This window comes from Vidua macroura, chromosome 9, assembly GCF_024509145.1.
Source record: "Vidua macroura isolate BioBank_ID:100142 chromosome 9, ASM2450914v1, whole genome shotgun sequence".
NCBI lineage: Eukaryota > Metazoa > Chordata > Aves > Passeriformes > Viduidae > Vidua > Vidua macroura.
This window is the reverse complement of record NC_071579.1, coordinates 23,221,984-23,456,824: the sequence shown is the minus strand read 5'-3', so window position 1 is coordinate 23,456,824 and position 234,841 is coordinate 23,221,984. Positions and strand designations below refer to the sequence as shown.

Here is a 234,841-nt window from a genome sequence, read left to right as displayed (position 1 = left end):
GGATCTTCTGCACAGTGACTGGGACAAGAACCAGGGTGAAAAGAAGCTGTTCCTCACAGGGATGACAGCAATGGGATCAGATGTGTCTTTCTTACCAGCCAGGCTCTCCCGTGGGGTGCTAGCTGAGACCCTGCTCCCCCTCCTCCATCTCTCATCCCCCTCCTCCTCTACCTGCTCCCAGTAGCCTGCAAGGGCACCTCTGTCTGCTGCTCCTGCCATCAATATTGAGGTTATCTTTTTCTTCTGGCAGCTGCTGTAATTGAAACAAAGCAGGCCGGGCCTCACGGGCTCGGCTCCTCTCGCTCATTTTGCTGGTGCTGCTGAGACAACTAATTCATCTTATCGATGCATGGCTGGCCTCTTTTCCACCAGATCCAGGCAGAGCAGTCTCCCTGCCACAGCTGGTAGGAGCAGACTGTGTTCCTGTGGCGTGCTGCTGGGTGCTGCTCTTATCCAGCCTCTGGTCCTTGGCTTGCCTCAGCTGGGTGCTGGCCACCAGCAGAAGATGCCAGAGGAGCCAATCAGGGAAAGAGGTGCAGATTGGAAAGATGCTGATTACTTTAATCTGTTTCTTTTGCCTTCTGATGCATTACCAGCACTTGTATTAAATTCCACATCCTTTCCTTGTGCAACTCCTAAAGATGTCCCAGCTGAGGAGGTGACAGGTGATGAGTGGGCATACATGGATTTGCATTCCCTCACTGATGACCAGTGCTGCAATTAGCCATGGCAGAGAGAGGGATCCCATCTGGTGCTGGCTGTGTAGTCCACTGCAACAGCTACCATTTGGTTACCTCCCAGCAGACAAATTTCTGGCCCTGAAAGCTTGGGTGGGCATTTTGCTTTGGGTAGAGACACTGAGGTGTGGGAAAGAGCTGTCACATTGTTTGGATGAAGTCCTACGTGACTGAGTAGGGGCAAGGCTTTAGAGTGAAACTGATCCTGTTCCATATATTATTGTCCAAAGACCTGAAGGGTTTGGGGTGCCACGCTTGGCTATGACAGGATTCACCCTTGAAAGATGCCAGAAACCTGGAGCTCTGCAAATCCTGTGTCAGTGACTGTACTCCTGTGATGCTGAGGGAGAGCTTTGCTCTGGGTGGGGTGGAGAGGTGTTTTGGGGGAGGAAACAGGCTCTCTACATCACCAATGTCTTGGAGAGTGGTGGTGTAAGTAGAGTCAGAGAGCTCCAAGGAATCCTCACCTGTTGGGGGGCTGGCTCAGCTGGGGGGTCAAGGGCCAGAAACAAGGGCTGACTTTGGGTTCTAGCAGTGCTGTTCCTTGGTACCCTGGTATCTGTGGCTGTGCCACCACCCTGGAGGAGGACAGATGTCAGTTTCATGTCACATGAATCCTTGGCCCTGTGTGCTGCTCCTGCCGAGGGCCGGGCAGATCCTCTGGGGAAAGGAGGAACAGCCAGTCCTAATGTCAACAGAGGCCTCTTGTGCAGCGATGCTGTGTCAAGAAGAGGAATGGGTCCCTCCTCCTCCACCCATTCATCTGGCAGCCGGGGCTGGCGTGCTGCCAAGCCAGGCTGCTTTGGAAACATTTCATTGAGGAGGCAGCTGAGCCTAGGAAAACAGAATGAAAATATACAGAGGGATCACTGTTGTTAGGCAAAATAAATGCAGGCGGCTGCATTTTTGTCCCCCAAGTCCAGCCCAGCCAGGCCCCTCTGGCTTTTCTGGGGTCAGGGTGGCTACTGCTGCCTGGGGGTGGCAGCCATCTATCTCCATTGTGGGTTAGGAGCTGGGGAATGAGACCTGGAGAGGTCATCTGTGGCTTTGGCCAGCTTGCTGATGACCCTGGTGAAGAGGCCCAGATTAATTTTGGGGTAGTGTTGCCCAAGGAGATGGGACAGAGCAGAGAAACAGCAGCAGGGATGAGCCAACAGCAGGGACTTGTGGTCCCTGCCTGGCCACCAGTGCAGGGGGGTTGATGGGAGTGATGCAGGGGCTGCAGAACTGAGTCAGATTTTGGCCATGTTCATTCCCATCTCCCTCTTCAGCATCAACCATGGGACCAGGCTGGGCAGGAGGCCCCCAGCAGGACAGAGTCCAAATCCCTGTGTTTTCAAAGCCCAGCTGCTTGGCATGCCCTATCTTCTGTCTGCTGGCAGAGGGAGAGCAGAGTCATCCCAAAGCAGTACCCAGGGACAGAGGGTGGAGGTGCCTCTGACTTCTGAGCAAAGCTGCATACAACAGGTTTGCCTCTCCCATTGTTTCCTCCTGTTTCTCTCCTTCCTCCAAAGGCCTTCAAGCCACTCCATGGCCATTTGATGACCTACAAGAGATGCATCCCAGTATCTCCCTCCCTCCCTCCTGATGGGTCCAGAGTGATTTGGGGGAGGCAGAGCTGGAGCCCCAGCCCCATGAGATATCAAGGCTCTCGCCCCTGCATAGCTTTCTATGGCTTCACCTCCTCTCTTTGTCTGCCCAGCACAGTCTGGTTCTGTTATTTACAGCTTAGATCAGGGGGTTGAAAGAGCCCAGTGTGAGCAGAAAAAGCCCAACCCACACTCTGGGAGAGACGTGTCTCACCAGGCCAGCTCATGCGTGGATTTGCAGGCAGGTGCCCAGGGCTGAGACTGGATCTTGCCCTGGTCCTTGTGTTTGTAGGAGCTTTGCTAAGATTCAGACTCCCTCCTGCCCTTCTGCCAGGAAAGCAGACAGCAAGATAATCCTTTTCTGCCATGTGAGGGGTGATTTGCCATGTGTCCCTCCACATGTCTCTCCTGGAAACAGGTTAACTGTGATGCTGGGTTCCCAAATCCTGCTGCTGAGGGCGGCCTGGGATGATGGCAGATGTGAAAGTGATGGCCCTCAGTGCAGCTGAGGAACCACAGCTTGGTAGAGCTGCCAAAATGCCTGACTCCAACTTCCCATCCCAGCTGGACCCTGTGATCCACTCGTGTTCCAAAGCCAGGGCAGACCCCATACTAAAGGTTAACAGAAGCATTGTTTACCCCTTGCTTTGCCATAATTTATTCATACTCTTGTAGCCTGAAAAAATGATCCCCCATTTATTTTAGTATCCCTAATTAAGGGGAAGGAACTTCAGTGGCTGAAAGGGGGAGGCGGTGGCCCAAGAGGGCTGTTTTCTGCTGAGCTCAGCCCTGAGACAGCCAGCCTGGCTGGGATGGACATCTCTCCAGTGGGACTGAGTAACTTTCTGGAGCACTCTGCATTTTTAGACTCGTGCTGGAGAGGTGGCTGCTCCTCCTGGAAGCCAAGGGTCTTTGCCCAGCAGCTGCTCTGTGCTTAATTGCTGTCTGCACAGCAAATGCGTTTACTGGAAGGGTGCTGAAATCTCCGTGGCAAGACAGAGGCTCAGCACGTTGCTGATCTTCCAGGGGCTAGGGGAAGGCAGGCCTGGCAAAGCCAGAGATGTAGTGTCATGTGTGGGGGAAAGAGGGAACAACAGGTTCTGACAGACAGAATTCTCTGCCTGGGTACAAGGGGTTGTCTGGGTCTGCATCATCCCAGCCTGAGCAACCACAGGGACACACAGGCAAGTAGAGCTGTTCCTGGATCAACATGAGGGTGAGAACAGCCATCCCACACCTAATCTTGGAATTCAGCCTGTGCTTGGAGAGGAGAGATGGTACTTTCAGTCCTTGCATTTCTCTTTTGAGTACACAGACAATTGCAGTCACACCTGAAGGAGGTCTTTGAGCTTGTCAGTTCTGGAAAGTTTCATAAAATAACTGGCTGGCTAGCAAAAAGCCACTTTATTAGAGTCCCTGCTGGAAGAGGAGCACAGCAATAACTCAGCGCTAATGAATCAGTGGAGAATCCACAGGGGATTTGAACAGTTTGACAGCAAAAACTCCAACTCCAGTCTGTGCTTTGTTGGAGACCTTACTAGGCACTGGAAAATCTAAAAATGGTGCTAAACTCCATGGGCAACCAAATCAAGGTGTCCCTCCTCTTGCTTGCAAGGCCAAATATTTCATAAGACAATGCTCTCTGCCTCTTCCTGGACATTGGATCTATGGGGGTGCTAAGGAATAACTGTCCTGGCCAATAGATTCCTCTGCTCCCAAATGCATGAAGGCAGGGGAGCTGCAGTTACTCCCTGTGTCCTTTCCCTTCTGCCTCTGCTTGAGCAGCATCAGCAACATAGGAAAGGCAGAAACAGCCACACTTCCACGGAGTGCTGTGCAATGGAGGCTGTAGCAGGGAGCTTGGCTGCTGATAAGCCTGTCTTTGGCTGCTTCGGAGCAGCAAATCCTCTGGATGGCTGGAGCAGGAGCTTGGTGTCTGCCTGCACTCTACTATCCTGTTCCTTTCCCATCATTAATTTGCCTTAAAGCTTCTTCTGCCCTTGTGTACCTTCATGTGTTACCACAGGACTTCCCTGGTGCTCCCCGGGCCTTGCAAAGCTCTGCTGTCATCTCTAAAGGCTCAGGCAGTGTCACTCTGGCAGTGTAAGTGAGGGCACAACACTGACTGCTGGGAGTCAAAGCAATGTCAAAGCAGCATGGGAGCATCCAAGAGAAGGCAGGATACCCAGAGAAAGGCAGCCTTTCTGCTGATGATGGAGTTTGGGCATGGTGGGGAGAGAGGAGAGCAGCTACATGAAGGTGTGCAGGTGGGAGCAGCCAAGGAGGTGACATCCCCTTGGGCTGAGATGTGGCACCAGCCATCACTTACCTTGACTGCCATAAAACAAAGCACAGCTGCCAGGAAGCTCACAGAGGCATCTCATCAGCACCCTTGTCCTTTCTCCTTTTTACAGTCCTTGAATTTAATTTCTAGGGAGATGAAAGCAGTTTTCTTACTCCGCAGCACCTGCAACTTAAAGCTGGATTTCTGATTGAGCTGGCACCCAAAGAATTTCCGAGGATATTGCATTGCATTGCTGCCTGACTGTGGTCTAGAGCCTCTGGGGCTCCAGCCCCTTTTGTCCATCAATTTTCTAGTCAGGGACTCAAAATAAAATACTTCCTGGAACCAGCAGGAGAAATCAGCACTTGGTGGATAACACCAGTGATGAGGCCAGAAGGGCTGGAGTTTGTGGGCTGCAGCACAGGCAGACCCTAACCAAACAATCCTGAAAACAGGAGGGGAACCAGGGCTGCCAGTGGCTCAGCAAATGGCTGGGCTCAGGAAAGCGTGCAGTGAATTATTGATGTACCTGGTTCCAGGCTCTGAATGAGCAGCATTAGGGGCTGGGCTGGAGGCTGACATTTTACATCCTTCCCCAGGGAGAAGAGGTCTGTCCACGTTCCCTGGGAGGAGGAGAGCTCTCCCCCTTGCAAAATCAAGGCAGTTATGAAAGGCACAGGGAAATATTGGGAGGAATGGGGAGCAACAAATGTTCAGAATGAAGAGAGAGAGGAAAAATAGATTGGTTTTTCTTTGAAATAACATGCTAACCCCCCAGAGACAGGCTGGCCAGCCACTGCACCAACCTTGCTTTGATTTGAGTCTGGATTATATGTTTTATGCAATGAAAAGTCAGCTTATTGGTAATGAATAACATCCCTGCTTTGTCTGAAGTCTAAACTCCTCTTTATTGGCACTGTCTGGGGACGACGTAAGTAAGGACACTCAAGGTTGTCACTAGGTGAGCTCTGCAGCGACTGGTGACAGAGGGACCAGACAAGCTGGGGTGCTGTGTCCCAGCTCTCATGAAGTCTCACCCTCTGCCTGAGCAGCCCTGGCAGCTGCAGGGACACACAGGTGCCAGCAGAAATTCTGTAACACCAGAGCCCACAGCTTTCATCATCGGAAAAGCTTGAGATTGCTGGACTGTTCTCTGCCAGGAGGGTGCTTTGGGATGGCCCTGTGAGGTCCCTCTCTGCAGCCAGGGAGGGGCAGAGGTGGACAAAGCCCTTCTTTGTCGCCCCAGGACCTGTCACCAGAACAGTGAGCAGAGGTGATGGACAAAATGCCACGCTCCTGGGGCAAGTGCTTCCTGTTGCAACAAACTCTTAAAGAGAGCAAAATGGCCTTCAGGGTTAAAGAAATGGGGATGTGATTCCTGGGGAAAATCTGTGTATAAACAAATCTGTGTGCAGCTGCTGCCCCAGGTCAGTCCTTGCCACTGCCAGCACTCATTACTTTGAACAAGACCAGCAGCAGCAAGGAACACCTCAGCCTTCAAGGAAAACCTCTTCCTGACCTTCATCGATTAGCTTGTGGCTTACTCTCTAAAATGGAGATCTCTCATTGCAGTAGCTCTGCCTGCTCTCACCACCTGCCTGAGACCTGATTCCTTCCCTCCGTGTCCTGTGGAGGAGACCTTGGGCTTGGAGGGATCTTGTGGCAGAGCAAAGGCACATAATTATTTCCTGTTCCCTAATTGCATCGCCCTGTTATTCCAGGAAACGTACTCTTGCTCTGTCAGTAAGAATAAATAGGAGATCTGCAACAAGGGAGTAACCGGTAATGGTTTAGATGTGACTGAACTGCAGATAGGAAGGAATTGGTCTTGGATTCTCAAAGCACTGAAAATAATAGCAAGAAAACTGAACTCGGAGACCTGTGAGCTCTGCCCTTCCTCAGAGGTTTGTCACTTAAATTTAGACGGACACAAAACCAAGAATGTATTTCTGGGGAAAGTCTTGGAATTGTGTCCTGCTGGACACAGCAGCAAAGTGATGGCAGGGTGTAGAGGCCCAGAGAAGTGGACTTCAGTTGCTGCAGCCCTCCCCCAGTCAGCCCCATGCTGTGCTGGTCCCAGGGGTGCTGCCATCACCCTCGGCTGAAAGCAGAGGCTAGTGAGGAGTCAGCTCCCTGGATTTTGGGATGCCAACTCAGGCAGTATGTGCTGAATATATTAATATGTTCCTTTAATGTAATCCCACCTGAGAGCACAAGAGAGCTCCTGGAAGCCAGCAGTACCTGTTTTTTATCTCCTCTCCCAAAGGCCGTGTTTACTAAAGGACCTGGCGATTCCTGTGCCCGAGGACCCTGCTATGATGTGTGGGACGAGCCCTTCACTACAGGCTTTAATAGAAAAAGCAAACCCTGATGCCCGTGGAAGGGCAGGGCACTGCTGTCTGCTCTGCTACTCGATGTAAAGCCGTGGGTGAATTGCGGGTGAGGCTGGGTGTTGATTTGTGGGGTCAGACTGGGCGCCTGAAGCGGCACCGCCGGGCACGCAGCAGGAGCAGTGCCGATCCCGCCGACGCCCCCGGGGAGCGCTGGCCCCTCCAGCGCCGCCGTGCCCCTTTGTCCCGCTGGCCCAGCGCAGGCTCCTGGCGCTCGGATGGCTTCGCCAGCCCCTCACCCACCAGCGCCGTGGGCACCCGCAGCCGCGGGTCCTTCCTCTCCGAGCACGGGGGACACGGCGTCCATTGCGTGTCCCCCTCCCGCCTGGGGACACGGCCAGGAGGACACCGGGCGGTGCCCAGGGCCATGCCCTCAGCGCGGCAGCAGCCGGGCAGGTGCCACAGGCGGCGGTGCCCCGACGGGCGGCGGGGGCGGGCGGGGGGCTGCGGAGCGTCCCGCCCCGGCGGGGCCGGCTCCCGGCCGGCGGGACCACCCCCCCGGTCCCCGCCCTCTCCTCCTCCTCCTCCTCGGCGTCTCTCCTCCCCTCGCCCGGCTCAGTCGGTCGCAGCCATGGCGGAGGGAGGAGAGGGAGAGGAGCTGCTCCGCCCGCCGCTGCCCGCCGGCGCCCCGGGCCCCAAGCGCTTGTGCTCCCGGGCCTGCCCGGCGGGGGGCACCGGGGCCGTGCACCCCCGTCCCGGAGCCGCGGGGGCCGGCTCGGCGGGGCCGGGCGCGGGGGCCAGCGGGGCCGCTCCGGCGCTGCCCGGCTGCTGCCCCGCGGCGGCGGCGGGGCCGGCGGGGGCGGCGGGGCCGGCGGCGGCGGCGGCGGGGCCGGGGGGCGGCGGCGGCGGGGGCGGCGGGACCGGCTGCCTGCTGCAGCCCGAGTCGCTGCTGGACGCGGCGGCCAAGCGGGTGGCGGGGAGCTGGGCCTTCGAGCGGGTGGAGGGCCGCTTCCAGCGCATCCCCGAGCCCGTCCAACGCCGCATCGTCTACTGGAGCTTCCCCCGCAGCGAGCGGCAGATCTGCATGTACTCCAGCTTCCAGCCCGGCCGCGCCGCTGCCGCCGCCTCCCCCGCCAGCGCCGCCGCGGGGGGACCCTCGGCCGCCGCCGCCCCCGCCCCGGCCGGCGAGGAGAGCCCCGCCGCCGGCCCCCCGCCGCCCGCCGCCCCCGCCGCGCCGCAGGGCGAGGGGCTGCCCTTCCGCCGCGGCATCCGCCTGCTGGAGACCGGCGCGGTGGACAACGTGCTGCAAGTCGGTGAGTGCCGGGACGGGGCCCCCGGGGGCTCGTCTGTGTCCGTCCCCGTCCCCTCCTCCCCATCCCCTCCTGCACTTAAGCCTTTTGTCTGGCGCGGTTGTGGTTTGACAGGAAAATCCTGCCCCGGGGGCAGGGACTGCCGTGCGCTCCTTCGGGAAGATGCCGGCTTGGGGTTTGAGGGGGTGGGAGGGCGAGGGTGACCTCCTCCCGCCTCGGGGGGTGCGTCTGCCCGGGGGTCACTGGCAGCTGCCTGCAGCTTGGACACCGTCCGTCCAGTCCGAGGGGGAAAATAAAAACCACCCCTCTTTTCCTCCCCCACTCCCCCCCCCCACAAGTGCCCGTCGGGGGGTTGTGTGGAGGGCACACAGCCCTGCCGCCCTCCCCGACCCCTGAGCCGCTGTCCCTCTCACGTCTGAGCACCCCCACCCGCGCTCCCACGGAGGTCCTGTCCTTTCCACCGGGAGATGGGCTTATAAACATAATGCATCTCTCCAACAGCTCCGAGCGTTCCTCTTTGTCCTCTCCATCAGGGGCTTTCCCTGCTTGGAGCATCTCTAGGGCTGGCATCAGCCCCCGCTTTCCTCTTCGCAGCCCCTGCACGGGCACGTCCAGCGGGGCTGGCTCGGGGGGAACGAAGGGAGCGGTGGGGGGTGACAAGTTGGGTGGACCCGCGGGTACCACCGGTGACCTGGCGTGATGCGCCTGTCCGGGACGGAGGCGCACGGCCTTCTCACGCTCGTTCGGTGTCGAAGGGGCCGTGGGAATGACGATGGGAATAATGGCATCGTGTTTTCTCTCCATGGGCAGGTGGCTTTTGTGTGCGCTGGCGGAGGGGGATTGCCGGAGAGGAAATGTTCCTCTTCCCCTATCCTTCTAGCCCCTGTCTCCAGCTGAAATCCGCATATATTTAAAGAGAAACAAATTGGGGTGTTTTACATAGAATAAGCCGCTCCTCGTTGTTATTGGAAGGGATTGAAATGCGCGTTCCCATTAAAATGACATTAGGCGTGAATTTGTTTTGCAAATGCGAAATGTAAATTCGTTTTGTGCCAGGGTATGGCGTGAATGAGTGAAGGGAGGGTGGTTTTTGTTGTAAGGAACGGCTAGTTCGCTCTGTTTATTTAAAGAGCCGTTCTTCCTTTTGGGGAAAAAAAAGCTGCTTAAAAAAATAATAAAAATCCCATTTGGTACAGTTTACATTCAGAAGAGCATTATCAAAACATTTTCCATTTGAGATGTGAGAATAGGAGGCAGCAGAAGAATTCTCCTCCCACCTCTGAGGACATGCAGTGAAAATTCCTGAAGCACAAAAGGTTTTTCTCTGAGGATATGATTATAGCCTTTTTTTTTTGGCGTGAATTAATATTTTGTAAGGGCTGTGTTAAGATGATTAATTATTCTGTTTAAAATACTGTGAGACTCAAAACCAAATTATTTTTTTAGAAGGAGAGGAGTAGCTCTTCAGGAACTTTAAAATTAGGGGGGAGGGAAGATAATAGCTTGCTGAGGGTGATGTTTTAATGACATGCCCACCAAGGTGTGGATGCAGTGAGCTGGTGTGGGAGTGGGAGACAGAAGTGACGGTTGCCTAAACCTAGGACTGGTTCAGTACAAAGGAATTTTCTTCTAAAATCAGTTTTTAAAATTATTTGTCTTTGGAACATAGCTTTGAGCCTTTATCCAGGTCTGTGAAGGATGTAGGTGAGCACTGGGGTCAGGTGCATGCAGGACACGAAGCAGAGCAGTCCCATCCCAAAGTGACTGCCAGTGCTGGTATCCATCATCCCATCTGCCCCGTCTCCCTGCATTTTCTGCTGCTGCTCTTGGCGAGCCAGAGAACAGAGAGGATGGTCCTGGCTCTGGTGTTTCATGTCCCTCCTGACAAGTCTAAGCTTTGAAACCAGAGCTTGCGCTCATTGTCCTCCGAGCCGTCAGCTTTTTAGATGAAGCAGCATGTTCTGGAAGCGCTCGCTGCAGAGTTGGTGGGTGATTTATCTCCTGTTTTCACAGCCCGAAAGGGGCGTGCAGGATGCTCGCCATGGGAATTTGCCTTTGGAGCTGGCAGTGGGAAGGTTTGGGTCTTGGCTGTAGTGTGGCTTCTCTTCACATGGCAGTGGGTGGGTGACGTGGGGTCAGACACCTCTGTTTTTGTCCCAGGAGCAGCCACGTCACAGCACTGCCTTGCAGCCCTGAGCTGGAGGAGGAAAATTTACATCAAACAAAAGGCTGTGAAGGGCTGTGTGTTTATAGACTGGAGGCAAGGCTGAGATGTCCTCCGCCAACTTTCCACATCCATCCTGTGGATGCCTCTGGAAGGTGAGGTGGAAGAGCTCCAGCCACCAGAGACACAAACACTTTGTGGCTGTGTATGTTTGCAATTAAGATAGGAACTTGGGAACCATTATGTCTTGGGAAAAAATAAAACTCCAGCCCTGGCTTCCTTGATGCTCTCCAGCACTAAATCAAAACTACTGTTCCCCTCTAAGGATCCCTTTAACGGACACCACCGGCTCCCAGTGCCATGACCTGAGGTTTGCACAGTTGAGATTTGCTGTTAATAAAAATCAGATGTTTATACAGTTGTGTTTCTGACTCAGACCTGTGGAAAAAAAATAGGGACAGTACAGATGTGAAATTCCTTCTCTGTGTGGTTGGAAAAATCCTTTTGAAAAATTGACAGACAAAATCCAGGAGGAATGACCTTCTGGCAATGGAGGATGGTGTGGAGGGGCAAAGGTTGTGCTTATGGGCACAAAGTGCTTCAAGCTCTGGCTCCTTCGTGCTTATAAAGCTGGCAGGTCTGAAAAAACATATATGCCACATTATCAACCAATAATTCCTTCATGCTTAGTAAAACTTAAACGAGGCTTAAACCCTGATCTCACTGGAGTCATTAAATTGATTTTTTTTTTTCCCTGCTCAAAGAAAGATCTTGGATGTTGAACACAGGCATCTTTGTCTTCTTAAAAACTGCTTTATTATTATGTGTACAGATCCCGTCTTTGTGTGTGTGTGGTGTGTGGGTTTTTTTTCTTTTAATTTTTAGACAAATGACAAAAGCATGCAGGAAAGGAATGCAGAAATGCCAGGCTTAATATAAAGCATGCAACTGCACTGCATGCCGGGAATCCTAAAGGATACAAAACCTTTAACGACAGCGGTTAATTTTTAACAAGTTCACTTGCATAAATATTTATGAACAAAAGTTTTTACGCTATTATCTCTTGGGTTTTTGGAGAGAGAAAAGACCTTTGGTGGATTTTGACAGCAAGCTGTGATCTGGCAGAACAAATTCATGTTTCTCGCCTGTGCTCCCCAGTATGGTATAATATGGTTTGCCCTCGAGTGGTCTTGGGTGCTGATGGGTGGGCAAGTGCGGGCAAGTGTCCTGGGTAGTTTTAGGGGAGAATTCTGCTTTTTCATTGGTTTTACAATGACTTACGAGAGGAAGCATCGAGCTTTGAGTTGTTCTTTGGATTGTAACCAGCCGCTTAGGAACCTACACAGTATGTGCTCCTTACCCACAGATAAGCCTTTGTGCCCCGATGGGAAGGTATGCGGTCCAGCCATAAGTACATAGGCAGAATTTACTTTTGCTGTTAGAATAACAATGAAGCAGGGCTTTAAAATGCTCTGGCTTTGTAAACACTTGGAGGGAGCCTGTTTCTTTCAAACCTGCAATTAATTCTGGATATTTTATCCAATGCTTTGCAGGTCAGTTATGAGTACCATCCCATGTTTCCTAGTCTGGTGTCTATGCTGGACATGTAGGTGCTGGGCATTTTTTAACCTTGCTTCAACAGCCTTCTGACTGGGCAGAGGTTAAGCAAGACCTGATACCTGTAAATGATATCTGTAAATGCATTTTAATTGGAGGAGTTCAGATTTGGAAGCTTTTCATTGCACTTCAGTTTTCAGCTTGTGTTGGTTTATGTTTGTAATGATGCCTATTGAAATGTAGCTTCAGAGGTAAAAATACCAATGAGTTCCAATGTGGTTGAAACCACTTCTAGGTTTTTTTTCCAAACTATTTTTAGGTTTTAAGCTTCTTTTTTTCTTCTCCCCTAAAAATGCTCACTTTTAGGCGAGCGTTTGGTTTCCTGCCCCTGTGACGTGGTATGGAGCAGAGTATAAATTTATATCCAGTGGTGTGTTGCTTTATAGAGCTGTTTATTTTGGGGAAAACACTTTGATGGGGCTCTCTAGGGCGAATTGTGGTTGCCTTTGTTTTGTGTAAAGATTGGTCTCCTCCTGGGTCTGGGTTTAAAGCTGTATCCGGCAGGAGCAGGTTTGGAAGGAATGCCATGGGATGTGAAAGTTTTTTTCAGGTTAAATCCTGGTGTCCTGGGTGTCTGAGTGCTGCTAAGGGAGTTACATTTTTCTATATCCTTTTCATTTTTGTATGGGATGCTTGTTGTGCAACATGTATCCAATTTGCTAATTAATTTTTACTTTGTTTTTCTTTATGGGTAGATTACTTGATCCTACCCTATGTATTAAAATACTTTAAACCACATAAAAGGAACTGGCAGAGGTTCATTAGCCCTATCATGATGGAAACTCTTGTACATTTTAAATATACATTAAACTCTTTAGGTTTCTAATTATCTTTTTCTTAACATACAATTAAAACAAAGTAGTATTAAGCATTAGAGCTTATGATCTGTTTATTGCTGCTCCCTCATAGGTGAGGTATTTCTTGAGCCTGTTCTGGACTCTATAATAGGAACTGAAAAAGAAGATGATGAAAACCACCAGAATTTCTTGCTGGTAGTGCAGGGAGAGCTGGGATGACAGCTGGAATTTTAACCTTTTATTTTAAGCAGATTTATTTATTGGCTTTTGCATCTTTTTCAAAGAGTATAAACAGATCCTCTGAGGCTGGGATGTCTTTTGAACTAGGTGGTTAATTAAATGATACTAACTTAGAGGCCAGAGCTCTGAAAAATAAAGCACAAGAAATAAAATATTTAGTGTTGGCTTTAAGAATAAATAGGTTTGAAACATGTTTCAGTGTATGAGTCCTAGTTTCTAGCTTGAGCTGGCAATAGGAGTTTGTTCTCAGCTCACCTGTGCTTTATAAAGCTTAGTCTTCAGCTTCCAAGTTGCGTGTCATTCACAGCAGATTTTAATTTTGCTCACATCTAGGGAGAATATTTTAGGAAATATTTAACTGTGCTAAAACTGCAATAACATAAACCACATGTGCCTGCTTGCTTTGTTTTTGAAGCTTTGTGTGAGGGAATGTGCTTTGCTGTTATTTGACGCTTGCTTTGATGTTAGATGTTTTATGATTAGTCCCCCAAACCTCAGATAGGGCTTTTGGAAAACTTAAATGAGCTTGTCTATCTGATAGCACTGTAAAGTCACATTCAGTTGTGAATTGTCTGGTGGTGTGTCAGCTTTTAATTTTCTTTGTAAAGAAAAAAAGTTTAAAAAAAATAATCTTGGTAGTATTAGGATGGAAGAGTTTGTGGGCTTATGTATTTCCTTGGCATATACTGGAACATCGCCCTGGAGGAGGACCTGGTCCACGGGGGAGATGGAGTCCTTGGTGGTTCTGGGGTTATGTCCTGTTCCCCTTTCCCAGTGGGAGACCTGCTCCCCTTTGGGGTTAGCTCAGATGAATAGCATGGCCAACCTTGTGCTTGCATTTATTTTTCAGGGGTTTTGCATTTAGGTGACATGGACAGCTTTGTGTTTGGTAGTGATGTTGGTTTTCCCCTGCTGCTCTTGAGGCTGGAGTAACTCATGTGGGTGAGGAGCTGGGCATGGTTTTTTGGGGGAGCAGCAGCATCTCTTCACCCTCTCAAGGTGGGCAGGCTTGGGGATTTTCAGTGTGAGGCCGAGGCTTGTTGCTGCATGGTGCAACTTTGTGTGTGAAGTGAGTGAATTTTTTTCTGGAGCTGGGGGGTTGTGGGGGTTGCTGGGGGGTTAAGCTGTTTCTCCCAGGCGTGTGAGGCTTTGACTTTGTTCTTCTGGCCACTCTCTGAGGAACCAAACTCGTGTAGCATCCTGGGTGAGGTGGTAGGGAAGGATCCTTTGCTTTTCACAGGGTTTGTTTCTGCTGGTAGGGCAGTGGAAGATACCTGAATAGGTGGGTACTGGGATGGCCTCCTGGCTTTGCTCAGCAGGAGTCAGGTGGTGGTTGAACCTGCTTCTCTATCAATCTCTCCATCTGTGGCTGGTGCCAGTGACTTTATTTTGCAAGTAGGTGGAGGTGTGGAATATCTTGAGGGTGTTAAAATGAACTTGTGGTGTGTTCTGCTGTATGTTTGATGCTGTCTTGAACAGGTTGTGTCATGGCATTGTCATAGTCCTGGTCTTCTGGGGATGAAAGGAGGGGAGGAAAGTGACTTCTCTGGGTAACTGGTTCCTACCTCTGCTGAGCCTTCGCTTTTTCTGGCATCAGCATCAATAGAAATTGATCTGTTTTCCGATGAAAACAAAAAGTCAAAGACACCAAACCTTGGCTGTGCTAATAAGTGCAATAGGACAAATCTAGCATCTGGAGCCAGGATGTGGGATGGCAGTGGGGAGCTCTCCCTGTCTGCCCACAGAGCTGCCAAGGTCCTGGAGATGCTGTCCTCCACGCTCATGAGAGAAAAAAATGAGCCCATTTCATTTTTCACCTGTATTCACAAGGGTTTGATGTATGGGCTTGACCCCCAAGTTCTTTTGTGTTATTACAACAGGAGTTGGGAAAGGTCCTGATAACATCTCAGAGAGACACAGGTCCTTCACAATCCCTTCTTGGGGAATGTGAGTAGAAAAGCATCATCATGGTTTTAAAATAAAATGTCCCAGAAATAAAATGCAATTTTTCAAAGGTTTTTTTCTTTTAATCCTGATGTTTAAATATGAATAGATTCCACTTGGTTGGCATGGTGGGTGTGTTTTATGAAATGCTGAGGATTCACCTGTGCACAACACCACCACCACGTTTCTCTCAAAATGGATTTTCTAGTGCTGCGTTTTAAGAGCATTTGCTTTTTTGTCTCAAGCTTACGGCTTAGGATTTTGTGCAGGATTGAGGTTAGTCCTTGTAAAATGGTGCATTTAAAGTAATGCGCAAATTAATAAAACCCTGGGCTTTTACGTGTTGCATTGTAGGTGCGTGTTGCCAGGGATTTTTCTTTTTTTTTTTTTTTTTTTTTCTCATTAAAAACAAAGACATGAATGTGCTTAGAAAGCAGATCTGCTGGGATGCCAGCTTGGAAGGGTTGCATGCGGATATATTGGTCCAGCTTGTTGTCTGCAAATGTCCTGCTGCTGTCGCCCCGGGTTAAAATGGGGCAGGGGGGGTCTGTGTCCCCCTTGCTGATGCCCATAATGAGCTGCCTGCACCTTCGCCACCCAGCTCGTTTGACCGGGGCCGCTAATCATTATTGAGCTTTGCTCAGCAGGATGCAGCGTGGTATCTGCCTGGCTGCTGTCCTTGCACCTGGAGACGGTGCCCGTGTCCCCGCAGCTGCTGGAGTGGGGGGGATTCCCCGTGGGAACGCCAGAGGCTTGGTGTCTGGGACCTTGGCAAGGTCCAGGCAGGCTGTTCCCCCATTCTGGATGCTGACCAGTAGCCCTGGCCTCTGTCCTTTGACTGATACCAGCATGTGGGTGACTGCTTTGGGACACAAGTCACAGGCATTCCTTGTTACTGGTGCTGTGTGGTGTTTAAAGGCTGGGGTGGCAGGAGATGTTTTGTGCTGCGCCTTGTGTGGTTGCCTTGATGAAGATGAGTGCCCTGTCAAAGAAGTGGCAAAGCAGCAAATGGTTCCTGAGATAAATAAAATTTCCATTAATGAACTACAGTGGTTTTGGATGCCAAATTAAAAGAAGTGTGTCTGGGGGATGAAAAATAAATGCATTTTCTGTCTCACTCGCTAATTCTCATCTCTTTTGATTTTCTTTATTATCATCAGAAAGACATTTCTAATTTTTTTTTAAAGCCAGTTGTGTTTATTTTGGTAACAGTTCATTGGCTGCTCTGTGTACAGAAGCTTTCTCTTGAAAGTACTAAAACTATATTAAAAGTGCTTTTGGCTGTCATCTTTTATTTTGCTTCTCCTTCGTTCTTTTCCCAAAGCTGGATCGTTGCTATATCAAATGCTCTGAAACTGTCTGGTAGCGTTTTCCCTGCGGTGCTCCGTATAAACTGGAAATAAAAAGGGAAGAAATTGTAGGATTTGGATTTCTGCAGCTTTTTCCCCCCTCTGTGTGTGTGTCCCATTGAAGTCTGAGCAGCTGTCTCCATCCGCACAGCCCGCTGATGGCATGCACAGATCTGTTTCTTGTGATTAAAAGGAGAAATAATACCCCAGTGTTCAGAGAGAGGTTGGGGGCTGAGTGAGCACCCAGGGAGCAGCAGGTCTTTCCTCCTGCTTGCCCCTGCCTGCTTGGCCCCGTGGCCAAGGGAGCTGGAGCCCCTGTGCCTGTCCCTGCAGCCTTGTGGCTTTGTATCCCAGCGAAGGAAGCATCCCATGCCGTTGGTGGTGGGCTGTCCTGCTGCAGCATCTCCACCCCGGGGTGGGCTCCTGCATCCTGCACCGGCGACCTGCAGAGGCCCCGTGGTTTTTATTCTGTTCTGAGGCTGTAGAAACATTTCTGCGGCGGTGCTGCAGCCGCTCACTACCGGCGTGCTTTGAAAAATGCCCAGCAAGTGTCAAGCATCTGTCTGTGAAGGGGGAGGAAATCCCCCCCCGTTATTATTTTCTCCCGATTGTCCTCGCTTGGTGTGGCTTTGGCTATTATTGGTTTGTAAAATAGAACTATATATGACCTTTTATCTTACAAGAAATAGGTTAAGCCATTTTTAAAGAAAGTGGTGGAGTCAGCAGTGCTGCTAAGGAGCTGCTTTCGCATGGTTGATAGGCTGTGAAGCCGCTCAATGGACTTTGGTTTCAGAGACAATATCTGTTTAAATTAATCTTTGTCAGATACATGCCACTGCAGACAATTCAAATTCCATTTGCTTTCTGATCTCATAACAAAAAAGCACCTTACACTGGTTCTTTTATCGGAAAATTAACTTTTGTCTGTGTGTCCTGGAAACAGGGGTGGCATAAAATCTAGTTAAAAGGCTCTGTTATAGGAGGATTCTGTTTCTTTGTACAAGGCAGACTTTTTTTTCCCCCTTCTTTCCCCTGTGTGCATTTAAAAAGAAGACGAGTGTTTGAGATAGATTAAGGAGAATGCCAGCAGATGGACCGATTCTGTTGTTGCTGCTGGCAACCATCTAAGCAGCCATTTTGAACAATGCTGATACTGGGGTACTGATAACACAAAGATGAGGATGGGATAAATATCCAGCTAGTCCCTTTCTCCCCGCCTGCTCCTCCTCCCTCCCTTTCACGCCGCTGCTGCAGCCTTGTTATTAGAGAACCCGATTGTTTCCAGAGAAATGCTTCATCCTCTTAGCTCGGCTGGTGGATGTCTAGCGTTGCTTATCTCCTTGATTTTCCTCATGGTTGGTGGAGATGCTGGCAGATCAGCTTCTCCCAGGAGTGCCCACAGCATTGGTCGTAAGCGGAATGGGTTGTACTTTTGGGTGTTTTGCAGTAGCAATGCTCTTTTCCCTGCCCCAGTAAAGCATGGGGTGGTTAGTCCTTCCCTTATAAGTGGAGACAGTTTCCTTCCATCCTTGTGCACATTTTATGTGCTTAATTACAAAGTGGGGGGCATGAGATTGAGATCTCCTTTATGCCAAAGCAATTAGGAAGGGGCAATGATTGCAAATTGAGAGCATCCCCATTGCCTGGTCTCCCTATCCCATTCTCCCACTTTGGCATTGTCTTGCTCTTGGGTATCTGGGTCATGTTCATCTCCTGGACCTGCTGCTCTTGGAGTTTCTTAAGGTCAGTACCAGTTGGATACTTTGGCCTGTTGGATTTTTGACACTGGAATTGGTGGCCTTCTATTTCTCTGTCTGGTTTCCCAACTCCAAGGAAATAACCCTTTAACTGATGAAGAAAACCCAACCAAGCTTCATCTTTTCCTAGCAAACAACAAAAAAGGTTGGTTTGTGGCTTGCAGCTGGGCCAGGATGAGCACGGGGCTGTTCTGGGGAACCTACTGGACTTTGCCCTGGGTTCGGTGTGGTGTAGCATGAACCTGAATGTGGGATCTGGAGAGTAGTCAGGGGATGGTGTGTAGCCTTTAAATGTTCCTGGAGCTTAAGGTGGGCAGCAATAAGCTGGTGTGTTCCTCTTGCCTTGTACAAGTCTGCAGACCATGGGCTGAAACTTTCATCCATTGACATTGCAGCACCTCTTTGAACTTTGAGTGAGGCAATGCTCTAACTGCAGCTTTTGGTCCAATTAAACTTCTTTGGGGTTAAAAAATGTAGAGATAAGTCTCAAATCTGTATAGAACACAATCATGGAACATATATCTAATTATACACAGTAGATGGAACTTTGCTGTAAAGAAGCAGATGTAAGGATTAAAAAAAGGAGCTGGGCAGGCATTTTATGGTTTCCCTTTTTAATTTGTCCCTTGTGTCTGGTATGTTTGAGGCAAAAGTTAGTTTTTTTTTTTTTTTCCTGTTGGAAAGTATCTTTTCTGTATTCAGTCTCCCCTTTTCCAAGCCTGCCTTATTTGATCTGTAAGATGTGGACTTGCCATATTTGAGGTACTTGCTAAAACAAGAAGCATCTGGCCTGAAAGTAGAAAAATCAGGCTGTAAATTCTACTTGGAAATCTTGTAATGGTGTGTTGGGAAGTTGCTGAGGTCAGCTGAGCTCTCTTAAAGACTTGGACTGAGAAGCTGAGGGTCTCACTAGGTTGTCTTTGAGGTTAGCTGGCATCACTGACAGATGCTTTTAGTGCACTCAAAAGGCTCCAGTCCCTGTGCTGTCCCTGTCACCTCCTTTTGTAGCTTCTGCCATATTGCTTCACCTTGATTGGCCTCCTGTTGCATTAGGAGATGACTCCTGGAGACTGGAAAATGGATGAGGGAAGTGCCTGTTTTAAGCATATCTCTTCTAGGAAAGGTAATGAGTGGGACAATGGAGTGTGCTCTTCTCTCCCTTTGGCTCCTGATGAGGTTAGACCTCAAAAGCTTTGGCAAGTTTTGGTGGAGAAGAACTGCAGCCAGTGTGTGACAAAGTTCATGATGGTGAACTTGGTTGGCTTCTAGTGTGCTGCTTCTGCTCACTTGCTGCCTCTGTGGAAAATATTACTCACCAGCAGCAGGCACAAAGCAAGTGCTTGTGAGGATGACCAAGAATGAGCAGTTGGGTTTTTAGAGTACTTTAAGCTATGCCCTCTGAAATGGGGCAGAGTGGAGCTTAACCCTGTTCTTTCCCTGAGCCCCTGGATGACATGGAGCCCTTTGTAGAGCTCTCTTCATCTCCTCCTTCTCTTGACTCAGTCTGCTTTAGCTTCAAGGGACCCATCCCACTACATAACATTCAGGTTCTTTGGCTAACCCTCCCCAGGAGTGCTTGATAGCAGCCAGCTTTTTTGAGATTGAGTATGTTCAGTGGTTTATGAGGCTGCTGATTTCATCCTGACCATGTTGTTGGGGGCATATGGAAAGAGCGAGTATCTTCATCTGCATCACTGTCCACTTTGAGTCACAGTTCTCATGCAACTCAAGCATCCATTATCTCTAAAATTCATTGCAGTGACATGGTTTGAAAGGTTCCCGTGCGCTGTGCTTTGCTTAAGCTGGAAGTTTTTTTGCCAGTAGCTCACAGTGGGCTGCCTTCCCTGTGGGGTATCTCAGAGGCAAAAGGGAACTGGAGGTGTTTTACAACTGGTGCTGTACTTGCTGGGAAAGGGTGCAGAATGATGAAATTTTGCTCTGTTACCTTTCTGTCTGTGTTATGATAAAAATTTGCTGTGACTTAGGCTCTGAAAAATCATAAAAACTTAGTAAAACTAGACAAGATAAAGATGAATGCTTAGTTGTTTCTAAACTAGTTGTTTCTAGTCATGGCTCAGCTTCTCAACTTTCCCTATAGAAAAGAGGCATGTGGAAGGATGACTTAATGGGGATTGATGAACAATGCATTCCCTGTATCTGAAGGAGGCACAGGGCACTGTGATGTTTTCCCTTGCCTGCCTGGTTTTTGGCTTGTTTCTGGTGGTTCCCAGCTGAGCCCAGAGCCTGTGGTGCAAACACTGTAGGAAGGCCTGATGCCCAAGAGGTTTTTTTCCCCCACCCATTCCCACACCCACATAGAGGTAGGCCACACCAAGTTTCCTGGACTGAGGTTTGATGAACCATTAACCTAAAAATGCCCTGAGTAGGAAGAAAATGTTTCCAAGGCCTAAAAATCTTGCAATGCTTCTGAAGTGGGAATGGGAGCTGTGGTTTGCCTAAGCAACTTTTTGTGCTCCTGGCTCTGCTGTGAGCTGGCTGTGCTTTGTTGGGTGCAAGGGTATGTTTGGGATCTTGCTGAGATGGGAAGGCACCCCTCCAGGGCTGGGTCAGCCAGAGGGGCTGCCTTCCAAGCAGATGTCGTTTTGGCGTGAGGCTCAGCAGGTTTAAGACAGGATGTCCCTTTACTCCACAGAGCTGAAAGTATTGAAATAAGTAACAGGCTGGGAATGTCTGAATCCAGTTATGAATTCCTGGGGAGGAGGATTTGGCAATGGCAGGATGTCTTGTGGGCAGGCTCTGCATTGGGGGTGGGGAGCACACCTCGCTGTCCCATGGGCTCTGCTGGGAGCCGAGTGCTGGCAGGGCAGCTTGACTGCACGAGCCCCTTCCCCTTCAGGACAGTGCCAGGTCCAGTTCCACTGCTGAAGGAGACCACTGCCCTCCTCGTCCATCGCTTCTTCTGTTGTTCAGTGAGGGGAGAAGCACCTCACTGGAAAGGTGGGGGCTGTGGTGTCAGCCAGACATGGCTGTGCGGGACTGCGGTTGTTCAGCCGTGGCTGTGGTGTGGTGGCACAGTGAAATAGGGGTGTGGTGGCTCTGGAGGTGGCCCAGAGGATGACCTGGTGGCTGCAGTGTGTGTGAAACTGGAAGATGAGGCTGCCCAGGGAGGTGGGCACAGGGACACACAGGTGGGGGATTGATTTTACTCTAGAGCTGTGTTAGTGGCTGGGACTTGGAGCCTGTCTGTCATTGAGTCCCAGTGGTCACATTCCTGAGGGCTTTCCTAGAGCTGCCTCAACAGCACGGGTGACGCTGCAGCTCAGGAAGGAGCTGTGACAGCAGGATCCTGACCCTATTTTCATAAATAGTAACAGCATCTCTAAAGGCTTCGAGGGCTTGGTTGGGAAGGGAATGGCTGGGTTCCCCTGTGTCTGGCAGTGGTCAGCAGCAGATGCTTGGGGAGGAGATTAAGAAGCAAGGCTGGAGCAGAGGGATGCTTCCCTGGTGAGAGCAGTCTCTCCAGCCAAAGGGCTGCCCTGGCCCTCGGCTGCAATGTGGATGCAGAAGGAGATGGTTTGTGACAGGAGCCCTGGCCCCACATCTCCTGAAGCACTGGGATTATCCCTGAGTCTCCTTAGGGCATAGCATCCCTGCTGTGGGGGTCAGGATGGCCCTCCCTGGCAGGGACTGCTGGCACTGCTCTGGGAGGCAACAGTGATGCAGCACTGGTGGGGCTAAAGAGGCTTTTGGAGAGACCAGCACTTCTTCACCCCACTTCAATGACATCCTGGATCTGCAGGCTGAGGTTTGGGAGAGGAAGCAAAGGTATTAAGAGCTGTGAATTTAACAGGGTGTGAGGAATATGTAGTAAAAAAAACATGCAGCAGCACCAGTCTCTATTCTTTTCCTTTCTTATTGCAATCTTCTAGATGGTTTGACTTTGCTAAATATTTTAGCACTTCTCTAATTGTAGGACAAGCTAAATTCCCTGTGCTAGTATTTCAATAGGGTTAGCGGTCTGGAGGCAGCTGCAGCTCTCTGAAGAGCTGCCTCATCTCAGGCTGGCTGCTGTGTGTGACTGGCCCTCTCTGAGATGCCCAAGGTTATCCACTGAGGAATAGTCCCTAGTGTAGGGATATTGGCTGGAAAGAAGCAGAGCTCTTCAGCCTACTGGTTGCAGCTTTTTAGCGTGTGGCTTGTTTGCTGTGAGTTGCAGTGGAATTTGTAGACTGCTATGGAAGATGCATCCAGAGGATGTCCCGTGGACCGCTTTGGATGGAAGAGCTGCTGCTCAGTAGCTCCTGACACCAAGTCTGTGAGATCTCTTTGCCTTGTGGGTTTTGGGCAGCATTACTGTATTTGGAACATGCAGCTGCTGTCAGGAGGTTGGGTGAAAGATTTTCCTTGGAGCTCAGGAGAAAATGTTTATTCTTTAAAAGGGTAACTTGGGGTGAGAGAGAAAGAAAGAGAAGCAGCCTAATCTTGCAATTTAAATATATTTAAAGATTTCTTCTGTTTAAGTTTGCTTCCTAGCCTTGATCAGAAGGAAATGCTGTTAGCTACAGAGTGGAATAAATCGAGGGCACCCTTATCTGTGCAAGATAAATTACTATTGTTTAGGAAAGACACTCCAGGGATTGAAGAATTTAATTAAATACACAGGGATTATGAATATGCATGTAAATTAGACAATCTAGATATGACATGGCTACAACTGCAGGGAATTGTTCAAACTTAAAAGTGTAATCATTCTTTTTATCGGGATGTGGGGATGGGTAACAAATGAGAAGATTCCCTTTCCCATTTACCTCTGCCTTGGCCGGTCTCAGGTCATTAAGCAGTGGGAATTACCCGTCGCGGATCAGCCCCTCCACAAGCCTGCAGAGATGATGCACTGGAGCCTTTCTCCACCCTAATGAGCCGCTGCAGGAGCTGAGGGAGAAATGGGGGTTGTAGTGAGGGGCTGCCACTGCCATGACCCAGATAAGGGGTTTGGGAGGGTGGGGGATGTGATTTGTCTTCTGCTGAGGCAGGGGAGGAGAGTGCTGTGGGCAGGGTGCGTGCTGCAGGCTTGCTGCTGGCTCTCCTGGTACCTCCCCCGGAAAGAAGGATGCTCTCCAAAGGCATGGAAACATACATACGGTGGTTTCAGAGTGTCTTCCTAAAAATCAAGGGTCTAGGGAGTGCAAATATTGGTCAGCTTTTCTGCCTTTTTCTGGTGGTTTTATAGGGGTGCCCCGCTCCAGTGTGATCACTACTGTCTAGAAAGCAGTATGGGAATCATAAAATTGTTTTTTAGAGACTAAGATCAGTGTGAACAAGAGAGGCAAGATTGAAATATTTCTTAAAAGTCAAGACACCTGAGGAATTTACAATGAAATGTGGGAATGTGCTCGTGCTGCCCTCCCTGCCAGGTCTGAGCTCTTTGCAGCATCCTGCTGATTTGCTGAGCCAAGGCAGGTTCTTCAAAGGACATTAACTGCAGTATATGGTGCTGCCTTGAATGTGTTTAATTTGCAACTCTTAGAGGTGACATCTAATAACAATGCAGGGAAATATTTTTCTTTTTTTTCCCCTGTGTCTCCTTTGTTTGACTTCACCTCCATCCACTTGGTTTCATTGTTCTGCTAAAATCAGATTTCTCTCTAGTTTGAGTCCAGGACCTGCAGGTGAAGAAATAAATTGCTACAAGCCCCCCAACCTGTGAATTATTTGTAATTTTTAAAATAGGCAGTGAAATGTGGACATGATCTGACTTTGAACTAGACTTGTTTTTAAAAAGAAATAATAGAGAGGCTGGATCTTGACTAGCTGCTTTCCCTCACCTTTCAGTTTTTTTGCTTTTCAGTTGGCCAGGGCCGGATGAGATGGATCTGTTCTGATGGCAGGTCCCCATGGAGACCCCCACGAGCCAGGGGCAGGAGCAGAGCTGAGCCCATGGATGGCTTCCTTGGGGACCTGGGGGGTGATCTCTAGGGCCAGACCTAGGTCTGCTCTGGGTCATCCCTCCACGGGTGGAGCACCAGCTTCTCTCACCTCCTCCACCCCCATCGAATTGAGGGCTTATGGTAATCAGGAGCTCAGCCCTGTCCCGTTCGAGCCACGTGGGAACAATTCCTATTTATCACTTTGAAAAGTGGTTGGTTTTCCAACCCTTGGCTCATGGGTTCTGATTAAAAAGCAACAAAGAAAGAAGCCCCCACATCTGACAACATGAAATATTTAAAGCCTCCACACTGCATGTTTTTTCAAAAACCTTCGAAGACCTGCTTTTTATTTTTGTCAAGGAAAAATATAACAGGAGAATATTTGTATGGGTGCACAAGTGCATAGAGAGATTTGAACCTTTGTAGTAAAGTATTTCTAATAAAAATTTAATGTCCTCAAGACAGTGTTATGGCAGCTCATTACTACTAAAGGTCATTTGAAGAGTATTGATCCTAAATGTTACAGCCGAATGTAAACTTTGACTGTTACAGTTATTAATGTGTATTTATGATCTATGGGATATGTGTAAAGGGAAAATGAGAATCTAAATGGTATGGTGAGCTCATTTGCTTCAGGATTGCCAAAGGCTGAGTTCATGCAATTCACCTCGGTTTTAAGCATGTCTGTCATCTTTGTGTTACATGGATTGAACCTTATTTATTTTTACTTTTTTTAGCTGGAAAAATCCTTTAGTCCTGCCCTAGAAAAGGAATGCGTTCTTGAATTTTTGATCATGTCCATGACACAGCCTGAGCTTTCTATCTGTGCCTAAATGTATATTGGGGAGCAGTGTTTTGCATTCAGCTTCCATGCTGACAAAGAAGTACCAAAAGCTGAACTTTGTGTGTGACTGAGTTGCAAGCATAAGTAGGAGGTCTGAGGAGCATGAATCTACTCTGAGTGTAATTAGGAGGTTATGCCACTGAAAAGCAATAGTGTTTTTTTAAAATTAAGTTAATTAAAAATGTTAACATTGTATACTGACAGAACAGGTGGCACTATATTTATATTTTTGCTATACTGTAATGCACCTATGTTTGCACATTGGAGACAGAAAGGCTGCATTCACAGAGAATTTCAAGGCTCTTTGTATTAAAAAAAAAAAAGAGAGAAAAATAGACAAGAAACCTGTGGTGGTAGGAGGAAGATAAACGGTGCTTGTGATATTTCAAAGTCACATTAATCTTTTTTTCTTCCCTTTTTTTTTTCTCCTTTTTTCTTTTAATGTATGACTTTCTCCAGGGAAATTGTCTCCTCATGACTGCAGCGGATTAATGTGCACAGATCAGCTCCTGCATTATTTTTCTGTTTTGACAGAGTGGTGATTTTTATATGCACGTCCCTTTCTGCAGAGATTACAGCTCATGTTCTTGGAGTTTGGAAGAGTTCCCTGCCAAGGAGTGGCAAGGAACAGGAAGCAGCCGTTCCGATGCACGATGTTAGCAAGAAGCTCTCCGTGGCTGCGGAGGCTGTGGGTTTGGTGGTGAGCATGGGAGCCTGGGGGAGGCTGGTGAGGGTGAGTGCTCACAGCCAAATCCTGCTGTATGTGCTGGGACTTGTGGCACAGGGTGCTCTCCTGGTGTCCTGAGGATGCTGATGTGGTTTGGTGAGAATTTTTGGTGCTGGTAGCAAGGTATGGGCATCCAGTAGTACAGAGGAGCCAGTTTTAGATGGGTTTGTGACTGCACTGGGAATCCTTCAAAAGATCCTGCTGCTCTTCAGGCTTGTTGATGTTAGCTTATTTATTTAAAATTGCAGTTAAATATATGTTTTTCTGATGATCTCTGGTAAAGTTTTGCTTAAATGAAAAAGTGACAACTGAGCCAACTCTGGCAAACCTACGGGAATGGGACAAGTTTGGCCTTTCTTCTCTCCCTGTGGCTCCCACAGTATCTCTGGGCACAAACTTGACATTGCATTTCTGATGATCATTGCATCCTGTTTTTAATGGTTTGTCTAGACAGTGCTGACATAACTATGAAAATACTTTGGTGACCTAGTCTAGAATTAGTGCACATGAAGAAATCAGCCCTCGCTTCTGATGTTTGCAATCAGTTTGAATGACTATACTGTAGCACAACTTAAGAGGGAGGCAGATTTGGAGTTGCTCCAGAGAGCAAGTCATGAGCAAAACACATCCAAACAAACCCATGTGGTAAATATGCATTGTGTAGAGAAAACGCCAAAATGCAGGTTAGCCGCAGCTTGCCTCGGAACTGTGTGACAAGTTTATGGAGTCTGGTGCAAGGCTGGAGTTCCCCCTTGGTTGGCCCGAAGTTCTTCTGGGAAGTACATAACCCAGGCTCTGAACTTGGTCTGTGTGATGTTGTGCCCTGTATTTGGAGAAACTTAGTCAGCATAAAAACAATGTGTTTCGTCCAAACATCAGATGTATTGTTGACAATGCCTTGGATTAGGAGTTTGTAAACTTTGGGACCAGTGATGTGTCCTGTCAGTTAGCTCAGAAATACCTGGCACATCAGTGACAGTGACTCTCAGCAGTTTAATAGCACTGGACTTCATTGGGCCTGGTTTTGAGACCAGTTTGTGTAGCACTGCCCCCTCCAGAGTGTGTGACGTGTCTTTAGATTACTAATCCCAGATATTTTAAGATAACATAAGCCTCCTGAGCTGTAGGGACTGTGTGGATATTTCTACAGACTCTCTCCAAAGAAACCAATGTCCGGTGATTTGCTGATGTGGTGAGGACTTGGACACCCTGGAATAAGGTGAAACTGGAGAAGGGTCCTTGGTTTTAACATGGCAACAAAGCTGTGGGAAAGGTTTGGTTTTGGTGGGGGTGTGTAGTGCCATCTTCAGTGGGATTGGTAGCCTTTGAGAGCTGGATTGCTGCCCTTGGAGGGGACAACAGCACATTCCCCATTCCTGTAGTATAAACAGGGAAAAAGGGGGCAAAATATGAAATGTTGAGTTCATTTACAGGCAAATAAATGACATGTGAAAGGGAGTCTGACAGAGCAGTGCAATGGTTCTGTGCTTCATGCATAGCTAGGTAGCACGTGGGGGCACTTTCCAGATGTGGGAAAACTGTCTGCTGCCCCCAAGAACTCCCTCTCTGTGTGGGAATGGGAAGAGGTTTCCAGGCAGCATGAACAGAGAATGAAGAAGAGGGCCGACAGGGTGCGTACAGGGGTTTAGGGTTGAAGGAGAGGGATGGCAGTGCAGGTGGAGCCAGGAGCAGCACCTTGTGCCTAGGCTCTTTGGGGGCTTGTGGGTTTGCAGGCATTTAGGATGGAGAAGTCCCTTTGGGTGGCAATGGAGTCCATCCTATCAGCGTGAAGTGTTGCTTTGTTTGCCCAGCGGCTGTTTTTATTCTTGGATTGCCATGTGGAAAACATTGGAGCTGCAAGTGTCTTGGTGGAGAGGGGCAAGAGTAGGAGCCCATGAGCTGGGCAGTGGGCATAGGGTGAGGGCTGGTATGCAGTGGAAAGTGTCCCCTCTGGTATGCTGTAGGATTTGTGGGTGCAAATGCCTAAAAATTCTCCTCTTACTCTCCTTCTGCCTGGAGAAGTCCTAGGACAAGCAAGAATGAAGAAAGATGGCCAGTGAAACCTGTGGATGTGACCTCAATCTGGCATTGAGGAGGGCTGGAAAGGTCTCTCAGGTTGATATGTGCAGGAAAAAGATGTGTGCATTTATTGAGGAGAGCAATTAGGGATTTGAATAGCTTTCTGAGAGACCCCTCCTGCTGTGGATGGTTGGGGGTTGTGTGCATGGGGCAGCACCGACCCTGCATTGTGCAGGGGAACGTGGTGGATCCAGGTCCATTTTCCTGCTGCCCTCCCTGTCTGCACTGGCATCTCCCTGCGTGGGGACAGCCGCAGGGTGGAGGAGATGTGCAGATGTGTGCAAGACCCAGTGTGCAAAGGCTTGATGCCTGATGATGGTGCAGTGACTTTCTGTGCCCTTGAGCCTTTGCAGAAGCACCATCGCAATAACCAAAGGCAGCCGGTCATGACATTTCAAGGCCAGTGGGGAGCCTGGCCCGCCTGCCTGCTGCTGTTGGAGGAGGTGTTTCATGACTACCATTAGTTACGTGCTTGAAGAGGGAGGAAACAAACCTTTACTGAATTGGAAATCTTGTGAAAAGGTCACACTTCTGAAAAGCTGCGCATTTTAAGACTGCTCAACTCTGCAAAGCCGCCTTTGAACTGGAAGAGTGGGAGTTTAACACCCTTTCGACAGCTCTGGGCGTATTAAACCCACAAAGCAGGAGCTGGAACCAGCCTTGGAGTTTAACTCTTACAGGTGCATGGCCTCAGGAGGGGAGAGAAGCCTGGCCCTGGTAGGTCTCCAAGGAGAAGCAGCGTCAGTGTGAACCCAGACCTTCTACCACACTATGGATACTCCATAGTATCCATACAGAGTATCCACTTGGGAGGGAAATGGTGCAACTGGGGAAAACTCCTAGTGTTACTCAAAATTAGTGGACATGTGAGGATATGGCTTCCCAGGAACTGTGCTTCTCTGGTGCCAGTTTTTAAAGTTTTTAACTTAAAAGATAGGGTAAATGTATTTCTTCTTGGGTTTGGTTGCTATATTGTGTTCAGTCCCTTTTGTCTTGGACACTCCCATGTAATTACTTACATGTAATAAAAATGTCTTTTTCCTAGCTCTTGTTCTTGGTCTCTTTAGGTATCTGTTTCTTCCTTGTTCCTCTAAGTAGCCAACTTCGCAGAGAAGCACCATGTCTTCCTTTATCTTCTCTCCTTTGCTGCAGCCCAGTGAACAATGCTAGAGAAATCACTGTTTATCATTCACCCAGCTATTAGCATAGGTAAAATGTTCATTACTGGCTATTAGTTTGAGACTGTAGGTGCTAATGGCCCCATTCCAGAGAGCAGCAGGCACTTGCAAATTCTCGCTGGTGAGCAGAAATTGATTGCTATTGATCGATCAGTCTGGGAGCACCAGTCTGGGAACACCAGCCGGATGTTTTGAAGAGGATTTAATAGTGCTTACAGGGCAGCTGGTCCCTCCTTATCTTTTGGACTCTTTTGAAGCTTACAGATAAGGAGTCCAGGCTGCTGTCCTGCCAAGTCAGGACCCAGTCAACTGTGCTGGGCATGGGTGCCCTCACCCTCTCAGCTGGAAGTTGCCCTCCACTGTGTAGCACAAAAGGTACCTTAGCCCACAGTCAGGGTCTCCTCACACAGGGGTGTGAATGTGTCAGCAGATGCATCCTGCATCCCAGTGAAGTGAGTGGGACCTTCCTTAGCCACTGAGTTCCCTGAGTTGTGATTCTCTGCATCTGTAGTGCAAAGTGAACTGGAGAACTGCAGGGAGAACGTTTGCTGCCATGGATCTGGGCCATGGTGTTTCTGGAGAGCTTGGTCTTTTGTGGTCATGCTCTAGCTGAAACTGGTCACCTGCTCTTCATTGCTCTGCGTAGATGCTTTGGCAATGTGATGTGTGTTCTCCTTACAGATGTTTTTGTGCAACCACAAGTCCATAACTGAGCTAAGGCAGCAGTGAGCCTGCAGATGGTACAGGTTTTTGTAGTGGTGTCTGTAGGCAGCAGGAGAACCTGAAAATGCTGAACTGGCCATCTGAAAAAACAGTTTCCTATTGTCTGTGATCTGCTCAGGCTCAGAGGCTGAGTGATCTTGCAAATCCAGCATCCCACCTTCATTGTGCAGTTTTTTTTTTTTCCTATGGCTGGTCCAAGGGAGGCTTTGCTGACATTCCCAATGGGTGTAAAGTATCCCCTGCTGCTGTGCCCTCTCCATTCCTTCTCAGCTGAGACATGCCTCAAGGTCCTGAAAGACTGGGACAGGATTGAGAGCAGGAGATGCTGCAAACAGAAAATGCTGCTCACTATGTAGCCTGATGGCTTATGGTTTTGGTGAGAGCTCAGGGCATTGGGAAGAGTACAAGGAAGGCTGTCTGAAGTGAAGACCTGCTCAAAACCAAGAGAAAAGAAAAGCAAGGAGTATGAATGGATGGAGTCCAAGCAAGTTTGACCTCTGCTTGTCTCTGCTCAATATCTGAACCACTGGGCACCATGTCCAGTGGGACCTCTGACTCCTGTGTGTGAGGTGACGTCATTTTAATTAGATTTTGCCTACCTGGCTTGGATCCTGCTGGCATAAGGGATTGCTTTGAAGAGTCATCTGTGCTGCATAGGCTCTGGGCTCACTGCTTCTTGTATCCAGCACAGATTTTCCCCTGGTACATTTTCACTTCCCCCCACCATTGGCACTTGCCCTATCTTTTCCTGCATCCCAGCGAGTGAGGTGGGAAGCAGATCTGAGAAAAGTTAGGGTGAAATGCCCAGCTTTAAGTACCCCACTAAATACTGCTTGTGTCTGTGTGAGGCTGGGACTGTTGCTTGAGGGTCAAGCCATGGCAGGTGAACACTTCTTGCAAATTAATAAATCAATGGTGTGCCTTTCCAGGCTGTGTGTTGTGGGCCAGGGAAGAATTCTTCATGGCAGTGAGTCACCTGTTTGTGGCCCTCTGGCAGAGGGACTGCTGTGCTGCCTCCAGTCTGCAGCCCTCCCTGTTCAGACACCATCGGCTGGAGAAAGTGCTGATGCAGCCTGCAGTGTCTGAAACACGCCGTTGCCATCTGCCTCCCTGATGGAGTTGGAGCGGCTTCTTTTTTTAACCTGAGTTTGCTGAGTCTTGACTAATTAGCTGCCTTTGGAATTTGTAACATAGAAAAATGCCTGCTAAGTTTGGGATGGAGTGGGGGTGCTAGGGCACTGTAGAGTCAGAGGTTCGATTTTTTTTTTTTTTTTTAAAGGAAAGAAGTCTAATTAGAGCAAAAACAGATATGCACTAGTCTGATTGGCTTGATTTCTAAATTTGATCTCCAGTGGCTTTGCTGTTTCCAAACTCAGTGAAAATGGTCATTTCTCTAAACTGTGGCCTTACCTGGTCCAACAGTTCAGTGTGTTTCCTTAGGGGAGGGAGGTCATGCCCTCTTGCTGGTTTGTGGGCTGTTGGAGTCCCCTCAGTGTACCAGTTTGGAGCATGCTGTCAGCGTGATGGGAATGGGTGCGAGGTCCATGGGATGTCCATGGTAGACTCATGCCTGGTTGGAGACTCTGTGTCTGTGTTCCATTTGCTAAGGATGAAGACGGGCACTTTAGGCATGATCTAACTGGAGAGGGAAGATCCATGAGCAGTTAGGACAGAGGGTTCTGTTGCTTTAGTCCAGAGTAGGACAAGATCAATCCTGACTGAGGATTGGCTCCGGGTTGTTGATCTTCCAAGATTTCTTCTGTCTGTATGATCCACAAGGGTTCAAGACTATCTCTGCTCAATCTTGTGATCCCTCAGCAGGAGTGATTTGGATTGTGGTAGGGATGTTTCTAGGTAGGGGAGGAAGTCCACTTGCTGTGGAAAGGGAGCACCATTCACCCTGGTGTTGGCCCCAGACTCACATAAACAGTATGCAGAAGCAGCCTTTACTGCTTTGAAAGGAGATCAGCGTGTGAGGTCCATCTGGCACTTTAAACAAGTATGTTTATTTCAAAGTGAGCAGGCTTTTTGATATTTGGGGTTAAATTGCCGTTTGAACCCGTAACAATCCTTTCTGCTCTATCCTGTTTCTCTAGATCTGCAGTTGTCAGTGGGCAGAAGGGCACTTCAGACTGGGAGGGTGATGGAATTAGTTTTCCTTCATTCTGGGCCCAAAAATTCATCCAGTCTTATCTTAATGCAGATCTTCATCTCGTAAACTGGAGTGACAATTAGACGATACCTGGGCAGCAAACCTAATAGGAGGCTGATGTTTCACCCTTGCCAGCAGAAAAGCAGACTAGTTAGCTGAAGCATCCCTTCTCTAAACAGCTTTGGCATGCAGAGATTTCATAGCAGCTGAAACAGATGAGCTCTTCTCCATTTTGACCATTGTGAGATGTCTTTGCTGTGCTGGGGGAAGCATCCTGGAGCTTGCTTCCCTGGCTGTGAGCTGCTGTTAGGGGCTGATGCACATCCCAGCTCCTTTTATTTCTGCTCTAGCCTGTGGGCAGAGGGAAAGTGCTCTGCCCTTCTCTGCCTTTCCTAAGGCTTCTCTTTCTCACCTTTTAGATCTCCTCCTGGATTTCTATGAGAAACTCATTCTTTTTGAGAACGGACTCTTAATATTTGTCCTTGTGTCACTCTGCCTGTAGGTATTGGGTTCCCAGCAGAGCTTCCCTCTTGCAGTCATGACCCCATGTTGCAGGAGGATCTGTTTTGATGGCCATGCTTGCCTGGCATCTCAAGGAGACTTGAGGACTGGGAGGAGATCCTGTCCAATTGCTTAGCACTTGTCTGTTGGTTGTGAATCAGTGCACTGCTGTTCTATGAGCGTGCCCCACTTAAAGTCATGGGGGATTCTGTGGCTTGGGGTGCTGTAGAAACTATGTTTCTTTCTGATTTAATGCTCACTTGATGTTCTGATGTGTATTACTAATTGCAGCCACCCAAGAGTTGAGGGGGATGGACTTTGCCCTTCAAGGTTGGGATGTTTGTGCTGGTGGGACTAGTTTGTGTCCCAGCTGCTTTCTTCCCCATCAAGTGACTGAACAGGTTGGAGGAGACAGTCTGTTCACCACAATCTTCAGCTGGTGAATTTTGCTCTGGACTTCCATTCTGTGCCATTGGACAAAGAAAGGGAGCCTTTGCATTGTGCAAATGTGAAGTGAAAATCTTGTCTCCTGCTATTTTTGAGAACTTGCCTGTAATTATGCATCCCTGCTGTGGCATGTTAGCTTAGACAAAACCTACACCTGGCAGGAATATTAGAGGACAAGAAGTTGCAAATGTCTTCAATATTAACTTCCTGCAGTACCTTTTAGCTTGGCCTGTCAGCTCTTGATTGGCAGGAGCTATCAGAGGAACACAAACATGTTTTGCTGATGCTTTTGTGGCAGGGATTTAGTATCCTTCCTTAATTTGATTCTTATTTGCTTATTTTTGTAGTTTGGTTTCTTTTTTCAAATATGTATTTCTTGCTCCCCGCTTCTTCCTTTTCCATCTTTGCCATCTTTGTGTTGTCTGTCCTGTTCCAGTGGCTGTGGTCTGAGGGCCTGAAGATTAGAGGATTACCTTAAAGAATCTGCAGAAGTAGTCAGGCTAAGGAATGCCGACCTGTTTTCAGGTGGCTGATGTTCATGCTGTGGGAGTACATCTCTGCAGGAAAAACATATAGAGACCTGCAAACATAAAAGGGTTGAAGATGTTGTGCTCCTGTCTCTTTAGCTTCCCATGGTGACCAGTCCAGCTGGGCAGTGCAGGGAATAGCTCTGTTGAAAAGTGGGAAGGACATGGGCTGCCTGAAGTGGCACCAAGGTGGAAAAGTACCCAGCACATCAGAAATGTAGCAAGGATTTTCTTTTTTTCACTGAAATCTTTGTGCTTTAACCAAGTACTGGACCAATATGTTCTTTAAGATGCAGAAGCTCAGAAGATGACAAATACTCCAGGACAGTGTGTGGTGAGCCTCTGTGGGTCAGATTGGGGCTCATGATGGGTACTTTGACAAAGCTGGTCGCAAACCCCATAACGGGAACAAAGTGAATGATACCAGCTCCTCCTTTCCAAGCATACCAGTACCAGGTGGTTCCAGTTCTCCACAGGAGCTTGGCTTTCTGCTTGTGATGGTTAATTCTGCTGTAAAAATCACATTCTTGGTCGCTTGGGAATTGTGATGCAGTAGTGTCTCCAAAATAATAAAGGACTTTGAAACTCGGAATGAACAAGTGTTATAGATTACACTTCTTCCCCACTTTATTCTTTTAGTCTAAACTAAATTCATATTGCAGAACTTAAAAAATATACAGTCTAATCTCCCTGAAACCTAAAACCATTGATCTTTCCTGTAGGGCTTCATGAATGTGTTTTATTTTTGCAGCGCAGCTGTCATCTTGAAGATCAGTGATTAAAGTAAGGCTTTTTTCTCTAAAACCCCATTTTTATCTGCTGGTGAAGCTGTGGTGAAGCATTGAATGGGTGCAAGATTCTTAGCAACCCTTGTATCCGGAAGCAGAAATTAGTTGTTTGTTTGCTACCACATACCTACCTCACCATCAGTGCCCTTGGTAATGTTTATGTTACGTGACTGTAATGTTCTGGGAGTGGGGGGAAGGAAAGACATTTTGAGTTGAAAAAAGGCTTGGTTGCATATAAATATTTTTTTGTTTGAAGCCCATCCAAACAAAACCAATTCTTAAGCTATTTCGGACTGTGAGAAAGTATGCTCTTCTCCTGCAGATGTAGATTGAGTGTTAAAATACTCAGCTGATGTCCTCACAAGGAGCAAATCACTGGGAAAGAAGACAAACCAATTAAATGCTGGAATGGAAAACCCTTGGCGGAGAACCTTTGCCTGTGTGTGATGTGAAACTGCTATAAAATACATAGAGGTATGTTGGCAAAGAGGGAAAAATGCCAGTTGAGGGTTGAAGAGTGGATCCATGCCATTTTGCACTGTTAGGATGTCATCACACTTGCAGAAATCTGCTCATGTCATAAATTGGCCAGTTTGATCCTTTTCCTTTCCAGAAAACTAAACAGAAGCATGTATCCCAGCTGGGAGCGGAGGAAGTTGGTTTTTGGAGATTTCTTGTTCCAAGCAGGAGAAGAGCTTATGTACAATGGACTGCATCTAAAGTTTGCACATTTGACACTTAGCATCTGTCCAGCATACAACATGGTTGTGTAAGGTGTCCTGCTTAATAACCAGGAGAAAATACACAGTGCTAAGACTCATCTTTCCTGTCTCTTGGGGTGGACATGGGATACTTATCCCAACAACAGGCAAACTCATGTTTGGTGGCTTCAAGGGCTTTCTTCTTGTTGGAGCTTTTGCTTTTAAGAGGAATTTAACTTGGTTGTTCCTTAAGTAGATACCTGAATTCTCTGGGTCTGTGAGGATTTTCAGCACAGAGACTAGGGACATGCTAAGCAAGACAGGTAGGAGAGTGGTTAAATTGATTGTAGTGATCTGTAAATACCACCTTGCCTTCCAGGTATTTACATAAATAGAAATCAGAGTAAATATTTGTTTTAGGATAGACCCTACTATTATGCTAGCTGATCTACAGACTCAGGAAGAGACATGTTGCCTGCCAGTGTCATCTTGGCAACGTTAAGTGGGTGGAAATGTTCCTGTTTACCTTCAAGGTCTTGGGGTAGATTTCTTTTTTTAAACGTTGTTGAATCAGTTGAATGTGGGGTGGGGGTTTTTTTTTCCCCTTTCAACTTTGAGATCAGAGTTATTTGCCCTCCGGATTAAAACCCAGCTTTCGAAATGAGAGTGAATTTATGGAGTGTGATGCATTTTAATTAGAACATTTAATTAGGAGAGAATTCATGAGAGTGGGTCTTGTTTTAAAACGATCAAAGATGTTAAATGAAAACAAAAGGGAAAAAATTATAGAGAAGCATAAAAGATTTATTTTCGGTATCTTCTCTACTCATCAAAGGAGATCACCTTCTGTCCTGTGCTTTTTGTTCCAAAAATAGCTGAGGTGCTGCCTGATTTCTGCAGGTCGATGTTGATCTCTCTTTGTAATTAACTCTGAAAACAAATTGTGCATTTGGGAGGGAAGTGAGTGTCAGCAGGCTGCTGAAAATCGCTCAGGTGTGTGAAATGGCTCCACTGTCTCACGCCGACTGCCCAGGAAAAAGCGAGGTGGATTTCTCGCTTGTGTTTAACGTCTGTGTCATCTCCTCAGCTTCATGCTGACAGTTACTTTCCATGTGTGGCAGATTAATCTCCTGAGACTTCGGCCCATCTCTTCTCTGAGCTGCATTAGCATCTCCTTGCTTTTGGTATCAAACCATGAGCAGCCAGTGTGGGCAATATGTTTTTCTGATGGGCAAGGAAGGAAGCAAGGAGACGGTCTTCCTGACAAACTACTTCGGTCTTGCTGTCTCAAAGTGGCAAATCATGTTGGGTACTGATTCCTGCTCAGGTATGTGCCTTCACAGAGATCTCCAAGGAAGCTTAAAAATCAGCATCCCTTCGCAAACCTAAAATACAAATCTCTATTTTTAGCATAGAGCAAGATCTGGTGTCCTCAGGAAATGAAGTCACTGACTTCACTGCATCACCCGTTTCTGCCATGGAAACAGTTGGTGAATTAATGCAAGTTTTGCACAGGTTTAACAGCCATCCTCCTCTTCAGAGAGAGGGGTGGGAGGAACATTTTCTATTAAACTCAGAATTGTTGTCTTAAGTTATTAATTCCTTGCATCCTAATGTATTTATCTCTGGTTGCAGTGAAGAGTGGAGAGCTTTGAAATCTTCTTAGCTCAAAGGATGCTTTCTGAACCAGGGAACAAAGAAGCAGCATCACTTCAGTAGCACAGTACATGGATGTAAAGACTACTTTACGTACAGTGTGTGACTGTGTACACATGTAGGCACTCCGTACAGACAGCATGGCCAGAACCTTACTGAGATTTTGAAGGCGTGCAGGTGTCCTCAGGTGTCCCTCTGTCCCTCAGGACCATGCCACGTGTGATGTGGGTTCTGTTAAATAGGGCATGCAGCATCTTGAGTGTCATCCAGGTGAGGTCAGGACCACCACTGGCTGTCACCAAGCTGTCCTGGCTTCTTGGGACCAAGACAGAAGGATGAGGAATTAGGATGGTGGTAGTGGAGGCTGTAGACCGTCCACACCAACACGCACTCCTCAACTCTCTTTCCCAGCAAGAACATTTTGTCCTAAAAATCCAGACTTCAGGACCTGCTTTTACAAGGAACAGGATTAGATTTGGGATATTTTTGACTCCTAAGTGGTTTTTGCATTTGGTTTGATTCTCTGCCAGCTTTGCTGTGTATCTCCCTTGATACCCCATGGCTGATAGGAGCACATTGCAGGGTGCAGTGTCTCAGTGCAAAGCACTCAGCTGCCCGTGGGGCACATGGGTGTGACCTGCAGTGATGGGGTGTTAGTTCAGCCACGTGGCTATGAGCAAGGTCCTCTTTGGGAGTTTTTCAGTCTGTGTTGTGTGGTTGGCCACATTTTCTGAAGTTGTTTCCATCTCCAGTTGCATGGGTTCACTCTTGGCCAAGAAAACATCAAGTTGCTGAAATTATAAGCCAGGATCGTACTATTTATGTTGGAGGAACGGCACAGTTTACATAGACGGGCTCTTTGCAAAATCAGCTTACACTGGCTTTTAGCAGTTGAAGTGAACAGCTGTGTCAAGTTAGAGATGCTGAAAGGGAGTCCAGCTCAAGAGCAGTGTCCTTGTCCAGCATGACAGCAGGCTCTCGGGGAGGGGTGGTTGTTTTTAACTGGGGTTTTGCTGGGGTTCAAAGCAGGGGTGGTTTGGGATGGAGGTCTGAGTGCCACGTTCTGAGGATCCAGGATCCTGGGGGCCTGCTGCTTTTTACCCCCATCCCAATGGTGAGTAACAGGCAGGCCCCCCCCGTCTCCATCCAGATTGTGTTGAGCAATGCTGTGGTGCTGGCTTGATGTTTCTGGTCTTGCTGGAGAGCAAATGTCCTTGGTGTCAGTTTCTGCACTCTGCTTTTCTACTCTCCTTCATTGTGTGTGAGCCTTGGGCTGCCATCCCAGCCTTGCCCTGCACCCTGAACCCCCTGAACTGGGAGCAAAGATGAGTTAAAGCTTGAAAATCCTGGGAGTGAGTGGGTACTGGGAGGCCATTCTGGACATGGTGGGAGAGCTGGAGGAAATCAGGCTCCCCTCTGATCTTGACTCTGATGTGAACAGGTTTTGATGTGAACTAGTTTTATGGCAGGATCTGGAGGGTGTTGGGAACATCTCAGTCTACGTGCAGCGTATGGCAATGTGTGGGAAGGTGATGGGTATTTTGGACCATGAGACAGCTGGTAAAAAGGCAACTGTTGGGCAGATGTGTCCTTTTTGAAGTGGTTTGAACGGTCTGTTGTCCCTTAAAGTGGGGAAGCTCTGTCTAAGTGCAGCTGCCTCTGGATTTGAATGGTCCCCAAATCTCAGCTAGTTTTTGCAGTGTGAGCTCAGGTCTCCAGGACCAGGTCTCCAAAGGAGCACTAGCATTGCCAGAGAAGCCAGTTCCCTCCCACAGATGCTTCCTTTGGGTCAAGGGCTGGAGAAGGCTCTTGCACTCCTTTCTCTTCCAGCCTTGGAGCTACTTTGGATGGGACTGACCCTCCATGTCCTCCTGGTTTCCTGCTGGCATCTTTACCCAGCATCAGTGGATATGTTGAGTAAGGGAATACTTTCTCACACCTGGTAGCATGTTTTTGCCACCAAAGCTGTTTCTCTGATGGGCACCACACTTGTGTTTGTAGGGAGCAGACTGGTCAGGGTCTGGAAATACGTATTTTTAAGGCAGCGAGGGAAGGAAGATATTACAAATATGATTAATGACAGTGGGTGTGCATCTTAAAACTTCTTTTAGTTGTTATTTGATCTTTCTCCTGCAAACTCAGCAGCTGACTTCTGCAGAAGATAAACATATGGGAGGAGAATGAAAAGGGGCTCTTTGGTCTTCAAAAGCAATTAAGTGTTGAATATCTGACTAGAGACATCTTGCAGAGGCCCAGACTTCAGCAGGAGGGTGTTCATCCTTTTCTGTAAAGCAGATCTCATTTAAGGGCTCTCAGATGGACAACAGCAGTTGCAGGTCACTTGGGCAAAGTGTGATTCCTTATGGTGGGGGGTGCATGGAGCTGTGCTGGTCAAAGGCAGCTCACAACCAGGCTACATTCTGTCATATAATCTATATTTAGGTTGTGTTTTATGTTCACCGCCATTGCTTCAAAATAGTTTAAAATACAGCTGATGTTGATAGAAGTTGATGAGTGTGATTGGAAGTTTAGGTCCTGGTGACCCTGAGCAGGTGTTTGTTCATGGTGCCACAAGGTCTCTGAGAAGGTGGAGGCAGTGAGATGAGTGAATGGGTCGTGTAATTCTGACACGCAGGAAAGCAGATGAGTCTGGCCACCAGCATTTCTGTAGCACTGAATTGGAAACTGTGAGCTCCCAAAGGGCAGTGGATGCTGCTAGTCAGCTGGAAGTGTTCCTGAAGATGCCCCTGGGTGAAATTTGGCATTCCTTTTAAACATGAGGTGGCCACCACATGCTGAAATAGCTGACAGGAGGTGAGGGCAGAGCCCAGGTCACTAGATCTCTCTTCTTGACTGCATCCAGTTTTCAGTAGCAGGTTTTGGTTGGAAATGTCAGCTTGTATGGCCTGTTTGTTGTTTCTGAATCATAGAATCATAGAATGGTTTGTGTTGGAAGGGACCTTCAAGATCATCTTGTTCCAACCTCCCTGCCATGGGCAGGGACACCTTCCACTAGACCAGGCTGCTCAAAATCCCATCCAACATGGTCTTTGACACTGCCAGGGTTGAGGGATCCTCCCATGACCCCATGGATGGGATCCTCCCATGTCCCATATTGCCAAGCTTTGTGGTGGACCCCTGTTGTTTAGCCTGATTTGAAAAAGGACCTGGAGAGACTTATTAAAGCACTGACTGAGTCCTTTGGCTGCATCTCTCTGTGGAGAACAGGTTGAAAATCATGTCAAGGGATGTGGAAATATTTCTTAGAAATAGTCTTCTTCTAGACTGCTTCCCTGGGCAAGGAAGATGAATGAGGGCCATGTTTCTGTATCACCAGAGACTTTCTGCCCAACTGTTCATGCAGCAGAAAATGCCCTGAATTCAGTCAAAGCTGAGGAGCTGGGCAAAGTTTTGGAAGAGGTTTGGTGCAGACTCTTGCTCCTAATCCAAGGAATATGGTATCTGCTTCTAAAACAGCCAGGGGCAAGTTGTCTAGGATCCAAGTTGGCAGCTGAGCAGCAGGGCCTCTCACTGGTGCCAGTGAACTTTTGATGGGCTTACTGGCTGAATCCCACATTTGGAAGGCAAATCCAGGGGGGAAATTGCATCTATTATCCAAGCACATGCTATTTGAGAGGGACTTCTGCCTGCTGTCCACTGTCTAAAAGTTGTGTCTTTTTCAGTATAGTCTTCCAAGATCTCTTAATAGTCACTGGAGACACCGGTGCTGCCTGGAGATGATGCTATCCCAGTCCTTTGGGGTATGTAGATGATTTTCTTGCAGATGGTGTTAGAGGAGCCTTGTCTGCTGGCTTAGTCCCTCGGTGATAGCATAGGAATTCCACCATAACCTGTACAAGTAGGATACCAACTGCTCTGTTTTTTAGTGGATTTAGCTCAATTGGCACAACATCCTTATGGATACAAGTCCTTCCTGAAACCAGAGGAGGTGTAAGAATGTGCAGGCCAGTTGAATCCATGGGTCCTGACTGAATGCTGGTCATTCACTCTGTAACACACGTGAGGATTAGTGTGAAATCTTGAGAGTGTACAGTCTTCCATATGATGTGCTGGGAGATCTGGAGGAAGAAATGGGTGATTTGTTCTTTAGGAACATTTTTCATCTTTTCACATCTGTTACTCTTTCTCCTGTCTTTTCTCCCCCCCAACCCCCAAATTTGCACTTTGTCATTAAAACCAGGAAAGAAAAATCCAAATATGCATATGACATTTTACAAAAGTGCTCTCTTTGCTCTTAAAATCCAACAGTTCTGCTGTACAGCATTCATCTGTAATCAATTAGAAGGTTTTCTGATCAACAGAAGCTGAAGGTTCAGTTCCCTGGAGCTTAGCACTCTGCACGAGGAGGTGGGATTGCCTTGGCACTTTGTCTCCTTTCACCTGAAGAAGGAAATTAGAGCTGCAATGAATGAAACTCAGTGAGGCAGAATGAGATGAGAAAACTCCAAAGATGCTTGTTAACCCTATTCCAGCCCCATTTCAGTGGTATTAAACCAGATGGTCTAGATACAGTTTCCAGCTCAGGAAGTTCTGAAGCTGCTTCTTGCTAGAAGCAAGGGAGAAGCTCTCTCTGTGGGTTGTCATTCCCTGTCAGAGACAAGATAGAGGTGAAAGCTGTGATCCAGTACACATTGGCTTGTCATTTTGAGGTCCTCTGTGATGTGCTGCCAGTGATAGGACAGAGACCTCAGGTACCTAATTCCCCACTCCCCCTGACCCATGACCTGCTCACCTCTCCCTCTGGAAACCAGCCCAGTGTTGTACTTATACCTGATTATAGCCCTACAGAAGCAAAACTTTCTGGGGACAAACCTTTGCTCTCACACTGCTTGGAGCCTGCTCTGGTTCCTCTGCCATGTAGAGACTTCATTTCCAGTTGTCCTGTGGAAAACTGGGAGTTTGGAGGAGTCAGTGGCTGGATGAGGTGGAGGCGGGAAAAGAAAACTTAAGCTTTAAGTTCTAGGAGGAAACTGAATAGCCCCACGTGGGGATAAACGACCTGAGTATTTGATTTCTTAAAATTGGGATCGAAACCTGAGATGTCAAAAATTAGGTTGGGCCAAAAGTGAAATACAATCAAGGAGAGATTTGTTCTGGATATTCTTGGCGACCAAAACAGGTCTCTTCCCTCCATGCTCTTAAGAGAGCTGACTCTGTAGGAAGCCTGTCCAAGACTGGTTTCTTTGGCTTCACAGCAATTGAGAGCAGCAGCAGAAGCATCATCCTGTCTGATGGAGCATCAGGATGTTTCTCCCTGTGGATGCGGCAGGGGCATAAAAATTACAAATAAAAGGCAGAAGGGCTTTTGAGAGGGTAATAGAGTGCAAGATGGGGAGTATTAAGCCCATCTCCAGCCATAATTAAACCTGCAGTTGGAGGGTCTGTCACATTGCTTCAGACCCTTGGAAAAAAAATTCAGTTGCTAGCTTCATTAGTAATTAAATGTCCAATTACTGTATGTAATGTTTCTGCTTTGCTGAACTCCACAACTGCATTCATAAACAGCCCTAAGGAAGGCCTCTAATCTGTGCCATTGTTCTTCAAGTGGTTTGCACATGCAGAAAAAGAAAAGAAAAATCAGGCAGACATACATAATATGGAAAGGAAAGGGGGAAGGGGTGGGAAGAGGAGGAAATCAAATCAGCATCTTCCACCTCCCTCCCCCTCCCCGAGGTAGGATCTCTGCCAAGCCCACAGAGAAGCCCTCAGGCCCCTCGAGCATGCAAATGTAATTTTCTATCCAGACAACACAGTATTTTTTTTTTTTTTATGAAATGAAGTCCACCCCCACTCCCCCTGAAAACCTCCTCAAATCCCTGAATGCACAACAGAAGCAAGAAGAAAATTACAATGAAAGGAGAGAGAGAGATGGGAGGGGGGAGAAAAAATAAAAGCAGCAGCAACCCACAAACAGAAGGAGAGATGGAGGGAGAAATTAGATGAATATGCAGTGTCCAGAGTTTAAATAGACATAAAAGATAATGAAGGTGGGGAGGGGGGGAGGAGGGAGGAGAGATTGTAATCAAACAAAATGATTTTGGTCCTCTTCAATCATCCTTGGTTTGCAGGCTGTCATTTTATACAAATTAGAGCTAGGGTAATTGTATGAATATTCACTGGGATTGAAATCACGTTTATTAAAGGGAAGGCACTCTTCTCAGGGCCCACTGCGCCACTCGGCTTTTGTTCGCCTGGAACAACAGGAAAGTCACTTGTGCAATGAATGAGCACGGGATCCACGCCCCTCCCCTCTTAGGGGCTGGGACTGGGGTCCTGGGGGAATGCTGGGGGTGGTGGGGCACTCTTAGGGATGGGTGGCCCTTCCCTTTGGACTGAGATTCAGAGGGCTGTGTGGAAGTGCCCATCTCGGGAATAACAGCCATAGCCTGGGAATTGGCTCTTCACCCTGCCTGCAGAGGGGGGAATGACAACTGAACCAGTAATATCTTGAAACCATTTGTGATTAAATAATTGCCACATTTTTCAATAATAACTCCAAATTAATATTAATAATGCATTATTATTATTATTATTATTATTATTATTATTATTATTATTATTAATGACTATTATTACTACTACTACTATTACTGTAATTATTTCCCCCCCTTAAGCATTGCTGCTGAACAGAATTCTTCTTCCTGCTCAGGAGTCCGACCCAGGTCTGTGTCGCACATGTCTGGCACCACGCTGGGGACGGCTCCTCTCATACATAACCAATCAAAGATGTATTCAGGGCCGTTGTGAGGAAGCTGGGGATGATTATAAGTCGAGCTATCCAAGCCTTTTGCTGACTGCTCACCCTCGCATATTATGAAATTTCTCTTAGAAGGGCAGACAAAGCCTTTTGAGCCCGTGTATGGTGATGGCCTCGCTTGGATGTCTGCCTTTAACCGCTTCACAATGTCAGCCTCTCATTTCTGAAAAAAGGCAAACGTATCCCATTGTCACATGTCAAGTACCCGGCGCTGCCATTCAGCAGCCCAGCCATGGCTGTAACCCATCCTCAGGTTGTCACGGCAATGCAAGGAGATCGCTCTCCACTCGGTAGCCGGCGGCAGGAGGAAAGCGAAGCTGACCTGAAGCAGAAACGTTCATTTAAATATTTGATTGTGCCTTAGCCCAGTCATGGGATGGGTTGTCCCTTCTCCAGGACAGCTGGGTTGCAGGAGATCTCAAGGTGACTGGGTGTTGGGTTTTGTTATGGTTGGTGAAGCCATCTGTAATAACTTGCAGTGCTGTGTGGGGATTGCCCAGGGAAGGAGATGTGCTGGACTGTGGGGCCCAGGACTGTTTTTCTGCTGCTGGTGTGAATAGGTTCTCCCATCAGCCCAGCTGCTGTGCATTTGTATGCCAAACCCAGGTGAGAGTAAGAAATCATGTGATGGGAGACCAAAAGCTTTTTTTTTAGAGCTCATCTTTTTTTTTTTTCCTTTCCTTTCTTTGGATCTAAGAAAGATGAACTCAGATCTGAGGCAGCTAGCCCTGCTAATGCTATGGGTACATGGATAATCAGTCTAGCTTGAACCTTAAAAGCTGTAAAAAACAGCCTAATTAAGGAGAGTGTTCGGGTTGGTTTTTGCTCAATGTGGGAACATCGCTGGGGCAGACTGCAGAAAAATGGGTACACATGTAGCATCAGAAGATTTCTTCTGAAATTGCAGTGACTGCACCATCTGCCTGCGCTGTGGAGGGTCCTCCCTTCTCCAGATGCTAAACCAAGCCAAAGGGATGACAGATACTCTCAGCGTTTTCCCAGGGCTCAGCTGAGGCCACAGGGGTTTGATCTGATAGCACCAACTCTGTAAGACCAGCCACAGTAGAGCAAGGCATTGGGTTCTGCTCCCAGCAGGTTGTGTTTTGGACTAGGGCATCGTCTGCAGTCCCAGCCTGATGCTGACCAAGTCAGACTTGGCTTTCCCCTCTTCTTTCTGTCCTGCCCAAACCCTCCCAAGGAAGGTACGGCCCCACCAGTGCTGTGGCTGTTGCTCAGCCTGATGCTGCTCTTGACTGAGCTGGTCAAGTAAGTCATCTCCACCATGAGGGGAGGCTGTGTGTATGCTACTCCTTGGAGCAACAGCAGTGTCTCTGGCTGCCCTGATTCAACATGGCCTTGTGTACAAATAACCCCTCAAGGCTTCAACGTGGGAGGCAGTGTGTGCTCTTCGGGGTCACCAGGCCATGTGGTTTCTGGTTTAGCACCCCTGCTGGGGGACTGTGTCCGTTGGGTGCTCATAGTCATCCTTGGCTTCCTGCAGACCTGATGTAGAGCTGCAGAGCTGCCCATTTGGTTTTTACCCAGGGTTTTCCTGTTCTGGCAATGTTTTGTCTTTGAAACCCAGTCCAGACCCCCACAGAGAGCCCCTGTATTGAACTGCAAGGCGCTGGGGGCTGTGCTCAGGGAGCTGGCTGGGATCAGAGACTCCCTGTGGTGTTGAGGGCAAAGAGGAGGAGTGGGCTGGTGGTTTGAAGACATGGGATGAAATGATTGCCTGCCTGTTGATGGTGTCCTTGTTGCTTGGATTGGTGTACGTGTGCTTGCCAGACCCTGCAGACCCCCAAGCCCAGATAAACTGATTCAATGCTGTCTCCTGGGAGATGGTGGTCCCCAGAGACTGTGGCTGAGTGTGAAGCTGAGGTTTGTTTAAGGGGGAAGGATGTAAAGGTCAACCCCATGTGCTTCCAGGCAGCAGCAGCGGCGTCTCTGCATTTAGGTCTTGTTCTCTCTGTGTTGTGTGTTGCCTGGCTCCTTTTTGGCTTTGCCAGCACAAAAAACTTTGGCAGAGTGGACTGATCTTCTTATTTGCATACAGGGACCTAAAATTTCTGAAGTGTATTTGAGCTTGTAGAGACCATGATAAACCTTTTCTGACTGCTGGCATGTATCACTGAGGGAACTTTAGAGTACACCTACAGGACCTATATTGCTTTAGGGTCATCTAAGTTGCAAGGACTTCTTGAATTGGCATAGAGAATGGGCTGTTCCTTAAGTCTGTGCTGGGAAGGCTTTTATGTGTCCACATAGGGAAACAATCTTTTTTTCTTTTTTTTTTTTTTTTCTTTTTTTTTCTCTGAGTTCAGTTGTTATTGTCCTAGTTTTTGAGCAAAACTTAAGAAGAAAAGCCTTCAAATGGTTCACTATTTTGTTATGATACCAGGAACAAGGAGTCTTTCCAACAGAAGAGATAATCCCATGTCTCATTAAGTTTATGACTTCAAAAAAAAACTCCTGCTGGCCGTTTTCTGTGGGGACTATTTTCTGAGGCAGCTTCTTCGGTTTTGAATGGTTTCATTCCTCAGCGCTTCTTTTGAGTGGAAAGTTTAAAGATGCGTCATCTTGCTTGAGCAGGGCGATAAACTGTGAAGCAAATGTGAAGAGCCTTGGAAAAGGGCTGTACAAAATGCAGATGTAGGGGATTAGAAAACAGAACTGCACTACATCCAGCGATAAGTAGGGTCGGACTCAGCAATTTCTGAGCAGTTGCACCAGGGAGGGGCAGGGAATGATGAATTATTTGCTTTTTTGGCTCCCAGCAAGCGAAGCAGAGGCGGGGAAACCTCTGGGGTAGGTTTGTGCCTTGGGTGCTACAGTGGTGTTGGTCAGCAGTGTTCTCTGGACAGGGCTGGGGGTGGCAGGGAGGTGAATTACACTGCAGTGTCTGTTAGGGGTTGTGGTCTCATCACCTGTCAGCCAGACAGGGCACAGGGATAAAAACATCCCACTGGATTTCATGTTTATCAAGTGTTGCACATTCCAGAATGGTTGGTATTTCCATGGATGAAACACAGCTACTGGCAACTATCTCTCGCTGCTGTTTGGGAGATAAAAAGTGAGAGGAGGGACTTTCAAGCAATAAAGATGCTTTCAGGTAAGGAAAACACAATGTGTAGCTATCAGGAGCATACCCAGGCTGTAAGTTTTGGAGGTTGGAGTGCCCCAAACCAACACTCAGAAGTATGGCTTTGGTGACTGAGAGAAAATCAACTCCTGCCTGAAGCAGAGAGGGAAGCCCTGGACCTTGGCTCTCGTCTATTAATACTCCAATTTATTTTATCACGTCTCTATTTGCCTGAAAGTTTTTGCAGTTTCCCCAGGGCTCAAATTGCTCTCTCCTGGCTGGGGGCACCACACACCTTGAGCTCCTGGAGACCCTGCCTTGGTTTTGCAGTGCTAATCATCACCTGTCTGAGCAGCTTTGCCAGGGGGTTTGTTTTGCTCAGGAAGTAAGCATGCAAAAGCTCTGACTGAGTGTTGAGGCCCCACCTCTAGCTCAGGGTTTCCTACACAGCCCTCTCCCTATGAGATTACTTTTGTGCCTTCTCCTTTGGCTTACTCCTCTTACTGGAGGAGCAAAACTGCTGTCAGTCCCTTGGTGCTCTGGGGTAAGATCTGTTGATGTATCCTGAGGCCAGAGTCTCTTTCTGTTCACAAGTAGTTTTCAGGGCACAGATTACAAGTGCTATGATAAGAAATTTGAGTTGGATATCTTTATTTTTTTCTCCTCTGATCAGGTCTTTCATTACTTGTCTCTTGCTAACCAGGGAAGCTCTGAGACTTGGGCAGATTTCAGAATTTCCATCTACCCCAAAACCTGCAGATTTAGTCACCACTGGCCCAGCCTCACAAGGCTCTGAGCTCTCCAACTGCTTTTGACTCAGCAGGCTCAGTTTCTTGCTGGAGCTTTTTGATAGACCAGATCCACCTTGTGCTGGGCCTGTATATACACTGTCTTCATGGGCCTCTGGCTTGGGATACCTGTGGTACAAAGACCCCTGAACCTATCCCTGCCAGGTGCACTCCACCAAGATGGGAACCTGTGGATGTAGATCTCTTTTCTATTTCAAGTTTGTGGAAAGGCATGGGAGATCCTATAAGTCTGTTCTGCCGGATCTCTTTTGCCATTTCTTTCTCCAGTTGCCATTTCATTCCCTTCTGAAGACTATCCAAAGACATGAATATTATGCAATGGACTGTGAAGGACTTGAGAGAGAAAGCTGTAAAATGCACATCAGCCACTTCATAAATGTCAGGGATGCTGTTCAGAAGCATGGCTACTCGAGTTTAGCCAGTTCTGTATCTCAAGTGATCCCTGCAGATTTATTAGATGTTTCAAAATAGGTTTGAAATAACTGGATTTAGTGTTTCTGGCGATTCCTTGAACCATCTTGTTTTTCAGCCAACTTGCATAAATGTGCCAGTCATGGGCTGCGATGTATCAGCCAACTTAGCAAATGGTTTTATTTATAGCTGAAAGAGTGAAGCCAAGGAGTATAAATCCTGAAAAAAGTATAAACTGTATTGTGGAATTAATAAACTTCAGATTCATGGAATTTCTAATGTTCCACTGATGGCTAAAAAATCTGTTTAATGGCCGCTGAGTGATACTTGGCTGCAAAGCAGAAACCCCAAAGTTGTCTTAACTCAACAGTGATATTTTTTAGTGTTTGTGTGCTGGCGCTGAATGCCTTTGCTGAATGATGGAAAGCTGACCTTCTCTGCCGTGTTTCTGCAGCGACCAGATAAGATTTCAGATCACAGCTTCGCTTCTTCTGTTGATGGTCTGTGGCTGTAGCCCAAGAAGCGCTGTTAGATGTCGGGCTGTTTATCTGGAGGATCAGTTGCGTGTCTGGCTAACTTTGGGGGTGTGAACGATGTTCAGTGCTGAAAGCAAGTGCAGGGGAAGGAGCTGAGGAGTAGAGACTGGATCCTGTGCTTTCAGAGCATGGCTGGCCAGCCGGGGGAGGTCCAGCCACATCTTCAGAAATACCAGTATGTGTTGGACCTTTAGAGGTAAGTAGATCTGGGCTGTTGAAGAGGCGTCTTCCTCCTTCGTCTTTCATCTCCATTGAAACTGCTTGTGATTTCGGTGTATTTTTAAGCTAGTGACTGTAACATTCTTTTTCTCAGTGATTCATTAAAGTTTCAGGACCTTATTGCACATCCTTTCCTCGTAGGTCAGTGTCAGGGCAAGTGTGTTGCAGAGATCTCCTTGCTACATGGATTATTTATGTGGGAATGTATAGGACTTGTGTGGGCATTTAACAGCTGCTGGTTGGCAAATCTGTGTGTAGGAGTATTGTCCTGGGTGGTGCTGGTCAGGGAGTGTTGGCAGCAGCCTGAGCTTGGGGTCCTCTTCCTGGGTGGGGGTATGGAAGGAATGGTGACAGCAGAAACCACTGAGCCTTCGTGGTCCCCAAGGCAGGGGGTTACAGCATTGTTTCTTGAGCACATGGGTGCTGTTCTGTGACTGCAGTGAGCTTGGGGTGCTTGTGGCCACTCAGCCTGGCTGAGTGGCACTGATGTGCTCCATGGCAGCCACAGTGTGTCTGCACCTGCTCTGTCTGCAGGTGATGGCCAGGTCTCTTCCCTGATTGTTGTGTCCCTCATGGTTGGGTGTCCATGACCTCAGAGAAGAGCAGTGTCTCCAGAGTCATTACTCTCAGTCTCTCATCTGTTACTGTGCTTTGTCAATTTGGACCAGCCTGACTTTTCATGCATGTAGCTGCTGCTTCCCATTTGAGAGATGGGCTCTAAAAGCCTAGTTATATTTTATTTATTTAATTTATTTTAGAGCTAAGTTCAGCTAAGCAAGTTTGCACTTTTCTAGGTTCTAGTGATTGACATTGTGTTTGAACACCACGTTCAAAGCTAATATTTCTTGCAGATGCTGAGATAAGTATCTGTAAATCTTTGCATTTACCATTATCCCCAATTTTCTTGTGCAATGCCTGCTGTCACCACATAAGGGTATTTATCCTGCACATAATCTGATTGGAAAATAACGCTTTGAAACAGAAAGGAAAATACACATTTCAGGTGGTGTTAGAAATGTCAGTTGTGGATGCTTAAACAGTCCTGATTGTCTGCAGGCTTTGGGGCATTTGGGTTTTCAGCCCCCTATTGTTACATCTAAAGCTGCTTATTGGAGTCCGAATAGGTTAGAAAGGCACCTTGTTCCTGAGACCCTCAGAAGTCTGCCTTTCCCCCACCGTGGAGGATGGCTTCTCACAGCCCAGCCAGTCAAGCCTTAACCCTTGGCTTAGACAGCGTGGGGCCAAACAAAGAGCTGCAGCTTTCAGATGGAGCAGAATAAAAAGCTATTATTTCATAATAATACTCTACTCTTTCCTTCCAAGGATTTCCTAAGGACTTTACAAATATTAAGGCCTGGGCAGTCACCCCCATGACTGAGAGCTGGAGAAGTGGCTGTGTGTGTGGGCATCTCAGGAGCTGAACATGAGTCATAATCAATTGGGGTGAACTCACCCTGGGGTGATTTCAAGACTCAAGTTCCCTGTGCAGTTCATACCTGTAAGAGGTCAGTGTGTGGGACCATGAGGATGTTTAGGGCCAGGAGAGCCTCCTGATTTGCTTTGTTCTGTACCAATTTCTTAGCCTTGTTCCAATTCCTTGACCCTTGCCAGTCCTTGTTGGGTCTTACATGAGGCTGGTGACTGTGGGATCAAGGATGCTCTCTGCACAGTCCAGATGGGCTTCTTCATGCCATCCCTCAGGCAGGGAAGATGAAAAGATTTCAGTGCTCATTTAGATGCCACTGTGGGGGTGGTGGAAATCCAGCTGTTTCCTGGACTGGTTATACCCAACCCTCTGCCACCATCACAGCATCAGGTGGGATTGAGGTATCGTTGTGTAGAGGGCCGTGCTTGCAGCCCTTTGTCCCCATGGTGGGAGGAGAGGTGGGGTATAGGGTGTCTCCCCTGTAATATCTAGTCCTGTCATTGAGCAGATCAGACCCCTCCTCAAATTAAAGATGGGAGCTTCTCTTTCCAGTGAGGCTGAGAATCTTTGCTCTTTCATCCGTCTTCTCCTGCTTTTGTGGTCCTCTGAGGCACCAACAGGAGCTGTTTTAGGTTGTGAGTTTTTCTTCTCCCACCTCTTCTTCAATTGCACCTTAAAATTGGCACTTCTAGGAATGTTGTGGACTCTCAGCTTGGCATCTGGCACTTCTGCCCAGCCTGGGGCCAGCTGTGTCTGGCTGTGAGCAGCAGTGGGTGAGCAGCGCTGAGAACCTCCTGTTCCTATGGATGTGGGTACTTCTGTGGAGGGAGCACATGGCACTGCCCTCTTTGTCCTCACATCATCCCTCAAAGACCTCCCTCTGGCCAGCATTACAGACGGGTGGATAGATCAGCTGCCATTTTCTCTTTTAAATAGTGACAATAAGTCTCTTTCCTTTGCAGGGACAATTAGTTTCTTTCCTTTGCGAAGTGTTTGGTTGGAATGGGCTGACCCCTCTTCATGGAAGGAGGGCCTTTGTCCCTTGTGTCCCTGGGAGAAGCCACAGCATGGACCGTTTATGGTTTTTCCTTTTAACACAGTGACGGCGGCTTTGTTTTCTACGTTTAGTTTGCATCTAAGACCAGGACATGGCTCATGCTGTGTCCCTGATCCAGTGTTTAAAGCTTTGCTGTGATATAAGTTTGGCCTGGGCCCTGCAGGGTTTAGCTTAATTTTTAAAGCTCTCAATGTGAATAATTCCTTGCTGAATGCAGATCGCAAGAGGGGATATTGATTTAAAGCTTTAAAGCTGGTGGTTATGGATTAAAAAAAAAAGAGAGGAAAGAAGGAGATTTACTGTAGTCAGAGCTGGTTGCCTAAATGTTAGTCCCTTACAGACAGGCTTTTGCTGAGCTAGGTGTGGGAATGGCAAGGAAGCCTGGTGAATTTTAGCTTTAAATTGTTGGCTGCTGAGAACCAACCCTGGGGTACACTTCATAGCTGTTTGCTGTGCCAGGGGAGCATTTGCTGCTGCCTGGGCACTGTCTGGGTACAGACATGCTGTTGGGCTGCAGCAGCTAACCTGGACCCTTCCCTAGGGTAGGGGATCAGGGGGAGGATGTGTTGAGTTGGATTGATGCTGCTGTGCAGCCACACATGGGCTGTAACTGGGGTGGCAGGTGGGGAGCACTCAGCAGAGCAGGGGTGTAGCAGCTCGGAAAGAACATTGTGGGAAAGGAAGCTTTGGTAGGGAAGATGCAGTGGAAAATAAAGAGAATTAAAAGCAGGCTGTACGTCCAGTTAGCAGACAGGGCTCTGAGGTCACTAATGCTGGTTATTTGGATTTCAAAGAGGATCCTATTAGCTTCTGTGGCAGAGAACCATTAATCAGTGGGGCGGGAGCTCGGGCTGGCTGGAGAAATCAGTTTTCAGTGTCCTTGATGTCCTGCCGGGCTGGCGCTGCAGAGCATCCTGCACAATGGTGGGTTTGTCTGGGATGAGGCACTTCTAGCCAGAGGCACTGTGGGATGGGGAATGCTAGGCCCCTCTGCCTGGGATCAGTGCAGGGATATATGGATGTTGTGTCCATGCAGACCCCATTGCAAATTCCCATCTTGGTGCTGCTGTCCCAGGGAGTATTGCTGAGCTGCTCTAAGTGAGTACAAAAACTGAGTTACATACCTTTGGCAAGCATCCAGTTAAGTTTGCTAAATGGGATTAGGGAAAAAAAAAAACAGTGTTTCCAGGTGTGACTGTTTGTGATCCTTTGGAAATATAATCTCTGGCCTGCCTTTTTGTTCCAATTGAGAACATGTGCCCAGGAGCCATTTCCAAAGGAGCTTTAAGCACAGGACTCAATGTAATATTGGAAGTTTGAGTTGGACTTGCACAACAGCCTTGCTCTCCAAACCTGGTGCTTTAAAAACCTCTGAGAGAAGCCTCTTACTATTTGGAAGAGTCATTTGCTGTAGAAAGATGCCATAAGTAATGCAGAAGGAGACCAGAGATAGGGTCAGAGAAGGTTTTCTTAGAAAAAAACCAAGGTGTGGATGTGGTGGTAGAATCTGGAACAAAACTTTTTTGTTAGTTTTTTTTTGTTTGTTTGTTTGTTTGTTTTTTGTTTTGTTTTTTTTTGGTTTTTTTTTTGTTTGTTTTGTTTTGTTTTGTTTTGTTTTTTGGGGGTTTTTTGGGGTAGTTTTTTCCCCAAGAAAAGTGTCTGAAACCTCCTTACTTGAAATATTTAGATTTTTGCCAAAACTTTTTTATCTGGGATTTGATCTAACACTTCATTGTTATTTAAATCCTCCAGATGTCATCAGAGGATGATATTTATCAACAATTACTATCTCTAACATCCATAAACCTCAATAATTTCTTCTTCTACATGTAGATTTAAACCCCCAGTCTGATCCATTAAGACTTTGTAGGGACTGATAAGCAGAGCTTTAAAAAACCAAAAAGGACAATAAAAATGGTTTTGTGTAGAAATTATGGCCATTGCTTTGAGAAACTTGATTAAGATCAGCAACTCTCTGGCTGCACTGAGTATACTTAAAATCCCTAATTGTCTGGCTTTTTGTCTGCAGAATGAATTTATAAGAAAAAGGAGAACCCAGGCCTACTATTTTAACATGCCTGGAGTTCATGAGTAGAGCTGAGTTTCAGAGACTCCTGCCTTGTTTTGGCTACATCCTTAAAATGGAGATCTGGAGATTAGTGTGGTGTGCCTGGGGTCATCTCTTTGCAGAATGTGTAGTCTCAGACACACAAGATCTTTTTCTTCAGACGTCCCTTCTGGTTGTGATGTTTGAGCCTTTGCTTTGCTCCCTGGCTAAGAGCAGCGTTAATCATAGGACTGGAATTTGTGACTTAACCAAAGAGGCGTTTTAATGCTTTTCCTGTCATTGATCAGTGGCTGGAAGCCACTGTCTCGGTAGCATGTCCACATTGACCTCTGTGTTGGTGCTTGATGGGTTCCCATCCTTCTGGGTGCCTCCCAGCCCAGGAATGCCTTCCAGCATGCCTGCCTTTCTCCTTTGGAAAGGGATGCTCTGAACTTGGACCCCTTAGAGACAGAAAAGAGGCTTTTTGTGCACACTGCAAAGGGCTCTTGTGTCTGCAGCAGGGCACAACAGAGACCTTCCTTCTGAATCTGTACTTGGAGAACAAAAAAAAGCCCTTGCATCAGAACTTGCTATTTATATTTCTAGCTCTGAGACTCCTCAGCTGCATTATTAATGAAGCGTTTACCAATTAAGATAGATGAGTCTGCTCTTGAGGGTGTTTGTTAAGGTAAGGAACCTTATTAGCATATCTGATAGATACAGTGCCAGGTGCTGATTAAAACCTTGTTGACTCCCCACGGGCAGAAGTCTCGAGGAAATAAGGTGAAGAAAGTTGTCCTCTTTCCTGGCTTTGGCTGTGCAGGGAACAGGAAGAGAAATTCAGCATTCCTCCCCAAAGGCAGAGCCCTGAGCCTGTGAGCAGCTTGAAATGGACATGGGGAGGAAATTAATCAGCCTGGATCAGAAATTCCAATAGCTGGAGCGATGCAAGTGTGATTAATGCCTCCTGAATGCGAAAGGTGGCAAGATGCTAGTTTTGCTGCTCATGCAAGGCTAGCAGCCTGTCAGGCGAGGAATTCGTTTCCAATGGCGACCCTATGGGTTTCGGAGGTCTGGAGTCAATGCTTGCCTATGTAACAGTGTTTCAGCAGCTCACTAAATTAGGTTTGCAGGCAAAATGATGCTGTGAGGTACAGTCAACCCACATATGAAACCAATTTCCCTTTGAAGCAGTACTAAAGAGGGCGACCAGAAGAGAAACGAGATCATCTTTAGGTCTCTCGTGACCTACAAGAGTTGAGAAGTGTGTATTCGCTTTCCATATTTATTATAATATGGCAAAGGAACTGCATTGTAGGCTTTAATGATCCGCATGTGAAGAGCGTCTTAAAATAGACTTCAGATCTCCTTGGAACATACATATGTGTTTATAATTTTAAAGCTATAAAAATATATATTTACTGAATACATGTACTTTGTTTCTCCATCTGCTAAATATAGTCACGTATGAAAGTTATACAGAAAATGTAATTTTCCCCCCGAATTATCCTGCTGTCAGTCTGCTTCAATTTCAGCATCGGCAGAGGCGAGGCGGGAGTGGAGATGGGCACTGTTGTGCTGCCAAGCAGGTGTCTGGGAGCAGTTTGCCTCAGGATGGGGATTACTGGAGGTGGGGTTGGTGGTACCAGCTATTATGAAGCTTTGTCCAGTAGTTCATGAGATAAGATCCTGTTTTCCGATTTGCTTGTAGTTCTGTTGGGATTTTAAACATCTATGCTTGGAATTTTCATGCTGGATGTTGACCTCAAATGGTTTGATTTTAAGGGAGAGGAAAAAAAAAATTATAAAATGGTCCTGCCATTTTGGAGAGTAAGCATGGAGAAGAATGTTGTGTTCACCTTGTTGAAGAAGACCAGAGAGCATTTCTCAGAGCTTGCTGTGAGACTCAGTGCAAGGGGAATGGGGAGGAGGTGCCCATTTTGCGAGACGTCTTTGCTGTCCCTCTGCAGACGTGGTCAAATCCAAGAAAAGTTGGAATTTGCACGTTCTCAGCAGAGACTTTTTTGGTTCTGGCAGCTGGTAGTTACCCAAGTGCCTTCACAATGGGCAAAGCTCCTTCCCACATGGCTCCCCAGGGAGGCAGGGCTGGCCATCCCCAGCCAGTGACTTCTGTCACTGGAGTGTCTTGTTCTCCAATAGCTGCTTTGGGGAGCCGGCACGGAGTGGGAAGTGTGTCCCTAAGCACAGCAGGGCAGGCAGGTGCGGCTGGGCTTGGCAGGGGACATTGGAATATGGAGGTGTTCTAGGCAAAGGTAGAAAATGGCACAGTGTCTGGAGGAAGGGAGACTTCCCAGGATCAGGGAGAAGCATGGGATGGCATTGTGCAAGAAGGACACATCAGGTCAGTTTGTCTCTGATTTTTCCCAACTGTGCAGCTGGAGTCAGCCCTTCACCGGGTGCCGCGTCTCCTGTGCACAGTCCTTGCAGAGGGCTGCAGAAATGCTTGCACCACGTTTGGGAGATCAGCAGATGGTTTCTCTAAAGACAGCCTGAAATGTGACTGTTGCTAAAATCGGTTTTTACAAAAACCACAAGTTCTTTAAAAAAAAGGATAATTTCTCTCACAAACTCCAGCTCAAATAGTCTTTAAAATAAATACACTTCTGTGGCGTCTGCAGTTGAGCCTGGCTGGAGAGCCTGGAGTCTGCCTTGTGAGAAGTGTCATGACTCTAGAGTTTGTTTTGGTTCATTTTTGGAATGTTCTGCTGTGAAGGAAGGAGCCAGGCAGTGATCAGAGCAGTTCCTGGGTAGGATCTGGAATGGGTGACTCCACCATTCCTGTTTCCAGTCCTCTGAGCTTGGAGCAGGAATTTGAAGAGCCCTGAGAAGCCAGTCACCAGCCAGTCTCCAGACAAGAGACTGCTGAGGAAGATGCTATCTCTTTGTGGTTTATTCCTGTCTGCTCTTTTGGGACCCCATCCTTGATAGGATGTGAGTGTTTCTGGTTGGTTTCTGCAGCAGAGCAAGAAGGTTAGCAGAGCTCTTGGACCCTCTCCTTCCCGACTTGCTGGTGTGCTATGATGGTAGCATGGCAAGTCATGCTGCTGTCTGCTGACGTGCTGAAGCTCCAAAAATGACCACAGGCCTCTGGCACACAAAGGGAGATTTCAGCTTTGTGCCTCTAAATGCCAAGGATTGACTTGCTTCTTGCATTTGAGCCAGTGTGTGTCCAGCTGCCAGGGTGGAGGTTTGTAGCCCTGGGGAGTGCAAAGGTAGCAATGTATTAACTTCAAATGTTGTTACTGGGTTTTTCTTTCAGAACCACAGTTTGCTCTAAGAGGAGCAGCCCAGTAAAGGGCAGCCTACCCATTCCTTTGGCTTGTCTTTCCCTGCCACGTGTGTGCTGCGGTGGAGTTGGATGCTTTTGGGAGTGGGTGGGTCCTGTGTCTGAGAAAAGTTTCTTTCCTCAAGGATGTGATTTACTGAGAGACAACAGGAAGGATAGTTACTGGGGTAAAGCCTGAATGAAATGGGACCACATTGCGGTCTTCCAAGCTCTGCCTGTGGGGAGCTGGGTGGGTGGCGTGTTTGCTGGTGTTTTCAGGAATTCCTTGTAAGCATTTGAGGAACATTTGTTCAAAACTCACAACCAGATTCTTTCTTCTGTTGTACAAAAATGCTACCAATGAAAATAGACAAGCTCTCTGGGTCATTTCCAGATGCCCTTAGTAAGACAGAAGTGTTTATTTTTTATGGGCCAATTTTTGTAGTCTACCAGAACGTCTTGTACTGTTAATGCCGCATGGAGCAATAGCTCTGCAGTGTTTAGTAAGAGCAATGTGCTCTCAGGGATATTCAAATCAGAGGTAGTTTCCTCACATGTACACACTCGATAGCATGCGTAATGAAACATCTGGGTCCAGAATTGCACTAAAGAAATCAAATGGCCAAGTCAACCTGAAAGTCGTACCAGGGCTCTACCTGGAGAATCACCATGTGCAGCCTTCTTCTCTGCTGCAAGGCCCTTGAGCAGATGGCCTGGCTTTTTTTTATCCCTTTTCCTCCTCCTCCTCCTCAGGATTTGCAAGTCAGGAGTAAAACTCAGCTTTGAATTTTCTGTCAGCATAAGGAACCGTAAGTCCAAAAGGCTTTCTGGCTGCAGTTACATGGCTGCGTGGGAGGCGAAGAGCCCTTGGTTCTCCTGTCTCTGTGTCTGCCCTTCCCCTGCTGTGCTTCTTGGCTTCACCCCCAGGTCTGGACCGCCTGTTGGCAGTGGTGCTGGAGTAGTGGGTGGCTGGTGTAGGAGGATGTTGGCGGCAGCAGCTCTGCCACAGCATCCTGGCTGCCTTGGTGCCTCCAGCCTCTAGGTTCCTGCATCTCAGAGGTGTGCAGCGTGATGCTGCTGACTCTGCCTTGCTTTGGGGCTTCTTGTGCCTTCCGGCTGCTCTGTGACCTGAGTGTCTCCAAGTGGAGTGATGGTATGTGTCTGGGGAAGAGCATACGTGCAAGAAAAGCTCACATAAATGCTGCCCCAGAGCCCTCAGTGTGAGCTCTCTGGCCATTGGATATAATCCTGGCAGGGCTTTTCCATCGGCATCATGAGGAACAGGGTTGCTTTTCCTCAGAAGGAGCTTTGTTTGCGTGTCCTGGGTTCTCTTGCTTTTACTGTGGGCATGGAGAAGGATGGGCCAGGCAGCAGCTGGAGGGCTGTGCAGCTCTGTTGGATGCCACGTCAGTCGTGGCACCACAGGGTGGGACATGGTCATTTGGCTGAATTTCCTTCTTTGGTTTCACCTTAAAACCCATCTTTCCCTTTGGGATGAGTGTTTCAGGGAATGATCTTCAAGGCTTAACCTCTGTGATAGGAAATCTGCTCAGCTCTGGCTTTCATCATGGCTGCTGTCCTTCAGAAATGTCCCTGGCATTTCCATGTCCCTGTTAGGTATGACTTGTTTAGAAGGTTTTGCTGCAGGGATGGAGGAGGTCTGTATGTCTATCTTGCTGAAAGAGATGCCAGAAAAAGCAGGAGTCGGGGAGCTGTGGTGCTTTTTCTGCCTTTGCTTCATGAAGGAAAGCAAGACCAAGAGCTTGGCTTTAAGGGTGTCTGAAGTTGCTATCTGCAGACTGGGAGAATGTCTCCCCCTTGGCTTGGAAAGGCAGTGGGCTGTGTTTTACAAGAAGCCTGTTCAGTGTGGCTGGCATTGCACCGTGTACAACAGGGAAACCAGCTAGCTCTCATTTTAAATAAGGATGGGAGGTGCAGTGAGAATCGGCCCTGGAGCAGACTGCTTGTTCTGGGCGTGGGCAGCTTGCCTGTGAAGTGTGTCAGCGTGGGTGAGGGAGCCAGCAGGGACTGAGATGCTCATCATGTCCAATGCTCTCAGAGGGTCCTTCCTTTGGTGCTGCACCAGTAACATGAATGACATCTGAGTTACTTGCTGAAACCTGCTTACAGATGTTGTAAAGTCATCCTAAGCCCTTACCAATGTGGCTTCCTGAAGGGACCAAGTTCCAAGGAACTAGGACCCTTCTCCCTTTCATATTCACTCTCTACATTCTCAGATTCTGTGCATGTGGGATGGGCTGTGTGTGCAAAGAGTTGGGCTTAAGCCTGAACTATTCCAGTCAGTGCTGGTAGGTTGGGGGCCCCTGAGGGGTGTCTTATGCTCTTGTACATGCTGTGTGTCCTTCTTGGGGGTGCTGAGAGGAGCAAACAGAAAATGATGGGCTGACCAGGAAAAGCATTTCCCCAAGAATGCAACACCTGGTTTCCCCCATCTCCACAGCTGACATTCTAGAAACCAAGAGCCTTTCTTGTTCTCACTGTTCTTGTAGATCCCAGCTGCACTCTCAGCTGTCAGCAGGAGGAGGAGATAAATAAGGGTCTTGCTGGGAGAAGCCCAGAACAGTACAATTTTGGTTGAAATATTATGCAGGTGTCATGATGGACCATACAGCTCTGCTCAGCTGTACGGGTTGGGGTGCAGTGGTGGAAGTGGGTCTCTTCTTGTCCACGCAGCTGATGGAAAGGAGTCCTGCTGACTCCTTCAACAATGCAGATTTTGGTGTAATGGCTGTGCTTGGGAGAGGTGATTTTTTGGTACATCTCAGGTGGTGTGCTGAACCTAAACTTAACAATGTGGACAAAAATCACATGGGTTTTGGTGAGTCCATGCTTTACCTTACAGTGTAGGTAACGGGCCTTCAGTCAAGGGCTCTCTTCAAGATCTGGATGGTTGAATAACACTTGAAGGAGAAAGTACTTGTGCTGAGATGGTGCTGGATCCCTTGTTCTGAACAAGCCTCACTGTTGTCTTTATCTTTTGTATGTCTGTCTGCAGAGCAAGAGCGATAATTAATGCACAGTGGCTCTCCTGGGTTCTGCCAAAGCCAATACTGGCTTTCCAAAGTCAGCTCAGAAGTACTGAAAGTGCAGTTTTAGGCAGGGCTGTGGGGTCAGACAATTCTCCATTTGGCTCTTGATGCTTTGATTGTCAAGCATCACTTGAAGCTTTTCAGTCAGCATTAAAGTGAGAGCATCAGTCTAAACTGAGGCAGTCCTGGGCATCAGATGATTACATATTTCAAAAAATTACCTTAGCTTGACCTTGGACGAGGGGAATGGTCAGCATCACATTTATATACTTTTAATGCAGCTTTTAATTTTTAACTTCTTTCAAACAGTCTTTTTTCCTTCATAGAGCTTTTCTTCCACAGCAAATGCTCCGGTCATTTCCTGAGGAGCCGAACTTCAGCCTGCTCCTTAAAATACCCCTGTGAGTCCCAGAAAGGGCTTTATCCCAGCTTTGCAGTCAGGGAAACCAAAGCCCAAAGAGAGTGAGAGCTCAATTTCAAAAACACCAGGCGGTTGTGATCCATGTTACAAGCAATAGAGACCAGGGATATTTTCAGTGGGATTGAGTCTGTGGCCTCTCCGAGCTGGGTGGAAGACCACAGGTTTTTGGAGAGCTGGAGCTCCTGTCTGCTTCAAGTCCTACTTGCCAGGAGAGCACTCATCTTGAAGAAGCAACGCTGGGATTTGGTGGAAAGGTCTGTGTCTGGGACTGATGCGGGCTGGGTGATTGGTGCCATATCACCTCCCCAAGCAGTGCAGAGCAAGGGTGAGAAGGATTCTCAGGGCTTGCCAGCCAGCAGGACCAGGGAGATTTGGGTGTTTTAGGAGTGGATGCAGGTTGTTTGAGAAGGCTGAGACCACACAGTGGCTGGTGGTTTCACGTGTGTCTCTGGAGCAGAGGGGAATGATGAGATATATCTCTTGCATGCCTCTGCTCTGGCTTGATGTGGTCTCCCCAAGTGAATCAAAGCTTTTGCTTTGAAGGCAGAGGAGGGGGAAGGGACTGTCTTTGTTCTACTTTTTGGAGAGTGCTGGAAATCCTTCAGACCAGAAGACTACACCCTTCATTACCCTCTGTGTTATTTGCCCCATATTGGAAGTATGACTCTGTCATGTGAAGTATTTGATTATTTATACAGTTAATGTTTAACAGAGTTGGAGTATTAGAATTAAACAGGGGACGAGCTTCCAACTTTACATGGTTAAGGGCTAATAAAACTTCTCTGATCCAGTGTTTTCCTTTCACCAGAGGGGATTTTTTTCATTAGCTTTGGAGTGTTAAAAAGAGATCTCCTGTATTTGAGGCAGATTGATCTGTTGGCTCCAGACAAAGAGAATGTACAAAGGTGTCAGCTTAACTATCCAGTTGACACAGATACAGGAAGCCAAGAATTTCAAGGTGAGTTTAATTGGTATCTTCAGTGGTGGTAGCTGGATCCAGCATCTGCCTTGGATACTGGGTGATATCTGTAGCCCACCCTGGGTGTGGAGGAGCGAGGTGAACAGTGGTAGGTGGAGAGTAGCAGGAGGCTGGACTGCCCCACGCTGGCGTTGTCACTTGTGCCAGTTTCCACCATGCTGTTTCATCTGTCTACTTGCTGCAGGACAGCTTGGAGATGTCAACTGGTGACTCTTCAGTAATCAGATCTCCCAGGGGTGTTGAACTGGAATAGCATTTCCCAAGCATTTGGCTCAAGGATTGCAAAGGTGTAACCAGGACAGTCCCATGACTGCTGTGCTCCAGGGGTCAGTAGGAGAAGAGAACTACAGCTGGGATTGGTTGAACTTCACAGAGTCTGCAGTGGTCACAGGGGATTTGGTTTTCATTTCTTTTTAGTTTAGTTCACTCATACTTCTGGGTGTGGGGTGTGTCACCCCAGCACACTTCATACCCATTGCCTGAATCCAGCAATGTGTCTTGGTGGCACAGAGCTCTCAAAGCTGTGGTTCTTAGAGTAGTGTGGTTGGAGATGATAAGGATGCTAATGTGAAGTTTCACATCTTCATTAAAGGGGAGGCTGAGGAATAAGGGCTTCATGGCATCCTAGAGGTCCCAAGATTGCGGCTGCCCCGGGGGCATCCTCAGTGCTGTTGCTCTGCACTGATCACTTAAAAATCAAGTTGGTTTTAGCAAACCACCAGGACTGAAGGCAGCCATGACTGCAGACCTGCCATTTGTATTTTAGATGTCCTGATTACCTGCTGTGAATTTTCTTTCCCTTTTATCTCCCATATACTTCTGTCTGCACAAATGCTGGATATACTGTGAACATCATTTCCTTTGGGCTGGTGTAGTGATGCAGTTGATAACTTGTACTGGTCTGGAAACAGCCAGTTTTAATTCTTCCCTTGTGACTGGAGAAACAAGGGGGGATGTATGAAAGCAAGGCTGTTGGAGCGGCTGTTGCATGGGTGGAAAATCCACAGATGATGTTTTGCCTTTGCAAATGTACATTGTGAGCATGAAGGGAACTCTGCTCCTCATCATCCTTCCAACCATTCCTTCTCACTGTAGATGATGTAGGAAACTGTACTGAAGAATTTTGTTCTTCCAGTTCCACCCACGAGCATCACCTGCTTGTTGACTGAATGGAGTGAGACTGTTTTCAGCTCTCCTGGGAAGTGTTGGTCTCTTCATCCATGCTGAGTTCATCTCTAGGTTTAATGGAGCAGTTTCTCTAAACAAGGAACTGAATTGATTGTCAAAGATTGCACCTCCTCTGCAAGATGTCAAGGTCATGATCTGTGAGAGCAGCATGTAGACAAATGCATTCATCACTCAGATGCATGTAGCTTTTATTTTAAAATGTCTATTTTTATTTGCATTTCACCTGCTAGGTCCAAAATTTGGTGCTTCCTCCCCTCAAAAATGACTGAGCCTTCAACATAACGTAGAAATCAGTGAGGTTTCCATCCTGCACAGAGTGGAAACTGGTTCCTGGGTGAAATAGCAAGTGGAAAATGTATTCTAGCATAGAAGTATTTATTTTTTTAAAGAGAAGTGGCAGCCCCTGCCCCTCTGCTGCCTTGCGTGCTCCTGGTCTGTTTCAGACTTTAATAAATTTCTTGTTTATCTTGAGGAAGCAAATTAATAAGTAATGGCGGTTGCTCTTCAGAGAGAGAGGCTGCTGAGGGTTGGAATCCTTTTAATTTGGCATGTGTGTTGTTGAAGGACTGTTTGCTGTTGAGGTGAGTGCATCAGTGTCAGAGCCTGTAAAGTTTGACCCCCTGTGCACACAAGTGGTGGGTGTAAAGTTTTGCAAGTAGGTCTCTGAGCAAGGGCTCAGGGGGAATTAAATTGGTCTTGCTGGGAACTTTGAGGCTGTCATCTCCTTTAGCTCTGGGTAAATTTGAAACCCAGCACAACTGGACGGACACATCTTCCCTGTGTATCACTGGGCAATCCTAGTGTTGCTCCTCCAGGCAAGCATAGCACCATCATTTGATGTGTGGTGCCAGTCAGGTCTCAGCCCCCTGTAGATGCCAGAAAGCCACAGCTGCTTCCATCTGAGGTGATGCTGTGTTTGATTTGGAGGTGACCTCGGCCCAAGTGTCATGCATACCCCTTCTGTGGGAGTGTGGAGATGGTGGTGGTGGAGTCTGGCTGTGCATCAGGCTGATGTTAACTTCTCTAAGCAACTCAAGTTACTCAGAAGTCATAAGCCATGACAAAAGCAGTTGTACCTGCTTAAAACATTACAAGCTTTGGAAAGCAAACTGAGTTTAATTTCTGTACCTTGGTGGTTTCAACATCATGTTTGCATCTTCTTGAAGTGCCTGTGATAATGGGGCTTCTCATGTGGCTCCACAGTGGGGCTTTTCCACTGCAGATGGTTTGATAGTGGTTTTTCAGTGGTGTGTGCTGCAGGTTGGCATCCTGGCAGGAATTTTCAAGGGCCCAACAGAGGTTGAGGTGGCACCTTCTGGAGGAGAAAATGGCCTGTGTGTTATCTCCTGTCTGTTCCTCACCTGCAAAACCTGAGTGTGAGGGCACTTAATGGCGTACACACAGTCGGTGCAGCAAACTATGGGAGTTGCTAAGCAGCTGTGGAAGTGGGGTTAGCAGCATCCAGCATCAGGGCAGCATGGAATCCACCTGCACAGATACATTTGCAGGTGTCATCTTAGTGAAAGCATCATCAGTCCTGACCACTCTCATTAGAGCAGTTTATTTTGCACTGAAGCACCATATTTAGTCAGTGGCTGTGGTTCCTGGAAAGCCCAAACACGAGAGTTTACCCAAAACCTTGCAGATATTACAGGTTGAGCCCTAGGAGGATGTCTGGGGATAAGGCAGGGCTGGAGGTTTCCTTCCTGGAGAGACAGCAGTGGAACATGGGCTCCTTGCATACTTGTTCACTACTTCCCAGCCACTGTTCCCTGGCCCTTGATTTGCTGCCAGACCCCTCTGTCTTGGTTTCCTAGACAGGGGAAGGGGAACTCTGCTCCTGCTCAGCATGGAGCAGGAAAAATAGCAGGATGCAGCTACTCAGGTGCACTCTGCCATCTGACCTGAAGAGAGACCACTCCAAGCCAGGACACGTTGCCCATGGGATTTGCTCCTCCTTTTCTGGATGTGCCTATGGATCTGCTTTCAAGGGTCAGGAAGATTTCCCCATCTCTCATCAGGAAGATGTTTTCCCATCTCTTAAATGGGAGTACTGTGTAATACTTGGGTTATGTGATTATTAGGGCGACTCCTAAAACTGTTTGCTGAGATTGTGGGTAAAACCACCTTCTCTCAAATTACTGGCTTCCCTTTTCAAAGGGAAGAGAGGAGTCGATTCCTAGTTTCTCATCTGGTTTTGCTTTTTTTCTTTATTTCTATCCCATTATGGTGAGCTTACTGCATTTTTGGTTTCTTCCAGTTCCAAATTGTGATGAATGTGCTGATAACCCTTTGGTACATACTGTGTCTGCTACCAGGGAGCTGTGCCTGGCTTGTCCCATGGGGGCTAACCAGGAGCTTCAGGAGGCTACAGAGGGGAATTTCACCCGCAGATAGTTATCTGAGATATTGCAACCCTTACCCTCTCCCTTTCCCTTTCCCTCTTTGTAAGAGAACTTAATTACTGAAATAGATCTATGTTTAGAGGAGCTGGAGACCCTCTATCCACTGCCAAAAGGGCCTCATGTCACATAATGGAAAAAAAAACACCACTAAATGTTTCACATCACACTTTTCCCTTTTCCCTTCAATCCTTTGTATTTAGCATTAACTTCACAATATAGGTTTCCTTTTGGTTTAATTGTGTTGAATTCTAGGGAGAAGGAAGGGATCGTTCCTTTGTTTTTCTTTCTACTGTAGCCCCAGCCATCCTGATGACAGATCTTGTCATTACATGGTGTCATTTTAGATGTTTGCACTGCATCAAAAGCAAACGGAGGAGCCTGCAGTCTAGGCTGTGGGTTGAATAACAATGTTTTTCCAGGGGGAAAAAAAAAAAATCTGTGAAGTTTTTAATGAGAAACATGAGTTTCACAGAGGCAGCCTGTACACTGCTCCCGACCCAGCAAGAACGATGGCTCCTATTTCCCTGGGTATCAGCTTTTGTGGCCCCTTGTGTTTCTGAAGGCTGTGAAGCTGTGGAATCATCTTGGACTTGAAAAGCAGGAGGGCTTGTGTTTTCCTGTGCATGGTGGATCTTCCAGGACAGCTTTCCAGTTGCATGCTCCTTGCTAAAGCAGAGGTTGGTGATGAGTGGCTGGGAGATGCTGGGGACAGTGTGTGTGCAGAAGGAGAAAGGGTAGTACTGAGGGGCTTAAAATCACTGCACAGGAATCTGCTTTTCCTGAAATGCCTGCATGCTAAAGGTGGTGAAAATTGCTGATGCAGGAGAGCAGAGCATCTTTGTCAGGCATCTGTCTCCCAACCACATTCCTTTCAAGCGAGGAGGGCTGCTGGGGAAGTCTCTGCTCTGCAGACCTCCCACTGCCTTCCTGACTTCTCAGAAAGGTCATGTGAAGACTAATGTGATCAAAAGGGTTTTTAAAGTGTTATTTAAAGTGTGTTGACTGTTCTGCAGAGAGTTTTGGTCCTGCAGAATCAGGAAATTTGACTGCTCATCAGCCACGACCCAGAACTTCTCTGCGGGGTCTCACCAGAGAGGACATGCCGGCAACTGAGGGCTTTTATGTGGTTGCCTCGCTTGGGTTGGTCTTATCCCTCTTTGATTTTCCTTACAGTGCATGAACACCCTGCTTTGCTGTTGCCCTCTGAAGTGTGTTGGGGTTTGTGCGTGGTGGTGTTTGTACCAGGGAGCCGTTTGTGGGGGTTGTGGAATTGGTTGTGCCCAGGAAATGGCAATGAGTCTGGCTGCTCAGGCACAGCTTCTGGGCTCCATGGAGCTGACTCTGAGTAGTGTTGGATGTGATGCATAATTTGGTGGAACTGGAGAAAACCCAAAAAAGCCCTGGTCCATGTGGAAGAGGCACAAAACCTCCACCAGCAGGTTGAGTTGGGCTTGGAAACTGCCACAGCACTTGTAGATGCTCTGCCAGGGCTCTCCACTGTCAGAGTTGGTGCTTCTCAAATACCCTCAACACACTTTACTTGCATGATGGATAAAAGCCACCCTCCTGATGTTACACCTTGTCATGCAAAGTCCTCCAGCCTCTTGCTGGATGGTTCCTCTTGCTTTGCAACTTACGGACTGAAAGAAAGCTGGAAAAAACATTTATTTCCACACAAAATCAAGGTCTGTGCCTTTCCTTCACCTCAGTTTTTGCTGGATGTTGAAATACAGCAGTCAATCTTCCCAAACTTGACTCCACCTCTCACCTCCTCTTCTGGGATGGCTCTGGTCAAGGCTCTCACCATGGGATGGTGACCAGCCCAGCCACTGGTGTGCCAGCAGGTATTTGGATTACTCCCTGTCCTGGAATTGAGGTCCCTTTCTTCAGAAATATACTTACAGAGTTTCCAAAAATTATTCTGGAATAAAATGTCAACAGAGGAGGCTGATCTGGAATAGCAATTGCTGAATATTTTTTTCTGCAATGAGCAGATAATTTCCCTATATGGAGCAGCCCAAATAAGCTCCAAAATTTAAGCTTTATTGGTTTGGGGGCCAGAGAGGGGAGGAAATGACTAAGTTTTTGTGAAGTTACTGAAGTGAGCTAAGCTGTTTAAGTATAATAATATTTCCGCAATATAAAGTGTGTGTCTGTGGTCTCCTTAGTGAAATTATATATATATATATGCACATATATAAAAGCAAAAAAAAAAAAAAAAGGGTGGGTTTATTCTAAATAAGAGCTGTAAAAGTCAGCAGGAGAGGGGAGTCATTCTGGTGCCTTCTCCTGGGGTCTGTGCTCAGCTCCTGAATGGGGAGTTGAGAGCAGAAATGGCAAAATAGTGTCACCTTAGAGTTTTTTCCACTTTGGGAAGGCAGTTTTAATGCAAAGCCATTTTCTGTGCTTAGAAGTGAGGTTCTCGGAAGGAAGTTAATTGACCTTTTCAACAAATTTGTTACTGAGACCATTACCAGAAATGCTGTTGAAATGCTTTGTAAATACAGTGTTCATTTAACAACACTGCCAGTGACTTAGAAAGTCAGACTTTATGCTCTCTTAAAAATGAAAGAGCTATTCTTAGAGGAAAAAGTGTCTTTTTGGGGAAGAATTTGGAGCAGATTTTTGTATTGAATCTAGGCTGCCTCATTCCCTCAGAAGGCATCTGAGGGCCAGGAAAATCATAACTAATAACTTCCCTATAAATTGTAGAGCTGCTATTTTAAGGTCTGATGTCTCAGGGAGGATCAGGGTGGTGTCCTGCTTCCCTCCATTGCTGTGTGATGCCCTGGTTTGATTCTGGTCCTTGTTAAGCTAGTCCTGCCCTATGCAAACCAAAATGTGGGAAGAAAACAAGTCAGGAGCTTCTCAGGCTTGGTTTTACTTTTGTTTTTTGATATTGGTAAATTGAATTTGTGTTTTGATCTGAAGATGGCCCAAGCCTGAGGCAGCTTTAAATGGTAAAATATGCATTGAATGTAATTTATCTTTGCACGTTTGGAGACAAAATCCAAAGCTGCTCCCCAGCCTCAGGCTAAGTCCTGGAAAAGTGGCCAATTCAGGAGGGAGGTTATGTCTTGGAAAAGCAGGTCAGCAAGGCGAGCAGATACCTCGAGAGAAAAGGATGTCCATGGCTCTGGATCAACTTCTTCCACAAGCAGGAAGGAGCCCTTGAGCCAGGAGCAATGGGTTAAGGGCTCTGACATAGGAGGCACTTTGCTTTAAGGGTTGGGATTATGTTTTTGTGTAGCTAAGAGCTCTGTGAATCACCACATAAAAAAGGCGATGAAGGGAAGAGCACTGCTCTGTTTGCTTTTGACTGTGATGAAGTTCAGTGATCCCATCATGGTGATGCTTGCATGAGGGGATAAGAGGCAGTTCCTAATTAGAACTCTTTTATGTGCTAGAAGCCAGCTTCTCAGCTGTTGGAAATCTGGGTGGCTTCATTGAAGTCAGGAGATGACCCCATCTGAGTCTGGTGTGTGAGTTTTGGCATCTCCCATCAGTTTCCTTGAGGCAGCCGAGGTGGTGACAGCACGAGGCTGGGTTTGCTTTGTGGCAGCTCCAACTGATGGCACGCATCAGCCCGGAAGCTGCTGCAAAGTGAATTTCCTCCCTGTGGATATTTTCTTTCATGCTTGAAAACAACCCTGCATCTGTTGAGCAAACACCTGAGCTGTAACAAGGAGCCATGTTACTCCTTGTTTGGCTATAGCCAGTTGTAAGCACAGGGAGAAGAGGAGAGGATGGGTTGGGGATGGTCACAGAAATGCATTGCTTTTTCTCCCTTGACCATAAGGATGCTGTGTTCACTGCTTCTGCTTAAAAATGTACTGCACATCTTCACCTTTCTCACATTTCTGAATTTTTAAAGAAAAGCCTTTATATTCAAGATGCTTATAAGTTACCCTGTAGCAGTAAAGAGCAGAGACTTGACGGCATTTTGCCATTAGTTATTGCATGGACAGCACACATTAACCAAGATGCAGTGAAGTCATCCTCTCTTCAAACCCTTTCTGTTGCTTCAGAACCATCATTTAGATTGGTTGGATCTGACCTGCTAGCAGAGGAATTTGGCTTGTAAGGCTACATCTTAACAGAGGGAATCAGTCCAAGCTTTAAAACTGGTTGTATTTTTTCTTTTTTGCCCAAACCGTATGTCTTCAGAGAGAGGGTTGGTTGCACATCTGGGTAGATTAAAAACCCATTTGTGGGGAGGTGTTGGAAGGTTGTGGAAGGTGATGCTGGAAAGGATGGTCTTGGCTTTGGGGCTGGCAACAAAGACCCAAAAAACCCGATTCTTAAGAAATGTATGGGCAACAAAGAGCACTCCAGGCTGGGGAGAAAATGGAGAACATTTTGTAATACTTTTGGGTACAATCACAGATTAGGACTGGTTGTCTGGAGCATGGCCTTGGGCCAGCCAAGCCCCTGAGCTGTGTAGGGGGAGGGGGAAAACCTCCATTTCAGGCTCCTAGATAAACAAACACCAGAAATCTCGTAAGGGTAATAATGGAAATCACTGAGAAATTGAGTTAATACAAGGGCATCTGTGTAAGTGAATGCTCAGGACAGGGAAACGGCTTTGTCCTTTAACTCTAGTAATGCTGGAGCAGATGGGAAGCGCGGTGTGCTTCACGCATTAGCTGGCTCGGATAAAGAGCAAGGCAGAGGCCGGTCCTCTTGGCTGATTAGAGGTTAACAGGGATAGAAACCAGCGGATTGACTCTTCATTTGCAGGAGGTGTTGTGGGATCAGAGCAGATGGCAGAGAGAGCGTCCCTCCAGCTTACTCAGCTGCTCAGAGGAGCTTACGGCTCCCTCCAGCACAAACAGCCCCATTCCATCTCTGTTTACAGCTGCAGCTCTTGCTTCTTCCCTGGCCTACCTGGAGAGGTGATAGAAGAGTATTTCTCCCAAACCTGTGGTAGTTGGTGCCCGAGGCCATAGGTATGTGTGGGGACTCTTGCAGACGTGGTGCATACTCTCCAACTCACCCATATCCCTTTGTTTCGGCTCCTCCTGTGGCAGCTCAGCTGCGGGCATGGCTCCTTCCTGGGGTGATATTAATGGTCTTTGTTAGCTCTGTGAAAGTGGAGGTGCTTTTCCAGGATGATAATGACTGGGCAAGGACAGGAGCATAGTGGGGACAGGGTGGAGGGCTGCAGGGGGAAAACCTTTAGAAGCAGAAGCATGGCTGCGTTCTGCTGGTGCAGCATCCTCCTGGCCAGCCATCGCCTGCCTCCTCCATCCCTGCCAAAGTCTGTCTCAACAGCAGCACCTTTGCCTGTGGTCACAAAACAGAATAGCTTTGGAGAGGAGGGAGGATGGCAACTCATTGCAGCTCTGCTCATTGACTCGCTGGAAGCCTGGATTCCCTATTTTGCAAGGGAGAAATGGCAATTGATTCAGCCTTACTCTCTTTCTTTCTGTCTGCCAGTGCTCTGAAAAGGCACATTTTATCTGTGTGTGACAACACCTGCCTAGGGTGCCTCTCATTGAGCCGCTGAATAAAAAGAGCAACAAGAAAAGTGGGTTTAATTGCACACATCTTCAGCAGAGTCTTTCTTGCACTGGCAGCACAAAAGGCCAGCCCTGTGCTGGTTGAATGGAGCCCGGGAGGGCTGGGGCACGCCATACTCTCGTTACTATCGGAGGCAGATGATTCACTTTGCTGGAGCATTGTCATGTGCAAATGAGTTCATGAGCCCATCTCCTTTCCAACTGCAAGGTCAGGGACTGAGCAATTGTCAGCATCAGCCGGCTGGAGGAATTGATCTAGAAGCTGGAAAGCTTCAGGAGATTTTACTACCCTCCGCTTCCCACCACCCGAGTACACCGACACCTTCCTCCCGTGGGTGTTGTCTACATTACAAATATTGACCGATTTTAAGTTCATGTTTAGAAAGCTGCTGTTTCGAGGCATGGAAATGTGACTGAGAATGACTTATAAATAACACTCGGGTGTGGCAATTATTATTCATTGCTAGTTATGGCTTTCACACACTGGAAAAACAAATGGTTTTTCCACTAGGAGCTGGAGCTGCAGTCCGTTTAATCACTAAAGAGCTTGGAATCACTTCAGTTTAAAATAACTTTCCGCTGTGGTTTGGAAATTAAAAAAAAAAAAACATATTTGGGTCACGTTAACCTAGTGTATACAACTTGCACCGAGAATTTCATTTTTCCTCGTCTATATCTGCTGAGCGCCATAAATATCTGTTTGTTCCTTCCTGTTTGGTTTCACAGAGCTCCTGCCTGCCTGAAGATAGAGATCCCCAAACACAGATTTGGAGTGGGGTTAGTCTGGCTAGAGGTGGAGAATCCTGGGAGCTGAGCACGGAGTACAAGAGCAGTGAGCAGCCAAGCTGCTGTCTGCCACAGCCGCCCCTCTCTGGCTATGATGCAAGGGGATGTGGCTGGTGCCTTCAGGAAGCTGCGTGGATGGACTTTCCATCACGTGGCTCCTAACAGAGGCTGCCTAAAATATCAGCCTCAGGTACTAGGAGGTTACTTGAGGTTTTGACAGCCAGGTGTGGTTGTGAGTTCTTTATGTACACTGTCCAGCCACATCCCACCAGTGGTCCATGCTAAGGGCATGGATGTGGGGCATGTTTCCCTCTACTGAGCCATTCCTTGCCCCACTTCAAGGTTTCCACAAAGACAGAGAAAAGCCTGTGGAGAAGAGAGAAGAACCATGGTGCCATGAAGACATGTTCCCCACGTTACCTGTGAGTTACTGGCTGCCATCCTCTCACACAGCAGTGCCAGTGCAGCATCCTCAGGGTTAGGTCCTGCAGGTGGCTGCAGCTCTGTGGTGCTTTCCACCCCTGCAGGGCTGTGCCAGCGCTCTGGGAAAGGCAGGCGACTGCCACACCTGGGAAGAAAGAGCTCATTTTTTCCAAATGGCACAACTTAGCAAATGACAACTGTGACTTTTGTCTGGGCTGCGTTGTGAAATCTGAGGGGTGGCTGTGAGCAGCAACTGCCAGAGGGAGCAGAGCTGAGCACTCGGGTTCCCAGCTAGTGTGGTAGGTGTGGAGGAGTCCTCCTCTCTCTTGCAGGTGTTGGTGCCACAGTTATGAGAAGGGAAAGGGCTGTGCCTGGGTTTTGCTTGTTTTTGGGGTTTAAATTTCCATCTGGGCACCTGCCTGTCTCCAGACTCCAGGTATTCCAATGTAACCAGCCTAAATGTTTGCTTTATCTTCAGTGATTTGCTGAAGGACACAAAGCAAGGGGTCTTTGCAGCTGGCCTCATGATAGGTTGGAGCTGCAGGACAGGCTAGTGGTTTCTCCTGATGGTTGGCATGAGGATATCTGGGTTAAAGATGTCCCGTTGAAAGGCTCTCTGCTCTTACAGAACTGGAAGAGTTTGCATAACTCCTTTTGGTTGAGTAGGTTTAGAAATCAAAGAATTCGCCATCTTGGTTACAGATGCTTCTGTTGAGGTGTTAATAACTGTTGTCCTAATAGCAAAGTCTCCTGCCCTGCTAAAGGCTTGATCCTTTGTAGCTGTTTGAGAGCCCAGGATTTTTTATTTTCTTTTTTGTGGATCCATCCTCCTCCCAGCCTGCAGGGTTTATCAGCTCCAGAGAGGAGAGTGCTGCCCAGCTGACAGGTTTGTAAGTCCCACCAATGTGGAACTCAAAAACTCCTGGAAAACAATTCTAGGATCTGTTTTAATTTATATCCGAGGTGCAATATAAGGAAGGTTCTTGCTCCAGTGTTTTGTCCCCATTTGATGGGTTGGATGCTGGGATTAGAAAGAGATGAGCTCATCATGCCCTATGTGCCTGTGAACATTCATGGCACCTTTCTGTGCTTTTTCTGGGGCAGTCATGAACATTCAGCTCCTTTTACAACCTCGATCAAAGAGACATCCACTGGGAAACTTCTGTGGTAAAAGTAGGAGAGGGTGTTCTGGGGCAGGGAAAAGGTGATGTTGTTCTTGGGACAAAGCTAGACTTTGGGGGGGTGTAATGAGTCTGTAGTTACGAAGATGGTATTTAATTATTTCTTTTCCATGGTTTTCAAGCCTTGGCACTGTCACTTTGCTGGCAACAAATCAAACACCAAGTTAGCTTATGTTAAGAACAGAAGATGAAGTCCTAGATAAGCACTGGGCTGTAGAAATGTCTTAAATTGAATGTACAGGGAGGACTTTGCTCTCAGTGCTATCCAAACCCCATGTCAGTGATCAGGGCTGTGTTTCTCTCTACTGAAGTGCTGGTATCACAGCTCCTAGGATGCTTCTTTCTTCTAGGATGCAGGATGAACAGAGAGGACAGCTGTACTTGTCCGGGGCTACCTATAGCTTTTTGGCGATAGCATCAGTGTTCTGTGGGGAGCAGGAGTGTGCTCTTCGATGGATGATGATGTAACCACACCAAAACCTACCTTTTAGCCACCACTCTTCTCTGGGGCTGTGATACCCATCACTACTGAGTTTGTGTGCTCAGCAGCCATGGGTGCTGGGGTGCAGACTTGGCTGCAATGTGGTAACTGCAGTCTGACCTCACATTAATGTAAATATTCACAAATAACGCCTCTGTTCCTGCCAGCTCATCTCTTTTCCACCCCCCATGTTTAATTTCTGACTCAACTTTTGATAAATGTTTTGTAGAGTTCCTAGTTTATCCTACAGACCTGCTGTCACCACAGCTAAAATCTAAACCAACACTTGATTTGGGGCTCAAGTGCCAGATGAACTTGGCAGTTGCTGACATAATGAATAGTCCTGTTCGATGTGCAGACCAGCTCTGAATTGTGAAGACCAGCTCTTGGAGCAGATAGGAGAGTACATCTTTTGGGACGCCTGAGAATATCCTGAGAAATATCTGGACAAATATTCTGTCTTTAGAGGCTGGATCAGACCACAGTTGATATATTTTCGGACTTATACCTGTCTGAAACAGATAATTTGGTTAAATGAGTTCCTCCAGCCTTACATCAGTTAGCCCCAAGTGGGGTCTGGCCCACAGTCCTGTTAAAGTAAGCATTTCAAGGCAGTGTTTATGGCCAGTAATTTGTCCTAGAGTGTTTTATATATGTGTGTGTGCAGGCATACATATGAGGATATACGTACATACTTGCTCAGGAACGCGGTTTCCAGTCCCTTTAACTTGTTCAAAAAGTAAACTAGGGAGAAACTGGCAGTGAGTCGGAGCCGCCTGCCAAGCATTGCAAACCAGAGAAGTGGTAAAACATAAACACTTTGGAGTTTATCCTCTGGATTTATATAGTTTGGCTGCCAGGGGATGGGCTTGTGTGGAGGGGGAGGCTCGTCAGCCCCTGGCCGTGCTGCTCCCGCGGCGCCGAGCCCAGCACCTCCACAGCCACGCTGCTCCTGCTCCCGGCATCCTGCGAGCAGGGAGGGAAGGGAAGTGAAGGGCTGTCCATCCCTTCTCTCCTGCTCTGCTGGCCACATGGGGTGGCTTTTGGGTGATGGCAGCAGAACAGGTCTGCTTTTCCCCCGCCCCGGCACTAAAGTAAAAGCAGACCTCCTTGACGCTTAATCAGATTTGAATGTGGTTTTTGGCGTGGCTTTAAAGAGACTGGCAGTGAATAGCTGGTTTTGATGCCATTTATTAAAAACCTCTGGTAGAATTTGTCTCCGAAAGCCTTTGTAAGAGCTGGCAAATGCACAAGGGTTTGATGCAGTTAATGTATTTTAATCTTCACCCCCCCACCCCTTCTCCTTTTCTGTTGCTAATTGTAGGGCTCTCAGCTGTCTGCTGCCTCCTCCGAGGGGATGGCAGGCTCTGCAGGGACCTGTACATACACAGGCTTAATAAGGTTGCAGTGGCACAGAGGAAAGTGAGCATCCTCCTCAGGGAGAATGACTGGGATGGGCAGTGTGAGGTGCCAGGTCCCACACCGTGTTCTGGCATGGGGACACCAGATTGCCCTGGCCATGTTAATTAACCTCCTGGTGCAGCCTCACTCTCTCGAAGGAACAAGGCAGATGAGTGTGAGAAACAAAGATATCCCTTTTCCAGGTGGCTAAGCAAGTGCAGAGTGTTAGTGTTGAACCCATTCAGCAGCTGGATAGTGAGAAGGACTCCCTGAGGCTCCCGTTCAAAGTGAGGTTGATAGGCATCCATCAGTCTTATCTCAATGATTTAGTCCCTCACTTGCTTGGTACATCCACATTTCTTTGGACCCATGGGACTTTCTGAGCCCATTTCATGTTCCTCACCTGTGTTGGGTACTTCTAGGGGCTTTTTTTCACACTTCGTGCCTGAAGGCACTGCACCCTCTTTCTGCATGGTGGGAACTGCAAGGAGCACCATAACATTGGTGTGAATGATTTGTGGAACTCAGGGAACAGTTTTCTCCCAGCTGTGGTTTGGACTGTGCATAGCTCCTGTCCCTGCTCTTTGTTTCCACTGTGTGGAAGAGCTCAGAACTGTGACCATGCCCTGGAGCACTCTACCTGGTTGAGAGACCAAAGTTGGAATTGCTTTGCATTTAGTTTGTGGGTTTTTTTGTCTGCCTCATCAAAGAAAAGCAAACGTGGTCTTTTTCTACCAACCCTCACTCATGTGAGTTGCAAATTCAGCGAGAGGGAGGCGTGGATGGAAATGACTCCCAGGAGAGAAACAGTCTGAGATACTTAAACAAATGGGAACTGAGCAGCTTCTCTCTTCCCCTGAGGGTTTGGCTGTTAAATAAACTCGCCGATGAGTCTGGCTCTGTGTGTGTGTGTTGGTGCAGAAGTGTGTTTGTATACACGGGCTGGGTGTTGCTGGGTCTAAGCCACGGGGATGGATGGGCTGTGCTGGGTGCTGCACTCCTCGGTATATGAGAGAGACACACAAGCAGTCTTGGCTTTCCTTCCTGCCGGGGCTGGCATGGGTGGTTGTGGTCAGAGGGAAGCTAACCTGACCTTTCCATCTTCTACTTTCCCTCTCCAGGGTTCCACCTCAGTGGAACAGTAACGGAGCCAGCGACTGCGACAGAACCAGAGATGACCTACAAGGTGGCCATCAGCTTCGACCGCTGCAAAATCACCTCAGTGACGTGCGGCTGTGGGAACAAGGACATTTTTTACTGCGCTCACGTCGTGGCGCTTTCACTGTACAGGATCCGCAAGCCAGACCAGGTCAAACTCCGTCTTCCCATCTCAGAGACCCTTTTCCAGATGAACAGGGACCAGCTCCAGAAGTTTGTTCAGTATTTGATCACAGCACACCACACCGAGGTGCTGCCCACCGCCCAAAAGTTGGCTGATGAGATCCTGTCATCCAACTCTGAGATCAACCAAGTGCATGGTAATTCTCCCTCCTCACTGTGTGACCCTGACTCTGTGTTTGGGGCTGGGCTGGTGGTTTTGGTGCCCATGGTGGTGTTCTTCATTTTACATTTGTCTTTTGCTGCACAGAAAGAGCTGGCAGCAACACACTGATGTTAATGCATGAGTGTTGGGACCCCATGGCTGGGGTGTCCCCAGCCTGCCCTCTCCTCTTCTTTATGTGTTTGTCTGTCAAACATGGGCTTCAACAGGCAGGAAGAGGCAGAGCTGACAGGCTTGTGGTGCACAAGGCACAGCTCAGAGTGTAATGGAGAATCCAAGGACATGGTGCTGGGTCCCTGTCGAGGAGGAGGTGCAGTGGGGATGTGGCTCCTCCAGTGTGTGGGGACACAGTGTCAGCCTGAGCCCTGCACTAAGTCAGATGTGGCTGAGCTGGTGGGAGATAAAGCTTTAATCTCCATGGGTGTTAATTTGCCCGTAATAAATGAGCTCCGCTGTTCTTACCTACTGCACAAAGACAGTGGAGATGTGTCCTGGGGCTTTGTGTTTGGAAAATGCTTTTGACTTCCTCCCCTGGAAATCTGGGGGACAGTGCCCAGCCCAGACCTGCTCCACTGGCCCAGGATGTGGCCCAGGCTCTTGGAAATCTCCCACGGTGTCTTTTCAAGGAACCCAGGAGCTGAGGTTGCCCAGGGTCTGCAGCAATGAGCTGCTCCCCGCTGTGCCAGTCCCACCAGCTGTAAAGCAGAGATAATAAACACTTATCTGCCACGGAAGGGCGTTGCAGGGATTAACATGTGCCTGTTAAGTGTTCTGAAGATGAAAAGACCCATATGCAGCCTAAAATACCATCTGAACTAGTTGAATCCACATGTAGAAAAGTAAGGCCAGAGGTTCACCGTCACCATGGGGGGTGATGGCAGCTCTGATCTTAGATGTGTTCATCTCTGTCTGGGAGTTTCTGTTCCTACCTTGGGAGAGGCCTTTGTCTCCTCTGCTGGCCCACATCTGCCACATGGGTGGTTGTGGTCTAAGTAACTGGCTTCAGTTTTTGGCATTGTAAAAGAATGAGGAGCTGTGATGCCGCAAGGATCTGGTGAGGGCCATTCCCTCTCTGAACTGATCTACTGAAGCTGAGGCTGGGCAAGATCCCTTCTTGGCCATTGTTTGAGGCTGCTTTCTCCTAAGCAGATTGAAGTAAAGCTTTTAAGGCTCTGAATATTTATTGTTCTCGAGTCAGCAAAAGGCTGGTGGTTGAGAGTCTTACAAAGATACAGATGTTGGCTCCAGTTCAATATCTGCTTCTTGTTTTTACAAGTGGTTTAAAAAAAAAACAAAGCAAAAATTCTCACTCCCTTCAAACTTGGTGCAAATTTACGCACTCCAGTGTGGGATCTTAAACCAACACAGACATGGTCACCTCCACAGAGGGTGGCACCTATCTGACACCCCTGTGGCTGCCTGGCTGGTCACAAGTGAGTAAACACCTCTGCAAGCAGGAGAGCAGCCTTGGTTCACCCTGGGAGAGGATGCACATCAGCCTTCATATGATGACATGATCTTAAGGTGATCTGTAACTCATAAATGTTGCATCCTGTAAAAAGGAAGGCTCCAAACTCCTCACATTCGAGTTCATAGTGATGCTGTCCAGGGCTTTGATTCTTGATCCTGGACAGTGTTGCAAGTTTTGCCCTCTTGGTCCTGCCAGGAGCACAGCCACAGTGCAACCAACTACACTGCAGACCTGCTTGACCCCAGGGTGAGGAAGGGCTGCAGGCATGGGGGTCTGTTTGTGGGAGAGGAATTCTGGGGTCTCCAGGTGAAGTGGATCCAGATTTGTTCCCCATCTTGCCCTTCCCAGCTGTGGATCATGTATTTGTAGTGGGTCACTGATCCTGGGACTTGTAGTTCTTCAAGCTGTGCTCTCCGTAGAGCTTTTTGTGCGTTTCTTGACCATGTGCATTTCAGACCCTTGGGATCACACCCCAGCCTTTGGGTTGGGGCCAAGGTGCCTTTTGGCAGGCCAGCCTCTGCAACCCAAACAGTAACCCACTTTGTGCATAGGACACCTGAAGTTACTACACCCTGGAGCAAGAACGTTCTTTCTAAAAATCCGTCTTTTTTCCCTGCCCCTCCTTCTTTTGAGGATAGGTCTGTTGAGCTTCATATCAGCATCAGGTCTTCCTCACCTGTCTGGTCACCCAAAGGATTCCTCTTTCCTTGTTTATATGGTGAGCTTGTAGGATTGAGAAACTGTTTCTGCACCAGGCTGGCTGGGGTCTTGTGCAAGGGGGTTGTCTGGTTTTGTAAAATAAGGCTTTCACGGATGCTCCTTCTCCTCCTGCAGAGCCTGAATGGCAGAGAGAATTACTGGCCATTGTCTGGCGCGCTCAGCTCCGGGCACTGGAGCTTTGTTCCTTGCAGGAGTCTGTAGCCGCGGGCTGTGCACCGCGTGCCGATCTTCCCGGCTGTCTTCCTAGAAGGAAATGCAAACTATCCAGTAATGATGGAGTCTTGGAGCGCAGCCAAGGCGCTTGCGTGTTCCCGAAGGATTCAGTCCAAGCAGTCCTAGGTGTGCCTGCCGCTCTGCTCCCCACTTGACCTCCGCCTGCTGAAGTGGGTCACGTTTCTGCTCCTGTGCCTTGGCTGCGAAGGGCAGCATGTGCCAGCGAGAGCATCTCCTGTGTCTGGCACCTCCACGCTTGGCGTCTGGAGTGGCAGCTGGAGGGAGGAGACCAGGGTAGGTTTCAGTGCTCCTCCCCAAGGGGACAAAGCCAGCAGTGTGTCTGCCTGGCACAGAGCAAGGCTGCAAGGATGTCACTGTGCCAGCAAAAGTGACTCGTGGCTGCTTGGTCTCTCCTGGTGGGTAGAATGCTGGGGGCAGCCAGAAGCTGCAACTGGAAAGCTTGGATCCAAGAGCTGGGACTCCAAGGGAGTGAGGATCATCTGGTGGTGGCCACCTTGGCACCCTGTTCCCTCCACTCTTCTGAGAGCTTAAAGATGGGACCGTGCCTGTGGGCCCAGATTTGGGGCTTAGAGGTACCCTTCATGCATCACTGATGGATTCTCCCTCTTTCTTGCCTGAGGAGCAGGAGATTTCTGCAGACCCCATGTTTGCAGCTCTGTAACTCACCCAGCTTGAGCAGCATGTGGACATGGCAGAGGGTGCTGCTGCCCTCAGTCCAGGAGTTGTGGCTGGGGTGGTCTGTCTGGCCCACAGAAATGCCAGTGGATGACACTGTATCTGTGGTGCTCAGCTGGTGCCATCAAAGGGCTTGAGAAGGGCACTTCTCAACCAGAAGTGAGAAAAGCCGCAAAACCTCTGCTGTTGGAAGGTGCAGGGGCAACTCCCTCTGAGGACAAGGCATGTGAATCGCCAAGGGGTCTCAGTGGTCCTGCAGGGTCTTGGGAGCTTCCTTGGAGGAGAGGACTTTTGGAAAACCCTGAAAGGGAATGGTCCCTTAGGCTTTGGCATGGGAAAAGCAGATCTCCTTATGCAAGAGCCATAAGAAGCCTGCTGCCTCATCCATTCCCTTTTGTCCTACATGCATTCTTGACCACCTTGAGCTTTCCTTCAACTCCTGTGCTAATACTGTCCCATGTTGTTCCTTATGCACAGCAAGTTGGCTGCCAGGTCAGTGTGCAGGAAGTCGCTGCCTGTCCTGTCACACCGAGCCAAGGCTGATGTTTGAGGAATCCTCAGGCACCCTTTGACTTTCAGGTCATCTCGAGACAGCGTCTGGAGGGCAGCACCAGGAAATCTATTTGAAATTCTGCCTTCCCGCAGGGAGGAGGAGAAGGTCAGCTCTCCAGGGCATTCGTGTTCCTGTTTGCTGAGCTGTGGTGGATTTAAGGGAAAAAAACACACCTGAGTGCTGGAGAGAAAGGCAGCTCTTCCCCTTGTCTTGCAGAGCGACTGGGATTGCCAAATGACTCCAGAGCACAAGTGGTTCTTGATAAGCAGCTTCCAAAGTTGGGTGCTGGTACTGGTACCAGCTGGACCACATTGCTCCTGTCCACCATGCTGGGAGCCAGTCTGGATTCTCTTGCCCCGTTGCTGTCAGGTGTATGTGAATCTTCAGGCTGCCCTGGCAGCTCCCTCTGACTTGCCTCCACTTGAAAACAAACAGGGAGTCTTGGCAGAGCTGGATTCCTTGCTTTGCTGCTATTTTTAATCCCTTGTTAGAGTTCATTTCCTTTCTGGTGCCTGGTTATTTTCTCTTCAAGGTTTTCTGCCGTTTGCTTATTTGTCCATGTCCTCCCCACCCCCCGCCCTGAGCTGATCCTTCACATCTGTTTTCTCTCTGGACGCCAGAGAGGAGCCTGGAGGCATTCAGCAACACCACCATGTGCAGTCATGAGATGGCCCTTGTGAATGGCCACCACGACGGCCAGCCCTGCTCCAGGCACCACTGACCCCGGGGCTGGCATGGCCAGGCACCAAACCACTGATGGGTGCTGGGCACAGTTGGGTGAAATGACCATAAGGGAAATGCTGCAGCAGCCACCCTTATCACTGAGTGGCTTTTAGCATCACTTTATCAGCTCCAGGGTACTGGTTAAAAATTATAGTCATGCCTTTTTCTTTGTATCACCAATCCTGCTTCAAGTCAGATGTTCTGGGAGTGCTTTCTGCACTTCTCAGCTGATGTATCTCCCCTTCTTGGGTTCAGCAACTTGGGTTTGGGATGTGCCAATGCTTTGGCATGACCCACAAGGTCCTACTGCCTCCTCAGCCTTGGAAACCTGCAGCTTCCCAGTCCAGGAGCCCCTTTTGTTTTCTTCATATTGGGCAGCTAATTTCTGAGCAAGGAGTAGAATTTTCCATGCCTGACTTCACTCTGTTTTCTGATTTGTAGATTTTTCCAGTCCTTTTTCCTCGGTCATAGTATTTGCCAAGTCTCACTTGGCTGTCAAACAGTTAAACCCCTGAGCTCCCAGTGAGGGGGGAGCCCAGCTCAGGTTGTGATGGATTGCATTTTTATCTCAGTTTCTACAGCCAGTGTAAACGGGCTGGTGAAACACTCTTTCCACTCAAGATGTGCAATGGTGTTTCCTTAAATCTGAATCCGGCAGGACCAAGATCCAGCACATCTGAAACAGGGCTCTTTGGAGCACGAATGCTGCTATATGAGAAATGTGTTATGCAGGCGCCGGGCTGTTTTACATGCCGTTCCCAGCTCCTTTGGAGCTGAGACATGGAATCACTCATCAGCTGCGTCACGGCATGCCGCTGCCGAAGCCCCCACGGTGTGAACGTTGGCAAGGGGAAGTGGACAAATCCTGCCATTAATATTTAAACCCAGCACAAATCCCGTTGTTTGCACTTAAATGTTTATCCAGCTCCCCAGCGTAATTGGGCAGCCCGCTATCTGCTGGGTTGTGCTGCACGTGTGGTAATTTGCTATTACAGCCCTCTCTCTGAATCTTTTATAGGAGAGAAAAATACATTTACAAGCAAATTTGGGCTTTATTTGGAGGCGCGGGAGGCGCGTTGCTAATTTGGCTGCGGCCCGAACCCCAACGTGTGAAATGCTCAATGTGTTGCGTGGGAGGAGGAGGTTTTATTTAGCTGCACGCTCCTTTCCTTGCTGCTCGGGGCTTTCCGTTGCTAACGCTACGTGTGAGCAGCAGGCACCGAGGGGTAGCCCCGGGAACCCCCAAAGAACGCACCTACTTCTTGCATTTTGCGACCTCCTCCTCCTTAATCTGTCACAGTGGCCACGGGCATGGTGAGGGATGAGCTGAGCTTTGGTGGGATGGGTCACCCCAGGTGACCATGCCCTCCTGGTCCCTGTAGATGCAGACAGGTGACCCTGTAGAGGCAGTCGAGGCCGCTCTGGATAGCTGCAGCTGGGAGTGGCGGGCAGGATGGTGGGGAGGAGGATATTAAGAGTGCAAGCGTCTGGGATACCTAGCGATGGGGCCGGATAAGCGCTCATGGTAGACAGATTAGTCATCGGTTCCTGATAGGGGATAATCACCGGCTTGTCTGCTCTTTATCTGCGAGATAAGGATGAGGCTGGGGGAGGGAAGGAAAAGGTACAGAAAAGCTCAGAGGGCCGGCATGGACTGTCCCTGTCGCTGGCTGTGATTGTCCCTCGTGGCTTATGGCAGGGCTCTGAGCTGACTGATGGTACACTGAGCAGGACTGGCCCCTTGCTGGGGGCTCAGGGTTTAACTGCTTCTCCATGGCTATGGCAGGGGAGTTGGGATCAGGATCAGGGCATATGTGGCAAAAGTCCTCATGCTCATCTGGGAACTGTGATTTCCTTTCTGCTGCTTCAGCTCTCGTCCCAGTTACATAGTTGTGTCGACTATAAATTATTCTGCAGAGGGAGCAGCAGCATCCTGTCCCTTCAGCATGCCTAGAGCTTGCTGGAACTTCTCTCAGGCAGTGACTGTTAGCAGAAATTAAAGTAATTTTGTAAAGGACATTAAATACAAATAACTGTATCTTAGCGGGTCAGGAGTGTTCTCAGCCTGCTGGAGGAGCAGAACCCCTGAGGTTGATGTTGTCTTGCTTACAAGCCAGGAAGAGACACTTACCCTGTTGAGCAGGCATCCTGGAGCACAATTTCCATTAACTGTCTTTGAGCTCCTGGTTCAGCAACACACAAGGCTGGGGTGTGCTCACCATCCCAGGCTGTCTCTGTAGGAAAGTGATGTCTGCTCCCCAACCAGATCCCAGTTTTGGAAAAGACATTATGAAGATTTAATTGGGACTGTGTCAGCTACAGCATGCCATGGCTCCTCATGCAGCACCTTGCTCTTCCTGTGGTGACCCTCTTCCTCTCTTGAGAGGGAGATAGGAGAAGCAGCCCAAAGTGGAGTGGAGCGGAGCATCCTTCAGCTGCAGCAGTCCCTCTTTGGTACTGGTTTTCCCTAAGGAGTTTCTGTAGAACAGGACCCAAAAGCAGACTGCTGAAAATCCAGGTTTTTGTTCCATTTTGTGCTCTTGGCTGCTCACTGAAGTTGTGCTACTGCCTGTCCTGTGAGCCCTGGAACCCATGGCTGAGACGTAGGGTAGTGCTTGGGCGGGAAAATGGGAATCGAAAGGGGCAAGGCAAGGGAAATTTGGTCCAACTCGTTTAAATCAACTGTGGGTTTTCTTTCTTTCTTTTGTTCTCTGGAAGATGATATGCAGCCTGTGAATGCATATCTGTGCCTGCCAAAGGCCCTGCTCTGGTCACAGTTTGCTCTTTGAAGGATTATCGATCCTTTGTTCTTTCCCATGGAGGTTCTCTCTCAGGCAGGTACATTGATGCCCAGGGACTTGTCTTCTGTCCTAAAGCAAGTGAGGGGCAGGACCAGGTGTTTAACCCAGGGCTCTGGAGCCCAAGTGCAGTAGTACCTTTGTTAGACTGTTCCAGACATGGGGAAGGGCTTGCAGGAATTGGAGCTTTACTGATGCTTTAACAAACCAGTGATGTGAAGCAGGAGCACGCTGGGCAATCCCTGGAGCCACAGAGCGCTTCGGGCTCTGCAGCTGTGCTGCCTGCACTCCTGGGGCTTTGGAGGAAGGCAGGTCCCTGGTCTTCCTCAGCCTCATTTCACATGGGGTACAGAGGGTGAGGGGCCATGCAAGCATTAGCCCTCAGGATATCCTTCCTGATGGCTGCTGCCCCTACCGTGTTAGGGCAGCACAGTGCTGCCAGTTGGGCTCACTGCTGAGGAATCAAGTTGGTTTTCTGTCACCTGAGCTGATAAAGTAAAGGTGGGTTCCTAATAAAACAGAGGTGGGTCCACTCCTTGCTAGTGGGACTGCTGACCCTGCTGCCATAAACATGGTTGTCTCTCTTCTCTCCCCCCATCCTCTCAGGCGCTCCTGACCCCACTGCTGGGGCCAGCATCGATGACGAGAACTGCTGGCACTTGGATGAGGAGCAAGTCCGAGAGCAGGTGAAGCTGTTCCTATCTCAGGGAGGGTACTACGGCTCGGGGAAGCAGCTCAACTCCATGTTTGCCAAGGTGAGGAGCCGGCTGCTCTCTCCCATCTCTGCTCAGCGTGTCACGTAGCTGGCACTCGCTGGCTGCCCTGGCAGGGTGCCCATCACAGCTGGGAATCTCTGCTCCAGTGCCTTCTCGCCCTGTCGCAGAGCAGGCGGTTGTAATCCAGGCTCTAGGTTAGGCCTGGATTGTCTCACCTGCTGTCCTGGCCGGTCCCTTCCTCCCATGGGTGCCGTGATCCCTGTGCAAGAAAGGGCATTCCCCCATCTCCCCTTCAGCACATGGGGAAAAAGCCAACCCTGCAGAGCCTACCAAGACTATGGGAAAGTGAGACCATAACCCACAAATTTTACCAACCTATGGGCTCTTCTCTTTCTTTGCAGAAGGGCTTTGCTTTCATGTTCTTAATCTCAGTCTCCTTCACAGCCTGGCTACGACTGCTACTCACCTGGGCTCCAGTCAGCCTCGTCACCGCCATTGCACGAGGGTTATAATGTGTGACTCTACATTATACACACACACACATACATATATGTATGTATGTATTTACAGTCTAGACCCTCAGGCTAAGGGAGCTGTGGGTTGCCAGCCAGGTGAATGTGTCTTAAACACCTTTGAGGGACCATGGTTTGTCTCACCCAAGACTTTCTCTTTGTCCTGTCCAGGTCCGGGAGATGCTGCGCATGAGGGACTCCAACGGGGCCAGGATGCTGACGTTGATAACAGAGCAGTTCATGGCTGATCCTCGGCTCTCCCTCTGGAGGCAGCAGGGGACAGGCATAACAGAGAAGTGCCGGCAGCTCTGGGATGAGCTGGGTAAGGGTCACTGCCTTGCTGAGAGGAGCAGAGTTACCTGGGCTGCTGGGCCAATGGACATCATTTCAGAGGCCCTATGGGGCTCTTTTTTGGGAACAGAGACCCTGAGACATGCCAGGACCTTACTGTATCCCCTGCTGGGTAGTCACTGTGAGACAGCTGGATCAGGCCCAAAAACCACACAGTTCAAAACCTTAAACCTGCCCCTTTCCTGCAAAAGGATCAAGGATGACGAGTGTGCAGTGTGTTGCTGGTCCCATGCTTCCAGCAGGCTGGTGTTAGGTGAGCTGCCCCAAAGCCTTTGCAAGGGAGGACACAGGGCTGGTGAGCCCCAGGGGCTGGGTGTAGCCTAGATGTGGAAGTTCTGTTCCTGGGGGAACCATGATCGAGAGAGGGAAAGGCAGGTTCTCAAGTCACATCACATCTTAACAGATTCTGCCTGCTGTGGTGCACGTTTCCAGGGTGAGGGGGGCAGGATGGGCAGCACAGAGCCTAGCTGTGAGGGAAATGCAGTTCTGGGTAATTCTAGCTAAGCACCTTAGACACCAGCTCAGCTGGCTGACACTATAATATCATTAGAATAAAACATTTAGATGACGTGGGCTTGGGGAGTAGGGTTGTGTGGTGAAGTTAACCCTGTAGTTCTGGGCTCTCCTGGACATAAGGGATCTTGGGTGAATAGTTTGACTTGAGCCATGGTTTGATGAGTGAGTTTGAGCTCCTCTGCAGCCTGCTGGTAGGAGATACTGTGCCATGGGCAAGGGCTGATGGGCTGGCACTAAAGGGATATGGTAGAGCTGGAAGAAGGATTAGGATGGTCTGGGATCTGGAACATCTGAAACTGCAGCTGGAAATCACAAACCCACCTACCAAGTGTTCAACAAATGCAAATGAGGCTGACAGAAATGAGGCTGGGAACCCTGGCCAAACTATGCAGACAAGATCTGGGCAGGGGTGGGATGTCTTGTTTCTGTATGAAGTTTCCTGGATGGAAATAACCACACCACCTCTGGAGAGCTCATCTGTGCTTGCTTGCCAAGAAGATATTTCCAGGATTTTGGGATGCTGCAGCTAGACAATTGGATATGCAAGGATCCTGGAGAGGTGGCCAAGTCCACCAAGCCAGAATTTCCACATGGAAGAAAGCAAGCACATTGGTGATATATGAATGGATGGGCGTGTGGGCAGGCCTGGACGCAGGAAGCAATTTGCTTAAAATTACATATTATTTGGCCAGATTTCCAAGCTGCTATCCAAGCTGAGAGCCCTCCCTCCCTTCCTGCACAGGAGAGGGGAGGGTGGTTGGGTTTTTCAGTCCTGGCTTAACTGTACAAGGACCAGGTTGGTGCACGCAGGTTTGGTCGGCAGAGTGGGAGGAGGTGACAGCGCGTCCCCGTTGGCAGATGGCAAAGTGGCTGGGGAATGTCAGGGCCCTACCAGTGCTGGATCAACATGACAGCAGGGGAAGTGTGGTGCCAGCCAACACACGTCAGAGCAGCTCGCCTGGCACAGGCACGTCACACGTGAGGGTTTGGGCATCTCCATGCTGAAGAGAAGCTCCTGTAGAGGACACGGTGATGTTCGAAGAAGCACCTCCAGAATGGGCATGGACTGTACTCAAAGCAAGGGTTATTCCTTCATTTTACAGAAGCCTTTTGCATTTGGCCTTGTGCAGTGTTTACTGTAGGAGCAGAGCATATCTCTGAAGGAGGTGTGGAGGCACAGAGAGCTGCTCTGAGTTGGGGGTGTTCACCAGTAACAAACACCAGGAATGCAGAGCAGGTCCTAAACCATCCCTGGGCGGGTAACAGTAGTCAGGGCACATGGGGCAGTGGAAGCACCACATCCCACTGCCTGTGGGCTGTGGATGCCAAAGCTGCCAGTATTACCATTACTGCTGAAGGGAGGGATGAGGGGCCTGTTGCCAGCTGCCACAGGAAGCCCTGGCACAGACCACAATCCTCCACCACTTAGAAACAAAAAATGGGCCTTTTGGAAATTATTTTGGGCACGTGTTTAATAATTAATCATCGATTTTAGCAAAGACTGCATCACAGACTTGCGTGGGATTGGAAGAAGATCAGCCTTAAAGAAGATTGTGGATTTATGCTGGGGAAAATGTAAAGGATTTTGCAGGATTTCAGAGTTATAAAAAAAAGAAAAAGAAAATAAAAACAGGATCGTTTGCTTGTGCATGTGCTGCCGACTGAACCTCTACTGCCCCGTCTGCTGGGGAGCCAGAGGAAGGACCTGCTGGATGGAGAGCTCAGCAGCGTGGGAGTATTTGCCCTGGCGCTTTAGTACTTACGATTAAAGCCTAATTACAAAAAATAGACGAAAAACCAGCTGAAGTGCAGCCTGACCTTAATCTGCCTGGAGACGGGTTTATTTATCTCGGCCACTTGTTTACAGTGGGGAATTTCAGCAGATTAAGCCGGGGAGCGACCCTGTGGGAAACGGGAGAATTTCTTTGGTGGTTGGGAAACTTGGGCACGGGATCGGAGTGCCTGTCTTCTCTGGGGCCTGCAGCCAGGACCACTGGGCTGGGAAGGCTCTGACCCCCCTGTCCCTGCACCCAGCCCCGTCATCAAAAAGCATTTTTGTTTAGAGGCTTAGCTTAATCATGATCTGCCGCTTTGTTCCCCACTTAACCTCCTGCTATCAGGAAGTTCAGATGAAGGTTTCTGCAGCATGTGAAGAGACATGGAGTCTGACCTGGTGTGGCATTTCGGCTCAGGACAAGAGTCACTTGTGCTGTCAGCTGATGTCACTTGACCACAGGGCTCAGAAAACTCTATTATATCTCCCAGATAATTATCATGACTGAGACAGATGCAAATCTCACTTCCCTCCTGGTTCCCACCTCCCCACTACTTCTTTCTGCAGGAGAGCCCAGGGGCATAATGTTTTGGCATGCAAAGGATGCCTCAGAGGGCTCTCAAAAATAGGCAACAAAGTCATGAGGCTTCCCAGGAATGCATATTAGCAGAGCTGTGGGAGCCAAAAATCCAGCGGGTGCATCCCATTCCTGGGGGCGGTGAAGCTGAAGCACCAAGCCTTGTTACTGCCTGTCAGCCAAGATCTGTGCACCCTCAGAGGCGTGAGTTGAAACTGCCCAAGGCTGCTTTTGACACAAGCACCCCCAAAGTGGGCGAAGAAGAGCAATGACAACAGGTGGGAGCACTGATGGGAAGGGAATGCCTGACACCCAGAGTCTAGTGCAGGTTTTATCTGATGGCCACCCGAGGAGGTGGGAAGTTCTATCCCCTTCCTTAAGGAAGACTTATTTTCTGGAGCTGAGACCTGATTTTAAAAAAGATGCCATGTCTGAGTATCCCCCGTGGAACCTGCAGGAGCCTGGGAGTGAGTGACATAGACCTGCTCTGGTAAGGATGGGCCCCCAAGGAGGTACCTCTTTTACACATTAATTAATTGCTGATGTTGCAGCTCAAAAATCTTAATCCCCCCTGTTCATCAGAAAGAAGTGAGGTATTGGTGGGATTTCCTGGGGGCAGAGATTGAGCTGAACTGGGCAAGGGCTGCTTTGGACATTTGCTGATGCTCGTGCCTGCAATTGCTTTTCCCGTGCCCATTCCTGGATGTGATGCTGCTGCCACCATCTGCGTTGTGACGCGGTGACGTCTGTCCTGCCGAGCCAGGCATCTCCAGGGAGCCAGACAGGCACAGCCTCCATGCCTTACTAATGATTTCAACCAGACGTGCACAAGTTCCAACTGGCAAAGGATTGGTCAGGGGCCATGCACCCCAAAAGCATCACCAAAGCTCAACTGTAATCCAGAGGAGCGGAGAGGCACCAGAGTGGAGCCAGGGCCAGGACATCGCTGTTCAGCCTGGGTTTGCCTCATGTTGTCTGGCAGAGGGACCGGCTGCTCTGGCTCCTGTTGGATCTGCAGCCTTGCTTGGGGCTGTTTGGCTCAATGGCAGGGCTGTGGAGCTGCTGCTCAAAACACAGCCAGCAAGGGAGGTGGTTGGGGCTTGTGGAGGAATCTCCTTGTTGTGCAGTGGAGGCGTGTTGTGTGATGTTGTTGTGCCACTGGTTGTCACTTTGGGATGGGAACTTTGGCTCTGGGAGTGATGGAGAAGTGAGGCACAGCAGGGAGAAGGAAGGTGCTCCAGGGCTCTGCTGAGCCCATGGAGGAGAGGCAGAGAGGGTGTTTCTGCAGGAAGCTGAACTGTCCGACGTGTATGACAGGATTTGACATGGACAGAGAGAGGAGCAGCAGGAGCTGCTCAGCCTGAGGGGATCCCTGGGGATACCTCATATTGCAACTGTGTCAGCCCACAGCCATTCCACCCTGCAGGGAAGCACAAGGGAGGGGACATGCTACATCCTGGCAGCCATGCAGGGAAATTTGGGTAGAAATGGAGTTAGCTAAAGAAAAATTCACGGGTTTACACTTACGCAGGTTGCTGTAGCCCTTATCAGAGCAGTGAGTGACCCAGAATAATCTGCAAGGCTCAGTTAGCAGCACCAGCATCAGCTCTGTTTTATGAAAGGATGAGCTGGATCTTAATGACGACAGATGTCCTTGGTTCTGGTTTTATCTCTCACACACCAGCATCATGTGAGGTCCCATGGTTGACCCAGAGGGTGTCAGTGTGGGTGTCCTGCTGGTGAGCAGCTTGTCTTGTGAGATCTGAAGGACTCGCATCAGGGAGGGCTCTTGTCTGCAAGACATCAAGCCAAGCTCCAGGTTCCTCTGCTGGTTCCTCTGCAGGCTTGGGGCTACTAGGGATTGAAAAAGAAAAAAAAAATAAAAAGAAAATACACCAAATCTCCTTTTTAAATAGTTGAATGCAAATGGCCTGAAGAACAATAGCAGATGAAATAGCATTCAGAGCGGGTTTTAAAGCACTTGGAACGTGGGTAGGATCAAAATCAGGTTAGTCTTTGGAGATGCAGACTCTGCAGCTTGCCAGGGTGTTTTTAAGCATGCTTTGATGTGTAGTTCAAACACTAGATTTGTCCTGGCAGACAGAAGCACTCACAAATTCATACACAGCCGCTCTCTCCTTCCCTCCTCCCCACTGTCCCCCATCTCATGAGATTATAATTTAGCTTCATTACGAAGGAGTTTTACTTTGTCCTGGTTTCAGCTGGGATAGAGTTAATTTCCTCCTTATTTAAAAGCTTTAAATCCCCCTCCTGGGCCTCTGCATTATGCTGAAATGAGTTTACAAACCTCGATGGAACCTTGCAGGCTCTCGGGGCGAGCGTGGCGGCCGGAGAGCTTTGCCCTGCATGCATGGCGGTGGCACCTCCGTGATTTCTTGGCTTTGTTTAGGGGCGCTGTGGGTGTGCGTGGTGTTAAACCCACACTGCAAGCTGGAAGAGAAATCCTGCTGGCTCCGGCAGCTGCGCAAGTGGGGTGAGATGGACGTCTGTCCCCTGGAAGATGGCAATTATGGTAACGAGCTTCCCAACATCACTAACGCGCTTACACAGAGCTCCAGTCACAGCCAAGGTGAGTCTGGGCACGGAGTGGAAACCCAGCTGACAGCCACAGGGGTTGGGTCCAGGTCAAAACTCACCCCAAAGCAAGAGAACTCACTTCAGCTGCTGGTTACGTTTCTGTGAGTCATAGGAATACAAAATATTTGTCTTCACAGCCTCTGGTTTTATATATAAATGTTTGCTTTTCTGCAGGGTAAAGTTGCCTGTGTTTTGAGTTTAGAGACTGTTTTAAAACAGTTTGACTTTGGGGGAGTTTAGACATCTACAGCCTGTGCAGGTTTGGGCATGGGGTAATACAGGAAAACAATACTGTTTGCAACAGAGCAGAGCTGAGCTCAGAAGTCCTGGCTGTAATGTGAGTGAGGAGCTGGAGATGGTGCAGAGCCCGTTTCCCTGCCCTTAAGCCTCACTTAAAGGCTGTGATTCAGGTGGTAGGGAAGTCATTAGCCAGGAATGTTAATGCAGTTCAAGTGCAGAGCACAGACGGAGCAGTGTAGTTAAGGGGTTGTTCCTTGGTGCTAAAATAGTTTCTCAATCGCTGACAAAGCATTTGATCCCTTTAAATTTAAGCACTCTTTCTCCTTCCTTTTGCCTGAAGTAGACATTAATTGAAAGTTATTGCTCTTCACGTGCCTCTGTCTGCTGCACTGGAATTGCTCTTCTGTGTATTATGTGTGGCCAAAGTGAGTGGAGGAGAGGGGGACAGCAGCCATGCCGCAGGGGAAACTTCATTCTTCTGGGTGGGATTAGTCCTGCAGCAGCAGTTTGAGAAACTTCATTCTTCTGGGTGGGATTAGTCCTGCAGCAGCAGTGTGGGAGCGTGGCTGTCCTGCCAGCCACGCCAGCCATGGCCAGGACCACATGCCCGGCCTCCCTATCCTCTTCCTCAGGGAGCAGCTTAATTTAAACCTGGCCTTGCTCCATGTCCTGCACCAGCCCCAGGACTACCCCCCTGGTGTTCCCAACTCTCCCAAGGATTTACTCTGGCATTTGGGGAAGGTTGCTAGGGCTGAACAGGTCATTTTGTTTAGACCTGCAGGGAGTTCCCAAAGCACATGCCAGGGATGTCCCCTTCTCCTTGTGCTCCTGCCTCTCCAAGAAGGGGACTGAAAGCAGCCCAGATCCTGGAGGTGTCCTGGGGTTCATGTTTGTGCATATATATATGCAAATATTGCTCCAGATTGTTGACAGCCTCTTTTATTACTGAGTTTTTTTATTTATTACTGAAGAACAGCTGATTCTTGAAATCCTTCCTGGTAAAGTGAGCAGCCTTGGTTCTCAACATACAAACACCTGTTTAATTTCTCTCCACCTCAGGGTGCCTGCAGCATTCCGGCTAATTGCTTGTTGCCATCGTTTCCGGAGCATGTTTACCCAGCCTCCCTGGATCAGCTTTGAACAGTGCCTTTTGTTTTCCACCCTTGAATGCATTTAACTCAGCCCCTCTTGTGGGTTGCAGGACCTAACATGGAGCGTTGCACCCCCTTTGGGGCTTCCAGTTTTGCAGCCTGCCAGCTGTGTTGGGCCTTCTTGATCCAGTGTGGCTGGAGTGATAGTGGGATTGCTCCAGACAGGTTTTTTCCTCATAACAAAGCACTTGCCTTGATCGGTCTGGATGGGGTGAAATGCTAATCCAGCATTTGGTAGTTTCAGAAATGCCCATGCATTTACAGAGCAGCTCTGAAAAGGAGCGCAGATATCCGGTGCAGGGCAGCAGTGGGGTTTCAGACAATGCTGTCTCCTCCCTTTCAGCCCTCTCACACGGCCCACAGAGGTTGCTGGGGGGTGATGGGTCCCCTCAGTCACTGGGAGGCAGATGAGACACACTCGTCTGGTTCCTTTTGTGGCTTCATGTGCTGCTGATCTAAGAAGCTGCAGTTCAGTGAAGCTGAGACTTTGTGTTGGAGCAAAGGAGGAGAGCTCACAGTGCTTGAAGGGCAGTAATGCTGAGAAAGCCCAATCCTAACCCTGGGACAGCTGCTTGCATGCTCAGTGTCACAGGGGAGGGAACACACTGCCAGGTTTCAAGGCATCAGCCTTGTGTGTGATTGTGGTCACACAGCAAATGGGTGGGTGGTCCCTGCCTCTTTTCTCACCTCTCTTACCAAGTCAGCTATTCTAGCAAATTACTTTGCAGTGCTCTCTGAGGAGACATTAGTCTCCCTCAGAGATGGCAGCGGAGGTATCCAAAGCCAGAGCCCATGTCCATCTCAGAAATTACTGGGGTGGGACCAGGTTTTGCTCTCATTGTAAAGGCAGAGCTCCACCCAGGGAGGTCATGTCTGGGAGGAGGAGCAGGCTGCCCCTGCCCCACCAGGGCACTGATGGTTTTTCTCTTTGCAGACTCACTGGCCAGGCCCAGACGAACCGTGTTCACGCGGGCGATCGAGGGCTGTGACCTCCACTGGCAGGACAGCCACCTGCAGCGCATCATCAGCAGTGACTTCTACGTGTCCCCCTCCTACCAGCGGGAGGGCGAGAGCCTCCTCTTCAACTCCCAGGGACAGCCACTGTGGCTGGGTGAGCATCCAAACCAGCTGCCCCTCTCATGGCCAGTGTGGGTAGGGTTGCTGGTGGAGAGGAGTCACCTGAGGCTCCCCTGGGTCCTTGCAAGTTTCTGCATCCTAGACTGAAATTGCTACCCTGACCCTTAGCCGGAGGAGTGGGGGGAGCAGAAGAATTCAATGCCCACCCACACCCCAGCCACAGTCCTTAGAGCAATCTCCACATTTGTTTACATTCTGGCCTTCTCTTGGGCAGTTTGGACCAAGCTCATCATATCCCTTTTCATCCTGCCAGTGTTTAGCTGTCCCCAGAGCAACCTCTCACTGTCACCAGTACAGGGGGTCTGGACACTTAAAGTCTCTTGAAAATTGACTGCAAAGCACAGCTGTATCCTCTGGATTTTCTCTTTCCTGCTCTCCCCTTCTTGTTAGTCTTCCCTTAAAGGCAATTAGCAGTCAGTACAATTAAGCCTTGTGGGAGCTTAAGGTGTACTGGGCCAGGCAAGCCCAGATGCTTCCTGTGTTGCAGACTTTTAGCCCAGGTACTTCAAGCCACACAAATTCTCTCCTGCAAAGTCATAACTCCAGGCAGATCTGTGGACCCTCGACAGTTCCTTGTCTGAGATGAGAACGAGTGACATGGAGGGCCTGGGGGGGAACCTGCTGTGGCTGTCAGTCCTCAGACCGACCCCAAAATGAGACACAAGTCCCTACCCACCTACAGGAAGGGGGAATACTTAGCCCCTGCAGTCCAAGAGTTGAATGTATGAACACAGAACAGGTCAAAGCCCACCACTGCACTGTTGTCCACTCCAGAAGCTGCCACCAGGAAAGAGAATATTTAAAGTTGTCTAGAGATGTAGTTTCTGGAGTAGCAGGCACTAAGTTGCTGTTAATGCCAGGAGATAGGAAGGGCCCATATGTAGGCCATTGGTACCCCTTAGCTGGAGCAGGAGAGGTTATTTCTGCTCTGGGAAGAGTTGTGAGCAGCTGCAGGCAGGAGGTCCCCTTTCCACTCAGCCACAGGCAGCAGTGGTAGGTTAGTGCACCCATGGACTCCATCTAGAAGGGATGAGGTGGCCACAGCTCCCCTCTCCTGAGCCTAATCTGGGTTCTGGTGAACTCTTTTCCCCAGCTGTTTTGGTGCATGTTATTTTTCTGATGTATTTGCCATGATTTTTGGATTTTGCGCTTTTGCTTTCTTGGCACCTCTTCAGGGACTCAGTGCTGGGAGAGGAGGGTGATTTGTCAGCAACTTCCAGTGATGAATTCAGTGAGAAGATGAATATTTCATCCATTTAGCAAATGAATAGAGGGAGCAACAAGAAGCTCTTTTACATATGTGTTTGTTCTGAAATCTTTTCCTCTTGTATTCCTTGTGGGTGACCTTTGGGATGTGGATACCCCATTTGTGGAGGAGGTTGTCTGCATTTCCAGAGCTTTCTGAATTTCCAAGAATAGAAATTATCCCTCTATGATAACTTCAGATCATCTGTGTTTGCCTGAGTTTTTTTCTCCCCTTGGTAGAACATTTTGAAAGAAAATGGGATTTGTGCTGCTTGTTATGCAGCATGTCATGTCATCTGCTCCTGCTAATTTCTCACTCAGTCATAATCCTCTCCACAGTTGCTTGTGATTTCAGGTGAGCAATAAGCAGCAGGAGCAGATGAATTCCTAAGCAGCTGTGAGTCTTGGGAGGGGGTTTCATGCAACTGTTCCTAATAATAAAACACCAGGTAGGAGAACTGCAGAAGAGACAGGATGTCTGCAGAGCTCACTCCATGGAGGTGTTAAGGAGCCAGTTCAAAGCATCACCCCAAGTCTGGCAGTGCCCCCAGCACAGTGCTGGATGCCCAGCCTCACACCTGTGCCCTGAGAGCAGTGAGAGAAATCGAGATAAGCCATGCAGATTTTAGGAGAAATGAGTGGCAGGGTTGTAACAGCCTGTGTTGGAGCTGTCGTATTACAGCAATGGTGTGTTGGAAGTGCTTCCATTAGATAAGCTCTGCGGAGGTGGGGATTTAGGTACTGACGTGGCTGCTGTGGGTTGAATGTGGCAGCAGTCCTGTTAGTATTCCTGGTAGGTATCCTTTCCAGGAGCAGGGAGAAAGGGATGAATTCAAGACTGGAAGCAGGAGTTTCGCTCAGGTGTGGGGAACACGAGTACAAGATGCCCCATGAGTCAATGCCTGTGCTCCTCTGGTTCAGCCATGCCCCCTGTTCCTTGCCTTGCAGAACACGTCCCGACTGCCTGTGCTCGGGTGGATGCGCTGCGCTCCCACGGTTATCCCAGAGAAGCTCTCCGACTGACTGTTGCCATAATCAACACCCTGCGACTGCAGCAGCAAAGGCAGCTGGAAATATATAAGCATCAGAAGAAAGGTATGAGTAGAGCTATGCAACAAGTTTCTTGTGACATCTGGCCAGGGGTATCTCAGTTGGTTGGAAAAGTCTTTTCCACTTTGACGAGGCAAACATCCAGCCTGGATTGGGCAACGATGTTTTGAAGGAACTTAGGAATAAAAAGAGGATGTATCATCTTTGGGAGGAGGGTCAGGTCTCTCAGGAAGTATTTACAAGGGGTTGCTAGGGCATGTAGGAAAAAAATTTGAGATACCAAAGCTCACTTTGAACTTAATTTGGCAGCTTTTGTAAAGGATAATAAGAAATGTTTTAACAAATATATTAAGAGCAAAAGGAAGGGTAAAACCAGCCTCCTGGATGTGGGAGGGAGCTCAGTAACTGCAGATGAGGAGAAGGCAGAAGTGCTTAACACCTTCTTTGCCTCAGTCTTTAGTGGGAAGACAGCTTGTCCACAGGACAGCTGTCCTCCTGGGCTGGTAGATGGTGTCAGGGAGCAGAATGGTCCCCCTGTTATCCAGGAGGAGGCAGTCAGAGACCTGCTGAGCTGCTTGGATGTTCAAAAATCCATGGGACCAGATGGGATCCATCCCAGGGTGATGAGGGAGCTGGCAGATGAACTTCCCAAGCCGCTCTCCATCATTTACCAGCAGCCCTGGCTCACTGGTGAGGTTCCAGATGACTGGAAGCTGGCCAGTGTGATGCCCATTCAAAAAAAGGGTGGGAAGGAGGATCCTGGTAATTATAGGCCAGTTAGCCTGACCTCAGTGCCTGGTAAGGTAATAGAACAGCTTACATTGAGTGTAATCATGCAGCACTTATAGGATGGCCAGGGTATCAGACCCAGCCAGCAGGAGTTTAGGAGGGGTAGGTCATGTTTGACCAACCTGGCCTCCTTTTATGACCAGGTGACCTGCCTGGTGGATGCAGGAAAGGCTGTGGGTGTTGTGTACCTGGACTTCAGCAAGGCCTTTGACAGTCTCCCACAGCACACTCCTGGAAAAGCTGGCAGCCATGGCTTGGACAGGAGCACTCTTCGCTGGGTTAGGAACTGGCTGGAAGGCTGGCCCAGAGTGGTGGTGAATGGTGCAGCATCCAGCTGGTGGCCAGTCACCAGTGGTGTCCCTCAGGGGTCTGTGCTGGGGCCAGCTCTGTTCAATATTTTTATTGATTACATGGGTGAGGGGATTGAGTCTTTCATTACTAAATTTGCAGAAGACACTAAGCTGGGAGCGTGTATCGATCTGTTGGAAGGTAGGAGAGCTCTGCAGAGAGACTTGGAATGGTCGGATGGATGAACAGAGTCCAATAAGATGAAGTTTAATAAGTTCAAGTGCCAAGTCTTGCATTTTGGCCACAATAACCCCCTGCAGCATTATAGGCTGGGGACGGTGTGGTTGGACAGTGCCCAGGCAGAAAGGGACCTGGGGGTACTGGTCAACAGCTGACTGAACGTGAGCCAGCAGTGTGCCCAGGTGGCCAAGAAGGCCAATGGCACCTGGCCTGTATCAGGAATAGTGTGGCCAGCAGGAGCAGGGAGGTAATTCTTCCCCTGTACTCAGCATTGGTGAGGCCACCTCCAGTTCTGGGCCCTCAGTTCAGGAAGGACGTTGAGATGCTTGAGCGCATCCAGAGGAGGCAACGAGGCTGGTGAGGGGCTTGGAACACAAGCCCTGTGAGGAATGACTGAGGAAGCTGGGGGTGTTTAGCCTGGAGGAGACTCAGGGGTGACCTTACCACTCTCTACAACTTCCTGAAGAGTGGTTGTAGTCAGGTGGAGGTTGGTCTCTTTCTCCAGGCAGCAACTGACAGAACAAGAGGACATGGTTTTAAGCTGTGCCAAGGGAATACAGGTTGGATATTAGGAATAAGTTTTTTATGAAAGGGTGATAAAGTACTGGAATGGTCTGCCCGGGGAGGTGGTGGAGTCACCATCCTGGATGTGTTTAGGAGAAGACTGGATGTGGCATTCAGTGCCATGGTTTAGTTGAGGTGTTAGGGCATGGGTTAGGCTCAATGATCTTGGAGGTCTCTTCCAGCCTAGTGATTCTGTAAGAGTTGTGCTGCCCCATTCAGAGTGGCAGAGGTGGAGGGTGGGCAGCACTGCAGGGGACTGCTCATGTCCTAGGAAGACAAACTGAGTTACTTGAGCAAAGCTGAGTTGATACCCACATGCTGAGGACAGAGCTGCCCACATGCTGTCTTCAGGCTGCTGCAGTAGGAATGTTCTTGTTCCCACTGTTGCTGTGTCTGGTTGCCTGTAAGGGTTGCCCAGGCAAGTGCTGCCTGCATTAAAGAAGAGCTGCCTGACTGCAGAGCAGCAGTAACTGGCTGTGTGTGCTACTTCCACCTTGCATTTCCTGAGTCAATGTACCAGGAGACAAGCCCAGTGTTCTTCCTTTTGCAGTTGCAATTGGCAGGGAGCTGGGGTCAGTTACTGCAGTGCTGCTGAAGGTCAGCGATTCTTGGTCCTTGCCAGCTCAGCCAGCTTGAGATCACCAAAAGATGAAATTTTAAGAATCACTGGGAGTCTTTGTCATCTCAGGAGAAATTTCTGCTTGTGTTCCAAAACATTCAGGCTAGCAATGCAAATCAGTCCATAAGCTGCAGGTCTGGCATTATAGACCTTATCTTTCGGACTCTACAGACCCTCATGTCCTCTTGGAACAGAGAATGAGTCACTGCATCTTATATGGCCTTAGTGTGTGTGTTCCTGCTCCCTCAGTTGTCTGTGCAGAGTGGTTCCTCCTTGCCCTTGTGAGCTACCATGCCAGAGTTGGCCCTAGAGGTCCCTGTGATGCAAGTTGTGGGATAAAAAAAAATCCTCTGGTCTCAGAAGCCTCTCTGGGTGCAGAACTTGTCTTTAAATTCCTTACTTTTACCATCATCCTGTTCTATTTTATCCAGAGCTGCTGCAGCGAGGAGCAACAACCATCACCAACCTGGAGGGCTGGGTAGGCCACCCTCTGAACCCCATCGGCTGCCTCTTTCTCACCCTGACCGAAGCTTGTAGATTAGAAGAGGAAAATTGCCTTGAAATTTCAGGTACCAAGTGCTTCTCCTGAATCCCTTTCTGGTGTCTGTGGCTGAGGTGGGTGCAGATCTGGGGCTCTGGGCACCTGGACTCTGAGTCCCCCCCTCTCTGCCTTGGCAGGAGCACCAGGGCAGAGCTGCAGTGCAGACAGGGAAGGTAGTGAGGAGAGAGAAATAGAGTTTTCTCAGCCCCAGGGTTTGCAGCCAGAGGAGAGCAGGTCCATGGGAAGGCTCTGGTGTCAGCTGTGCACCCTGTTGCACGTGTCTTGGGTCTCCTGCATCTCCTAGTGAGAGCAGGAAGGGAGGGTGAAGCCTCAGGGATAGTCATCTGTCATTCCTGGGTAACTGAAAGCAGGCAGGAAGGGAAGAATGGGTCTTGCTTCTGAAGTGAGAGATTTTTCTCTGCAATAATTCTGCTGTCTGGGAAGACTCTTCTAACCCCACTTCATCTCCTCTCCCTCCTTTCAGACACTGGGGACTCCAAACCGCCAGTGTATCAACATGTGCCCGTTGTGACAGGCAGCCAAGACGGTGACGAGTCCTACCTGTCCCTGGCCTTAGAGGTGGCCCTGATGGGGATGGGTCAGCAGAGAGTGATGCCTGAAGGTCTCTATGCCCAAGACAAGGTGTGCCGCAATGAGGAGCAGATCATTGCCCGGCTGCAGGACCTGGAGCTGGACCCGGTGCTGGTGCAGACCCTGCGGAAGCAGTGCATCTTGCTGCTAGAAGGTGGGGACTTGGCTCATCTAGCTGACTTTTGTGTCTTAGCCAAGTGTTGGTAATTTTCAAAATTTATGCACATCCTGCTTCTTCCTCTCTGGATGTGGTGCAGAGCCTGTAGGATGGCTGCTCTGCCCCATCACCTGGCAAAGCAAGGGTTTGTTGGCATCCCTAGAAAAAGATCAAGTCAGAGGCAATATGGAGAAGGGTGCTGAGCACATGGCTTCAGTTTCGTATTTTCTTTTAGAAAAGGAAAGAGCATCCCTGGATCCAACTTGAGTAACACGCCAGGGAACTGAACAGCAGATCCTCAGAGCTTTGGGGTGGTCCAAATCCCAGCCACAGATCCTGCTGTGCTAATTATGGCTGATGGGCTCTGCTTCTGCCTAGGTGGTCCCTTCAGCGGCCTGGGAGAAGTCATCCACCGGGAGAGCGTCCCCATGCACACCTTTGCCAAATACCTGTTCTCTGCCCTGCTGCCCCATGATGCTGACCTGGCATACAAGCTGGCTTTGCGGGCCATGAGGTTGGTGCATGTTTAATTCTGTCTCTGCTCCCCTTTTTGCCTCTCTCCTATGCTTGTTGGGAAGCTGGGATGCTTTGCAACTTTAGAGCAGGGATGAGAGTGGAGACATGCTTGGAGCTTGCTGTCTGTGAGATCTTTTGCAGTGTGCAAGACCACTGGGCACAGCAGCAGTGCAAAGAGGTTCCTGCTTTCTATTTGTGAGATTCCTGGTTTATAAACTCCATTCGTACGGATTTGCATGGGTCCAATAATGTCTGTTGGCCCAGCCCTCCACCCAGCCCCTTGCTCCAGGCCGGACCACCACCTGCCTGTCCCTGTGACAGGCATCCTCTGCCAGAGCAGGTCCCAGGCACACACACAATTGTCATCTGCCTTCTGTCTGCCAGGCCTTGGGCACCCTGCTGCCCTCCCTGCCTGCAACAAGGGCTGTTATCCTCGCACAGATGGGTGGATGGTTTGCCCCAGGCTCCAGGGTGTCACAGAGCCAGGTGGAGAACACAGTTAAACTCTCTTCTCCGTTAAAACCCATCTCTGTCTCTGGAACTGGGGAAACAGCTGATGCTGAGAGCTGCCCTCTTTCCCCAGTCTATGACACACTTCAGACATCAGCCCATGTATTGCACTGTTTTGACAGGGACTGGATGGGTGTTGGAAAAGCTGGAATTTCCTAAACAAGTCACTGCTTGGAGGATTGTCAACTCCAGAACATCCCAGTGCTCTCTCCCTCTACCACCATTAAAAGTCCTGGCCCAGAGCATCACCTTTTTTGCAACATTTCCTTGGTGAAATGGGTCATCTCTCTCCAGCACTGGGGGAAAGTTTGAAATCCCCCTGTTCTGAGAAGAGCTGCTCAGGAGGACAACCAGCCTTAATAAGCAGCCAAAGGCCTCTGTGGTGTGCCAAAGCACCATGTCCTGCTAGACCTGAGACCTCTGGCCGTTGAACAGGACTGAGGGCCCCAGGGATGCCATCTGTTAGTGCCCATCCCCTGCTCCCAGCTAGGACTCCCTGCCTTGAGGTATCTATGTCCAGGGCTGGAAAAGTTTGGCTTCTGCTGCCCTGTGGTTACCTCAAGCCTGCAAGTGAGGATAGCAGAGACATTTGGATGCTCTTCATGCCCAGGTGCAGTTTCCCTCCTGCATAACTAGCTGTCAAGTTAGCAACACCAGCACCAACTCAGGGGTTTAGGATTTGTCACCATGGCTAGTGACTTGAGAATCCCTCTCCCCTTCTTTTGGCTTGCTTCTCCCCCGGGTTTTCCAGGCTTTTGGATGTGCCTACAAAAACAGGCAACCTAACCTGGCTGCAGAGGCCCTGAGGAAATGTGCTGCTGCTTCTGATCATAACCAAGCATTTTAAGAAGAACCAGATGATACAGTCAGGAGTTCTGCCCGGGTGCTTTGACATGAAAGGAGCAGGAGGGGAGGAGGGATTTTACTTTTTTTTCTTCCTTTTTTTTTTTCTCCTCTGCGGTCTGTGCTTTTCCTTACAAGTTTATAAATCACTCCATGGATCTTTCTCCCCCCTTTCAAGTCAGTGTCAGACTGATCCCTGTGCCCATGTGCTGAGCACGCAGCCTCGGGAGCCCCACACGTGCACAGCAGCAGGATGTGTTCAAAGGCATTGCTGCAGGCAGCTGCCTGCAGGCAGCCCCTGCCTCGCCTTGGCAGCGCCTCAGGGAGAGGAGGTGAAGCTGGGGCTGGGCTGGGGTCTGATGTTGACTCCTCCTGCTTGCCTTTCAGGCTGCCCGTCCTGGAGACCACGGCACCATCCGGCGATGTGACTCACCCTCACCACCTGGTCTCGGTGGTCCCCAGCAGGTACCCGCGCTGGTTCACCCTGGGGCACCTGGAGTCACAGCAGTGCGAGCTCGCCTCCACCATGCTCACGGCAGCCAAAGGTTGGTGGCAGGGCAGTTCTGGGACCGGGTTGATGGGATGGTGGTGCACAAGAGCATGGAAGAGTTTTCCCTGGAGAAAGGAGGGAGCTCTTGCTTCTGCTGCCACTGGCAGAGACTGGTTGGGTGTCCCACTGGCCCCAGTGGTGTCCCACTAGCAACCTGCTGTGGGCAGGGCATGATGAGCTGGCCTTGAGAATCTGGGGTTTCTGGGATTCTTGTCCCACAGGGTTCGTGGTCCAGCAGGGGCAGGATGGGAATTTCCAATGGGGTTCAGACAGGCCTTGCAGCCATGGTGCTGCAGGTCCTGGGTAGTGCCCAGGTGATGCAGGACCATGCCTGCCCTGCAGCACAGACAGCTGCCAGGCCAGCAATCCCTGCCAGGAATGTCATGAGGTCATGCCATGGTTTAGTTTGAAGCTGTTTATCCTTTCACCTCTGCTTTGTCTCTTCCACCCGGTGGTAATGATTCTGCATGGGCTGTGGGAGGGAGAAGACCTCCCTGTGCACCAAAGCAAAATTGGCTTTTGTTGGACACGGAATCAGCAATGCTGGGTAGGACACTTTGGTCCCAGCTGCAAGGGGCTCGTGAAACACCTCACTGGTCTCTTGGGCCTCTTCAGTTTCTGCTCAGGCACTATATGAAGGTGAGCACAGGCTTTTCATTAAACATCCCCCTGACCAGAAACTGACCCCTTCAGGATGGCAAGAGTCTTGTGTCCCATGAGGGTCAGTGAGCCAAGCAGGTACCACTGCCCTCTGATGTCCTGGTGCTGCCAGCCTGACAGAGAATGTTTTTCTTTCCCAGTGAGAGGGAAGGGAAATGAGCTGTCAGAAAGCTCCAGCCTTGCTGCCTTGGCAGCCTCTTCTCTCCTTCCAGCCTCCTCCTCTAGGCTGCTTTACCAGGGCTGATGGTGTTCTGCCCAATTTGCAGTGCTCAAATGAAGAGCTGGTACTTGGCTTATCCTTTAGGTATTTTTCTCCCTTCCAGTGCCTAATGGGATGAGATTTTTATGCTGGGATTGTAGGGCTGTTTGATTTCATTTGTTTTTCCAACTGTCCCCTTCCTCAGGTGCTCCCCTGCTGCAGCATGTCCTAATGTTATCCTGCAGCCTCTCTTGCCCATGCCCCTCTGAGCCATTTTAGGGAGGCTTGGATTTTGGTGGCAGTGCAGGCGGCTGTGGTGGGTGGCAGGTGATATCTTTAGCTATGAGTCACCCGAGATGTCTCTGTCTGTCCAGGTGCAGCACTGAGTTTTTCACGCTGCTGTGCATGATTTGGTTGTCTTTGCATGAGGTTCATCTGCTCAGTCTATGACTAGGATTAGAAATAAAGCTGGAACCTAATGTGGCATGTTAGTACCTCTGGTCTGTGCACATCCGAAAGGTTCCACTCCCCACACTGTGTCCCATAGGCACTGATAGGAGGATTTCCCAAGCTAGGTGCAGGATCATGGTATTAATATGCCTTGATGTGTCCCTCTTCCATGATCTTGCTCCGTCTCCTGGTGCCATCATATATCCTAGCACCCACAGCCTCCTGTAGCAGGAGATCGGCAGCACCACTGGGTATTGTGCCATGAACCCCCTTCTCTGGGGATAGCTCAGCCTGTCTCAGTTGTGAGTGCTGTGTGCTTGACCTGGGACATCCAGAGCCAAGGTGCAACAAGTCTGGGTAGCCCCAGCCCAGCCTTGCAAAAGGAACTTGCTGGGCAAGACAGTGTGTGTGCGCAGCAAACAGCTTTTCCTCTTCTTCTTAATGTTCCTGGATCAAGACTGATGTTTCTGCAGCCATTCAATACTAGGCATTTCCCCAAGCCCCTCCTTTTCTGGGAAGAAGCTGCTGTACAGCTGTCAAACTTGAGGCCAGGGTGGAACATCCAGGTGCCTGGAGATGTCTGCTAAAGACAGGACATGTCTGGGATCACTCAGGTTTGTTTGTCCTCTCTGTGAGAGGATGAACTTGAGTGAGGACGCTTGCTGTAGGATATATCACTTCCTGGGGAGGGTGCTCCACTTCAGACTGCTGGACTGCAGGGCCTGATCCAGCATCACTGTGTGTCCCTCTGTGTGTGTGTCCAGAGGGGCTGGCTGTGGTGAAGGGACTGTTCAGCTTGTGGTGCAGGCAAGAGATGGGGCTCCAGGGCAAGTTGGGGGGCGTGCCTGAGCCATCTGACCGTTCTTGCTTGCTCTCAGGGGACATGCTGCGCCTACGCACGGTGCTGGAGGCCATCCAGAAAAACATCCACTCCTCCTCCTTGATCTTCAAGCTGGCTCAGGATGCATTCAAGATTGCTACGCCAGCCGACAGCAACTCTGACACGACACTGCTCAATGTGGCGCTGGAACTGGGGCTCCAGGTACGCGATGATGCTGGGGATGCTGGTGGCCCTTCTGCCCCTCTTGCTGTGGCAGCCGTGCTGTTTATGGTCTTCCACCAAGCAGTGTGTCCCCTGTGGATGGAGTAAATTGATCCCTTCGTGGTCCTGAGCAAGGGACCTCAGCCCTGGGAAGCCCCTGTGCTCACTGTGGTTTGGGTGGAGGTGAGGCAGTGCCAGGTAGTTGGTAGCCAGTTGAACCAGAGGGATTTTTGGGGAGCACTGCTCTGTTGGGTGGCCTCACTAGGCCTGCAGGGCAGCCAGTCACCCCAAGTTTGCCTCGCAGGTGATGCGCATGACCCTGTCCACGCTCAACTGGCGGCGGCGGGAGATGGTGAGGTGGCTGGTGACGTGCGCTACTGAAGTGGGTGAGTTCATGTGCACTGGGGATCTGGCCTGCATGCAGTGGGAGCAGGGTTGGGCATTGAGATCCTTGGGTCATGCCTACCCCTGAGCATCTGAGTTCTCCTGAGTCTCTCATTTCTTCTTGGGTAACTGAATTTACCTCAGAGCACCAGTTGACAGGGTTGGGACTGCAGCAGTGGCTGGTTTTGAGACTTGGATAGGTGCCCTGTACCTGGCCCAGGCCAGTGGTGGTCTCTGTGCCCTGCAGCATGGCAGTGTGGGTTGGCCTCTGCCTGTCCCCCTCTGCCTTGTCCCTCTTGGGGCAGAGGCAGCAGCTCAGCACTGCTGTGGGCTGTTTTTGCCCTGTCTCTGGGTCTCAGAGGAGCCCCATGAACTGAGTCAGGTTCCAGGGATATGCTGTGACACCAATGTTTTCTTGCAGGAGTGAGGGCCCTGGTGAGCATCCTGCAGAGCTGGTACTCACTGTTCACTCCCACGGAAGCCACCAGCATTGTGGCGGCCACAGTGATGTCCCACAACACCATCCTGCGCCTGAGCCTGGACTACCCACAGCGGGAAGAGCTAGCCAGCTGTGCCCGCACCCTGGCCCTGCAGTGCGCCATGAAGGACCCCCAGAACTGCGCCCTGTCTGCCCTGACCCTCTGCGAGAAGGACCACATCGCCTTCGAGACCGCCTACCAGATCGTCATTGACGCCGCCTCCACTGGCATGACCTACACCCAACTCTTCACCATCGCCCGCTACATGGAACACCGGGGCTACCCACTCCGAGCCTTCAAACTGGCCTCATTGGCCATGACACATCTCAACCTGGCCTACAACCAGGACACGCACCCAGCCATCAATGATGTGCTCTGGGCCTGCGCCTTGAGCCACTCTCTGGGCAAAAACGAGCTGGCAGCCATCATCCCGCTGGTGGTGAAGAGCGTGCACTGTGCCACAGTGCTCTCGGACATCCTTCGCCGCTGCACCATGACAGCACCAGGGCTGGCCGGCATCCCTGGGCGCAGGAACTCGGGGAAGCTGATGTCCACTGACAAAGCCCCCCTGCGGCAGCTGCTGGACGCGACGATAAGCGCCTACATCAACACCACCCACTCCCGGCTCACCCACATCAGCCCACGGCACTATGGGGAGTTCATCGAGTTCCTCAGCAAGGCCAGGGAGACCTTCCTCCTGGCACAGGACGGGCACATACAGTTCGCCCAATTCATTGACAATCTTAAACAAATCTACAAAGGCAAGAAAAAACTGATGCTGCTGGTGCGAGAACGGTTTGGGTGAGCCCCGGCTCCTGCCATGCGCACTGGCAGGGTCTGGCCGCAGCACGGGGACTTGGGAGAGAAGAAGGAAGGAAAGTGGAGATCAGCTTCCCCCCATCGGCAGAGGCTGTTCTGTTCTGGTCTTCTGTTTTTTTGTTTTGTTTTGTTTTTTTTTTCTTTTTTTTTTTTCTTTTTTTTTTTTCTTTTAGTGTTACTCTTTCTTGGATTTAACCATTTCACACACTGAGAGGATCCAGAGATTCCTTGGGCACAAACCAAAAGGCAACCATGGGGAAAAAGGATGGTTTACTCAGCCCCCTGCCCTCCCTTGCCAATACCAAAAGCTAACCTGGAAATCTAATACCTCTTTCCTGAAGGACATGGTCGCTGGAGGGATACGAAGGTTGCAAAGTGAAAAATCTTTAAAATTATGTGGGGAATTTAATGAAACAAAAAAAAAAAAAAAAAAAAAAAAAAAGGAAAAACAAGCAAAGAAACCTGCGACACTAGAACCTCATGCGTCACCAAAAGCGATGGCTTTGCAGAGCGCTTCTCCCGCCCGCCCGAGACATGCAAACTCCTCTATTTGTGAAGATACTTCAATAAAAACAAGTAAAAGTAACTGTTCTCAGGGATTGCTTACTAAAAGTAACACAAAAAAAAAGCATTTATGATACTGTAAATACTATAGTATATGTGTCAATTATTAAATTGTAAAGTTATAATTATTTATAATTCTGTCTTTTATTTGGGGGATACTTGAAATTGTTGTGGGCTGGGGCGATTATTTTTATTATTGCTATTATTATTATTATTGTTATTATTATTAAAACTATTATTTAAAAAACCCACACAAAACCACAGACAAAAAGAGGAGGAGGCACACGAACATTTCTCAGGTTCCCATGGCATCGTCAGCAGCAAGAAGGGTGTGGGGGGGAGGCGAACATCTACTCAACTCACAGCCCTGGGACAGACGGACGGACAGACGGACGGAGGAGCAACAGCCCAGCAAAGGAAGGAACTTGGGGCGATGCTCACTCGGACACACGCAGATGCTGGCGATGGAGGACTCAGCCCATCACAGGGCAGGTGCAGGGTGTGAGTGCCTGGGCGCGGGCACCAGGGCTGCCGGCTTTGGGGGAGGGAGGGGCAGCCGCGTCACCTTCTGCACGTTCCCAGCTCCGTGGTGCAGCTGACGCTCGGCCCTTCCCTGCTTACCTGGTGCTGGGGGCACATTTCCGCCCCGGGCTGGTGGCTCTTCAGTTTTGGTTCATTTCTTTGCCAGCAGGTTGGGAGGGCTGGGGGGGCCAGGGCCAGTCTGGATGATGACTTGTAGTTAGAGGACGTGCGCTAGTTATCTGCTGTCTGGTTTAATTTTTTGGCAAGTGACTTGTGTCCGCGCTCTGGCCAGGAACCCAATTGTACTCGGTCTGTGTCGCCACCGAAATAGCGGTCTTCAACCAGTCTCTCTTTTTTTTCTTCCCTTTTTTTTTTTTTTTTTTTTGCGTGCGTGTGTGTATGTGTGTGTGCGACCTCTTCATCTGATGTTTAATAATAAAAGGGATGAACGTTACTGCCTGTGTCTCTCCTGCCTTTCTCTGAAGTCAGGGGGTGTCACCACACTTGTGCAGAGCAGTGTCTCAGCCCCCTGTGGTAGCCAGCTCCTCTGCCCCAAAGAGGGAGACAGAGCAGGGACAAGGCACCCCACTTGCTTCTGGGTGCAGCTCCCTGCCATGTACAATGTTAGCAGGTCCTTGCCCATGCTGGAGACACAGCCCTATCCACGCCAGCTAGATCAGCATTTCTCCGTGTCTTGATCCATCCTGCCACCAACCTGAACCAGTGAGTGTGCTGCAGCGTGGAATGGGGTGGCAAGGAGTTGTAACTCAGGGTTCCTGGGCTGCTTTTTGCAGGGTTTGCTGAGCCCCAGGCAAGCTTGGCCCTGAGGATCAGAGGAGATGGGGAGGTGTGCATGGGGGAACACACTAGGACTAGGGGGATGGTCCTGAAGAGGCTTTGGGAACTGGAGGAGGAGGGCTGTGGTGCCTTTGTTGCCATCCCAGCCAGTGTGGCAGGGTGCTGATGGTGCTGTGTCAGAGGTTCTCCTGCCATTTTGCCAGCTGTCTCCCAGGTGAGTACTGCTGGCTTTCCTAGCCCTTTGACACTAGCCTGGGTTGAGGACACACTGCCCATTTCAACCTGAGCAGGACTGTGGGACAGCTGATGCTGAGTCTCTGCCAGTGGTGGGCTGTGAGCCCCAAGCCCCCAGGCTGTGGCCCTGCCAGCCTCAGGCAGCCCACCTTCCCTAGCAGGGCTGAGCACATCCATCCTCAGGGAGATAGCTGTTGTGTCCTGGGCTCACATCCTCTGTTGCAAGTGTGGGCACTGCAGCCTGGCAGGGAGAGGCATCCTCCACAATTTGCTGCCATCCCTGTTTCCCCATTTTGACCTGCAGGATGGGGCCCAGGGGCTCCCCCTCACCACACATGCTCCTCTAGCAGCCTGCCATGACTTCCCATCTCCTTTGGGGCATACAGTTGCCCATCCCCCCAGCCAGAGCCACACGGCTGCTGCAGAGAAAGTCCTGGTTTAATGCTGCAGCCCAGCCTAGAGTGAGACCTGTGACAACACGGGTGACTGTGCCCAAACCAGAGTCCTGTCCCCAAGGCCCCAGGCTCAGCTGTGCTTGTTGATATGACGAGAATGAGCATGCACAGCTTCCACAAAGGCACCCACATGTTCAGGGTTCATGTCAGGGTAGAGGCCGTGGCCCAGGTTGGCAATATAGCGTTGGGTCCCAAAACTCTCCAGCATCTTCTTCACCAGCTCGCCAATCTTCTCCTGTAGGTATGGTAGGAGACCATGTGTCAGACCAGTCCAGCTCAGGGTATTTCACCCCCACCAGTCCCCCTCAGCTAGCCTGAGGGGATGCTGGGACATGAGCCAGTGCTGCAGGTAGAAGGCCTTTAACACAGGCTGGAACTAGCCCTAGTTGCTGGCACTAGCCATGGCTCACCTTGGGTGCATAGAGAGCACACGGATCCAGGTTCCCTTGCAGGGTAACATCTTTTCCTATCTGTGCACTGCAGCAGGAAGGAAGCAGGTGAGTTGCTGCATGTGGTACAGAGACTGAGGGCAGCCAGGTGCCTGCAGCCCCCACCACAGGACCCCCAGGAGCCCTCAGCGCAGCCTTTAGAAGCTGTGGCATGGTGGACCAACTATCCCCAACTTTGGAGCAGCAATGTCCAGGCCTGGGATGCCTCAGGGCAGAGGAGGAGGTCAGAGTACCTGGTCTGGGATCCTGCCCAGACACCTGAGCCTTACCGAGCTTCTTGGGGCCGGATGGTCCAGTCGAGACCAACGACCTCGTAACCAGCGTGGGCCAGGTCGCGCAGGGCATAGTGTGCATCCTTGGCAAAGATGATCTGGGGAGGGAGGAGATGGGCAGCAACTGCTGTGGCTCAGATCTCTCTCCACAGGCTGGACTGAGGGAAGCAGGTACCAGGGGATGCACCCCTCTCCAGCAGCGCCCACATGTCAGGGTCAATCCAGGCAGCCCTGACTCACCATGGGCACCAGGGGCAGTGCCTCCTCCTTCAGCTTGCTCTTGACAGCCTGGGCAATGTCCCGGATGTAAGGCAGGGCAAAGTCCTGAAACAGCTCTGGGCCCAGATGCCCTGCATGGGACTCAAACAGCTGGAGTGCCTGCCAGGGACACAGAATCCTTTAGGCTGGAAAAGACCTTTAAGATTATTGAGTCTAACAACCCAGCATTGCCAAATCCACCAGTAAAGCATGTCCCAGGGTGCCAAATCTACTTGTCTATCAAATACTTCCAGGGATGGTGACTCAACCACTTTCCCATGGGATTGAGCGAGCAGCAACTCAGTCCCTCCTCCTCCTTCCAGATACTGGATCCTCTCTGCTCCCTGTCCCCAGTTCCTGCCTTCCTTCTTGGCCCTGTCCCCATTGCCCCAGGACACACCTGTGCTCCAGCAGCCACCTGCCCCACCAGGTAGTCAATGATAACGTCAGCCAGCAGGCGCAGCAGACGGTGGCTTGCCTCGGGGTGACGGTAGAGCCAGCTCTTGGCCTTGGCCATTGTAGTGGAGCCACCACCTTCAATCATGTAGGACATGAGCGTCCACTGTGGGGAGGAGTGAAGAGAGTGATGGAGATGAAAGAAGACACAAAGTCCCACTCGCAGTGCTGAAGGTAGGACCTGTGAGCACTCCAGAGCCTGGGGCACAGCTGCTCCTACACTGAATGCCCCCATTATGTACCCATGTAGCACCCACAGCCTGGGGTGCCATAGCTGGTCTCACCCCAAGAGAGCAGAGGAGCCCATCAGGGAAACCCACACAGAAGAGCCACACTACTTACCGGTGCCCCCGAGAAGCCGATGAGGGGCACCTTGCCCTCCAGGCTGTGTCGTGTCAGTGTGATGGCCTGGAAGACATAACCTAACTCTGCGGTGACATCCACCTTCTGTCGAAGTTTCAGCAGATCCTCCACCTCCTTCAGGGGCTCTGTGAACGTGGGTCCTTTGCCAGGGACCATGACAACCTCCATGCCCAGCGCCTGGGGACAGGGGAGAATGGAGAAGCAGGAATGGAGCAGCCCTGAATTCTGCCCTGTTACCAGCTGCTGTTCCCTGTGGCATTAGCCATGGCTCTTACCTGGGGCACCACCAAGATGTCAGAGAAGATGATGGCAGCATCCAGGGGGAATCGTCTTAGTGGCTGCACAGAGGAAAAGGCAACATTAGTCAGCGGTTGCGACTGCCTTCCCATGGAGGATCTGGTTAAGCACATGAGGCAGTGGAGTCCCCAAGGGCTGCACAATTTACTGAGGCCATCCAGGATGGCCAGAATCAAGGTTTCTTCCCATCCCCATCTGGGCAGACAGAGGGGGACACACAGACCCCTGAGTGATGCTCACCTGCAGAGTCAGCTCACAGCACAATTTGGGGCTCCGGCAAGTGGCAAAGAAATCCTGTGATGCACGTGTCTCCCGAAACTCTACAAGGGACCACCACAAATGTTACCGGGTGCTTGCTGAGGTCCCCTGGCTACCCCCTGCTCGCCTCCACCACTCACCTGGCAGGTACCTCCCTGCCTGCCGCATGCACCACACCGGGGTGTGCTCCGTCTCCTCCCCGCGCGCCGCGCGCAGGAACGTGTCATTCTTCAGTCTAGGGAAGCCTTTGGGGCTGCAGAGCAAAGAGCAGGTACAGGGTGTCACCCACGAGGGGTCTGGGTGCCCTGCCAGTCCCGCACGACTGGGGCAGAGGGTGGCAGAGTAAGCGGCTCGTCCCCACTCCCTGACCGCAGAAGAGGCTTGCGCCCAGCTGTGACACATGTGATAAACTCTCCCCACCACAGCCCAGGACTTCTTCCTGCTGAGGACCGTGGGCCCCGCGGGAGAGAGGCGGTGCGCTGCCCAGGGCCCGCGAGATTAAGTTATCGGGGCCACCAGTCGCTCCCGGCCGGAGAGATTTGGGACGAGCGGGGCGCGGGGCGGGCAGTCCTGCATTCCCCCCGGTCTGTGCCAGGCCACGCGTCCCCAGCCTCCCCGTCCCAACCTCCCCGCTGTGAGGCTGCTGGAGTCCGGCCTGCACCGGCGAGAGGGACCCCGGAAACCGCGGGGCCCATGGAAACAAAGTCCCGAAAACCTCCATTTGGGACCAGGGACTCAACTAGCACACCAGCGGCCCTGCTGATCCCTCCCAGTGCAGGATCACCCCCTCCCTCCCCGCCCAGAGCTCCTCCAGGGTCCCAGTACTGGACTCTTGTGCCAGCACCATAATCCCAGAGCCACTCCAGTGCCTCAGCGGTGTCCCCAGAACCACACCGGTGTCCCCAGAACCACACCGGTGTCCCCAGTACAGGATCTCAGCGCGAATGCACTATCCCCAGTGCTCCCACAGTGCCAGACCGCCGTTCCCAGAGACACACCAGTATCCCCCGTGCAGGCGCCGAAACGTGACCCCGTTACCACACTAGGAAGGAACGCAGGCCTGCCCGGTCCCGGTTACTCACAGGAGCCGCTCGCCACCCTCCATGCTCCTGAGCCGCCTCCCGGCCTCTCCGTTGCCTCCCGACGCGGTGCGGTCCGCCCCGTCCCGCCCCCACCCCGCCCCGTCGGCGCCGCCATCTCGACGTAGTCCCGCCTCTCCTCCCGCCACCATCTTGCCCCGCCCCCCGCCCGGCTTCCTGCCCCTCCGTACGCTGCCATCTTGCCCCGCTCCTTGCTCCTCTGTACGTGTCACGGGCGCCGCCATCTTGCTCTACGCCCGCCTCGCCGGGCGCCGCCATCTTGCCTGTCGGCGGGCGGGGTTCGCCGTAAACCGGAGCGGCGCGGAGCCGGTGGCCGGAGCGCGATGAAGGCGGGCGGGGAAGCGCCGCACCAGGTGCTGGGCCGGCTGCGGTTCCTGCTGCAGTGCAGCGAGTGCTTCCGCCGCGCCCGGGCGCTGCCCGCCGCGCTCTGCTACGTGCCGCGGGAGGTGCAGTACAAGATCTGCAAGGACCCCTCGGCCGCCGCGGCCGCCGCCGCCCGCAGCCTGCTCAGCGTGTGGGACAGCCCGGGGCCGGCGCGGGGCGGCAAGCGGGCGGCGCGGGCCACGATCGAGGTGCGGAAGGGCGGCTGCCTGCGCGCCACCGGCGAGGAGTACTGCAACAGCGCCGGCCTCTGGGTCAAGCTCAGCAAGGTAACGCGGGTGCGGCGGCCCGCGAAGGGCCCGTCCCGGCCTCGCCTGACCGCCGGCTGTCCCCACAGGAGCAGCTGGAGGAGTACCGGAGCGGCTGCGATCTCGAGGAGGGATGGGTGCTGGTGTGCAAGCATGCCGACGGCGGGGACCGGCTGGTGCCCGTGGAGTCCACGGAGCGGATCCAGCGGCAGCAGCAGCTGTTCGGGGTGGATTACAAACCCGTCATCAGGTGCGGGGCCGCCGCGGTGTCCCGCTGGGTCCCCGGGAGCGCGGAGGTGCTCACCTCTGTGCGGGGTCGGGATGCTTCCCCACGGCCCCTCCTGCCATAGGCTAGGGAACCCCCGGCTGCTTGGACAGGTTTCATGGAAGTGAGGCAAGAGGGGTGCCGGATGTGGAGTGAATTGGGTTTGACTCGGGCACTGTGCTTGTCACATGCCCAGTGGGGTGTGGAAGGAGTAGACATGGTTGGAAAGGAAAGGGCAACATGATGCTGGAGGCGATGAAGGATGGAGTACGGTGGGGCTTTAAACCCAGATCTTCCCCTTATAACTACTCCTCGATCACCAACTTCTTGTTCCTCCTGGGATGTTCTCACTCCACTTCTCTGTGTTTCAGATGGGAGCAGGTGGTGGATCTGACATACTCCCTGCGCCTCGGAGCAAAGCCCAGGCCCATGGAGCAGGATGAGGCTGCAGTAGAGAAGCTTAGGTATGAACTGTTTCCTGGCTTCTGCTATGATGGGGGACAAGCCCCTATCTCTTGTGACTGCCCAGACAGCCGTCTCCTGCTGACCTGGGGGAGAGGGGGGAAGATGGGCAGCTCTGCACAGCACAGTCTTGTCCTAGATATACCTGCAAAAAGCAGGAAACTGAGCAAGGCAAGCAGGATGTGGACCTTCCTTTTTTGACCCATTAGCCTGGCTGCCTCTGGCTCTCCAGACCCAGTAATCACTTTTCCCTGCTAGGTTTGTGCCCCCAACATGGACTTACGAATGTGATGAGGACCTGGTGCATTTCCTGTATGACCACATTGGGAAGGAGGACGAGAACTTGGGCAGTGTTAAGCAGTATGTGGACAGCATCGATGTCTCGTCCTACACGGTGGGTTAAAGGGACAAGGCTACATCAGCCCCACTGTGCCATGGGGCTGGGGAGCATGGGTAGTGCTTAATGTGCTGCTCTGGCCTGGACTGCACTCTGTTTGAGGATGTGGGAGAAAAACCTGGGGAGTATCATGCAGCATGTTGTATAATGTGGCCCCTGGAGGGACAGTGGTTTGAGAAGCCAGTGCTAATATTAGCTGCAAAGCTGATGTTAGCAGGGGGTTTGCTACTCTGTGCTGTGTGTGTGACCCCAGAGCACCTCGGAGGGTCACCCCCGGTGTCCTGTGGGCTCTGCACTCCTGGTGTCTACCCACAGCCCAGCAAAGGGAACAGGCCAATGTGATAACCTCTGACACTAAGGTTCATGATGAAAGTAACCACTAAAGAGAAGTTGATCCTACACTCATCTGATCTTCGTTCCATTGACTTGCCCTCTTCCAGGAGGACTTCAATGTGTCATGCCTGACCGATAGCCATGCTGACACATACTGGGAGAGTGATGGGTCCCAGGGCCAGCACTGGGTGCGGCTCAACATGAAGAAAGGCACCATTGTCAAGTGAGTCATCTCTGTCTGCCCTGCATGCTGGCTAGTGACTGGGGCAAGCTTTGCCACTCCCTCTCTGCCTGAATGTCATGGCCCAAATTCGCCCTGCGCTCCTTGCCCCTCAGCCCTTTTGCTGGCTCTGAGCTTGAAGTGGTTTTAGCATTGTCACAGGTACCTGGGAATCCCAGCTTGGTAAGAACATGACCAAGTGATGAGAAGGAATAGTGATAGGTGTTCAGATGCAATTGCCCTCTCCTTAATGTCCTGCTTCCCTTTGCAGGAAGCTGCTGCTGACAGTGGATACCACTGATGAGAACTTCATGCCCAAGCGGGTCGCTGTGTATGGGGGCGAGGGGGACAACCTGAAAAAACTGAACGACGTCGGCATTGATGAGTGAGTGTGTGGAGGTGCACAGGTTGTCATGGCTCTTGCAGGGGCCCAAGCTGCTGAACACTGGCCTTAAGAAGTCATGCAGTACAAGCCAGGCTCTCTGGGATGTGGGTTCACTCTGCCTACAATAGCATGGTACAGTCAGCAGGGCTCTCCTCATCCAGTTGTGGGACACATCAGAATCATGGTAGCTGGACCTGAGTCACTAGCAGGTTCAGGCATTCAGCTGGATTTGTAAGCAAGAACTGAGTTCTTGCCATAGGCTCCCATTTCAAAAGATGCAAACTGTCTTCCCTTACAAGTGTCCAAGTAGATTTTGGCAGGATGGGCGAGGGAACAGTCCTTTAATCCTCATCTGTTCTGTGTTTGCAGGAGTTATATTGGGGACGTGTGCATCCTTGAGGACATGACAACACACCTACCTGTCATCGAGATCCGGATTGTGGAGTGCAGAGGTAGGGCTGGCTGTTGTGGCCACATCCATAATGCACCTGTAAAATACTGTCCATTAAGAGTTTGTTCTGTGACTTCTTCTCCCTGTGGGCTGTTTTAGATGGGATTCAAAAGAGCCATGGGAAACTCCTGGGAGATCTGAAGTTTTGCAAGTTCTCAGCTTTCATCCTATCTTTCTCTGCCTTCAATTATTTAATTATTTTTCTCCTGTAAATGCCCTGCTTCTTCTTCACAGAGGTATTTGAAGCTCTCAGTGCCCAGCACCAGAGCTGGTGGAGCTGGTACTTTCCTACTGTTTTTGCTTATAGACCTCCTACACTTTATTTAAGGCTTACTTTCTTGTGATCTTGGCATATCATCCATGGTCTTCCTTGGCAGATGATGGGATTGATGTTCGTATCCGAGGCATCAAAATCAAATCCTCCCGACAGAGGGACTTGGGGCTCAGTGCTGACATGTTCCAGTTGCCCAGTTTGGTGCGTTACCCTCGCCTAGAAGGGACTGACCCTGACCTGCTGTACCGACGGGCCGTGCTCATTCAAAGGTACTTTGTGGAGGGGAGCAGACAGGTGCCATTGCCTGCAGGGATTGATGCCATCTCCAACATGTACATGGCTGGAAGCTGTAAAACTATGACACTCCTTTTGAGACAGATGTCCTGGACACTGGAGAAAATAGCAGTCATTTGGGAACAAAGTGGGCTCTCTGGGGTGGCTCCCTTATGCTTTCTGAGGAGTTCTGTAGCTCAAGTTTAGTGTCTTGTATGTCACAAGCACAACATATCTATGCAGTGTCGGGGGCAGGTATATGCAGAGTTGCTTGTAAGGGATGCAAAATCTCTGCAGTGCCCAGGGAGTGGGAATTTATTACCAAAGGCTCCATGATGTAAAATACTATTCTGGGTTTGGTTTGGGTCAGTTATTTTTCTGCTTGTGTTCAGGGGTGTATGGTCTGGAATAGACTTGTGCAGTTCCCTATCACTCCTTGTTGCAATACCTTCTTCTTTGGGATTTAGGTTCATCAAGCTCCTGGACAGCGTCCTGCATCACTTGGTGCCAGCCTGGGACCACACTGTTGGCACATTCAGCAAACTCAAGGTGAGCAGTTTGCTCTGGTTCTTGTTGGGGCCTCAGTCTGGCAGGGTGATGGTGCTCGTGCTGTGGCAAGGGAGGCAGCCAGGGCTTGTTGCCTTTAAAGCAGCTGGAGGGAAATACCTTCCTGAGCTCAAGTCACTAACACTGTGAAAGGTGATATTGTTTATTTTCCTGCTAAACTGCTGATGTAGAAGCATGTGGGCTAACAAGTGGACTCAAACCAGAACATTTCACCCTCGAAGGGACTTGGATCATAGCAGCACTGGGCATGCAAGCTGGACCACATCCCCTCCAAGATCTCAGCCCAGGACGCTCTGTTCCTGTGCTGCCTGCCAGCAGCTTTGAGCTGGCTTGTCCAAACATCAAGGCATTTACCAGTAACATTCTTCCTGACTTAATAAGCTTTTGCTTTTCATCCTTTACATAGTGCTGAGTTCATCCCTCCAGTTGTCTGTTTTCCTTATATCCTCTCCAAGAATATACATGCTGGACATTACCAGCCCTATTCTGTGTGTTTCCAGGCCTAGTGTCAGAAAGCACTGTAATTCCTGTGCCAGGTCAACACAGACCCAAAGCATTTGAGGATTTTTATTTGTTTAGAGGAACTGGCTTTGATTACAACTAAAAGGGATAGTAAGACCAATGTTATGGTGAGGGTGAGGGTGAAGGAGACTCTAAGCAACACTAGAGTGTTAGCATCAGATGACAGCTGGTGGATTGAGGGCTGAGCTTATCTCCCTTAAGCCAGACTGCAGAATCTTTCAGAGGCAGAGGGGGAGCAAATACTGTCAATGAGAATGTGTCTGTGTAGGAAGGCCCTGGGAAAGGGAGAAACCTGGAGCTGTGATGGCTTCAGCAGAAAGTAGGTGACACGTTTTGTGCATCCCTGTTGACAGCACATCAAGCAGTTCTTGCTGCTGTCCAAGAAGCGCACAGCTCTCATTACCCAGTGTCTGAAGGACTCGGAGACCAGCAAGCCCAACTTCATGCCAAGGCTCTACATTAACCGACGCCTGGCCATGGAGCACCGGGACAACCCTGCCTTGGACCCCAGCTGCAAGAACGCTGTCTTCACCCAGGTACTGTCCCTGCTGCTCTGGGGAGAGTGGGGCATCCCCAAATCAAAATGATCTGCACCAAGATGAGTGGAAGAGAGAGCTTGGAGCTGGAGACAGACCAAGCCTTCAAGGCTTCTTCACGTCACTCACAGGCTCTATAATTACAATGTGCTGATGGTCCCATAAGGAATAACATCTAGGAGCAATTTGGGGTCTCTGAGTTGAAATCTGTACTCTATCCTGACTGCTCTCTGTGGCATGTTGTTAGTGGAGAGTGTAACAATCCTGTTGAACTAAAAAGGCAGTAAAGAATTCTTGTGTGACGGCAGTCAAGTAGCTGCATGGAGTTCTGTGTCATGGTTTTACAGCAATGCTGATCTTCCTGTGTGCGTTCTCTCCCAACCTCCAACAGATCTGGGGCGCTGTGTGTGCACAAACACCCCAAACTGTTGTGAGACTACTTGATATGTTTGATGTACCTGCCTTCATGTGGCACCAGTTCCCCTGGAGGGGGGATACCAACCTTGATTGTCTCTGCTTGTTGCAGGTATATGAAGGCCTGAAACCCTCAGACAAGTTTGAAAAGCCTCTAGATTACAGGTAAGCAGTGTCTCAGGAAGGGAAGGCACCATGCAGTGCTGGGAGCTGTGTCCTATTACAGCAGGGTGTTTGGGAAGCCCATCTCCTGTACTCTGGAGAGGGTTTGCTAGGACAGGAGCCAGCTCAGCCATGGGATCAGGGCCTGTTCCCCAAGGTGTCACCTCTGTACTGAGGATGCAGCTGTCTCTGGAGATTAAGATCTTGTCCTGTCCTAAACTCAGACTGTTCCACCCTAGTCCCTTGATGTCCCTGCTGTGCCTGTCCCAGCACCTCTTTGGCTTTGAGCAGCACCTCAGGTGATGCCTGGTTCTCCACAGGTGGCCATTGCGTTATGACCAGTGGTGGGAGTGCAAATTTATCGCAGAGGGCATCATCGACCAAGGTAGGGGCTGCAGGAGGTCAGAGCTCCTCTGGAGCAGCTGGGGGCTGATGAGGTTACTGTTGCTGTAGGTGCTTTTGTTTGGTTCCAGTGTTAATTCCCATGGAGGAGAGAGGGAAGGCAGGTTGCCTTGTCCTGCCACCTCTGGCTGTGTCCCAGATAAAGAGTGCTGTTTGCTGGGAGGGGGACCAAACTGGACCAAACTTCCATTAGTCATTAACAGCAGCTTTATGAAGCCAGTGGTCCTTCTGGCTGTTCTCCACAGGCCAGGCAGGGATGTTATTTCTCTTGTCTTACTTCCTCTAGTGCCGTAAGGCTCTAACAGGAGCCTTCTGCTCAACTGAGGGCCAGGTTGGACCAGAAATCCTCATCTTTGCTCCATAACTCTTGAGGATCAGCACATGGGGGGTTCACATCACTAAGAATGCCCTTCTTTTGGGGTTGCAGGTGGTGGTTTTCGGGACAGCCTAGCAGACATGTCAGAGGAGCTGTGCCCCAGCTCAGCAGACACCCCTGTGCCTCTGCCCTTCTTCGTGCGCACATCCAACCAGGTGCTGTGCATTGGGATGTTTGGGGCAAACCCTTTCACGCCTGCCAATGTAGCACTGTCCCTGTCCCCTTGCATGCCAGGGACATACCTACTTTAAGCTTTTCTTTGTGAGGGGTTGGGTAGTTTGCTTTGTGGCATTTCATTTTAGAATATGCTGACAAGTGCCAGTCTGTCACTGGGAATATTGCCAAGGGGAATGAGGGGTTTAGCCTGCTTCTGCTATGAGAAGTGCCCAGAGGCATGGCAGGAGTAGTTTGTGGTGTTTCATGCTGTGCTGAAATTATGACGTGGAGTTTTGCCTCTCACTCCTGCAGGGTAATGGCACTGGAGAAGCCAGGGACATGTATGTCCCCAACCCCTCTTGTAAAGACTTCCCAAAGTACGAGTGGATTGGGCAGATCATGGGAGCAGCTCTGAGGGGCAAGGAATTTCTGGTAAGTTTTCAACCCCATCCCTCTAAGAAGATTTTTTTTTTTAATAGCTTCCTCCTGCAGCCTGTCTTAAGAGGATCATGGCAAGGCTCTGTGGTCACAAACTGGGAAAAGAAGTATTTGGGGCCAAGCAGTTTGGAGAACTCACAGCCTGAGTTTTGGGGAATGATGCTGAGAGCTTGGGAGATAGTGTTTGGTTTCTACTCAGCTATGATGAGCTCTGCATGTAGAGGGGGAAGTAGGGAAGCCTCTTTCTGTCTGCATTGTTGAGTCCTATCTTCATCTTTGGGGAGGTCTCATTTTGACACAGACTCAATAAAATCTCTTTTCTTCTTCAGGTCCTGGCTCTTCCTGGCTTTGTATGGAAACAGTTAACAGGGGAAGAGGTCAGCTGGAGCAAAGACTTCCCTGCTGTGGACTCCGTGTTGGTGAGAGGGACTGGGAGGCTGTGCCTATCCTATTCCTTGTGGCACTCAGCAAGGTGCTGATTTGTGTCCCTGTCCTCATGTACTTGCTTCCTTCTGTGATATGTCAAATAAACACAACAAAGGGCAACTTTTAGCTATAAGGATGCACCAAATGCTCTTATAGAGATGTAGCCATGCTGACTGCTGCTTTAAGCATGCAATGGCCCAATGTCTGCTAAACAGCTGTAGGGCAGCATATCCCATGTTGTGTCACTGTCACTTGTCTGGGAAGCGAGAAGATGAGGACTTGGGCACATCACTGCTCTCTGGCCATCTCTCTAACATGCACTTACTTGGTGCCTGGACAGGTGAAGCTCCTGGAAGTGATGGAAGTCATGGATAAAGACACCTTTGAGTTCAAATTTGGGAATGAGCTGACCTACACAACAGTGCTGAGTGACCAGCGCATGGTGGAGCTGATCCCCAATGGCAGCAACACCGCTGTGCGCTACGAGGACCGCAAGGAGTTCATCCGCCTGGTGCAAAAGGCTCGGCTGGAGGAGAGCAAGGAGCAGGTGACACTGTCCCACCCTGTGGCTGGTCACTGCCTCCCAGAGACCCGCCCCCCAGCCTGTTTCTGGTAAAAGGCACCATGGTTAGTGTCCCTGTGCTCATTAGGGCAATGGTATCCAACCCTTTCAGTGGGGTCCTGGAGCCTATGGAGCTGTTGAGAAGCAAAGTGGCTTCTAGTAGCACGGGTGGTAGGGTGTTTTATTCCCAGCTCTGACACAGGCTTTCTGAATGAACAGGGATGCATTTCTTTGGGATTGTGTCCTGTTCATTCAGGTTCCTTGGAGCATGTGCTGAGCAGTCACATGGCTTGAATCCAGTAGAGTTCCTAGGCTCAACCATGAGTCAGGGAAATGGGCAGGACATGCTGGTTACCTGCTTTGTCTCCTTTTCAGATCATGGCCATGCAGGCTGGGCTGCTGAAGGTGGTGCCCCAAGCTGTTCTTGACCTCCTTACATGGCAGGAGCTGGAAAAAAAGGTCTGTGGAGACCCTGAAGTCACAGTGGATGCCCTGAAGAGGCTCAGTAAGTGAAGGGCTTTGCTGAAAACTCTTGGCTGAAAGCAAGATTGTCTTCTGTCTGTGCTGGCACAAGGAGAAGTGTGGGAGGCCAGTATTAGCCTTTCTTAAAGTGAGAATATGGTCCTGTGTCTTTCTTGCCTTTAGCTGGGTGCTGATGGGGACAGGAGTGTCCTTTGACTCCATCCTGGGCCTCATGGTAGAGGCTGCCAGTATCTGAGCCCCTGTGGAGCTGAGATGTGGATCTGGCTGCACTTCCTGGGAGGGGGCTGACTATAGATGTTTCTTGCTCCTTGGGTCTATGTGGTCACACCCTGCAGGCAACCACTGCCAAAGAGGGAGGAGCTCAGATCTTTATTAAACTTTTTTCTGTATCCTTTGTTACAGCCCGGTTTGAGGACTTTGAGCCACAGGATACCCGTGTTCAGTACTTCTGGGAAGCACTCAATAACTTCACCAATGGTGAGCCATGACAGCTCCTGCATGCTGGCTGGGAGCTGGGAGGGAAACCACTCAAGGAAAGCAAGCAGCTAGGCTGAAGGGACTGCTCACTAGTGCTGGGGGTACCTAGAAGCAGCTGTACTGCATCTCACATCCCTCTAGGGTTTGCTGATGCCTTTGCTTTTCCTTCACAGAGGATCGCAGCCGCTTCCTCAGATTTGTCACAGGCAGAAGTCGCCTTCCAGCACGGATCTACATCTATCCAGACAAGATGGGGTAAGTCCATTCTTCTGTAGACTGTAAGGCTGACAGATCCCACACCAAAGGGGTGGGTTGTCTGGGCTCCCTGCCTCGCTGGCCTGCTGGTTCTAACCAGTTTGTCACCTTCTCCCCAGCTCAGAGACAACAGATGCTTTGCCAGAGTCATCCACCTGCTCCAGCACTCTCTTCTTGCCCAACTATGCCACGTAAGTTTTGGTGCTTCCCTGTGTCTGGAAAGACTGTGTGTGGGCTCTCTCCTTGGTGCTGACCCATGGGGCCCATCACTTTGCCTCACTTATATCCCCTGCCTGTCTTACATGGCTGCTGAGTTTCTCTGCGAGCCCCTGGTGAAACATATCCTCCATTTCAGAAAACATCTTGTCCTCTCAGCTGGCAAATGCAGCAATAGCAGCTCCTCCTTATCTTTTTTTTTTTTTTCCTTCCTGCCATCCCTAGAGCCAAGGTATGTGAAGAGAAGTTGCGCTATGCTGCCTATAACTGCGTGGCCATTGACACAGATATGAGTCCGTGGGAAGAGTGATGTTGCAGCCTGACCAAGCAGCGCGGACAATTGTTCAAGGAAACCATGCAGTGGGAAGCATTCCCTTGTCCCCACGGGATGTGTATATATAATAAATATATGGGTGTGAAGCCTGGCTCCCAACAGTTGACATGAAGGGTTGGGTTTTCAACAGGGTGGGAGCTATCTTGGATTGTAAATGTGATTGCCATGATGGAACCCTGGCTGAGCCCTTATGCATCAGAAAGGTCTGGTGGGCTTTTGTAATGAGTTTCTTCTCCACGTCATCTTGTAGCTCCACAATGCTCACTCCTTCCAGGCTGCACTTTGCTCAAACAAAAGTGAGGTAAGGAGACAAAGCTGCACAGCAGCTCACAGCACAGGACAGAGAGCTGTGAGCTGCTGCTGAGACTATGGGGTGGCCAAGTTGCTCAGCGTGTGCTGACCATACTCTGTTGCCTTGTTCCTGCTCTCACATGAGGTCAATGGAAATTAGATCATTCATCTAGGATTAAGAAAAATGGGGCAGTCTGGTGGCAGGTGCTGCAGGGGTGCCTTTGGCCACCAGGTGTCATAACAGACCTGCACAGGAGGACTTGGGTGATTCCAAAGAGACTCCCATGCTTTTACATCACACAAAATCTGAGTTACTGTCGTTCCTGGCACCTCTTGCACAGCAGCGACTGCTGGGGAAGCGGCTTCCTCACAGTGAGTGGGAACTGTCTGCTTCCCTTTTGATCTTTTAGTTCTGCATCCAGCATGCTGGTGGCCTGGCAGCTGTTCTCCCAGGCTCTTTGAGCCTCAGTTTACCCCTGAATGGCAGTAGTACAACTAATCTATTCTAGTTCTCATGGAGATCTGCCATCAGGGCCAAGTTCATCTTCCAGACTGCAGAGGTTAAAGCAATAGCAGGCATGGCAGTGCCAGGCTCTCATCCATGGGAAAGGACATGGAGGTTTCAGGTGAACAGGAAAAGCATTTGCCCTAGGACAGTGTGGAAACTGGATATCAAGAGTTGGAGCTCCTTGAGCAGATGGACACATGCTCTGTGAGTGAGGAGTGGGCAACTTCACAACTATTTGGAAATACTTGTGGATCTTCCCAGCTCTGGGCAGGGCTGGTCATTGCCTAGCACTGGGAGCTGCTCGATGTTAGTGTACATTTATTCCTCCAGCTCTATCTTCAGCCTGTGTGGTCTGTTGGACTTCCACTACTGTGAGTCACAGAGTCATTGGGGCCGCACTGGAGCAGGGCTGATGCTGTGAGTTAAGATTTCTCCTGTCTTAATGTTTCATGGCTTTTTATCCTCTGTTGAAGGACTCTGTCATCCAGAAATCACTTCCAATTGTAAACAAAGTCCTTCCCTTCATGAGTTTCTTTTGAAACATGTATTCCTAGATCTGCTGAGGAGGGTTGTTGCTAAAAGGGATGTAGGACCAGGAAGGATCGTGTGCTGCCATCTCCTGCATCCTGGTGATTGGAGAGAGCACAGGGTGAATTAGGGAAGCTGTTTGTGGCAGCCCTTGCCTGCAGCAGGGCCTTTCATGCACAGCTGGAGTGTTGTGAAGTCCTGTCTGCTTGAGGAGGTCTTCTGTAAATCCTAGAACTGTCTCAGACTTGATCTCTGTGGCTTTGTGGCTGATTTCAACCACCAGTGTGAATGGGAACAAGAGCGGAACCAGTGCGATACTTTTCCATGCTGGTGGCTGAGTCACTTCCTAGGGTGTCTGTTTTAAATGGGCATGAGTAAACCGGTGAAAGGACTTTGATCTGCTGGCTTGCCCTCAGTCAGGAGTGTTGAGGAAGGAGCCTGCAGCAGCGAGCTGGGATTTGAAATAAGTAATCTGAAAAGGGACTGACATTGGGATGGAATTGATACTGCTTTTTCCAACCTTGTCCTCTTGCCTGTATCGGACATCAGCAGGAAGACACATTATTTACTGAGCAGAATTAGAAGCAGCAATAAAATAGATTCCTCTCTTTATCGCTGGGCAGGGGTTGGTTGGTAAGTAGTTCAGGGTGGGATGGATAAGATGGCCCTAGTCTCTGGTGGAGGGTGAGCTGATGTCACCCATTGGAATGGGCAGGTAGGAGCCAGCTAGAGCTGCTTGGGCTGATCAGTTGTGGGGGAGCAAGCACCTCTGGCTCCCCTGCCCTTGGAAGCAACTGCAGCTGAAGGAGGGTAACAGGTAATTACAGAGGTATACCCACAACACTTCAGGTTTCTCACTGAGATATGTTTAGACTTCTCTATTCCCTCTCATTACCCATGTACACAGCCCCAGCCTTCCATGATGAGGAGAGAGCTGCTGTGCAAGGCAACACTGAGAGCAGAACCTGGCTGAAGTGGTGAGATCCTTCCCTAGAAGCATTGTGGCACCTCTATCTTTGGAGATGTTCAAGACTTCTTGTACAGCCCTGGACACTGTGATCAACCTTCCAGTCTCATCATGCTGGCTTTAGATCTAGGCCCTCCCTAACCTGAAGCACTTGATGAACTATGTAGTTATCGACTAGTTTTTTTCCCACGTTTCCTGCATTTCTCTACTCTTCCTTCCAGCAAGGTCTTCTAGCATCTGAGACCTCTTATTCCTTGCTGCCCAAGGGCTTGCTGGAACTCTGGGGAAAGGATCTCGCTGGTGACCAGGATTTCTGTTTAAAAGATACTTGAATTAACAGGACCCTGGTCCTAGCAGAAAGGGAATCACCCAGGATGGTGTGGATTTAACTCCTACAAGCATACTGAGAAAAACATGTTTTACCACATAAACCATTGTTTTACTGTCTATTTTGTGTTATCACCGTATGCATGTTGGAGAATTGCAGCAGTTGCCGCTGTGGTGGTGTACTGGGTTGGAGAGACCTGTGAAGGCCCCTCTAGTAGGGGGAGGAGCCCATTGCAGCAGTGAGATTGTTTGGTGTGTGGTCAGAGGGTCTGGAAAAACATGGCTGCTGTGGAACAATGCCAAGATAACCCACTGATTGTGCTGTTCAGTTTGCTGTGCAAAGGTAAGCTGGGAAGGGGGAGCTGGGAGCTGGCCTGGATGTTCTCTGCGTGGTCTTCTCATCTGCAGTGTTTTAAAGCCAATCACAAACTGAACATCTGCTGTGACAGCCCAGCGAATTGTGGAAAAGGTCAGCCTGGCTCAATTCTGGCCAATCTCAGGGGCCCAAAATAGGTGTTAGGTCAATGCTGGGTCATGTTTCTTCTCTGATCTCTAAAGCTGTGGGTAGGAACTGTCTCCTATCATGTTTGACAAGGCACAAATCAAGTGCCCCTGCCCTGGAGTCCTGCTGCATGTGGCCTGGGACAAGAGAGTCCTGAGTATCAGGAACCAGTGGCTTCGTGTCCTCAATCCAACAGCCAGTCTCAAATCACTGGAGATCGATTTTCAAGCCAGTGCCATCCTAAGGAAGGTGCTGCTGTCTCTGTGCTGCTGTGGAGCATCTCCATGGGCCACAGCTGCAACTCTACAGAGTGGGTAGGAGTGAGATGGGGAGGGAGTGATGTCATCATGGCTCCATGTAACCACTTGCTCTCTCCTGCCTTCAGCTTGCTGGACTGTCATAGAATAGTTTTAGGTGATTAACAGCGCACATATAGTCTAGCTGTTCTTGTTATGCTACTAATACGCTGGACTATGACAAACTTAAGTAGTTTGACAGGTTCTGTCTGCCCCTACCTCATGTAGGATCTAAAATAAAATGAATTAACTAACTACTCCTGGCCTTCCTGATGATTTCTCAGGTCTGGCTGGGGCTCCTGTGTCCTTCTGTTGGGTTAAATAGTGGATGTGACACTTGGGGACATGGTTTAGTCATAAACATGGCAGTGCTGGGTTAACAGTTGGACTCTATAAACTTAGAGGTCTTTTCCAGCCCAAATGATTCTGTGAGTCTAAGCAGCAATGAAGACTGGTGTTGTGAGAGTCAGCTGGAGGTGAAGCAGAAATCAGCCCTGCCATGTCTTGCACACAAAGTAGTGTCACAGAGGTGACTCAGAGTATTAACTGGCTTAACCCTTTGCAGCAGCTCTGCAAACCAGTGGTACAGGGTGACTGGCTGCAGAAGGAGGGTCCAGGACCTTCCTCTCTGTGGTTACTGCAGCTAAGAGGAAGGCAGTTGGCCATTGCTGTGGTGAGGCACAGGCACACCTGTTCAATAGATAACACTGCAGGGATGATCAGCTGTTGGATCTCTCTGCACTGTGCCTTTGCAGGCAGGGATGGAGCTGGACTCTGACCTGCCAGGAGAGCAGGCAGGCACTGGGGGGACCTTTGAGCTCTGCCTGCCAGCTTGTTTCATGGTCCTTCAACTCAGCCCTTTGTGTCCAACCTGAAGAAACTAAGGTAGCATGGGGTGGAGTTGAGTTGCTCTCTTGCCACCGCCTTGCTGTGGTATGCAACAAGCAGACATGACATGAGGTGGCACACTGACAGTGTTGTGGGTGGGGGAGGGGGTTGGGTGCTTCTGGGTGTAATGGCCTCACTCCTGCTGCCAGGATGCCTCTGCCGCCTGGGATAAAGCTATTCTGAGCAGGGAAGCCTGTCCTCCTCCCCAGCAAGTGCTTGGAGCATCTCCACCTGCTGCAGGCCTGCCCAGGGCAGGGATATAACAGCCAGAAACTGGCATTCCCATACCAGAACTCCCACTAAACTCTCTTCCCTATCCATGCTGGAGATGTAGCCCTGTGCCCTGATGCCACAGGACTCCTTCTCTGCTTGTAGGAAAGCAGGCAATGACAGAGATGTTGGAGGCCGGGAGAGAGCAGAGTCCTAAGCCAGGGCAAGGGGATGCCTGTGACCCGGGTCAGCTCCTGCCAGATACTGAACTGGGCGTAACACTCACATCTTGGCAAAGGGGGCCCGGAACTGGAGACCGGAGCGCCTGCTGCCCGAGAGTGATGAAGAAGCGCTGGGGCGTGCCCGGCGTGGAGGCGGCAGCTGGGAAGTGAGTGCTGCCCGAGGCGGGGCGGCCCCGGAGGGAGGCGGGCACGACGGCCCCGCCGGAGGCGCCCGGGCCCGGCGGGCACTCCAGGGCGGGCACGGTCGGGGCACAGTCGGCACAGCCCGGGGCGCAGCGCAGCGACGCGGAGCCGGTGGCCGGAGCGCGATGAAGGCGGGCGGGGAAGCGCCGCACCAGGTGCTGGGCCGGCTGCGGTTCCTGCTGCAGTGCAGCGAGTGCTTCCGCCGCGCCCGGGCGCTGCCCGCCGCGCTCTGCTACGTGCCGCGGGAGGTGCAGTACAAGATCTGCAAGGACCCCTCGGCCGCCGCGGCCGCCGCCGCCCGCAGCCTGCTCAGCGTGTGGGACAGCCCGGGGCCGGCGCGGGGCGGCAAGCGGGCGGCGCGGGCCACGATCGAGGTGCGGAAGGGCGGCTGCCTGCGCGCCACCGGCGAGGAGTACTGCAACAGCGCCGGCCTCTGGGTCAAGCTCAGCAAGGTAACGCGGGTGCGGCACCGGGAACCACCCGGGCGTGCCGGGTCCCGACGGCGGTGACAGGACGGGATGTGCCTTCAGGAGCAGCTGGAGGAGTACACGGGCACCCTTGGCTTGGCGGAGGGCTGGGTCCTGGCGCAGAGGTTCGGAGAGGGAGGAGATAAATTAGTCCCGGTTGACTCCGTGCAGAGGATCCAGTGTCAGCACCAAACGCTGGGGGTTGATTACAGACCTGCTGTCAGGTATGGCCCCGGGCAGGAACTGGGCACTGGAGATGCATGTGATCCGTCCCCACAGAGGCCGTGCAACCCAACCATCCCAAATCCCTTGGGCACGCCCAGCACAGCCCACTCACTCCCTCCAGCGCGGGTGGGACCCATCCCCGCCTAGCATCGGTGGGCAGGTGCGTGCTCCCTCGTAGATTAATCCTGTTTGCTTGTGGCAGCGCCTGCACAGAATAAAGATGATGCCAGGGGCGTTCTGAGTCATTTGAATTTGGGCTGAGCGATGTCACAGAGATAGTGCAGTGATCAAAGAGCTCAAATTTTATTTTTATGATGGAAGGTCATGTGCAGGGTGGGATTCCCCTGCTCTGTCCCAGCCTGTACCCGAGTGCACAGACACTCATCCTTCCCACAGCTGTTCCTGGGTGTCAGCCCCAGTGCCCCACTACTGCTGACTACACTTCAGGCTAAGGCAGTAATGGACACTCTGAGCGCTGACACATCTTTTCCATTGTGTGACTCCTCCGCCCCTGTTGCTCCAGCTGGGAACAAGTGGTGGACCTGACGTACTCCATGCGCCTTGGAGAGATGCCCAGGCTCATAGAGCAGGATGAGGCCGCTGTGCAGAAGTTTCGGTATGAATGTATCTCCTTGAGCAGGACTGCAGCATCCTGAAGGGCTGCTGGCCAGGGCCTGGACGTGTCTGCAGGGCCAAGACTGGCTTCAAGGGTCTGGAGGGGGGAGGATGAGTGCCATGAGATGCCTTTTACATTAGTACCTCGGCACTGCTGAAGTGAAGATGGCCTTTGCTCCACAGACTATTGGAGTGACTGTGTACTGCTATTCCCACTGGGCTGGAGTGGCCATTAATACTTGGTGTGCTGGTGATGAGATACAGCCGTGCCATCTGTCTGCTGCAGGGACAGTGGCCTGGCACCATGTCAATTTGGTGACCATGAGACACTACAGCCAATCTCAGCTGGGGCTCCTGCACACAGCTGGTGGGCAGGTTTGGGGCGCAGCCTGGTCTCCTCGTCCTGTTAACAGAGAGACTCCCTGCAGGTCCGTGCCCCCAGGCTGGACCTATGAGCACGACATGGAGCTGGGGCGCTTCCTGTACGATCACAGCGAGAAGAAGCTGCAGTGCGTGGACTGCACCAAGGAACACATCAACAGCATCGAGGTGTCCTCACACATGGTGCGTAGTGGGGCTCCTCTGCAGCCTAAAAGCAGCATAAGACATGTGAGCATCACCACAGATGTGGGGTGGAGTGGCCGGCTGTGGCTGTCCCCTCTGCAAGGGGCAGGGATGGTGGGCGTTTTGCTGCTCTAGCAAAGCTCTTGGGAGCTGGGTGTTGGGGGCAAAATCCCGCTGTGTCTCTGGGGCACTAAGGGTCCACAGCCATGCCTAGTTTGCTGTGTCAGGGAGCCACCATCCACCCAGAGCCTAACAAACCAAGGGGCTGGCCTGTTCCTGACCTCCTTTGGACCCACAAAACACATCTCAGAGGAGGCCATGGCATGTCCAAGGATGCTCATCTCCCTCCCTCTGCTCACTGCACTCTTGCAGGAGGATTGCGTTGCAGCCCATCTGACAGACAACCTGACGTACACCTTCTGGGAGAGCAGCGGGCCCCCGGGGCAGCACTGGGTGCGGCTCAACATGAAGAAAGGCGCCATTGTCAAGTGAGACCTCGGGGTGTCCCCTCCATGCCAACAGCTGTGCCAGGGAAGGGTAGGGTGCGGGGCAAAGCACCATCTTCCTCTTCAACCCAGCTTTCCCCCAGCTGTAGCTGGGGGTGTGGGGTTGAGGTGGGGGACAGCTGCTGCCAAAGGCACCCCAGGAAGACACAGCTTTGCCCCAGGTCTGGGACAACTTTGGTGGTACCTCTGAGCCCAGGCAGCTCATGAGGGGAGAACAATGCTGTTCCTTGCTTTTCTCACCCACAGGAGGCTGTGGCTGATGCTAGATGGGCAGTCCAACTCCTACGTACCCAGGCGAGTGGCTGTGTATGGGGGAACACCAAGCAGGCTGCAGCACCTGAGAACAGTCCTAATTAACGAGTGAGTAATGAGTGAGGAGCAGCCTGTGCCCAGCTTGTGCCAAACTCCTGAGCTGTCTCTGAATCCTATTAAGGATGGGGCTGGAGCTGGTTCTCAGTGACCTGCCAGTGGCTCTCCAAGGGTTGGAGCTCCCTGGGTGCAGGCTACATCTACTCCCACAAATGTGGTGGTCCCTGGCTTCCATGTGCCAGTCAAGTGCTTTAATCTCCTCTCCTGCTCCTCACCCATGCTGTGGCAGCTGGTCTGCAGCATGCTTCCTTCTGCCTGGTGACTTTAGTGGTCTTTCTGCCTCTTCCTCCTCACTTCTGGGAGCACACAGCACTGCTGCCACCTTCCTGAGCATCTCTGCCATGCTGTAGCCAGGAAGTCCTGGGGTGCTTCACCTCTCCATCTTCACCTGGAGCACCCTTCTCAAGGCAGGCAGGGGCTTACACGGGAGTGCAAAGGTCTCCAAAGGTCTCCTTGGCCTTCCCCCAAAACGTGCCTGTTTGATGTTCTCTGGCTGAGCAATGAAATCTGTCTCTGAAGAGGTACCCATGAGACTGCAGAGGTGTCCTTTGCAGTGGCAGGAGCCAGCTCCTCACTGCATCTGAATGCGTGCAGTGTTTTTTCCCCATGGGCTCACAGGAGTTTGATGGGACCTTGACAAGATGTTGAAAATACATTTAGTATATTGCTCATTTACACAAATCCCTGTTTCTTTCAAAAACACACCACACTTGCATGACCAACTCTGCTTGAAAGATTGGTTCTGCCCTTGTGAGATGTGCTGGGACCCCCCAAGAACAGTGACATGCTCTCAGCCATCTTGTCTTTCTGTACTGCTTTGAATTTGTGCTCTTTTCTGGCTTTTTGGATGCGGCTTCCACCTTCTCCAGAACGTCTCTGTGCCTCTGACAGCCTCTTCTCTGCTTGGGCACCTCCTGCCACAGCCCTGGTGAGGTGGGGGGGCTTTTGCATGGGTAGAAGCACATCCTTGGCTGGGGAGCCAGAGTGGCCTGTGCCTTGCTGGCCACCTGACCATTGTCTGTGCCTCATGGCTCTACCATCTCCCTCCATGTTGTATGCAGGAACAGCTACCAGAATGTCTGCATCCTCCGCGACATGAAAACCCACATGCCAGTGCTGGAGATCCGCTTCCTGGAGTGCCGGGGTGAGCATGTGCACCCAGACTGTGGCTGCCAGCCCAGCTTGGCCCTAAACCTGCACTAGTCCTGACCCTGCAGCTCTTCCTACCACACTTACTGCTTTTTGGGATCCACTGGCGGGAAGGTTGAGGAATGAGCTTCATATGAAACGCTGCATGAGCTGGGGGCACCTCGCCTCTTGTTGCAGTATCCAAGCCATGCTGGCTGCAGCACATGCAGCATCACTGTTCTTTCTTGGCAGACCAAGGGTACAATGTCCGTCTGCAGGGGATTAAGATCGTGTCCTTCTGGGAGTGGGACCTGATCCTGAACGCCGACATGTTCCAGCCAGCCCGGCTGGTTCGCTACCCTCTCCTGGAAGGCGTGGATGCCGACATGCTGTACCGGCGAGCTGTGCTCATTCAGAGGTATGGCACAGGGATGCCCCAGTTCCTACAGTGATCTCAGTCCCAAAAAACATCATGCCTTGACCTGCAGGGCAGCCCCAGGCTGCGGTCAGCACTGGCCCCACAGAGTGTGAATCACTCTGCAGTGATTCAGCTGCAGGGCAGCATCATGGGCTGGGCTGCCTTTGTTTGCAGCATTTTTTGGGGGGAAATGAAATAAAGCGCTTGGACAGAGGGTGCTGGGTGGGTGCTCCCCTCATGTCTGATGTCCCTCGACAGGCTGGAGGGGACCCATGTGCAGGGAGCACAGTGCCCAGGGGTTGTGCTGAAAAGCCTCACACTGCTTCTCTCCTGTCTCAAGGTTTGTCCAGCTCTTGGAAAGTGTTCTGTGTTACCTGATCCCCCTCTCCGAGGACAGCATTGGCACCTTCAATGCACTTAGGGTGAGCATGTGCCAGGCTTCCCTGGGATGGTGCCAGTAGGGGCATCTCCTCACAAGTTCAGGTTTTCTGGGGGCTGTAGTGTTTCCTCCTTATCCAGTGGGGACAGACCAGCTCAGGGCTGAGAGCTGCCATGTTTGGCATTGCCTGAGCGATGGAAGAGCATCCTCTGTGACCCCAGGGCTGACTTGAGGAGAGGAAAAGACAGCAGGTGGTGGCAGGATCAGACCTCTAACCATCCCTGCTTGTCCCTTGCTAGAGCATGAAGCCATTCCTGCTGCTGTCCAAGCAGAGTGAAGCCCTCATTGCCCACTGTCTGCAGTCCTCGGAGAGCTCTGCTCCTCACACCCTGCCAAAGCTCTACATCAACCGGCTCCTGGCCCGGGAGCACCGTGCCAACCCCACACTGGACCCCAGCTGTAGGAACGCCGTCTTCACCCAGGTATGGCAACACCATGCCCTGTGCCAGGTACCTGTCACTTCAGCAGGTGTCTTGCTCCCATCTCATCCCCTTTCTGCTCTGCTACTCTCCAGCTGTATGAAGGCCTCAGATCTTCCAAGAACAATCAGCCCCTGGACTACAGGTAGGTCTTCAGTGTCACATTTGTGGAGTGTCTCTTCCCCAGAGCAGGGTGCAAGGGGATTCCAGGTGCTGCTGGTATGCTGAGAGTAGAGATGTGCATGGGGCTGTTGCTTCCCCACAGGTGGCCCCTGACCTACAGCCAGTGGTGGGAGTGCGATTTCATCACTGAGGGCATCATTGACAATGGTGAGAGCTCTCCCCTGGTGTCTCATGTGCTGGGGCGCAGCTCAGTGGGTGTACATGCTGTTCTAGCTGCTCTGGGAGAGGCAGCCCTGCTCTGCAAACATAAACATGAGATCGTCCCTGTATCTCCCCTACCCCACCGGTGCTGCTGCTGCTGCCCCAGGGAGGGGGGCAGCTTGGCCAGATCCTGTGGCTCAGTGTCTGGCCCTAACCATCGTCTGCCCCCCCTGTAGGTGGTGGCTTTCGGGACAGTCTGTCAGATGTGTCAGAGGAACTGTGTCCCAGCTCCAGTGATGTCCCAGTGCCCCTGCCATTCTTTGTGCGCACCTCCAATCAGGTTTGGCATCCCACTGTCTGCCTGTCCAGGCCAGGGGAGTCAGCCAGCAGAGCCTGGGGTGTTAGCCTTACCTTAATGCTTGCAGGACTATTGGCTGGGGGAGCTGTGCTTGTACCTGTGTGGTGGAGATCTCCTGGAGGGGTGTAAAGGGCTGGAGAGGCAGGTGGAGGGGTGAATGTGGAGTAGGCTGCAGGAGAGACCATGCTGGGCTTGTCAAATCTCTGTGTCCTAAGAGTCTCTCCCACAGGCTAACAGCAGCAGTGACACCAGGGACATGTATGTCCCCAACCCCTCCTGCAAGGACTTTCCCAAGTATGAATGGATTGGGCAGCTGATGGGAGCAGCCCTGAGGAGCAAGGAGTTTCTGGTGAGGACAACAGAGCCTTCCTGGCCAGTAAGGGGGCTTGTCAGGGGCCACCCTGTCTTGGGCAGAGGGGGGCTGCCCATGGGTGAAGGAGAGGCAGGAAGAGAATGCTTGTGTCCACTCCTTTTGGCAGATCCTGTCTTTGCCGGCGCTAGTGTGGAAGCAGCTGGCAGGGGAGGAGGTCAGCTGGAGCAAGGACTTTCCCACTGTGGATTCAGAGCTGGTGAGCAGGGCTGGGTGCTGGCAGAGCAGTGCTGTGCTCTCTCATGGCTGCTCTGGCTCCACTGTGGTGGGTATTGCTCCTTTGGATTGCAGGTGAAGCTGCTGGAGGTGCTGGAGAGGGTGGACAGGGAAGGCTTTGAGTTCATGTTTGGCAGAGAGTTGACCTACACAACAGTGCTGAGTGACCAGCGCGTGGTGGAGCTGATCCCCAACGGCAGCAACACCGCTGTGTGCTACGAGGACCGCAAGGAGTTCATCCGCCTGGTGCAAAAGGCTCGGCTGGAGGAGAGCAAGGAGCAGGTGACACTGTCCCCCAGGGCTGACAGGGCTGCAAGGGAACCCTGCTCCTGTGGCAAGACATCTTGGTATTTGTGGGACTGGTGGTTGCCAAAATGTGTCCGCAGTTTCAGCTGGGTGGTTTCTTTGTGCATCCCATGCCCAGGGTGTCCATGTGTCCTGGGTATCCCTGTGGTCGCTGTCCCCAGAGCCCTAGGTGGCTGCCCACTAGGTGGACCCACTGTGGTGACATGGAGCCCATCCTGTGTCCCCACAGATTGCAGCCATACGTGCTGGGCTGCTCCGTGTGGTGCCCCAGCCTGTGCTGGACCTGCTCACTTGGCAGCAGATGGAGAAGAGGATCTGCGGGGACCCGGAGATCACAGCGGCTGAACTACAGAAATTCAGTAAGTCACAGGGCCAGCCCAGAGCTGCTCCCTGCCCTCCACAAGGGCAGGGGATCCCCTTGATAATGCTTGTCCTGCACATGCATCCTGGTCATGGGGTGCCTGAGAGGATTAGGTAGAGGGTCCCTGGATGCTTCAGGTTTAGCAGCAAGCCCCACTGGACCCCGCTCTGGTCCATCTGGTTCTTAGCTGCTATGGGCAGAGGTGAGTGGCTGCTCTGCAATCTAGGACCTCTGTTTCTCCACCCACCATGACACAAACTGCTGGTCCCAGTCAGGGGTGCCAGGGGCTCTCATGGGCTCACCGAGAAGCAGAGGGTCTACTCCTTTCCTTTGCTTTGCTGGGAGTTTCTAATTAAGCCATTGCACATTCTTTGTTGCAGTCAAGTTTGATGACTTCCCCTCTGATGATACCCGTATCCAGTATTTCTTGGAGGCACTCAACAACTTCACCAGTGGTGAGTGACCCCAAGCCTTTACTTGCTCTTCATGTGCAGTAGGACGGGCTAGGGTATGGGGCACCCAGTGCCCTGTGCCCCAGGGCTGCTCACCAGGTGCTTCCCTGGGAAGCAGCTGGAGTCATCCCACCCGGCCCTTCCTGGGATTCTGGACAGGATCCCTTAGCTTTGCCCCATGCTCCTGGGGTTATTCTGCAAGGCAGATCTTGCTGTGATAGACAGTCCTGTCCCTGAGACCTGTGCTCTGTCCTTCCCCTCAGAGGATCTCAGCCGTTTCCTCAAGTTCGTCACCGGCCGGAGCCGCCTCCCAGTTCAGATCAACGTCTACCCGGAAAGGTCGAAGTGAGTCCATCCTGCCTGGGGTCCCTGTGCCATGCTGGGGTCCCCACATGATGTCAGGTCGCTGTGTTGGGATCTGACTCTCCTTTTTCCCAAGCTTGGATGCATTGGACCTGATGCCACAGGCCTGCACGTGCTCCTGCTCCTTCTTCTTGCCCAACTATTCCTCGTGAGTTGAGCTGGGGATAGGGATGCTCCCCACTCCCTGGGGCTGGTGTTGGGGTTCCCATCAAGACTCCCCAGGCCTTCCCCTGGGGGATGTCCCAGCAGGTGTGGGGAGGGAAGCCTGAGGTTTTCTGTGGTCATCATGGCTGTGACCTGGCGTTCCCCCTGCCAGAGCCAAGGTCTGTGAGGAGCTGCTGCGCTACGCTGTGTACAACTGCATGTCCATCGACACCGACAAGAACCCCTGGGATGAATGAGACCCCCATGTGCCCCACGCCATGGGAGCCTCGAGGACACTGGATTCAATAAAACTGCAGGGCCAGATCCTGCTCTCCTGCCCCAGGTGCTGTTTTTGTCTGTGCTTCTCTAGGTCTGGGACTGGAGCGTGTGGCCAGTGGTGCAGCTGGAAGGGCCAGCATGGCACCGGCCGCTGGGTGCTGCGCCCACACAGGCTCCTGCGGGGTGCAGAGCGTGCCATGTGGGGGTGGGGAGCGCTGGGAGTCCTGTCCCTTCTCTGGACATGGTGTGGGGAGCACAGCTGCAAACCGACCCCACACAGAGCCCCCAGTACACCCCACACAGAGCCCCCATTGCCCCCAGTACACCCCACACAGAGCCCCCAGTGTCCCCAGTACACCCCACACCCCACACAGAGCCCCCAGGACACCCCACACAGAGCCCCATTGTCCCCATTACACCCCACACAGAGCCCCCAGTACACCCCACACAGAGCCCCATTGCCCGCTTTACACCCCACACAGAGCCCCCAGTACACCCCACACAAAGCCCCCAGTGTCCCCATTACACCCCACACAGAGCCCCATTGCCCCCATTACCCCCCGCAGTCCTCCCTGCGGCCGCCTGGGGGCGCTGTTCCGCCGAGCGCCCCCCGCCGCTGGGCAGGGATCCATGACTCGGCGCTCGGCAGCGAGGGGTCCCTTCGTTCGGTGTTCCTCTCGCTGTCCTGGCTGGGTGGAGGCCGCCCGCAGCCCACCGGCGAGGCGGATCGATTCTATCGGCGCTCGCGCGCGATCGACGCTCTCGGCTGTCCGCGCGCAGGCGCAGCGCGGCCGCGCCGCCATTGCTGTGCTGTCAGTGCCGGGAGCGGTCGCAGGGACCGGAGCAGTGAACCGGCCTTGTCTCACCTGTCCCGGTGAGGCCCTGCCTCTCTGTGTCGCTCCGCCGCACGATGGAGTTCCAGGCCGTGGTGATGGCGGCCGGAGGCGGCTCCCGCATGACGGACCTGACCTCCAGCATCCCGAAGCCGCTGCTCCCGGTGGGAAACCGGCCCCTGCTCTGGTACCCGCTGAACCTGCTGGAGCGCGCCGGCTTCGAAGGTGAGGCACGGCGGGGTCTGGGCGTGCTGACCCTGGTGACTGCGGGCTCCCCCTGGTCCCTACGGGCTGTCGCCGGTCACCGCCGCCGCTCCCGTCCGTTCTCCCGCCGTCCTGATGCCGTGTCGCAGGTGCCCTGTTGGACGGGGCAGGTGCTGCAGCACATCTCTGCTCTGGAGCTGTGCTGGTGGCCCCTGTCACATCCCTTCCTGCCCTCTCGGCTGCGCTCTCTGTGCCTGCATCCTCTACCCCTCTTCTCAGCGAGGGCCGGGGGTGTCTGAAAAGAGGTGTGTCGGTCTTTTCTCTCACGTAACAAGTTACAGGACGAGTTTCAAGTTGCACCAGGGGAGGTTTAGATTGGATATTACGAAAATCTTTTTCTCTGAAGGAGTTTTAAAGCATTGGAACAAATTGTCCAGAGAAGTGGTGGTGGCACCATCCCTGGAAGTGTTCAAAAGCCATGAGTATATGACTTGAGGACGTGGTTTGGTGGTGAATGTGGTGGTGATGCAGGTTGGTTGGACTTGATGATCTTCAAGATCTTTTCCAACAGTGCAGCGATTCGAGGCCTTTCCCACCAATGGTGTCATTCCCTGGGTCGCTAACCTTGAGTCTCCCGTGTTTCTTTCTCTGAGTCATTAAGTGTCAGCTCTCCGGGGATGGCTCGTGGTTTGTTGTTTCAGCCTGGCCCGAGTTCAGGGCTGCTGGCTCTGTCTGAGGCGCTCAGCCTGTGGGGCAGCAGAGCCAAGTGCTGGGCTTTGGCCGCAGCAGGGCGGGCACAGCGGCAGACTCGTGTTGCTCACCTGTGGGCTTTGTTTCACACTGGGATTAAGGTGGTAATTAGTATCTGGTGAGCTTCTTCAGTATCTTCTGAGGTTAGGCTTTTGTTCACCTTTTCAGTGCTGGACCAAATCTTTCTGTGGCATCCCCCCAGCTTCATATAAAGCTTCTTCCTGACACCTTTCAAGCGTTCGGGTATTTTATGTTTGTGTTTCTGCTTCTCAGTTTTGTCTCTGTGATTATTCTGTACTTCATCCTGAGTCTGTGGCTTTCTTCCTGACTGCTTCTATCTTCTGTGAAGATGTAAAGATCAGCTCATGATTATCCATGTTAGCCTCTTCCTATTTCAGTGTGAAGGAATGAAACTAAGATCAGACTTTGCCTTTATTCTGTTTCATTAGAAAAGCCTAAAGAACTTATGTTCTTTGGATTTTTTTTTTGAAATCTGCATTCTGAATGTCTGCCTTCTTTGCCTGTTCTCCTGTCACTTTTTTTTTTTTTTTTTGGCAATACTTTTATCCTGCAATGGAAATTTAGATAGCTAAAATCTTATGTGTAATCAGTATTGTGCTTTGTCTGGCTCTTTATTCATAAATAACCATTTCCACTTGATGCTCTTGAGCACTAGTAGCTGCCCCTCTACTCAGCCCAGGTGAGGCACATCTGGAGTGCTGTGTCCAGTCCTGGGCTCCTCAGGACAAGAGAGACATGGAGCTCCTGGAGCAGGTCCAGTGGAGATGATGATGGGACTGGAGCATCTCTCTTATGAGGAAATGCTGAGGGAGCTGGGCCTGTTCAGCCTCGAGCAGAGACAACTGAGAGGGAACCTCATCAATGTCTCTCAATATCTGAGGGGAGGTGTCAGAGGATGGACCAGGTTCAGCACAGTGGTGCCAAGCAATGGTACAAGAGGAAGCAGGCAGAAACTGATTCCCAGGAAGTTCGACCTGAACATGGGAAAAAAACCTCTTTAATGTACAGGTGACTGAGCACGGGGACAGGCTGTGCAGGGGGTGTGGGACCTCCCTCACTGGGGATATCCCAGAGCCATCTGGATGCAATCCTGTGCAATGTGATTTGAGATGAGGCTGCTTGAGCAGGAAGGCTGGATCAGATGACCCAGTGTGATCCCTTCCAGCCTGAACTGTGCTGTGACTGTGTGATAGTGCTGCAGTCAGATCTTTCTCCTTTCTCACATGTAGTGCTTCAGCTTCTCTCTCTCCAGTGAAAATGTGGACATGCAGGGTTGTAGTCAATAAATGTATTCAGCTTCAGTAAGCAAACTGCCACCTTCCTGCTCCTTCCTTGCTTCACGCCCGTGACCAAGCTGTACACTCCTGTATTAAATGATCCAATGGCATGAATTCTCTCCCTGGATGATTAGTTCCTCATACTTGCTTATGTAAGTAAGTAGGTGTTCCATGGGCTGACTCACTGTGTTTCTTTTGCCCTAATTGCAAGTGCTTCATCTCTCCTAATATTTAGGAGACCTTTGCCCAGCTCTCCAGGTTTTTGCTGAACAGTGTGAGCTTAAAACCTGCACCTGACACCAGTTCCCTCTTCATCAGTTAATTCTTTGCCTAATTCAAGGTGTGCTTTCAGTCCTATTCTCTAGGTTCTTCAGCCTCTTTTGAATCCACATTGGCATCCAGTATGGGAGTGGAAGAGCAGCCATGTCTCTGGCACCATACAATTCCCATGTTTACAGTTCCTTCATCTTTTAATAGATTCAGGATGACTTTAGTTTTGATTGATGCAGATTATTCCTGATGTGTTTTCATCTTGCCTATACTATTATTATCATTATTATTTATTATTTCCCATAATTCTCTGTTAAAATTCCATGTGGAATACAATGTTATAGTGTTTAGGTGTTTTACTGGGGATATTTTAACTGGAAAATGTGATTGTTGCTTTTCCTTCCCATTCTTAAGACTGGGGGAAAAGGTTTCTTGTCATCTTGTTTCCTCAGTCTTTTCTTTGCAGAGCTTCTGTTCTCACATTCTTCATTTTGGAAAATATGCTTTCATGCCAGTGTTGATTTCCTTCAAATATGCATTTATCCTTTTGTAGATGGAATGAATTTGTTGCTCATATATTACTCTACTTTCTTGCCAAGCTGATGCTGAGAAATAGTTTAACCATTGTATTGTAATAGTGTGGTTGGTGTTGTCCACAGAGGATTACACAGGATTGGGGCAGCAAAAGACAAAGCTCTAAAGTGTTGGTGACATGAACACGGGGTCTCATTGGTCTGTTTGAGGACATATGGTTTGAGGTTGCTGGTTAATGATAGAAGAAGTGTCTGTTCTATCTTGCTAACTCATGCCACACATGCAAGTCTCCCTTTCAGTAACAACCTCCACCCAGCAAAGCAGGGGAGATTGTTTTCACATTCATTGGAGTTTAATTCTTTTCTTGAAGAGTTACTGTTGCCAAAAGAGCTTGACTGGGTGGAGAACCCAGTTATGTTACTCAAGCCTTTTGACAGTTCTATCAGCCTTTCTAAATAAAAAAGTGGGTGTATCCTATTTGTGATAAATATTATTTAGCTTTTTTTCTGCTTCATCTCATCTCACTCTCCTTTGTCCTAGAGGTCATTGTGATTACAAGGAAGGAAATCCAAAAGATGCTAAACCTGGACACAAAAATGAAGCTTGATTTTGTGTGCATCAGTGACAACATGGACATGGGTACAGCAGATTCACTGAGGCATATTCACCAGAAAATTAAGGTATTACTGTCTTTTATTTACCTTAACTGGAAGTTGTTTGTTTATATTTTTGTAACAATGTAAGGAGTGTCCTGTGTAATGTGTAATGATACTGTGCATAACTGAATTTCCTCGTCTTCAAAAGAGCTGAATTTTGTGAAGATCACCCCACAGGGGAACTCATACAAAGACTCTGAATTATTGGAATTGAGAGCTGGGAATGGTGGAGCCTGTTTAGGCTGGGCTGCTCTTGGTCAGTGTTAGCTTTCTGACAAGGTAATTAAAAGGTTGTATTCTGTGATTTTTTGATACAGTGTGTGATAGTTGTTGTCTGTCTACCTAGTGCTTGGGGGAGTAGCTCTGCACAAACGTTCTTTGCTGTCTAAGGCAATGCAGTGATGCTCCAGAAAGTTTGTGTTCACTGCTGGCCATGACACAGGCATGCCTGGACTGTTGGGTCAGTGACTTGTGCTTGGCTTCAATTTTCTGCTTTTCCTGGGCTTTTGCTCCCTTGGTCTTACAGTAAGCTCCTCAGTAAACAGTGCCCAGATGTGATAAAGGGCTGCTGTTCAAATAAAACCAGCAGTTTATAGAATTTTAATTTCCAGCTGCATAATTAAAACACTCCCATGTAAGGCAGAAATGCTGCTTGGAGCTCTTGCTGTGATCTGGGACGGACTTTTGTTTTTGTTGTTGTCATAGACTTAATCATAGGATTTGTTCCCTGCCTGTTTAGGCCATCTTAGCCAAATTGCCTGTTTAAATAAATGTTGCAACAGAACATCAATGAGTGCTTAAGTCCTGAGGTTTCTTTTTGAAGCCCTTTTTGAAGCTAATAAAGTGTAGTGTTAGAGTCTATATACTCCCGAGAGAAAGACTCCATTTGAGACAAGGTGAAACTTCAAATACGGATGTGTAGATAGCACAAGAAGACAGATCTGGCAAGGGATTCATGCACAGACTAGTATTTAGAGGGTGAAGAGAATACATAACAAAGAAAATCAAAATTAACAAAATCAGTTTAACTGAACTGACTGTTTCAGTCATGTGGAGAATCACGTTTTGTCCTAACTTAGTTTGGCAGTATTTTTTAAATAAATGCATGCAATAAGGGAGTATCTGCACTGCAAATTGGGACCCTGACCTTACAGTTTTATTGCCTGATCAGTGACAAGCCCATATGTTGGGGTGTCTGTCTTTTTGGTAATCCAGGCAGGTCTGCTTAGGGGCCCTGGGAGACAACAAGTAGTGTGTCTGTGAGTTAGAAAATAGCGTGTCTTCACAGGCGGCAGTGTTGATCTTCTGTTTATTTTCCAGAAAAAAGGCTTAGAGAAGATGTGAGGTAGTCCTGAAAACCACACAAGTTTTCCTAAGTCAGATGCTATGTATGAGCGGCAGCAGCTGCTTCTGCCCTTTTTATTCCATGTCTGCTTGCCTGGGCACAGAGGACAAAGTGGTCTCTTATTTGAAAGAAGCCTATACTAAGTTCTTGAGCAGATTGCTGCACTGTGTATTTTGGAGTCATTCCTCTAGTAAATGCATACCACTGGTGCACCTCTTACAGGGTATGCCCTCTCCTGTGTGATATAGGTGAGAGAATTCCACAGTCGAGGTAGCTGAAAAGCTGCTGTATGTTGGCTGTGTTTGCAGTGCAGTGGGAGAGTCATCTCGTTGAAGAATGAGTTTCCCTGGTGAAAACAACTGCTTCTTGTGGCCATAGTTTGCTGGCAGGCTTTTTGCAGCCCATGCCAAAAGTCTGATGAGAAGTTTAAACTGGTTGCTGAAACTTAGTTGTCACAAATTGAGTTAATTGCCCACAGACAGAAGAGCAAGTATGCTCAGTGAAAGCGAGGTAACATGGCACAGTATAGACAACTTGCTTGTCTGCAGTGCAAGTGACAGGGAGTAAAGCCAAGATTATAAATGCACAGTAAGAAATATGTCTAAGGGTAGCAGAACTGCTGATCACAAATTCTGAGATGTGCATAAAGCACTCTAAAGCATAACATTTCATGACTTGCTGCCTTGTCTAGTTTTGACTGAAGGAGTCTCACTGCTGCTTGCTGTGCCTGCAGTTTTGGGCCTTTTTGTTGTGTTGCTCTTTGAGTAATGAAGCTTGATACTTTAAAGATTAGATGTCAAGATTAGACTTAAAGAATTGCATTCAGAAGTAGCAGGAGAGCACGTACATGCAAAACCTGTAATGACTAAGGAAGTGTAGTTTCCATTGTTTTCTTTCTTTATGGTGCTGGTGTTTTGGTGGCAGGTAAGACTGACTTTTCATTCACAGTAACAAGCATCTGACTGCCAGTCATACTTTTTGCATGTTCAGAAGTTCATGACAGCAAAGGAAACTCATTAAAGTTTTTGTTTGCTGTTTTCCCACTCTGTACACATAATAATGTTTTTGACAATTTTGCTTTGAAAGGTGATATACTAGATGCAGGTTCTATTGGAAGTCTTCCTGTTATTTTTGGCTGTCTCAGCCTACACTTGATTGACAAGGTAGCAGCTTCATTAGGGTTTTCATTTTCATTACAAGTCTGAATGTAGCCTTTTCTTGGATCCTTCATACAATAAAAACATTATGCTAAACTTGATTCCTAAAGGCACCTACTTGAAAAGTAGTGAACATCAGAAAACTTGGTCCTGTGAGTTTCACTTTGTGTATTCCTAGGCCTGGGTGTCAGTCTGGCCTGTTCTTTACCGGTATTTCTGTAATTGACTTGTGTAGTGGGTTGTTTTGTTTGGTTTTATTAAACATTCTGTTCTAGGGTCTGAATAGCAAACATCATTAATCAGTTTGCCCTCACAATTCTACAACTGAGAACTGGGGCATAATGAGGTGAAGTGATTTACCAGGGATCACTGAAGAGATTTGTACCAGTACTGGAAAGTGGACTTCTGTCTCAAATCTCTTAGTTTTGTGCATAAGATAACCTTATGGTAGTACATATTCTGTGTAATATTACATACTCTGTTTCCCCACATTCAGAAAGCCAGCAGGACAAGACATCAAATACAAGTTGAAGCTCTTTTAAGTGAAAACAGTTGAGGGAACTTTATTAAAGCTGTAGTTCAGTTTCTGAATCTCCAGTTGTGGTTTATTCAGTGTGTGCTAGACTATGATTTTAAAAAGGTCCTCAATCTGGAATGTGTCAGTCTGAATATAAGTAACTGAAAAATACTTTTGCATTTAATTATAAAAATATTTTTGCACTTAAATAATACTTAAAATAATTAATATGAAGTAGAAGCTAAGGAATTTTTGCCTGCGTTTATACTACCAAATAAAAAAAAAGACATTTGTAATTGTTTTACACTAAGTGCAGCACTTAAAATTATGTTATCAAAAAGCAAAAATGCGGGTATAGGACCTATTTATTTCTTAAATGTTTTGTTATATACAGGGATATGAAAACAGTTTGTTAAAGAACATTGTGACAACTGTTGATCAGATCCCTTAATTGCCCTCCTATGGACCATCCCAGCATTTCCCTGGAATGAGTTTGTTTCAGGATGCTGCTATAGTCTGTGTGCCTTATGACAGCTTTCGTGGGTATCATTTTAATACCCAGTCTTAGGGTTTTGATAGCATTTTAATATCATAATCCATTTTATTCTTTTGGCATTTTAATTCTCTAGTTTCCTGCTCATCCTTTGAACGACTGTTAATGAATGGCTTTTCAAAATATGAAAGAGCTCCAAAGACTTAATTATTTTTGTGCTTATATGTAGAATTAGAAGTGGTAGAATGTAGGTTGTATAGACTCAGATTTGATGGTATAACAATGCTGTTGTTGAACTGCCCTTTACCATCCTAGGGGTGTTTAGAGGTCTCTGTTACCTCACATTCTAGACTTGACAGAGCAGTAAGTCAGTCTTCATGCCTTTAGGTTTGGATTGACCTTCCTGCCCTTGAAGAGTGAAGAAAGCTCCCCTGCTTCAGATGGGGCTTTAGCAAGGGCATCATGTATAGAGAAATTTATTCTGGAAGATGACAATCTGCTTCTGTCGCTGAGTAAAATCATTACAGGGACACTGTGGGGTTTTTTTTGTTTGTTTGTTTATTATGCCTTCTGATTTTCATTTTTTTTAATTGTTCACATATGCAGTTATACTAGAGTAATTCTGAAGTGTTTTACTTAGTAAAAACTTCAGTACCTTTTGGGTTATTGCCTTCCCTGCAGCATGAAAATGACGTGGGTCCAGCAAGACTTACAGGATACAAAAAGGGGCACTGGCTTTTGACTATTTTACTTCATGACTATCAGTGTTTGAAAAACTGTGTTAACTAGTGGTGTTTTAGTCTCCTGCTTTGATGGAGCCAATCTGCTTTTGTCTTAATCTCTTGTTTGCACTAAAGAATATTCTTGGACCTGTCAGGAAGTGTTTGAAAAAAAGAATTGTTAGCAGAGGTATAAAAATTCTTTTTGTACAGAAAATAAATCAAACTTTCCTTTATGAAATCTCATTTTCCACATCCACATTTTTTTTTCCTGTCACTTTCTGATTCTACTCTTTAAATATCTTTAATCAACCAGTTAGGCTGTTACTGGTTGCTGTTTCACCCATTACAGGCATGAGAGGCATGTTGCCTTTGCACACTTTTCTAGCAGCCTGGAGAATCTGTGTTGGGGAGGAAATAATTTGCTTTCTTAAGAATCAGGTCTTCTAAAAACGAAACTTTCATTAGGGACAAAAGAGCAAACAATTTGAATGTAAGGAAGGCTTAATCTAGCCCTGGACATGAACAACTAAATACCCCATCCTTAGATGTTAAGAAAACATTAATCTTGCTCTGCATTTGTACTCAAATTTCCTCATATATACTGCTTCAAGATTAAGGGGGTTTTTAATGTGATCAGTGTTTGGCATTTTTAGTAAAACAGTAAGGCTGATTTTGCAGGTGGAAACAGCAGGTGTTAAGGTGTAATTTAATAACTTCCATGACCTTGTTTTTATTTATTTTTATTTAGCATCCTAAACTTGCTAATTGCTTGGAGCAGTGTGGAAGGGGTTCTATGTAAGAGATACGGCTTTTCTTTACTGAGGAGAAAGCAAGTATATATGATTTTAATATTACTAGTCCTTGTTTCTGATTTTCATTGGTAAGCAGCACTGGCTGGAGCATTCAGGTGAGTTGAATCTGGGTAATAGGGAAATCAGTAAAAGTTTTGACCATTTCACTGGTGATATGTGATAACACTTTCTAGCAAGAGAAGAAAGAGACTGAGTGCTCTCTGCTGCAGGCTGTGGTAGCAGATGATGCAGTTTTGTTTTGTAGGCAGCTTGTCTTTCAGTGGTAATTTTTTTTTTTTCGTTATTATGGGAAGCACCCTTTTTAAAAGTTAACTTATTTTTATGTTCCTTGTAATTTTATGTAATGAAATCCCCTGGCTCACTTAGGGAGGCTTTTCCTCTGCAGCTGATATTAGTGGACATGCTTTTTTCAAGTCATATTGTAAAGTCTTCTGGTACATCCAGTGTGGTTTTTTGCAGTCCAGATATAGGTCTTCATTTATTTGACTTCTGCTGCCATTCTTAAAGGCCTTCTCTTGCAGTTCAGTAGACCTCCTTTGGCTGATTCACAGGACCAGTATGCAAAATGTGTGCCATGACCTTCCTTGTTATAGCACATAGAGTTTGGCTGGTAACACAAAACTTGTGATTTTGGGAAATAGCAACAAGAAATTTGTGGTAGGAACTAGAAGCCCAAGAGTAAATTGCAATGTCTCAGAATGTACTAGTTGAAATAATGTGATGATAAGCAGCCACTCTGATGGAGGAAGGAAAGGTTGGTGCAAAACTAGAATGTATCAGGATCAGGTAAAGTATTCTTTATGGTAGAGATGAGAAATTAATTGTATTGCTTAAGGCAATGTGAAGGGGTTGTTTGCCAAGAATACTGAGCAGGTGTGAAACTCAAATGTATAAAATGTGGGACAAACACTAGGAAAGGAGATAAGATATTCAGAGTGGAGTATAAATGAGTTTAAATTTGCTGTGAGAAAACATAGGCTGAAAATTACAGAAAAGTTTTAATCAGAGCAGAAATATGATTGTAGACACTTTTCCAGGAGTAAACAAGATAAGAATCCCCCAATTTCCTCTTAGAATAAGAATCTGTTTTCTTGTTGTATTTTTGTTTGCTTTTAAATAAACTAAGTAAATCAATAGCTGGAATGACAGGAGGCAAAACTCTTGACTCAGGAAACACCTTTGAGGACTGTTTTTCTGCGACCTCCTGCTTGTACCGGGCTGCTAAAGCTTTTTTGTGGATTGTAGATTATTACTATTGATGAAAAAAATAAATGGCAAGGGGTGTCACTATAGTTTACAAATGAGCTCCTCTGAAATTTAGGCATCTCTAATATTTGACCATTTTGTTTCCTGTGCCAAATTTTACCAGACCCACACAGCTGCTGTCTGGCCCCCCTCCTAGGCAGGGGCTCTCCAGGCAGCAGGTTGAAAAACCTGGTTAACTCATGAATCTGTGGATTGGGTGTGCCTGGATCAAACATTTGTCTTCACTGAGTCTGTATTATTTTCATCTTCTATTAAGTATTTCTCTCCCTTGTGTCACTCAGCTATACTCCAGACAGTGATTAAAATGTGGCGTTCCAGCAGAGTAACAGCAATGGAACAATTTCATATTTTCCTCCCTTGATGAGCCCTTAGCTGTGTTAATGGAAGCCCTGAATAATATGGTGTGAATTAATCAGCTTGTCTTCTGCTGCTATCGCTGGTGAGTGCTTGTGAGAGAAATGTTTCATCTCAGGTGGTCCACCTTGTTTTCTCAGTTTCAAAAAGTAAGATTACAAAGTAATATAGCTCTTTAAAAACAAAGGGAAACAAACTTTAAAAAGCTACCAAAAAGAAGAAGAAAAACCAACTTTCTGTGAGCAAATAAACAAAGATTGAAACTCCAGATTCTCTTGGTATGTGCATCTTTGGGATCCGTGTTGTGGAAAGTGTGATGTCACGGTGGTGGTCTGTGTGCTGCTGAGGGTCACTGATCCGTGGAGTCTTGGCCAGCATGGCGAAGCGCTCTGCTTCCTCTGCTGAAAAATCTCCTTTCCAAACACATGATGTAAGTAAGCTTGCTGGAACGGCTGGAAGATGGAATCTGAATCCTTTTGGTACGACTGAGCAAAGTTTGGTGAGCATGGAAAGAAAAACTTGGGTCTCCATAATATAGAATTATGGGGGTTTTTTTGTACTGTCAGTGGAAATAAAAAAACCCAAATTAAATTCATTTGTAAGAGACAAGGTCTGTATAATAGCAAGATTGAACTAAATATTCTGTTAATCTGTTTTGAAGTGGTAAAAAAAAATTAATAATTTTCTTCCAGCTCAGCTGATAGCAAACATTTTTTACTTAAGTGTTTAAAATGCAAATAAAAATGCTGTCTTGGTGGTTTTTCTGTTTCTGCCTTTCACAATGTTGTTAATAGGGAAAGCAGATGTATCAGATGGCAGCTCCCAGGTTATGTAGCATCTTTTTTCTCTCTCTGCCTCTTACTGAAAGCTCTCACCACTGAAGGCACTAGCCAACATTTATTACACTTTGCATGCCCAAGTCCCATTCCCAAAGCACAACTGATTGTCTTTGTAGAAAGCAGCTATCTGGGCAGGTGCTCAGGCTGTGTGGCTGGGAGGAATAATACACCACTGCCTGACTCTGTGCTTGAAGAATGTGTTCAGGACTTCCAGCTGATCATTATTTTTTCTGGCAGGGTAAGAGAGAATTCAGCAGTTGTTGGGGTTTTTGTTTGTTTGTTGTTTTATTTTATTTTTTTTAAGTTACTCAGCTTTAGAAGACTCTAGCTAATTAAATTATTTTGCTGCCCAGGTTTACTGTGGATAATGGCTTAAACACCATAAGTTTGAATAAGGCACTTATTCACAAGGAATGATTATTATGGCATTTGCTATTCTGCCCATTGTCAGCTAAAGAGGATGCCTTCCATTATACAGGCCAGCCAAACCTTAGGTGTTTTGCAAGAAGAGTCATTGACAGACCTGAGATGCCTGTCAGCTTCAATTGTTGCATCTCCCACTGCATGTCCTTATCCTTTTCACGCTCCTGGGAACTCTAGGCCTGTGCTCATTATGTTAACCAATACCTCTTGCTCCCATGTAGAAGTTAATGGTCATTGCTTTTCCTGTTTTACAGTGTGTGTTTTCATTTAGGCCCTCTGTGGTTTCTGATGAATTACACAAATTCAGCCTATTCTACTTGCAGACACAGCAAGTTCTTTACACAACATATAGCTGAAGTAATTTATTTAAAAGCATCCTAGTAAAAATATTTTCCTGGTTTTGTCAGCCACTACTAGTTTTCATTTTTGGGGAGTAAATAGTAGTGTTCATTTTGGTAAATCCTCTTTCATTTTCCCTGTTTAAAATATCTACAGCTGCCCTATGTAAATAACTTACTGTGCTTAAAGATGACACTGCGACAGCTGTAATGCCCACAACCACCATGAAAAGCCCAAACATTCTATGAAGGAAGATCTGTTAAGATCCAAACATGGGGAAAATACTCAAGTAGAAATCCCACAGGATAGAAACAAAGTAAAAAAGGCTGCAGGCAGCAAGGAAGGAATGTTCTTCCACAAAAATGTCCAAAAAAAGGTATAATTGCAGGTGATATTCTTCCCCTGAAAGAGAAAATTGAATTGTTCAGATCAGACACAACTGATCTAACTGCGTGTTGGAGCCTAAGTACCTAGTTCCAGTTTTTGGGGAATGTGGGAGAAAGGAGATGCCAAATGTCAGCGCATGGACTTAATTGTGCTGGAGAGGGTTTTCCCCTGTGTCTGGTTTTGCAGCTTGGTACAGTTGTGTAACACTGATAATAGGAATGTGGTGCTGTGAACAGCACGGGCTAGCCCAGAGGCTGTCACTCTTCTCAGCACTGGTTTTCTGTCACTGTTTAATTTGGTGAAAGCCATGGTGGAGATCAGTGGACTTTAGGATGCCTGGAATTTAATTTTGCATTTTTGTCATACTGTGTTAACTGGGAAATCCAAATAGGTTATCTCATTTTTCCTCGGTTCTGTGCTGAAAATGGGAAAGCAAATCTGCATTTAGATTTTTCATTAAGCAAATTTAGATATTTTTCTGTAGTATAAATTCAATCAGCTTCTTTGGGAAGATGGTGAAAATTCTGGATAATAGTGCTAGAAAAAGCAGTGGAGGTTTTGAAGTTTTCATGACATTTTTCTTACAACAGCAGTTGCCACAGACCAAACACCATTAGAAAAATTGGAAAGGTGCTACAGGAGAAAATGATGCTGTGTGGAAGATAGTTTAGGAAACTACAGTTTATAATAGTGCTTTTATTTACCATAGCATGAAAAGTGTTTAGAGAAGAGCCCCAACATTTGAACAAGGCTGATGGGGCTTCAGGCAGGTGGTTGCCACTCCTGTGCAGGCTGGTGCACAGTAGCAGTTCCACTGAGCTGTCTCACGGAGCCTCTGCTTTGCAGAGCACATCAGAATTTGGGTTTTCTTTTGAAGCAGTGTTGAAACTGGGTGTTGTGTAATGATTTGTTTTGACCTTGGAAAGAGGTTTTTTTTTTTTAATTTAAGATCGTGCTGATACTAGCTGCAGGATGGCAGAATGATTCCTGAGGACACATGCTTGTATGTTTTGGTTTTTATTTAGTGTCTTGTTTGAGACTGCAAGAACCATTATGATCCTCTAGTCTGTATGGGAGTTTGCACCTACTAGTTTGGGCTGTTCCCCAAAACTTAGGGATGGCTTAGCAAAAGTGTTTCTGAAATATAGCAAGACTATCCTCATCTACTAGAATGTCTGAATTGTCTATTCATACTTTGGTATTTTATTCCATGTTATATTTATTCTCCCTCTTAAACCACTTTGCATTTTATTCCTATGCTAATCACTGGTTCCTAGCCCTTGAATCCAGTCATTCCTGCTTTTTGTTGTGCTGCTGAGAGATCTGCAGTTGAGCTGATTGCTGGCTGTGGGCAAAGGCCTTCTTTCCCTTCAATAAGTTGAGCCAGTTGAGCTCCATTACGACTACTTTTTATTATTATTGTGTGTATGACTGCAGCACCTGACTGCCTAAGGCTCTGCTTACATTAAGTGTTAAGCCTGGGCTTGAGCTCTGGGCTTTGGCAGCAATTCCTGCTGCGCTGCTGCTGTTGAGGTTGGAGCCCGACTGCTGTGTTCGTTCTCCTTTCTGTTCATGGGAGGCAGAGTCCAAGATCAGCTGCACAGCAGGTCTAGTAGTGCTGCTGCCATTCAGGTAGTCCTGGAAACCTGCCTTCCAGGAATAGGAGTGATGAGGAGAGTGCCATTTGTTTCTGGAGTTCTGCCGGTGGAGACGGGATCTGTCCGTGCAGTGCATTGCGTCAGGAGAGAATTCACCTTGCCAGGCTTACCCTCTATGAACTGGCACATGCAGGATCTGGGTTCTGGGTGCTCCCCTGAGTCTTTGCAGGCACAGTGCACACTTCTGGATGCCTTTGGATGGGAAAAACAGTCTCCTCTGTGGCATACTCAGGACTGGGACATAAACCCAGGAGATGACCCTGATCTCAGACAAATGAGAGAGCCTACCAAGATAGGATAACTGTGTCAGTCCAGTGCCCCAGCATACTGATAGTATGACAATTGTCAGTGTTCTGCAAGTGTAAGGGTAGCAGATTTCTTTTACTAAAAAAAAAAAAGTACAGCAGCAGCTAAAGCCACAACCTTTAGAAGATACAAATAGATACTAGGGCTATTGTCCTGTACTGAAGTGAGGTAGAAGTAGGTTTTTTAAGTATGTGACAACTGGATGGGATAGGCTGTTAAAAGGACAGTAAATAGCTTTTGCTTTATGTGATAGAAAGCAGAACCAGTGAAGAAAGGTGATGTGGGTAGAGGAATAAGCTGGGAAAATTACTTTTGGAGTACTGTATAAGTAGGACAAGATTGATTTAGTTGAAACTAGAGGAAGAGGTGGATTGCAAAGTTTATGTTCCAGACCAAAGGTTTTACAGTTCAATAAGTGTCATAATATCAATGTCCTGTTTTGAAAATATCCTTAATAAGTTTATGAACTTCTGTTCATCTCTAAACTTCTGGGTTTGGTTGCTGGGAACTGTAAATTACCCTTTTCCACCTCACATGTCAGTTTGAGCATGGGTAACACAACTTCCTTCTGGGAGGAGACAGGATGCCTTCTAGGCTTGAATATCTTTCCTGTTCCTAGCTTATATGTATGTAAATTAAAAAATATTGATTTTGGATGGTAGCTTGTGAGATGAAAAGATAACCTAAAATGGTGTTTTCATTGTATGATCCCATCTGATACAAAACATTGGATGAGCCATATGATGGGACTGGGGTTAAGTCTCCTCCCCAGCTTCTGGCATCTTTCTTGCAACTTTCTTTGGGAAGATAGACAGTGATGCTGACAGGTTACGTATGTGAAGGCATTCACATTGCCTTAAGATATCCTCACCTGATGAATTCAGGGCCATCCAGGAAATTAGAAGAGACTCCCTTGGCTCCCACATCAGACTTTTCTGTTTTCTTTTTTTTTTTTTTTTTAACAAAGAATAAGCCTCTAAGAAGCTCCTTTCACATTACACAGATGTTAAAAAAGAATTCTTCCATCCTTTAATGAGAAAAGGTTGCTTCTGGATTTCAGATTGAGAGACATTCTGTGCCTCCACTGTCCTCTATCCTCAGAATAGTTATGAAGGTGGTGGTCTACAGCAAACTTCCTGCTGCAAGGTGACAGCAGAGCAGGTAAATGCTTCATGTCTGCTAGCAAAGTACTAAATCATGATTTCCCTCTGAATTTTGCCATCAAGGACATTACAAAAGGAGAGTGGGAATTCCCAGCCAAAGGCGGCCATTTCAGTTGGTGGCTAACAAGATCTTACAGACATCAAAAAATAAATGAGGTTCCCTGCTCCAGTTGCAGCAACAGTCATAGAGCTTCAAAGAGGTCACAGGTGTGGAAATTGGAGGTCTCTTAATGGAGACTGAGATAAAAGGGATTGTTTAAAGCCTTGGATGTAAGTTTCTGATCTGAAGAGTGGTGAGTAATGCAATTGCTGGGAGGTATCTTTGACTTTGCCTGGAGAATGCTAACATGCAATCAAAATGCTTGCCCACAGCCAAACTGTTTTTTCCCTTTCCACTCTTTAGAATAATAAAAAGCATTACACACAAACCCCACTGTTAATGCAACATGTGGGTGAAGTTCCAGGCTATTGTGTACAAAACTCAGTCCTAATTCCAGCAGTAATTTTAACTTGTTCCTCTCTCTCTCTCCCCTGTTGTTTGGTGACACCGCAGGAAGTGATGCAAAGTTCTCTGATTGTGCATGTATTAACTTAGGTTGAGTATATCTAATCTCTTGATTGTCTTTATTTTCCTGTCAAAGTCTCAGCTGTAATACTTTGCAATTAGAAACTTTTAACATTTAGCTTCAGTGATTTGTCTGTTTTCAGTTCTGTTAGAAGCTGGTTCTACTGCTTGTGGATGTTTTGCTTCTATTCTGTTTATAATGCAATCTGACATTTGTTTTCCTCTTTCTCTTGAGGCTGATTTTGTTCATATTACAGTTTCCTTGCAACACATGTTTTCTTATTTTCTAGTCTGCTGTTTTTGAGGCCATCAGCAGTTTAGGCTGTGAGGTCCTGCCCTTGTCTATACTTGATAGAAAAAGCATAGTGAATACCACTAAAAATTCATAATTTGCTGCCAGCTATCTGTGGTAACCTTGACATCTCCTGTTTGATCATAAGAGCTCCAGCAATAATTGCTGAATATAAAAGGGTTTTTAGCATTGCCTTTGTATGTGGGGTGTGAGAAAGTCCAAGGCTTTTTATTTATGCTGGTATATTACACCATATAATTGCATCCATCTTTTGATCTGTGGTATGAATTAGTTCCATTGAAAACATGTTTTCTATTTTTAAATGGGCTGTCTTGATCCGAGTTCTTGAAACAATCTGCTTTTTGGTCTTGTTTTTGTGTATATTTTCCATATTGTGCTGGGTTTAATATAGTTGTTGACATATTGGTTTTCAGTGTTTTTTCCTTACTGTTTTCTCTATTTTGTATAAATCTCTTCATGTTTTATGTTACACTGTTTTATTTTTCTGGATCAAGTATTTAACTTATTTCATATCTGACCATTTCATAGTTTATAACATTTGATGCTGAAGTGCTGTTAGCCAGTGTTAGAAAAGTAGAGCGGAGATGTAGGGATCTTAGTGCCATGTTTTCATACTTGATTTAACTGAATACTCTGTATTCAGGGATGGTTGGACTGAAAGCCCAGAGCTTCAATAATTTATGAAGTCAGTAGGGATGCAGAAGGATCTTCTTGAAACTCGGATCACAGGTGGACGATCTCTGCAGAATCCCACTTTTCTCCACGGGTCAGTAGCCTAGTCTCAGTTTTTAATTTGAGTGAGTGAATTGCAAATTTGAGGTTAAAAAGGGATTGCTAAGGCCCAAGTTAACACTTCCAAGGAGCATTATATTCTCCTTGTCTTTTCTGTGCCTCTTGTGATGCTCACAAAAGCATGAGCTGAGCTACCAGGAGGACAGGGCTGCTCTCCCTGAGAATGGCAATACAGTGTTTTCCTGTGTTCCTCAACCCAAAATCATTCGCTCTTCTCTTATGCTTGATGGCCTTTTCAGCTGCTCTGTGTAGCAGCTTCTGTGGTAGAGCCCTGGTCTGTGATGAGGGCTGCTCTTTGTCATGAAATAGTAGAGACAGAATGGCATGTGTCAAGTTTGGCAGAGCAGGAAGATACCAGAATGTCCTAGGGTGGCTGTATGATGCCTTTATCCCCAATCGTCTGCCCTGTTTATGTTGAATTCTTTCCCCAGACTTGCCCTGAACCAGGACAAATACATTCCAAGTATTTGTTTCATGCTCCATCCATTAGATGTTCCTTCTTGATTTAAGACCCTTGCCTTGCTGTGCCTGTGGTTGTAATGCGTGTTGAGAGTGCGTTCATGTGTGCATTTTTTCCCTTTGCAGTCGTTCTGCTTGAGGTGTGTGCTTGCTGGGGTTTTTTTAATCAGTTCATGTTGATTCTTATCATCTGTATAATAGTTTGGGGTTGATGTAATCATTGTTACATGTATTTCATTAAGAGATGTGTGTGTACTTAGGCGTTTGCATAATTCATGAAGTCAAGTATGTTCACATACCCCTTGTTAGCACGTGAGTGCATGTAGTAAGTATGTACTTCTCTTCTTTGTATCAGTGGCTCATTGGGAAGGGTGCACTGCATTTATTTGGTGTATGTATATACGTAAAAATCCCACAAATTCTACCATTTATTTTCTTTCTTCTACACCCACCTCGAAAACGTAAAGAAAAACACACACTTCTGCTAAGGTTCTAGGATAGTTTATTTTTTCATTCAGCCATTAGTTTATTCGTTCAGGAGTTGTACACTGGAAAAAAAAGTGCATCCATTAGACAGTGAGGGCTTTATTTATGAGGGGGGTGGTGTTTCAAAGGGGAAGCTGTCAAGTCCCAAAAGAGCCTTTCATGGTGTATTCTCAGCGTGCTTCTGAGGCCACTGCTCTGCTCATCAGGAGGAGAGGCAGAAATGTGGGCTTTACAGAGCAACTGTGTGTTTCACTGGTCCCTGCGCTCACTGACGTTTATTTACATATTGGGAGAGTAAATGGGTAGAACAGATGGCAACCAGACATTTGGTGGTTCTGTTCCCGTATGCTCCTCAGGGGTCTTGCATTCAGTTTTTGCAAAAAACCTTGTCCTATAGGGAGGAGAAAAAACCCAGGAGCCTGGTTAGAACTATGAAACGCTTGTTGGGTTTTTGCATTAGTGACAGATTAAAGCATTTAGTAAAATGTGAAATAATTACAAGGATTGTTTTACAAGTCCAGATAGTTGTTCCTTAGTATAAGACTATTGGGGTGTCAGTCTCTCTCATTTGATTATTTCTTATTTTCACCACTGGAGCAAATGCATCTAGATTTGAAGCTGGCAATCTCTTCTTTCTATAAAGTGAGTTTGAAAAGTACACGTCTATTTATATGGGTCTTGAATACCTTTTGGTCTTTTCTGCAAATGTTGTTATTCATTCGTGCTCTTGTAAAAACAGAATATCTGAAAAATTTGCAGGATTTTCCAGGATATTTAATATGTGTTTCTTCACAGTTTACAGTTGTGAAGCAGGAGATTTGCTTCCACACCAAGCTGAGTTTTTTTCTTATTTTCTTTGTGCACCCTGGAATGTTGGAGCAGGGCTGCTCCAGAGTGCTGGGCAACTCACTTTAGTGGTTTGGGTTGTTGGGGTTTTTTCCAATGTGTGCATATTGGGTTTTTTTAGAGAAGTGCTAATTAAAACACTTTCCTTGGGCAAAACTGTAATATTAAATACACATTTTGAAAATATGTTAAAAGGGAGTGATGCGAGTCAGGTTTTGAATGTGTAAAATTCTCAACCTGCAGATTGTTCCTTCCTGTCAAGTGGCCAGGTGTTTCTCAGCAAAGTGGGGACAAATCAGATGAAAATGGAAGAGCTTGACCTTTTGCACAGCATGTCAAATCAGCAGCTCCAACAGTTTGTGGCATGATGAATTCCAACACCTTATTGGTAAACACATGAAACTGCTAGCAGTTATAGGAGAACCTGTCAAATAATGTAAATACCAGACCTCCGCTAATCTCAACTACAATGTGGAATCTCCTCGTGTTAGATAAAAAAGTAAGCTTTTCTTTAATAAACCTTTCTGGAGTAAGAGGTCAATCCTGAAATAGTTTGCTTTAAACCAACATAGTTTTCAAAAGTAAGAGTAGAATTACTGATTGATCCTCCATGGATTAACTCAGGTTTTTTCTAAGTATTGTCTAATGCCCTTCTCATTAAATATTGTCCTTTAAAAAGACAAAATTAAGCAGCCATGTCACACTGCAGGGAGGCTTAGCATGGAAAATGGCAACAGAGAAAGTGAAAATGGTAACTGTCAGAAAAGAAACACTGTCTACTGGAGAGGCCCTTAGAAGGTTTATCGTTAACAAAAAGTGGAAATTTGCTACTTTTGTGTCGGCCATGCTGCACAAATATTATGTTAGGATTAGTTTAAATTAAGTTAATTGCTGAACTCATAGGTTTTTGGCAGCATATCCCACAACCCACGTGAAATACAGAAAATTTTTTCTAAATAACAGTTTTTAGGTGGATTATATTGATAGTGTCCACCGTTAATGAAGCTGCTGTGTCTTGCTCCATATGTGACAGTGTTCCTGTGCCTTGTGCAGCAGTTCTCTTAAAACCTGTACAAGGGATTTTGGAATCCTTTGAGATCAAAATTAAGTACAAGCCTCCTATTAAACAGGACCTAACGTCCTCTTTTTTTTTTTTTTTTTTTTTTTTTTTTTTTTTTTTTTATAATGTGGAGTATTGCTGGTTTTAGGAAATGTATTTCTAAACTAAGCCCACCATCGCAGTGCAATTACTGAGTAAATCACATCCTAGATAGTCTTTGGTTTTTTTTGTCCCCCGATAAAATAACATAGTTTAAATATCTTTTCCAGCATTTTGTAGCCAGATGCAAAGTCAGCTAAAAAAGAGTTCTTCAGAAAGATTTCTTTTCTACCTCATTATATAACTAAAAGTAGCTGCTGAAATTACTGCAGAATTTCTTACTGGTCTTGAAAGCCATGGCTTCTGTGTCCTTAGGAGCAGATGAAGATAATTTAGATGGTCACATATTCTTTATGGTCCAGAGCTGGAAACGCATTAATCAAATAACAGTAACAGCAGGACTCAAGAAAAGCACACTGGTAAAAACCAGGAGCTATTTTTGTCAGTGGTAAATTAAAAAAAAAAAGTTAAAGTGTGTATTTGGTTTTGGGTGCTCAAATGCTAGTCCATATGTGGTAATTTGTATCTCTGAAAGGTTTGCTGTTTTTTTTCCTTCTTTGACAGACTGATGTCTTGGTGTTGAGCTGCGATCTGATCACAGATGTTGATTTATATAAAGTCGTGGACCTCTTTCGGACACATGATGCTTCTCTCTCCATGTTGATGAAGAAAACTCATGAACCAGCAGAAGGGGTACCAGGACAGAAAGGGAAGAAAAAGCCAGGTATGTAGAAAGGAATACATATTTGTCAATAAATCATAGAGAAACCAGTGGTATGTATGATATGTTTAGTTATCAATCCCAAAGCAAAAGAAATAAAAAGGCACAGATACCCTGTTTTTCCTCAGATTCCCTGGTGAGGGTGTGACTTGGTTTTTTCCAGCTCAGAATTAAGTATTAGACTCGTGTAATCTTGCAGGCTATGATCCAAAGCTCACAAGAGTTAAGGGAAAAGCTCCAGGTGACTTCAGTGAGTTTTGGATGAAACCCTGAATTTTTGTTACATATGAACATTAAAACCGTTAGGTTTTTCAAGAGCACTAAGCATCAGCCAGATTATAGCTGGGAATTTTACACTGACTGTAGGGACCCAGCACTGGGTGGGTAACAAGCACTTCTAGAAATTCTCCCCTCTCATGGTATGTTGTGAATTACTCTTCTGAAATCACATCCAGGAGCCTTTTGCTAGGCAAAACTCCCACTGATTTCAAGGAGTTGATTAGATGCTTATCTTGTCCATTAGTTAGTGCCTTGTAATCTTTAATGTATCTGTTCTCACAACACTGCTGTAAGGCAGAGCAGGGCTATTATACCCATTTTACTTATATGCTAAAAGTACTAAATACCACTCAGTTGTTTCCACACCATGCTTTTCCTTTTCTGTTAATGATATCTGTTAAAATGCTGAGCCTTGACTATTGGCAGCTTAGTGGGACCTGGTCCTTGATTAAAGCTCAGAGACATTACTGGAATACAAGTAAGAAAATGTAGCTTCAAACTGTTTGAGAGAAGAGTGAATTGCAAGCCAATAGTTGTCTGAAAGTGGGGGAAATACGTTTTTAAAAGAAAACTTCTCAGGCTCTGCATGAAGATTTTTCTGGAGCAATGTGTAAGGTTAGTAGGCCTGAAAGCATTTAGTACTTGGACTCTCAAACAGCTCTAACTCCCCTATTTTTGAAAAGGCAATCTAAGTGCTAATGGCACATAAAACATTGTCAAGAGCACTGCAACAGCAGAGAGTTGAGCATTCAGGAGTTGCAAACTAATGGGTCTGTGGTTAAACATCATAGAGCTGCCCAGCATGTGAGCTCTGAGCACACAGGGTAGGGGTGAGGAGGTCTGTGAGGATAAACAAGATTATCTGAAGGCTCTTTGCAAATATAAACACATCAGATTGTACATGCATTCTTATTTTGCTTGTTTTTTATGTTGGTGTGCTTGACTTTGTAGCATAACTCTTCCTACATGACTTGTTGACATTTCTGTGTTTTTTCAGATCTGTAAAAGACCAAACTTGAAAAGACTAAAATTCCATTATGTAGAAGTGTTCTGTCACCCCTGGTGTTTTTCTGTGGGGCTCAATGCTAAGATCTCCCATGCAGAGCACCACTTGAGCTGCCATGGACAGCAGTAGTGACATGTTTCCTGTGAACTGCCTCCGATAAGACATGAACTCTACGAGGCCTGTTTTAGTCATTTGTTAAAAGCAGGGGAGGGCCAAGACAGGAATCTTAGGTTCTTCTCCAGGTTCTGGAGGAGAGAAGTACATTTTAGGGAGTACCAGACCCTCCTGGCTTTCATTCCTACTTGACTAAATCTACCTTATTGCTGTCAGCATTACCTTTGCTCATCCATCTTCCTTTGCCTAATCTGGCTTCTTGCTGCCACCAGCCTCCATTCCTGTTCTCTTTCCTTAGTTTCCTTCCTCAAGGATCCTTGTCGAGAGCCTGCCTTTTCTTTGTCATCTATTATACTCTTTTCTTTCACTGAAGATGGATGGAACTGCCAGTTCCATCTTCTGTCCTGTTTCTGACTTCTTGTCTTCATCCGGTTTATTTATCTGCCTATAGTCACCTTTTCTGATTCCTGTCCCATCTAGTGTCCTTTAACAGGCAGTCACAGTTTCCAGTAGTTTTCAGGGGCTGTTTCCTTTTCCTTCCAGCCTGTCCTTGTTTTTATGTTTTTTTTCTTTTCCCTCACCCCTGTGAGTTTATGACTTTTATTTCCTTGTAAAAAACAGACTGCAAAAAGACAACAGATTAAACTCTTTCCCCTGGAACAGTCATTGCAGCATGGCTGTGGAGCCTCGTGGCTTGTGTTCTTTGCTTTTACCACTTGATGGTACAGAAAACCTTAGGTAGCACCTGCTATTTGATCAGTCCTAGGAGCTGAGGAATTGGAACAATCAATCCTTAACAATAAAATATGCAGAAACATTTGCAGGAAAAATAGAAGGCTAGAGAACAATACAGCATGTGAACCTGCAGTTTTTCAAAGATTGATTAGAGCTTTTCAAGGGAAGGGACACCAAACCGTTTCCACTTAGGCTAAACACTTTTTTTTCCTTAGCCTTAAAACCAGCTGAATGGTTTTTGCTGAAGTTTTTCAAATGTTCCTCTTAAGCCAGGCAGCTGGCATTGGAAATTTCATCCCAGACAGTTAAAACTTGGTGAAGCTTATAAGCACCCGAAGACAAGATATTAACATGGAGTATGTTAGGTAGTTTTTCATAGTAGGTGGCACTATTAGCTCCTTCTCTAAATTGTGACACATACAGGTTTTTATGTACTTGGACTCTACTGTTCAAAGGTTTGTATTAGAAAATAGATCCCATTACAAGCCACTAGATTTATTTTTTCACTGTCCTACAAAGCAATTCATTTTTTGAGAAGGATCAACAAGATGTTATTTCACATACGTCATGGAATCTGATACAGAGTTGTTGCTTTTGGGGTATTATTGAAAATTCAAGAACTGTGATATAAAGAACAGTTCTTAAATTAGCATGAATTGCAGTGTGTTAAGTGCTATAAATTCATCCTGATGGTTTCCTGCAATGTTTGACTCAGCTGCAAATTACAGGGTCTAGCTCATTGGGTTTTATATTTAGGGGATAATATAGTGACAATAATAATCTCATTGGCTTTTTAAATTGAGCAGTAAGAGCAATGGCAATAAAAAAAAATCCCACATGAAAATGCTAGTCAGTGGTAGTAACCCAAATAAACAGAGAGTGTCAGGAATTCAGATACCCAGAATGGAGCTATGTGCTTAAAGATGACCTGCAAGGGATTGAGTGGAAAATAATGTCTGAACCTTTCTTTGTATAAAGAAAGGCAGAAAAGATGGGGATGGTGACTCTTCCATGCTTATTTTTCTTGTCTAGAAAGCAGCAAGCATCTCATCACTGGTATTCTCTGTGTTTGCCAGAAGACCTCTTGGTGGTCTTGAAGGCTGCATCCTGTGAAATCCTCTCCATTTAATTGAAAGGATGGGGATACTGATTCTTTAACAGAGGTATTTTTTCCTTGAGTGTCAGTTAATTATGATTGATTAAAAAGCATTTTAAAAAATATGACTGAAATTTATTTCTTTTTGTCACTAAAGTGCTTAACATTCTCTTGTCATGTCATAATTTCTTTAGATCATTAAAGCCCTTAAAATTGATGGGGATCTAATTTGTAAGATAATTAATATATTGCAATAGCAGTGTCAAGTCCTTATTTATCTATTGTGAGGAGGCAAAACACATCCTGCATTTCATTTTTATACTTTAAATGATTTTGTTAAGTTACTGTCACTTTAACATTTCTCTCATAGTTCTTGCAGGGATTTTGTGAGCTAGTAATGTGTCTGCTCTTCCATTTTACTATATAAGTTTTGTCTTTTTTTAAATTACCAAAGTGATGTTGTTTATTGCCAGTGTACAAGGAGAAACCTGACCTGGCATCTGCTACAAAAAATCCCAGAGTGCACTCTTATGGTTTCTTACCTATCCACACAAGCAAGAGCAACCAGTTTGGTGTCAGTCATGTACCTGGTCCTATTCTCTTAAAGTTGTTTTTTTCCCTTTTTCCTGTTGCATAGTTTTGCTGTAGCAGTGCAATATAAGAACAGCCAGGAGATGGGCAGGCAGGATCTGAACTTTAGGGAAGTGTTAGTGCCTCGATGAAGGAAAGTCAGTCACTGCTGTATTTCCAACCTGTCAGGAGACCCCAGTTAGGTGGCAGAGGTGAGGGCTCATTCACCCCTAATCTCAAACTTCACAGCCCTCCACAGAATGAAAATAGGCACTGCTTTCAGGACTTACTCTGAGTTTTTACAGCAAGTAAGCTTTGTCGTAATTGTACTTATTTTGTCATGGTGTTAGATGTTCAGGCCTATTTTTGTATTTCTTTGCCGTGTCATGAATTTCTGAGAAGGGTTGGGGATTTTCTGAAGGAGATCAAAGATTGCACAGGAGAACTTTGAACAGCTGCATAGATTTGACTGTTTTAACAGTAGTTATTACTGTGGTAACTCTGAAAGAACAGGTATAAGTAAAATAAGGGATGGGCCTGAACTGGGAAAAAGAAAGTCAAAAATAGTTTGTTTGAAAAATATCTTAGAGAATTAGCTACTTCTAGAGTATGTTGTTACTCCAGTGTGATTAAAGGCATAGAACTTAGGAGATCAAATATGTGCCAGTGTGTCCCAAAATAATAGTATTTATTGGAAGAAAAAATATTTTTGTTAAAATTGTACTGTGGCTTTTTTGTACAGCCTGTGCCTGTAAATATCAGTATATGGCTGTCACCAGAGTGGTGGCTCAACTACAGAGTGAAAATTAGAATGAGCTGCCACCACTGTATTCAGATGTCATGGAAGAAAACTGTTAAAAAATAAATGCTTTGCATTTCAGTAGGCCAAAGTCCCTGCTGATGCACAGTCACTGATTGCCACAATAATACATGTGAGTGTTAGGTATTCTCTTGGTAGACAATTTTATAAAAATATATTTAAACCAAGTTAACCCACCCAGAAACATCCATGGTAGAAGTCTTAGAATCTATACTTTTCTGTGTGTTTGTGATATTTGTCTAAAATAGATGAGTTGCAAAATATTTACATCTTAACTGAAATCATAATCTTCTTCAGACCCCCTAATTCTGATATGGAGTGACATTATGAGAATGTTGGATTTGAAGAACTTGCTTTTTGCCTTGAGGTTGTTGTTGTTTTAATTCAGGTAGCAGGGGGTTTTATTAAAAAAAAAGAAAAGGAAAGCACAGCTCAAAATTGGGTGTTGCATGTCAGGACCTGTAGTTGGCATCTTCATAAAAAGGATGCACAAACCTTTCAGGGCCAATGTTTTGAATCCCATGATATATATCAGCTACCCCAACTGAAAAGAAGTTGAAAAAGTTATCAACAATATTTATTAAATTCATGGATTTGCTGGGATAGTTGGAGTTTGTATTTTGGGGGTGGTTGGTGGTCCCATTTGTCTTTCCAGCCTGCATTAAAATGCATAGGAATATATAATGACTGTGTTTGATTTTCTACTTCAGTGGAGCAGCGCGACTTCATTGGAGTGGATGACACAGGAAAAAGATTGCTCTTCATGGCTAATGAAGCTGACTTGGATGAAGAACTTGTCATTAAAAGATCCATCCTTCAGAAGTAAGCTCATGAGTCCTTGTAATAGAAACTGAACTTGGGATGAGATAAAATAATTGTGGAGAAAGAGAGATGGTTAAAGATAAAGTAGGATGAGAAGGGAAGAGGAAAAGCCACTTTTGCAATATTCAGGGAGCAGTATTTTATTGTTACATCATTGGAACCAACTGATAGGCTTGTCTTATACTGTTATTAGGGAAAAATCCAGGGAAAGAGAAGGAATGCATGAAAAGGTTACTCTTCTTGAAATGAAACCTATATTGCAATAGGTCAGATACAGTTTAGATTCAGAAACTGTGAAGCGTTAGACCTATAAATGAATAGGTCCTATTCCATAAATGAAATGCTAGTCTCATTGGTTGAGTCCCAAATGGATTTGAGGAGTATCCATGAGAGGCTCTCAGGATTTCATGATCCTCTTAGGCATTTAAGGCACAAAATCTCAGCTATCTTTCCAGGCCCCAAAAGATTCATTGCAGAAACCATCCTATATCCACCATTAAACTTCACTGGGGACTTGGATAAATTTATCAAATATGCCAGACAAGCTGAGCTTTCTGCACTGTGTAATTCATATCCATTAGCAGGAGAAGGAAAGATGACTTGTTCTTTATGCTCTCCAGTACAGTGATTTTAGTTTTCTCAGGCACACGTTGTCTGACGTGTTCTGTGCAAAGCTGTGTTGGCTCCTTGAGAGGCCAACCTTTGTAGTTTGTCCCAGGCTGACAGTCAGACTTTCACCTCTGTGAGATGAGACACCTGTGGAACAGCCATTTGAGATCTGGGAATTCATCCATGTGGACCTTTTAAGTCAAGGATGCAGACATCTGGGGTCTGCTCTCAGATAAATCTCTGCTGTGAAAATGCCTCTGGTGTGTGCTGTAGGCCACAGCTCAGTGTAATCTTTCCTTGAACATCCCGCTACCAGATGTGAGGGAGATGCTCTGTGCCCATGGAAAGATGACACCTCCTCTGCCTGAGTTTAAGGATTATCCTAGATGGAAGGTGATCACGAGTGGGCCCTGTTAAGTGTTGTAATGCTGTCCCAGCATATTTCCACTGGCTCTCTCCTGGGCTTATCTTGGGCATGGCAAGGACCAAGCTGCAGGCAAGCCTTCTGCACATACACAGCAGCTGATTTGTATAGAGTAGGAAGTTCATCTCTGATGCATTCTGTGGGTTTGTGCACATGAAGACTAACAGATACGTTTTGGGCTAGGGGAGGAATATTTTATCTAATTTTAGTGACAGGCTTGTCTTTATGGCTGTCTCCTGGCACTAGAGGGTGGCTGTGGTATAATGACTTATAAATTGCTGTAACATATGTGATCTTAGTTGACCCCTGATTTTACAGGTTCATCTAACCAGAGGATTCTCATTCCTATAGCTAAATTTATCAGGCTTTATCCTGCGAGCTAAACTTTGCCCTCAGTAGCACCTGTTCAGTTATATTGTCTTCAGCAGATCTTAAGCATTACTGTTTGGGATTTGGTGAATGGAGTGTTGATGATATACAGATGGGATCAAAATCTGTCTTCCTGTAGTTCTTGCATGCACAGCTATGAAAGCAAATGTAAAGTGTTAGCCACCCTCCAAGTAAAGCCCAAAGATGCTAGGATAGTGTAGAAGAACAAAAAGAGACCTGCTAAGTGTTAAAAAGAATAAAAAATAAATAAAAATGATACTTTGAAGCATCAAGCAGAAGTATTGGGCCAGTACCTGTACCTGGGTGAGCCTCTGACATCTGAAACTGACAACTGTCGATGTTGGTGTGCTCTCTCTGTCCTACAGCTGCCATCTTTAGGAAGCTCTGAAGGAAGCAAAATATATATGGAAATCATCAAGTAATTTCATTTGAGGCAAATCCAGGGTAACAACAACTGCGGGAGCTCTAGGAAGACAAAGTGTTGGCAGCTAATGGTGTTTTAACCACTGAGTTGTCTAGACCTGCTCAACCCTTGATTTTCTCATGTGAGAAACAAAAGCAATGCTTGAAATAGTCTTTGAAGTCTTTTTTAAATACATCATACTAAAGAAAGAGAAAAAAAATGCAAAAAAAAAAAAAAAAAAAAGCAAGCCCTATCTCATTTTCTTCATGGATCACTTGACATGATTGACTTTCAGCTGCCATGTTGGCTGCTTCTTGATCTCTGGACTTTGTTTTGATGAAATAACAGACTTTGTTGCAAGATGGTGGGAGAATTTCCAGTACATTCATTTGTTCCTCTGTAAAATACAATAGACATCTTGAGGGTGTTGCTTTTGTTTATTTTGCTTTTAATGGTCCCTTTGAAGGGCTATAGTGGTCTTGTTATATGAACTCTAGAACTCCTCCAGTGCTTGTTTTGTTCTTCAGATCCTTTGTCTATTTTCTTTTTCCTCTTTTTAAGGAGGGGAGTGGAAGGAGGGACAGGGAGGGAGTGGTGAAAGGAATGGGAAGAGGGAAGATGAGCTTTTCTTTAAAGCTAGGAATCTTGTTACTGGTAAAAATCTAGACACCATACAGAAATGGTTCAAAGGCCCTTTGGCTTCCCCTCCTCACAGGAGGGAAGTTGTGTTGACAAAAAACGCAAAACTGTAGAATGCTAATTTAAATCCTTGAAGAAAAACCTTTTTCCTGACCTTTGCCTTCTTCCTATCATTGGATTTCATGCTCTTCACTTTCCTGCCATAAAAGAGCAGCTGGTGAGGAGGGACAGGGGAAAACACACCTTCTCCTGAGTACCTTTTGAGTATTAAATATTTATTTGCTCTTGACCCGGGTGTTTTCTAGTGGAAGTGTTACAAAATGAAACATTTTAGTGGAATTTCTAAGCTCACAGTGAAACCTGTTATTCTCTTTCTCAATTTGGTTAGGATTTCTTTTCCAGATTTGTTATTTTGATTTGTGTTGTGGTTTTGTAAGTCGTGGATAGCCATTTTGGGTTTGGGACTGCATCTCCTTGTTACACCACAGAAAGGAGTCTGGATTTTGCTCCTTTGCTTGCCAGAGCAAGTCTGGCAAAGCTTTCAACTTGGCGAGTAAAATTATCTTTTATTTTCCCTGTGCTGTTAATCACCCTGATGACAAGTCCCACAGGTAGCATCCTTCCTCAGTAAACAAGTGGAAAACAATATCAAATACATCTATTCAGGCACGTTTTGGCGTGCAACAGGCTGAGCCAAAAGACAAATTTATTGGTGGTGCCTAGAGAGACTAATGCTGCTGGGGAAAGCATTTTCAGGGAAATGGTTCCCTGTTTGGGTAATGAGAGCTTATAAAAAGCTATGAACAGCCTGTGCATGTCATTCACTTTGGCAAATAGCTACAAGATGAGATACTAGAATGAAAGAAATACAGTTTGGGGATGTTTCAGAGCCAGCTTAGGGCCCTTTGAAGAGAAAAAAATAAAATTATGTGCTCATCCCTGGAGCCTGGTTTTGCCGGTGACATCTCTCTGACTTGGGTCTTGACAGGATGAAGGAGTGAGGAAATGATGAGAATTCCATAGCTGCTGCCTCTGCTTTGGGAGGGGGCAAAGGTATTTGTTTTCAAAGCACAATTACAATGGACAGAGCTTTTTGCTCCACCTCTGATATTTATGGTCATGCAAAGTGAAACAGTAAAAGACACCTGTTGGAGCAGGTCTAAATTTGGAGCATTTCCTTTTAAGATCTTGTGGGCTGTGTAGGGGTGAGTTCAGCCTTCGTGGGTGTTCTGTCTGCACAGATGCAGGTGCAGGGCTTCTCCTAGAGAATATGTTAATAAATCACCATGACAATTCCAGCTACTTATTACCTCATGTGCTTCAGACAGAAAGGAATGCCTCATCTATAAGTATATATAGTACTAACATTAGTAACCTTGAAGTAACAATGCAGATCTGTTTTTAAGGTAATTTTGTAAAAAGAGGGAGTAAGATTGGGGAGTTTTTTCTTCCTTTTCTCCTTGCAAATGGTGTAGTATAATTTCAAAAGTCAGCATTGCCAAGTGGTAGGTAAAGGGAGCTCAGAAACAGCTTTGATACACTTGATTTCCTTTCTGTTGCCTTGGGATATAATCCTTTTTTTTTTTTTTTTTTTTTTTTTTTGGGGGGGGGGGGGTTTGTTGTTTTTTTGTTTTGTTTTGTTTTCCTGCTGATAATTTGTTTGAAATAAGTGGATCATATATAAACATGCTACAACTTCCTTAATGTTTCTGCTCTCTAAAACTGTTGTTCTTGGGAAATTGGCATCTCTGAAATACTCTGCTGCTCTGATGGTGGTTCTTTTTCTCTTTTAAAATCTATTTCCTTTCGAAAAGCTGGGAATGACACCAGTATAGGCAGATGCTCTACAGTGTGAAGGATCCTAAACTAAATCATGGGCAGATGTGCCAGATCCAGCTGTGCTGATGAAGAGGGCCACCACCCTGAGCTTATGCCCAGTTGGACTTGAGTACTCCATAAGCCACGTGTGTCAAAAATAGCTTCATGACTTCTGATAGATTAAACAGCAGGACTTTGATAACTTGGTTCTGTTTTCTTTGTGCATTTGGGAGATGTCCCCACAAGCAGTGCCACTGGCAGGGAAGGGGGGAATGCAGTAATGCAACTCAATAGGAAAATCCTGAGGAGCAGTTCAGGACAGACCAGGGAGCAAAAAATCTTTGCTGGTCTCAGCTGCGTACAGAATGAATACACATCCTAGCTTTGGTAGTGGTCTTCTCTTTGAAAAATCAGGAGTTTTCACATTAGCAAAGTTTTCTGACTAAGTTTTCTTTGCATTCAAATAGTATCTTGAGAAATACCATAGAAAGTTGTTGGATATAAGTTCTTTTCTCTAAATATGACCTCTATAGAGTGCCTTTTCTGTTGATCCAGATCTGCTCTTTCAATTAGTCCAGGTCTGCTCTTCTCACAAATAAAAATAAAATTTTCTGACTAGCATCCAGAAAATAAGTAACATTATTTCTGGCTCCTCTATCAAAAAATAGAAATTGTATGTGTTGATTTAGGTAATAATTCTTTTACAGATGCATAAGCCAGAAAAGAATCTGGTTCCCCTTCCCAGAATTGAATTGGTTTCACAGTACTAATCGGAATTTAGAAAGCTGTAAAAAGTTTTTTTAGCCAGTAAAGCAAGTGGATCTGACTGAATCAAAACCAGGGAACTTAGTGTATTGAATAAAAGGGTGTGACTTTTACATACTTCTCAAACTATAATCACACTTTAAAAATGTTGATGTAGCTTCAATCATATTTCTTTAGAAAAGAGGGTATTGCTGAACATTTCAGAAAAAGATACTGACCCAAGAGGAGGAGTTGTTTGAGACATGAGTTTGGACTAGATGTTCTCAGGATGCGCTGAGTAGGATTTACATGCCTGTTTAGTTTCTCAGCTCACTAAGAGTAGCTGCTGTAACTAGAAGGCATTCCATTCATTTTCTCAGAAAGTTTGCCCTTTTTATTATGCATTTAAACTTTGCTCAACTTGTTCTGCTTTTTCTGTAAATTTGTTGGGGATGAGTGTAGCCTTTAATTTCAGAAATGGAGTATTTAAAAAAATATTTACTATTTCTAAAATAGTATGTAGCCAATGTAGCCAGGTATAATGAAAACTCTTTAATTTGGTGCTTTTATATGTTACACTTCTACAATAAATGTGAACATAGTATAAAAGCAGTTAGTGAGACATTGACTTTATATTTTAAAGAACATAGTGCTATTACTGATTTTAATATTGTTCCTTCCGTAGGATTTTATTGTTTTGCTGCTGCCATGTTATTTTATTCATACATTGGTGGGGGGTTGAAAGGAAGGTACAACATATCCAGGTCCTATTTATAAAAGAAAGGTCATGCTGCGTCTTGACAGCTTGTACAGGTAAGAGGTCATGAATCTCAGAATCTGGAATATTAGCAGGAGCTTCTGTTGAATGTAGTTATAGAAAGGCTTATTGTCAATGGCTTTCATTTTACTGCAGGATTCTGGCCAGTGTTCTAGTACACATAAGGCTAAAAGCAGAGAGCTTGAGGCTCAGCATTTGGTTTCTAATCGGCAGTAAATGTATGTTGCATGGATTGCCATTAGTCATTTGTCTGTCTGTCTGTCTGCTGCGGTCTCAGACCAGCACTTAGCCAGTGATTCGGTTTTACTTTTCAGAGGTTTTGAAGGAGGAAGGGATGACTGTATTGCTTGGACATCCTCGAGTCCATGTGACTTGGTAAATGCAGTACTCTGCGTGAGTCATTCAGTCTGGACAGCACTGAAGTTGAAGCTCATTGTTACTCTAAGCCAGGCTCAGGTCCTAAAAAGATGATAAATTATCCGTTCATTTTAGAAAGACATCTTAATGCTTTACTACAGTTGCCACTGTGTACTTTTTAGCAAAGCTTTGAGTTACCTTATTTCACAGAGTTGATGAGGAGGCATAACCATAGTTCTTTTTTGTGACATACCTACCCCAGTTGATCCAGATGTAACCTGTATGGTCAAAAATTCCTCTGGATGGTTTGTGTAGGGCAGAGACACAGAACGATCAATTGCTTGCTTTCAACATGCATTTTCAGCCATAATGTATATTCAGTGTAGCTGAAATGTTAGGGTTTCAGCTTGTGTCCAGTGATCCCAGAGTGACCAGTAGGCGACAGAGGGGCACAGAGTTCTCATTGTGCAGTTGGGATGGTACAGAGAGAAAAAAAGCCAAAGGTCAGAGGAGTTATCCCTGCTTGTGCGAGCGCTGTCAGGCTCTCCCCTACCACATGTCCGCCATGTGTTCCTCATCAGTGGGATGTGGAACTCCATGACGCAGAGCAGACTGGAATGCAGAGTTAGTTAACACCCGCCGTTGGGGAATTTATCAGCCAATGTGGAATATGGCGGGGGAGGAAACAGCCTAGTTTAAAGCAAAGTAAGGGTGAAATGAGGCATGTGACTGTTCCTCTTCAGTTAAAAGGTCTGATTTTGCTTGGGGATGAGGTTCTGGCTCATGAACCCAGGCAAAGTTTGTGGTTCCCTTACTGTTCTGTGTTACTGATGCATTTTCAGTCCTTTAAATTTTCATACTTAGCAGAAGGATTTTGCAGTGGCAGGAGGGAAATACCCCTGGGATTTTTGCAGGGAACCATTCATCTAGTTTATTCTAAGTAATCCAGATTTCAGAGAGCCTTTCCTTTATCCTGGTCACCGAGACCCCAAATCACTAACTTGTAAGGATGCATAAAAGTGATAGCCTCTCCATTAAAATTAGCTACATTTGCTATCAGCTGAACTGCAGTTGCATAATATTTTTAATGCTGATTTATTGCACTTAGTTTGTGGCTCCTGTGAACTCTAACCCGGGTGATTTACTGTGATGTTTCGCACTGTGAAGAATTGCAAAAGTCATAATGGAAAGAGTCACAATTTGCAATTAGCTGATTGAAGGTGTATGTGGGCTCACATCTTTACTGGGTTTGCATTCTACTTTAGTTGCAGAAAATATATATCTTTGAGAAAGTTTCCATTCATTCAGAATACAATGCCGAATTCCCTGTTGAATAGCTGTAGTGTGGTTCTCCCCAAACAGCATTGTGCTGGCAGTTTCTGGAATTACACAGGAAATGAAGAGCATAGCAAACTTTCCTTTCTCTTGCTAAGACATGCTCCCCAGGAGTTCTTCCAGTAGATCAAGTAAATAGCGGAGATCTATTCCTAAGGGCAGCATGTTTCTGCTTTGAGAAATCCTAATTTTCTCTGGCTTTAAATCCTTCCTTTCTTCATCAAATTTATTGCACCATTTCCCTAGAGAAAGCAAGAGAAGATGAGAGATTCCTTTTACAAACAGTAAAACTGCTTATCTACTTTTCTTGGAGATTTCTTGTAGAACTCTCCTTCCCCAGTCACCAAATACTATGTACTCTGTTAAGAATGAAGAGGAGGTAACTATTAGATCTTGCTGTGTGAACTGGCAATACAGAATTCTGCATCTTGCTCCATTACTCATTTTAGTATAAGTTGCATGTACCTGCATATCTGCATATTGGCCAGCAGCAGCTATTGGTATTTCTTGGGTTGATCATCTTGAAATTCTTTAACCTTCTTAAAAATGTGTGTGTGTGTGTATTCATAATCAGGTTGGTGAAAGCTCAAAAGTTTAAAAAATCTGGGTCAGTTAGTACAGGAAGATTTAAAAAAGGAATAACTTATGTCCTTCAGAAAAATTTGGCTGATGGACTTTAATTAAACTCCTAGGGTTGGAAGCAAACCAGTAAGAAAGCAGGGAAATTTAAGTTAAAGCTCAACTTCTAGTTTTTTTGCATATAAATCATCCAGCAGCTGGTGATATTTGCAAGAGCACCAGAGACTATTTTCTAGTATTCCCTTTGATTTTATTCCCCCCCCCTTTGCTTTATTATTCCCAAGGTGTAGCATTAAATATAATTTCAGAGGCCATGTGTGTCCTTAACTTCTCTGTCCTATCTCTATGGTGTATGTTTTCATATATGTATACATATATGTGTAATATATAGCTTTATTCACTGATGCATTGGTACAGCATTTGTAGAACTAAGTAATTTTTTTGGTTGTTTTTTTTTTTCCCAGATGAGCTACATCATTTCTGAAAATACCTCTGAAATTCCCACTTCTGTGACTTTGAGCCTTAGCCAGGTAGAATAGTAATAACAGAATCATGGCCAGTGGTGCCATAAATTTCAACTAAAGTATTGGGCAAGAAGTCTGATTTCTGTTTGTACTGTTGTTAGAGATATTTATGCAGGGCTGGTCTTTCAGCAAGTGTGATTATTTTTAGAGAGGCCCTCACTCCATTCTTGTTTTAGAATGTGCTGAGGATGTGTGTGGGGAACAGCACCTGACAAACAGCAGCCAGACAGAAGGAATAAAATCCCTTGGGAAATGAGACTTCTTTTTATGGCCATTTTTCACTTCTAAGGCCACTTGAAAAATATTGTTCTTCAGGTAGATCTTGTTCCTAGATCCCTGGGTTAGCATTTGGGTGCCTGCCATTTTCCCAGACCAAGGAGCTACTGAAGACTTAAGCTTTTCCAGTAGGAAAGTATGCAAGTACATACTTTGCAGCACCAGACACTATTGAAAGAATAATGGACCCTTCCCACATTCAACTCCATTCTTCCTGCACACACTCCCAGATCTCTGGAGCCACTGTGCTAGCAAATGATTACATTTTGTTTTTCTTCCTAACTCTTCCTAAACAAAATGTTAATTGAGACATTGATTTATACAATACAGATTCCTGTGTTAAGTCAGCATACTTAAAAGTAGCTTCTGGCTATTGAGGGGATAGATCAGTGAGACAAATTGGTGCTTGCTGGTATGTTTTTCTATATCTTACCCTTTGAGAAAATAGTATATATTTCATATTTAAGGAATATGTCCTTCGCATGTGTTTGTTTTAGATATACCCCCATTGTAGTGTAGCTTTAGAACACAGGATTCTGTGTGTTCTCTGATTTACATTGCTATAGGAAGGAAGCATACTGGAAAAAAACAGACTTAGCATTTTTTTTTGTATGTTCTTGATAGTTGTTTCAAAAAATGTTACAATACTAGGGATATTACGTAGATTTCAGGCCTTCATATGTGGTAGGGGTGACTGTATGCCTGGGGGTAAAAAATTACTTTTACTGTCCTAGACAACTGTTGAATTAAAGTATTGGCAGAAAAATTGTCTGACCTTACTTCCTCCTAATCTGTTCTTCTGTTTGAAAAAAATAGAAGTGTTAATCTTTTTGTTGTAGAGAACCATTAAAATAAGCGACCTTTGTCGTTCCTCGTTTACAGAGGAAGAGTTCTCTGGGAGATCTGATGCTGGAAGGGATAAACTTCATACAAATTGGTGTGTTATCACCTGTTTGCATTAAGAATGCCTTGTAATTTATACACAAAGAGGTCTCACCTCTCTACTTGGCTTTGTGAGCTTGAGAAATCCACTTAATGTTAATATCTCACACTGTCTTTGCTTTTTAAAATTAATGCAATATTTCTTTCCTGTTTCATAGGGGCATAACTTGTGAACACGTATGTCAGTAGTGTAAATGTAAAATGCTGCTCTGAGTACAGGGTATTAACTGGTGCTTTCCCACACTCTGAGTCAGAGTAGTACTTGTTAAAATTATCTGCAGGAAACAACTCATCTAACACTGCATCCAGCCTGAACTACAGGTCATGTTTGACCCCAGATTTTCAGTTTCAGCACTTGTATTTTTACATGTCAGATGCCTATAGTATTTATTATTGTGTGGTGCATTGTTACGCACTGCTGTTCTTACCATTCCACTGTCTCTAGTTCCCTTTCAATGTACTAATTCTCCCTTTTTTCTTTTTATTTCTACAAGGGCACTGGACATGCAGTGAAAAATTAAATCTATTTTCATTTGCATTAACAAGCCGCTCCTCCTGGGTGTGCAGGGATTTGTATATAGGTGTGTGACTCCTGGCATGCATCCGAACTGGTTTTACAAATGCTGACGTGAGCCTGGCGGGGCCGAGCGCTGCCCCGGAGCTGACACCCAAGGGCTGCCAGGGCCGGGCGGGCGGAGCAGCCCCGGGGCTTGTGTGTCCTGAGGAAATAGCGCGAGCACTCCTTGGGAGGAGCCAGTCCTGCTGCAGAAACCCTTGTGTCATCTGGGCTTTGTCAGGTCCATATTGTTCTGCATAAAGGAGAAAAAGTGATGTTTATGTTTCCTCAATTCTTGCATTTGCTGCTCTTCTCTTCCAGCTTGGTCACCTGACGGCAGCTTTTAAATTCTGTGGTGTGAACTGTGGTTTTGTTACCCGTATGTATAGCTCTGGTGAACACTTTCAGGTTCCAGCAGAATACAATTATCAAACAAGAGTATAACCTTTTATAATTCCTCAAATAGTTCATTTTTACAATAGAAAAGTAATTCCCTTTAGAAGGTGATCGCTCCAAAGACTAACTACTTTCATTTCTCCTAAACATTTTAAAAACATGACAGATATTTTTGCAAGCAATCTGTTGTAAAACATCTTCCAGGTTGATTTCGGCAGCTGTGTATGATCTACTTCTTCACTTTTTTTAATGTCAGTTTTATACAGAAAGAGTGAATGTTTTCTGAATGACAGGTTATGGTAATAAAACAAAGTGATACTCCCTACTGAATAGTGGCTTCATAAAGGTTGTGTGCATAAACAAAGTTATAAAGAACCTGTAAATCAAGAATGCCACGAACAGCAGAAATGCCAGACTCCAGAGCTGAAATAGCCTTGCAGTTCAGGAGCCTGCTGCAAAGAAATCTGTCACTTTACCTGCTCCTTCATTTCTGTGTTTTAAATTCTAGCTGATTGATTCACCATCTTGGAGGCAGTGGATGAAAGGATATGAGCTTGTCAATATGAGAAAGGTGTCTGGTAGTGAGTATGAGTGAAAGATCATTGCAAACTGCAGCACAATAATTTAAAATTTCATTTTACTTTGACTTCTTAATTTTTGTACATGAAAGCATGTGGTGTTCACAGTGGAAGTGACTCACAAGTTCCAGTCAAGACTTCTGGAAGGCTGCAGTCTGCTACCTGCCATATGTCTGCATATCTACTGCTGATTTCATTGCTCTTCCAATGGCAATAAAAAAATTGGCCATGAGTGTTAATTCATGTCTCAGTGGAAATATCCAGAGTCTTGCCTATCTTAGGATATGACTGTTTCCTAAGTTCTAGATACAGTGACCTGTGAATGTTTTATCATTGGGCAGTGCCTGAAAAGTTATTGTATGGTGAAGAGGTGAAAGCTGAACCAAATTGTTCAGCATGCAAAAGCTCAAAATGAACGGGGGTTTTTGGAAGGTGATGTGAGGCCACCACCAGCTGGGTGCTGTGCACACAGGAGAGTTAAAGAGAACTGAAAGTGTACACAAGGGAAAGATGTTGTGCCTGTGTCTTTGCAAAGGCTGATCTGACTTCTCTGCTTGTCAGAATTGTTGATCCCTGCTTGCTGGGTGCTGCATGCATAGGGAAAATTAAATGAGGTTATAAAGAGCAGAAAAATTGATGAGCTTCAGAAGTATTCATTCAAGGTAGACAGTGACTTGAACTTGGGTGTTGTCTCTAAAAGTGAATAATGTCTTACTTACACACACAGTTGAATGTTCATTCCCAAAATTCTGGGATGTTTTGGCTTTTAAATCTATTGTGAGATAGGACAAGCAACATCTGTACTCACGGCAATTAAAATGCAATGGGGAAAAAAAGTACACGAGCCCATTCTTAGTAGTCCTGTTTGTTACTTCAAGCAAAATTGTCACCCTTCCTGCCACTGTTTGTGTCCTGAAGAGAATCCATTTTTCATGTCTCTGAGGAGCACATGGTTTCATCTTGTTGAATAGTAAGACCCAAAATTGAGATTAGGAGTTACCAAAAAGCAAGAAGGGAGTGTTCTGCTGTGACTTGATCATAGTGGGCTTATTTGCTAAGCTAAGATTTTGACCACTTAGGGGTTTTTAGGCTTCTGAGTACTGTTCGTTAATGTAATTATGCCATCACTGAATGACAGCATATTTTTGCGCATTGCTGTCAGTTCTAGCGTTGTTTGAAAATGAGAGGTGTTTCTCATTGCCAGAAGTAGAATTGTAGTATGGTTTGTACTTCCAGAAATTCCTTCATGGTTCAGTTTATGTTTGATTTTTGGCTGGTTTGCAAAAATATATGATCCAATTGATCCAGTCATGTTTTTAATTGAAAACATGCATAGTTTGTGTATATTAAAAAAGGATCATTTGCATGTACGGAAGAGCCCTTGAAAGTGTGTTTGAGAATTCCTACTTGCATCTGGCATAGAAAAAGTTTAGGCAATTATTTTGTGTGTGTCCACTGTGTTTTTTTTTTTTTTTTTTTTTTTTTTTTCTTTTTTATCAATGTACGTCAGAGGTTTGAAAACAAATAAAGCATGCTATGCAGACTAATTAAATCAATGCCTCTGTGGAAGCAATTTAGTTTCTGGAATTGCTCTTCTAAATCAGAGATATAAACAAAAACCTAGTTATTTTTATATCATTTCCCTTTGCCTCATGTCCGTGATTCTGGAAGTTGAAGAGTTATATGTTTATGCCTCTTTTTACAGCAGAATATTTGTGTGGCTGAATTTTTATTGAAGCATAATTCCTGGTTTCCTTAAAACTGAGCAAGACTACTGTACAGTGGGAACACGCATTAATTTGAGTTGCTGTGAAAGGCTTTTCACGTTAAAGCTGTCAAGGCAGCAAATTGTCCACAAGTGTTTTTTTATTAAGAGTTGTTTGCTGCTTTTGTAGAAACAGCTGCTTCAGGCACAGAAGGTAAACGGGCAGCTTTTCCTGAAAGAAGGGTGTGCAAAGAACAGTGTTTAGGTGATGGACTCTTACTGTCCCTCCTTCTTCCTTCTCTACCTACCTAAGGATGATACAGCTACCATTGCATTTTGTTCTGTCCCCAGAGACTCCTTTTTTTCTGAGATTGGTTTCAGTTTGTTGTTTCTTGGTTGTTGGAGTTTCCTCACAGACTATGAGCTCATTGTGCTGGTTCCTTTAAAATGTAGAACAGAAAGATATTACCTGTCTTAAAAGTATAGAGTGTAAAGGACTGTACACTTAAAGATATGATCCATGCTCCCATTAAATGTGCAATTCCAGCTTTTCAGAATAAAGCTATTTTCTAGTGAAGTCAAATATAATAATAAAATCTATTTGTGAAGAGTGCAGCTTCTGTGGTGTGAAGAACCAGACCCACCTCTTCTGTTGCAGTGTTAAAACTCCCTTTTATTTTTAATAGCAAATTATTTTGAGAGCAGAGCCCAGAAGCATGGAATTTTTAGAAGTAAACTGGTCTTTAAGGCTTCATTTTCATTTTTGTTATGTTTACTGCTTCTTGCCTCTCTCTGTGTTTACTTTTTTTTAACTGTCTCTGCAAAAGCAGCCATTGTAGACTTGGGCCTTTTTTATATTACTAGCATAGTGTAGAGGGTTAGCACAGGTCTTTATGGTTACAGATTGGTTCTAATGCATTTTGCCTTTATAAACTAAGGGCAGGATTGTACACGAAATCTGTTATTGTATTTGTGCTTTGTACTCATGCACTTGTTGACTGTTTTACAAGCCAGTAACGTAGTAGCCACAGGCTAGGAAGCTTGCCCAGAAATCTGGCATATTTAATTAGTGCTAGTAAACAAGCAGAGTTTCAAATTTAATTTTTCCTTCTTTAATTCCTATAAACCTCAAGCCATTTAAAACTTAATTTTGACACTAGTTTCATTTATGCAGTTGGATAATATTGAAACAGTCTACAACCACAGGCAGAATGGTCCCAGTCTTTTCTGAGCAAGAAGGGAATAGAAGTTGTTTTGTTTTTGTAGTATCTGAGGTTGATGTAAAATTGTAAATGATAATCTTCAGGTCATCCACTACCCATTTTCTTTTTCTTTCTGTTAGGCTAAATGTTTCAAGATGAGGCAATTGTCCTACCATGAGTTTAGCCTTGCAAAGGTCAGGGACTGGATTTGTTGCTGCTCTGGTTTTTGTACAGAGAGCTCTTCTAAGAGCAAATGATGGAACATCTGAGCTCTGGTACTTGCCATGGCCAGTTTATTGCTTCTAGGCTGTGAGGTTTAAACTCTGCCCCAGGTGGTATAAACAACAGAGGATTCAGTTGCTGTCTTCTCACTTGCTTTTCAATACCAACTTGTGATCTGTGCTGAAAATGGTTCTCTACTGCTGCTTTCACTGTGAGGGACCACTGAAGTCTAGATTAATGACATTTCTTCAATCTATTTAATTGCTAAAGCCACTCTATCTCCAGACAAGTAATATGCTGGGTGTCATAGCAATAAAATATGTGGTAATTTTGGCCAAAAACTGGTCTTCATAAGTGCAGCTAAAATTTTTAAAAAATAATATTGGAATTCTGAAAATACACTGATGAGCAGTGTTTTATTAGCTGTCCTGACAACTTTTCCTTCAAGAATGTGTTTTGGGGGGTTTTTTGCCTGCTTATTTATAAAGGCAACTCCCACCTTAGCATGTGCTGAAGTGAGAAACTTCACTCAAGTGCGTGTGAAGTTTCTCAGTCAGCAATAATTGTTCCAGAGAAGGAAGGAAACCTGCTCAAAGTACCTTCTCATTACATTGAATTCACCAGGATTTTCTTCTGCAATATTCTAATTGCTGTATGATCACTGTTCCAAAGGAGTAAAATTCTTCCAGCTTAACCTTAAGCTTTTATTCAGGTGCTACTAATGGGTAAAAGGGAGAGATTCTTGGAAATCCAGCTCTGTCTTTAGTGCAGTATGTTTTCGTTCATCTGGGCTTAATTCTATAGAGCTCCAACTTTAGCATCTTCCTGGAAGTGTTTTAGTTGTAGGTTCTGTTTCTTGTAGTAATAAGAAGCAGCTACTTCTGTTATAGCTATTAACAAGTCTGAAAATTTTAAATCATGAGTAATCTGGTCTAACCAGAAACTAATCTAGTGTGGTTGTAACCACTGTAATTACTTGTTAAAAAAAATGCAAATTTGGACTTTGGGTGGATGTTAAGGTCATCTTGTGGTGATGATAATTTTTGTGTCTAGTCTTTTTTCCTTTTTTTTTCTGATAATTATATTCCTCCTTCCATGGTATTAATAGAATATATTATATGGTGTTTTGTAAAATGCCAGTTAGCTATTAAAAGAAGTAATCATAAAGTTCTTTTGGGCTGAAAAGATGAGTGATGTCTGTCAGCGGCTTCAGACTGACTTTAGTTCTCCTTTGGTTTTCAATTCTGCTGTCACTCTGCAAGAAGAATGTTACACTTGCTAATTTTAAGACATTCTTTTAATGAAGTTCTTGTTTGATACTGTCAAAATATTAGTTGATAAATTGCATAGGTTCTTCTAAACTAGAAAAGAGTGTAAGTATATCTGTGCTTCTTGTGTGATGTTCCTGTCACCTGGGATATTTTACAGCAGGACTGGGCTGTACTCTAAAGTGGTTGATGTCCCAAGCTCTGATGGCTCTCACTGTCCTGAAATCTCACAGCTCAAGGTTGATGCTGCCTTAAATCTGAGCTAGCATGTCTCTGAGGATGTATCTGAATACACAGGTTGTATCATTACTTTAGTATAACCAGGTCAGGAAACCCCTCTGTTTTTCTGTAGGGAAGCAGGATTCATGAAGTCTGAGTGCTGATTCCTTAGAAGAATTTCCTCAACATGTATTTTTCTTTTATGTACCTTTTCAGCACTGCCAAGGTGTGGAGCAGCCTGTGCCCTGGCAGTCACTGCCAGGCTCCCTCCACAGTGGCTACAGAGCCAAGTTCTGTGCCCACTTTAATTTCTGCCTGAGATAAAAGTTGTTCTCATTACCTAATTAAATATTTGACACTTGCAGTTATTGGGATCTTGTCGGTATGAAGAGTGGTTACCATGTCAAGTGCTAAAGTGTTGAGGTTCCAGTGGAATTGAGATGAAAGTAGATAAGGTAGCAAAAGCTTATTTTGCTTATTAGGCAGAAGCAGTAGTTGCCAAAAATAAAAAAAAACACATAGGTCAAAGCATCAGCTAGGGAAGCTACAGACCATCAAGGAGTAGGAACAAAGTATAATTCGCTTACAGTAAATGAAGGAAATCAGCATTGCCAGGTTTAAGGCAGAAAGGCTGGATTTACATGGGCTGGATTTGAGTAGATTTTGGTAATAAAAACCATAACACTTAAGTTTTTTCCCATCTTTGGACTCAAAGCTGTCTTCTTGCTTTCTGGACTGTATGTTTTGGTGGGAACCAGATGCTGCTTTGTCTAACATGTAGTCTTTCTTCTCCACTTCTCTTCTTCCTTCTAACCCTAATGACCTGCTGTCAGCCTCTTGTCAGGTTGTTCTTCAGTCTGGTGAAATTTAACTTTCTTGAATGCAAATATATTCTACAGAAAGACTCACAAAGGTGCACCTTCTGTCATGAAGAGCCTGTTTCCTTGTCAGGCAAAGATCATAGCAAAGGGAAGTGAGTGATCAGCCTGTGGCCTGCGCATAGCAACAGGTTTAAAGAGAGATTTTTAATTTTGATAAGCTGGTGGTGCAGAAGTAGGTGATTCTCATGAGGTGCCTGAACAGCAACTCACAATGGGAAACCCAAGGATACGTGTGATGGCTTCAATTTGTTCTGCTCCTGGGTGCTGTGAAATGCAAGGGAAACATTTATGCTTATTTCAACTTTGGAGAGTTTTTTTGCTTATGCTTTTACTTGCAATTTAAAGTTAGGGGAGGAAGAATTTCTTTTTGCCTATGTATTTTAGTAGCCCAAAGGGTTGCCCTTACCTTAAATTCCCAAATTTTGCAGATCGTGTATTCTAAGTAGGACCCATCTCACCTGGGCGGTGCAGAAGGTCTTCAGAGCCTTGTCATGCAAGGCTCACACTGCAAGGACAGTTTTATTTGCCTTTGAGTCCAGGCCAGTGGCATGAAGAAATTGTGTCAGCCTTGCTGTGTTTAAGCTACATATTGCTAGTGACCTGCAGCTTTGACCTAGTATTCAGTTTCCCATGCATTTACTGTAATTATTTGATTTAAAAAAATATATCATATGTCTGCTGCTTAGCCCTTAGGGAACTAATGTAAGAGGGATCAGCAGGACCTGCTGTTCTTCAGTAGCCTCTATACAATCCTCCAGCTTCAGTTGTTTTCTTAAAACTTGTTCCTCTGAAGTGTTGTCATCCTTTCAGCCCTGGTGATCTTAGGGAACAATTATTTACCAAGGTGAATTTCCATGAAGCAGGAAGCAAAATGAGCTGAAAATTGGAAATGATTAGGGTTGCCAGGTGCAGACTTTTAGTTCTTTCTCCTTCTTCAGCAAAGAAAGCATTTCCCAAAGCTCGATTAAATCTCTTAAATCACAGTTTAGCCCAGCATAAGAAAAATAAGCTCAAACACCAGATCTGAACTAAGTGACTAAGCCATGTCCCGTTGTGTTGGAATTGAATTGGTTATAGCACACAATAATCTACTTTATTGTCATCCTGGCCTTAACTGTAGCATAAGATGATTACATTGAATGTGTATAATAATAAGGCTTACACTTTGTATATAGCCCTTTAAATATTTTGGCAGACCATAGAAAGAACCTTTACGTGCAAGGCTTGATTAATCCTTTTCCTCTGTGTATAGAACAAGTAGCTGCCAGAGCTCAAGGGTAAAACCTATTAATAATGTCTCTGGCAGTCCCCGCCCTCCTTCACAGTGTATTCTCTTCTGTTCACACCAAACTCCAGGCTTATTATCATTTTGGTCTCTCTCTTTTGCTTTCCCAGTTTATACATAGCAATTCTGTATTCTAGAAGAATAGTATCTAGTATAAAAGTGTCTAGTATAAAATATTTGCATTAACTCTGCTTTTCCAGCGACAGGGAAAGAGAAAAGGGGTGGTAGTGCTGTGGGCAGCTTGGCCCCTGCGTTGTTTCCTACAGCTGTTCACATTCAGTGTGGTAGAGAAGACCCTTGGAACCAAGTTTAGGGAAGTGCTTTCACAGGCAGCTGTGTCTGGTGTGCTCCCAGGGGGATGCACGTGCATCCAGCAATGTGGCCGTGCAGCCCCCAGGGAGCACTCCTCTGACTTGGGGTGGCTGAGGAAATACTGTTGTTCTCCTTTTCCTATGGGGAAGCTGAAGGAAGATGAAGAAAAACATTTTTAATAGGTTCATGTGATGGGGTGGCTGTGCAGCCATTGGCACTCTTGCTCTTCAGCATCAAAGTCAGAAGAGATGTTAACTTTAAAACACTGCGTTGTTGCCAAGAAAATTACTCTTTCTACAGAGAGGTCACACTGGCTTATTGTAAACCATTACTGACCTTGAGCAAATATTAATCCTGAGTTCTGACTGCTAACCTATACTCTTTATGCTAGAGAAAATGATTTAATCTTTGGCTTTCCATGAAGGTTAGTTCCTTTACCAAAAAGTTTTCAGCATGTTTTTGTCAAAAGTAGGTTCAGAGTTTGTATTATAGTCTCATGGGTATATTAATAACATAATACAACAAAGAAAAATGGCATGTGGTGAAGGTTTTAAGTGAAAAATATTTATTATTCAGAAGGCTTTCAAGCAACTTAGGTCACTAGATCAATAAAACATTTTCATTTGGAATGTACTTCCCATTTCTGGTGCAGTGTCTCTTTAGCAGCAGCAGCTGTGAGGATGGATGGTGGGTAGTTGTTACCAGAATTGCAGTGTCCTGTCCTTCCTTGCCAAATCCTCAGTGGACCAAAGCAAACCTTGCCCTTCTGTCTTTTTAAATAAGGTTGTTACAAAACTACAGGCAGGGAAAGAGTGAGGGGATGCCCCTGAGCAGGGAAACGGAGGTCAGGGTCGTCCAGGGCTCATGGCACGTGTTGGGAGACACCTCATAGTAGCCTATGTCGTCTTGAGCTCTTGGGGTCCCATTGCTGAGGTGTTCCTGAGGCAGAACTGAAGCAGTCCCACCCAAGAATTCGCATCCTCTGACTCCCCTTTGCCCACCCTCCTCTGCAGCGGCGGGGGCCCGGCCAGCCCCGCCACCGCAGCTCTGCAGCCCAGAGGTGGCAGCATTTCACCGGTGGGCAAAGGAGCCCCGGCACACAGTGGGGGCATTCATGGGGATAAGTGTTTTGGGATCTTTTTGGTCAAAAGCACTGTGTAAAAAAAAAAAAAAAAAAAAAAAAAAAAATTAAGGTCATAAGGTGTCTGGGATTTTTGAAGAGCCAGTGTAACAGTGGTCTTTTATTATTAGTGAGTTTACAGCCAAGAGCTGTCCCGTAAATGAGCAATGCGATTTAGGGATTATTTTTTTTTCCTTTAAAAGCAGGAATGCTTGAGACATTAAAGGTGGTCTGGCAGCTTTTGCTGTGAGACTTCTCTTCATGTTGATCTGTACGCTGGCTGTGTATCAACACGAGAGCACCACATTCTTGCAGACAGGCAGGGGTCAGCACTGTGTTTGAACTGGACCGCATGCTGCTTCATGCAAGAGCACAGTTCATGGTGTGGGGATAGGAAGAATGTGAGAGAGTGTTGGCTATATGGACTATGTGAGCTACATGCCATTAGTTAGAAAAGATGCAAGTGTGGAATGCATAGTTTGCACATAGCTTGCTGTTATTTATTTATTTTGGAAGGACAAGGGAGGAAGATTAACTAATACCCATGAGCCCACCTGATGTAAATCAGGAATAGGTTTAGGAGCCAGGTTAATAGCAGGTATGATTAGATTTTTATTGTGTCATTGCCTGGATTAGTGTTAGAGTACGGACAGCCTCAGATCCTTGAGCTTATTTAAAGACCTTCATATTTTCCGTCAACAGCTGTATGAAGTTAGGGAAAGGGAGGCCATGGGATTTCTCTTTCTCAGCTAGTTTATTTGTGAGGTGGTGAGGTTAATGTGGCAATATCCCATGCTTAGTAGAGAGGCTTTTTGGCTTTAAGCATTGTGTGTGCTCCCTTCAGATTTATGATTTTGACCCCAGCCTGGCATTATCACACTGTCAGTGGGAGTATGGAGCTGGTTGGAACCTCCAGCTCTTGGTGGTAATCTCTCTTAATTAGTTTGCAGTTGAAACAATTGTCCAACTTCTTGCCTTTAAACAAGGGAAGTTTGCTCTATCAGTGGTTGATTTCCCTGAGGGAGGAAATCCTGAGGGGGGTTATCAGGGAAAGAAAAGCTCTGGGCTCCACTTTCAAAGCAATGCCATGTATGAAGCATGCATCAATCCTGTTAGTACTGCTTATTATTTCACAATGGCGTGTCAGGAATTACAGGCACAGACTTTTCTAAGGACTCTTGCAGACCTTTATGCACTCTCATCCTGAGTCAGGATTTTGTGGAATTATGTGCTAATAAAAGCTAATTTTACACATTGAAATTGCTCTTTTAATCTTTTCCTGACTTCTCCACAGATCTCTCCTAGCCTTCTAATTGTCGACTTTCTGCCAGGGAGCCCTCCATGCCTCATCATTAGGACTAAAATCTGCCATCAGTTAACACACAGAGCTTATAACTGGGAGCAACCCCCTCCCTTGCACGGGAGCACAGACAGTAATAGACACTATAGTGGCAGCACCAAAGGGAGTTTTACTGTGTATTTTAATGACTTGTGCTTGATTACATTTGCTAGATTGAACTGAAGTTCATTTAGTAATTGGTATGATTCTTACAGGGTACACATTTGACATTCCTCCCTCATTAAAGAGCTCCAACAATGGCTGTTGCAACTTTCATCTCAAGGGTGACCCTCTCAGATACATTTCCAGTCTTTTTCTTTTGATAAACCACCCAACCCGGCATTCATTAACACTTAACCATCTGCAGCCAGCCCCTCCTAGTACCTTTTCTCTGGCTTTGATGATATAATTAAAAGCCTTCTGTATTATCTCCCTCGAAGCAATAAGTCTAGGTGCGTCAGCTCCTGCATTGTTTGTTATTCGATTCTCTCTGTATCAGCTGTTCTTGCGACGGGCTCATTTTTCATATGTTGTAAAGATTAGCTGATGGAGTGGGAGATCAGAGGCATGAGATGGGAGTGTGGCTCTTGATATTAGTAACCAGATGCTCATTTGAAATGGTGATGGGGCTTGCCATTATCTGTTAGATTATTTGGCTCCTTTGCTTTTACCTGAAGATAAACTGGTTTAAGCACTAGTCAATGAAAATGAACATCATCTTTAGTGGCTTGTTACGATAGAGTGCTCTTATCAGTCTGGTTTAGTGTGGCTATTCTCTTCTTGAGCCTGGTTTACAGAAATCACAGCTTTGTTTATGCATGTGCCCAAACTTGCCTGTTTGACCTTTGAAGCTGTGATTATAATATTAATCTATAGGACTATTCTGTTGCAAATCTCTTAGGTGGTCTGTATTTTGGAGGATTTCATTGTGGGACCTCCCTCTTGTCCGGCATGATGTTCCATTATTGTTAGTGTATTCTACATTGAAAGCTAACTCAGACTGGTGTTTCAGTACATCTTGTAGTCTGGCTGCTTTTTGTGGGGGGTTTTATTGTGTGTGATGGAGGAGCTGGGATAGCACCATGCTACTATTTGTCCACTTCCACCGATTTTGTATGACTTTATAACAAAGTTGCTTAGCTACAGTAAAACCTGGTACAATGCTTGCATGCAGAGACAAACTTCAGTCCCCAAATCCTCAGTGTCCTGTGGTGTAGCTAAATAGCCTTATTCCAGTTTGCAGGTGGGGAGACTGCATGTGTCAGAGCCACACAGACACTGGCAACAGAACCAGCATTTACTGGGGAATTCCTGTTTTACACCATTGCTTGATGCCTAGCCCCTGCAGCCTTCCTCTGCCTGGTGTTTAATGGGGAGTCTATGAAAGATCTTGAATAGGAAGAGAAAAAACTGGCATTCTGGCACTAAAGAAATTTCGTCTTATTTGTCATCTTCAGGTTAAGAATTAGACTTTTTCCTTCCATTTTTGCCTCTCCTTCCTATGTTCTGTTTCTGTATTTTTACATGTTTATTGCCCGTTCCATTGATTTGTTCGGTTTCCCAGTAAACGATTATATTTATTACATAAATACAAAGGAACCTTTCTCAGAGAAGATAGGAAATTTCTCCCTCTCATACATACACAAAATGTGGAGACCATTTTCAGGATGCAGAGCAGGAGGGAATCTGCTGACTTCCAACTGCAAGATCTCATTAAAATTAGTGGATTCCCTATCCTCTTTGCATAAGGAACATTGCTATTTGGGCTGCCTTCCACAGCAACATCTGGGCCACTGATAACATCAGTACTGGAGCATTGCTAGGTGAGCTCATGTTTTGTTAATGAAGTAATCTACTGAAAGTGCATATATCATTTTCTAGTACCACATACTTCACTGCAAAGTGCTGTACTACTATTATAGGAGCTTTCCTTTTGGAAATGGGACTTAAAGAATTTTGTTATAGTCAAAAATATGCGTAGCTTGAATGGTATGCTTGAGAAATGCCACATAAGTCATGAAATGTTAACACTTAAATAGTTTGGTAGTTCAAGGCATTAATTGAGAAATGCACTGAAAATGGCTTACTAGAACACCGGATGTTCTTGGTAACTTTGGTGTTACTAAATATTTGGTGTGGTAGTATTGGTTTACTGTTTATATTTATATGCGTGCCCAATTTGTGAGTGATCCTTCTGCTGAGCTAAGTACATAATAAAAGTGATCATGATCACAAACATCTGACTTTAGCATGTTCTGGAATAAGCAAACGAAGTTGGATAGAGTACACTGATAAAATATGTTCACTGAAACTTAATTATTAAATCCACACATCAAAGGAAGCAAAATAAAAACAGACAATTTCAGGTGTGGATTGAAATTTCTCTCCTTAATAGCCTCTGACTGTGAGTGCAGTTATGGATGTCTTGAACAGCTCAGCATAGTCCCTGACTGTTCTTGTGTTTTGTCTTTTTTAATCTGCAGGCTAAATATTCTTGTGGCTTTTCTGTTCTGAAAACTAGTGGCAAATGTTCAGGCAGCCAGAATGCACTCAAATGAGGCCACAGATTTGTGGAAGGGAAAGTAATATTGGCCTAAAATATCTAGCTGGTTTGAAACAGGTTCCAAAAAGGGTTTCCATTATCCAAGAACAGAGAAATCATAAAGAGAAGCAATAGAAGCAGTCAATTAGTCTTTATGGTTTAGACTTTGTTCTTAAAATTTTGAAGCTACCAGAGATTCTTGAGGTTCTGAAATATTAACCTGAACCACTCTGAAAGCAAAGACTTCCCTGTTTGACTTAGGATGAGTGGGAGTTTTACTGATCTTTCCCACCTTACTGGGCTGGATAGCCAAATGCTTTGTAATTGAGCTGTGGCAATCATTAGTGTAGGAAAGGTGAGCAGACCCCATCTCTTTCCCCTCTTCCCCTCCAGGAAGTGTTGGAGAAAATATAGTAGTAGTGTTGTGTTTGCTAGCAGAACATGCCCAGCCTTGCATATATATTAAGGCAGGCACTTAGCCAGAAGCTTTGAATTATTGTACCCTGACATTACCCACTGTAACTTTTAGCACTCTGGGCCCATTACTTTGGCTTCCTGCCCAGTAATGTGCAATTTCCACTTACATGAGAAGATGTAGCAGGAGTAATGACTCCTTGGAGGAGGTGTTTTCTTTTGCAGCAAATCAGCCCAGGGCCAGCAGGTGTAAGTTTATAGACACAACCCAATAATGGCAGCCTGAGCTCTTCTGTTCCAGCAATCCAACAGTAAATGGAAAGGAACAGACCTTTGCCCACTTCTCACTATCCCCTGACCTCATTGCAAAGTCAAGTTCTTGTAAACAGCCATGCAAAGCTTCATGATTTTCCCTTTTTTATTCTTTTTCAGGCACCCTAGAATGCACATCAGAACGGGGCTAATGGATGCCCATCTCTACTGTCTGAAGAAATATGTGGTAGACTTTCTGGTAGAAAACAGGTAAGAAACCAAGCAACACACAAGGTAGTAGCAGGCATTTGCATTGACATATGGTTTACACCAGAGCTTTTAAAGGAATTTTTTTCCATTAAATTAGCTAGCATAAAATAGAAATATAAAAGAAACTAGTTTTCAAAATATTTTAACTATACTAAAAGAAATGCCAAGCATTATGTCTGAGTGTCTTATTAGGATCTTTTTGAAAAAACAAAACTAAACAAAAGCCCCAGCATAAGTGAACACTAACATTTTTGTCTCTTTTATGCATCCCTTCTTTTTCTAATGTATCTGTTCTTTTTGGCTGCTCATTTTACCAGGGCTTCCCTATTGTTAGGCTTGTGAATACATTTCTGACCTTTGATTTCCCCCTCCACAGTCTGTTTTGGTCTTTGCAATCACCTTCCCTCTGCCCCTTCACATCCACCACCACTGCAGGTGGGCTATCTCTGTAGCATCCTATGTTTTAGCTTGTGATATTCCTCTGTCAAAACTCGGAGACCACACACTGAGAGTAAGAAAAACATCCATTTATGGAAGTGGAGAAGGATCTTAGCTATAATATTTCATGAAACAGACAAAAAAAAAACCCTGTTTGTCTTTTAAAAACAAACAAATGAACACTCCCCCTCACAGTAAGTAGTTCAGTTTTGGAATTATGTCCTGTTCCTAGGCTTTTTATAGCCCTCTCATGCCCATTACATACACTGAATGCTCACTGAGTTCTCAAGAGTTTTTCTACCCTTTTAAGTAAGATAAAAGATACAGAGGCTAAGTGTTGTGTTCATAGTACATTTTCTTAGCAGATAAACTGACATGTGAAAAAACATTGAGGGTGGGAGATTTATGTTAGTCTTGACCATATACAAATCTGGTGGTACAGCTGGATACATGCTTGAAGGAGCTCTTCCAGAATAAGGGTCTGTGAGCGAGTTAAAATTAAGTGGAAAATCTGTGTTAACCCTGAGGGCAGTTTCTTACCACACATAAGAATAAGGCTTATCCAACACTTTGGTACACGGGGGCATTGTACAAGTTATTTTAGTTCCCACTTGTGTACAGAACCGTGTGAAAGGTGAGAAAGTTTCAGGAGCAGCAGGAATCAACCTGGAATAAACCATTTATTTAGCACGTTTTAGAAAGTTGATGAGGGTTTGGAATTCCCATGCTTCCTGTGGTAGCATGAAGCAGTGTTTACACCTTTCTTTTGTCCTAATACAGCATGAAGGACTCATTTCTTGAAACCCTAGCACCTAGTTATGCTGGGATTAGACATTTCTGGAATATTAGACATTTCACACATTCAGTTATTTTTCCCTGGTATTTCATTCTGTTTTGAATTTAGATCTGTGGGACAAGGATGATCTTTGTCAGATATGTCACTCAGAGAGGCCTCTAGGTGTAAATAGAGGTAACTTCAGATTTCAATTTTTTTTCCTACTATTTCAGTGGAAACTGGTGAGATCTTTGACCTTGTCAGTCAGGGTTTTGCCTTGTATTAACCAAAGCCAGTAGAGTAAAACTCTTCTAGTTGCCCCCAGATCCCCATAGAACAAGCCTACTGACTTGTTGCAAGTATGACCGACTGGGGTTTTTTTTTGTTGTTTTCTATAGCGAGGTTATTCTGTCTTCACTATTTTTTGAAGCTGTGCTGCTTTTCTGTGACACTTCCATGACAAATAGATCATTACAGCAGCTAGACAGTGTTTCTTAAGACCTGATAGCAACATCTGACTTACTGATGGTAGATAGCTGCTTCATTCTCTTTTATTACACAAATGCTGCTTATTCAGTCAATTGAGAGAGTCAATTGCAAGTAATGTGCTTAACTGGCAAATCTGGGGAATGGGACTTTTGCCATGAGGAATAACTTCAGCTTTCAGACTTCTGGCACTGGTGGGCATTTGCAGCTTGTTTTTCTTCTCTGAGGAAGGGGAAGACAGTGCATACCCAGAGATCTTTCCATGTTTGGCAGCAATATGCCAAGACTTTTGAAAGACTCCGGGATTTTTTTTTTTTTTTTTTGCCTCAAAAGTACTGATATCTACATAATTGTTTGGGTTTAAGGATTCTTTTTAATACTTTGGTTTTTAGTCTAGAAAGAGCCTACAGTAAGATTTTGCCTCTCTGCAATTCTGCACCAGAACTGGAGAAGCTCAGATGCCTTGTTTAAGTTGTGTGTGTTTAAAACTAACAGCAGGGACTGAAGGGAACAGTGAAGCTCTTGTACAGTGCCAGGAAGTACTGACACAGTGTACTTCCTCAATATTACAATATTTACATTGTGTTAATATTTTAACAGCGGGGTTTGATGGCAGGCAGAACACCTTTTTTCATTGTTTGTAGCTCAGTGAAGCATTTACATTTTTTCAAATGTTTTTTTGACATACAAAAGTTGAAAAGATGTTGCCCAGCAGTAAAAAATTCAGTTGCTACAACTGGCTTTTGTAGGGGAAAATTATGATTACTTCCAGGTTGAAGCATTACATGAAAACTAATGTAGTTATCTGTATGAGATCTGTTTCTTCTTCAGTGAGTCCCAGCTTAGCTGGAAAGATGTGGCAAGAACAAGCTCTACCTGGGTGAATCTAACTTATTTATAGCTGTACCTGTAAGAGTAATTGGCATTCAGGTTAATATATGTGCTGTAGATCAAGTAAAAAGTCACAAGCAACTAATATGAAAACAGAAAAAAAACCATGAAATGGCTAAACTTTAGTTCTGTCTAACTGTATAAATCTTCCTGTAGGATTTGCAACAACTTTGTTGAGTGGCAACTTTGGAAAAAGGCTGAATATTCAGCTCCAAGATGAAGTCACAATACCAAGGGTTTTTTCATTAGCTTTATCACTGTCTTGATTTGTGGTACTAGACAGATTCTTTGATTTTTCTATGTACTTGTTTCCTCTTCTAGGTGGGATTGTTTGGAAAATAATCAGTATTTGTTTGGTAGCAGTGAGATTCTATGATGAGGGATGTTAGGAGAGGTCAAAATACTGTTTGGTAGCCTGTAATTCAGTTTGTAGTCCTTTAATATATTTTTATGAACTATTTTAAAAGGCCTGAATTTATGATTATCCTGCCTGAAGTTTTATTGCACTATAGCAAATCAAATTCTTGAGTTTTAAAAGGCAGAACTTGCTAGTGCCTTTGAATAAAAGTCAGAGGAAATATTCTGTTTATTAGAACACCCTCAAATATGTATGTCCAGACAAAAATAAAAAATACCATGCCCCTAATGTAATTTAAGCCTGGGGAATTTATTTTTCAGGAATGAAACTGCTTTTTCTTTCCTTTCCTAGGAGGAAAAAATGCATTTTGGCAGTTAAATCTCCATCTGTCACTCATCCACTAGTTCAGCACTGGATCCTAATGAAATCAAGTGTGCAAGGGTCCTACCCTGTTCAAACCTACCTAGCTCAAATGCTCGTGGTTCCATGCTGGCTTGGGCAACAGCTGAAGAAATTCTTGCCCGTAGCAGTTTATTTCCTACAGCTGGAATTTGTTCCTTCTCTTCTTTCCATGCTTCTGCTTCACCAGTGTAGGTTGATAAAAAGTGCTCTCTAATCAGCTGCAGTGCTCTGGCAGCCTCTGCACAGGGGTGCCAGTACGGGGTTGGGAGCTCTGCCCTCGGATGAACTCGGAGTCTCCATCCCTGCATCTGCAGTGGATACCCAATCACTGGTGACTTCTGGGTCTGTCCTCATGAGATTCACAAGAGGTCACAGACCATACCCTCCTACCAGCTGGATTTATCCTGTCTGAACAGGAACTGTGACCTCAGTGTGAAGCAGCTCTTGTTTTCAGGGCTGAAAATTCAGTTCAGGGCTGAATTTTCTGCTGGTGGTACCTTGCCCTAAGGTTTGTTTCAGTGGAGGCCTTTGATTCTTCACCAGACTCCTTTCTTCATCAGTGAAATTAGAGTTGCTGAGGTTGGTCTTGGTGGAGAGTGTGGAGTTGTATCACACCTCCACATGGGAGAGAAGTCAGTTAAAAATGTGAGCTCTTTGTATTTAGGTGAGAGCTTTCCTTCCCTCAACATTTCCTCTTTCAGAGCAAAGCCAGCCCATGGATCTCCTAGCTGCCACACTTTGTGGCGTGGGAAGACAGGCAAGCAGAGGCTGTGCATGCTGCTGGAGCTGCTCTGCCAGCACAGGGCAGGGACAGTTGAAGGTGAACACCTGCACCACATGATGAAGTGCACAATATTGCTTTTCTTAAAGCAATCCTTCCACACGCTGAGCCAGCAGCGAGACAGAAGCAGAGGCTGTAGCTGGCTGGGGGCACGGCTCCACCCCACAGCTGGCGGGCCTCACACCCCTGGGGCCCTGGAGTGGCAGCCAGCACAGTAGCCAGTCCCTTTTTTGGCACTCTCCTGAGTGCTAGGTTGGAATCCTGCCTTGCTGCTGCATTCGGAGCAGATGGAAGAAGAGAGTCCTTATTCCCTTTCCTCCATGAACTTCACGTGTAGCAGAGGGCAGGATGTGGGCCTGTGCCGTGTGAGCCCAGCGTGTTGCACAGACATGTGCTGGTATTTCTTTGCTGTGTGCTGACAGTTTGCTTGCTAACAATCCCAGCAAAGCTGCTACCAGGAGAAATGTGATCAAAAGGAAGTTGCATGGTAGCTTGTGTTCTGTTTTTCCTGAATATTTCTAAAGCTTTGGCCTGGTGAAGTAAGATACGTAATTGAGAGGAGGGCAGAGGGGAGATAGGTATACAGCAACCCCTTTCCTTGTAAGGTTTTAACATGGAAAATTCAAACTTGCTTTGGAAATTTAAGTCTTGAGGATATGTCTCTACATATCCTGTGAATATGCTTAAGAACATATGTAATATGCATTTATAACACATGAATACATGAATGGCATTGTGCCCAAAGTCAGTTGTGCAGGTACAGATGGCAACATTTGCTATATTTGTTAGAATTTTACCATACTCACAGCTGAAACCTGTAGCCATATGGGGACTACTGTTTTCATCCCTCATTGAGGTAGACCACAAAGTCCAAAGCCAGATCAAGGCTGCCTAAAGCAAAGCAGTATGTGGTTCTAATCAATAAGGTCCCCAAAATAATTTTTCTCAAATTTCATCAGTGAAGAGCTTGTCAGGAACATACTAATCAAACCTTAGTTAAAAGTTGAGCATACAAAAAGCCACATTTAAAAATACTAACTTTGTAGCACTTGCCAATTAATAAGTGCCACAGCTGAGGCTCTCTTTGCAACTTTTTGCTTTTATTTTTCCCACATATTATGGTACAGCTTCAGTTATATGACTTTGTACCTTGTTTGGGTTTTTTTTTCCCTGTCTGTGACCATAGCTTCATTTATTGCCTGAGATGTTTACTAAAGGAGACACTGTTCAGTGTTGTACCTAACTTCTGTAGTTCAGGTGAAGGCCACCAGCCTTAATCCCTGTTTAAACCATGTTCTGAAGATAAGTCAAATACTTTGTTTTGGAAAGGTAAAAGTAAATATGTTCCTCTTGGTGCTCATCACTGATTCTGTAACACCCATTAACTCTGTTCAGCACGTCTATTAGTGAAGCAGTGGTTTTCCCCTTCTGAAAGTAGGAAACCAGGGTACACAAGAGTTGAGGTTTGAAGCAGCTTTGTCTTAAGTATGCCATGTTTCAATTATTAATGTTATACAGGGAGCTCGTAATGTTGAAAAAGTTTTCCATGGATGATAGCAGTTGCAGGGTGATAATCAATGGCAACCTGCAGAAATTAGATTTATGTTCTGCATTCGGCACCATCCATAAAGTACCTCTGACAGGAGGGAATTACCAAAAAAAAAAAAAAAAAAAAATTAAAAATTAGTTCTTCAGGCATCATTCATTTGTCTTACATCTTAGCAGTTCTTTTCTCCTCTTGCAGCCCTCTGCCTTGTACATTTAACACACATGTTCTAACAAATGAGGCATTCTTCTGCCTCATTACACAAAGGTGATCCATCCCCAGGGCATAGTCCGTCTTTGCATTTGGTGAAGAAGAAATTGAGATTGGCGAGAGAGGAAAAGTAGGTGTGTTTTTAAGGGTTGTATCATGACATGAACACACAAGGTCTTAACTGAGGTATAAGCAACATGCTTCTAGCTTTCTTAATTTGAGTGCCCAAACTGTTACCATAATAGTCTTTAAGTGTGTGAATATATATTTATTTATGTACGTATGTATTAATTCACTTCTGGAATTAATCAGTGGGTCTATTGTGACTCTTGCTAACAGAGTAGCTGTTATCAGTATAGATTTATCACCTTTCAGGTCAGCCACCAGAAAGAGATGGGATGCTCTAAACTTCAAAGAATATCCATGTCATCATTTATAACCTTGGCCCAGAGCATACTCTGTTTCTCTGTGGAATAGTGCACAAGTACTTCAATTGCCTTGCAGAAAAGAGAGAATGGAGCATGCCCAAGGTAGAAGTACTTCTACCTTTTAGAAGTAAAAAAACCCAAACCAAACGGGTCTCTTCCAAGCATGTGCAAACAGTGTTTTTTCAGACTTAGCCTGGTGTAGTATGGGCACTTTTTCTGTTTACAAATGTAATGCCCAGACGAAAAGACAACCTTGTGCTGTGCCAAATTCCAAGCATGGAAGTGCAAGAGCTTTTCAGCACAGCAGATGAAATATTTTTAATGTGATCAAAACAAAGGGGTTTTTCCGTAATTTTGTTCTTGGAAATAGCTGAGACATTTTTGATGATGCTATCCAAAAAATAATCAGCTTGAGGGAAACACCTGGCATGGGTAATTTCAGCCAAAACAGTTACACTTTGGCAAAGTTTACAAACAGATGAAAACAGAAATTTAAAATAGGAAATTCTGGGCAATTTTTCTTCAGGCACCCTAGTTGCACCTCTGAATGTTGGTCATTTCAGGTTTGGTGGAGGCAGATGCCGCTGTGTGTTTGCTCAGATGTTCTGGGTTCTCTGTTCTCCACCTGAGTGTCGCATGCACTTTGTGACATAAGATCATCAGACTTCATTTCTAAAGACAGTGTAGGCATATGTGAAACAAAATCGACAACACACATATTCCTCCTATATAGTAGGACATTTCACATACTTTTATGGTGGCCTTCTCCCTTTCTCCCCACCCCTCTTCCTCCTAAAATGACATAAAATTTTATTGTGTTTAGTAATGTGTTTTGCAAATCACCATTTTGTCCAGAATCTAGTCCTTCTGGAGTTTTAGATGTAGAAAAAGCCACAGTTTCCCAGGTTTAGTCACCGGGGAAGTGGGCAGCTCTTCCTGTGGCCAGAAGGATCAACTGTGGTACTGGAGAGGCAAGAATGATAAACAGCAGCACTGTGCTCACATCAAAAGGTCTGAGTTAGCAATTCACAGTACCTTATCCTGGGAATGCTGAGTGTTAACATCTTGCCTGCCACCAGGGAAATCCACTTTCCCTGGGGAGCCCTCCTCTCAGGGTGCACCCTGTGAAAGTCTGAGCTGCAGCTAAGAAAACAAATCAGATCTCTGCAGTTCTTCCAGCGCTGGAGAGCTGCCTGCAAAAATTTGCCAGTAGAGAAACTCTTTTCTGAACTGAGCAAATTTGCAGTAAACTTTATAGCCAAAGTCAGTATGATTTGTTTACAAAGTTAAACACTGGGGTTTGGGTTGGTATTTTTTTTTAACTGCTGAAATAAATAAGAGCAAATTGTGTGAGGTCATAGTGCTCTGCCTTTCCAAACTGCTTCAGCTGCAATCCCAGAGCACACTTCTCTGCTCAGCTCCCCTCTGCTGTGTCCAGAGAGCCTCTGCTGGGCCAGCACCAAGAGGGGAAAGGAGAGTTTGCTGTCTCAGTGCTGTGTTGGGAGATCTGTGGCCACAGCAGAACCACCCTTCTCCTCCCTTGATAAAGGGCAGGGCAGTGTGAGATCTTTGGAAACTGGAGGTACAAGTGACTGTCTCTGGAGCTCCTGCTTGGATGGCTGTGTGCTATGCTGTACACAAAGGCCCCTCCAGGTTTATATTAAGGTGCTGCCCAGACTAAACCAGTGCATTTTTTCTTTTTCCCCTCTAAATGCCTTTTTATCATTCAGGCTGTCACCTGTGTTTCCTGGCAAGGGCTGCTGGCTGGGGGAGGTCTGGCAGAGCTGAACACCCAGCTTTGGTGGTCTTTGTGTGGCTGCCTGAAAGATGGCTTAAAACAGAACCTGCTCTGTGAATACCTGCAAGTGAACATGTGTCAGCCGTGTGGCTGGAAGGTTTCTCTGCTGTAAAGAGAGATTTTATAATGAATACTTTCCTTGTGATTAAAATGGATAAATAAACAAATAGCTCCTACAGGAAGTATACTGTGTGAAGTCAGGGCAAATAGATTGTAGCTTTTCAAACAAGGAAGAGAAAAAGGGGGAAAAACACCCCACAGTCAACCCAACCCAGGCTCCTCCTTAGTGCATTTAATCTATTACAATGTGAAATGGCAATTCATCTTCCCCATTTCCTTTCCTTGTCAAACATATCCAGCTGTTGGAGCTTTCCCTGCTCCTTACTAGAAATGCCAGGATTTAAAAATTGTTGATGTCCTCATCCTCCAGGGTATCATTACTGCTATCATCTTTCCATGGTACCAATCAAGCTTACTCCTGAAACCTCAGGGGGAAAAGCCCTAATGATCCAAACTAGATTTAAACACATTGTGATTTTCAGCAAATGCCTTCTGTAAGAAATACAATTCATTTTCCTGTTGGCAGACTACCTGGGAGTAGGCATATCTTTGGATATGCTGAATTGGAGCTAATGAACTTCATCAATAACTGCAAACCTTTTTGTGGGACCGTAATACTCCATAGTGGCCACGTGCCTGACATACCAAAGCGTGCTTGGTCACAGCACAGTATTCTGTGCATCCAAGCTGCTCCTAACACAAATTTTCTAAGGTAAATGCTAAAATGTGTTAATTTTGTTCTCTTACTGTGGCTTACAGCATCATATTATGACCCTTTGGATTCTGTAAAAAAAGTGAATTTAGGAAGGGCATGAAATATGTCATTCAATTATAGAATCATAGAAATATTTAGATTGGGGTGGAATGTCTAGCAGGATCTAGTCCAGCCTCCTGCTCAAGTCTAGTTGTTGCTCAAGGTTTTTTTTGCAGTTGAGTTTTGAAATTCTCTAAAGATGGAAACTGGGCCTTGTCCCAGGACTGTACCACTCACTGAAAACTTATTTTCTTTATGTCCCAACTGGAATTTCCCTTGTTGCAGCTTGCATCTGTTGCCTCTTGCTCTCTCACTGTGCACCTCTTGGTAAACTCTGTCTGTCTTCTGTATCACTTCTGTATCACTTGTGGTAGTGGAAAACCATAATCAGATTCCCCCACAGCCCTCTCTTCTCCAGGCTGGACAAACGTAGCTCCCCCGGCTTCTTCTCCTGTGTCATGTGCTTTTGGTCCTCTTGGTGGCCTCAGCTGGGCTCGTTCTGATCTGATAATAAACATTAAAAATGGCTAACTATTTTTCCACTCTTTGATGCAGTTTTAGTTTCCTTGTATAACCTTCAGTCAAGCTGACTTTTGTCTTCACATGAGATGTGATTTCAGAGCCCTCTTTATGTATGCTTTTTTCCCCATTTATTTTTTTCTTCTTAAATCATTGCAACTTGAGCAGTATCACCTTAAACATTTATCAATGCAGTACATTTTCTGTACCCAGCACTACTTGCATGTAAGATAATACTTTGGGTAAAGTTACTATCTTGCTTTGCGGGGCATCTCCCTGTGAGGATACAATCCTTATGCTGTGATACCATGTATATGTCTCTTGCAGTGAAAAACATAATTCCCTTGTATTCTTCGTTCAGATGATCTGAATGTAATATTTTCAAGATAATGTTTTCTGTCCCTCTGTGTTTTGCTTCTAAATCTCTCTTCTTCCACAACACCTCAGTCACTGATATATCCTTTTGAAATGCTGAGTCCCCTTTTACTGACAGGTTGAATTTTGGGTAAAGAGATAAAACAATTATTGTCTTCCTAGTATTTCACTTTTTCTTATAGTTTTTTTTTATTCTAGATGTTAGTTCAATGTTAAATTTCACTGTGCCTTAGCAAGGCAAATGAAATATGAACAATCATAAATATGTCTGTAACACTGTTGCTGACTTTATTATTGCATTGAATTATTGTTGTGGGAGACTTCTAACTTCCTGCCTATAGACAGGACAGTAAATGCTACCAGTGGTGATAGGACACGCATACCTTAATAGAGTAGCTAAGAAGTGTCTTCCTTAAGTTAGTGAACCATCATTCAATCAGTAATGGTACTCTAAGATCCATTTTGAATGTGATAAGGAGCCTAGAGCATGAGGTAAGGGTTGATCTTAGAACAGTCTTGAATCAAAGAGGAGCAACTGTGAATTTCTTTAAGCGAAAAAACAAAGAGGAGTATAACATCTAAAATAGTCTATGGGAAATGCTGAATGCTGTTTAGTTAAGCTACTGGTTTTGAAGAAGTCCAAGAGCTGAATGGAGAGAAGGAGTGATATTCCCCCTAAATCAAAGATGCAGAGATGAACTGTAGCTCCCACAGCATTTTACACCAAACTTTAATGGATTAGTAGCACCTGGAAAGAACATTACGCGTAAAAGCTGTCTTGTGAAAAAGAGGAGATGGGATTCATTGGCCAAAAAGCTTTCAAAGTTCTTCAGGAAAGGATAAAGTGAAGACAAAAAAAAAAGTTTAGTCTTATCACAGACAGAAGATCATATTGCAAACACCATAGTAAAAAGAACACAAGTTCTGCAGGCAGGGGTGGAGCAAGGATTAGCAATCAGTACAGAGGACAGGAGTTAAGGTAGAGTGATTGCTGGGGAGAAGGGTATAGAAATGGTACTTGTATAGGTGGAAGCAGGATTGAATTACACATCAGAGCTTCCAGTTTATTTCCCAGACTGCTGAAAGAAATTAGTCAAACTGAGGTCAGTTTGCTTGCAGACCACCAAACACAATATCTGCATGGAGAAAGAGCAAAGTCACGTGGGCATCTCCAGTGCCTGTAATGCAGTACTAGTGGAGTGGCATGGAAGAGGTTGCCCATGTGAAGCTACAGCCGTGTCTGCATTGTCTGACACTTACACATTTTATACAAGTCTAAAGTGTTTGAAACTATTTATCTAAGTACATAATTATGCACCTAAAATTTACATAAGTCATCGGTTTGTGGATACACGTCAGCCTTATCAAATGCATCGTATATGTGCGTTTGTTTAGGCAAATTGTCAGAATGCCTGTTTCTTTTTCAGAAAAGGAGCCTAATTTCAAAGGCACTTAGAAAAAAGTTGGTAACTCAGACACAGATGGCTGCAAAGGCGGAGGTGGGAGAGAAACGGGAAAGATGAGTTCTGGCAAGGAATCACATTTGTTGCAGGTGCGCTTGTTTTAGAAGAATGGGATGCTGTCTGGGAATGAATGAGATCCATTCCTCAGCAGCATGTACAACCTGCCAAACACCCTGGGTGGCCTCCGACGGCCTCAGAGACTTTTGGTCAGAGAGAAGTTCTAAAAATGTCTAAACTTGCTGGCATTCCTGTGCAAAAGCTGTGTTAGTTGGGAGCTGTGGGGTGTTGCTGGCTGTTTGGCAAGTGGGCAGAGTTAAGGTTACTTAGATGACCTGAGCTGAGTGTGCACACGCTTTCAAAGGATTTGAGTATGTAATTGAGGAGTTTTAATTTCTGTGGTCAATTTTTAAGAAAGCTGCCTTGTTTCCCAAAGGGCTTTTTGGCAGAAGTGGAAGTTAGATCCCTGCTCCTTTAACTGCATCCAGACTTGGTGGAACTTGAGAACAGCTTTTATGTGGTTTGCATCCATACCATCCCTTTCATACTTTGATCTGGTTCCTCTCCGTGTTATGGTGTCTGTGACTGTCACTTGCATGTCTTCTGCTTTCCCTCCATCATCCAGATTGTGGAGTTTTGGTGGTGATTCTGCAGTTTTGGGAAGTCATTCATAAACTTGAGTCTGCAAAGCTGTGCAGTTTTACTGGCTTGCTGTGTAATGGCTTTTGAATGAGTCATGCACGTTCTTGTGAGCTTTGGGAGTATGTTGCTGTCAGGCTTTAAGGTTTTAGTTAGAAAATAGTATGGAAAGATAAATGAAGCACAAATGCAGTCATGTGGAATTACCTTTTAGTAGAACATTTCTCAAAGTTTCCTTGTCTTCTCCCTAGGCTTTTAACTTCAAAAATAAGAGACACTGACAATTAGTATGAAATTATGGCAGGGTGTGAGAAATGTATTTACTCTTTTTGTGGTCCAAATTTTGGGAGTAGAACAGGGGATAGCAAGATATAAGAGATGTCTAATGCTGTGATGAGTGCTGCAGGTTATTGAACTAGGCACAATTAATTGCCTGGTAATTAATTGGCTTGCCTGGTTACTTTGGAGTTTTCCTTTCTTATAATTGGTCTTGGTTACACCAAACAAAGGCAAAAGGATTATTGCAAGATGTAAGGGTAGAATTAGCCTTCTGCAGAGATGTGGCACACCCTAGAGATTTATCACTTGATTTTTTTTCCTTTTGTATGTAGTCCTTCTCTGCTTTCTCTGCATTCTTAGCATGTCTCAGAAATTCCAGCATTTTTAGTAATGAATCAGTGAGAAGAAGGGGAAAAGTCCTGTAATTCCTTTTTCCATTGTGCTTGTTAAAATGATATTGTGGGAAATGGACCAAAACACTGTCTTTTAAGTGGTGTTGAGTCTGAGGCAGGTGGTATTAACTCAGGACTGCATTAACTCTTTTCAAATCTCTTTCCTGTTTCCTTGAGGAAACATGCCTGGTGTATATATGTGGCATGGGCTGTTTGCCTGCCTCTTGCATTGACATTTTAATTTGGTCCATGATATAAATATCATTTCCCTAATCCCCCTTGCCCTGACCCTGTTTTGTCTGTTTTGTCTTTTCTTCAAAGTGAGTTGACTTTTTTTTCTTGAAGGAGGGGGAGGAGATGGGAATGGTGGCTGGCTGCTCTAGTTTGGAGCATTAAATGCTCAGGGAAAAGATCTCAGAGTAACTGTTGTTTCTTTCTTTGTATTCACATGGAAATTTTTAATCTCCATCAAAGGATCAGGAGAAAATAACGTTGAGATTCAACAAGAGAGCTCCCAGCTTACATGGAATTTTTAAATGTTATTTGGCTTTATCCTTTAAACGATGAGAACCATGAACTATGTACCTACAGGGTTCAGAATTAACTTTTCTCTTTCTTCCAACACACCGTCTTCTTTTTTTTTTATTCCCTCCCTTTTTCTTACATCTTTATTGTTCTGTATAAACATGCAACTCCTTTCTGGCCAAAACTGTAAGTTGCCTTAGGATTTGTTCATTGTATTTATGTATACATTTCTAACATTAATTATGAGCACCAGTCAGAAATACAGCCTCATGTTCTTTTGATGTGATCTGAAGAATCTCTGTTGAAGGCCATGGAGCTAAGATCAGAGCCCAACCCAGTGTATGCTTGCATAGCTGTACAAGAGCTAACATTTGCCTGTTAAAAAAAAAAACAAACAGTATACAAATAGGTATAAAAGGGCTAATGATCTGCTTGTTTGTAGTGGGGAATCACAAACACTATCTGCACCTGTAGATGTAGCTGATTGTGCTGACAGTGATAGCAAGGGAAGCCCCCTGCAGCTACCCATGGAGGGTAACAGCAGATTTCACAGGTGGGTGCTGACAGCAACAGTAGATTTCATGCTTCATCACAGATTAATAAAACAGGGAGGATATTAGAATGCTAATACTCATTAATACTATTTTATGGTGTTTAACATTAAACATGGAAAATGAAAATGAATGACAGCCGGTAAATGGAGCTGACAGTTGTGTTCAGGGTGTCTAAAGCTGGTGGGAATTAGCTGCAGGAAGCAGAAGCTGTGGATGGTCCTATTCCTGCTGTGGATCAAGCCAAACAGCACCTCCAGTTACCTAGACTTGTGCAAGGTCACCTAAATTCAGATTCAAATAGGCTCTTGTATTATTGTAAAAGATTTTATGACATTCCTTTCCTTATCATCATTGGTCAGAACCATTATTTTCCACGTCCTATGACAGCGTCTCCAGCAATGCATATATCTAAGAGCAGAAATCACAGCCCATTAAAGCATAATTGTGAAATCCTTTTTTTTTGTCTTTTTTGAAGGGGACAGTATTAGTTTTTCTCCTCCAAAACTCTTCTTGTGTTTCAGTTGGCTACATTGTTCTTCATTTCTTACTGAAATTTCAATAAGCTTCATCCCAGAGGCAGTTGCATTTCAGCAACAAGTAAAAGTTGGCCCTCTGTGGGTCATAATGTAATGTAATATAATATAACATACATAGATACAAACCTAATTCTGCCATGTTGTAGACTGTTTTAAGTTTATTTATGGTTAAAAGTCTCTGAAACACTCTGCATAGCTGTGTTTAAATATTAAGCTTATTGACCAAAGGTGTTTTCACCCAACATTCTTTCACAAGTAAAACTTTTTAATTTAGCATGAACCTTATCGGTGCCTTTAATGAGATGTAGAAATCCCAGAAACACTGGGAATACAGAGTGCACAGGGATAAAGGGATTTTAAAGGTGTAATTATGTCTTGCTGGTAATAACAGTACTTGGTAAAATAACAGTTGTCTGACCAAGTAGCCATTTTTGTCCCTTAATGTTTTAGGTTTTAAATAAAATTAACCTTGAATATTCTAAGTTTATATTGTCTGAGCCTGCAATCCACATAGCTGACTGCAAGTAACTGATGTGTGCTCTAAGCTCTTAGGTACATTTAATATCGAATTTTCCAGGAGGTTCTTTTGATATCTAAATATTTAATTTTCACTTGAATTCCCACTTTTTTCTTGCACTTGCACCATGAATTTCAACTGCCCAGTTGTCTTTGTTTCCTTCACTTATGCACCATCTCTTGCCAACATCCCCTGTAGCTGTGACCTGCTTCATGAATGGCAGATTCCAAGCAAGAGATGATACTTCTTTTTGCATGCTTAAAATGTGATCAGAATCAACCTCTTTCAAAATTGCTGCCAACTCTTGTTCTCAGGATACTGGAGCCACATAAGGTACTTCAGGGATTAGTGTGTCCTCCTCTCTTCATTTACAAGAAGACATCTAACAGCACTCTCCATCTTTGGTGGTTTCATTGAAAACCTCCTACTTTCTGTTGAGGTGAAAACAGACAGATAGAACTTCAAAAATCAAAGTTTAGTCATGAAAAAGGGCCTGTCACTTGGGCTAGATTTTATGAAAACATATTTATTTTGGCAAATGTTTCTCAAAGGCAGGTTCATGTTTATGCTCTCTACCGTCTGGAGTTTGCTCTGAGGTGTCAAGAGCATGCTTACTCCACATTGGCTTGCAATTGGATTTCTGCCAAAATTCTGTGTGCACTCCTCTCCATCCTCTCACCCCTTTACTTTCTTTCTCCTGGTTGCAGCAGATTTTTCCTTCTGTGGATATCAGTGCATATTTCATTTTCACTTCTTGGTGCTAACAAAAACAACAAGCTTTAGAAACCAGGGGGCTCCAAGTTTTAAAACCTGAAGAGAATAAAAAAAGATGCTTTCTTCAGCTTATACAGTCTTATGTTTATTTCTTCTGAATATAGGCATGTGAAGTTTGGGATTTGATTGTAAGAATTTTAAATACACTAGACCAGAAACCTTTTTAGTTTGTGTTCTTCTGTCACTAGGTTACAGGCCAGTTGGTTCTTCCAAACTCCTGCTAATTTTTGTCTTTTTTGATTAAGGGTCTTCAGTCCCTCTGCATTTCCTTTGATTTAAATTCCTTTCCTAGTTCCAGCTACTTGTTTCATTTCTCCTGCTGTTGATAGATAATAGTCTTATGCTATCACTTTGTGTATCTTAATTTGCAAGATCTGTTGCAAAAAATTCCCAAATCTTTCTCACAGAGGGCCTTACTGTGTATTTTTACTACTTTCCAAAGGCAAATTCCTTTAATGTTGCATATAAATTGCTTCAACAGCAAGCAGAGGCAAACCTTCCTGGTTTTCCTTTTCCAGTAAGAAGGATGTGTTTCTGAGCCACATCTTATGGATGACCCAAAGATTTGCTCCACCTTTGGCAAAGGAATGTAGCTAGCATTTCAGAGAATTGCAAGAAAGCTTCAGGAGTTTGGCCAAGAAAGATGAAACCATGAAAAACCAGGCAAAACTTTAAAACTTTGTCTTTTCCCCTTTCCACTGCTTTCATTTCCTACCAGTGTTGTGTTGTCCTCTGCATCAGACTATTTAACACTGCCAAATACTTGGGTATTTTATAGGTAATATATCTTATAAATGCCATAGCCAGCCTCTGAGGGAAACAGAGGATTGTCGGTTTTGGATGCAGTATAAAACCCAGGCAGGAAATCATTGCTGAATGGCACAGCTGCAGGCAAACATTGGGAGCTAGTAAACTGCCCATCTGCACAGCCCCACGTATGTGGGAGCGCGGGGCCGGCGCGGCCACGGCAGAGCGCGCCTGTAAGTGGTTAGCAGGCAGAAATTCGGTGATTAAGGAATGAAGTGTTTTACTTCGTTAGTTCCTGAAATACAGCTATCTGAAGGTGATTATAATCTTATTTTCAAGCAGGAGGAGAGACTAAAGACTAGAGGTTTTCCTTGTCTGTAATAAAACATAAAAGCAACATTTCAGAGGTGGGCTGCAGGACAGAGGATGTGACACAACCTGCACTGAGGACTGAAGAAAAAGTTTGTCAAGAAAAAGAAACACGCTGTATTTGTTCATAGGGCTGAATTGGCAATCACATCTGAATCTTCCCTTCAAAGTCAGAGACAGGAAAAACTGTTTTGGTCCTTAAGTCTGCTTCACTATCATTGGCCTGAACAGGGACCTGGGTGGACTTTGAGCTGGTCTTAAAGTTTGAACTGTGTAAGATCCCCCTTTGCTAGAGGTTTTGCCAACCAAAATAATTTTCACTGTACTCATTCTAGTACTTGCCTTTCGTATTTTAATCTGTTAGTTAGTTCCTAGTTTTGCTGTCTTCCATTCTAAACAACTTCTCCTTCTTTGTGGGTTGTTATTTGTTGAGTTCCTCTAGCCAAACTCTCAGTGTTAGTTCTCGAATCCTTCCTCTGAAGTTTAGTGCTTCCTCTTACACATGCCAAGTTTGAGTTCATTTTCCGCATCATTTTCCCAAGTACTACTTTAAATAATCCACAATTCAGTAACTAAGTGGAGATTGTTAAAATAATGAAACAACAACAATAAAGCTATTTTAAGACTGCACTCCAACTGTAAAAAGTGTTGATTTGGGTTTTTCCCCCCCAAATACTTTATTGAAAAATAAAATTTTCTTCCATTAGTCAAAATTAAATTTGCAGGGTTATAATCCCATTGTACAATAGACTTTCTACATTGATATTTGTCTTTTGGGAGAGTTTTTTGTTGATTCATTGCAATGTATAAATCAATGCAAGAGTAGAAATAATCTAGTAATTGGGACCTTTGTTTAAGGCATAGGTGGTTTGGGATAAAACCCCTTGTGATTTCCCCACCTCCTAGTATTGGAGTATCAGAATGGATACAATAACAGTTTAAATCTGTACAAGGGGAAGACGGGTTTATTGCCAGCTGAAGCCCCTGGAAGCTTTCTGTTCACTTATACATTTTGTATTGGAGCATCTAAAGAACGTGAAAGTCTTGGGACCTAAACTGAAATGTCCTAATTTCTCTTGTAAAAGGACCGAGTCTTCAAAATTTTCTGAATGTGTTATATGAGCAGGAATTTTGTTAATGCATGCTTCTTAAAAAATTTAATTTAACGATCTGATATTTCATATATATTTGAGCATTTCTATATTTTTATCACAAAGAAAAGGAGCTGCTTTGGTTTTCCCTCTGTGGGCACTTTATTCTCTCTTTTCCAGTCCATTGATGCCATTTTTTAAGCCACATAAAGTGACTTTAGTTTTTGTCATTACAATGTTGGTACTTTCTGCATTCCATCTGCACACAAGTATGAATTGTAGGATAATGACATATTAAATTATAGCCAACGCTGTTAAAATATAGGGGACATAGTTCTGAAAATGAAGCTTTTTCCTCGTTTTGAATATTTCTTTATATTTTAATGCATTAAGGGAGCAGGTGATTCGTGGACATTGTCTTAATATCTTGCCATTTTGATTCATCCTCATGAAGTGTGCAAAATGTCTGATGATGTTACACAAAGAAAATGAAGACATAAGTTTTAGCATTCACAGACTTCATGTATCTCTTTCTCCAGGACAATCACATCTCTCCGGAGTGAACTGATTCCACATCTGGTTAGGAAACAGTTTTCTTCTCCGGCATCGTTGCAGCAAGGACTAGACAACAAAGAAGAGGACCAAAAGAAAAAAGAGCAAGCATCCCTAGGTCAGTACAATATCAAAGATTTGGGTCTATGGAAGTTTTAAAGCCCATATGCTACAGCTGAGTTATGGAGTAGAGTACAGAACTAGCCTGAAACACTATTTTAGAGATTGAGCTTTTTTTTCCTCAGCAGAGGAAGCTTTTTTTTCCTAGCGAATATTCTAGTTGATTTCTTTTTCAAACAGTATTGTGTACTATATAAATTTTTTTGTCCTCCCTTATTTTGGTGTAAACTATAAACAAATCAGCTAGGGTCTCTGTATATTTTTTTTTTCTGGAAAAAAGTTAGACTAATTTTTGAAAATGTAATTTTAGGAGGGAGTTCCTAAAATTGTGTATGACAACAGACTAACCCTTAACCATGCTGCACTGGGAACTGGATAGGATCTCAGATCCTGGAATTTATTTTTAGCATTTCTGCTGTCTCCTTGTGTGACCTTGGGCAAAAAATTGCATCTGTCCTGATTCCTTAATTCACACCTGCAGAATAAAAATAAGCACTTACTCACTACATGTGATAAAATCTGTTAATGATTGCTGAGTATCTACCATGGAGATGAAGTGAGGTGAAGATTTCCCTTCACCAACAGTATTTTAATAGTATTCCTCTTCAGAAGGTATGTCATTAAATCCTGTCTAACTTCATGCATGTGTGTGTTCTCCAGACATTTACAGTTTCATAAAGGAAGATAATAGCTTGCTGAAACCTGCTCCAGATAACTCTTGTTGGAATGATCATAGAGGAGATATGAATGAAACTCTCCATGAAGGAAAAGTGCGCTGCTACGTCCATATCATGAAGGAGGGGCTGTGCTACCGAGTGAATACTCTTGGGCTGTACATTGAAGCCAACAGACAGGTGAGGAAAATACAGAGGTTCCACCTGTGAATACAGCAGTAGCTTACAGGGCATTTCACCCTGCAGGAGTGACTCCCTGTGATACAGCTGAGGAATATGTGGGAATTGAACCAGTGCCACGTTATCCAGGCACATCACCCTACTGCTTGCTGGATAGGGACATGAGGCCAGGAAATAGTTCTGTCACTGATTTACTCTAGATTTGATTTAGCTGAGAAAACCCTCACCCTACACACTCTTCTGTTTTTTTGGGAGTGGCAGGACCTACAGCCAAAGAGCCACAAAGTGAGGAAAATAGCTTTGATAGCCCATTTAATCAATGTTGTCCATGTCCTAAAAGCAAGATCAGTTCTGACTGGACTTTTCTTAGCAGATGTTTGTTTGTGATAATAACAAAGATTATTAACAATTTGAAGAAAGATGAAAACTACCCTTTAATTTAAATTGCCTAATGATTTCCATTATAAAAGAATTCTTTTATGAACAGGTTTTCCTACTGTGGTACTCCAGGTACACACAGAGGTGAACTCTTGATCTGAGGCAGCATCTGTTGCAGCTTTCACACTACTGAGAATTCATAAAAGAAAAAAATCACAGATGAGAATTAGGGAAATCCTGTACTACCTAACAAGCTGATGATTAAAAGCTCATCATATCTTTGGGGGGTGGGGATTTGATTTTGGGGTTTTTTTGACTACACTGGCTAGTGATGAACTTCATTGCTATGAGGAATGGACAGTTTCCTCTAGTTTTGAAAGACCAGTAAGGAGTGCAGTAAGGAAAGACTTAAGATTACTGAAGTGGGGCTGGAAAGGTGATAAAGTTGTATTGGGAATTCTGGAAGTGGTCACTGCCTTGCCTTTGCTCTCAGACTGAGTTGATTTCTTTTTGACAACATTAATGGATTAATTAATGCAAATCAGAATTGCAGAATGGCAGCATGAGTTTACACACTGGAGCTCTTTCTCCTTGATATTTGTAGAGGAACACAGAAATAAAGTTATTTGCTTTGTGCTTAGGGAGATGAGGAAGGAGAGGCAGCACTGCTGTCAGAAAGAGAAAACTTCCCCGAAAGTAGCAGGAACAAGTGTGCCCAAAGGGTTAAGGGAGAATACCACTTGCTAAGGGAAGTGTGCGTGTACATTTGGCAGCAGCCACTTCAGTAAAAAGTTATTGAGTTAAACCAGTCAGACTCCATGTGGGATTTTTTGTGTTGGTTTTTTGTTTTTGGTTGGGTTTTTTTTAACCTAAATATTCTACATTTTGGTTAGTTCAGGAAATATGTTTGCTCCTGGGTGGTACAAAGAATTAGTGTTTTGAAGTCACATTGGGGCCTTCAACGTTGGAAAGGATTTTCTTTGAATTTTGAACTTTTTCAGGATGGTAAAATTTCTAAGGAAACTATGTGGAGGTAAAACATAAAATGGAGCTTAATGAGGAGTTGTGAGAAAGTAGTTCCTTTTTTCAGTGCCACTGCATTTTGTTTCTCTTGCTAATCCTCATAAAAGATGCACATTTAATTTGAGGGGGGGGCAGGGTTACCTGTTTTGTTGGTCTCTAAGGAAGATTTTGGTTGTTTAGTTTGCTCCTATCTTGGCCTTCACAGACCAGATCCTGATCCACTTGCTGCAAAGTCGGGACCTATAACTTTGAGGTCCCAAAGGACAGACTCACATTGCAGTAGCAGTCCAGTCCGGTAGCTGTGGGAAGGAATGGCATCCTAACCCATTGCCCTTCTGGTGGGGAAACACTGCTCACATCATTTCACTTCCAGCTGAGTTCCTGGATGCCTGCAGCCTGTGTGTGGGCAGGTGGGTTCAGGAGGGAGTTATCTTCAATAGCAGGAAATAGTTTCTTTGTAAGATGAATTAAATCCAAACACATCTTAAACCTTCCCTTGACCCAGGCACTCCCTCTGACTCCTGCCCCCAGTCTAACCTTTCTTTTCAGAGCAAAATACTTGAGCTTGCAGCTTTCATGGGTTACCCCTCAGGCTGCACTAGCACTGACTGATTCTAATAAGGCCTTTGCTCTGGCCAGTAAAATCCTTTATTTATCACCACACCACCTTTCCACCAAGGAGGGTGAGAGCCTTTCTTCATTTTTTCCCTTCCTGCAGATCAACCCTGGATAGTAGGAACCTTTCCAACCTATGCTGTAGGTATGCTTTAGTGTGTGTTCCTCTCCTGGATCTTTGTGTCACGTGTCAGGTGACACATTAGGTCATCTCTTCACCCAGCCAGCGTCATCCAGATGGATTTGCCTAGTTTGTGGTATTCTGGTAACCTGGTGGTTTTCTGTAGGGCTTGCACCTTGGATTGAAGGATCTAACCTACTCTTGCTTTTTAAAAAATAAACAAAATCCAAGTCTAGTGAGAAGGGCCAACTTCAAGATATAAAGAGCTACAGATGTGAAAATGTCTACTGGGACCAACAGGCAAACTGAAATGATAACTCAGAAATGTGAGCTCATCTGATCCCATCTTCTTCAGATCTGTGGCATTTGCTTTTTGAGGTTCACTCCTTAGCCATCAGCTCTTGTTATCCCAGCTTTCTAAGGAAATAATTTTACACAACTGCTAGCAGTTCCTTAATAGCAGCTTTGGAAATTGCTGGCATCATTCAGCCAAATTTAACAGAGCAATAGAGATCTCAGAGATAAGCTTTTCTAAGAGTTTTGTAAAAGTAGGTGCTTGGGTAGAGAAAAGGAAGACTTAATGAGTGCTGCTTCCTTCCTTGAGGCAAACTCAGTTGCACCATCACTGTGCTGAGACTCCAGATGACCTCCCAGATGGGTCCGTGAGTGCCCACATCCTGGCTGGCCAAGCAGCATGTGCAGAGCTCCACACCAGCCCTAGCACATGCTGCCTCTCATTCAGCCATACAGTTTGCTGTGACACAGACCTCTTAGCCCTCATTCACCCCTGTGTTCCTTTGACTGCCATCTCTGTCCTACCAAGAGACATCATACATTGCATTACTCCTGCCAGTAACTGTAGCACTGTGTCTGTGCATTGCTGCAAGGCTCCCACCTCCCCTGACATCCCCATCCTGCTGTCCTCACTTCTTCTGCACTGTGTGACCTTGGCTTCAGCCTGATGCCAGGAGATGAATGCCTCAGGCTGCTCTTTCACCCACAAAAGGAGGAATGATGGAGTGATAACCCATCCTCCTACAATGCTACCTCCCCTTCCTTTAAGGAGCCAGTTCAGAATTGCTCTCCATGGATTTGTTCTTGGCTACCTCATCGGCTGTGTCTCTATTGCCATTGCTGCTCTGTCTGCTTATCTAACACCTGCCTTCTCCCTGTTGAGAACCTTTTCTTGTGCAGCTTTCTATCATCTGGAATAGCCACTTGATCAACTTTAGTTTCTTTCTACTTAGACATCTGAAATACAATTTTGTTGCCCATGCCTCAGAATACTATCTTATGGAGTGGGCTGGACACAGTCATCTTTTTATACCATTTTATTCATTTATATTTGTTATTACTTGCTTCCCTCCCTTGCTTTACTGGGCAGTGTAAAACACGCTGAGCTGCATTAAGAATGGCACGTGCTGGACATTGTGGTAACATACAGGATGTCACTGTGCTCATCTGGAGCCAGCTGCTGCTGATCCACTGCTTCTCCACAGATGGGAGGCTGAGTTGAAAGGAGACATGTAGTGCACTGTGGTAGCAGTGTACCTGTCTCCTTTACAAAAGTGGGAGGTGACAAATCACACATAGCTGGTGGACATTTGAAATGCAGTGACCTACCTCTTCCCATAAGTTAAAATGTTTATGGCAAATACACTTGTGCAATGGAAACCAAAGTCATATTTGGTACAGCACTATTATGTTAATTTGTGATGTGGGTTTTTTTCATGTAGGTTCCAAAATTATTGCTTAATCTGGGTCTGGAAGAGTCATTGATTCATGGGTCTGCACAGATCACTGACAGAGGCATGGTAAGTGTTGCCTTTTCCCATCTCTCTTCTTTCAGTAGTCTGCAACCACTTTGTTTCAAGAACTGCTTGCTAAGATTCATTATTGGAAGTGAAGCCAAGTTCTGAAGTGTGGAATGGTGGAACATAGGTGATGCAGCCCAGAGTCTTCTGTAGGTTCACCCAGGGGTTTCAGCCTTTCAGTCTCTCTCTTTCAAAATATTTGGTAAAAAGTCTATCTTACTCCCAAGTCAGACACTGCAGCCTCTTGTTCCCTAATGGCAGTTCCTGGTAGTTGAGCAGTTTGCCTCCCTAAGGACACCAAACCCAGAAAGGGTCAGTATTTTAGCTTTGCTTCTTACTAATGTGTTTTGGTTGAATGCCAGCTTCAAGCCTCCCTTTAACAGATCTCACAGGGCAAACCTCAGTGAAACCAGTGAGTATCAGCAGGAATGTACCTATCATGCTTAACTTCTGCATGAAGCCTACAGAGCCAGATCCACCGATGGAGTTTTACCAAGCTAACAGATCTTGGGAAGACTGTCTGTCTGTGGGGAGGGGCCTAAATTTTCGGGTCTTTCCTCTGCCAAGGATCCCTCAGGGTAGAGCAGGGTAAACTTCATTGAGTGCTTGAGATGTGCTTTGAGAGGGGTGTATGGAGAACATGTATCGGAGAGCTCCATATACTTTTGCTAGTTTCTGTTCTTTTCTTCCCTAGATTGGATCAGACAGCATCATTGGGTCATCCACACAAATTGGAGAGAAGACATCCATCAAACACTCCATCATCGGCAGCATGTGTACCATAAAAGACAAAGTTAAGATAACAAACTGTATCATCATGAATTCTGTTACAATTGAGGAAGGGTAGGTTACCGTTTTGTACCTTAGTTCCCTAAATTTGCAGCTTGTTTTTCTAGGTAGATCCTGAGTCAGTAATTTCTGTCCTGTAAAGAATCCTCAGCCAGAAGAGATGATACCAGGGGGTGTGTTTCCAAAGACCAAGTCATAAATAAGTCTCTATAAGCAGTCCAGAAGTGCACAAGTGAAATGAACTAACAAGAGTCTTGGAACATAAATGTCTTCTTTTTACAGTAGATCCTGTCATCTTCAGAATGTGTAAGTAAGTGAAGTGGATGTATGAGTCTGTCTGACCTTGTGTGTCATTCTTACAGGTGTTGTTTTAATGGCTGGATCAGTGAGTATCCCTAAAATATTTGAGGCACAAAGCATAATTTAAAGTGGTATGCTTGCCAGCTAGAAATATTCTTCTCACATTTGAATATTACAGCTTCACCTAAAACATGATTTTCTTTGGCCCTTTTTTTTGTCATCCTGCAGCCTTTACTTTACTATTGCCTGTGCTGAGTAATAGAATGAATTAATAAACTTTTCAAAGAGAGAATCTGCCAGCTAGTAGAGGTTTCTCATGCACTAAAGACACTGACTAAATAGTTAGCCTTGAGCTATACATTTCCAAATGTGGGAAAAGTGGCCTGTCTGTAATTGTTGATGTCTGCATGCCCCCATCTTTCCATACATGCTGGCTTCCTGTGGATGTCAGTGGAAAGGAAACTGCTGATTGAGTCTGTGCAGACCTGTATAAATTTTCTGCTCCTCCATGGCTTGAGGTTTGCTTAGGGCCTCAGGAAAAGGGCCAAACTCTTAAAAAATGCCAAGTTGGCTCTGAAAGTTGCATATCTTAAAAACATAAAACCCCAAAGGATGTGGGGTCTATGGAGGATACTACTGTTACATAACTAAATTACAGGTAAGTATGGTACCTTACCACAAAGTGTTTGTCTTTAATAGAAATCCACAGTCATTTCAAGCACATCATAAATCAGAATTCCATTGAGTATAGAAAATAGCTGGTTTCCAGTTCAATCACAGATGGATCCAGTATGGCTGTATCACAAGCACTACTGTCATAAAAAGTAGAGGACTCTCTCTAATTTGATCATGAGACCCTCTGTCATTTTGATTAATGAATTGATGCCACAATCGTAATGGTATGGTTTTGCATATGAGGTCAGCAGCTCTACCATTAAATTGCAGAGGCAGCTAAGTGTATAAATAGCACTATTTTTATGAAGAGTCCCAAATCATCTTGTGTTTGTCTGCATTGGCATTTAGTAGCGTTCTAAATCCTAAATCGATCCCAGAGCTGTTATCTTAAGCATTTCAACAGAATTCCACAAGCATCGTTAAGTTGGTGATATATTATTTTTAAGAGAGATAAACTGACTTTTGGGGTAACATTTTTGTGATTTCTAGAAAACAATGTAATCTCTAGTCACTCTTTGTGAAAACAGTATAGCCACCAAAGAGTGAAAAACCTCACAGTCCCAAGGGTTTTACCCCCTTTAGCTGCTCTCTGGTTACTGCATGCTGATGCACTGGAGTCAAATTTGTAATTATTCCTGTCCAGCTGAAATTAAGACCATAGACCCTGGATTATTGCAAAGAATACTGTAATTAATATTATGTAGATCTGCACAGATACTGAGCTGATAAATTATTTCTTATTGCATTATGGTAAGTCTTAAGATTAGAGGGGCATGAAGTCATGCATACACAGGTAGTGAAAAACAGAAATACTCTAGCTGCTGAGCTTTGTTGAAAGAAGCCTTGCTTGCATTGAAGGATTTCTATGTATTTTTAAAATGTATTTTGACTCTCTTTCATTACTTTGGTTAAATCTGTTGGATTTTTGTTAAAATACTAATCATTCTTACTCGTGTTGATGGATCCATTTGCAACAGGTGGATAAATTATATGTGGTTTAGCTTTAAACTGTCCACAGTGGACAACTCCTTATAAACATCTCTTCTCCCAAGTGTCTCTAAAACAGCTCAGGCTTTATCTAATCACAACTTCAGAAAATGTCTCAATCTTTAATTGGAAAGCCAGTATGTGTTGGCTGACATGGGTCAAAATGAGCATAATAAAGCACCTTGACAGATCTAATTCATTTTTTTTTATTGCACAGCAAATATCCTACAAGTAAGGCAGCTTTACCAACTAAGGTACTGTATATTAGAATTTTGAAATTGCATTGAGAAGTGGATAAAAACTGTGTTATTTAAAGAATATACGTTTTTATGCTGACATGAGCATCTCAACCAGACTAATGGTCTACTATAATAATGCCCAAGTCAAATGTGAATGGTAACTGAAGGCCATTCTTAGGAGTCTTCATTGCAGTAACACCAACTTGAAGCAGTAGGCTGAGCAGACTGAAGTAGGACACTTATGGAAAAGACAAAAGTGTAGATAACTCAAAAGAAAGAAAGATCAGATAAATCTTTTATTTTAAAATTGGGATACTGGGAACAATCAAATGCAAAAATCGTTCTGCATTCTAAGTTCATTTATCAAGAGCTACATGGCACTGCCTTGGTATTTCCCTTGCCTCTTCCATGACTTCTAGCTTCTCTGGGTTGAATCTTTCTTTTTTTTTTCTCATCTCAGCTGCAAAAGTGATCAGCAGCATCAGTTCACTATACAAATATACTGGTCAATATACAAAAAGCAAAACAAAATGGACAAACAAACAAAACTCACCAAAACCAAAATTTTAAATGTTTCTCTCTTGGTAGTTCTCCTACAATGTGATTGAGGATCCTGTGCCATAATTCCTGCAGGGTTAAGATCCACAAATTACATCTCCAAAGCAGAAAAAAAAAAAATTGAATAGTCTCACAGCTAGTATTTAATACCAGCTTCTGAAATGGATAAATTCTTGCTGTGTAGGTGGGAACACCACAAGGTGCTTAGAACAAAACCAGGTATCTCTTTAATAAGAGTGGTTGTCTCACTATTGGAGGATTGGAGGTCATGGCCTAGGTGATGATAACTTTCCCAACTGAATGGATCAAGTAACTGGGGTTAGTTTGGACAGTCCATTGCATACATACTGCTTGCAAATTACGGTCTGTCCTCCAGCAATGGCTGGTGCATTTGATACTCTGGAGTACCAGAAGTTGGGTTTGTTTGCTTTGGTGTGTAGGGCTTCTATTACATTATATATGTCTCCTGTGAAGTGATTTGAGTAGATATGAATCCCCCCTTAGAAGAGATTACAGGGGATTAAAGAAGTTAGTAACAGGGCAAAATAATTGGTAGTCCTTTCTTAACATGTTTCCCACTGTGCAGCTAATTCTTCCATCAATGAGACAATAAATAGCAAAGATTACATATGTGCTGAATGATGGACGTACTTGACCAAGCTGGGAGGGATGTAATTTATACAACAGCTCAAGTGCTGAGAGATGCTGACTGCCCAGGTGAACAGGCTGCAGTGGCAAAACACTTCTTTTTTTCCCTCTGGATGGCTCCCTAGAGCTCAGTGACAAATGACTGCACTGAGTTACATAGCTGGAGAAAATCTACTAATTGAGCTAAAATCATAATTCGCTTGAAAACCTTGTCTATGTGGATGTTTCTGCAGTAGCTGTGTGTGTCCTTAGTCTCTGTAGTGTCTCAGGACTGCCCCTTCTCTTTGCTCTGTTTTTGTCAGGGATGGAGGGACAAGAGGGTCCTTGGATTGCTGCATCTTTGGTGCAGGAGTCCCCTCATGGTAGCTCTCTTGCAAAGGGACAGCGTGTAACACCCACAGACTGACTGAAGCTTGGTTGCCCAGGGGGATTGTGCCATTTGCAAATGAAAAGTAATGCCTGGTAGATTTAACCCCCTGATAAGCATGGCTGGCAAGCTGGTCACAGCATGTGAGGAGAAGGCTGAGGTACTCAGCCACTTTTTTTGCCTCATTCTTCACTGTCAGTCTCTCTTCCCACACCTCTCAACTTTATGGACCATAATACATATGATCAGACATAATACTGATCAGAGGGCTGGAGCACTTCTGTGAAGACTGAAAGAGTTGGGGTTGGTCAGAAGAGAAGGCTGCAGGGACACCTCATTGTGACATCTCAGAACTTAAAGGGGACTTATAAGACTGATGATTACAAACTTCAGCTCAGCCTCCTGCGATAGGACAAGGGCTAATGGCTTTAAACTAAAAGAAGATAGACTAGATATAAGGAAGAAATTGTTTACTTTAAGAGTTTTGAGGCATTGGCACAAGTTGCCCAGAGGAGCTAGGACTGCCCCATCCCTGGAAATGTTCAGCCAGGCTGAATGGGGCCCTGATCAACCTGGTCTAGCTAAAGATGTCCCCACTCATTTAAGGAGGCATGGACTACATAGCCCTTAAAGGTCCCTTCCAACCTAAATTACTCTATGGTTCTATAATGTTGTTTCGTTTGATAGACTTAGGCACACCGTTTTGAAATGAGACCTAGATATGGATGGATTAATTTAGCTTCAGGTTCCTGTTCTGGCTTTTGTTTTAACAGTTGGTTTGTTGGTTTTTATCAAACATTGGCTTTATTTTTACCATTCTTGTTGTTTTACTTAGTTTGCTACCTTCTGGCAGCAGGAACATCTAATTGCTCTGGTCATACAGGACCTTGTGCTGAAGCACTCTGAGCATTACAAATAATATTAACAGGAAAAACATGTTGAATCTTTTATTCCATCCCTGCAGATAAATATTTCGAAATCTCTTGTTTGTTAGTAAAACTATCCCAGTGTATACACTTACAGGAAGGAGTTTGGCCATTTTATTTGCACATTATATCCTTTTTCTTGGTTGTGGAAAATTAATGTTTCCCTGGTAAAGATTATGGGAAAGGGACTGTTTAGTAGGGAAAAAGATCTGGTCTTTGGACTATTTAGAGGTTAGTTGAGAAGGCAAGAGTTAAAAGCTCAGATAAATACTGAGTCTGCTGTAAGCCATGCTTTGAAAAGGTTTTGTTGACATGGTGGTAGTCAGTATCATAAGGACTGTGTGGTAGATATAGTCTGAAATGAAGTATTTTGCTGCTTTTATTTTTTCATGAAAATACAGGAAAGCATTCTGCTTGAAATGATGATTTTATGGAAATCATAAATAGGCTGCTCTGATTATCAGAGAGAACAAACGGCCCAAGATTTGCTTCTAGATTTCATCTCCACAGCAAGAAAGTACCAGATCTTCACAGAGGAACCAAGGAAGCTCAACTTGACTCACCTGTAATTTTACCAGAAGAACTGTATCCCAAACCAGGATTAGCAATAGGAAAAGGAGAGAGTTCCCTCCAGAAAGGAGTTTGCAGCAGACAGTTGGCAGATAGCCTTGATGCAGTGGTCATTTGGTTCAGGAACTGTAAGAGTGGGGTTGCAGGTGTGACTGAGGTTATCGAGTTTGTGCAGGGGCAGGAATTACTGAACAATAGCCTCATATCTTTGCTTGTAAAGTTTACAGGATGTTGTTGGAACCACATACAAACATACTACCCAAAAGAACTGAACTGAACTGCTGAAGTTCCCCATGTGGCACACAGCTAAAGTCACCTTTTGGAAAGGGAAGGGGTTAAAAAGGCAGATATGTTTTGGGTCAGGCTGCACTGTGAAGCCAGCAAATTGCAAAGTGTTGCAGCATCAGGAAACCTGGAATGCAAGGGAGGTGACACCAAAGGCTTTGAGTTACAAACTGCAGGGAGGTGATGTGAGTGTTGAGGACAGAGGGAAAGTTAGAAGAGTCCCACGGGAAGATGTGGTAAACCTTGGAGTTCTGACTCCCTGGGCAGAAGGAATAGGCTGAAGTAAAAATTAGTATGAAGGACTAGAGTACCCAGATATGTGAAGAAAGAACTGGCACCGAAAATGTTTTGTCAGCCAAAACTAGCATTGTCCTTCTTCAGTCATGTGAAGACAGTAAGTTATGCAGTGGATTTTGTTTGTTCTGGCTACCTGTATGAAAGTAGGTGGACAGCTGCTGAAATTCTGTTCAGTGAGGGGACTGGAGAGAGACCACATGTGACTGGTTAAGGCTACTCTAGTTTGCCACATGTCTTCAATTTATTGCTAGTTTGTATGAGAAAACATACAAAGGAAGAAAACAACAAGCAAGGCGAGCTGGATTGACTAATAACTGCAGATTGATTGTGAAGTTTATTGGTTGTTTCCTCAATAGTGCCAAATCAGCACCTGACGTAGAAACAGTCAGCAGTTTGAAGTGAGTTCTAATTAAAACCAGGGTGGAATTGAGTCTTTATAGAGGTTCAGTGCATAAGTAGTCTTTGTCCCCTTGGACAGTGGCAGTACAAAGGAATGATCGTATTGCCAAGGCAACATATTTTACAGTACCTAACCTCTTGAAAAGGAATGAGGAGGTGAAGATGTTTCCAGCACCATAGTTTGCAAAGCTGAAAATAAAGATCTTCTTATGCTGAAATTCCTAAGGATTTTGTATCTTGCACCATTTTTTAAGATGGCTGTTGTCTCCTGAACACTTTATCTCACACTGCCAATTGGCTCCCTGCTTCCCTAGAAAGAACAAGTTTAGAATAGATATTGCAGAAAACACATGGAAAGTGAGAGCTGCATTCAGAAAAAGCACATGCTCATCTTAAATATATGGATAAAATATGTCATGGATGTGGATAAAAATTAAATTCATTAAGAAAACTATATGTACTGTAGTCTCTGCCTGTAAAAAAGGGTCTTATTTCTCTTGATTATGTAGCAGTTCTGTCCTTTCTGTCACACCTCTTGATTTTAATCTGTGAACATTTTTGGTCAGGAATTATAACTTTCATTCTAGTATTTAATTCACTGCATATGCTATGTAAGATACTGAATAGAGACAACCTCTGGCCAGCAGAGTTTGCTTTCAGGAAGATAAATTGAGGAAGAAAGCGCAAAGTAGGAAACTAGTAAGTAGGAAGTGGTGGAGCTACTTGCGGAACTGGTTTTCAATTACTTTCAACTGAAGTAAAATTCTACTGTATCTAATGTATTGAGGAAATTTCTCATATAATACCTGTTATCTTGTTAGTGTCTGAAACATTATTACTAGCAGCTCCTCAAAAAAAATTTCTTCTGGCTAGCTTCCTGGTACATCAATCTCTCTTAAATAAATCACCTGCTCTTTAATCTCAGATGCAGATGTTTCCCTGATAGTGCAGGGAGCTCATCCCAGTTTTCCAAACATCTTGTACATCAAATGTTGAACTTAAAGCACAGATGAGCCCTGAAAAGTGGCATTTTGAAATATCTCCTCTCATTCTGCTGATTTGCTTCTTCAGGTGGACAGGATTATGTCTGACTTCAGAGCTATAAATAAGTTTCTCTCTCCTGCTAACCACATGGGTCTAATCAAAGAGTATGGAGATTTTTCACAAACAGCTGATGGCTATTGGATTTTGGTGGGAATCTGGGTGTGAATGTCTCTGATGCTCTTTAAAATCTTCTCCCACCCGGGTATGGAAGAGGAAGAAATTATCACATCGTGCCTCTTAAGTTCCTGAGGAGACAAGGGTTGAAAAAGTTCAGCTTGGATCTAAGAAGCCAGGTTCATTTGTAAGGGTGGCATTTACAAAAACCTTTTCCGTGTCAACCTAACTCACATGACATGGAAACTGACTTAACCAATAATGTCTTCTGAAAGGCCACAGCTCTCAACCCAGAACTGTGCTTCAAAAACCCCAGAGAAGGTCTCCTTTTACTGTGCCTGTTACCTCGCTCAGTCTGTGTGAGCTGGTGGGAAAGTGAAGCAAACCTAGAAGTGGTAGTGAATTTTCCTGCTTTGTTTCCTTCACATAGTAGCTTTTCCTGGCCTTCAGTGAAGTGTCTGTAAAATCATGTAGGACCTGGCCTACACCTCCTACTCTGCAAAAGAGAATCCAGAGGGTGGTCAGTTTTCCTGTTTGTGGTGGTTCCCACACAGTAAACTCCTTGCAGCATACTTGTGTTGAAATGTGCAGCCCTGAGCTTGCAGCTACATAAAAGGCCACCAATTTGCTTGTTCCAAGATCAGCTGGATGTAACTGAAGTTTCGGAGGTGAGGCATGACCTTCCTGGCGACCTCCCCCCGCACCCTAAGTTTCACTTAATAAAACACATTAAGGTATGTTTGAGGCAATCCTTTAAGGTCAGTTGAACTTTCACTGGAAAATACGAGTGCTGGCAAGTATATGCAATATGTAATGCAAAATGTTTAGGGTGTGGGGAAGAAGTGTAAAGGAGCCATACCACAGTGATGAGCTTGGCTAGAAAAGAGACATGAAACAAGTTCTTTAGTGAAAACACCCTCAGAGACGGGCGAAGAATTTAGAGGGGTATAATGATTTTGTTACCCCCAAGGGGAAAAACAGGAGATCAAAGGCCAAACTCACTTACGAATGCTTGCTTTGAAATATATCTATAAATTATAGCATGTACTGCTGGCATCTATTGTAGGCTTTGGTATTTACTTGAATGTATAATGTGAGATGCATAGTGCCCAGAGTTCTTGTGTTTGTGTGTAAAAGTGTGTTGCTGTAAAAATGTATTGGTCTGTAAAGCATGTTGGCAAAGGCAACGTTTCAGGTTCCCAAGTTCCCTAATAGTGTTTTTGCCTCTCCCCTGTTTTTCTATGGTCTTTGTGCCTCACCCCTGTGATCACGAGTCCCAGTCACCGGCTCACTGGCTAGCAGGGGATTCCTTCAGGGGTTGCTGGTAGGTTTTAGAACTCTCCCTGATTCTTTGCCACCTCTTAGAGTCATTAAGGTGCCTGTGGTGGCTGTTATCTCCTTGGTCAGGGCAGAAGGGGATGTTGCTCCCAGGGGAATTCACATCTGTTACCCCTCAGTCAGCAAAGTAGCTGCTGAGGCACGTCACCCTTTGCTTTTAACTCCCGCGTCAGTCTCTCCGTTTCGTAGCTCATCTGGAGGCGCACGAGACCCGACTGCTTGGCACAGCAGAGCGGTACCAACAGGCTCTCCTAGGCTTTGTGCTCCAGGCTTGCTTTCTTGTGAGTCTACAGTTTTAAGCATTGCATTATAGACACCTCATTTACTTTGCTGCCCAACAGAGATTATGTCGGGGTTTTGGCACAATTGGATTAAAGTACCAGGCCTGGATAACTTCCATTGGCATTTCAGGAGATTTGCTGTAAGGCAAACCTGTGACATTCATACCTTCCTAAGCTTGCACAACCAGGGCGAGAGCTGCAGTTGAGGTCTTGACCTCAGTTACTTAAGCCCCTTTCTCCCAGGAGCGTTCATCACTTTAATCACAGAGTCCTAAATAATCAGTGGGTAGCCTGTAATTAGGGGGTTGTGTCTTGGACTCCTGCTGCCTGCTCCCAGTGTGCTGAGCACTGCGTATTTTGATTTCCCGTTCCCCCAAAGGATGTTTGATCTCAGATTTACACTTCAGAAAATTAAGAAGGGTACGGCACCTCAGTCCTCTGGCAATCTTCTTGCTTTCAGTGGTAGGTGCCTTGCTTTGCCTGAGTATCACAGTGCTGCAGCGATTGACACACTTGATTTAAGAGTTTGATTTATAGACCGATACTCGGGCTGAAAGTCAGCAGTTCCAGGGCTGCATAAATCAGCCTGTCTCTGGGATTAATACTTCCTTATTTATAATTTCGACAGGAGATGGAATTCTTTCCCAATTCTTTACATTTCTTTCAGATGTAATCGACCACCCTGTCCTTTGGTTTAAAGCTATGTGACTTTGCCACAAATAGAGGGAGGGGAAAGTAAGCCAAGTCCAGGAATTGCTGTGCTATAAAAGCTCCATATTGTGTGCTCTTGGACTTTGCTTTCTCCCAGCTTCCTTCAAGCCCACACAAGAGATGGACTTGAGGTTTTTTTGGCTTTCTTCCCCTCCCCCCTCCCTCCATACATACGCTGACCTTTTAGAAAAATAAATAAAAGATAAAGAAGGACCTGGAATGTTGCAGAATGTGTGTACATTTTGCTCTCTGTTGTTTTCTGCTGGGATTAGTTGTTTACAATGGGGGAGAGAGGGAGGGCAGAGGAAGGGAGGTCTGTGGCCTTAACTGAAATTAGTGGCATTTCAGAGTGATCTTGTTAGGTGGTCTGCAGTTTAAAGACCTAAATCCTTGTAATCCCCCCATGCCTCCTTGGCCACTACTCCTTTTGCTCTTGTTCTCTCACTTTCAAAAAAACCCACCCCAAAGTGGGGCTCTGTCTCTCAGATGCAGGCACGTAGCGGACACACAGACACAGACGTAGGCGCACACGCTCTCATATGCTCCCATTTACACGTTGTACCTGTAGAACAAATTAATGCTTTAGCTACATCTGTTCCCACTACAGGACTGGGCTTGTAAAATGCTCTCTCTAGAATGCAGATGTACACTGAATATTTTTATTTATTTTCTGAAAAACACCCAGCTGCCAGACTTTCAGTTTGTGATTACACTTAAAACAAATTCAAATTGAAATTTCAGCCATAAATCAAATGCCCCAAATTAGTTCCTCTTGTGGGTTTGAACATGCTCTTTGGATTTTAAGGTCAGGAGATATCCGTTTTCACCGTGCTGAAAAGTTTAAAAATATACTACATTTTCAGGGGAAAAAATAAATATGGTTTGCATTATAAAGCAGTACATCAATGTGTGTGTATGCGCACACACACCAGAGTTGATGAAGCTGGATGCTGTCAGAGCACCTTTGAGGGCTAATAGCACCTAATTGTTATGGAAGGCAGGAACTGTGGTGGCAGTTTAGCTAAGGAGACTACAGCAGTGCCCTGAGATCTGATATTTACCCTGTAAGAGAATAAAAGTTTATTCCTTACTTTTCAACTTGAAAAAAATAGTAAAAATTAAATAAACACACAAAATACTTCTCTTGGCAGGCTTTATGACTTTTTTTTTTTAAAGAAAAAAGGCATTTACAAGTGGTTTCAAAATGGCTGTGTTACATCTGTCAGCGGGTGAAGGGAACACCCACAAATTGTGTTTTTATCTCTTGAAGTTTTGTTCCACTTGAGCAATAAAAGCCGGATTTGCTGCTGGTTTGTGTGATTGGGGTAATCTGAGCATTGAGTATGGCTTTAAAACTTCTGCAGTTGGTTGGGTTTATAAGTTTTAAGAAACTCCTGGGGTGGTGGAGTTCTTGGGTTTTGTTTTACCCTGGCACCAGGGAAGGGTTGATTTGCAAGCACCTGGCACAGACAAGTTCATCTTGGTTCCCTGGCCTGTCCCTCCCAAAAAATGGTTTGGCAGGAGCCTCCATTATCTTTGATGTTAATGTCATCAGCAGTTTCTTGGTTACAATGCTATTCTTTCTCGGGGAGTTGAAAGCCAATGCTCGAGTAGGCTCTGAACACACATGCAGTATTCTCCAGCCTGAACTCCAGACCGACAGCTTAAATCCCCTCTCTTTTAGGGAATATCCTCCTTCATGAAGGTAGTGCTGAGAGGTGTAGTGCACTCACAGGTGCTCTCATGCTCAGAAGAAGTGATAGATGGTGGGAACCTGACAGTTTGCAGGGGAAAGCTTTCATCTGACTGGCTCAAAGCAACAGAGGAGGAGGTATGCTGGAGCACACATTCTGGATAGGAGCCATTTCAGTGGGAAATGAGCAACTTTTCCCATTCCCTTCACTAGTCCTGTTGAAAGCTAAGTCAGGATGGCAGCAGTGGGCAGTGCTGCTTCCAGTGATCCCTTCCCTAGCCCAGCATAAATGCCAATTGCTCTTGCTCTCAGCAGCTGCTGTTGCACAGGACGATGGCCTGAAGCCCCTGTGCGGCACACGAGGCTATTGGAAAGGAAGCAGATCGTGACAGTGTGAGAGCAAAGACAGGCAGGGGTCTGCTGTGTATCTTTGCCGCTTTTTATCTTATTAACATGTTAGTAAAAACCATGCCAAAGCAACCTGAGCTGGTTGCTTGTAGAATAATTGCTCATATTGCCTCCTTATAGGTCAGCAGAGGGGGAGTTTAAGTGAGTTAAAAGAATAATTGTTCAGAGGGGACAGTCTATTCACAGGGGGTTGTAACTGTGAACCACTGCAACTGAGGTCCAGTTTTATTGCTTTTACTCCTGCAGAATTAATGGTGGTTTTGTGGGGCAGATGGTTTCTGCTCTGACTCACACAAGCAACAGAATTGTAATATGTTTAATGGTAAATTCTTTGTTCTAGATAATAGTGTTGTGTGAGCAGGAAAATACTATTAATTAATTTGGGGATCAGCGGTCTGGAGTGAGGATCGATGTTTCACTCTTCTGAGTACCTCACCTGACTAGTGCTCCATTCAATACAGAATTGAGGCTCAGGGCTTTGACCTGATACCAAAACTCCTTTGTTAATTCAGACTTCAGCCTAACAGTTCTGTCCACAAGCCAGCTTGAAGATGCACTGCAGCCATGCTTCACTAGTGCAGAGAGTAGTGGTGGTGCCCGTGAACAAGGTGGGGAATGGCTGCAGGTCATTGAACTGTGCAACTCATTGTGCACAGAAGGCCATTGAAGCAAAAAACTTCTGGTTTTGACAGGGATCAGTTGTTGGACTGATAATATTCACAGTTATTGTAATGAATATTGACAGAAATACTGGGAAGCAGATATGAGATGCTATGGTTCACAGCAGGATTAATATTGAGTTATCTAGGGGGAGCAGATTACCTGCATCTCTCTAGGGTTATAGATCTCGCTTATACCCTCTTCCCAGTCAGCTGGTTTTGATGAGTGTTAGTATTTTTAGATACATCTTAGCTATGTTTTCTGTCCTTCAATGACTCCTATCTACCTTTGCACATGTGAAAATAAGGAAAGAAATCATTTGATTCACAACTATTTTCTTCTCTGTAGATTTGAAAGAAATTACATTTAATGCTATTTAACACGACACATCATGCTGAGGGAATAGCATTTCTGGACACATCACAGATAGTAGTTAAGATTGACAAGTTCCAGCTTATTGGAAGAAGGGGTTCAGAGAAATGCAGTAACTCAGAATCTCTCAGCAGAGAAGTTACAAACCCAACAGTTGGACTCTGAACTCCTTTCCTCTCTGGACGGTGGGATTGGCAGATTTGAAAGCTGGTTGTCACAGATTCAAATACATTTTGGATTTGGATTCAGCTTTTGCTGAAGTTCCATCCTGTGTAGTATTTCAGACTTAGTGGTTTCAAAGGCAACACGAACGTGAAGATACTCAAGGCAGGTAGCGTAGGTCTAGTGTGGGTTTCATTGGTTTAGTACTGCAGAATAATCATGTTTGGGTGCTTGAATGTAATATGAACAAAGCCAACCAGCTGAGCTATTGATCTGCCCCTTCTCTCCACCTTTTCTTAGTGCCTAGCAAGTTGGAATGCATAAAACTGCTCAGCAAAATTTGCAGAGAAAGACTGTGCTGCTGCTCCTGTTTTTAGCTGGGGAGCTGAGTAGAGAAGCCACCCCTGCAGTTACCTAGGCTGTCTGTGGAAAATACAAGACTTGATCCAGGTCCCACGTCTTTATTTACTCAGTTAAGTATTTTTTCTGTTGAGGAAATATAGAGGAAAGCTGTTCTAACAGGAGGTAAAACGGCAAACTCTTTTTTCCAAACCCAGTCTGACACCTGGCATTTTAGTTTTTCCAGCAACTGGGTGTAAAGATCAAGAGAAGAATGGAGTTTTTGAGAAAGGAGCTGAACTGAACCTACTTACAGGATCATGTCACAGAGTCATTAGATATTCCAGTGGATACCTTTATTTTATATCTGTCATTTAAATTATTTTTTGCTTTGCTTGTGTTTATGTTGTAGGTGTTGTCTTCAGGGCAGTGTTATTTGTCATAATGCTGTGATAGAGAAGGGTGCAGACATCAAGGACTGTTTGATTGGAAGTGATCAGAGGCTGGAAACCAAAGGTAAGTACTAAAGTTGTATTTACTGTGCATGTGTCATAATTTTCAGAACTTTTTCCTTGAGATTTTATTCCTGCTTCTTCGTGAAGTGATAGTAAACTGTGGCAGTTCTACAGTGGGGTGTCCTCTAATATCAGGATTTTTTTTCATGGAAAGTACAGCTTCTTGGCATAAGTTCAGTGGTTTGCTCCTCTGAAGTTGGCAGCAAAGCTCTGTTGTTCTTATAAAGAACAAGATTGGGTGCTGAGACAGTCTTTTCCCAGAGACCACAATTAGATCAGCCTGAGGTTGTCCTCAGCAGAAGGAGCCATTATTTTGACTAGTAATCTTTGTCAGTGACAGGGGAAAAGCAGGCAAATCTATTGATCACACAAACATCCTTCTCTGTAGATGCTCCCAACCCACAGTGCCAGTATGCTCCCATTCACTTTGCTCCAAGCAAAAGCTCAAGGTGGAACATCATATTAGGAGCTGCTGTGCTCAATATGAAGTACAAGGGCAGCTACGTTTGCATCTGCTTTACTGCCATGAAGTACTATTTTGGGGCTTCAGAAAGGATACAGCTACGTGGCCCTCATTTATACAAACTTCAGCCATCCAGTGGGAGTGCTCGTGGTGAGGGCTCGGTGGTAACCGCATGAGTGGAACTGTTGATTTCCTGCCCTAAGAGATAATGGGCAGGAAATGGCTGTTTCAGTGACTGCATCCCAAGCAGAGGCTTTTTAATGAATATTTATGGTTGGGGTTTGGCAGATCCCTGCTCCAGTGTGTGGACTGAGGACAAAAGTGAGTTCCTTTGCAGGCTCCATGTGAAGTTGTTTAGTCAGATCAGGATTTATTTGCTTGCTCTGTCTTTGTGAGTGGATTCCCAATTCTAAGTGTCTTGATACGGAGTAGGGTTTGAACTTAATGTAATATAGCATAACCTGTTGTCAGCTTCACATATGACAAATTTTCCTTAAATTGAAACTGAAAGTACAAGGGACTCATGAAAGCAAAGTATTGATGTTGCAGTTGCAAGTCTCTGATACTGTAGGTAACACAGTGATTTCACTGTGGTCTTGGTCTTTGTGTGGCTGTGTCTACTCATAGCTTTGCCCATCACACCAGTCTGAATCAGTGTCCTTTGTGGGGCTCATTGCCCCCTGTCACAGAATCATTTAGGTTGGAAAAGTCCTTTTCATATCATCAAGTCTTACCACAAATCTAACGCTGCCAAGTCTACCACTAAACCATGTCCCTGAGTGCTGCATCTACACATCTGCATGGATCACCAGGATTCATGGGGCATGTTTGGTTGTTAACCTGCAGTGTGAGCTATGAGGACATAGGGTGTAGATTTAGCTAATATTTTAGGAAACAGGAATATATTTGATTTCTTTAGCAGATGATACCAAACAGAAATATCACCCTTTGACCTTGATCACAACCGCTTCGGAAGTATCTTCCAGGGTGCAGAGCCTAATCTGGTTGACTGTAGTATGAAAACTGGTCTTTCTTCTTTATTGTCTTTGTCATCCTTGTCTGAATATTTTTCAGGGTCTGTAGGTGTATTTGCAGGGAGAGTAACAGAGATGTACCCATGGATCATTTGCCTATTCTTGAGAATCTGCTGCTCCCCTCCCCAAAATTTAAACCCACTTCTTGGGTTAACTAGAGGCTGGGGGCCCTCTAGTTAAACTGTTTAGAAATGTATGATTGACATTAGCAGAGACATATTCAGGTAGATTATAAATACACCATTATGCTGAGCAAGAAAAAATAGTAAAGCCTCAGTTCATTTTCCTGCCTCAGTTTCCTAACCATTCTAGAATTTCTTTGGTCTGGGGGTCAGGTTTGCCTTGGTGGTCTGGGATCTGTCTGTGAAGTTCATGACTTATTTCCTGCACCATGGAGTCTTTCCAGCCCAGCATGTCTCTTCTGACCTTGACTGATCCCATGGTAGACTGGGTCTTCTCTTTTTCTCTGTGAAAGCATGTCATGACTTCCTTTCCCCTGCCCAAGACTTCCTGTATCTTGTGCCAAGCTTTTGGTGTGGCCCTGTAAGTATGTTTCCATATTGCACCCTTCATCAAGACTTTGCCTTTTTTTTTTTTTTTTTTTTTTTTTTTTTTAGTAACTTTTCCTTCTTCAAACTTGAGCTTCCATGGCTGGGTTAAGAAAAAACGTAGTTCTCTTGGGTAGGAGCCACCTTTTCTTGCAAGCTGATCACCCTTCAGCAGACATAAGCAGTAGCTGCTGGCTGCTGACCCTAGTCTGGGAGTTGCACACTCCACTTTCTGGGAGTAGAAACCTCCTCAGCAAAACTCCATACACCTTCCCAGAAACATTAAAAAAATAAAAATATAGCAGTCCCTTATTCCAGAACATCAGCCAGGATTAATGTAAGGTAGAAATATCCCTGAATCATCCTACACAGCCCCAAGCAGATCCCACAGATGACTTTGCTGCAGAACTGGCTGTAATCTCCCTGCTCTACCATATGAGTCCTGGCCACACTGCCCAGGCAGCTTGGGGTACAAGAGCTCTTTGAGACAGAGGTGCACTGACCTCCTTTCATAAAATGAATTACAGTCCCATGCAAGGAGGATGGCAGGAGAACAGCTACCACAAATGATAGGCAAACGTAACTCAAACCAGCTCTCATCCTTTTCCTTCTGCAGAATAATATGGGTATATTTAGGGTGGTCCAAATGGTACAGCTGGGAGTAATGGGATTGAATTAAACACAATTTAGGTTGGCTATCTGGAGCATTTTCCTAACGATGTGGTCTGGTAGGCTGTGGGATAATCTCCCTGGGGACATGGTGGGAGACCTCATCACTTAATAATGGGCTTGGCAAATCTTTTGACACCTAAATAGAGGGAATACTTCATCAGTGGTTAGAGGGGTAGATCAGAGGCAACCTGGTACTTTCAAACTAAAAACAAAATTGGAGACACAGGAGTGCAGGTAACTGTCAGCAGTGTCATCCCAGTCCTGCATTGACTTCCACCCTGTCACAGCACTGGCCAGAGACAGTATTTTTAAATGTCTCTGTTGAAGGTATGGTGTTTTATTTAAGTTCTGGATTTGCAAGCCATGCCTCCTGAGAGCCCTGCTATTCTCCTACTGCTTTTATTACCATGCCTTGGAAGCATCCACTTTCCTTCCTCTTTGTTACTTAAAGGAATTTGCTAGCAGAGAATTAACAGATGGGCTTTGTGAAAGCTACCTCACCAGGTAGCAGTTTGAAAAACATGTTGGTACCTAAGAAAAAGGCAGTAATTCTTAGAGGAATAGGAAATGGCAGACAGCATTCTGAAAGAACTGAATCATTGTACAGAGCATTCAGTCACTGTTTTGAAGACAGTTACTAAGATTACACTGCAGCCTTTTTGATAAACCTGGTTTTAAAGAGGAGCTCAAAAGCAGCATGCATTCAGTGCAGTAGCACTAGAGAGAGGGAGTGCTGGTGATGGGCCAGTCGAGGAGTCAGATGAGCCTGGAGTCACTAAGTACAGCTCCCAAAGGAGTCTCTCGGCCAGATTCAGCAGGGAGAGCGTTGTACATCTGGTATCGGTTAGCCAGGAACCAGCATATGTGGTAAAGCAGCCTAACCCTTCTTCCAGGTAAAGTGGCCTAACCTTTCTTCAAAGCAACACCAGGAACAGAAACAGTAAACATTCACACAAAGCATAAAACTAGCAAAACTGGTGTAAAATTCATTACCTTATCCCTTGCTTTCATCTCTCTTGTCATTGGGGCTGGGATGTTTTATTTGCATATTTATTTCCAGTATCAGACATGGGGCTCCAACTAGATCTATGTCCTACCTGATCCTGACTCCTGCTTCACAGCTCTCCACTATGGCTCTGTCCCAGCACCAGGTTCATCCCAATCCTAGCCTTCTCTTTGGTTTTTCTCCTAATCTTTCTCCCATAGAGACTTTTGTTTTTCTCTCTTACTTGGTTATTCCTAGACACCTGTCTGACACCTCCTCTGGTCTGACCATAGCTGCTGTTTCCAGTCCCCTTGCCTAACAGTCCCATGCTCCCTTTTTCATTTAGCATTCATTCCCTAACTGCTTTCAGTTGGATTGCATCCCTTTCTCTCATGCCTGGGCAGGCTCACACTGGGCACAGGAGGGGGGTGGTTCTGTGCCAAGTGCTCCACTGGTCCATACAACTTGGAGGAAGCCCTGCCTTCCTCCTGCACTTCCATGGTCAAGAGTGCTCGCTGCAGTCTCTCGCGCTTTTAACTGTCCTCCTGAGAACATGTGCAAACTTCAGATTTTTTTCAAAGGCTTATCACATAGCCAAAACTGTGTGGTTTCTCACAAGAAGAGAAAAAGGCACATATCCAGTAAGGACTGGCTCCCATTTCCAATCATTTTCCAAGTCCTGTTCCAAGCTTGGAGTCCCAGGACTTCTCAATGAAACAGAATAAGATTGTTTTATTTTAATGAGGGCCAAAGAGCACATTTTTCTCTAATGTCATCCTCTAAGGCAGGTACCTCCACATGTGAATGGTTCCCTGCTTGTGAGGAGGCTTCACATGAGCCAAGATTTAACAGGATAGGGACAGAAAGGAACTGAGAGACTTTCTGATGCTCTCACTGCCTTCAAGTAAGGGCGAGCATCTGCTCTTGCAAGATGCTGAGTACCTCCTGGTGCAGTCTTCAGGAACTGAAAACACTTAGCACGACACAGGGTTAGGATCAGAAGGCATGCTGCTGTGCAGATGGGAGTTAGGAAAGCTCATGAAGAACAGACACAGACTAAACAGTGCACACATGTATATTGTGCACAGGGGTGCAAAATGAGCTGGAGGTGATGTAGGAATGGTGTGAATTTATAGCAAAACTGAGAGATCAGTAAGATTTCTCCCCTAAAGTAGTTTAACTGCTGAATGCCCATGACAAAGATATTGTTGGCAATTAAAACAGGCATCTCTTAAATAGTTGACATTTTTGTTGCAGTGACTATGCAATGACTATACTGCTAACTAATCCTAATAAGCCTCCTTTCCAAGTTGTATAAAAATGGTTTATGAGTTCTGGCCTTACCAGTGGCACAAAACTTCCTTAGAATATCCATCCAGCAATGCTTTGTCCTCCCTTCTGCTGCTGAGGACTGCAACACTTGTGCATACTGTCATTCCCAGCTAGGGAAGTTCAGGCTTCCTGAGTGAGCGGGTTGAATGTGCTGCCACATTCGCAGCATGCTGATATTGAAGTCTACCCAGAAGGCAGCAGTTCATAACCTTACGGAAATATTTTTACATGCTCCACGCAGAGAAAATAACTACTTCTGCTGTGGTAGAGCTCAGGCACATGAAAGAGCCAGGAAGAACACCCCAATGGATGCTGACAAAGGAAGAGGACTTGTGTCCAGTGCTGCAGGCAAATATGCACCTCTGCCATCAAATCAGGAAGTTAAGATATGGACAGTCTGACTGCTGTTTTGAGATCCCTGCTTGCATTTGCTGTGAGGGGGTGATAGTCCATGGGAGCACTGATAGATGTAATCCAATCCCTTCTCACACGCTTTGCTAGGACTCTGTCCCAGTATGAGGACCTCAAGCATGTCCCCCTCCCTAAGGGATGTGCTATCTTAGGCACATCCCAAGCTCTGGATCTCCTTTTCCCTTTACTAACTTTTCTTCTAAGACCAATCACTTCCCCATACATCTCTGTCCTCTTCCTCCACTCGCTCAATCTATCTGCTCCAAGCCACAGTAAAGTCATCTCTCATTGGGCACTGAATCACTCTTACCTTCACACTCTCAAGACACATCTAGTCCACAGAAGGATTTGAGAGCAAAGCGATTAATTCTGGTTGAACTACGAAAAATCTTCAGCTGAACCATGGGGCCACCAGCACTGAGAAGTGGTGGTTGTTGGATGTAAGGCAGAAGTAAGATCTCTACTGCCTGTCTGTTCTGTGGGCTGGAGGCCCTAGCTGTGGGCCAGAACTGATCTGCCTGAAGCTACCACCAACTCCCTGGGGTGAGCTGCACATCCCTCATTCCCTGCATAAAGGAATCTTGGGAGCAGCTGGAACACTCAGCTCATGAGGATCATTGTTGCTGGGGACCCATGAGCTCAACTGATGCCTGCACATTGGGGCTGACCTGGCACTTGGGAGAAATTGTGAGACACGCCTGGCCTTTGGGGCCACAGTGTGGTCACCCTGGTCTCCAGTGATCATGTAAGTAAAGCTTGGCTGAGGAGAGAACAGGCCTTGACTGGAAAGTCCCTCTGCTCTGTAAACACAAACAAATCAGCCCCCATCACCTGCTTCCCTTCTTTATCTGTACATGTAATTTAAAACACCCTCCAGCCTCCCAAAGTCAAGCTTCAGCTGCTTCCCATCCCCTTAAGCCCCTTTAGTTCCTCTCCCCCCTCCAACCTGGCTGCTTTTCCAGAGCCAACCATCACTGCAGAGACAAGTTGCTCTTCTCTCCCACTCTCTGATCCTTTCTGTCCTGGGTGAATGTGGTGGGAACCACCCACAGCGTGTTTTCGTGCATGCGTTTCTGCAGCCACCCCTCCCCCCCACCTAGTTTTTTAAGTTAAACTATCTCTTGCTTTAAAGAGAGCAAATACACAGCAGTGGCTTTCATCACTGCTGTATAATAGAGCAGTAATTCTGTGCCAGGGACTGTTTTCTATTTTATTTTAAAGGGTTTATAAAACAGTGTATGTAATTGAGTGAGTAAACTGAACGTTTTCTGGAGCCCCTGAGGGCTGAAACTTCGTGGTGGTCCTGGGCCTAGGCCCTAACCCTTTTTTTTCCTCTCTTTTTTTTCCTCCCTTTCCCCTCCTTCCCCTCCTCCTTTACAACCCAGCGTTGCCACCAGCAGCAGCAGCAGCAATCTGTCTGGGGCTAATTGAGCAAACAACAAGGAGATGCTTTCACATGGCTTTTAAAGGAATGCTCCGGCATCCCCTTTCTGTGAGTGGCTTGGCAGGAACCTGCCAGGAAGGCTGGGGAGCGCTGGGTCCCCGGCCCCCAGCCTGCTGGTGGGGTTTGTGCTGGGCTGCGCAGTCATTTCCTCCCCTCTGTTTATTTGCATTACAATTTGTTTTTAGCCAAGCACCAAAAGCTGCTCTGCTCTCTAGCTTGCCTTGTGCGTATGTTTTTAAGGGGCTAGTGTACAGTATGTGTAAACAAATGTCTTCCCAAGCAGAAACGCATACATAACGAGTGACAGGTTTTTGATTTACACTCAGTAAAGTCTCCGTGGACACTCGGTTCAAGCACCCAGGCAGACTTCAGGCTGGGCTGCGTCAGCAAGTTGAGGCAAAGTGCTAATCAGGAGGTTGAATGTGTTGATCAGCTCTGGATTTGCTTAGCACCAGATGCTCCCAATCTGAGAAGATCTAGTTGAACATGATTTAAGGTTGAAGAGTCCAACTCTTAAGGCTTTCTCAAAGTCCTTTCTCTAATCTGTCTTCTTTCTCTGTGGGCTGAATGCATCTGTAACCCTGCCAGTGTCAGATAAAAGGCAGCCTGGTAAGAAATCCGTAATGGGGAGCTGGGGAAGGAGAAATGTAGCTGAACAGCAAAGCATGTGAGATACTTCTCCCTCCTCCCCCAGAGTTTCAGGCAGAGTTTCTGCGGGAACTGAGCTTGCTGGTACCAGCCAGAGCCACTGGCAACTGGCAGCCACGTCTGATAATGAAACACTATCCACAACTCAGCTCTCTGGCACACACTGGAGTCTGAATTCCCTTCGCTCCTCAAGAAGGGCTTTGGGAATGGAAGAGGGAAGCAGGGTGAATCCTTATCTGCCTACCACATCCCCTTGGGGTGCAGAATGGGGCTTTGTTTCTAGCAAAACCATTCCCCTTATCGCTTAAAAACTTTCTCGCGGATTTTAGACAGGCAGATTCATGTGTTTTCTTTAAGCCTTTACAAGAAGAAATCAGTTTGGTGATTTCATATGAGTCTGAGGTAGCAGTGACATACCATGTGTGCCCACTTGGGGAATCTGGCCACGGGGATCAAGGAGGACATGAAACAGGCAGAGGGATGAGAGATGAGGGAATGCAGGCTCCAATTTCCCATGCAGTTTTAAATGCTTAAGCTCCCTAAACTCACTGCTGCCTCAGTTTCCCCATCTGTAAAACAGAAGTGCTCTTACTCACCCATTCTCAAAAAGCATTTTGAACTCATCAGGTGTAAAATACAAAACTGCTGCAAGCATGTCAGTGCAAAATACAAATAGTCTGTACCACATCTGCAGCAGGGTATGTGACAGGACCCATCCCAGCTCTGCACATTTAGAACCTTGGAGGATGCTGTCTGAAATGAAGCAAGAAGTTCCTTATTAAAAAGTATTGCTACAGATAACCTATATATAGAACCATAAATTGACATGGCTCTCTATAAGCCTACATGAAGGCATGTTTAATCTGCAGAGGCACAGTATAATTACTCTCACTGGATGGTAGCCAGGGTCTTATTCATATCATAGAAATCAACATGATAGATAGTCTGCTTGGAGGAGGTTCAGGAATGGAGTCACAGGAGTTGCTACAGGGCCTGTTGAGATATATTGGGAAAGTTGTTGGGGATGAGGAATGTTATAGCAAGAAATGCTGCAGGTTGGATTTGAGGTACCTTGGCAAGGCTGTGTGGGGTCCAGGACGGGAGGAGAGAGGTGCTGAAGGCTGGACTTGGGGCTATTGGCAAGAGCTGTCCTGGAGAAGTTGTGTGGCGCTACCTACATCATGCTTGCACCTGGCACTTGTACAGTCAGCCCCTCATTTTCCTGAGCATTGCATCCACCTATGCTCATCCTGCCCAAAGTGCTGGGGATTGAGCTCCAGGATGTTACTGTGAGGCTCCAGGAATAATTATCAATTTACAATCAATACTGTGAGCAAAGAGCTAAATGTCTCAATCTGATGCTGCAGGTGAGAAGCAGCCCCTTGGTCTCCTTAGTGTGGCTCACCCATTCTGTCCCTCAGGCTGAGAAGATTGCACATGATCCACATGATTGTGGGGTTGAGGTTGTAGTGAGAAATTGTCTTGCACAATGCAGAACTCCTTGAAGTTTATAGAGCAGAATTTGATCAAACCTTTACTGGAGCAATGGTTTGCATGGTACAAAGGTTGCATCTTGAATTTTAAACCAAGACAAGCACCCTGTTGGCCCAGCCACTTTAGGCATTGCCAGGAATTTCTTCCTTTAGCCAAAGGTGGCATATTTGTTTTTTTGCAGCAGTCTTGCAAGATCCACTCCCCTGAGGGGAGGAGTTTTAGGTGGGTGAATAAAACACAACTCATCATTTCCATCATCCCTGGCTATCTACCCCCACTTCTGTGTAAGGTGTGGGAGACACCAGAGCTTCCCCAGCCCCTCACAGGCCTTGACACTTTATCCCAAGCTCCAGAGGCAATTGTTATTCCTGATTGCAGGAGGTAAGATGAAGAGCCTAGGGGCATGGGACACACCACCTGAGCTCCACCTGAATAGGTGTCCAGCTCCTGGAGAGCAGTTCAGATTCACCACCTCCCCCACAGTACCCTGAGGACACCCACTTTGAGCACACCAGCTTTGTGTTATGCTCTGAGGCCACATGCTTGGGTTTTTTAGGCACTGGGCTTTCAGTTGCGTGTTTTTATTATTTTGGCTTTAGATCCTTTATTTGCAGTCCTTCCCTGACAGGCTGCTTTTGCATTTTAAAGGGAAGGCTCTTTCAGTACAGTGCATTAACAGTGCTGGGCCAGGGACTGGCACATTAATGTGTCCACTGGGGCTGTGCAAAGCTCCTGGGAACAGGCAAAGGAGTGACCTTGCAGAAATTGCCCCTCCAACAAATTTGCTCCACAGGAGGGTCAGGTTTAAATTGAAAAAAAAAAAAAAAAAAAAAAAAAAAAAGAAAACAAAACACAAAAAACCTCTTGTTTTTAAGCTGCTAGGGCTGAGCTGAGATTGCTGAGAGGATCTCACACTGCCTTGGTGATGGCCCCCTGGTGCTGAGCAGCCCTTTCCTCCCCCAGCCTCCAAGCAGTTTGGGGTAGACAGTGCTCTTTAGGGCCAGGATGGATTACTGCTCTTTAATTTTATGTCTAATCTCCATGTTGGATGTTGATGGTTCCTTGCCTTGACCTAGGTGTACACCTGTCAGTAGCAGCTGTGACTTCCGAAGGGCCTCTCATGTTTATTAGTGACACATACATGTGAAAACTCTCATTAGAGAAATCTCCTGATGTTTAGTCAGTTGTTTAGGCTTTCACCATGTGTGTGGGATACTGTCGGAAAGACACTGGAGTTCAGCAAATCTCTATTTGAGTTCCTCAGAATCTGCTTTTCTCATTTGTTTTAAAGTTGCAGATTTGAAAAATGCAAGGTCTGAAGCTCTGCTGCAAAACTCAATTGCTCTTCTTTTCCTCCCTCTCTCTTTTCAGCCAAACATGTTAATGAAGTCATTGTGGGCACCGAACAGCTGATGGAGATATAACCCGAGTAGCTTTTAAAGATGATTTTATGGAAGCCAGCAGCAGAACCAGATGTTCAAGCATCGTAAGATCATCCGTACAGATCAGTACTGGCATGGTTTACCCTGTCATTGCTCCTTTCCTGTTCAGCTTTATATTTATGTCTTAATAAAGGAGTATTTGCAGAGCGGAGTGTCCGCCGGCCCCTCCCCCCTCATTGGGATGCGCGCGGGTTTGTGCCGGGTTATATCGGTTCCTGCGCGCCCGGCCAGCGCACTGTACTTTTCCAGCAGAAGGGAGAGCAGGGACCACACAGACTGTGCCCACTCCAAAGAATGACTTAGCCGCCCTCCCTGCGGTGTAAATCACGTCCCTGCAGCCCTGCACCACCCGTCCCCGAGCCTGGGAGAAACTGCTCGGGATGCTGCTTGTGCATCTCATCAACGCAGCAGGCGGACAGTGAGAACAGCGGCGGTGCCGGCTGCTCTTTGCAGCCCGGTAGCTTCGCCAGCCTCCTCCTCCTCCTCCTCACTGTCTCTCACGATGCTGCCCCACAGCACAGAAGTGTTTAATTTGTGCCTCTTCTTCTCTGTAATGCAGTCAAAGAGTTTGGCACCCATTTCCATCAGGGCTGAGTTTGGTCTGATACTTTGAAATTCTGCCCAAAAGCAAGTGTGTGAGAGCTGGTGGAGCATGAAGGAGGCATGAGGTGTAAACAGTGGATACTCCCTGCCTTATTTTGGTGGTTCTTCCTGTCAGTCCACTATTCCTAATCCCAGACAAGAGGTCTCTCCCCACACTTGGATGATCTGTGGATGACTGTACCTATGTCTCTGAGATGAGTCGCTCTTGTTAATGTGAAACGCACAGCCTTGTGGTCAGGGCCTGTGCCAGGATTGTAAAGCACCTGGATGGGATTGAAACGCAAGCTGTTCTTAAATGTTTATAAATTGGACACAAGTTCCTACCTAAAAGCTGTTTATTAGAATGTAGTAAGATTGAACGGGACATTTATCTGCCCTTGGCAGTTTTGACATCCAGAGGTGCTTACAGCAACTGGTGGGGATGGTATTTCATTAACTGAAGTGATAAATGTTAAATGTGTGCTTCATGGGCATCTGTGACCCCAAGGAGAGTTACCATTTCCTAGTTAATTT

The 234,841-nt window shown here is 46.3% G+C and overlaps 5 protein-coding genes across 9 annotated transcripts; 4 read left to right on the top strand and 1 right to left on the bottom strand.

Moving 5' to 3' along the window:
* The first annotated feature begins 7,556 nt into the window (after positions 1-7,556).
* Positions 7,557-105,048, top strand: ZSWIM5 (zinc finger SWIM-type containing 5). The gene is made up of 14 exons (XM_053985352.1): positions 7,557-8,253; positions 74,939-75,295; positions 83,099-83,247; positions 83,892-84,042; positions 89,349-89,528; positions 91,862-92,038; positions 94,258-94,404; positions 97,291-97,428; positions 97,885-98,145; positions 98,527-98,662; positions 100,405-100,562; positions 102,755-102,918; positions 103,223-103,304; positions 103,724-105,048. The coding sequence occupies exons 1-14, from the start codon at positions 7,572-7,574 to the stop codon at positions 104,584-104,586; spliced, it is 3,645 nt and encodes a 1,214-aa protein (XP_053841327.1). The 5' UTR covers positions 7,557-7,571; the 3' UTR covers positions 104,587-105,048.
* Positions 105,049-107,138: 2,090 nt separating this feature from the next.
* On the bottom strand, positions 107,139-111,631 carry UROD (uroporphyrinogen decarboxylase). 3 transcript variants are annotated; one of them, XM_053985357.1, is made up of 10 exons: positions 111,560-111,631; positions 109,667-109,779; positions 109,509-109,588; positions 109,247-109,309; positions 108,951-109,148; positions 108,553-108,714; positions 108,135-108,272; positions 107,892-107,992; positions 107,584-107,650; positions 107,139-107,408 (listed from the first exon to the last, which is right to left on the bottom strand). In XM_053985357.1, the coding sequence occupies exons 1-10, from the start codon at positions 111,601-111,603 to the stop codon at positions 107,244-107,246; spliced, it is 1,131 nt and encodes a 376-aa protein (XP_053841332.1). In that variant the 5' UTR covers positions 111,604-111,631; the 3' UTR covers positions 107,139-107,243. The 3 variants fall into 3 exon arrangements, with proteins under 3 accessions (XP_053841332.1, XP_053841334.1, XP_053841333.1); XM_053985359.1 differs by lacking the exon at positions 111,560-111,631 and adding an exon at positions 110,797-110,882; XM_053985358.1 differs by lacking the exon at positions 111,560-111,631 and adding an exon at positions 110,609-110,689.
* On the top strand, positions 110,930-120,727 carry LOC128811610 (E3 ubiquitin-protein ligase HECTD3-like). The gene is made up of 21 exons (XM_053985356.1): positions 110,930-111,276; positions 111,345-111,505; positions 111,892-111,984; positions 112,241-112,376; positions 112,820-112,935; positions 113,204-113,317; positions 113,687-113,769; positions 114,146-114,311; positions 114,783-114,864; positions 115,758-115,940; positions 116,467-116,519; positions 116,837-116,901; positions 117,346-117,449; positions 117,763-117,882; positions 118,218-118,307; positions 118,655-118,861; positions 119,252-119,381; positions 119,762-119,836; positions 120,010-120,091; positions 120,211-120,282; positions 120,533-120,727. Exons 1-21 carry the CDS (start codon positions 110,950-110,952, stop codon positions 120,615-120,617), a joined length of 2,544 nt encoding a protein of 847 aa, XP_053841331.1. The 5' UTR covers positions 110,930-110,949; the 3' UTR covers positions 120,618-120,727.
* A 4,848-nt stretch (positions 120,728-125,575) lies between these two features.
* On the top strand, positions 125,576-133,969 carry LOC128811609 (E3 ubiquitin-protein ligase HECTD3-like). Of its 3 annotated transcripts, XM_053985355.1 has the most exons (21): positions 125,580-126,035; positions 126,114-126,274; positions 126,799-126,891; positions 127,319-127,454; positions 127,827-127,942; positions 128,207-128,320; positions 129,391-129,473; positions 129,710-129,875; positions 130,216-130,297; positions 130,554-130,736; positions 130,829-130,878; positions 130,999-131,063; positions 131,294-131,397; positions 131,645-131,764; positions 131,895-131,984; positions 132,077-132,283; positions 132,537-132,666; positions 133,049-133,123; positions 133,384-133,465; positions 133,560-133,631; positions 133,800-133,969. In XM_053985355.1, exons 1-21 carry the CDS (start codon positions 125,709-125,711, stop codon positions 133,882-133,884), a joined length of 2,541 nt encoding a protein of 846 aa, XP_053841330.1. In that variant the 5' UTR covers positions 125,580-125,708; the 3' UTR covers positions 133,885-133,969. The 3 variants fall into 3 exon arrangements, with proteins under 3 accessions (XP_053841329.1, XP_053841328.1, XP_053841330.1); XM_053985353.1 differs by having other exon boundaries at positions 125,577-126,035; positions 131,645-132,283; XM_053985354.1 differs by lacking the exon at positions 133,560-133,631 and having other exon boundaries at positions 125,576-126,035; positions 131,645-132,283.
* Positions 133,970-134,691: 722 nt separating this feature from the next.
* On the top strand, positions 134,692-233,871 carry EIF2B3 (eukaryotic translation initiation factor 2B subunit gamma). Its single transcript, XM_053985396.1, has 11 exons — positions 134,692-134,964; positions 138,336-138,475; positions 155,417-155,576; positions 160,904-161,015; positions 185,305-185,394; positions 203,638-203,768; positions 204,431-204,624; positions 208,498-208,575; positions 209,270-209,418; positions 223,150-223,253; positions 233,655-233,871. Exons 1-11 carry the CDS (start codon positions 134,817-134,819, stop codon positions 233,705-233,707), a joined length of 1,359 nt encoding a protein of 452 aa, XP_053841371.1. The 5' UTR covers positions 134,692-134,816; the 3' UTR covers positions 233,708-233,871.
* The last annotated feature ends 970 nt before the right edge of the window (positions 233,872-234,841 follow it).

What these genes read in the sequence shown, in the direction of transcription:
- ZSWIM5 (XM_053985352.1), top strand. Translation starts at nt 7,572, where the DNA reads ATGGCGGAGGGAGGAGAGGGAGAGGAGCTGCTCCGCCCGCCGCTGCCC. An exon ending in GTGCATCTTGCTGCTAGAAG is followed by an intron (nt 98,146 to 98,526) that starts GTGGGGACTTGG and finishes GCTTCTGCCTAG; the next exon opens with GTGGTCCCTTCAGCGGCCTG. An exon ending in CATGCTCACGGCAGCCAAAG is followed by an intron (nt 100,563 to 102,754) that starts GTTGGTGGCAGG and finishes GCTTGCTCTCAG; the next exon opens with GGGACATGCTGCGCCTACGC.
- LOC128811610 (XM_053985356.1), top strand. Translation starts at nt 110,950, where the DNA reads ATGAAGGCGGGCGGGGAAGCGCCGCACCAGGTGCTGGGCCGGCTGCGG. An exon ending in GATTACAAACCCGTCATCAG is followed by an intron (nt 111,506 to 111,891) that starts GTGCGGGGCCGC and finishes TCTGTGTTTCAG; the next exon opens with ATGGGAGCAGGTGGTGGATC. An exon ending in CGGGCCGTGCTCATTCAAAG is followed by an intron (nt 114,312 to 114,782) that starts GTACTTTGTGGA and finishes TTTGGGATTTAG; the next exon opens with GTTCATCAAGCTCCTGGACA.
- UROD (XM_053985357.1), bottom strand. Translation starts at nt 111,603, where the DNA reads ATGGCAGGAGGGGCCGTGGGGAAGCATCCCGACCCCGCACAGAG. An exon ending in AGGTGGCTGCTGGAGCACAG is followed by an intron (nt 108,273 to 108,552) that starts GTGTGTCCTGGG and finishes TGTCCCTGGCAG; the next exon opens with GCACTCCAGCTGTTTGAGTC. An exon ending in GTGCTCTCTATGCACCCAAG is followed by an intron (nt 107,409 to 107,583) that starts GTGAGCCATGGC and finishes CCATACCTACAG; the next exon opens with GAGAAGATTGGCGAGCTGGT.
- LOC128811609 (XM_053985353.1), top strand. Translation starts at nt 125,709, where the DNA reads ATGAAGGCGGGCGGGGAAGCGCCGCACCAGGTGCTGGGCCGGCTGCGG. An exon ending in GATTACAGACCTGCTGTCAG is followed by an intron (nt 126,275 to 126,798) that starts GTATGGCCCCGG and finishes CTGTTGCTCCAG; the next exon opens with CTGGGAACAAGTGGTGGACC. An exon ending in TTCTTGCCCAACTATTCCTC is followed by an intron (nt 133,632 to 133,799) that starts GTGAGTTGAGCT and finishes TCCCCCTGCCAG; the next exon opens with AGCCAAGGTCTGTGAGGAGC.
- EIF2B3 (XM_053985396.1), top strand. Translation starts at nt 134,817, where the DNA reads ATGGAGTTCCAGGCCGTGGTGATGGCGGCCGGAGGCGGCTCCCGCATG. An exon ending in ATATTCACCAGAAAATTAAG is followed by an intron (nt 138,476 to 155,416) that starts GTATTACTGTCT and finishes CTTCTTTGACAG; the next exon opens with ACTGATGTCTTGGTGTTGAG. An exon ending in AAAAGAGCAAGCATCCCTAG is followed by an intron (nt 203,769 to 204,430) that starts GTCAGTACAATA and finishes TGTGTTCTCCAG; the next exon opens with ACATTTACAGTTTCATAAAG.